This window comes from Scophthalmus maximus, chromosome 14, assembly GCF_022379125.1.
Source record: "Scophthalmus maximus strain ysfricsl-2021 chromosome 14, ASM2237912v1, whole genome shotgun sequence".
Classification (NCBI taxonomy): domain Eukaryota; kingdom Metazoa; phylum Chordata; class Actinopteri; order Pleuronectiformes; family Scophthalmidae; genus Scophthalmus; species Scophthalmus maximus.
In genome coordinates, this window is record NC_061528.1 from 16,788,785 (window position 1) to 17,025,591 (window position 236,807).

The window sequence follows — 236,807 nt, forward strand, 5'->3', positions numbered from 1 at the left end:
CAAATATTTTTTCCCCGCATGCCCCGAGGTATTCTTACAAAATACCTGTGTTTATAACTCAAACAGCTGGTACTAAATCTCCCAGCGTCAGGCTTTTTGAGTGTGTGGATTTATTCGTACTTTTAATAAGTTAGCCCAGCGCACAGTCTACGTCCTGACGCAGCGCTGGCATCGACCCTTCATACAGAATACAGTGCTTCGTCACAATAAAGCAGCTTAAGCAAACTTTTTTCCCCCCAGAATCACTGGCATGTGGTCAGCTGGAACAATGCAAACCACTTCACTTTGCATGTACAAATATACTGTTAAGCTATTTGGGGCGGTCCACGTGTATTGAGCAGAATTTGCTTTTCTAGTGTGGGGGGTGGGGGGTGGGGTGTTCGGTGCCGTTCAGTATTTAGGCCAGTGCAGGTTATGCATTTGTGGAAGTGTTACTTGGCAGATGGCATTTCCTCTGCAGCGCTGGCCCCGTATACAGACAACCTCAAACCAGGTTTGACAAACATGGGTGAGCCTGCTCTACATTAATCTGATTTTCCAAAAAAAGAAGATTAGTGCAAACCCCAGACCTACGTGAGGGCTTAAATCAACCAATGAAACAGATTTAACGTCAGAGTAACGGTGTTATTGTGCAGAGTAGAAATGTTAAGAACATGGACTGTGGACCGAGAGGCACCAAGCATAAGAAACATAGATGCATACAGATTTGGGTGTATAACATTTGTATCATTTTTATCATGTGGTAATGTTTGAGGGTAGATTAAGTTTTTTTTTAGGAGTGATTGCACCTTTAAAGACCCCCACCCGCCCCGTTTTGATGTACATAAAAATAATCTGCTATGTATACAATGTATACCCCCAAAAAAGTGAAACAAAAAAACTGTGGAAATCATCCACTCTCTCCCTCATTGAGGAATTCTGAGACTAAGAATATTCGGGATATGCAAATAACACAGGCCCCACCCACCACAGCTGCTCACTGCTAGGTTGACCGGTGGAAGAATGCGCGCAACTAGCGGCAACGTCGGCGAGATTCAGCCATAAAACTCTCACGAACTGCTAATTCTAAAGCTAACTGTCTGCTGATACCTGCCGTCCTCTCGTGGACGCGCTGCCTCTGCGTGCGCCGGAAGTTTCCGGTTTCTTTGCACACATTTGCATATTCGACAGCGATTGGTTTTCTGTATTTGTGTCGTACCAAATCTAGCCTGCCCGGGATTCGTTAGGATTTCAAACTTCAGAGAAGTGCACGGAAATCTCCAGAAGAGGAATGTGAAAACACCCCTATAGTGACAACGTTTGCTCAGATACAAGGCCCTGTAGTCAATGACAGACAGTTTAGAGGACAGAAACAGAAGAAAAACACTTTTTTGAGTGGAGGGGGACCTTAAGGATATTAGGAGATGACGATGATGATGCTTTAAGGACGTGATCAGAGCCCCACCATTATGGATTTTGGGTGGTCGATGCCAATTTTGGGCCATAAAAATATTTGTAATACAGATATCGGCAGATATACATTTTGAAAAATATTTGTCAGTACCATAGGAATCATTCTCAAAAACTTATGATACATAATTGTTGTTGAGGCTTGATATTTTTCCAATTTTAACCATAAACTTTATTATGAATAACTAATAACTAATAAAAAGTTATCTTATTAGCCCTATCTGCAAAAAGGCTCTTGACATGATTAGATGGACTCCATATGTCCAGAAGTCACAGGAACCAGTTAGGCCAGTTTATGTACTTCAATCTGGGAAGTCACTCTAAAACGCTTTGATTTTTGTCATCTTGCTCCTAATGAACAGAAACATCCAGCGTCCCGTTCGCTTCCAACCACAGCCAATTTTTTTTGCAGCAGTTCTTGTTGTTGTCGGAGTTTATCAGTGACGGGAGCGCGTGACTGTTTTGTCACATTCATGTAGCTATGGCAATTTAACAGCTCCTCTGAAAAGTCAATAAAGTGATACTGTACTGAAACACAAAAGCAGACACAGTAAGACATTTGCTACCCGAGCAAGTTCTCAACTGCTGCATCTGAAACTGGCAAGTCAAATGGCCTTAACAACGACAACCCTGAAGTGAAAAACCATAAAGTGAAATGATTGCTATTCTTCTGACCGCGGTGGCTTAGCCAGTGTTAACCAGTTGCCAGGTTGACGCTCGAGCGAGGAGGTGCTGAAATATGCAAGGGGATTAATGGCCCCGTAATTAATGTGTCTTAGATTAAGGTGTCCAAGAAATGTCCTGTATTGTCCTCGCACCGGCAGCGTCCATGCAGGCTCAGAGGCCGACGGAGACAAAAGCAGGCAGAGCGGCCGTGAGTCAGCCGGAGACGGCCCCCCCTGCCTCACGCTGGAATCAGAGAAACCACAAGAATGTAACAGCTTCTGTTATTATCCCTCCCTGCTGCTTCCCTGCCTGATAGCCTGCCCCAGAAAATCGCAGCGAGGCTGCCTATTTCTCTAACACACACACACAATCTTGTTCTCATGTTCTCTCGGTCCTCTCGTTCTCATCTCTGACACACAAACAGAGAGACTCCCGATATAAACTCTCTCTCAGACACACTCAGACACACACACACAGGACCTGACGGTGCAAAATCACATAGACTGCAATTTGTTTTTCCTACTGAGAATTGCTGCAAACCAAAGGCTGTCAGACACAGAAACATCCACACAAATACCCACAAAGACAAAAAAACACGCTGACACGGGACATACCTTGTCAGCAGGCGAGCAGCACAGCAGATCAATAGACTGAAAGGCCGATAAATTGATAGCACGAGGGAAAGGTAACATTTCAACGAGCGGACGCTGTCAAGCCCCTTTTTACATTACATGTCGCCCGTCATTTTTACGGTCCGTGGCCACAAAATCGATGCATCTTCCTCAATCATGGGGCTAGCACGAGGTGGGATTTCCTGGGCCCCCCCATTTAACACACCACAGATACGGACATGTCTCTGCTATAAACAGCGATGTAAATGTAACTTTGTGTTTTTATGGTAAGGTTGCAACACAGCCTTGTGGTAACGTTTGCTTCCAATACTCAAAACAAAGTATTAACTTATTCATTTTCATGTAAAAACTTTGTTACATTTCACATTTTCTCCGCCACATAATGAGTCATTGCTCTTGAGTCTTGGCCCGCCATTGAAGCCCCCTTTGTAGCTTTAAGAGATGAATTTCGGTCTTTTCTGTAACGTTTCACTCAAACATAAGTTGGCCACACAGTGATATAAATCAATATTGGAAAACATCCTTATTAGTACCATACCATTTTTTCGAGAGCCATTCGCGACACGGTTGTTAAATGCAACTAAAGCGTGCAAGGATGGGGCCCCGACTTATTGTGGAAAAAGTTTGCATGCGGTTCACTGTCCTCGGGCTGTGAGGCCCAGATGTCAGAAGAGCATGAGTGTTAGTGTGTGCGCGCCCGTTTGCAGCAATCTGAGCTCACGTAAGTGGACACACCCTCCTGAAAAGCATGCCCATCAGCCTGTGTAAACAGATATCACTACGCTGATATCTTTCCTCTCTTGCTCTCCTCGGCGTATCATTTCACATGTACAGTGACGACGCGTTCACACGTCTACGTGCAGCACCTGTCTGTTGACTAAAGGAGAGGGAATTATGGAGAGGTAGAATTTAGGATTCAAAAAGAAGTGAGGATAAAAATAAAGGAGAGAAAGAAGCTTGACATTGGAAAGTGAAAGCGATATGAAATAACAAAAACAGCAGCACTGATGCCGCGTGTTTTCAGACTGCTCCGTCTGTTCCTGTTTGAGTTGGATATGGAATCCTCTGCGCTTCCTCCACGGATCTCCAAGCAAAACAAGCAGCAGATAAAACTAGGTTTAACCATGTAAACTGTTGATCTCCTGGAAATAACCCGGTCAAGTGTCACACAAAAACACACTGGGCGTCTGAAAAGAGAGGGCAGGGAACCAAAGAAGTAGAAACATGGAAACAAATGCTCAAGTTTCGGTTTCATAGTCCTTTTTAATAAATGATTAGACCAAAAATGTAACTCTTACACTGCTCATTTGTATAACGGTAAATTATCTAAAACTGGTTTATAGCCTGTAATGCCACAATTTTTCAAATATGACTTTAAGCAGGTTAGAAACATATGTGAAACTTCAGTAATTGTCATGGGGCAGCAGAATAAGGAACACCATCCATTTTTGTCTCTGACCCACTGTTCTTAAGCAACTGTGACCTTTGACCTCCTGAGATATCCAAGGCTCTTTAAGCAGCTGTTTCAAAGGCAGACCTGAGGCTCTGAAGTGGACACATGCACACGCGGACACACTCACTAAGCTCAGGTTGCACAAGCAACAGATTAAAATGGGCACAAGGCACCTTTAGGAAATGCTCTGTGTGTACAGTATGTTTAAATGTGCACATGAGTGCATACGTCGTAGTGTATACACACACATTGGGTGAAAATGGGACGGGTGATAGTGAAGTGGAGGACATGCCAGAACACGCACCCCGGCATAACTCTTGAGCAAAGAGTCGGCAGCCAGCTGTACTCGCATACCTGAGGGGTGTAAAGGTGGGGGTGGGGCTGCCGAACGAAAGGAGTCCTCTTTCACGAGAAAAATGTTAAATAATATGATGACATGGAGAGGTGGTGGTGGTGGTGGTGTTGGGAACTTCATCTTGATCCCATTCTGAATCCAGCCTCAGTCTGAGGAGAGTTTGCATATGAAAGACCAAGATTGTTCCCACCACATTTGAGTGAAACTAGATTTGAATTGTGCCCAAATTCGCGCGACTTCACGCCACTGTCCTAGCTGAAATAAAGGTTCAAGGTTTATTCGACCATTGAAAACATGGAAATTACAGTCAAGAAAGTTTACGAAATTGCAAACAAACCTACAATTCAATCGAGAGCTGCATCGACTACCCAGCAGCTCATCGGCGTTCCGGTTCCGATTACTACCCAGCAATGAACTGGTTAAAACTGGTTCTTGAAGTCAGCGCTTGCGGGGCTAGAGGGGTCCGAGTGGATGAGCCGAGGAGAAAGTCGGACAGGAGGGAGTGGACGCGTTGAGGAACAGAAAGGGAATAAAGCGAATTGAGCAGCTAAATTGATCGAAGATGACACGGTGAACACATTGTGGAATGCATTCACAATACTAGAGGGGCGCTCGGAGAGGAGAGCGCATGCCTCCCCTGAGGCTGACGCCCTACAGTGCTAAAGACATGCTTACAAAAAAATTTGTATCATTAGTATTATAAGTTAAAGAGGCCAGGGCTGATACTATTGTCTTAATAAACTACTTTTATAACTAAAATGAATAAATTACTATTATAATAAGGTTAAATTAAGAAAAGTTACATCAAGGTTAAAAATACCATATTGTTATAATGAAGTTACAGTTAAATTAAATAAAGTGCTGGTACAATGGAATTAATTGAAGCGGAACCACTAGAGTCACAAGTTAGAGGATTTGGTATCAAAGTAAAAATCTAAAGCACCTATTTAGGTAAGATTTCCGATTGAACCCAATCGCCAAATAGCACAAACCTGATGAAATTAATGAAATAATGAGCATCCATCCTAAAAAAGACAATAAATTAAATCACATGTTTAATGAATAAAATATTGAGGATGGATTGAAGATATTGAAGAATGAATAATGCATAATACTTACTGAAATTCTCTTCCCATTACTCATCTTGTTCATTTGTTTTATAAGTCGAGCTACACATGTTCCTACATATGTACAGTAGCTAAATGGTGAATGCCTGTTTGTGTAAACCGGCATTTAAGACAAATAGAGCCAAATATTTAATACGGCTCCATATATTTAGTTCACTCAATGATGTCAATCAGTTACCCTCCAACCTGTATTCATCCACCTGTCCAACATTATCCAATGACCAACACTGCATCTAACCATCTCATACCTATCGAGGATTAATGATCGTTTTAATCCTACAATGCCTTTATGTTCCGCTCTCTTAATCCTACCCCTGCACGGCAAGTTAGATCCACCTCACAGCCCCTGGACCATAATCTAGCTAGCTTTATCTCCTGGCATCTCTTTGTATAATCTAGCCCTGCATATTTTTTAGAATCTAGGCTAGAATACACTAGTGGCTCATAATAGGGACGACACAGGAAGATTAATTACAACAGGATATCAACAGCCACCCCTTGTGTGTCCAAAGAAGTTGAGTGAGAGGTCAGTTTGATAAAATAGTTTGCAAATGAGGTTATAATGAAATGTTTACATTTTAATTTCCTGGTTTCTTGTCATTATTTGCCAGGGATTAAGTCAAGACAGCCCATTTGTCATTCTATAATCATAACTTGTTTTGTGTTGTATGCCACCCCCCTTTACTTCCAAATGTTATTTCCTAATTATTTCTTTCTTCATTGGATGATGCTCTGAGAGAGACCTTTGATGAGATCCGTATTCTCACTAACTCCATTTCACAGATCCCAGCCTGGTGTAGATATAGAGAGATATGTTCACCCTAACAAACATCTCCAACATCCTGTAGAATAATGAATTTGATATACTCCGTATTACAAAAGACAAAAAACAAGTCACTCAATGCACTGAAATGAAATAAACATATGCTTGTATCTATGCATGTAGTCACAATTCTCTCTGGCGTTGTGTGAATATTGCATATTTGAATGGAACTGGCGTGCGTGCGTGCGTGCGTGCGTGCCACTGTGCCTCTACATCCTCTCTGGCTGGATAACATGCTGCTACTGCTAATCAAACCCCTGTGGCTGTCCACTAACTTGGAACACCATTACCATAACATGCGGTTTCATCTGATTAGTTATGCATGATGATCCAGATATGAGAACATGCCGGACAGAAAGAAAAAGAGACAGAGACAGAAAACTGGAGAGAGAGAAAGAGAGGTGATCGTCGATGTGACAATGTTACATCTAAAACATCTTAAGATGGAACGAGTAAGAAAAATGGACTGTCCAAATTTGAATGAACATTGTTCATTCTGAAATGAAAGAGGGCTTTTTTCCCAGCCAGAAGTGAATCTACCCCCCCAATCATTTCCACCCAATTCACAAGGCCACTGTTATTTTTGTCCCAGTGTTCACAGGCAGCAAATACTAACATGCAAGTCCTCTGCACCACTTTCTGAATTATACCCGCAACTGCCGTGCTGCGAGCCTGACAGATGCATTTATATTTAATACAGCTATTCTTTGTAGCCCGTCAAAATGTGTCACTATTAATACGGCTTCAGTGTGCCTTCTATTTTGGAAGTCTAGATCTGTCAAGGCACCTCCGTCCTGGCCGTCTGTAGCTGTGGTGTCTTGTGCAGGGTAAACACAGCTGTGTTTGGGGCTTGGGAGATGATTTTTGCTGAAACGCTGCCGCGCCATATCCACCCCGGCAACACAACACCAACTCTCTGCCTTCCTGGGAGCCATCGTGCAGGATATTTATGTGAATGGATTGCTCTCTGGCTGGGACATTAAAGTACTGCCAAAAAAAGAAGGAAAAAACTGTGGCTCAGGACAACGATGGAGATCTGTAAGTGCTACTGTCTATGGGCCTGTGCCATGTTATGCAAAATCATATTGCGTCGCCGTGAGCCACATTAGGAATATATGTAAATGTATATGCCTCCCCATGGTGAAATGCCTTACTGGCAGCTGTTTACCCCTTCATGTAAATAACTGACGCAAGATGCAGAACATTCAAGAACCAAACCGGCACAGTATCACAAGCAACTTGGCACCAAACAGGTCGAGATCCAGCCACCGTAAGATGAACTGTCCAAACGCTGCCTATCAATGAACAAGCGTCCAACGCTTCCCTCCACAGGGTTAGAATAGCATGAGCTGACAGCTGGTCCTCTCGATTAAACATGAACAGCCTGTCACCAACAGTCAGCGGAGGTCACGGGGAGCCTAGTGTCACTCAATTAAAGAGGAGGATCTTAAAGGAAGATACCACTCAATTGGGGATAAAATGAACCACCCGCCGCTTGTTTGTTTCTTTGTTTTGTACTTCCGACAACGATCCCAAGCCTACTAATGTAAGATATGCAAATGCTGCCATCTTCAAATCCTGATAATGTATCTTGCCTGCAGCACCCAGCTAGCAGTCCTCTTACCAACACTTGTCAGCTCTTAACAATATCAAACTGTGTGCACCATGGTGGTTAAGTGTGCCTTTATAACGTACCAGAAATAAGGTGTCAGGCAAAGATGGAGAGCAAAGAGGTGAGAAACTGGCAAGAGAGGAAAATATGTTGAGAAAGAAAGTCAGACGGCAGCTAAATCTCAGGGTGAATGAAGACAAAACCATCCCATATATATTATTCTAATTTCCTTGTACACGCTAATTTTTCCACGCGACCAACTAAAAACAACATTTAAGTGTACAGTGTCCCGCACATTCCCAAGCATTCTGTACTCCTGGCCCATCCCACAGTGTATACACATCTCTCAACCTGTCAAACTGACGGGAACAATGGTTGACCTTTGACCGAGTCGCTCCGCGAGGCCAGTTTATGATGTTTGAGCAGATGCCAGTCAATCTTTGTGCACCATCAAACCTGCGGAGAATAGATGATAATGCAAAAGTGTCATGAGGACACATTGGTGGCGAGAGGTCTCCGGCAAGAGCTGCCTGCGTCTCCTATAGCTAATCACTTAAACAGTCAAACCTGCCCCCATCAACCAAAGCCCAGAAGAAGCGGTGCTGGCAGTAGGACAGTACCGGCATCTCATCAAGTTATGGATAAAGAAGAACTGACTGACAAAACCTTAAGTATCATTTTTGACCTTGACTCTTGCTACAGGCAATACTGCCCAACAATTGCTCATACTGCATGTATTACATGCCTGCGGGGTACGCCCCAAAACTGAGAATAATGCTCCTATTATTGTTAATAACCAACACAATACAATTCGGAGGTTGAATGGTTGAGTATAATCTAGGGAATCGGGATATATTACATTTTGCCCCCACAACCACGGATTCATTTCATTTGTATTGGGGGGATTCATTGATACTACCTGACTCCCAGCTTGCACCCATGGGACCCCCCAGCCCTCTGCTAGCAGGTTAACTTAATCCCAATTACCTCTGCTAAATCTGTGCCCCTTCTGTCTCCCCCCTCCATCCCTCCCTATCCATACCATCCTCTCACCTCTTACTATCTCTCACACACACACACACACACACACACACACACACAAACACAAACACACACACACACACACACACACACACACACACACACACACACACACACACACACACACACACACACACACACACACACACACACACACACACACACACACACACACACACACACAACACACTTCTGTTGTTGAAGCAAGGGGGTGGCTGGTTCAGGTGCGTTGCTCAAGTAAAGCGGGGGCCATTGCCACAGGCAATTTAATCTTCGCCAGCTGAGTCTGTCCACTTCTACAGGATTGGACAGCACGACAAGCAGAGAAATGTAGTTCAATCCAGTATTCTGTTGCAGCACATAATGTCTGGAAAATAAAAAATTTTGAAAAAATTGTCTGATTCATGAAAACAAACTTATTCAGTTATGTCTAGGTAAAAGCGACACAGCGCAGCTTCCGGTCTTACTGTATGTTTCAGCTAGGAGAGATGCGATTCCCTGTTCGTCATTAAGGATTCTGTGCTTCAAAGGACCTGACCCTCCTCTCTTTATTCTGGTTGAGGTGTGGTTGCACAATTAAATATAATTTGGGGGCAATTACAAAATCGTCATGCTACCAACATTCGGTAGCAAAACTGACATCGGTGACCTTTTAAAGTAACATGCAATTAACAAAACGGACAACGGTACAAACTAACCAGTCAGTGCTTTTCTAGTAGTCCAGTTTAGTCTATTGCTAAATAAATCCTTACGGCCACGGCTTTAATGTATAAGATGATGGCAATAAGGATGGTGTCCCCAAGCATAAGTAGTTCAGCTTCAGCAACCATCAGCCCCCCAGACGGGGCATCACAACTGTATTCAGGTCAAACAGAGCCACAAACATTAGCTCCAAGTCATATGTTATTGGAGGGGTTGGGGGGGGGGGGGGTGTTTCTGTAGAAAAAGCTCTTGTCAAAGGTCACTGGCTCATCTCAGACATGAAGTAATGTCAGTCAAATTACACAGGATATGCACAGTATGTCATTGGCTTGAGGGCGTGTGGGGGGGGGGGCAGCTTCTAGTGCTCCATTCACTGATCCCTGGGGATTCCCAGTGTCACACACACCTCTGAGCTGCTGATTCGACGGTGAACACGTTGGGATGAAACTGAACCGTTGCATTCACAGACCCTCCGTCCCACATAAACCGAGATCCTTCTCGAAAAGCAATTGTGGAAACAACACTGAAGTCACTCTGCGCAGTTTTGACAGCTCCAAAAAAAAAGAGCACGAGGGAGAGAGAGAGATAGAGAGAGAGATAGAGACAGAGAGAGAGAGAGAGGGGGGGGGGGGGGGGGGGGGGGGCTAGAGACACGCAGGACCGAGCAGCGGCAGCAGCCTGGCGAGCAGCAGGCAGCGGAGGAACCGACTGCGACCCAAAAGATGTGGCACGGACGGTGGAGGGATTACGTCATCGGGGGGGGACGCCTCATCGCAGCAGCGAAAGCCTCGTATCCATTACTATAAACACCACACGGCTAACAGCTGCTCATCGCGCAGATATCATCTCTGTCATTTACTTCGCAAAAAAACAAACAATAAACAGCTATTGATTGCAAATGAAATCGCCATAAAGCAACGCGTATCCATTCAGGGCCCCCGTGTAGTGTGACATCTCTGGAATGTGACACGTACCTGAACGCATCTGTAACAGCCATTAAGCAATGAATGACCCCCCCCCCCCCCCCCCCCCCCCAAATAAATAAATAAACAAACCAAACAAAACTCCACATCCTCGTTTGTGTGAACGATCCGTACCGTGTACATCTATGTACCGTCGGGGTGAGGTAATCGCATCGGCTCGGTCCGCACGAGGCGAACCTCTCGACGGCTTCACAAAATGAACCGACTGGTCCGTGCGATCGGAGCTATGTCACATTTAAAGCCACAGTCTGCCGCCGCTGGTCCCATTGAACGGCCAACTCGGGCTGTCATTCAAAGGGGCTTATTGTGCACTGTGCAATGAATGGGACTACGAACTGGCCCGTTTAACCGAATTATACGCGTCGGCCCGCGGGAAGTTGCGCCGATCCACTAAGCCCCCCGCATGCACGCCAGCCCCGCGCGCACCGGATTAGCTCTGCGGTCGCCAGCTACGCGGCGGAGATATTGAATGGGCTACACGAAGAAGAAGCGGCTAGCTAACTGGCGAGCGAGCGAGCTACACAGGCGCTGGCTGTCGGGGTCGTGGCGTCCAAATGTGTGTCGCGGCTTTGCATTTCGCCCTTCGCGAGACCGCACTCGAACGGACACGGGTGTAATTACAGCGCCGTCCCCCCGGAGTTGCGTTATGTCGACGTTATTTCGCAACATTGGCCAATTTAGCCGTGCGGGCAGCAACTTGGGGTAAAAGTGACAGCGCTAAGCTAGCTAGCTAGCTAACGTCAGTTGGCGGTGTGTGTAAAAAAAAAGAAAAGAAAAGCTGGTGGCCCGTGGATCCGCGTCTCGCTTACCGTCATAAACTGCTCCAGGGGCGTCCAGTTTTTAAGCAATAGAATGTTCGCCGCGTGAGGAAATGGGTTGTGTCGGGGCGACGTCGCCCGAACATCCAAGATCAGTTCGCCCGCTGCCGACGAGAGCCGAGCATCGTCACCGTCGCCGTCCTCATCAGCACTCGGGGTCCGGCGGTGCCTCACACACATCCACCCAGCAGAGCGGGGCCTCCTCCGGGCTCGACCATGCGACTGGCTCGGCGACGACGGATAATCCACAAGACGGGAGCCCCCGCAGTAACCATTGGCTAGACGCGGCGACCGGCAGTCATTTCAGGTCGACAGAACGTGAAATATAATCCCACGCATGCGTGACAAAAAAAAAAAACACAGCGAATGCAGTCGACCGAAAAGAAAAGGGTTACAGGTGTAGATATTTCTCTCGGACATCAAATCACCATATCGGCAAATGTTGCGTTTCTGACTTTCCCAACATGAGCCTGTCCGTTGTTATCAGCGTCCCCCTGCTCTCTCTCTCTCTCTCTCTCTCTCTCTCTCTCTCTTTCTCTATCTCTCTCTCTCTCTCTCTGCAGCTGCTTCGCCTGCCCGCCCGCCTAGCACCGCAGCAGTGAGCGCCACAGCGACGTAATGGCGCAAAAACCGAGCGCACAGGGGCGGGGCCAGGGAGCGGGAGGCGCGCTGTTTGTTTCTGAGCGCACCCAGGTAGAACAGCTGCAAAATATGTTTGGGTTTTTTTTTGGGGGGGGTTGTATTCGTGTCACTCAATCGCTGCCGTCAAAACATCTCCACCACAAAGTACATAACCTTAATATTTAATTCTGCTGCAAAACGTATTCGTGTAAACGTACTGCATTGACGCCACAGTTTACATGTGTTATGTGATATGTATTCTTCTGTGTGATTAAAATGTTTTTAAGTGCTCCATTTTTTTGTATGGGACGAAAGCATTACAAAAACTATGAATAAAGACAAGTTAAAATGAATTTGGCCAAGACAGCAGAAAAAAGAACTTTATCAACTTTTTTTGTACTGTTTGCAGGCAGGCCATTTGCAGTGGGAATGTAAGCGCGCGCACACACACACACACACACAACACAGTTTGTATTTTTAACTTAAACTTGTACGTGTCTCCATAGAAGGAATCTTTCAAAATTCTTTCACTTGCCAGTTTCGATCGAATGGATCTGCAGCACTTTCATGATCCCTAGACACTGGGAAAAGAAAGATACAGTGGCAAAGTGATGGGAGTGGTAATGCGGGCTGTACTGACATCCAGTGGCTCAAAACTGAAACAGCCCGCAGAGCGACAAACAATGGCCCATTGTACAATTATCTCTGAGGGGCAAACAATGAAGTGAGCAGATGAAGCGGAGTGGTTGAGAGCGAGACAATGAGACCAGTGTTGTTCATATGCATATCTCAAAGGCCACTTTGTAGTCAGGGAATTGATGGAGTCGACCTAAAAACTCTGTCAAAGCTTTTATCTTCTTTGTTGTCTTCTTGAAAGGGATGTTCATTTTTCCAACTTTTTTTTATTTCCAACTTCTTTTTCTTTTTTTGGAAACAATAACAATATTTGGTTTTATTTGGTTATCTACATTCCTCAGTGAAGGTGGCAGAAAGACAAAGTCTATACATTCTCTGGCATATCCATGGATCTCGAACAAATTCATCCTCAAAGGCACAACTGTAAAGAGGACACTTGTCAGAGAACACTGAGCCCAAACTGTCTTGATCACCAACAGTCCAGCTACTTTTCCAGTCCGGCCGTCTGCATTCTTTTTAAAATCAGATTTTATCAGAGCATTCACCTTCTACTTTTGATCCCATTCGCCCAATAGAGGGGAAAAAAACCACAGGATGAATTCCCCCTGTGTGGCTGTATAGAATGGTCTCCCTAAGGCCAATGATTTAAAAAGTGTCAATGCATGTCTGTCTGCAACACTATTAATTACAGGCCCTCTATATTTAGTTCAATCCACTGGGCACAAGATTAGAAATGTAATTAAAACACCACGTCTGAACCTTGTTAATATGGAGACAGACAACCTAAGGGGAACTCGGGTGCCATATGACGAGCTCTGAGTCACAATAAGCTGCGTATTAGGATTATTATCGCTTAACAAATTAGTTAGGGTCATGCAAATGATGTGTGGGTACACACAGTATTACTCTCTCTAAAGGTTATTTGAGGCCTGAGCCGAGAGCGATAACAGAACATTGTTGTTCTGTTGCAAGGAACAGATGACCAAAGGGAAAGAGGGGATGGAGCTTATATGCCAGTGCACTGGGAACAACCAGCTTCATGTTCAGTGGATTCACCACTTTGATTATGGTTTCACATTTATACCAGAACACAACTGAAGAGTGCCGGTCCATTCCATGGCAACCCAAACATGTTTTGTTTCATCATGTTTTTTTCCGGCCTTTCATTGAGTGATACTGTACACGAACATGCTTCAGATTCTATATCACCATGAACAAATGTGGGCTCATGATGTGCAATAGGAAGCCTCCTCTGTTGATCATTGTCCTGTATTGTGGTGCCTCCCTTTCTTATTTTAGAAATCAACAACTGATTATAGGAGAAGAAAAAAAGGTTTTGGGGGTATGAAAAATATTGTAGAAAGTTATTGTATACTATTTATACTGTATAGTATTTCTATTTTATCCTATTTACCTTAGATACTGCTTTCTATTCCTGTTTTATTTTCTTATTACATTTTCCTCTTGTGCTGCTGTGTCAAATTTTGAATTTCCCCAACAGGGACCGATAAAGGTAGATTTTATCTTGGGATAGTAAAACAATATATATGACTAAATTCCAATAAATGTCCTGTTTGTAATAGCTAGATGGAAAACAATAAGACACTGGATATGTACAGATCCATACAGGTAACCATGGGTCTCTGTGGGAAAATTAGTAAGATGCGGCTTTGTGTTGAGATGAGGGCCTGTTCTTGTCATCTCCAGATTGGAAAGGCATCAATTTGAAATGATCATGGCTAAGTTTAGGGGTGTAAAGTGGTGTTGCTATGTCCCAAGTGAACATTTTCATCACAGCTGGTTTGAAAGTCTCAATATTTCAGCGAGGCTTCATTAACCCATTGCTCATGGCCTTTACATTATCCAAAACTTAACCCAAGTCAAACTTTGTTCATCCCTGTAGCAGAGTTCAGAGACTTGGAGAATGTACAACAGGGAAGCAGTGAAGCTGTTTTGGAGTCTCAAGATGGAACAACACTTTACAAAGACTCTATATGTTGCTTTGAATAAAACATAATTTAAAAAAGCACGTGCTCTGAGCAGACTTCCAAATAAAGGAGTTTATTTGTAAACTGGGTCCTGAATTATTTGTGAATAAATAAGTCACCTGTCACACTGGCAACTAAATATTTGACACCCCGGGGGTTTAAAAGACATCTTACTGTACATCATGTCATCGAAGCTGCGAGCAGCATCAAAGGGCCGCACGGAACTTTGTGCACGTTTCACGATGATCAGAAAGTCCACAATTTTGAATTTTGTGAGAAATTGCTAATATAGGGTCAGCAGAGAACAGTGTGTGTGTGTGTGTGAGAGAGAGATAGAGAAAGAGAGATAAACTGACAGCAAGGAAGAAGACAAAGTATGACTGGAAATTACCAGTCAGCAGCACATGTGATTTCTGATATTGTATCTCTTACTGTCCTTTCATTTGTCACTGGAGTTAAAATGTGACACAGCATCTTGTTCTACAAAGCATAACATTTTAGAATGTAGAATTCTTGTGCATGATCTATTCACACAACGCAACAGACTGCTTCTGATCATAAGGTAGGCACAGCATCTGCACGTCCACAAAGGTGTGAGGGCCCTTTTCCCCCACCTTTGAATCGATCTGCACTTCTGAAATCATAAAATATTACAGAAAATAATTATTATTTTGGCCTGTTCATTTTCACTGCCAAAAACAGCTCGGAGACCCTCATGAGTCACTACAGTCTATTTAGAGACATTTACAATTGCACTGACTGTATGTTATTACAGTTGTTAATGATGCCATTCTGGGCCCCCGCAGGGAGCCGAGGGACACCAGTGTCAGACAGGATAGAACCCATAGTAGGCGAAGGCTGAGAAATTCTTAATACCATAATCCTTTAAAACCTACAAATGATAACAAGAAGATGGAAATATCACTGTAGATTTTAATCCTCTACTTTACTTCTGCTTCTTACTTATTGCAGCTCTGTGAAATATCAATTTATAGTTTTTTTGTCTATTAATTATGAGCCTTTGCAAGTGATTAAACTAAAACGGCTTTTATTTAAATCATTGTTCTTTCACTTGTTGTAAAACTGCTGCACATATTATGCATTAGTATAATGCCAGATGCAAAGAATAATTATTTTTCCGATATATAGTTCTTTTTAATAACTGAGCTGATGTGATTGTGAATTTCTAGATGTTACATCCTTTGGGTCTTTCATCTGCACCATCTGCAAATAATTGTGAAAATGTAATTATATTCACAAATAAATGTTTTTATATGTGACCCTGGGAATTGAGATAAAAGAGACAAGAAAACTTTATTAAAAACACCATTTAAATTCTAGCCACTTTTGTCTCCTAGGAGGTTTTCTAGGAGCAAACCTCCCTTTCCTTCCATGAGTCTTCATGGAAATTGAGGCAGGGAGAGCAGCAATTAACCCCCCCACCCCCTAAAACGGAACAGGTATAATGATGACACGTGAAATTGATAAGGTCGGATACAGCAAAAAAAAGAGATCATAAATAATAATATTAACAATAAATAAATGAAAAAGGAGGTGTTGGGGTGGAGGCGGGTCGAAAGGGAGCTAAGAGTGAAAGCAGAAAGAGTAGCAGGCTAATGCTGCTTAGATATAGCTCACAGTTATTAGCTATGTCAAATTGAATGCATGGAGGAGGATCAGCTGAGCCGTCAGCTGATGTGGGCTGGCATCGAGATCTGCTGCTGTCAGCTGATCTGCTGCGTAATGGCCTACCTTGACTTTGTGGCTATGCCGCCTGCCTGAACTAACGCTGTGCTCAATTGCAGTAAGGACCTCTTAAGTCAAATATATTTTCTTTATTTGATATTTGCGATAATTATGTTTAGCGATATGGTACTGTTCTGGGGCCTCCCTGCCTTTCCACGCGCACACTTGGAAAGCCTAAGATAGGGAAAGCACACCTCCCTATCCTTCCATGAGCCTTCATGGAAATTGAAGCAGGAAGAGCAGCAATCAACGCCCCCAAAACCACACCTGCCTTTTCACGCGCACACATGGGAAGCCTAGGATAGGGAAAGCACACCTCCCTATCCTTCCATGAGCCTTCATGGAAATTGAGGCAGTGAGGGCAGCAATTCAAAAAGAAAAAATACCATGTTAGGCAAAACTCTCTGGCTTTCCAAGAGAGTGACAAAATGACATGGAATATAGCAATTAAACGTTAAGCAATAAAACAAAATAATAATAGAGGAAGCTAGGATATTGCTGTGGAAGTTTGGATTCAAGGCTTGTAAAATATGTTATTTGAAAAACATGGCTCTAATCTGATGCACCCAAATAATGTTATCATAAATAGTCTGCATAACACTTTGGGTATTCAGAAAATTATGCAATGTGAATGACACAAGTACAGCATATAGAATTTCTATATGGGATTGTACTGCAAGATTTGCATACTATACCCACTTAATATACGGATAGGGATAGTTTTATCTACCTGGTATCACTGACAAGTTTATATTTACATGACATTCCTGTTTGGAGAGATTTAATAAGGCACTTGACATGTTTGTTTTGACAAGAATAGATAGGCATAGAAGTTTAATAAATTCTATTTATTTCTGCAGATCCCCATAAACAGTGTGACCCCCGAAACAACCACCCCGGGGGGAAAAAGCACACCTCCCCACCCTCCATGTGTTAACATGGAAAGTCTGAGGCAGAGAGAGCAGCAGCTAATGCCTCGGACACTACACGATTTGCAAAGTCATTAGATCGCTGTAGCGTTCATACCACGCGACTTGCTGTATTGTAATCGCGATGCTTTCAGTTGTTGTGCAGTTCACACTAAGTGATTTATCAGCAACGGGGGGTCACACACTACAAGATCCTTCACCAGGAGAAATCCTCAATGATGTCTCTGGTCTTCAAAGTATGTTTTGTAACGAAAGACACAGACGACAAGTCACACAGGAAATTGTTACTTTCACGTTCATTTCTGCAAAATATTGCGGAAAAGTCTTATGCTGAAAGGTCAGAAAACAGGAAGAAGTTTGAGCAGAGACTCTGTGTCTTGTGTGGATGGAGGGGAATAACAGCTCGATTGCATAAGTATAATATATATATGTGTATACCCATGAAGAGCAGCCTGGGCAAAAAGCCTTAATATGCTGCCTAATTGTCAACCACAAACAGATGCTGCAGAAATCCATCATGGATCATGGACAGGTGAGGTGGAGGCTTTGCCCCGCCCCTTTCCTTTGTTTTCCAAACATTTGAACCCTTCTATATAAACCGTCTTGTTAGTCTTCCTCATGCATTCCTCTGAAAGAAGGGGAAACGTTACGAGAACAATCCCTTATTGCTTTTGAGAGATTGAAGTCTGACTGATGTGTTTTAACACATAGACATGAGTGCTGTTTTTAACATTTTTATATACAAGAACATACTTGCTCAAAAACAACATGACCAATCTCTGGTTCTTTTTAAAGACAGAGACTCCAAATCAAAAACCAACACTCCTTAAAAGATATTTGAACCACTACTTGTTTTTATGTGTTTGACACTAACCCCTATTTGGGCTTGCATGTAACCCACATGTTTTGAAGGTTTTTTTCTTGTTGCCTTTTTTTTTCATTTTTTAAATGAGCAATTTGGTTACATTTGTAACCTCTGACCTTTGGAAAGAAAACAAGTCTGTTTTAGAGAATATATTATTAGGGGCATTTCAATGACCTCACTAAAAACACAATTTGAAACCATTTATTTTTGCTTGGAAAACTTTACTAAAAACACCATTCTAAATAGATTTTGTTTTTGTTTCTTTGGAGAATTCCATTAAGAACATTTCCAGAAATTTATTTGGGTTTTTCCTTTTCTTTTGAAAAATATGACCCAAAAAGGACAAATAGCAAGCAAAAAGGATTAACTGGATAAAATCAACACCTTGAGCAATTTGTGTTCCCCCTCAATTTTTTAACTGTAAAGTTTGTATTTCTTTTTCTTTTTTACACTTACCTTTCATAGCACTTAATTTTCTTTCCCTGTTTGGCGTGCTTCATATAGAGCCCCTCCCCTAATACTCTGGTGGGGAGAGAAAACCAGAGGTAGTGGATGACCACGTGGGTCTACATTTTTGTAGCCCTTTAATACCCTTTAAAACGTTCATAAAGAGTTCACACAGAGACCGAAGAAAGTCGATGGAGCAACTGTTGAGAATATCTTTACGTCTCCGAGGTGTGGCGTGGTACGACGTCCGCAGCAAAGGAGCGTTCCTTTTTATACGAGCAGACATAATGAATGAGTTAACAGGATCTTGATCGAGGGAGATAGACGACGGGCCACTGGCTGGGTAATAAACCCGTCCTCAGTCTATATCGTTCTGGACACTTTGGCGTCAAGTGGATTAATACCCGTGAGGGTCCCTGACGGCGTCTTCAAAACTTTCTGCGAAGGAAAAATTTGCTGCCATAATATATTTACCTTTAATCTGTCTCGAGGGTTTTTAAACCAGATCAGGTAGGTAAAAATTCTGACCACCTCAGTGTTCTGAAGCTTGAAAAAAATGAGGTCGTCCAGAATAATCAAGTGTTTCTGATCAGAGGGAAACAGGTCTTTGTCTTCAAAAGAATCAGGGAGTCCTTCCACAAATGTAATCTTTTTATTCTTTTTCTGCGGCTCAGCGTACAGAGGTTGAAACGATGTATATATCCACACAATATTTTCAGGCACTTGGAAAAAAAAACATCTTCACAATTCTCCAAAACATTTTTTCCAAAAAGTTTTTCCACATCCGCTAGGACCCACAATCTGACATGAAAAAGGCATCTTCAATCGGGGATCAAAATCAATTTCTTCAGGGGTGTGTGACATTTTATCTTTTCTTTCCTTTAGTAGCCACATGGTAAAGTTTCACCCGAGGAGAGCAAGCGTCTCTTGTCAAACACTCCGCGTATTTTCTTCTGAAAGGACAAATTTTTCAAAAAGAAAGCCCTTTTTAATCGCCTTTAATGTTGTGCTGAGGGGTTTCAAGTACAGCTTCTGTGGCGTTGTTTTGTACAAACCCCTCCACCAGCTCTTTGACGCTGTCAAAATGTACGCGTTCACTGCATTCGTGCGTCTGTGTAATGCCCTTTACACGCATGGAAACCCGGTTGTTTTTTGTTTTGTAGGCATAACTTTTAGGCCCCGCTGCCGCAAATTCAACGATACGGTCCCCTTCCAGCTCGTCGGTAAGGTCCCCCAGATAATTGCCCAGTTTGAGTTGAGACTCGCCCTCTTTACTGACGTAGATCATACTGTCTGTGTCAAAGGACAGCGCTCGCTCCTGCGGCTGCTGAAGATGTACAGAGTTAGACGTCCGTAGGCAGTGGTGAATGCTGCGATAAACAAGTTATCAGTCTTGTTTGGTGGGGAAATGCAACGACTAGCGTGACTCCACTGAATCGGTACGGAGCACTTTCGTGCAGGCGGATGCGATGGTTTACGCAGCTGAAAGGATCGACGCCTGTCTCGCCGATGTAACCCTTTCTGAAAATGCAGCAGGCTTCAAAGAGAATATCCACATCGCTTTGATGATAACGAACGGCCTCGTTTTTAAAATGAACCTTACCGTGACGCACCGTCTCGTACCATGTTTCAAATTCCCTCTTACCGTCGCCACTCATTCGCTCTAGCCCATATGTTTGAGGAGGAGGATGGGGACCCACGTAGTTTAGCGTTTTTTTCTCGGAGCTAAACCCGTGTGGGGGGGGGGGGGGGGGGGGGGGGGGAAGCCCTTGACGGCATCTTCAAACCCCAGTGCTTTTGGCATGTCAGCTAGACGCATGGTGAGGAAGCGGAGCGAATCCACATACTTGTGCTTGTGCTCATCGTCTGTGAAACAAATGACTTTACTACCTTGCATGGTGAAACCAGGAAGAATGTTTAACGTTAGCATAGCTTTGATGAGTAGGTAACTCTCGAAGCCTCTGGAGTTGTGAGCGATGAAAACAGAGTTTTTGAACAGGGGCCTCCTGAAATGCAGGATGAAGCGTACGGCACAAGCTTCCCCATAAGCGTTCCAAGTTTTACTGTCCAGCGTTTTTGTGCATATCAGAAAAGGGACGTGCACACCCTTCGCGTCTAGATACGCCTCGAAATCGTAGTAATCAATTTCTCGCTGTACTCTATTTCTGGTTTCAACGGTGGGCCTCGCTTTCAGCAGTGCAGCTGCAAATTTTACATTTAGCTTCGAACACTCGTGCGGTTTAATTGGACCAGTCAGGGGGACGTAGTAACGCAGTTGCAATTTAAACATTTTTGCAAGATTGACTGACGCGTTTCTGAACCGGGGGTCTGTCTTTTGGCTCTTTATGGTTGTTAAAACACAAAGGCGAGCGACACGTTCTAGTACAGTCAGGACGGACTAAGGCACGTGTGGGATGATCGGTGCAACTCGGGTGTAAACACACGCTACAATGACCCGGACATCTGTGCGTTGCCGGACTGTTATACCCCTCATAACAATAATTACACGTTTTTACATCCGAGAAAGGCTTTTGCGCTGATGATGCCATAATAGTGGTTTTCATGCAGAAACAGGAAATTGTCTTTACTTGGGCTGTCGGTTACAAATTTAGAAAGTGCGTTTAGCATCGGTCCTGAATAGTACAACAATTTTACAGTTGAGTTAGGCTTCAAATTTCGGTATATCCCTGTTACAGCCGTGTCATCGCTCATTCCCGCGCTGTTTTGCATGCTTTTACCAATCGTTAGCGCTTCATTATCTGTGATGTTAGGGTTGAGTAGATGAGCTAAATTCATAGCAAAACAGACTGCTCATTATCGACAACATATAGAAAAACGTCTTTTTAAAGATTTTGCTGTCTAATGTTTCTGCTAAGTCTTTAACCGGCACCATGAGGGTTTCTTATGATTTGCGCTACTACATGCAGATTACCGTTGACGGTCATGTTTGATTGCACAATGCGGTCACCCTCCTCCCCTCAAGATGACAGAGGCGTCATGATTCAGATTATCACCTCAGCTCAAATTGCACCACGTCTTGTCGACCCGCCTGTTGAAAGGCTCTTTCGGCAGCGGTCTCCAACATACCCATCACCCTAGAATATTCTGCAAAATTAAGCTTGTCTTCACGCCTAACAATGTCGAGAGGCTGAATAATTTCGACGTTGTTAAATCTCTCGCGTCTAGTTGTTGATGGTTCATGGTGAGCTCAATCAACTGGATTATGATTTGAACAGCTGGGCTGCGCTGCGGGGCTGAGGATCGGGGTTTCCTGCACCTTGTTGATTCTGTGGATTATTTAAAACGTTTAAATCTTCAAAGAAGAGGCTGTACATCGACGATGTTATTAGCATTTGTGGGTTCATTACTGGGATTTATCTGATTGCTCATGTTGATTTGCTTCGATCTGTGTACTAGTATGGTTGATGGCAAAAAAATGGGTCACGCATGTCTGGTATGTTTAGGTCCATTGTATTAGCAGATGCGGAAAAACAAATGTACACAGCATAAAAGAATAACAAAAAAAATCAAACCAGAAAAAAAGGTTACAATCACAACACTTCTTTTACAGAACCCTGTACAGCATCTACTCAAGTCTCGCACGCTGCATGAAACGCAGTAAAGAGGCGGTTACTTCATACAACCTCTGATGCTGAATCAGTGCCTCTTCGCGTCTCTGCTGATTCAGAAGTCGCACCTCTCTGCGCTAGAAGCGCATTTAGGACAGCAGTTTCCCCTCTGCTGCGAGCTTCCTTCTGCGTAAAGAGATAAAAAATTAGTTTTTTCATACCCTAGTTGTGTCCACAATTACATAATTCTGTGTAGAGTTTTTCGACCATTAATTAAAGAATAACACTTTAAACTTACTCTGATCAATTCTGCGTCGAACCCTCGGAGCTCTGAAGTCAGATGAGCCCTCGACCTCTGAATGGTGAGAAAATCCTCTACTTCTTGGCCACTTGCTGTCTCTCCAGAGACGGGTGTTGGTGATTGGGGGGGTGACAGAAGGCCTATGGCTGCCTGGTCGGTCGGTTGGGGAAACACGATAACCACTGGCACGGTGGTTTGGTCCCTCTGCTGATCCACCTCTGTAACGACAGGCCTGTCCTGCTGCTCCTGCTGCTCCTGCTGCTGCTGCTGCTGCTGCTGCTGCTGCTGCTCCTGCTGCTGCTGCTGCTGCTGGTTCAACCCGTACACCTCAGGAATCTCGTCCGGGTCGGGGGATAAAAGATTGATGTAACATACTCGGATGTAACCGAGTATGTCTGCTGCGGCTGTGCTTGTTCCAGATCTAGCTGCTGGCGGGCAAATTCATCAATTTCCCACAACTCAGACGCTGAATCTAAAAAGGAGAGACTGGTGAATGATTACGGTTAAGTCCTTGTTAAAATATATTAAATACATAGTATAACAATATACACAGTCGTTGTCTATGAGGTCAAACTCTGTACCAAAGGTAATCATGTTATGCTCTGTGGAAAAATATGTTTGTTTTCAGACCTCTGTAAACATCAAACATCCTAAAAAAATTGAATGTACTCGCAATAGGTTTCCATACCAGCATTTTCCATAGAGGGTTCTTGGTCTTTCGCTCGCTCTCTCTCTCTCTCTCTCTCTCTCTCTCTCTTCAGAAGATTTGAAAAGTGATGGAGATGACGGTTTCCAAGCTCATCCTTATATCCTCGAAAGTCTTTGGTGTGTGTCAGTCTGAGTTGACCCAGACTGTATTGATAGTTACTAATTTTTGACCATGTGCTCAAGCTATTTCCCTGACAAAATAATTAAGAATGACCACTATGACACAAATATTGCTCCGCTGGAAATCCCTTTTGTCCTGATTTACTGAAATGGCAGTCAATTAATCTCTTGAATGAAGCGTCCCATATGAGGATTTACCACAAAGATGGCCACCGTTCCAGGCTGCCCTAGCATGTCTGAGGCTAGGTGGCATGCTAACATTTAGCTCGTTAGCTAGTTCTAGAGCACGCGTGTCTGCTCACTGCTCTTTTTAACTCTTGGCACGCAATTTCCAATCATATTTTGGTTACATACCTTTTCATCTTTGGGGACAATTCAAACCAAACACCAAAGCAGCGTCGTTCCTCAAGCTACTGGTCAGAGGAAGAACAGGAAATAAGGTAGTTCACAATAAGCGCATTTCTGGACCCGACAGTGATGTCATGTGATTCTCTTGCATTAAGACAAAACTTGTAGAGTTTCAACCTGGAGATGAAATAAATAAGTCTTATTATAGTCCATACTCACAATTGTTTGTTCCTTCGTTCAGAGCCACCATGCAGGTCAATGGTTTGAGAGAGAATCAGAATTTCCTGGTTTTTATGGTGTTGGGTCAAACCAACTGGTGGGGGTTTCTTTTCAGTGGGAATGTTTACTTTGATAGTTTATTGCTTGTTAGTAAAACAAAATCTGAGATGCAATAATTGAGATGCATACCTTTCAGATGGTGATTTAGAAATGTAATGAGCTCGGGAAAGGAGTTATATGATCATTTCTATGTCCTGGTATTACCGTCACTGTTTCATCCCTCAGTAAATACTGGTATGGGCTGAAGGAGTCAAGGTGTTAATTGAACACTATACATATATATTTTAAGTAGCATTTTTTTTGCTTCACGGGGGAGAAAGGACAAAAGGTGAGGCCGTGCTTATATCATAAATTCATAGTGAGCTATTTAAAATTAAAAAACCTTAAAATATTCACCGGAGGTGGTTTGATGTCATTAATTCATAAATGAGTGAGCTATTGAGAAAGAAAACCTTGAAATATGCATATTAAAGCAAAAATGCTCACTGATAAGAAAGCTAAGGGATTTGCTGAGGCCTTTTTCACAAACTAACAGCTGTGAGAGATTTGGGAATAACGTGCTAAACTTTGTTCTCTACCACCATCACTAACGCACCAAATGAGAATATCTTTTGCTCAAACGCTGTTCATCCCTGTAGCAGAGTCCTGCGACTTGGAGAATCTACGACAGGGAAGCAATGAGGCTGATTTAGAGAATCAAGGTGAAGCAACACTTTACCAAGCCTCTTAATGTTGCTTTTAATACAAAAAGATTAAAAAAAAACACGTGCTCTGAGCAGACTTCAAAATAAAAGGAGTTTATTTGTACACTGGGTCCAGAATTCTTTGTGAATAAATAAGTCACCTGTCACACTGGGCTGAATATGTTACACCCCAGGGGTTTACAAGACATTTTACATTGTGTAATCAGAGCTGCAAGCAGCATTAAAGGGCCCCAGGCACCTTTGTGCATGTTTCAGAAACTTTATGTTTAGGAAGTCCACAATTCAACATTTTGTAAGAAAATTTCTAATATAGGGTCAGCAGAGAACAATGTGTTATCTTCCAGTTTCTGTCACCATGTGTATATGGCGCAAATTTATGTGTGACAAATTATGTCAGCACCACGTGTGATTTCTGATATTGTATCTTTGTCTCTTACTGTCCTTTCAGTTGTCACTGGAGTCAAAATGTTACATCGCATCTTGTTCTACAAAGCATTACTATTTTAGAATTCATGCGCCCCACCTACATGTGAATAATCCATTCACACAGAACAGCAATCTGCTTCTGCATGCAGAAGATCATAGGGCCGGCACCGCATCTGAACATGCACAAGGGTGCGAGGGCCCTTCTCTTGCACCTTTAATTTGAATCGATCTGAAAATATTACAGTAAAAAATAAGATTAAGAATTCTTTTGGTGAGTTTATTTCCACTGCTATGCTAATGTGTCACTACATTCAATATAGACATTTACAATTGACTGTATGTTTTTGCAGCTGTTCATATGAGGCCCAGTCCCAATGATTTTAATTCTCCAAAAAACAGCACCCCCATACACACTTTGTCTTCAAACTTTCTCCTTCTTGAGCAGAGCAAGGATCCCTTCCCTCCTTGATGTGTACGGTGTGTGTTTCAGCTGCAGGAGGTTAGCAGGGAACAAGTTCCCACTGGGAGCATACATATCCTCCCCCTTCCTGCCCATCAAAGAGCGCAGAGTCCTGTTTCTGGACAGAATCTTATCATAAAACTCGACCCCTCCTTTGGCATAATCAGGGGACACGCCGGCCGCGCGTCTGTCTGAGCTGTAGTCAATCCACTGGCTGACAGAATCCGAGGTGAGGAGGTACGACACGGCGCCGAGGCCCAGCGCCAAAACATTCACAGCACCGCGAAACAGCAAAGGCCCAGTGTGGAGCCCAAACATCTGCTTCAGCGTCACACTGTACACCCAAACCCCCCCCAGGCAGAGCGGGGCCACGGCAGCATTCAGAACAGGTCCTCCCGACTGCAAACGGGCCACCTCCCGGGCCAAGGCAAACTTCTGTGCCTCGGGGGAAAGCATCAGCGCCTCCTTTAGAGCGGAGCCGGTATCGCTGCTCCAGTCCACCGTTTTGCCGTTGATGAAAATGCTGCGGTTCGTGATACCACTCGAGTCTCCGGCCGTGCTGTTAAAGTTTGCCGGGATGCCAATTTGGGCCCCGGCAGGGAGCCAGGGAACACCAGCGCCGACAGGATGGAACCCATAGGAGGCGAATGTTGAGAAATTCTTGGTTGAGCTGATACCATAATCCTTTAACACCTAAAAATGACAACAACATGGAAATATCACTGTAGATTGTAATCCTCTACTTTACTTCTATGGCAGCTCTGTGAAATATCAATTCATAGGTTTTTTGTCAAGTAACAATGAGCCTTTTGCGTTAAAGTGATTAAACTAAAAGGGCTTTTATTTGTATTCCCCCCATATATAATTCATATATAATAACCCTCAAACAGCCCTTTGAAATTGTGAAGACCGGCCAAAATGTCTTTACAACACTGGTTTCTCTAAATTAAAGGCACGCACGCACACACACAAACACCGTACCTGCTGGAAAACCTCCTCCAGCTTTTCCGACAGTGTGACCGCCTCCCCTTTGAACCAGGCCTGATAGAGCTTGCGGTAAGATGCGTCGGGGAAAACGTGGTAGGACATGTTGGCTGCAAACACCCCGCCACAGCTCACGGCGAGCAGCGGAGTGCGGTACTTCTGGAGAAGCACCAAGTACTTGAGGAGGCGAGACGCCATGATGTCGCGTCTTTGTCCGCGATTCCGTGCAAGTCAGGCACTGCACACGTCAGCGGGAAGCGTCTGTGGAGGAGGCAGAAAGCACGTTCGTGACTTTGCCAACATTTCAGTCCCCAGTAGGAACAATGACAATCAACACAAGAGTCTCTCAAGACACTTAAGGCAGCAATTTGAACCGTGGTCGCCCTGTTGAAGAAACATTCTCTTTAATGAATTGACCTCAGTGACATCACCTTCATCAGAGACCATATTTATTTTCATATTCAGGGGTGTGCACGATGAGCAGCTCAGGTTCTAACTGGAAAAACAAAGCCTGATCCCATTACACCAGTACTGGTCTCCCTTCACTGGCTTCCTGTCAAATCCAAGCTTGATTTTTTTTTTTTTAAGCTTGTTTTTTTTAGATTTCCAAGGGGCTGGAAAGACTTTATTAAGTAATATACTCCATCCAGGGCACTGAGGTTGACCAACCTGATGCTTCAGGACGTCCTGAGGTCCAGGCCCGTAACCCTGATCTCTGGAAGAGCTGACCTGTCCCTATCAGAACCGCTCAGACCCCTAGAAATGATCACATCATTGCTAAAGACATACCTCTTCTCGCTGGCTTACAATTCGTTGAGTTGACTTTTGTGACCTTGATTTCTTCTGCTATTGTGCAATTTTTTTTTTTAACTCAATTCAACTGTGATTGTTTTGAGCGTGCTCCATAAACAAACTTTGACGTTTGACTTTGGGGTCTTTGCCCTTGGGGTTGTTGTTGCCCTTGGGTCTGCAGGGTGAACAGGAAACGGTGACACCAGACGGGAAGACAGACAACAGATCATCATCATCATGCATTATGTTACTGTGACATCCCAGTCCAGAGATGCAGCTCACGTGCAGTTTAACATTTATTTAAACGAGTTAACATGTAAGGCGATAACAGTACATGTCAGTGACCAACTCGAGTCACCGACGACACCACAACACCCGAAATATAAAGTTAGCCTCATTATTACTGCTTGTAGCTTGTAGCGCTTGTTTTTTGTTTGTTTTACGTTAGCTGACTACCGTAAAACAGAACGTCTCTCACTGACTGGATGAAACGGTAAAGGATGGAGATAAGAGGGCATCCACCCAGAAAACACGTTCCAACACTCACACGTCAGGGACATCCACACAAGGACAGCTGCCCGGCTCCGCGGTTGTTACATGACGACAGGGGACCGTGGCCGCAAAGGGGTTTAGCTGCCGTCGTGATGTTGCCGCTTCCGTTTTACGACAGTGTTGTTTTCTGTTACTTCCGCCAAAGAAGTGACGTGCGATCAGTGTACAACGCCACTGATTTTCTTTCACATCCGATGTCAACCAAGGATGTTTTTTATGACCAATACGATACCGATACTTTGTAGAAAAGCTTAATGTGTCACGCCATAATTTTCTTATTCTTTAGTCAGAAAGATCCTCAGAGGCAACAAAGACATAGGAATGAAAATGAGAAGATGGATCCCCCCATATTGCATTGAGAGAATAACGGCAAACTGTTCGGGGGGATAAAAGTCGAGAGTAATGTCTTTTTTATTTTTTTTGTTAAATTTAACAAGACGACGTATTCATCATAAATTATATGAACCACTAAACACAACGAATCTACGAAATAACATTAAAGAAAAACAATGGGGAATATAGGGAGCAGAGTACAGCTATTTACAATTGCTTACAATCCATTGCAATTTACATTTTCAACCAACAAAAGCAAACAAAACAAATCACTTCATTTTAACATTAAGCCAAGTCCAAATACTCTTTGAGCCAGTTGTCCGGACTGACACAGTTGGGCTTCCTCACTTTCCAGTGGATAAGTCCTCTTCACAGACAAAACATGCCAGTCCAGTCAGTCGCTGTAATGCTTCAGAGCCAACTCCGTCTACCGTACCGCCCAATAGGCACGCGATAAGGTGTATTGGGATATTAACACATAACACAGAATTTAAGAAATGTGGAGCTTCAACCCCAAATCTTTTCACTGCTGGGCAATGCCACAGCTGATGCATTAAAGTAACTGTTTCATGAGTCTGCTGCCATATGATGCATTTTCATAAAGTCTTAACTAAATCGGAAGAGATTTTTCAGTTCTTTATTATTTTTGTCATATGTTAATCATTGTAATACAAACATTGGGATTATTTTTCTTCCAGCCACCCCGCTTTGCATCTACACACCTCCATTGTGAGCTGAGGCAAATATTGGCCCGGCTCAGAGAAGAATGTAGATGGAAGAGGTCCAGCCAATCTGCACATGAACTCCTCGTGGATCTAAAAAACACTTTAAACACACTTGACACTCACCTGTTAAAACATCATAACCATATACAACACAGTATAACTAGCGTTATAATCGTGTGTGTGTGTGTGTGTGTGTGTGTGTGTGTGTGTGTGTGTGTGTGTGTGTGTGTGTGTGTGTGTGTGTGTGTGTGTGTGTGTGTGTGTGTGTGTGTGTGTGTGTGTGTGTGTGTGTGTGTGTGTGTGTGTGTGTGTGTGTGTGTGTGTGTGTGTGTGTGTGTGTGTGTGTGTGTGTGTGTGTGTGTGTGTGTGTGTGCACAAAGGGCCATATCCTCTTTAACTGAACATGTTCACTGAAAACCTTAGCACAACTGTAAGACATGCACCACTTTCACATTGAAAGTTTCTAATAATCAAAGTCATCAGCCAAGAACTGGTTTTAAATAGTTTTTTAAAAGTTGCAATGGGGCTTAATATTTCTATTGTTCAAAGTATTACAATATCTAGAGTTACGTACATTATAGATATGTTGCTTAACCTTAATGTAAAGGAAAAACTGCTGTTATTCCACATATAATACAAATGCGTGTGTTTTCAAAACTAATTAGATGAGGGCCAAATAAGATTTCAATGACATGAAGACCAACGAAGAGATTCTACTGATGTGCTAATGAAATGTGACATAGGAAGCTACTACTTACAATGATTTCATCTTGCTTCTTAGTTATTATTTCCCCTGCAAAATACAGTGCATGTCAGCCTACAATAAATCCATGAGGCAAATTCAGTTTGCTTGACAAGGACACACTGTATGTCTACATCACCTACAAAGCCCTTAGCTGCCTTGCCAGAACTGCAGCCATTACAAATGCCAGTTGGGAGACATCTTTTGCATGAATGCCACACATGGGTCCTCGACCGTCCTCCAATATGTGATGCGCTTATAAGTGAGCTCCTCTGGAAAACAGTGACAGAAAAAGGAAAAGGTTGGAGGAGTTACATTTTCCTTGTACCAAAGGAACATCCAATCAAAACACAGATGATCTGATTAAGTTCACATTGCTCTCCAACAATACTTCACACGTCACAATCCATTAGACAGCGAAATGCGCATTAGTGCTGTTGTCTTCAATACCCAGAAATGGAGAGGAGGAGAATACTGCCCTCTGCTGGTAGGCAGAAGTACCTCAGTTGTGGTAGAAAAATCTGTGGGGGGCCTTCGTAAAAAATCTTCCAAGGGGAAAAGGCAAAACAACCTCCATCAAATAACACATTTTAGATCAAAATGTGTGCCAAATTTGGTGAGTTTCAAAGAATGCTAGGCCCTTCAGCAACAGCTTCATGTGTCATGGTGAATAATGTTTCACCATGGTAATGGCATTTCTTTGCTCTGCTCTGGCACATCAAAAAGTGGTGGGTTGATTCATATAGCTCGTTCCCCAAAGACCCCTGCAGCTCTCGGGTTTGATGATGTAGATAAAAAGGATTTTCCCCTCACAAACTCAATAGCAGAGCTAATGAGTTTCACAGGCAGTCTCTAACCCCCAACCCTTCTCATTGTGAGTATGACGCAATGACAGATTATAAAAAGGCCACGTTCACGCACTGGTATAACCCAAATGTTTCGTCGCCATGGGGTTGAGGATGGCATGCATGTTCCGCCGCGACACGATCCTCGAGTGTGCCGTCCTAAACCCCCCTTCAAAAGTACAAAACGGCCATTGTGTCGTGTCACCATTTAGCAAACTAATGTGTTATGCCTAATGATGCATCGGCTTTGACATAAATGGTATTTTCTAGCTCATAAGTACGACATTGAGGTTGTTCATGCGCTAGTCATGGGGTCATTTTTCAGAGGGGTATGACCCTTAATACACACATTGTCTATGAATTTGAAGGGTGTTCTTTTTTCTTTTTTTTCATGGTTGTGAAAGGCGTCATAACCAGGGTCATGAGAACTCTGAGAAAAAAGGCCCAAAAGAAGGGACTATGATCTCCATGTAGTTAGTGGTCATGTGAGAATGTGACTGGGAAGGACGGAGACAAAACGAACACAGATGCGCTGCAGTTTGTGGAAAACTGCAAGGCACAGACATGTCCCAGTCCTCGGTGCCATGTTTGGTCGTGGAACAAAAGCAATAAAGCAGTAACTTAAAATAGAGGGTTGATGGGAAAAAATCTGAGATTATGATTGTACATATCTACTCCACTGTACAGTCCCCATTCCCATGTCGCCACCCCCAAGTCATAATTAAAAGGTTTCTGATTCAGTTGGGACCTAGTTTGGATTTGTCAAATGCACAGTACTACCTACAGAGACTGTAATACTGCTTTTCCACCATACAGATTTAATTGCAAACTCACATTTCCCATTTGGAGCTTCAGTCAGAAAAGTGTTTGTCATCACAGTAGCAAGGAAAGTGCTGTCCGGTGTTTGGGGGTCAAAAAGAAATGGTGGAACAGCTGATGTTAAAACATTTTACTACTTTCCTTCACACACAAAAACACTCCTGACTAATATTCATTCGTCAATCTTTATGACCGTATGAATTTGCCTCCTATCTAAATGAAGAGGTACCTCGTCAACAATCTACTTGAAGCGGTGTCAACAGCATTGACAAATGCTTGAGCCTGGATTCTATCAAAAAAAAAAATGTATATGGATGTCGCCGATCCAAAATACATCACACCCATAATCCAGGACTGAAATCTGTATAATTATTCCTTAATATCCCTTAAAGGTATATCAGCTTTCATCACAGTGACTTCCAAGCATTTAATAATATTCAAGTCTTTTTTTTATATTTACTCTCTATTTTGTGATGTGATCTTTTTCACATGACTTTTTTTATGTTTTAATTTTACTCAATCTTTGAACATCTGATTTGTCTGTCTAATTATTCTACAGAAAACTAACAGTGAGCATATTTTCAACTTCATCAATCTTTTCTCACATCATATTCTATATTCTAAACACTCGAAATTGCTCCAATTATGACTTTTCAAGGTCTGCAAAAAGTGATTTTACCAATGTCTGGGCCGACCTGCCGAAATAAATAAAAGCAGAAATGTAAACAAAAAATTAATGGAAATAAATAAACATTTCTTTCTCCAACCTATATTTATTTTTTCATTTATCTATGCATTTGATTATTTATTTCTGAGTTTAATTATTTGTTTATTCTCATATTAGTCAGATCAAGTTAAACAGTAATTGACATAATAACAGCATCAGAGCAGTCTCAACCATCTCTTTTCCGTCGGCCTTGAACCTTGACAGAATCAGTGGTGCCCGGCTGCACACGGCACACTGGTAGAGGAGGAAGTGAGAGTTGTGTCGTTGCTTCAGACACTAATGTGAAAACTATCAGTAGCCACGACGATTTTAGTGCACATGACCACTAATGAAAAAAAAAAAAGTTTCATATACAGTGTTCCTCTTGTTATATGCTTATTTTTTTTTTGATCTGCTGCAATATTATATAATATTATTTTACACTTTCCTCACATAAAACACTTAATATGCAAGGGTCTGGAGTAGAGAAACTATTGCAGAAATCATGAAATAACACGGGGGCTAGATGAAAAGAGCGACCTACATAACTTCAGCACAGTGGTGATAATAACCTTGTACGTGTAGTCCTAAGTAGGACAGTATGGCTACAACAGTCATTGTAGTGTGTGTGTGTGTGTGTGTGTGTGTGTGTGTGTGTGTGTGTGTGTGTGTGTGTGTGTGTGTGTGTGTGTGTGTGTGTGTGTGTGTGTGTGTGTGTGTGTGTGTGTGTGTGTGTGTGTGTGTGTGTGTGTGTGTGTGTGTGTGTGTGTGTGTGTGTGTGTGTGTGTGTGTGTGTGTGTGTGTGTGTGTGTGTGTGTGTGTGTGTGTGTGTGTGTGTGTGTGTGTGTGTGATCAAGGTGGAAAGAAACCGCTCACTGCCGTCTCCATGGAAACAGGCAAGAGGCAATGGAAGTGTTTGTCTGTGTTTGAAGTGAGAGACAGGAAATTCCGTATTCTATTTTATTGTCGGCTGTAAACCTCTGATCGATACGCAGCCACAGTGATACAAGGGAGAATTTTCAGTTTTCACTGTTCGTGACATTCGTGTTCCATTATCATAATCAACACCACATAGAGCTGCATCAGTCCCACGATGAACTGGGATCATTTCCTGGTTCTCCAGCACAATGCATGCAGGAGGAAACCAAATCTGTTGTGAGTTTTTAAATGTGACGGCGGAAATAATTTGGCAGGGATCAAAGTGCAAGAACTTTTAAAAATATGTTTTTTCGCGAATGCTGATAGTGATATCAGTGACCGCTCACATGCGGGCACCATTTGGTCCTTTGGCATTTTGGACCAGTCAGAAGGGAATACACTGAATTTGAGCTTTACGTAATAACCCAAAAATGTGCGGCGGAGATCCCTAGAGCTCAGGCTGTTTGCTGGACATTGATGTGCATTACATTGAGCGTGTGTGTCTTTACTCATGCATGCATGCGTGTTCATGCTTTCCATGTGTCAGTGCATAAATACTGACAAAACGCACACAGACGTCACTGGTCCCTATTGAGCCATTAAGGACCAGTGACGATGATCCATGACGCTGAATATCGATTACACGAGGTGGACATGATGAACACTGTGGGCTTTTGAGCTAAACATTAAAAATTGTACAACTTTATTCCAGCCTGGGGGGAAAAAATGAACGTATAATTGAATCTAATACAAATGTATCCGTAGCGTTTGTCCTTACTGTGACTGTAGGTGCGTGGCCTGCCATCAGAAAGGCTCACATGGCACTCTGTCTGACCCTGCCCTACGAACACCTGAAAGGATCGGAAGAAAAATGAGGAGTATTCAGGAGATCTGGAGAAATCAATTCTCAAATTAAGATCCCATCAACTTGCCGTCCAATCCAGTCGAGTGACCTCTCGGTGAATGAATAAATCAGTAACCCAGTCAATCAGTTCACCACCTCCTGATTGCTTCCTACAAGTCGTCCAAAGCCTAAATCAATAGGGGCTTACGTCAAACACGGCCTTCCAAAGCTTCTTTCTTTCTGGAAGGAATTACTGTGTGTGTGTGTGCGTGCGTGTGTGCGTGTGTGTGTGCGTGCGCAACAGAACTTCCTGGAAATATCAGACTTAGCTATCAGAGAGTGAAAAACACCTAATGCTGGGATTATTTTCCACAATAAACAGTCCTACCAGTAATCTGGAAAAGGTGTACATGTGTACTTTGTTTTTCTGGATATATATTATGGTACTAACATTTGCATGTGTGTGAACTATGCCATATCTCTTTTTAAATAATATATCAGGAGAGGCATATCTCGTGTGATACCAGCATTCCTTAGTGTTTTGAGGCTCGGTGGTTTGAATACGCTCCTCCATTGGCAAACAACATTATAAATCCCAAAGATTTTGGGAAGCGGGTCTTTAGAGAAGCTACCAGCTGTAGTGTGAGTGATATTTTAAATCAAATGATTTACCACCAATGAGGCTGCTAATACATGCAGATAAAATGCTCAGCAAAATAAATCAACTTTTAAATCAAACCTTTTTCTCTCTCCCTCTCTGTATCCTCTTGCTCTCCACACACACACAGACACACACACACACACACACACACACACACACACACACACACACACACACACACACACACACACACACACACACACACACACACACACACACACACACACACACACACACACACACACACACACACGTCTTCTATGCTCTCTATTGATCAGATCCCTATCTGTCTCTTTGACCTCCATCTACAACAAACAAAGGGACCATTTGCCATATCCTCTTTAACTGAACATGTTCACTGAAAAAGGGAATGAATAGCACAAATGTGTTGATAAATGTAGTTGTAAAAATGATCATAAAACATGTAGAATACATTTTTTTCACACGCGAACGGTCTGAAAAGCACAGGTGCCCGTGCTGTGTAATTTTTCCATGTTTTAAGCACTCTGTTGAATACAGAATGTTTGAATTCAAAGGAAAAAGGGGGTATTCTGTCAGATAATTTTTACCGCCTGATCTTGAATTACTAAAGCGTTAATTATGAGATATGTACTAAATGATTACAGTTAGACTTTTTGTGAATATTGTGCCTCTGTGAAAGTCACATATCTATGTTGCATATGTGGCTGCAAGTTATGTTCATCTGTTCTGTATGTGAATTGATAAGCCACGTGTGAATAGATGTTTCTCGTGTGACATTACATTTGGTATTTTAAAATCCAAATGTCTGACATTTCACATATGAAAATAGAATGGGCTTACATCGGGTAGATTTTGTGATGTGAAATTTTCCTTTTAAACGCATTGATATCTCACACACGACAAACATAATAAATGTGTGTAAGATGTAGGGCTGCAACTAACGATTATTTTCATAATTGATTAAACCGTCGATTACATTCTTGTTTAGTTGTTTGGTCCATAAAATGGTAAAAAATGGTAAAAAATGTCGATCTTGTTTCCCAAAACCCTCAAGATGATTTGTTTTGTCCTCAAAGATAGTTGTCACAGAGGAGCAAAGAAACCAGACAATATTCACATTGAAGAAGCTGAAATCAGAGAATTTAATAAGCTGTTTAATGATGGTTGAATTCCATTTAGCTGCCTCAGCTTCCCGGTCCTTGCAGGGGTTGTTGCTCGCAGTTACTCTGCCATGGCTTACTGAGACACTTGAGTGGAACAGGGCGGCCACTATTAGTAATAGTATTCATAATACCTGTTGTCAGGAAATGAGAATAGCTGCAATTATGTCATGGAGAGATTAACTAAAGTACCATCTGATGAATAAAAGTAACATCAATGACTTGGCGGCCTATAGATCCTAACCTGGCAACATGAATTGATCAGCTGAAACCTAATTTTTGATCCACATCTTTTACACCTGTTGCTGAGTCTCCCAAGTGCATTAAAAAAATGCATATGTAAGATTTGTGGGTCTGTGTCAAAACAGTTGCTGGAGAGAGTATTGCAAAAAGGAGGATACAAATCTGAAGAGTATGGAAAATCATATTTGGCTATTCCTGGTTTTGCTTTATTAACAATATATAGATAGATAGATTGATTGATTTGATTGACATCAATGATTCTGAAGGGTGGATGAACCGGTGGCCTATAGATCCTAGCCTGGCAACATGAATTGATCAGCTGAAACCTCATATTTTGCCCACATCTTTTACAGCCTGCACCTGTTGCTGAGTCTCCCACGTGCATTAAAAATGAATATGTAAGATTTGTGGGTCTGTGTCCAAACAGTTGGAGGAGAGGGTATTGCAAAAAGGAGGATACAAATCTGAAGAGTATGGAAAATCATATTTGGCTATTGCTGGTTTTGGTTTATTAACAATGTATAGATAGATAGATTGATTTGAGTTCATCTAACCCATAGCCTAATATAAAAAAAGATTGGACCTTAAAAAAAAAATAGCGACACGCGTTTCCTTTCCCCTCCTAATGTCTCAATTTGACTCCCGTTAAATCAGAAAGGGGCACATTTGACAGAACTATCCCTTTAGAGCGGTCCGCTACATAAGGGAACAGTCCACTTCGCGCACAAAGAGGGGGGGGGATCTTTTGATTCCGCGTGAGATGTCAGGACTTGACGACGAAATAGCCTTCTATAAGAACACGAATGTACATTCCCATTCGCTCGTGAATACAGATGCCCCAGTGGGGGACAAAGAAGCCGGATTCAATCGTTTCATGTCGCGACACGAACGACGTTCACCCCCCCCGTCCCCCCACCCCCCCCATTTTGGGGGCGTTTCTATTTATAGCATCAGCTGTTGCAATACAAAGATTAGCTGCTGGACGTATTGTTTCGCAGATGCGGCGGTGGCGGCGGAGCGCACTCCCCTCTGCTGCGGAAAGGGCGGCGGTGCCTCGACGCCGAGGAAGACGGAGATGAGGAGGGATACGTCGGCGTGAGGACGTCGCTTTTTCTTTTTTGGTGTTGTTGTTGTTGTTGTCGTCGTCGTTGTCCAGCGGCGGCGGAGCTCGTGTCGGTGAGTGCAAGCCCGTTCCTGCCCCTGAGACCGAAGTGTGGGTCGGTGGGGGCCGTGAAGGCGACACGTACGGTTTAATGTGAATGACTTAACTACTCTCTCTCTCTCTCTCTCTCTCTCTCGTACGCCGACAACTTGTGGGGGTCCAGCTAACTGTCATCACTGCTACGGCCCATGACAACGTGCGGTACGCTGTCGGTTAGCTCGTTTCTGACTGAGCACGTCGCGATGAACGACTGTGAGGCGTTTGCGGAAAAACGTTTTTTTCTGGGTTTTTTTTTTGTTGACGCAAACTTCAATGGAGGGATGAAGAAATCTGTTATTCAGGGGCGGCTACTGTCGGTTTTCCATACGGCCTCCCCTCTCTCTCTCTCTCTCTCTCACACACACACACACACACACACACACACACACACACACACACACACACACACATACACACTCTGAGAGAAAGAGAGAGACGGGCCTTGCCTCTGTGTGTCAGACATTTTCCCTTTGGGACGAGGCAAAAACCACAGTGCTTGTCCTTTATTATTATTATTTTTTTTTGTCTGTCAGAAATGAAAACAGAACCTTTCACTACATGTACATAATACACCATGTGTAATATGTTTGTTTTTTTTGTTAACCACAGTGTCTATCTATCTACAGCTGTGATGTCCAGCTGTGAAGGAGATGGTGTGCAGATTCAACAGCTGGACAGGGAGAACAGAGAGATTCTTTATATATCAAATCATAGGATGAGATCATTCAGAAGCACCAGTCGGTTGACAGAGACACACACGCGCGCACACACACACACACTCAAACACACACACAGTGTATTAGATAATTTGGCTGTCTGAGGGACAGATCTGCCTTTTATCCTTCCATCATAACTTCATGGAAATGTCAAACCCTGCTGCTGCTGCTGCTGCTGCTGCTGATGATGATGATGATGACGTTGCCTGTGAGAGTAACGGTTAGCTGACTTCTGTGTGCTGCTGATTCACAATTTCCCAATGGCTTAATTGTGAACTTTCACCGGGGGGGGGGGACATTACCGCTTTGGGTGATTAGTTGATGTTGCGTTTTCCCGCCTGGGAGATTTTTGTGTGCGTGTGATGATCTATTACATGTGTGTTGGCCTTATTAAATACCCATTCCTGTCGGCTTCAAATGGGCACTTGCATGTGTGAAGTCTCAGCGAGGAAACACTCCTGACATTTCACAGTGTGAGAAAAGGGTTGGTCTGTAGTGTGGAAAGGCAGGCTTGTGACCAGAAGTTTGCAGGTTTAGTTATGTGGCAAGAAAATTAGAAATGGTGGATGATGTTTTGCTCATTACATGAGGAGCCTTGGGGCAAAGCAAATATCCCCTGCTCAAGAGCAAAAAGGTTAAGACATTCCACCTTTCACGTGTTGATGTATGTTACTGTATGAGTGGTAATTGGGGCGTAAACATGACCGGGATAGATCATTTTAATGTGCATATTTCAAATCTAATTGGTCTCGATGTATTGAGGTGAAGAAAGACGGGGAGACTTAGAGGAGTAACTCAGAACACCTATAATGCGAAAGTTGACAAATAGAATCTAGCCACTTTATTTCATAGCAATGTTTGGTTTCTTTCTACAGTTGTTCCTGTTCTTATTGGAATTCATTTTCAGTCAATTTGTCTGAATGGATGATGTGAATATACGGTTTTGAGGCCAAGGTGAAGGGTTTCAATGAATTGAGACAGACCCAGGTATATGCATTGTAAACAGTATGTTAAACGACTGATGGTGAAGTAATATTTCCACATCTAAGTGATCTTTAGACAAATGTCATCACAGGACACGGATAGAAACCCCCAGCAACATTCAAATGCATTACAAAATATTTACCATAGTATTATTATCATTTGTCATTGTTTTTGTTATTATTATTGTTCAAATGTTATAATCTGTGTTCATGTAGTAGTAGTAATAATAATAATAATAACACTAATACATGGAAATATTTGATCAAAGTTCCCTCTTGTAACTCTTATCAATCAAAGCAAGGTGAATGATGAACAATCGCTCTTTAATATTGTTCATTTCTAGTCAAGATGTGAGTAACTTGAGCATGTTATTGTCATGTCAGTATCGATCAACATGTGGCAAGTGCAAAATAACTTAAAAAAACATAAAAGTTCAATCACTAAATTTCCTTGTTTTATCTCACCTAACCCTATTTTCAGTTTGGTCAACAGAACTGTGAAGAACAACTAAGGGAAAGGAATTGTTTTCATCATGAATCTACTGACCACTGACGATGCGTTTCAGGAGCTGTGTTTTCTGTCGGGGAGAGGAGCTACCTTTGCCACAGACGTTGTTTGTTTTTTTTAACTTTGCAGACCTTTTACATACACAAACAACCTATACTACACACTAGAGGAAAGGGAAAAAACTGAAAAAGCATAACATGTCTCCTTTAATAACAGGTTACTAAAGTTGGCTCAATTTTAACAACCTACACACAGTCTCGTGTGTTTTGGGTGTAATGCAATAAACCGATCAGACTGCCATCTTCTATTTTCCCTTTGGAAGCCAGGTGTTGTATAATGGTGGATTTGCAAGGTAATAAGAGAGAATCTCTGCAGGCGAAACAGATCTGGTTGTGTGCAAAGTTAAAGCGGGTGAGCAGACCTTCTCTGTGTGTGTGTGTGAAGCTGACAGAAGCAGAGTGTACATGCACTGTGCACCCACTTGCGTAGGACCATATTATCTTGACAGTGTGCCCTTAAAATAACACCAGTTCTGTTGGTCAAAAGTACAATCGCTTGCCTTACCACACCCCATTTTAAGACCCGACCAATGCGCACAAACGCTTTTGCTATTTATGCAGCGTGGTCTGTATTGTTCTGAAACTAGCGAAGACACTGCCGCCGATACGTCCCACTTTGTGTCGCCCTGTGTCAGGTGTTAGATAGGCTCCATCTTGCCCTTAGTACCTCCCATTTGTTATTTCTTCCAAATGCAACTGGAAATGAGTTGTTTATATAAAGAAAGCAGCTAATCGCTCATTCAGTGTCACTGCTGCCTGTCAGAGGTTCAGTCATGATGTCCTGTGGCCTGGTTGAAAGGTCAAAAGAAGTGAATGCTCAGTAAATGAAAGGAAGGGCCAGGGCATGAAATGACCCCAGTAAGTCACTGCGCATGACTGAGATGTTTGGATTGCATCTGACAATTGTGTGAAAATGGCAGCCTCATCTGCAGAGACATTTTTAAAACAATGTTGTGTTATGATAGAGACACCAATGCAGTTTATGGCCAAGCAGCTTGTCTAGCAGAGGCGTGAGACTGACGACTGCCAAGTTAGTCATTGGTGATGATGACCCACAATCATGTGATCTGCTGTAGAGCCCTTTATTTAACTATTTGGACTTTGTCCTATCAGCCAAATGTCGCACCGGGTGTAAAAGGTCTGGGTGTGAATTATGTCATCATTGGAGAAAGTAAATTGAAAAGTTCAACAAATTGACCACAAAATGACCACATAAATTAGGATATTTTCTTTTTGTGACTTCCCATTTCAGATAGTCGCACAATACATAATGAGAAAGGAGTTTCCGATTCATTAGCAGGGCCTACTGCTGCTCAAGCAGTAATGCATTTTAAAAACTAGCCTGTACAATGATCCACTGACAGATTGTGTCTTACTGCACTCTGAATTTGTAATTGTCTGAAGGAGATGTTAGAGATATTATTAATAATAACAGAAAAATGTGGATCAGATTTCTAACTACATGAAAAGATATTGTCATTATTGATGCTGATGTGAAAATGTCAAGCTCCATTTGTATTTGTCCCTGTTCACTGATGCCCTTTATTGTACAATTGCTTTTACTTCACTTGTCTCCATGACAAAAAAACAGAACCCTGCTTCTACTAATAATCGAAAACCATGTTGCTCTAAAAAGTCAGGGTTTCGACATTAAGAGAAACGCAATCTTTGGTTAAGAGGAGCATTTCTGCAAACCATATTCTACACCATACATTTCTTAAATGAGTTTCAAAAGTTTGGTTTGTCACGTGACTGCAGCTTGGCTGGTTTCATAGATGTTGAACTCGGTGAACTTGTGTCCAAATGCCTCCTTTTGAATGATCAATGAGTGTTGATATCAGAGCAGCAGTACAGTGTGTACTGTGTCCCTCCTTATTCCTGTTCTGTGAGTTGTGTTGCTGCTTTGTTCCCGTGTGAAGAGGGAAGTCCCTCTATCCTTTCCCAAGGCAGCAACTAGCCACTTCTCAATGTCCCAGGGAGCCTGTATGGCGTCACTGTGAAGACAAATGCAAGGTTCAAAGCACCCTAGCATGGCAGTCATGTGTCAGCGTGGACAGGTGCGCTGAAATATGACTGAATACATCAGTGGTTGATGCTCTTCAGTTGGGGCCGTCACAGTGGATTAGGAGAAACTTGTATTTTCTGGTTGTCCATAGCCGTAGAGATCGGCTGCTCGCGTACAGAATCGAGTGAAATGACGCACAGTTGTCTCTCGTAAGATGCACACAAACATCTTTTCGCTGTGACGGTAATTTTCTGCACTGCTGCATAATCAGAGCACTATTTTCTGTTGAGTGACATGTATAAAAATGAATACTGTAATGACAACTCTTACTAAGCTACTAACACTTACTTAATGGCAATTTCCAACTTGTACTCCCAGTTGTCAGTGGTGCCAGTCTGATGTGATTGGAAGGTCAAAACATCAGATTTATGAGCTCTCGTGTAGACACAGCCTATGTGCAGTGCACATTGCTGAAAGATTGTAGTGGCTGGCACCACTGAATTTCCGTGGTTTGTAAAGCCATATAGCCTGCCACATTGGTTAGATGACTAACTTTGGTTGGACACATAGTAAATTTCCTTTTGCAAGTTTCCACTCCCTAAGGAATCTGGTTGAAACTGGATTCTGTGGCTTATTTTAGTCTCACAGAATGAGACCGGTGGTGTTCCAGAGAACTGTGCACCCCACCAAAGAGACCCGCAGGGGGAAATGCTGACACACCCTACAAGGTCGTGACCTGACTTTGCTTCGGCGAGGCTGGTGTGAGAACCTGGTGGTTTGTTGTGTGACTCCATGGTGCCTCTCAAGCTGTTGTGTTTTCATTTTTCTGCACAGCATTGGAAATCTGACGGTTTCCTCTGAATTGGGATAGTGAATATCATGACTGTTTTGTGACTTTTCAAACAGCCTGGCTACTAACAGACTGAAGAGGCACCGGTGTTAAGGCTAACCCTTCACGTCAGAGATTTTGCTAAGAAATTCTCTGCCCAACCTGGCAGTCTCACTGTGGCAGACTGATTGATAGGCTGACTGGCTTTGGAAAGGAAGGAAACATCTTCCTTCCCTCAATTGTGCTGGGCAGGAAAGGATGGACTTCAGCCAGCTGACAGCTGTTTCCTGGTGGATGAAGGAGGAATGGTGCGTGGGTGGGTGGTGGGATTGTTATGCTAGTAGTGAGTGAAATAATGTGGGGTGTTTTTTTTTGTCTGCTATTGGCTGTTGCCACAGTTTCCTAAAATCTGTAAATGTTAAGGTTTCACAGTATGGTGGAATAGATCAATTTGATATCAGATTTGTTTAACACGGTGGAAAGTCAGACTGAAGAACTATTAGTAAATGGTAAATGGACTGCATGTATAAAGTGCTTTTCTAGTCCTGGCCATGTAAGCTGTCTCGGCCAATGTCTCAGCCATTGCAGGAATTGGGAGCATGCTAGTTGGTGAATCAGTCATAGTAACGTCTACCACCAGCTAGTAGAGCGAGGCAGGAAATAAGTTACACCTATTGCACTTCTATTTCCCAGATGCCTCAAACAGGGTCTATGGTTAACAAAAGCTCAAGACATTTTCACATTTTTATCTACAAAGTTTTAAAGCTTTTAAGTGTCTTAAAAAAAAGGTGTCTGTCCCAGTCTACCAAGGTAGTCTGGGACATTAAACATCATCTCACCAAACAAGAGAGCTGATCTTCTCACTCGTCCACCTTTACACCGTGGTCGTATTTATACGCACACTCTTCCAAACTAGTAACTTTCTTAGATGAAATGCTGTTGTAGAAGAGGCACGTGCGCCAAATCAAGATATAAGTTTGAAGCTTAGTAGTGGCGACGCTGATGTCCTGTAACAATGGTATAGTTCGTTTTTTTGGCCTAACATCAGCTTTTTACATCTGACAATTGTACTCAAGCTTGAAAATCCTAAAAAATTGTGTTCATTTGTTAGGATTGTCTCGCTGAACAAAACATCTCCTTATCTCTAGGTCTTGGAGTGAGAGGAGTAGTCGACCAGTCGAAAACGGTTGGTTAGAAGGACGAGGCTCCCGCGAAAAACTTTAGGGCAATGTCCTTGCACTGCTGCTTTTCAATGAGTCTGGGTCACAGAAGTCTTTGGCTGCACATCTTCACGTGAACATATCAAATTCGAGTAGAAAAAGGTTTCATACTCAAATAATACATTTGCAATTTCTTTAAAAAAAAAAAAATCAAAAATCAATGACGTATTGAGATATACATTTTCACAGATAAGCTCAAGATGCGTAATTTACCATAGTGAACACATTCAGTGTTTCTGTGTGTATCCTTGATTTGTTCAATGCATTTCACCAAGACTTGCTCTCTACACTTTTACATACAGTTACAAAACCCTTTCTGTAAGGCTACAGACTAACCAGGTTTTACCATCCTTCTTTATATTCCCTAAACATTGAAAAATTCAAAAATAAGATCCACTTGTTTGGGGGTATTCTATTTTGTCACAAAAGCATTTAGAAAATACGTCTTGATGACAAATAATGCTTAATTTCCTGTAGCTGTTTCATAATAAAAGCCTGCTGTGGTTTGTCGGTTGAAAGCCGGTAATATGAAACAGAAGCTGCAGGAAATGTTTGGTTTGCGTTAGCGCATACGGCTCCAATATAACTATAGGAGAGTGGATCATACGACAGTGAGGTCGCTGTCCGTTCGAAAGTCAGAACGGCAACACAGCAGTGGTAAAAGCACAGACACACTTGACTTTGATGCCACAGCAGAAACGCTTATGATCACGCCCGCTGAACACGGCTAAGGCTTGTTTTACAAGAGGCCGGTGGGAAAGGACGGCATCGGCTCCAAACGAAAAGAAGTGTCAACTCGGTCTCATGTGCCAACGTCGTAACCAGTTGAGTTACATCACCAGTTGAAGTCCTTTTTTTTTCTTTTTGTGATAAGTTACTCTGGTTATGACTTTTTGTGGATGCTGACGTCCACCACGCACATTAACATTTATATCATATCAGCAAAACAAGGCATTAAATCAGAACGTCAGGTAACCTTGAGCACTGTGGGCGAGCCTGATCTTGCCGTTTGCCTCGTCACAGCGTTGTGTGGTTTAATTTAAGAAGATGCAGCTCCAGTAATGGCTGTGAGACGTTAGCGCCAAGGTAACTGACTTATAAAAGGACAAGTAAACGCCAAACTTCTCTGCAAAACAAACATTCAAAAGTCAATAATTTACTTTCATGGAGCCTGTGGTCGTTTCTCTTAGAAAATTAAAATTTTTGCTTCTCAGCTATGATAATATGTGCTCGAGTTGGACCTGAATGGTGCTGAATTTTTTTTTTTTTTTTACCTCTTTCCCTCCTCCAAGCTGTGGTCTGTTATCACCATGGTGACCAAAAAGCAGTTTGCAACAAAGAACCTGAACACCTCTCTCTCTTGTTCTCTCCCCCCTCTCTCTTGTCTCTCCGTTGTCAATCCCTTTGTCTTTCCCTCTCTCCGTCTCGCCCGGTCCTCCATCTCAGCCAGGTGTGTCTCATCAGCCACCTAGTAGCCTTTCTTCCCACCTCTTACCACCGCTGTCGAGGTAGCCATGGCAACCAGCGCTCTGCCAAGTGACAACCTGCCAACATACAAGCTGGTGGTGGTGGGGGATGGTGGTGTCGGGAAGAGCGCCCTCACCATCCAATTCTTCCAGAAGATCTTTGTGCCAGACTACGATCCCACGATAGAGGACTCGTATCTAAAACACACGGAGATCGACGGACAGTGGGCGATACTGGATGGTGAGTGGGAAACATGAGAATGATCCCGTCTGTCCATGCTCATCTGCTTTTCTATACATTTTTCAATTTTCCTTTTGGCCTTCAATTAAACATGCCTACCGCCGACCAATGAGCGACCATACAGTGTGTGGCTGTTTCCCACACTGAGCTAGCTTTGAAATGACAACTCCTTGAAAGAAAAAGAAAAGGACTGCAATGGCTGCTGCATGTGGGAGAAATGATGTATCATTTCCTCCATAAAGTAAAGTATTCAGTTTGCTGGAAGCATAAAAAACTCTGGAAAGAATTAGGAGTTTACCACTTTAAAAAAATTATTTAAAAAATCAGTTTTACAGTGAATGTGAAAGCGTCTTTGTGTGAACTTCTGCTCTCCTTGCAGAGGCCTGAAAACCGTTTGGAGCGGACACAATAGTTACATAAGAGTCGCCAAAGCCTGAACTTGGCACTTTTCGGGGTTATGGGCTCACCACAATCTCCAAGTGTGTTTCTATTAGGATTATGAAAACCCATGGGTGGAGGTGATCACACAGTCTCAGGGGAAACAAAACAAAAACAAAACTCTTGACATTTTAAAATTTGAAATGGGTCTCGATAACAAAACTGCTCAATGGTGCCTGCAGATGGGGCCAGTTCATATTCGTTATTCAATAGATACAAGAATGCTTTATCACAGGTTTGGTAGGTCCTGGTGGGGTTGACAATTTGGATCAGGTGTAGAGGTGGTGCAGTCAGAAATAGAATAATGGAACCGTCACCTGTTTCTGCCCACTTGAGTTTTGCAGCTGTACAATGTAAAGTAATATCGATGTCCCTCCATCTGCCCAGTGCTGGACACAGCTGGTCAGGAGGAGTTCAGTGCGATGAGGGAGCAGTACATGAGGACAGGAGACGGCTTCCTCATCGTCTTCTCTGTGACGGACAAGGCCAGCTTTGAACACGTGGACCGATTCCATCAACTCATACTACGGGTCAAGGACCGGTAGGTCCACGCACAACAGTCGACTGTTCATACAAAACTCATGTTACTTAACGACAAGGTGTTTGATTTATGTTCAAGTTTACACTGTTGCGGAAATTTGCCCTGAATTGCACCACATCAACCCTGTTGAAAACAACAATTTCCCGAGTTTTCTCGGAGAGAACAGTCAAATCAAAAGCCAGAAACCAAAAGAAAAGGGGTTGTGTGTCAAACGTCACGCACCGTAAAGCCATAGCTGGTCATTTTTCACATGAGAAATGTGACCTCTACGTCCAACCTGTCAAGTTGTTGTGACGTTTTGATCTTTGAACACAGTCCTCTACAGATTTGAAATTTGCTGTGACATCTGCTTGGCTTCCCCTTTTTCTGTTTAAGGAACATGTTTTCTTCGACTTTTTTTTAAATGCATTTTTTTTAAACCTGTGTCTTATTTCTTCCCCCCTTTCTATTATACATTACACTTTTCCTCCAAGCTGATTGCTCTAAGTCTGTTTGGGCAAGTCAAATTTGAGATTGGATCGGCGCTGGATAAGCCTGAAATTTATTTCAACCAGATTATTAGGAAGTGAAAATCGGTGGCATTTTCATATCTCTCTGGATAAGGACGATGAGGGACCAGGGTCCCGTCCCTGCTCGACGCTCTTAAAGCTGCAGACCATCAGAGTGGTTGTGAGAGGAGAGAAGAGTCTGCCCTCTGACAGGGACCGACAGCAGCTGATAAAAGGGAGCTTGAGATGGAACAAAAATAGACGTTAAAACTTAACGACTTGCCGTCCGTCCATATTTGGTGGTGCTCCGCCGTGGCTCGCTTTTTCTGCAAGATTGAAGTGCAGCAGAAATCTGACACTTCACGGACAAACTGTGTAGCACACAACGCACTTTCTCTTTCCTTTTTAAACCGGTGCAAGTGGCACCTGAGGTCGCCGTGTGTCACTCCTGTGTCGTTTTCCTCTCAGGGAGGCCTTCCCCATGGTGTTGGTGGCAAACAAAGTGGACCTTGTCCACCTGAGAAAGATCACCTCTGACCAGGGCCAAGAGATGGCTGCGAAACATAATGTGAGTAGTGAACGTTCCCTGAAGCATGTTATTTATCAGCACATTGTTTTTGTAACATTGATATCTTTAACCAAGTTGTATGTGCCCGTGTCCTTCTATCTGAAGTCAGGTTGAAACTCGACTTGAAAACAACATTTAAAGTTTGATTTGTTTCCCACAAATAGACCATTTCTAATAATTTGGACTATGATGCACACAATAGCACCTAATCTGTAGATAATCTCAAGAAAACATGGATGATATAGACTGACGCATCACTGTAATCTGCAAAACATCCTTGCAGCACGCACAGATCACACTGATCTGAGAGAACTATGAACAAGGCCCTCATCAGAAAACCATACAAACTCAAAAAGAGAAGAGGAATACAGTTTTGTAGTGATCACTGCACTCGTGGCTTTGAAATGTGCCCCAAGTGAAAAGAGAACTCATGAGCCCACTATATAATCTGCTAGTATTAACCGTCTATAGTTTATACAGTTTATACTGTAGATCTAGGATGTTTTTTTTTATTGTGGAGCCATTTAATCTCAACTCTCAGGCCCAGTGAGAGGGCTCGGATTCGCCGGATTTGTTTTAGTGTCTTTGGATGCAAATTCTTTAGACTCTTAATGTCATGACGTTTTTTCTTTACTGTTTTGGATCAAAGGGCCTCTTTTTAAGTTTGCGTGCGTATTGTGTTCATATGCCGCCTGGCTTGTGACATCTGTGTCAATTTGAGACAAAAATAACAAAACATTCCACTGATGCGGTTTCGGCCTTTTTTGATTCTCTATTAGTTCCAGGTCATCAGACTGCTGTTATTTGTGACTCCTATGGTTCCTCAGCTATAAAGCATTTGGTTCTGCATGTTGAAATTCTAGTTGTGTCATGTTGGCCTATACCGTAATTGCTTTAATTCAGCCAGTACTTTTGTGAAGCTATTCAGCCAGATCGGTCATGTTTTTCATATTTCACCGACCTGTATGTAAACAGCTAATACCACTGATACTCTGTGTTCTTATTGTTCATCTTCCCGCTTGCCTTTTCAGATAACTTATATTGAGACCAGTGCTAAAGATCCTCCGATGAATGTGGACAAGGCCTTTCATGAGCTGGTCCGCGTTATAAGGTACAACTCCAGGTTTACTTCTGTCCTCTCACTAATTTCCATGACACAAAGACCTCTGGATTTTTGAATGAAAAAAACTGTAAGACAAATTCGCTTGCAATAGGGACAAGCGACAAAAGTCTCAACTCATCCATTCCCCCCTTACTTCCATTGTGTATTTCATGTATTTGGAGGTTCGAGGCACCGAGAGAGGGTCACGCTGGTGTCTGGGAGTAGTGAAACTGCTTCTCAGGAAGATTGGAGAAGGAAAAAAATCCCAGAGCTATTTCCTGTCTTGAGACACATGTAATTTCAGAAGAATTTGGTTTATGTCCTTGCTTTCTCTGTGGTCCTATCCCGTTTTAAGGCCGTGTCCTGTTGCAAGGATCAATAAGCAACAAGTAGCCTTGTTGTAGTATCAAAGAAAGAAAATGAACCACAGAGCATTGGAGAGTCCCCATTGTACAAATGCCATCTGTGTTACTGACTCATGAGGAAAGCATTCTTTTCTCTCATGACGTACCACAACTGAGGAGTGGATTGGTGAATCAACATTGCCCTCTTGTGGTCAGACTGTAGAAAGACAGTTGTACAGGGACCGGATAAAAAACACGATTGTGCTCTTCTCCCCTCACTAATGCATCTGAACTTGTCCATTGACATAGATTTGGCTCTAATGTTATCTAATATAGTTTCTGATGAAACTGCTTGTGCAGGAGACACGTAGAAATAAACAACAACTAGGGGGGGGGGAAAACATTAGTGTGTCTAACAGAAGAAACTCTAAATGGGGTAGTTCTCATGGTACATTTTGGGAAACAGGCCTGTTGTGAGAGTTGGATAAGAAAATCAGTACCACTCTCGTGTCTGTACTGTATGTATTGTGCTTAGCTTAGCACAGCCTCACAGGGACTACAAGACTTGGGCCCAACCAGTACAGAGCCCCTCGTAAAGCCACACTATGTTGTTTTAATACTGTGGTTTCTGTATGGATTCATCAAACAAGGTATAACAATAACTTATAATAACAACTAGTGAGTTGTTGTCGTGCTGCTCTGTGGATTTGAATGTTCTTTTTTTTACAGAGCCAGAGTTGTGGTCCCCATTGACATTATTCTGCTCTTATACAATAGTCTCATTATAAATTGAACATTATCAGCCAACACGATGACTATAGCTGCTTTCAGACATGCCGGACATTTGACTGAACTTCCCCAGAGGGGCCGCGTGTGAAGGCAAATGTCGGCAAACGTTGCCCCGGACATTTTCTGGAACTTGTCCTGGCAGGCCCCCTTGTAAAAATGTCAGAGTGATCCCATGTGAGAAAACAGCAGGAGAATTCAAAGCGAGTGGGCGTGTTGATGACTGAACAGAAACACTGCTTTCCACAACACAATTATCCTCATGTCCTGCCTCCCGCAGGCTCTACCCCAATTGTCCTGCTGTTGTGAACGCGTCTGACTCACAACAATCGGACAACAATCTCCCTGCTGCGTGGGTCACGTGTGAACGGCGAATTTCCGCGAGTTCATGTCTGAAAACTGCTGAAAAAGCTAGGAAATGAAACCTGAGTTAAGATTGCTGAGTAAAACCGTTTCTACCTGGTTTTCCTTTCTCCGCCCCCACAGACAGCAGGTCCCCGAGCGCAACCAGAAAAAGAAAAAGAAGATGAAGTGGAGGGCAGAACGTTCCACGGGCTCCCACAGGTTCCACTGTGCCATATTGTGACCTCCCCCGTCCTCGTTATCATTCTCAACAGAACACACCCCCACGTACCTTTTGGATGTCAGGGAATTCCCCAGCAGTGGTTAGCTACTGGAGCACAAAAGGGAGGAGGGGGGTGACGATGAACGGCTGGACGGACCCCGAGGGACAGAAGGACAAGTGAATGTCCCCTCAGCCCTTCACATTGCCTTGGAGTGAGTGCTGTGTACTCTCCCCTCAACCTACGTTCCCCTTTGAAGAGATTTTTAAAACACAGAAAAACAGGGACAATGAACTGTTTCTCTATCAAGTTAATTCACTGTCAAATGTGGCACAAAGATGACAGACTCTGAGGTAAAAGTACAGATATTAGAATCACCCCGACATTGGAACTTTTGTCTCACGGATAAAGGGAAGGAAACGGGAGGAACTGGCTCAAAGTGGCGCCCCGTGTTTAACAAACCTCCGGCCACCGACTGGTCATCGCCTCTCTGTCTTCACGCTACTGGGTGGAACACATCTTAAGGGCACAGCGGGATGAATACGCGAGCGGTGACGGTGATTTTTGTCGTGGTGATAAAAAAAAAAAATAGATGTCGTGCGGTGTTGTCAATGAGTGAACTGTGAGTCCAAGCGTGTACCCCGTGGTCATGTGACGCTCCGGCTGCGAGGCGTCGACTCAGTCGAGCGAGGGATGGCAGGACGTGTCGTAAGCAAGTGAAAGAAATGTGACGCGGCGCAGAGAAGATGTGTCATACGGATTGGACAGGTGAAAATGCTATGGCCATATCAACTTGTTTAAAATACGTGTTTAGATATTACAATTGTGAAGGAGAGTAAGATTAGTTGGCGTACGGTGTTCTACATAAAACGTAACAGGGTTTTTTTAATCAACACTGTTGTGTCAGCAGCCATGTTTACAGATATGAAGGATTATTTTTCCCATAAATACAGACAGTATATTGGAGCCGCCTTGGGTCAAGGTTGCCTCCTCGGGTCATTTTCAATGGCATGATGTGTGCGGTCTTCTTCAGTACTGTATGAACAACAGCCCAGGCAAGTAGAGTGGGGTCTGAAAGTCTGCGACCGCTTTCCCATTCAAGTGAATGGGAGAACGGGAAAGTGGTCCACACAGACACATGTATAGTATACTTTCCATTTTTTTGTATCATGATAAAAGAGAAAATTGCAATTATATTTGTCATATTAAAGAAATCTAATTATAGGTGGCAATGTCAACTAATTCAATGCTGTTTTTACAAATGATCTGTAGGAAATAGTTAACAAAGTGGGACAGGTGAGGTATAAAGAGAGCTTCGTGTTTCTGAGCTGAAACGGGCTGGAGAAGCTGATTTGCACTGGCCACTAACCAAAATAATGTGATGTCACTTTATTTCAATCTGGGGGGCTTTTCAGACAGCGCCGCCGATATCAGGACTTTGCGCTCGAACGCGCTCGGTAAAGGACGACGCTCCTTCAGATTGGGGATATATACTGTAGCCCCGGGAAATACGACCGAGTCAGGCGGCCTCGCCGAACAGGCAGACGTGATGCTCCGAGGGCTCAAAGCCATGTCAACCCAGCTACAGACTCTGTGTAGTTGTAGGAAAGAACCACACACGCGAAGCAACAAAACATTCAGTATATTCATGTTTGTAGTCGTGAGGTGGGTAGGAATGTACAATTTAATAACCTATGAAATGGCTTGTACTGTTAACGCACTAAAGTTTCGGTGGACTACTTTTTTTTTTTTGTCTGGATGAATACTGTCTCTCGAAGGAAATACATTTTTGCACTTTTAATACGATTTTCTCTAACTTTCCTATCGGCATGTTGTTTTCTGTTCCAGTCTGTAACGTGAAACGAGAGGCACGGTCAAAAAACGATTTGAATGTAAAACTCAAAGAAGAAAAAACAAGCAAATAGGCGATTCGCGTTGCAGTCCTGTGTGCCTGTGTATGCCCGTTGCCTTGGCGATCGGCTGTAATGGAGATTCAATAAGTTGGGAGTTTAATCATTGGAAAGGTACTCCGTCGTGAATTAAGAAGGTTGAGTATGAGGAGGCTTGCATATTGAATGGCGTACAACTTCACCTCAGCATGAAAGTGGAAAATCGACCTCAGCAAAAGATGGAGTACAGTATTGATCTGCACCTACTGTTAAAGGGACCTTGCAAAGAGTTTTTTTTCCAGACGAGGACTCAAAATCATGAAGTACTGAGCATATAACAATGAAACAACACACTCTGGATCGTGGTGGAGGGTGGGGGACAAAAGAAAAGAAAAGAAAAAAAGATTGTGTTTGATCAAAATGTTGCATCATGTATGTTTGATACCTTTTTGTATTATTGATATGGATTATTGATATGATTCTTGCAAAGTGTTTTTTAAACAACTGAATAATTTATTACTGTCTGTTACCTCAGTGTGTCCCAGACCTGGCCAAAAAAACTAAACTAAACTCCCTCGTATTTTTTTTCCGTAAGGATCTGTGCTTTATCAGAGCTCATGTGGACATGTGGACACGCGCATGGAGACCAAAACAAGGAAAAAGAAAAGTCACCCTACTTGTAATTCTAAATGTTTCATATTTCAACGGGAAAAACCCTTAAATAGACATTCAGATGAGTTAGATGAGAAGATTGGTTTGTGGACAGATAAGGTATACAGCAATGGTGGAAGTGCTTGAAACCCGTCTTCTCTGGCGTGACCAGCAGAGGGCGACTCCACCGGTTGCAGTGTTTGTAGGAGTCGATTAGAAAACACCGCCAACTGCTGGGAACAGGAAGTGGCACGCTTCTCATTTGATTTCTAACGTCGGTGAAACATATTCCTGAGGAGTTTAAGGTCTCCATCTGTAGTCTCGAGTCTTCTTCAATACAGCATGGTGGCCATTCGCTAAATTCAATTAGGCGATACAGCACTATATGCATTGGGGCGTGGACACCGTGTGATTGACGGCTAGTACCGTCCAATGGGTGCATGTCACAGGTGTAGGTGACACCGCGCACTCCTCCAAACGTGGTTACATCTGGTTTCACAAAACCAAGATGGCTCCGGGCAAATCTGCTAAACTCGAGGCTTCAAAACGTGAGCGGTATCAATCTTCTCATCTAACTATCAGCAAAAAAATAAAAGCATACTTCACCTTTCTTGGGATTAGTCTTCTGAGAAAAGTGAAGTAGGGTTGGTGCAAAAATAGCTGAATTGGTGCACTGGTTTGTGTTGCCACAAATTGTTGAGGTTCTGCCACTCATTTGAGTTGTGTTTACCCTGGTCAGGTTGTAAAGGGTCATGTAAACAAGAGCAACAACATTTGGAGTTTTCACACCCATTTTGTAATGTGTGTTTTTGGACAGATGTGTTGTGTCCGACTGAGGAGCTAGACGAGGCACAAACAAACTGCGGCCTTTTTAATCTAGCCTCAGGGTTCGACTATATTTCAATAAAAAAAAAAAAAAATACAACACAAGTATTGTGACTTTAACATGTTTGCTTTATTTTGGTGGGCACATGACATTAAAATGCAGAGTCGCACACGATCCCCGGATGCTGAATAGCCCGTTATCGGAGCCGTGTTCCACATCGGCCACGCATGTTCTGAGAGTCCACCTCCTTGTTCAGCAGAAAAGCTTTCCCCCATTAATCTTGCGAGCTGTCGGGCCCCATTGAGTTCGACACTGTGAGAGTGCTGAAAGCTCCATTTTGCCTCATTGATTTCAGCCCCTCGGGGGCAAAGTGAGGCAAGGCCGGCACACAGGAGAAACCCAGAACAGGTACTCTGCGGCTGATTCGTATGCATGCCCCCCCCCCCTCGAGGCGGCGAGAGCTGCAGGGTGGTGTTCGGGGTTACTGAGAAGATGGGGAAGGTTTCAAGCAGCGAATGAAGGGAGGGTGACTGACTTTAAAGTTTAGACCTTTCAAATGTGGACATGTAGGTCAACTTGAGAGATTCAGGAGTGCTTGGATGAAACCTTCACTTGATCAGGAAAGTTGACTTCCATGAATAACGTGGGGTCACGCAGCGTCACCGGCGGCAAGCAAATTTTCCCATCATGCAACGGGATGTAGACCAAAAATTGGACACATTTCGTCTTAACGCTGAAGATTCTGCGCCGTCTGTCGGTGCTTTTGGATATTCTCACCACTGGGGGTCAGCACTTTAACTGATAACTCAACCTCCCCTCTTCACTTGGCAAATCCAAATGTTTGCACGTCAGATCCAACCCAAAAGTGAGGCAACAGATATTACTTTAAAGTGTTTCAAACCTGCTTATAATAATCCAAATTCCCGAAAACCCGTTTAAAGGTTGGCAACAGTTATTTTACATTTAGAATAATAAAAAGAAAGAACTCCAACATGTTATGCTGTCCTACGACAAATGGCAAACAATCGATAAAAAAAAAGAAAAAGGACCCGTTAAGTAGTCGCAAGATGTGGAGCTGAACAAATACATTTCCATCAGACACAAGAGTTGTTGCCGAGGGAGAAAAGGGCCAACTGTGCTCAGTACGGTAGCCTGACATTTTGTCACACCATTAGAGCAGCAAGGTGTTTTCACGTTGCTGCCCGTCAGCTGTCGCTGTCCGTGTGTGAACAGCGTGCGGCCGCCACAGATCACATCACTGTGAGTGTCCGTGTGAAATCAGTGGACCTGGCTTATTGAACCGCAACCCTGGTCAGCCTTCTCATCGACCGCACTCGTTTCATATTTCACACTGTGAGAGTTCTGTCCGGATCTCCACCTAATAGAACTAATGTTGCCAAGGCAGCCGTACTACTCCAGGAGCCTGTAACTGTTTTAATCACTGATTTTCAGATGAATGAATGAATTTATTATCTGGGCCTAGACTGTGCTAAAGAATGAAATGCCCAGCGTGTGTGTACTATCCCAACCTGTGATCTATACTGTATAACTTCAACCCTTAATCACTTTTTCCAACAACAACAAAAAAAGGGGTATTCAGTATTGTCGTTGATTGATTCACGTCCAAATCTTGACATTAACACCTCATCACTTCCCGCAATATACAGTCATCATGGCCTTTGGGATGAAAGCATGCTCCCGCCACCTTCCAAAGACTAATGTCCACTGTACTGCAATGTGTATCTGCACGACCTTGTCACAATATTCCTTTCAGCTGGTCCCAGCATGATGAAATCCTGCAGACTGTTCAGTATTTAAATTCTACACTCTGTGTGGTATACATGCAATGCAGCTGCACTCTATTGATAGAAATCTGGCTATTGTAATTTCATTTTGCTATTGGCTGATATCTAGAGGACATGGAGGCAGCCTATGTCTCCCTCCCACCCCTCCTCGTATAAAAATCAACGTCTCCAAAAGTCAATATACGTCAGACTTCTGACTGTGCAGATCGTGTGGGGAAGGAACGGTACTGGAGAGTGGAATGGGGCATTGGGATTGCATGGATTGAGTGTCGTGATTGAGCGGTTACTGCAAAACGATCAATTTAATGATTACATATTGGACCGGAGGGCTGCTCGGTGGTGTGGTGGTCAGCACTGTCGCCTCACAGCAAAAAGGTTCTGGGTTCGAGTCCCGGTTCAAACCAACCAGGGCCTTTCTGTGTGGAGTTTGCATGTTCTCCCCGTGTCTGCGTGGGTTCTCTCCGGGTTCCCCGGCTTCCTCCCACAGTCCAGAGACATGCAGAATGGGGTTATGTTCATTGGAGACTCTAAATTGACCGTGAATGTGAGAGTGAATGGTTGTTTGTCTCTGTATGTGACTGGCGACCTGTTCAGGGTGAACCCCGCCTCTCGCCCAATGTAAGTTGGGATTGGCTCCAGCCCCCCCACCCCCCCTTAAGGATAAAGCGGTAGACGATGGATGTATAGATATTTGACAGATGAAATGAACAGCCTCCTCTGTGATTTAGTGTATCTAACAGCACACCTTTTTTAGAGCCGCGAAGAGACTTCTGCAAGGAAAGCCAAGTGACGAGCAGTGGACATGGACCCGCCGTCACCGTGCCAAGACTCTCGTCACGGACACCAACACTGTCACGAAGACACGCCCACTGACACGGTCGCCGTCGCAGCTTAGTGCAGTGACCACAAGAGAGGAAAAAAAATCCAAGTGGTGTTATTTTTGTGTAGATGGTTGAGAAAAGTCAGTGATTTATCATGCAGTTACACACATTCTAAAAATTTAGAATACATTTGAATTAAAGACAACGTTGGCAAGGATAGATTGATAATGAATGGAAAATAGTCACACTTAACAGCAATAGACAAGCACCATGTCCCAGATTATATAGTACAAATGTTTTTTTCTTATATTCATGTTGCATTATACTACTTCATATCACTATGATAATTTTATACTGGTATTATATTGTTGTTTTGTGGTTTCATGTCGTCAGGGTAGACATCATTTCAATATCGAAAATTTATATGAAGTGCTTTGATTGCTACTGAAAGGTGCCCGCCGGTGCGTGGCATTGTTACAAGGTGCAGCCTGATGGGGGTGACACAAACTCACAAAACCACATGCACAAGAATATAATCCCCTCATCTATGTCACTGACGATATGACAACTGTATTTCATGCAAAGGTAGTTTGCAGGACATCACTGAGCGCCTCGATTTCCCCCTGAATTAAATGTAATAAGTAACAGAGATTAAAAGTCCTCTAGTCCCATAGTTCTGTTTCAAAGGGTCCGAGTGACTGGAACTAAATGGCTTCCACAGTTGTAAAAATGACAGATAAGACATTGCAGAGAATAATAAATGCTATGTAAGGTAATTCAGATGCAATTTTCATTGTTCTATAATATTCTTTTAAATATTAAAAAAGTATATTATCACTTTGTGAGGGGTAAAAATGATATTGCACCCAAAAAAGATTGCAAATTTAATCCAGATGCATTTTTTTATTATTTATAATGATACAGTATATGAGCCGTTGGTACAACGCAAAACATTTTTCTTTCTTCCTCTCATGCATACATACATCCCTCTTTTGTGATAATCAGAACACGTTTACCTTCCTTCACCCCCCATCACGACTCGTGAACTGTTTATGTTTTTTTAAATACAAAGGGGATGATTGGCTGACAAATCTTGTCATTTAGATAAAAAAAAAAACATGCATTCAAAATGCATTGGTGTGAACAATGTTGGTGCCATCCACAGCGGCTCCCACCAGTACGGTCTGCAAATTGAAAGGTAACGGTAAGTGCCATTGTATATATTGTATTGTATAGACTGGACAACATCGGAACTGATTTCGAATATGTGCCGCACATTCTAATCTTCTCACCGGCAGTTATGAAACACCCCCCGGCGATCGTCATCATCTCCCGGGTCCCGATCAGAGTCATTACACTCGCCGTGTTCGTCTGTACAGATGATGACAGGTAGTTGAGCTTCTGCCCCTCATACTGGATACTTGTTGCTGGTGAAAGACGACCAGGAGGGCTGAACTTTAACCCCACGGGCTGACTGTTGGTGATAACCGTCCATCCAGCAGGGCTCAGTGATGAGTCGGACAGTTTTAGGACAAACTCGCAGCCCAGCAAGCTCCAAAAAAAAACCGAGTTAAATATACAGCAAGCGGGGAACAACAGCGATGTGCTAGATCGACCCTTGCTGAAGGCTGAGGCTTTTACATCTGCTCGTCTCTGTGCTGCTCTGGGACTCAATCGCTGTGGCACAATCGTCGAATGACTGTTAAACTTTGTCAAACTATATGGCTACTTATATGAACCTTAGGTCAGTTGACTATAGTCATTCATAGTTACTTTGGCACAAAATGCACCGAGTTAGCCTCGCAGATCAAAATGGTCTGCGTTCATTTGCTATTGAATTACATTACTCCCCAATGCAATCCTACACGTGTTCATCGTGTAAATCCCTACATGCTAAATAGAGCAACCAACAGTCACAATTACCCGTCGCACATATATTAGACACATGAGAGTTATGTGGTTCGTATGTTATAGTTTGGCACAACGTGAGTTTCCATCCTTCAAATACAGTGAGGGAATGGTTTGTTGCCATCCCACGTTATTCGATGGAGTTTCTCCCACAATCTCCCCATTCCTAAATCCCATTGAGGAGTGACTTTCCGCACGGAGGTGGAAGCTATATGTCCCTGCTGCAATTTTGTGCAACGGATGCTGGTTGTGAGGATTATCACAGCAGATCGTAGTAGGGGGTGCCGAAAGATTTTTTTCCCCCTTGTTGCATCGCAGGATCGAGGATATGTCGACGAAATGTTGAGGCCAGACAGAGGGGAGGGATTGGATGACCCATGAGGTTGATATATTTGCAGCATATTTTCCTTTTGTCTTGCACATATTGTACAGCAGTTCCTGATAATGTGTCACCAACACAATCGCTATGAAAGCAAGTTGGCTGCGTGATTGCGGGCAGCTCAACTAGTCGTAAGGCTCCTTTTATAGTTCGGATGTGTCATTGGGAAGACGTGGAAAAAAAAATTCTTTGAAACCTCTTTGTACTCCTTATGTGTAGCTTGTCCTTGTCTCAGTATTTCAATAAACCGGACTTACTATGCTCTGCCATCTCCAGGGTCCCAGAATAAACTCTATGGTGTTGCTGCCACTTTTCATGTCCTTGAAGCCTGGCCCCATGCCCACCTCTGTATCCGCCTTTGTTACATTAAATAGGACTGTTGAAAAAGCCAAGGTTTTTGTTTTAAAACCAACTGAAATAACATGGGAAAAAAAAATCAAAAAAAAATCATTGGGGGCTTTGCCAAAGTTACAGAGACGGCGTTTAAGACTGTGTCTTTTTCACTCTCTGACGTCTGCTGCTTGTCTTTTCTTTTTTTCCTTCTCATGAACCGCCGTCTTTTTTTGAAGGTGACACATTATGCTGTTCAATATACGGCTGTGCACAATGATTATATCCCGCGAACGACTAATTTATACTGTGTCTTTGCAAAACAAACTCCACGCTGGGAAGCGAGCTGGCCCGCTGCCTCAATCAGCTGCTCTTGTCTCATCGCAGGCTCTCGCGGAAGTCAAGCAGCAGAGAGCGGCCGCGCTTGTCTGGGCGCCTGGCGGCACTCAGTGCCAATTTTACTCCGATGCAAAACATGCTTTGTCTGTCAAAGACAATACATGATTTTTTTTCATGCAAGGGAGCTGCGAAACGTCAAAGCACTTCTAAACGTACCCTTTAGATTTGTATCTGCACTAGTTTGAACAGGGGGGCGTGAGTCATTTTTTCTCCAAACAATGTGTCCACACTATCTGTCTGTGATTACTATCACACAGACAGATAGTGTGAGGAGAGTTTTAAAAAAATGACTTGGCAAAGGGGGCGTAGTGGTCAGCACTTTCGCCTCACAGCAAGAAGGTTCTGGGTTCGAGTCCCGGTTCAAACCGACCGGGGCCTTTCTGTGTGGAGTTTGCATGTTCTCCCCGTGTGTGCGTGGGTTCTCTCCGGGGTTCTCCAGCTTCCTCCCACAGTCCACACACATGCAGAATGGGGTCAGGTTCACTGGAGACTCTGAATTGACCGTAGGTGTGAATGTGAGAGTGAATGCTTGTCCGTCTCTGCATGTGGCCCTGTGATAGGCTGGCGACCTGTCCGGGGTGTAACCCGCCTCTCGCCCGGCCAATGTTAGCTGAGACTGGCGACCCTTAAATGGATAAAGCGGTAGACGATGGATGGATACATACCTTGGCAAAGATACAGCAACAGCGCTGGGTGAACAATGGCTGCGTGCCCCTGGGCAGTGAAACCTTCAAGAGACTTGGCTGCGTAAACAAGTGCAACCATCGGTTCGTGTGGGCGCCTCACGCGCTTTTAACACACAAAATGCTCAGGAGGAACCTTTTCTCTGTTTACCACTGACTCACAGAGTCGACTGAGGCTCTGTTTTGCAAATGGAAGTCAAGCATCGGTGTTGTGTTTCTCCCATCCGCCCCCCCCCGACCCATAGTGATAAAGCGAGGGGCCAACATTGAACGATGACGGAATTGCACTCGGTCGACTCTGCGGAGGGTTGCGAAGAGAGAGCCCGCCCTCAAAAGTACAGGTGATGTCAGGGCCCACGTTTAACAACACATTCAACACACCGGCGCTGATGACAGCGCGGGAAAGGCGAGCCGTGTTTATCACAGTATAGGGGTTAGGGAAAAAATACAAAACCGGGTGAAATGAAAGGTCTTTCCTCACAGGAACACACTGCAGTTCTATGGAGAGGTAAAAATGTCAGGTTTTCCCTCTTCCCTCAGCCCTACTATTTTAGACTTTCCTCAAATGTTACATCTCTGCAAACCTTTGTGTATTCAGTGTAAGTATTGACATCTCCTGCTTTGCTTTATACGCCCTTTTTTTTCTTCACACCAAGCAGGGATCTTTGAAGATAAGCCGTAATTTCCCGGTGAAAAGAGGCGAGAAGAAAAGCAGGTCTTTCGGCGTCCGACATAAGCGACCCTTGGAGCGTTTCTGCGGGAGGTTTTTCACACGGGGGAATATCGAGACTGTCTTCTCACCGCTGAAGGTTTCGTCGGGGTGGCCGCGTCGAACCTTGCTCAGGCCATCCGACCCCAGCACCGTGGGAAGGCCCTTTGTGGGAGGCTGTGTGGGAGAACTTATGAAAACATAGGTGCATGACCTTTTTTTTCCACTAATTGAAGCTTCGCGTCAGCTCATGCAGGACACGGTAGTCATACGCCCCAGCCGTAATCGGCTGACAGCCCGCCGATTGAACAATTGCACACCAATCACAGCCATCCTCACTCAGGCCGGTTCATTTAAATACGACTCCCTCCGCACTGATCTCTGCACACCAGTGCTGTCACACACCGCTGCCGCTGGCCAAGCTCGCCTCCTCCCCCCCCGGCCTCCACCTGTCTACTTTAGCCCTAACATGTCTCAAATATTAAAGATGGCAATCGGTGTGTTGCTTGGGCCCACTCTTGTATACCCATGGGGGGGATTTCTGCATCGCGTGTCCCCTGTCTTGGCCTAGCATGCTGCTGGCTAGATACAGGGAGCATTATTGAGAATGGAGCCTTCAGCGCCAAGACTAACTGTATTTCCATTTGTTGCAATTAATGGTTAAATCTATGACGAGAGTGTTCCTGACTGAATTGAGCAGAGGAGGCAAAAAAAATATTGCCTGGGTGTAAAACCATGCATTAATCACAGCCTATTCATGCTTCTGTTTTGTGAGACAGTGCATACTCCAGGGACCTCTTCAACCAGAGTGTTGTTTTTTTGTTTTTTTAACTCTCCTCTCTACTGTCGCCGCGCTAACAGGTTGTCAAAGGGTTCATTTCACGTGTTTGTTACATGTAGGGCTGATACTGGCCCACAGACGTGCAATTTCACAGCCCCATGCCGTCGACAGTTACACAGGGTGATGTGTGCTGGCATACGCACTGGGTGCAGCAGCTCGTCAGTTAGTCACCAGGCAGCTATACGGTCCGTGTGCGCACCGGGCCAATGGCTCTCCATTTATTCGGGAATATAATTAGAGATTAAGTGCAGATATTTTGCGTAGGGGGTGAACAAAGCAGGAGAGAGTGGAGGGCAAAGACTGACAATAACGTGTGCTAATAAGCGAGGTGCTTCCCCAAATCAAGAAGCAGATTGGAGCACATTCATTATATGGGGAGGGGGGGGGGGGGGATGTCAGAGATTTCTGGATTTTATTCGTCGGGCATACATGATTTTGAAATGAAAAGAGTTTCTGGTGAATTACTATGAATTACTATGAGTGCAAATGGTGTATCTGTAGTTGGAACATGAACATCTCATCCTTCACATTCAGCTTCATAAATCATCTTTGCTGCATTGGTCGCACGCACGCACGCACGCACGCACGCACGCACGCACACACACACACACACACACACACACACACACACACACAAAACATGAAATGGAAAAAACAAAACAGGTTTGTATACAGGTCTTCAAGACTTCTACTGAGTTTGTATATGCACAGATAGTTTGATTTAAGATGCAGCATGTTGTATAGGTATGTTTTATCCTCCCATCAAATATTAGCTATCATTATAATAGAATACTATATTTATATACTTGTTATTCATTTATATAGACGGCTAATGACAGCGCATTACCAAGACAAAGTAAAACTGAAAAAAACAACAACTTGTAGTTGACAATAACAAGCCTCACATCATGTGTGAACGCACCATGCGGACATCTCTCAGTCCAATATTCCCACCAGAAACTTTATCAACTCCGTCACACTGTCTTTTGGGGTGGGGAAACTTGTGAAAAGCAATCATTTTTACTCTGATTGTCGTCTTCGGGTCTTAGACTGTAGGTGCTGGGGCGTTGTGCAGTCCGCTTTGCTGATGGAACAAAGGAACACACACACACACACACACACACACACACACTCCTAAACGCTTTGAGGGCACTTGGCTGGAGTATGGAACTGAACATGCCGCATCTGCTTAATCAGGGGATAAGAGGGAATGTCCATGATGGCGTTCAGCTTTCCTCTCATCCCCTTCTCTGCCGCTGTCTCCACACTGTGCAGCTCCATCCCCTACATCCCTCACCAGCTTGTTCCCTGTGCCACCACAGCAGAGAAGGCCACCACAGACCGGTCGAACATCCGTAGCAGCCATTAAAGGGCCTTAGCCTTTTCCTGTATCCACCTCAGTGTCGTCGGACACTGTCCAGTTCGTACTTCTCCGTCTCCGGAGGAGCTTGCTGAACCGCGAGGAGAGAACCCTAACCCTAAACCCACAACCCTGACGATGTCATCAAGGTGAGCGCGGCTTTTTGAAAGTGCACGGAAAAAAAGGGGACTGCATCGTAAACTGGAGGGATGGAGCGCGAGGGGAAGCGGTGGAGGAGAAATGATTTAGTGGCTGCAGTGGACGTCATGGAAAGAGTGGAGGAGCACGGGTGAACTCTTTTCGCAGTTGCCCCAGGAGCAAGCAGGAGACCACATCAGGATGTGTCTTGATCTGAAGAGGGCTTATATCAGAGGGAGGTGTCCGTTTCCCCACTGCGGATCGGCGGCAATCTGTACGACTGGACTGTGAGAGGGAACTCACTACATGCCAGAACCATCGCTCCGCCGCAGGGGACGGGATGGAAAAGAAGAAAAGCACCCAGACAAGGCAAGACAACGGCACAACGAGAGAGAGGGCAAGAGGCACAGGTACTGAACGGAAGAGGGGGAAATCAAAGATTCCACGTAAAGACGGGCAAGTGCGGAACCACTGTACCCGTCTCCAGGAAAACTACACATTTGTGAACCCCGCAATAGAAAAAAAGCAAAAGCAACAAACAAAAGAAGAATGAGTGGAATATAATGGGATTCAAATAAATAAAAGACCTAATGTCTATCAGAGAATGCAGTTGGAAAGTAGTGTATTTTGAACATTTCTTTTCTAATTATTTCACAGATTTTCTTTGAGATTTGTTTTGATTATGGCACTGCCATGACTCCATACATCATGCCCCAAAACGAATGTGGGGTGAGTAGTACAGGCGACCCTCCACGTCGGCGAAGCAGCGACCATTTGTCTTGAGACTCGTCCCTATAGGTTCAAAGGGGGTGTCTGTTTTCTCCCAGTGCGTGAGCGTCAAATCCAAACTCTTCCTCTCCCCTGCGCGCGGCTCACCGCAGACGGACGGAGGTCTCTCTCTCTCTCTCCGCGCGCCATCCAACCCGCTGCACGGAGCCCGCCGCAGCGCACACGCGTGCCCCGGGCGAGGAATGACCCGACGACCACGCTCCAGGTCCGGCCGGCTCCATCCTCCCCCCTCGGGTCGCTGGACGTTCTCAGCTTTTGCGCCACGACGCGCGGGGCCACTTCTCCTCGCGATGCGCCGCTCTGGCACGGTGACGCGCCGAGCGCGGAGGGCGCGTTCATCTCGAGCATGAGGCTGCGCGCGGGAACGGAGACCTGGCGCTCGCCGGTGCTGCTCCTCAACTTTTTCCTCTGCTGGGCTGCGGTGCTCGCACAGGTGAGAAGACAATTGCTATTATTATTATTGTGCACATGTATAATGGAAGCATGTAGAGATGTACAAATAAAAAGAAAAAACGAATTAGCCTGACTTAATTTGGGAAGAATCGGCAACGGAGAAAATGATGGCATATGAGTGTAACAGCTGAAAAGTACTGATGTGTCATAATGTTAGCATTCTAGTGTTATATATATATATATATATATATATATATATATATATATATCACTTTGCTTTGAAACCAGGATTAATTGAGCCTGATTCCTCAGCACCATGGACAGCGCCTTCAGCACCAAACCCACTGAAACACTGAGAAGCGTCAGAGGGCTGATTCATACACAGGCTACTGTATGCACGTAATGTTTACTAATGCTTGCCCTGGAACAGTTTCCTGGAAATATTCCTTCCATGTTGGTGGCCCATTAGAAGTATCCATTTTTCTTTTTTTTTCTTTTTTTTACCGTCCCTAGGTAGAAAGGCAAGATTCAGTAGGTCACCCGGTAGACACCACTTTCGCTGTGCTCAGGCCGTAGTCGTACAATTCTCCTGGCTCTGCTGTGGAAGACCTCACTGTGTGTGTGTGTAAGGGCGCAGCTCAACCGGAGTTGTGTTGCTGTTGCAAGTCGACCGAATGGGGAATAGCAGAATAATGAGTCATTTGGGAAAAGAAAGACGCTCTGGCCACGGAATCAGATCCAACCTCATTCAAAAAAATTTGCTGTACAGGCTTCGTACCATATTTGAGATTTTTAAGTGGTTTTCAATTGCCTCCGATGAATCTGGCTTTTAGAGAGAAATGCACTTTAGTTGCACCTCTGTTCATGTTTTGTTCTCCCAAAACCAACCCACCGGAGAAGAGTGAGGCGGTGTTCGGAGGAGTATTAGGGCCAGGTATGAGAAGAAGAAAAAAAGAAAGAGAAGAGGAAGATTCCTTTTCCATTTTGCATTTTTTCGGGAATGAATTTAAAATGTCAACAATAAACATGAACATTATGGATTAAAGACAGTCTTCTATCTTTTCAGAATATATCAAACTACTTATGTTAGCACATATGACTGCCGCCACAAAATGCCTTGTGGCGAAAGTGTACCTCGGAGTCAGCTTCAGTAACAAGGAGATCATTTATCTTTAAGCACATAAATACAGTGCGGTTATCAGGACCGTTAAGAGATCGTGCCGAAAAAAGGAGCAGGAGAAACCACGCAGGCGTTGGAAGATTGAACGGCGGTGCAGCTCGTGGAGCTGTCAGCCGCTCCTCTGATTGGATGTGTGTGGACTCGAAATGGAAAAGAAAAAAGAAAAAAAAATACGCTTCCTGCTCTAATTTAGTTTTTTCGTGCCTGGCGGAAGTATCCCACCTGCTGACATGATGAGTGTGGCAGGGGTTGCAGTAAACCATTCCCAGAATTGCAAGCAAGGCAGATACGGCCGAGACGAGGATGGAGTTAAGAGACGAGATAAGGGGAAACAGTCGTCCATTCCCGCAGAAGAGACGACTGTTTACTGGACTTAAGTCATTTTGTCACACTGATTAAAAAATTAGCCCCTTTTAAGGTTATTATCTGAATTTACGCGTTTTCCGCTGCATAAGTCACGTTCATTTTTCTCTCTGCCCTTTTGAATGGATTCAGCGCACAGCGGGTGCAACACCATATCTATTTTCAGAATGGTTGAAGGAAAGGGACGGACGTGGGTCCAGGCGAGAAGCCCGGAGTCAGACCTTTGTCGGTTATTCTCGCACCCGAGCCAGACTTTGGGCAAAATATTGCTCTGATGCAGATGTGAGAATCATCCGACAATTTCAGGCCAGAGAACGTCCAGCGTGCCGAGCGTCGAAACTTTTTGAAATGACAGATGGTGCATTTGCAGGTGACAATGGCCGGAATCTTCTTTCAACCGCTTGATGAGCAGTGTTGTGCCGCAAAAGAGAAATATAAATGTTTTCAATGGACCGGTTTTCAAGCCTGGTGCTGTAACACAGCTATTTATCCTGTGGACAGCAACCGCAAGCTGCTCTGTGCAGCTCCTGTCATTTTTATTACTATTATTATTATTATAGCATTTGCACTCATTGCAACTTTCAGCCACTTGTATACATTTTATAGTAATGTCCTACATATTTGCCTAGACTTCTGATTGTATGATATCTTTGAAATTGTAGCTTGCTTTTGCCTGCAGGACTATTTATGTTGGCCACTTTTACAGATTGTAGAATTCTCAGTGAGGGAAGAAAAAGAATGGATGTGCTTTTGAGTTTTGCAAAGTAAAATTTTCTTGTGGGGAAAAAAGTGATAGGGGCCAGTGTGTGTCATGAAAAAATATTGTTTCACCCTTAACTTACTGTCCACAAATCAGAGTTGGCCCTGCTTGTATGTGTTGGAGGTACAGGAAAACATTTTCCGGAATGTGGTGTCACATTAAATGTTGCGAATGTAGTGAACCGCTGCTGACAAAAGATGCACACACTTATTGTCTGTGACCGCGCACACACACACACACACACACCATAGATTGCAGTAAATAAAAAGCACCTCTATTTTCACCAGTCAAACGTAACTTAAAATTGACTCCCGTTTTATCATTTATCTTCCTTTCGCTGTCTCTCCTTTTCCCTTCATACAACCCAGTCTCCCAAAAATCACGTTTGTTTTTTCAGATCTCGATAAAACATGCAGGAAGCCTTGCCGCTTCTACCAATAAGCAAAGATGAGAAAATACATCAACTGGAGTTTTGGGCTGGAGTCACAATGCGGAAAACCCAAAACACAGAGAGACAGGTGACGGTTAAAGAATTTAACCAAAGGGAATAGGGAATGTGCACATTTGACTGGCTGATGATCCGATCTGAAGCAGGGAAAGAGGCAGAACTGAGAGTTTGGGTTTCTGCAGGTGTTTTGTATGCTGTTGCCATAGCCTGACCAGCCTGGTCTCTATGTTTACTGACTCAGCATTTGACATCTCTTTTTTTGACAGTTCAAGCAGGCACACAGAGTTTTTTTTGGGGGGGGGAATTGACTCGTGGCCATACCACAACTGTGTGAGCGCTTGAAGACGGTCATCCAAAGTTTCTGACATATCAGAAAGTCATCTGACCATCCGACAGCAGGTCGGGTCGGGAGCATCTGATCTCCCCTCATTACCCTCTGTACTGTACATTGCACGACAAATGATGCAAGGCAAAGATGAAATAGCGTTTAACTCTAAAATGGGAATCCGAAATTGGGTCAAAAACGGGGTCAAATTGCAGCTACTGTGTATGCTCGTCTTAATGCAAGGGATTATTAAGTCCCCTGAACCTAACACAAAAGCTATTAACAGGGAGCGAAACGTGGGAAAGAGTAAACATAAAATCCAGGTATTTACAGTTCCAACACTCCAAATAGTCTTTATTTACTTCCTTAAAAGCAAACCGAAAATTCTAAAAATCAAGTGACAGGGTATATATTCCACAGTTGAAGGGTTTAATAACAGCTTTCACCAATCAGCAAAAGCGATGTGAGTGTAAGACAGATGGGCAGAATTACATGTTACTATTGCTGGGGCTTAAAATGAAAGGTAATATGTCAAATTGTGATCGCTCTGTATTTAAAGTTTTGGCGAAGATGACTGAATTTAGAGTTGCGTTTATTATGTCTCCTTCGTGAGACAGTGGGAGCAGGGTTTCTTCGACTCGGTCGGAATGCGGTCAACAACGCAAGTGACGTCATCGTCCTAGTGGCCTCACAAACAAAATGTCATTCTAGATGGAGGTTCAGGGACAGTTATCGTTTCTGTCTAAGGAACAACGCTGACAATTCTTCTTTGAGATGTTGAAATGAACCTGTAACGCACTTTTACACCCCTTTGCAGCAGGTTCTTTAAAGCCGCTGAAGAACTGCAGTTTTTCCAACCTCATCCGTTCATGGCTTTAGTGACGTAGTTCTAGGAGCGTACCCTAAAAGGCAAACAAGGTTTTTGTGACACCCTGGGCTCGCAGTGTTTTCCCTTATCCCAGCACGGAGAGCAATGCATTTCTCATTCTATTGAGGAATGAGGTGAAAAACCGTCTGTCTCGATGTCCCTCCGTCTCTCACACCTCAGTCAAACTGTCTGCCAGACTGATGAGTTGGAGACGCAGTGGACACAGATGGTCTTCCCAGTGATCCCTTCTCGGGGACCATGGTGTCAGTGATGAGTCTCCTGCCACATCGAGTTGTGAACGGCCGAGTGAGAAAGCCTTTTTGAGGAGTGGCAAGTATGCCTCCGAGACTCAAACATCAACTTTGACTCTGTGTGTCCGCTGAAGGTACTGTGGCCCGGATGACTGACAGCCATGCAGACCAGAGTTTTCAACTTTGTAGACTTTTAGATACTTTCTGGAAAGATCTCAAACAGAGATTACAACATGTCAAAAATTTACAGTTAGTTACAGAAAAAGCCAAAAAGGGTTAGGCCTGATGGTTGCATGTGAAAATATTGTCCACACAATCAGGGTTTGGTAAATGTACTATATTTATATAGCACGTTTGTTGTCTTACTGACCACTCAAAGCACTTTACAGCACAAGTCACATTCACACATTCTTCTAGCCATTAACCACACTTTCTCTGTCACATTCATACACTGTCAGCAGAGCCGTCAGAGACCATTAAGGGTTAAGTGTCTTGCCCTAGGACGGCATCGGCATGCGGACTCGGGGAAACTGGGATCGAAATGTCGACCTTTCGGGTTAGTGGACGACCGTCTCTGCCTCTTGAGCCACAGCCGGTTTGTGTCAATAGATCAATTCTGGTGGTGGTTGGAACAAAAAAACAAAAATTCAGTGATGGCCTTTAAATGCATACTTGGCATGGGACTTTGGGACCCTATGGTTTGAATGCCACAGTATTTTTGCTGACCTCTTGCATCCTTTTACGCCAATAATTTACCATCTTCGTTTGCACCATGCCACAAAGCAAACAGGGTGAACAATGAATCCAATGAGCTTCAGATTCCTCAGTCACCAGATCTGAAAAATCACCTGTCTGTTAATGAAATAGGAAATATTTATGTTCATGTGCAATGTCATTTTGTTCCTCGGCCAACTTTTCAAATGCTGGCCTGGCCCGCAGCAGTTGGCATATGGCGAGATGTCCCAAATGTTTTTGAAAAGCCAATTACAGGTAATGGGTCAAAGAATGGATGGAATTTGTTTTTGTGTGCTCCACAGATGGGCTTTGATGATCCTCTCTCAGCACAGGAGCAAGTGTACATCCTTTATGAAATCAAACTTCAGTGCTACCAGAACCTCTCCAACATCGACCAAGGGTCCACAGGTACAGAAAAAAAAGGACAGAAAGAGTTTCATTTCTGTAAAATGCTACACAATTCAACACATTTGGGGTGTTTAGAATTGTGAAAGCAATGTATTTGGTAAGTTGTATGCAAAATCTGTCAAAAAGGAAACTTACGTTTTAGAAAACTTTAACAGGAGCAACTGTGGAGTAATATTTTATAATCTCAAATGATCAGTGATGGTTATTTGGATTTATTGTAGAAAGTATATTTTCAAAAGACACATACATACACACAGATGTGTGTGGTTGTGTGTGTGTGTGTATATATATATATATACACACACCCACACACTTAGATGTGTTGCGAAGGCTTGTCACTCTTGGTTCGCTTGTCAACCTTTTCAAGGTCGACAGTTTAGTTGAAACCTTGGCAGCTACTGCAAAATGTTTAACCATTATTGTTACCAAGATTCCTGAGATTTTTTTAGACAGATGTACACAAAAGCAGACTTTTAATTTCTAAATTTCTTTGTAGACCATCCACTTTGTCAGCTGTTGGAAGTTTGAAGATTTAATTAGCTCTAGCTAACTAGCTAGCTTATTAAGCTTACATGAAGCCATTAGCCCAGTCCAACAAAAAGCAGTGAAGGAGCTGATGTTTGACTTAACTCTGATAATATCCAGGACTGACGTAGATACACTGGGGAAACATGTGCGCTGCTTAAGCTAAAAAAAAAAAATCTTTGGGGGAATATGACAAATAAATGCAAATAAGTCACATGTCTGCGAAAATATTGCAACCCATCGCGACAGAAGCAGTCCAACTGCTGCCCCGTTCCCTTGTATGGCCTTAGGGGCCGTTAGTGCTAAAAGTGTGCTATCACACAGAAAGACAGAGATACAGTTTTAACAGCATAGCAACTGCTGCCCTAAGACAACTTTCAAAAAGAACATTGTGCATCACACCATCAATTTGTGTAACTTTCTGAAAATGACAATTTGGCACATCCACCCACTTTGCACTGTGATTTGCCAGCTGTGTGGAGGGAGGAAAGAAAGCAGGGTTTCTGATTTCTCTGTCCAGCTATTTTTCCTCTTAATTCATGCAACTATTTCTGCCACTCTGTGCACGATCAATGCATAGACAACATGAATTTGTGTGCTTTTGTTCACATATTGGAATTGAATTATGAAAATGTCGGCTTTTATTCACATATTAGAATTTGATTATGAAAATTTGTGCTTTTAGTCACTTCTCAAATATTCAATAAACATTTTATTGATAAAACTACATTTTACATTTACACTGATGTCATCCTTCAAAGAACCCACTTATCATCATTTCATTATCAGATGAACTGTTACAAAAGGTTAGGAATCACATGAAAATATAACAATAAATGTTTTTTTAAAAAGCCTACAAATTACCCTTAACCAAGTGTGTGTGTGTGTGTGTGTGTGTGTGTGTGTGTGTGTGTGTGTGTGTGTGTTTTGACCATTTCTTCTCACTGCAGGTGATGTGTGCCCGCCAGACTGGGACGGACTTATATGTTGGCCCCAAGGATCCCCTGGGCTGGTTACCAAGGTTCCCTGCCCCTCTTACATCTATGACTTCAATCACACAGGTCAACCGTTCTTTTCCTTATTTTTTCTTTTTACAGATGTACCATCACTGACACTGAGAACTCCAATACTGCAAGGAACTTTAAATGTAAAGGAAAATAAAGGCTTCAGACAATGCAACATATCTTAAAGCACACCTCAAAAAAAAAATTCTATTCAAATCGTTCTTGTTCTTGCATTTATGCATTTTAAAACATTGTATAATTGCGAAAGTACTAAAGTTGTCATCCAATGGAAATGTTTTTGAGGTGAAAAGTAACTTTTTTATGTTACTTGAGTTGTATTGTTGGTATTGAAAAAATATATACAAAGAAAAATGTTAAAACTAGGTGAACGGCACTTAAAATATTATTTGAATAATGCAATGATTATTCATTAATTAGCAAAAAACATTAGAATCTCTTTTGTTATTGTGACTTGGTAGAAAGACGTCATTTTACAAGACAAGGAGGCTAAAATCTCTAAACCTTCTTTAATGTTTTCATGAACTGGTATTATTATGACCAAATCCATTTGTATTGTCTAAAATCATGTAAAATAATTTGTGTTAACAGGACATGCCTACAGGAAGTGTGATGTCAATGGTTCCTGGGTGTTTGTGGAGCGTTGGAACAAAACATGGAGCAGCTACTCAGAGTGTCTGCGCTTCCTTCAGCCCCGAGAAGAGGAAAAGAGAGTATGTCTGGAAAATATATGGACAGCAGCAAATAATTTACATTTTTTGACCAGGTGAATCCCTTTTCCAAGGGAGAACAGGTAGTATTAAGCATTACAAGTTTCCGATGGGACAATACAACGTCAGGTACATATATAGGACAATGTGTAAAACCAAGTGTTTGATGTCTCAAATGTGATAAATACAGAGAAAGTAACAAAACCATTGTCAATATTAAGAGTGTCAAGACAGACAATGAAGACAATTAGTAAAAGAATGATTTAACACAGCCAATATTTCTCACATATAGTAAATATTGTACATCAAGTTAGAGATGACATGTATACACACAGATTTTGCAACATAGTTGTGTTTCGTCTTAGATGATACCAACCCCCTAAATATGCTATTTACTTTTTTGATAATAACCACAAAGGCCACAACTTCACTAATCATATAACAGCATCTGACAGGCATTCTTTTTCCGAGGATAAACAAACTGATAGAGTGGAAGGGCAACAAATCTTCTTTTTTCTTTTTAAACCGTCTTTTATCTTGTTTCTACTCTGCATTACTTTAACATTGCTTTTAGCAATGACAAGTGCTCTATAAATGAAATTTATTATTATTATTATTCTAACAAATGATCACAGAGAGGGCAGTGAAGCCCCGATCATGAGTCGAGACTTTCAGGAAAATAATTTTCAAGCCGAGTAATTACTATTTTGAACGCTGAAAACATTATTTTATCAAGTTGTATGCAAGAAGATATACAGAACAACACTAGTTGTGTGTTTCTGGGCAACAGCCATAATTTGAATGCAATATTCCCTCATGTTTCATCTCTGCTTTGGTCTCCACTGACTCCAGAGGCAGAGTCTTGACACACGGTGGGGTTTTTGAGCTGTCATGGTCTTTGATTGATTCTTTTCTGTGGTCCACAAAGCAGCAGGTCCTGTTTATTGAGTACCTGCGGCAAACACTGCTCATCATTCTTGTGTTGGCGCTGTCGTCATAAGAAAGCTAATCTCTCCTCAACCCAACATTCTACTGCTTTACTTACGCCTGCTGGGGATAATTGTTTAATATATTGTTTTCAGACCTGTGTCACAAAGATGAGACTAGACACTTGACTTCCTGGTAGTTCAATTTGAGTATGGAGGATTGGCTTGAGTGAAAATCTATCCTCGTTATGACTTGCAAAGTGATCATTTTGAATGACATGAATAATAGGGCACCATGAGAAACATAACAACCCTCTTACTACAGATAGCAGGGACGCTTAAGTCGAAAACTCTAACTAAATATGGACTACAAATATATATATATATATATATATATATATATATATATATATATATATATGATTGCCTTCTCACCCCCTCCCACGTGGGGTGGTGTGTCTTCCTCAAGCTTGGCTCCTCTACCAGAGGCCTGGGAGTTTGAGCGTTCTGCGCAGTATCTTAGCTGTTCCTAGGATTGCGCTCTTCTGGACAGAGACCTCAGATGTTGTACCTGGAATCTGCTGGAGTCACTCACCCAATTTGTGGGTCAGCCCCCAGTGCTCCGATCACTACTGGCAACACTGTTGCTTTTACTCCCCACATCTTTTCTAACTCTTCTTTCAGCCCTTGGTATTTTTTCCATCTTCTCGCGTTCCTTTTTCCCCATGTTGCCGTCGATCGGGATTGCCACATCTATTACCAGCGCCCTCTTCTGTTGTTTGTCGATCAACGCGATGTCTGGCTGGTAAGCCATTAGCAGATTGTCAGTCTGGATCTGGAAGTCCCACAGGATCTTAGCTCGGTCATTCTCAATCACTTTTGGAGCTGGCTTCCATTTTGACCATGGGACTTCGAGCCCATGTTCAGTGCAGATGTTCCTGTACACAATGTCTCACTATTTTGCAGTTATCAACCGTTAGATATTCAACCCATTCATCTATGCAACCATATTGCCTGGGGGACGATTTTTGTCATCTGCTCTGTGGTAATGAAACGATTCTAGAGGGAGAGAGCTATAGCCATCCTTTGTACAAGTTATCAGCGGAATCTTCTGGCTCCTTTTGGTCTCACCAGTGGTTGAAAAGACAGCGTTATCTAAGATTTCAGACAGCACAAGCTCTGGTAAAATATTTTTTCCTGTTCGGAAGCTTTTGAAAGGCCTTCATCTCTCAGAGATTAAGGCTGTAAGTCTTCCACATGCATGCTGATATTTTATCAATCCACAATCATTTTTTCTATTTACTCATCTTTAGACAAAACTCACACTGGGTAACTTATCTCGGAAAGAGTTATTGATCCACTCTCGTGTGCAGGCTACATTGCAGCATTAGCGTCTGTTTCAACTTTAACACTCAGTGCACATACTATTGTTACATACAAATATAATATAATTAGACCACTAAAAAAACATTGTTGGTGTTGGTTTTCTTAATTTCATTACAGCTTCATTCTTAACGAAGCAATTGCGAGTGATATTTTTGTAGAATTTGTGAGTCTGTTTAATCCTTCATATCTGTTCGCAGCAAGACTTCTTCGAGCGGCTGTATGTCATGTATACCATCGGCTACGCAGTGTCCTTCAGCTCCCTGCTAGTGGCCTTCTTCATCATCGGATACTTCAGGTCAGTTTTTTAATCAGAATGACCATTGTGTATGTTTTAAAACAATCAAGGCATTTATATCCTTATACACTACCATGTCATAGTGAAAATATTGCTATAGGGCTGTTAATATATATGGTATGTTTGCAAAGGAAAAGTGGTGATGAAACAGAATAAAGAGCCAGTAAGGCTTTACTGATGGTGATGTTTTTGTTTCAGGAACTATGGAATTTATTGCTTATCATGGGCAGAATGCAGATGGTCCTAAATTATTGAATTAACAGTCAATTAATTGACTGTTAATTGACCCAGAGCCTCTTTCAGTCAATGCACAGCAGGTCCCTTATTACTCAGCATAGAGTTCAATGAACAGTATGAATAATGTTTCTTCATAAATGAATAATTAATTTTAAAAATTTTGATGCCAAGAAAACCTTACCACCCACCACCAGATGCAAGTGAAACAGGAGGCCCCCTCCCTTCTTCTTTATGTAAAGATAACTTATTCAACTCCCTTTATTCTCATTATTCCACTTGCCGGGCTCTCCAGGGGCCTCATTTATAAACATTTTGTTGCTTGTGTTAACCATAACTCTTCCATAAGCACCTTTTCATTCACAAAAGATATTAACCAACTCAAAAATCTCATATCGAATTCCACTCAATATTTCATCAGCGCTCTCTCTCTCTCGCCGTGACATTCCCAGCCTCTGGCATTGCAGAGAAGAGGGGCTGGACTGTATGCCGCTGAAACATTTGGCCGCACGAGTGTTGCCAAAAATCTCTCCCACCTCCTACCTACACAACGATAATCCACCGGAGAACACGCTTTCACTGTGTTAATGAGTAGTCCTTTGATGGTACCATGTAAAAATAACATGTCTCCTGATTTGAATAGCAGCATTTTCATAACAAGTGTGGGCTGCGGGGTTTGATCAGGAGAGATGGAAGCAGAAAGTTGAGTCAGGAAAGTTTGCAAGGCAATCAGAGCTTCATTTTTAAATAGAAAAACATCACATTTTCTGGATCAGTTGTGACTTAAACCTCAAAGAGCCACTATGATGTATGTTGACAAATGCAAGTCTCAAATCTTCTGTCTGACATAAGGCAGCTTAGAAATCTTTGACTTGGCTTCCTCAACCGTTCCTCCCACACCTCTCTGCCTCAGTTACCTCTCTTTAGAGAAACAATCACTGTAAACTATGTGCACTACTCAATTTGAAGCTCAATTCATAAAGCTATAGCTCATTAACATTTTCGAACCAGAGTCCATAATGAGTCCAATACAGTCCTGAGATACGATGGGATATGCAGGATTATCCAATGCAACACAATGAGATCAGTGTAAACTTTCCCTGGTATGGACACTTAAAACTAGATTATGTCGGAAAATATCCTCAGGTCGTGGAAACAACTTAATTAATATGGTCCTGGCAAACATCAAGAGCGCTCGACGAAGACCATCTGCTAGGCAGCGCTGTCTACAGTACTTCATAAACAATCATTAATTTAGATTCAGTCAGACATGTGAATCCAACCTTTACGACTGAGGAAATTATTGAGACAAACACTTCATTTCCATCGTCTTCATCCGCACTCACTGAGCAGGAAGGTCTCTCCACGGTAATGACAAGCAGCAATTACAGCAGCAGCAGTAGCACACATACCCTGCTGAGACAAGTGCGTTACCGACGCTGCTCCGTTACACCTGTGACAGGGCGGGCTACGAAGGGCCCCGGCAACTTCTTGGACTAGTTTGGCACCTCAGTAGCTGATCATTTGCAGGACAGGCTTGTGCTGCATCGACAGTGTCTACCTCTCGACAGCAATGAGCTGGGTCACTATTCATTTCATCTGCCTGCTGTTTTGAAGCAGAGATGGACCTACAAGACGGAATGTTGTTGTCATTGTACAAAACTGGTTGGCTGAGTTTTTTTTCTGAAAGATGCCACCTATATAGAGTTCCCTTCATTAGCCTCTGGACAGCAGAGAGAGAGAACACAGGGACGAAGGTTTGGACGCGACTGCAGCCTTTAGCTGGAAATCGAACTGGAATGTTACAATCTTCATTCATCAGTGACTGTGTATAAAAATGGAATAAATGTGATTTATGCGATTTATCTCTCATATAACTATCCCATACATTTCAGTGTATTATGCTCTGATTATTAATTTGTAACAGTCACCAATAATGTTTTCTTGACAGGCGTCTCCACTGCACAAGAAACTACATCCACATGCACCTGTTTGTTTCCTTCATGTTACGGGCGGTCAGCATCTTCACCAAGGACAAAGTCGTCCATACGAGCGCCGGGTTGCAGGACTTTGACTCAGCCCTTTTGGACAATTTGAAAACAGTTCGCATGGCATCACTGGACAAGTCCCAGTATGTAAGTACCAAGACATCTTGTTTTAAAGGTGACATTATGCTCATATTCAGGTTCATACTTTTAATTTGCGTTACCACTTGAAAAGGTTATGCTCTAATGTTCAGAAAAGGCATCAGTGTCCTCATACTGCCATTTCCTGCCGCTCCTCTTTTCACCCTCTGTCAAAATGCCTGGATTTCTTTTAGCCCCTCCTCCCAATGACCCCCATGTGTGCTCTGATTGGCCAGCTGGCCCAGTCTGTTGTGATTGCTCAACTGATTTCAAAATATGAAGGAAATGCACACCGCTTCACCAGAAAAGTTGAGATTCTTACACCGGAGGGGGGGTTACCCCAACATAGTCCAACTGGGACATTAGAGTGCAATAGAAATCTGAACCAGTGGTTCAGAGGCCGGCTGGAGGGTTTAGCTCGCTCACAAAATAACCGACAAGGTGTTTTCTTTTCACAGTTTGTTGGCCGGCAGGCTCCACAGATACACACATTAATCTGCACGAAGACTGAAAAAGTGATTTTTGCATAATATGTCACCTTTAATATGTTTTGCTTTCTGCCATTGTCAACTATAATTTTGACTGTTAGGCCTGAATTATTTTGGATGGATTTTTCTTCAGCTTCTTGTTTGTTGTTTTACTTCAAGTCGTACAGTGCATTTATCAGCGATGACCACTTGAACACAAACACCCGGTAAAACCAACATGGTCAAGTGATATCTGAAGACTTTACAAGTTGAAAAGCAATAGCAAAACTTTAACACTTACTTCATTGAGGCCAGTCGCCAAGGGACTTGGACCCTGCTAATGGTAAATATGCATATATTCATTAACCCAATGATTCCCCTTGCTTGTTGATATGCCTTTTTTTAAAATGTTGCTTTATTTCATCTGAGTGAGTCCTGAATCAGAATTAGAATTGTGTTCATTGCCAAGTTACTAAGTTAATAAGCATGTATTGTAAGTACAAGTGGAGAGATAAAGATAGGGACCTAATAGTACAACAGCAATAATGGAAAAAAACTATACAATAAAATGAAATATATAAAAGTAAAAATATATGAAAGTATGTGCAATGTGGAAATATGTGCAACCTTTCACTATACCTGGCTTTAGATATACACAGCTTTTATTCGTTTATCGTGTTCCTAAAGTGGCGCACAAGTATTTCAGAAAGATATTATATTAGAATTAAATAAAATCTAATTAGAAAACTACCTCCACTGAAAATAACCTTTTTGAGTTCACTGATTACTAACAACATTCTATCCTGAGGCTCCACCCAGGGGTCTGCGCTTCAGTCTGCTGATGAGATCAGTACAAACTCTTTCTGCTGTTGGACGACACAGAACTTCTTAAAAATTGGGTTTGTCAAAATCACAGATTAATAACATTCAGTGACATCTCTGAACGCCGTCGTTGACGCATCGTTGTGTGCATATCTTAAAGAACTATTCTTGTTAAATATGTGGCCAAACGCGGATGTCCACACTTAAATTACAATAGATTTGTTGGCTCTTGTTGGGATATTCTTGGTATTCACAGTTGCACTGCAGCTTTTCTTCATCGTTGTGCAAATTTATAGAGCAAAGGATCGACAGAATGTAGTTAAATAATTTACTTGTGATGTGAGACCAGGTCGTGTGATGTGCTGTGGAAATGTTTCTAACACGGGTGAACAGCTAAGCAGTCGGAGCAAAGCAGATGTGATAACAAGTGTTGATGTTTCATCATCAGATCGGCTGCAAGGTGACAGTGCTGCTCTTCATCTATTTTCTGGCCACCAACTACTACTGGATCCTGGTTGAAGGCCTCTACCTCCACAGGCTCATCTTCATGGCCTTCCGATCAGACTCTAAATACCTCTGGGGCTTCACACTTGTCGGATGGGGTGAGCAATTAAAAATAAACATCTCCACATCATTCGTAACTCCTGTGACCAGGCGCAGCATGACTAAAACAATCCGTTGAGAACAATCCCTGATTACATGAGCAAAGGATGTAGCAGTACAGCCATAATTGTCATGCCAGTGATCAAATGCACACAGACAGAACAGTGCTTTAACATTCATTATACTGCAGAATGCATTTTTTTTTGTACTAACCTTTATATTAGGAATCACGTGTTACACGGGAGTGTCAATATATATTCACCCTGTGGTGCATAACAGAAACTGACAGTCTACAACTATTGCATTTTGTGGGAAAAAAAAAAAGAAACTGTCAGAGAATCAGAGTTTAATAACGCGAGTCTGAATGCAACAAAAGAAAAGTCCCTTGTATAATAGGGACTTGTATAATGTTTCATCTCGTCTCTGACTGCTGTACGTTGTACTATATATATCCACTACTCTTTGGATGCCACTCAAACACAAAGAAGCACCAACAATGAATGGTTGTTATGAATTTTGGACATAGACGATGCCCATTTTCCATACTTTGCACTGGATTTCCATTGGCTATCTGCTTCTGAAAATCATCTTTATTAAAATTAATACAATTGCTTCACACTGCTAGCCCGTTGCTTCTGTGTCAAGTCCACCATCATTAGTGTGTATGATGATTGGCCAAAATAAATGTGAACTTGTCTTTCCATCATTAGACAATGATATAAAAAGTCAGAGTGTGATATTCAGAATAGTGTGAAGACTTCTGCGTCGGCGGTCTAATATACTGCGTAGGGTACATATCGGGCTGATTATTTCTAGACCTGACATTTTCTTTTGCTCTTTATGCTAAAAACCAGTGGGGTTTCAATTTAACTTGAGGGGGACTGCAGGTACAGAATGGATTCAGTGATTTTGTCAGTAGGCATTTCACTATGTTAATTCACTAATATAAATCTTATGAACACAAACCCACCTCTGGCAACAGCATGCTTCTTTCTGAATTTAGACACACACACACATTAACACGTCTCCTCAATCAGAAAAATGACAACATTCATGTATACATGAGCCACTACTACACTGATGTTGGGTTTTCAGAGAGTAAAACTGGTACGGCCTGACTTTTAATGGTCTCTAACGTGTGTGGCTCTGCTGAAAGTTAGGAGAATGCTTGTATATACATTTTTCTTTTCATATTTATTGTTACTAACTAAAATGCATTATGTAAACTGTTGAGGCCTAATTCTAACCCCCTCCTCCATTCGCATACTCCCAAATTAGAGACAGTTTTTTGTTCAAATGTCTTTTCTTATCAGAATATATCCTGGAAAAAAAAAGAAAAGAAAAAAGGAGGTGACTCATCTGCAGTTTAAATTTTTCAATTGATTGTAATTAAGCTGCCATGTCTAAATTAGCTGCTCAGGGAGACGTTAGTCTGTCCTACACAATCATAACCACAATCTTATGAAATCTAAGATCCGAAATCTAAGGGGTTTGTTATTCTTGCAATGGTAGCAAAGAGAATGTGCATTGCTAATGTTACCACTGCTGATATTCAAGAAAAATGATTTCTGAAGTGCACGTAAGTATGAGTAGGACTTTTGCTGTGGAGAGATCGAGTCCAGCTCCATGCAATCTTACAGGAATTATATTTTCTGAAATGCATTTGTTCCTAGGTGGCTGTGAATGAGTGCTTACTTTTAAACCATATTCGCCGCGGTAGATATGATGCTCAAGCCCCCCCCCCCGCCGCTCTCTCGCATCTCAGCTACAAGTGCAGATCAGTTTTGCAACACGCTGACTGCAAGAAATGTTGCAAAAGTCAAGGCGCAGATTCGGCATTTGTGAAGTCGCAGTGGCAGATTCGAGAGGTTGTAATGAGTGAGTTGTGGCTGTTCAAAAAAATGAATCGGTTTATGTTAGATTACAAGTTTGCAGCTGCCATTGTATTCATGTAAATATCAACCTACACATTTGTGAATATTTTTTGTGTGACTTCAAATTCAGAACACAGGTGTGAATTTATTCTGTGAGTGACAATTTCAACATACAGATTCAAATGTTTCCTACAAGTCCTCAGATTGTATTCTACAGGTTCACAAATCCAATCTACAAGCACTTGCATTTTGCAACATATTTTCCTTCATACGTAAGGCGTGTGTTCTCATAATCTCCCTGGCTCTTACGGATACACGGTCTCCCTACTGGACCATTTGGCTCTTAGAGACTGATCTTTGTTATTGCAATTTTATCTTAAATATGCATTTTAAAGCGTATTCCTAAAATTGCCCATGGGCACCAGATGCTGTGTCTCTTTAAATTGCAAAAGTAGATTGCCGCAGGATCTGTCACAAACAAATCAAAACATATTCTAAACACATTCAAAACTTATTCTTAAGCTACTCTCTAACAAGTTCCTAAAGGGATTTATTATAACAGATCAAATCTATGCTGTTAATGTGTTAGGAAGTGTTTGTTATAAATGTACAAATCAATGTAACAGAAGTGGAGTAAGTGTGGAATCCACAACAGCTCAAAGTTACCACCGCGCAGTTGTAAATGTCTGAAGGACGTCGATTTTTTCGACTTTATAATATAAATGTTTTTGAAAGTATAGCAGCTCTTTTGTATGGAGTAAACTGAGGGTACGTGTGAATATTTAATTGCCTTCTTCCTAGCAGAAAAGGTTTGTTTGTGTGCTTGTGTCATGTGGTGTTGTAAGCTCTCTGCCGGGCGAGGAAAGGATCAAAACGCGTTAATGTGCGGTTCTGGGCACCGCTGGTATAAAATGATTAACTAACATACGTGTGTCAGTATGTGTTGGATGCTGCCTGTGATGCCCATAAGTGACCCTGCGTAAATTCTTCGAGAGGAGGAACCGCAGGTGATAAAAATACGCACAGGAAAACAATCACGTGTCTGTGACGGGTGTTGTTTTTTTCCGTTCACAATGAATAAGCTGCCAATAGGAGCAGTATGTCACCTTTGAGTAATTAGGATCTTAATCTATATTGACAGCAGAAATTGCTCTGGGTAGGCGCCTTGCATTTCATTTCCGCACATTGCCCTGGGGGAGTTAACACTCATCCAGAGTCCAGTTCTTTGAAAGACGCTGCCCACGCATATGTGCAATTGTCGTGATCTGCTTCATGTGAAATTCTCGTTTTATTTTGAAATGACTGTCCTTGAGGGTCAATTGTGATTTAACTTCCTGTCTTCTTGTGTTTTTGGTTTTTTTTGTTGTTGTACCCCTCTCCCGTTTGTCAATTACTCCTCAGTGTGTGTATTTACCTTTGTGTTTCCAACCTTTCAGTTGCAAGACCATGACGTTCTGTTCTTTTCTCAGTTTGGCCTTTTTGCCGGTTTTTCTGGACTCTGGATGTCTGCCACTCTCTCTGGTTTTCAACTATTGCCAAGCCACCATAAGCCCTGTACCTTTAGTTGTTTCCTTTCATCACTGTACTGTACATCTCTACCTCAACCACTTCTTTTTGTTTTCCTTCCCGTGTCAGAATTGCGCCAGGTTGAGTCATGCGACTTTAAATGTGAGAAACGTCGGCTCGTATCTCCACTCCTTGATTTAACGTGCGGGAGATAAAAATGTGACTGTAAAGTGTGACCTTGACCATCCACGAAGTCAACGGACGGTCCATGGCGTCAGCGTGCAGCTCAGTTGTTTGTGGTTGTGATTTCAGGTGTCCCAGCAGTTTTTGTGGCAGTGTGGGCGATTGTCAGGGTGACACTAGCCGATGCCAGGTGAGAGAGAACTATCCACACCGTATATTATTTAGTGGTGATCGTTCACATCAGGAAAGTTAAAACACCCCGTGGGTTTTATGGGAAAAGGTCAACAAGTCTAGCGGAGAGACTTGAAAATGAGCATGAGAAGACATGGGAAAGGTATAATTAGTGCTTCAATGTGCTGACATTTGAACGATCAGTGAAATCCCATTACACAGTCAATGATTTGACTCAGAATAAATGTTTTTTAAGTGGATGTTAAATACTCATGTACACTTTATAGTCAAAAATATATATGGAGCTATTTGCATTTGCCTTCTAGCCCTCATTTTTTAGGTAGTATCCAAATGAGGTGCTGCTTCTTCCCATTAGCTCTGCCCCTTCCTTGCTTTTCTTGATGTTTTCTCTGCTCTGAGATCCTGCAATCCTCTGAAAAAAACAAAAGGGTTGTCAATATTAATTATTTCTTACTTGAAAAAAGAATCTCTACAATTCAATTGTTTCCATGTCTTGCCAATGTACAGCTTCTCTGACTCTGTTTGTGTCAACCGCAGATGTTGGGAGTTAAGTGCTGGTAACATTAAGTGGATCTACCAAGTTCCCATCCTGACAGCGATTGCGGTAAGAGTGTGAAATATGCGGATCACAGTTAGATTTTTCTGTTCTGAGATATTTGCTGCTCCTGCTGATGGCAGAAATAGTAACTAATTGTTTGTGAACAACATACAATTGGCGGAGTTGTATCCAGAACTAGTAGTTTTCTGATCTTGTGTTTGGAACACACTTGGTATGAACTTCTCGTCCTCACTCAAAATCATGCATTCCAAGCAAGAGTTGAACTGTATTAAAAAAATACAATTGACCCTCGAGAATTATAATATTTCACTCGCAAGCAGTGTCGTATCACAAACCAAACAGATGACTATGAGTTCTTTGACTTAGCTCTTGTTTGCTGAAACCACAGTGAGTTCACACACACACACACACACACACACACACACACACACACACACACACACACACACACACACACACACACACACACACACACACACACACACACACACACACACACACACACACACACACACACACACACACACACACACACACACACACACACACACACACACACACACACACACGGATGTTTTTAATGACCCACCGGGGGGATTTCTCCAAGTGCTTTCAATGGTCAATATGTTTGAATGAGGGAGAGAAGCAGGGGGCCAAAGATCGTTGCACATAACTTTACAATAAAGCAATGGAGCAAAACATGAAGTCAGACTTATGTCTGTATACTATAGTAGCCTATAGTATACAACGCACGTGCACGATATCCATAACCCTCTGATGCTTTTCATTGTATGTGTAATTATTTATTATAAAAATGAAAGAAAGATGAAGACATTAACATGTACTAAAACTCCTGACACATTTACAACTGCACATGGATTTAGGTAAAATAATTAGAATCAAAAATTCACTCTGTCATACGTCTTACATACACATATAGATGAATTATTTCTGCGTACTGTTTGTCTTCCATGCTGCATATGTATTCTGCAGTTGTATTTACATTCTCATTCAGGCTCATCCAAGTGTAGGATTGAAAGGATGTAGATTCAATGGTGCAAGACTTTGGCTGCGGAAAAAACATAATAAGCCTCAATTTGCATGTTCAAAATTACAGTATTTTGCTCCGGTCTCATTAAAGTCTGAGAATGAATCCCAGGAGCTGGCAAAAGTACATATGTATTTTTTTCATGTTTTCCTCAAAGTTAATTTGCAGCCATACTTATTTTCGTTTAATTTGTCATGCGCAGACTTGAAACTGCTGCAACAAGAGTACAGAAGATGGTTCCTCAGAAAGTTTGATACACTGTTGGTTTAAACATTTATTGCAGTTTGTGCAAAGTGATGTCATTCTGTGTTACAATCTGCCTGATGGTGGAGGGTAGAACATTGTGATGAGCATTGATTACCATTACGATTTATTGGAAACAGTCCCTATTTTTCCCGTGACAAATGTTTGTCGTTTCAAAGTTTGTGTTACCCGATTGGTGACATTTTGTTCCGTGGTGTAAAAGCTCATCATTTTAAAGTTGTTTTCCTCCTGCCAGTTACAACGACAGAAGGTGAGGAATGAAGAATTCCTCTCCTTGTGTTGCAGCTCAACTTTGTCTTGTTTGTGAACATTGTGCGAGTGCTGGCCACTAAAATTCGAGAGACAAACGCAGGGAGATACGACACCAGGAAACAGTACAGGTATGTATGGAACCAACTGTGTCTACAACACCAGCTGTGTGTGTGTGTGTGTGTGTGTGTGTGTGTTTGTTTCCAAGGTTGGAGTCTATTGTAAGTCATGTGCAGTTCACTGTAAAGCCCACACACTAACTCCAACAGATCCATTAGCAGTCCAGCATGTACCCTCAACCTAACCTTAAAGGAGGCGTATGTCAACATGTCTTGCATTGCGAGGGCTTGCAATATGTGCCCACAGTGAAAATGTGTAACTAGACTTGTGTCCCCACAACAGCGCCCCCCCCACCCCATTATTTGTCCAACACTAAGCACCACTTTCAATGCAAGAAATTAAACATTGTATTACATCTAAGATGTGCAAATATATAATAATAAAAATATTAATGATGTATTAATTATGAAGAAAGGGAACGTTTGAGAACTGTTAAGAATAATTGCATCTTTTTTCGACTCATTTTGCGGCAGCAACTCAAAGGCAGACCTGGGCAGTCTTGGTTACTTGCATCACTTCATGATAGCAGACATAGTTCATCATATCTTCAACTTGTGATTGACAGTTCAGAGGCAGTTTGGCTTTTTTGTAATTAAAAGTGTTCAGGGCTGAGCTAGAATTTGGACCCAAAATGCAGACGGTCAGACTCCATTAAAGTTTTTCGAGCAATAGAGGGTGATGGTTGAGGGCGGCGACGTTGAGCAATTTAGGTAGAGAAGCAGGAGCAAGGGCAGCGTGAGTTCGGCAATGGTTTTCGTGACTGAGTTCCAGGACTCAAACCTGGCAGAAAAAGATCAGAAGGGCAAAATCAGCTTCGGGAAAATCTCCGATCAAAGATCTGAACAAAGTCAGAGGAGCAGTTTAATGTATAGGACATTTTGGCCTGTCCTCACAACATCAAGGGCCTTTTAAGCAACGGTGGTTTTGAGCCAAAATTGGTTCTCACACACACACACACACACACACACACACACACACACACACACACACACACACACACACACACACACACACACACACACACACACACACACACACACACACACACACACACACACACACACACACACACACACACACACACACACACACACACACACACACACACACACTTAAGCATTGCTTAGTAGTTTTACACCTGCAATTACCACTATTATTGTCTCCCGCTGACGCTGCCATCCGTGTGTCCTTTAGAAACATAATTGCAGTGTATTATTCAGTTCAGCGAGTGAGGTTGTTATAATTGCGTAGACGGGCAGAATGTATGACAGTGATCAGGTGCAGTAAACGGGCAATAGGCAGCATAGATGGAAGATGAGTGGAAGCCAAATACAGCACATATCATACAGAACAGAAAAAGTGAGGCCAGGCTACCAGAAAGGAACGTAAAGTAAGCAGCTAGAATAACCGTTTCAAAAATTGTATAAAAATGAATGCCAATTGTATTCCCGTGCAAAGACTGAGATTTTTAAAAGCTGATTTAAAAAAAATCAAAAAACATATTATATAAATGTAACAAGTGTTTTGCAAGTGAAGAGTAAAATTTATTAGGCTAAATAAACCGTTATAATAATCGATCATAGCTAGCAACTATAGAGTGCAAATATAGATCGACGACATGACAGCTCCCAAAGCCAAATCATCTGGATCGCCCCCTGGTGGCTGGCTGCAGTACATGAACTCTGTCTCTTCCATGTTAGCAGATCCATGGACATGGACCAAGTCAAAAGTATGACAAATACATTTTTCCCCAAAGATGGTTTCTGTCATATTTGGTAGTTCTCATCAGACTGGTGTATTTTCGTGATCCAGATCTTTGGTTTTCGGTTTGGTTTTAGTTTTTTTATGCTATAAAAACGGGGGGGAAAACGTCATGATTGGCAACTGAGATTGGCTCTCGATTTGTTGAGATCGCGTTGTCAGGTCAGCAACACTGAGCTAACTTTCAGTTTTACCTCCAGAAAGAACCCTGTATCTTCTCTCACGAAAACTCTGGCTCGTCTGATCATCTGATCACACGTTTGTTGCACAGTTTTTACACCTTGTTTTAGCAATGTTGGCACTTTGTTCTCTCAACAATTATTTAGGGGTGTGTGCAATGCTACTGAAACGGAAGAGTATATATATATATATATATATATAAGGTAATGCCCTCCATTAAATTATAACTCGACAGAGATGTTGTTGTTACCATGTCCTTACGTGAAAACTCTTTCAGCAAACAAAAGTGGGATATGAAAACACAAACCTATAGCTGCTTTCCAATCAGGAATCATCCCCTTTACCAGATGATGATTGAATGCCCCCAATCTTCTGCTGGACACAGTCCACATGTTTTTTTATGAATTGAAAGGAGGCACTTAAGCTCTATGTGTTCTCCGGAGGGTAGTCGCTGTGCTGGGTTGATGGCCATGTGAACTGAGATGTGTGCAGATGCATGTAAATCCGACAGTTGGGTACACGTTAAGTTTACCATTGTCGGTTCGAAATTGTCAGACATTGCTTGAGGGGATGAGAGCTGTGAACCTGCAATAACTGAAGATATGTATGCCATTTTCAGATGAGAAAAATACTTTTTTCTCATCTGCAATGGCTGCAAGGTATTTTACATCTGAAACCAAAAGTCAAAGGGTTGAAGACATAGAAAATGTATGTCCACTGGGTGGAGTTTGCAGGATTTATATTACAGGGGGCTGAGTGTGGCAGTCCGGTATAGCTGTGGTACACAGCCGTGGAGTTATTTCTTTTCAAAGTAAATGTTCCTCTAGGAAAAGGTTAGAATATTTTGCCGTATGTCTCCAAACCAGGAGACTCAATCTGTGGAGGAAATCTGAGCCTGGCAAAACAAAAAAAAACTTTCCCGATCTCAGTGCGTGAATAATTACAAGCCATTGACCTGGTAAACATGAACTTAAACTGTTAAAATATGTGGCTTCCATTCAGTTTGACATGGAATTGGAAATGGAAAGTGTGTACTACAGTAAATGCATAACCTTTTTAAGCGCCTCCCCTCATTTAGCATATATCTAGCAGCATAGACTGGGGCTCAAAAGTCAGACAATGAAATGGTTTGTAAAAAGTTGTTGTTCGCAGATAAAAGGTCTTTTGTAGCGTTCGTTGATGTAGAGTATCTGCCAACAATTATAATTTACAATATTGTCATTTGGTTTCTGTTTATACACCATCCTCCAGATATAGGTGCTCACAGGAGGTGGCATACTTGAAAAATACATTATCAAAGAGTTGTATCTGCCTCCAACTACACAACTTGTTCTATTTTACATACTTTTACTATTTACTGTCCAATGAGTATTGTTCTAAGATAACAATATCGATCCAAGCGACAGAAATTCAAAGCAGTTAGACTTTGTGTGTGTCTCCACAGGAAACTGGCAAAGTCCACCCTCGTCCTGGTGCTGGTGTTTGGCATCCACTACATCGTCTTTGTGGGGATGCCCAACACGTTTGATGGACCGAGCTGGGAGGTCCGCATGTACTGTGAGCTGTTCTTCAACTCCTTTCAGGTACGTGAACATGTGGTCAACTCTTTACGTAACGTCTCCAAAACATTGCAGTTGCCTTAAGACCATGTGTAAAAACCTACTGTTTGCCAATAATGGCGGCTCCCACTCCCAGAAATGATGTGAATGGGTGTCCAAAGTGTGGAGTTTGTTTTTTATAGTGCTAATGAAATGCTGCTAACACAGCAGCACAACTACGATGCATAAACACTTCAGAAGAAAAAAAAATCATGGATAAAGTCCAGAGACTATCTTATGTTTCACATTAACAGTTAACTGTAGCAGCGGACAATAGTCTACTTAGTCCCACCAACATTATTGGTAGGTTAAACTAAGAATGAATCAATAGATTTATTGGAAAAATAAATATTAGATCAATAGACTAATCGTAAAAATAATTGGTCATCGATAGAAAAAGTGTAATCTCAAGTCAAGAGAGCATCAGTGCCCATGATAACTGTTTAATCTTATTTAATCTCGTAAATGTTCAAATTAAATTAATGAAGGTACTTCAGTCATCTTTAAATGTGACTCATCGGGGGAAGCACAAAGCTCGGAGTAAAAGTGACCATAAGATCCCTCTTCTCGTCAGTGGTCTTGTGATAAAAAAATGAGGTATTATTCATAAGGGATCCATGTATGGATAAATGTGTCCTGGTCACAAAAACAAGGTAAGCACCGAGGAGTACAGAGTGATGCAATCACAGACAGGACGAATGAATCAGACTCATTTCCTTGAGTAAATGAGACGTGAAGAGCGGTTTTTGAGACTGTTTGGATGTAAGGAAACATGAACAGCCAGCTGGGAAGGCAGCAGCGTTCCAGGGGTGAAAGAACCACCCAGCTATGGCCCCGGAGGGGAGAGGGCAACATTTTCAATGAGGTGGGAGGGGCCACGCAATCATGAATCACTGTTCTGTGGCTTCAGGTTATTACAGGCCAAATTCTTTCACCACCTCGAAATACGGTCCGAGTGATTGGATCTTAAATGCACCCTCAACGCATCTTGGCAGTGTCCACACGTACTTAGGGCCGCCCTCTTGTGATTGGATCACCTGAGACCTTGAGTCCATAAAGGGCCTTAGAGACCACAGATGAAGTGCACGTGATTCCCCCTGAAATCTGACAGCAACCGAAGGATCTCAACTCTTTCATTCCTCGAGCAATGAAATCATAATTTTTTTTCCAGATAGTGTAGGCTAGGGCCAAAGAGAGAGCAGTGTGTGCACCACTGCCAACAAAATGTGAGGGAGGCATGCTGAGTGGAAAAACTGCACGTGCCACCTGACGCCCCTCAGTTATTTCACTTTACACACCTCAGCATGAGCCGTTTGTTTCACAAGTCACAGCATCACAAGAGAAGCGACGTCTATATGCAATTACGCCACACTTCACATGATCCACTGCTTTTAATGTGTCGTCATTCTCATGTAATTTTACATCTCTGAACCATATTTATCAGACCCTTGGTTGTCTGACGGCTCAAAACTATGAAGACTACACATACATGTTATGTAATAACAACGTCCATTTAATGTTGAAAATTTATAGTTTGCAAAGAACTAAAGTCAGGAAGGACTGAGGCCTCCAGGGGCCGGTTTCAGAAATCAGTCTGGACAAACTCTGAAGTTTGCTCTGCGTTAGTTCACTCTGATTAAGCATTGTCTGATGAAGGAAAAACATCCATCAGATCAGACCTCAGATACGGCAATTCACCATGGCAACAGGTAAATAACGCGCCGAGCTTATTCAAGTGTCAAACATCTCTGTGAACGGCATCTTCAACAGGCAGCTGTATGTGCAATAAGGCCTTGGCATCAAGGTATTTGTGTTTTTCATTCTTGTTGTATTTATAAGAGTCCTTGGCATTTTAGAGAAGATATCAGCCCTGCTGTTTTTTCTCTGCTGGTTAAATGCCTCCTCATTGTGAGGATGGACTTATCCAGCAGCTGCTGTTCCTTCCAGAGTACACGGTCCTATTTAGACACAGAGACTCTCTGCCTGGTCATCTCTCACCAGCAATGTTGTGCAACAAGGTACAGACTCTCCCCGATCCTGCACTTTGACAAAACCACTAAGTTTTTCTTCTGTGAGAGGAAGCAGGGACACGAGAGATGGGCGGGTCAGAACAGAAACAACCAGAGAGATGAGTTTCTGTCTTTCGCCCGTTTCACCTTTGGAAGCAAAGAGATGGCAGTTGGTGACCTGGGACTTCATCATTATGTGTATTTGCGAAAAGATCATGTTTGTACTGTTCTCAGATAGGAATTACATTAATGAAATGATTGTGATCACTGCACATTTCCCCTCACTTGACTTTTACTATGATGTAGGATCACAACTTGTAATTCAACCTCTTTTTCTATTTTATTTCAGGGTTTCTTTGTGTCCATCATCTATTGCTACTGTAATGGTGAGGTGAGTGGATCCTTTTTCTTCCTTTATTTACATCACACAGAGGAGGCTCGACCAGAGAGCACATTTCATGCCCGCAATATGAACACGTCCAGAAATTAATCATTTAAGTCAGGTCCTGGCGTTTACAGCACCAGCACCACTATAACCAGATTGGGGGCTTTTAACGATGTCCTTAACTCTACTGAAGTACGCTGGAACAGCCAGGGAACTGTCCTGAAGAGGTTTTTGTGCGAGTTAAGAGCAGAGGTGAAAGGATGAAGAATGAAAGACCTTCCATCCCCAGTGGACATAACACAGAGGCACATTATCTTAATCGGAAAATCCAGGGCCCTGGTCTGCCTTTCACAGCAGTTCATGAAAGTGTTAAAAAATGACATATTATGCTCATACTTTTAATTTGGGTCACCACTTGAAAAGGCTGACGTGCTCTAATGTTCAGAAGGGCATCAGTGTTCTCATACTGCCCATTCCTACAGCTCCTCTTTTCACCATCTGTCTAAAAACACCTGGATTTCTTTAAGCCCCGCCCTCAGAATAAACCCCAGTCTGCTCTGATTGGCCAGCTGACACCGTCTGTTGTGATTGGTCAACATATTTCAAAATGTGTAGGAAATGTCACACCGCTTCACCAGAAAAGTGGAGTTCTCAGATTGCAGACGGGGTTACCCCAAAACAGTCCAGCTGTGACATCACAGTGGGAGATAAATCTCAACGCGTTGTTCAGAGCCAGGATGTATGGTTTAGCCAGCTCACAAAACAGGGTAGTCTTTTTTTTTCTCCCACAGTTTGTGGGCCGGCAGACTCCACAAATACCCACATTTATGTGCACAGGGGTTTTTGCAAAATATGTAACCTTTAAAGCTGAGACTGCAAAAAAACCCTGCTCTACTGTCTCATACGCTTTTCTTTCACACATCTCACTTGGCTGTCATTGCCTTTTGTGATTTTCATTGTATCCTGTGGAGAATTCATCCTCCTAGACCTTTAAGAGAAACGTACTTATTCACATCGAACAACCCAAAAATTTGACGCGGTGTGTTATTTTCTATCCATTAAGTGCTCCACGAGACACTTATTACAATTATATACAATGAGCCAAATGACTCATTTATTGTAAGTGGGTCCCGGCCAAACCAAAGCATTGATGTACCGCTCTACGGCTCTGTGCAGCTTCAAGCTGCTCTCTGAAAGGAATATTGTGTAGGAGTTTGTGGCATCGACCCGTGAGGTTTCTGAAAAGCATCCAGCTGTATATCCCCTCCCCAAACACTTTCCAACCATGTGTTGGTTTCCAAACCTACAGTGGCCTTCAGGTAGCATTAACATACAAACTCTCTCCTCTCCAGAACCAGCGTTTGGTGTGCCCATTCTTGGCTCATGTGGAAACATGGTGGTGCAACATTGCAGACTCCATATAATATAATTCTACATGTATTCATGTACCTGTTCACAGTGGTCTGTTCATCTTTGGCAGTTAGCATGCATGCTGCGAGGGAGTTGTTGGTTTGACATGTCAGTTGTTTATCACCATGCAAACCATTTTCATATCATTTACCTTAAATTCTTTAAAATTATCTCATGACATCTTTAATCAACCTGCAGACGAGACAGGAGCATATTCGCAATCGCGCCGTGGTAAAGCACATAGTTGGTGGATGAGCCTTAACACAGCTGGAGGTAAACTTCTCCACAAGCCAGAAAAGAAAGGTTAAATAATTATAACATGCTGCATATTGTATGATATTGCAATGAACGAAAGGTGAACTGATCCAGCACCAGCTAAAACATGTGCAACATCGCCGGTTATGGCACATATTTTTTCATTCCTATCAGTGACGGAGACCTCAGCCTCACCTTCTGCTATAGTGCATCACTTAACTTTTGTAAAGTGAATGAACTTTTCCAAACATGGGGCAGGAAGGGAAACCTTATAAGGTATTTTAGGGGCGTGGATTATAATGGCATGCTCACTCAAATACGCACAGATGACATTTATCTTGTTTACGCACGTAATTTTTCTGAAGATAGAAGCGTTTGATGAATCCGACGTGGCCTGTTCGTAGAACTGACGGTCTGAATGGATGTAGGAGAAATTTAGGATTAGAATACAAACATGTTCTTGCATGAGGCCCATGGTATTGTAAACTGAATGGCATTGTTTCAGTCTTTCAGCCCATGCAGGTCCTTCAGGTTTCGCAAAGTGGCAGGCAAGAAACCAATAGCACGAAACAAGAAACAGTTCAGGTGCAGAAACAGTGTCTAATAAATGAGAAAAAGCATTTCAAAACGCGTGCGCGCAGCATCAGCATCAACATACTAGAGAGCTAGGTGAACACACTAGACGACCTGGCAAAGAACTGAGGGAATGGAGCGGTACATAAACTGAGGGGCTGATGGGCTGATGAGGAACATGTGAGTGTGGGGGTGTGGCGGGCCAGGTGACTGGAATCAGCAGGTAATGCAGAGCAGGAGGGGGCGGCAGAGTCTGAAATGACACAAGAGTTATTAGTGTGGCGAAAAAAAGAGGAAAGAAGACATTAAAAAATGAAAGCCTGGCTGATGTTGTGACACACACATTGTGGCTGAATCTTGTGGCCATCAGAAAACTAAACTGTAGAAGACTGTGACCAGCACACAAGCTCATGTCCGCTGTTTGTGTGGCAGAGAGGGAGAATTAAAAAACAAAAAATGTTAAAACGAAGATCTAACATCTAGACTTATCCCAGGAGTTGGGGGAGACCAAACCAGAGCTAAAAGGAGAGTAAATATGGGATTTAGATAGTTAACATGGCCGGTGACATGACTCTAGTGGGATGCTTATGTTGCTCTGTTTGATGGAATGTAAATTGTTCACACTGTGAATAAAAATGACGTGTGTATATGGCTGAATTATGACTCCAATTCTGAAATAAATAAAATGATAACGGCGAATGTTATTGATAAATGTATTCAATCTTATCATGTCCCCAGTGCAAAGTTATCAACTTCATTGAGAACAATAAAGTATTAAATGATAAAAACCTCAAAATATTCCTTAATTACTGTATTGACTAGGCCGGCTCTAATCATATATATTAATCAGATTAAACTATAGTTTTATTTTACTCTTTTCTTCATTTACTATGTCCCTGAATTCATCTTCCACCCTGTTAGTATGTACTTTCTCGCCAACCCAAAAAATACTACAATTCCATATAAACCATTTTCAGGAAGGGACATAGGCTATTTTATGGAGACTGTTTATCCGATCAAACTTTTTTTTTTTTAAAAAAGACGTGACATAATCATAGAAGTTTTGTTGATCTGTAGACGGGTAGCTAGCAATTGTTGATCACACAATCTAAGATTTGTGTATTTTGTGTTGCAAATTGTATATGTATATATATATATATATATATATATACAGTACACAGTATAGGGCCAAATCAGTTATTCTTCAGGGATATAAATATGTAGGAAGAAGAAGTGATTGTGGATCAATTCCACCGTCTTGGTGCAAAAACAAGACAACCACCAAAAAGTGGTAGCCACAGATGCTCTCTCCTTCTCCTTCCCGACCATTTCTTCTCTAGTTTTGTGTTTTGCCAGTCTCCTTGTCACTACTGGTGGTAGCATGAGGTGGTACCTGCAGCCCAATCAGGTTGTGTAGGCTGTCAGAAACAGACTCCATGAGGGAGACATGAGGGCCCCGATGTCCTCTAGTGGGACCTGTGCTCACATCCCAGCACTGTGCAGCTTGATAGGCATTCGCGAGGCAACACTGGAATTGGCAGGTCCTCCATTGGCGCCCTGTTCTCTTTGCAGCGGGTTCACACTAAGCACATGTGACAGGCGCACGGGGCGGACTGGCCATTTGTGTGATTTGGAGAATCACAGAACGGCCGGCAGTCCATGGTGGCTGACGACCGGAGCGCATTCATTTGTTCAATTTTTTCTTTTAGAACGTAAGACAGTTGCCAGGGCAACCGCGCTAATTCAAACATTTGGCGCTTACACACAAAGTAAACACCCACGAAGAAGAAGAAAGACCAGTGAACCAGAGATAATACAGTGATAAAGAGCGGCAAGCAGTGTGTGAAAAGTGTGTGACGGACAGCTTTCTTGCAAGATTAGCAAGATTAGTAAAAATGTCTCCAGCAGTGGAGAGTACATTTACATTACATTAGATTCAGTACATTCAGAGCAGCCTCTCTGCTGCCCTTATATACAGTATAAAAGGTATGTCTGAAAACTATCTTAATTTCTTTGAGGATCACAAAACATACGTATGATAGGGGTAATTAAAGGAAAATCAAAATACAGACATGATTATGGTCTTAGATATATGAGTAAAAAATCTGATACATTGTAATATCCTCAGGAAATAAACTCTTCCAGGAACTACAGCACACAATTGTTTACAAGAGCTTTAAGTTTCCTCATAGATCTAGCCTCCTTAAATGCAAACTTCACCAGATTGATGGATTTAACTAAGGAATGTACAAAATTGCACCTTCTGTTGTGGGTCAGAGTCCAGGGCTGTTTTTCAGTCCCAGTCCGCCCCTGGACAGGCCTGAAAGAGTCTGGAGACGCCGTCATGCTGGCCGTAACATCATCCAGCATGACCGGTTTGGTGCTGGGCCAGTGGTGGTCTGGGGAGGCACAGGCCAGAGTGTGTAGGCAGTTCCTGGATGACGAAGGCATTGATGCCATTGACTGGCCCTCTCGTTCCCCTGACCTGAATCCAGTTAAGCACCGATGGCGTCATGGCCCGGCTAGGACCAAGGCTTCTGTTTCTTGTGGACCTTTTCGGACTCTTGTGAACTTTGTGAACCTTTGTTTCTTCGTGCACTTTGCATTCGACTCCTGTGATCGGCCTTCCTTGTGTGTCTCGGCTTATGTAAAGATTCTTTCTTGTGATCCCTTGTCTTTTGTTCATCTTGAGCTTTGTATTTCCTGTTTTATTTTGTAATTCATTTCCTGTGCTCCTGTGACTGGTTTTCTGTTACTTCACGTTTCTTGTGATTCCCTGTGATCGTCTGCACCTGTTCCCAATGTGTCTCACAGTCACCTGTGTCTCATTGCCTGTGCCGTCTTGTGTGTATATAGTCCCTGTGCCTCACTTTGTTCTTGTTGGATCGTCTGTCTGTCTCTGCTCCGCTCTGTTTCTAGCCCCGGTGTCTGGTTTTCTCTGTGGAGCAATGCAATGCCCTGCATCACACTCGGTGCTTTTTTGCCCACGTACCTGTTCTGAAGTTCTCGATCTCCTACGTTTCAGTTTTTGATTATTTTTGACCCCCCCCCCCCCATACCTGCATTTTGGGTCAAGCCTAACCAAAACCTGCCATATGGGACGTTGTGTATCGGGCATCCGACACTGCTAAGTACCGCCAGACTCTCCAGGAGCTCACCGATGGGCGACTGTGACTCGGTGGTCCTCTAAACCATAGGTTGACGGTTTTATCCCAACTTCCCCCAGTACGCAAGCCCATGTGTCCTTGGGCAAGACACTTAACCCTGAATTGCCTCTGACGGCACTTCAGACAGGGAATGAATGTGTATGAATGTGACAGAAAAGACGAGGTAAATAGCAGCCCTGTATGAATGGGTGAATGTGACTTGTCCTGTAAAGCGCTTTGAGTGAACAATGCGACTAGAAAAGCGCTTTATAAATAAAGTCCATTACTGATGGACCCCCAGGACACCATCAGCTGACTCATCAGGAGCACCAGACCTTTGTCGGGTGGTCATAAAGGTGCAAGTTGGATCAGCTACTATTTTAAATATTTTTCTTTGATTTTCAGTGTGATTTTGAATCCAGCGCTCAATGGGTTGATGATTTGAATGCTTAATTCAAGTTGACTTAATAATAATAATAATAAATTTATTTTATATAGCGCTTTTCATGGTACTCAAAGACACTTTACAGTAAGACCAGCACATACATCACATTAAAAACAGATAAGAAATAAAACCAACACATAAAACAATCATATTAAAAGCAATTAAAAAACAATAAAACAAGTAACTATCAGGTGAGAAATGTAAGAATATTGTATGTGGAAAGCTAATCTGAAGAGGTGTGCTTTGAATGTGTCCAGGTTAGTACAGTCACAGATGTGTATGGGTTGGGTGTTCCAGAGGGAGGGGGCTGCAATGGTGAAAGTCACCCCAGGTACGGTGCTTGGTCCTGAGTGGTGGGGAGAGAGGGTTTGCATCAGAGGAGCGGAGGTTACGGGGGGGATTGTGGCGGTGGAGCAGGTCTGTGCGGTAGGAAGGAGCCTGGTTATGGAGGGCTTTGTGGCTGAGGAGGAGGACTTTAAAATGGATGCAAGTGAGAACTATGTGCAAATGTGCAAATTAAATCCAACTTGTTCATTTTGGGGGATCTCACCAGCAGGCAACCCTGAGCACTGGTGTGCTATGTGCAGCAGCACAGTCAGTTCTAAGGCAGTTGGAGCTTCTTTGAGGCCAATCATGGCAACAGGGCCCCCGGATGGAGTTGGGGGGACCCTGAAGCGGTCAAGTAACTGGCTAGTGTGTTTATTTGTCAGTGAGAACAGTGTTGAAGCAAATGTCAACCTGTAACACTGGTTTTCCACCCTGTTAAGTTACATTCCACCCTGTTACACAACTCATTTATAATAATAATTTGACTACAATGTTAAATGTGTGGGATATTTTTGTGTTATTCTGGGTGGTGAGGAGCATTTATAGTATACATATAGCTCTCTGTGATCATTTAGTAATAAAATTGGATCCATCCTTCCCCCACAGGTCCAGACAGAGATCAAGAAAACGTGGACACACTGGAAACTGGCCTTTGAGTGGGAGGGCCCGGTGGTCTGCGGCCGCTACCAATACGGCTCCGTGGTTGTCGGACTGAACAACAACAGCACCAGCAGTCAGTCCCACCTGGCGGGTGGTGCGCCCTCCACCCGCTCCACCACGCTCGTGTCGAGCCGCGTTTACCGGCGCACGGGCCCCCCTGTGGTCAGCATGCACGCCACTCTGCCGGGTTACGTGATCAGCAACTCGGACCCCTCCATACCGGAGGAACCCGAGGACAGTGGTCCAAAGCGGGTGGACGACATCTCGCTGAAGGAAAATCTGCCTGTTCTAATCACGAGCGCAACAGCCGAGGATGAGGAGGAAACGCTGTAGCAGTCATCCAATGTCAAGAGAGGCTTTAGAGACTGATGGACATTTCATTGCAGGGGGGGTCGAAGGCAAACAAAGTTTGACCGTGTACAAGAAATTGAAAAAAATGTCTTGAACCTGATGAATTTATGGAATGGACTTTAAATACTTAATCGCGAATAAGTAAGTAAGCAGCCACAGTGTCTGGATATCACCAGTGGGCGTGCTAAAATCAGAACTTCTTCTTTCAAATTCAGAGGAAAACACGCTCATGGTCATGGTGAAAAATTAAAAGTAATAAATATCGAGCGATCGTCTGGCACACGCAGTGAACCTGAGCTGCTGGTGTTGAAAGCAAAATCTTGTTCATTCTCAATGCTGGCTGTTATCGATCGCCAATAAAAATTGTTTGCGCGTGAGCATAATTTTGTTGGAGACAAGAGTGTGAGGTGCCACACAAATGCAGCTTACTCAATCAAAAAACTGTGAAAGTCTGATTTCAGCATTTTCTGCTGTTTCCTTGATTGTATTAAACAGGAGTGCGTCGCCTGACTATAACGATAAGCCGGGGAGAAGTAGGGAAAAAAGTACACAAACAGATGAAACAAAAACATAACTAGAATTACCACCTCCCGGTTGTATGCCTCCGCCAGCCAGTCAAGTTGCAGTTTACATCCATGTCTGACCAGGACCCGACTCATATATGCAGTGAAGAGATAATTTCACTTAGTAATAGGTAGTATTGTTTTTTTTTTTTATTAAGAGGTATTAATTCTCAAGTAATGGCCAGAAATTATGTTGTGAGATCACTGACCTTTGACCAACATATTCTAGCCAGGTCAGTCCAAAATGAAAGTGACTTTGGACTAATGTGAAGACATTTCCTCAAGGCATTCTTAGGGATATCAAGGTTGTGAGTTAAAAAAAAGAGGTGTTCTGAGATATCACATCAACGCAAGTGGGATAGACGACCCCAAGAAAAGCCCAATGCCCCAGCTGACGCCAGCGAAGAGGCATAAAAACAAGTGAAAAGAAAATGGCGGCAGAACCACCAACCCGGACAGCTGTAGAATAAAAGTAATCTCTTGGAGTGATTTGTTGAAACTCGTAGTGTTCACATAATTTGTCCATACAGTAGGTGAATGTACAACATTTCTTTCACCCAGTCCAAAAGAACATTTTCAGTAATTCACTGGAGTTATTTAACCGCCCTCAAGTGAGAGGACAACACATCCTGATGTGAAATCTTTTTTTTGTATGTCGGTGAACTACTGTAATGTAATGCTTGCTCGTCAGCCGTCGCCGCATTTTGTGAAGAGAACCCTGCTCCCCATGGAACTAACTTTTGCGACTTCAGACTTAGGTGAAAATGAAAATCGAAGATCACTAACTTTCCAAGAGACGCATTGATGTGCAAGTTGCGCACAGATGATTTTTTTATACTCACTATATAATGCCAGGTTTACCACTTCTTAGGAAAGCCATGGAAATTGTACAGGCAGCATTAAAATCCTGAATGCTTCTATTATTGACAATCCCGGATTGTGCTCACTGTGAAGGGCTGCACTTACTTGGTGGTAGCTGAATGGTTCGATGTCCTCGTTGTGCATGTTTTTCAGTGTTGTTCGTGTGCCTCGTGCACCAGCCGAAGCTTTAAAAACCGAATCTGAAAGGAGTCTTTGTAATCTTCTCTGTCCATGTACTAAGTGCAGCCGTTTTGTTTTTTTTCTCCCTTCTGTGATATTTGATTGTGACTCTCTCTCCTCTCTGTCCCTTCTCGCTCCACCTCTTCCTCCCAACACATTCTGCTAATAAATGTTTAATATTTTCAACCGATACCCGTTGAGCGATATTCTAGCTGGGATCGGCCTTGTTTTTACGATTACGAGGGGAAATCCACCTGTCCGCAAAGTGAAGCCAATGCGTCAGTACCGGAAGCCTGTATTCTCTGGGATCACCAGCAGAGGGCGACTCCACAGGTTGCAATAAGAAGTCCGTTTCAATAGAGGTCAATGAGAAAATGACTCTACTTCTCATTTGATTTATAACGTCAGTAAACTCATCTCCTGATGAGTTTATGGTCTCAATCTCTAGTTTCAAGTCTTCTCCAATACATTTCGTAAATGATGGTCTCATTTAGGGTAAAATCGGCGATAAGGCAGAGTATACATTGGGGCGTTGATACCGTGTGACTGCACGACGAGTGATGGAGGTTGCAAAACGTCCCGCTTACTTCTAGATTTAAAAACAAAACAAAACGGCGCTGGCCAAAATCCCCCTCGCTGGTGACGCAGTCTGGTGTTTCTTCACACTTTGTTTGAGACACAATGAACTCAATTGGATGACAGTAAAAATGATTAACACGCTCAGAGCGCTTTCATGACAAAATACAACATTCAAAAAAAAGAAAGAAATGAATACCAACAAACCCTCGTGAAGTTACAAGAATTTAACTTCTTGTCCTCACCGTATGTCTTTTATATTTGCTTTTTGAGACATTGCTTTCGTATGCATGTTTGTTCTGGAGCCCTGCAACACTCTCTGGGGTAGAAAACACAAAACACAGGAATAGGCAGGCTACATTTTGTTCACAATGCTCTCTTGTGAAACTACTCTGCCAAGGGGCTGTTAAAAGTTGCCAAATGTGCCAACACTGAGGTGGCTGAAAGTGTCGTCGGGTTGCCTTGAGACCAATTTACGTTACGTGCAGCAGAATGGAGGTCCAGGATGAAAAGGAGATCACCTGTGATTCGCAGGAAAAAAAAGCCACATGGTAATTTATATAATTCTAAGGATTTTATAACTGGGAGGGGAGATGCTGTCACTACTTAGAAGTGAGAGGCAGGTAACATTTAACATCATGGAGCAACAAGAACATCACATTTTCCTTCGTATAATGTCATCGGAAGGCCTTTCGACAAACAGCGATGAGAACCCATTTCTCTTAGAATGCAGGAGTTGGCCACAGTTGCGAGGAAGGCGTGAAATTACATTGTCATTCGGGCCCCACCACTGGAGCTAAGAGGATTTATAGAAGGTGCGTCTCGTCACCGTCCGGGGACTGAAAGACGACAACAACCAACGACTCTCCGTGACTCACCAGGAACATAATCATTCATCATTTTTCATTCCGGGCGGGGGGAGATCCAAGGCTGCACACATATTCAAGTATGGACTTGGTGCAGTCATGAGGACGGTGGGACGCACGCACACACACACACAGAGATCAGAGTGGTCCACAAACCTACACCGGTGCGTGGCTGAGGGTCCTTCCGTGTGCCACTGTCCCCTCTGACATCAGTGTTTCCCTTTGAGGCAGAAGAGATTTGAACCAGTTAGCTGTGATCACCTTTCGGAACTTACTTGGGCTTCATACATTACACCATTAAAATGTTTCCAAAGCTATATATCTAACATGCATTCCACAGATTTCGCAAGTGATTTTAAAATCTTGTCACGTGTTTATGGGTTTTTCATGGGTACTTATTGAACACCCCCCCCCCATTTTAACGGTAAAGTCATTCGATCGTCATGAAGCGTTGTATTTGTGGAATAATACAGCCAATTCATAGACGAGTACCAAAAAAAGAGTTCCAAAGAAAGTACGTCCTTTGGAATTTTGTTTCATACTCATTTGTGTCTGTGCGTTGAAAAATCCACAGCTACTGTGAGAGACTGAACGCTGTTCAGAACAAAACCATTTTACAGTATAGCCACAGCAGCAGGCGGGACATGACGATCGGATTGTCCTTTCTTTTACCGTTTCCAACCCCTCTCCCGCAAATTTGGATTTGATCGACACAAATCCTTGGGGAATCTCCCCTTGCCCCCATGGACTGAACCCTTATTGTCAGGATGTGCGCCACATGAAACAGGAGGAGACAAAGAAAGAAGGGAGTGCAAGTCATTTGTGGTCCGTGTGTGGCGAAGCCGACGTTGTCCTTGGCCTTCGGAGATGTTACATGAATACTCTTCTGCTTTATTGATTTGGCTTTCCGTTCAACCCCTTCAAAATAATATGATATTTTCGATCAAGTAAAATGACAATTCAATACTGCTGTGTATTATAAACTGTTCATCAGCTGATCTAATCCCTGTGACTTGGCACGAGGGCGTTTTGTGTGGAAAAAATGCGAGGTGCACATACTCAACGTGGTCCAAACAGAGCACAGCGTTTCCCCTTTCGTATTAATTTTACTCGAAAATACGAGGCAGAAATTTCAGGATTTGATGCCCCGGATGTTTCAAAGTCGCCAAGGATAATATAGCTGATCCATTTCTATGCACTAATGTCAGTGAATTGTGACGGTTGATGCAAGAGATGAACAGAATGCTCCCCCTGGAAGCCCTGGCAGCAGAACTGTTGCCACATGTTCTCGTCCACCTCCATCGACTGCTGTCAAATGGCAGCCGGGTGGTAATTATGACTCATTTACATAATACTGCTGCCTTTTTAAACCACAGGATGAAAGGGGTAATTGCACCCGGCAACACACTGGCCCGCCTCACTTCTGCGAGATACCCCGTACTTATCTCGGTTTCCCCAGGCACAACGCGGGGTCCATTTCAAAGTATCGTGCGGAGGAACTCGACCCGACTGCTCCGAGGCCCTGACCTCCTCCAACACCTCCAGGTTGTTCATGTACGATTAGAACTGTCTGTGCCTTACCTCACCGCAACAGTGCCCTTGTGACTGAGAGAGAGCCAATACCCTGAGATGAGAAGAGACTGTGATAGCAGCCGTTTAATACCCGTTTTGTGTCAAAGCAGTGGTCAGGTCACGATGTCACAGGGGGTACAATGCACACGCACTAGACCACACATAGGACCCATTAATATATACCCGTGAATGGCGAAACCTAATTGTAGAGGCTCAAGCAGTTCCCATTAGACGTCCTCTGCAAAAATGAAAGCGCTTGACCCGCGCTGACCCACTGGTGAGTTGCCAACCACTCACACGTTGTGGGTGTTTAATCCAACATTTGCCAACATTTGGAGAAAACTGAGCAAGGCTATTTACTCTGTTGGTCTTCTCAGTAGGAATATAAAGAATGAGGAAAAAAAAGAATGTATTTATATAGGTATGAATATAAGGTTTTATCAAAATGAACACGAAAGATGGATTGAAAAACTGTTTGATTTTAACAGGGCGTGTGTCACCATCCTGGAGGACCAGGAGCTCGTGGTGAACTGGCCGACGTCTTTAAAAGACTTTGTGTTTTCCTTGTGGACATTACTATTTAGTAATGCTTTCATTTATCAATTTTGTACCTATTGTGTTTTGTTTTATATTGAGTTTAGGTGTTTTTTCTGTTTTATTTTGACATGCACATCCTGTTCTTTGGTCTGTCATTTTACTGCTCTGGTACGGTTGAATTGTCAAATTTGCTTAGGAAGTTTCCTAAATCTTGACGTGATACAGGAGTATTTGATCGGCAGCCATGATAAGAGCTGTTCGGATTCTCTAAATGCACAGGAAAGGAGCTTCAATGCTTCCTTTCCTATCTCCTTTAGCATAAGGCACAATGGAGCTTCTTATGTGAAAGGAAAGGAGAAATAGACGCCCCACAATTCATTGTGGCTGCGATATTTAAGGTGGCGCGCCGTGCACGGACGTAAACGGTTCAATCCGAAGAGACGCACGTCATCATGGAAGTTACCGTTACGTATAATCACATGTAAACACGGTGGTAAAACACTCTCAAAAAGTGCTGGATGGAGCCGTTGCGTTTTATTTTTGGGAAATTTGTAGTTTCACCATGGCAGAAGCACCTCAATAACATCTGCCGTCGCATGATGACGTAGTGTAGGGAAAGTGGAGTAGGATTCTCTGAGCACCGCTGTCGCGTTTTCCTTTTGTAAGTCCCATGAGTCGTCCATTATACCTTTCCTTGACCTCGTGACCTTTTTCCACTGAGGTCAAGGAATTGGAGATAGGAAGGGCAATTCGACCGCGCCCCTGGTGTTTCCCGCTTCTGCGATTGTCTGCCCCGCCCCAATTGTGTTTGCTCTGGCTTTTCTTTGCAGTTTTGTTCCTGTTTTTTTCCTGAGATATTAACCTCAGTTGGATTTTACTGTAATTAAATTCACCATTACTTCTGCAGTCTGCATTTGGCTCCTACTTCGCCTATCACAATCCGGACAGTTTGGACAACATCAAACAAGCTGAAAACAGGCAAAAGTCACGTGCATCGCTATTTTTACACACTGTACTTATTTGATCCTTGAGTGAAAATGAAATAAAAAGTGTTTATGTAAAAGATTTATTTGGTACCATTAATGGTCTGTTTGTTTTTTTCTCAATAGGCATCTAAAAGTATTCAGTAATTACCTCTTCCGCCTATATTGGCGATGGCAGAGTGTGCCATCCCTGTGCTGAATACAACAAGGGATACATGATGCCTTCAAGTAATGCGGCACAATTTGACAATCTTTTCTTAATTAAGATGCTGCTCATGCAAACCCAAACAGCCCGTTGCTACTGCTTCAAATTAGTGTTTAACTGGCGGGCCGTGAAATAGCTGTTCATGTTGATAATCAAAATACGAAGACAGCATTACATTTAGGCTTTTCTTTTTTGTCAGTGGCAGTATTGAAATGTATGATTTTTTTAATCTCCAACTTTTTAGCAAGGGAACGGGTAATCAGATCATGGTTGACTAATCCATCTATGCAGCTTTATCATTTAAGGGTCACGGCTCCTATCAAACTTGCAACTGCCATGGTCACAACAGGAGTCGCCAAATGAAAAAGGACTGAAACATGGAAAGGACTGGAACCTGGAAATCTTCTAACAATTTCCATCATCACAGTTCAGACGACTAAAAGAAATGAAAATACAGCTGTTTTGCCATAGTGGTCATTAATTGACCAAACACATTACATTTTACATACATATTATAATGGAACAAAGACACGCATTAAAAAAACGAATAATAATTATATATTTTTTCATGCAGTGAAAAACAAGCCTACTAGTGAGTATATTTCCTGATGTAGATGTGGCAACGAAATAGTTAACACATCTACTTTTAAATATATTCAGAAAATTGACTCTTCTGATATATTATACAGTATAGAGTATTTTCTAGGGCTTCGTTTGTATGCTTTCAGAGCTATTTTTGAATTTGTATTTATTTGTCTTTGTTGTAAGAGAACATGAGCTGTGTGGTGTAGCATTACTATTTGCTTCCTTCGTAAGGTAAAATAATAAATGTGCATTAAAATGTTCTCCAAAGAAACATCTCATTCACAACAAAAAAACAGCAGAGCAAGTCTGTTGTGAGAGATCGTTACCTGTCGGCACACATTCACAAAGACGGCCAGCACGCCTCCGAGCAAGCAACGAACATGAACAAGTGGCTGTGTGGATATTAGTGCACTTAAAATATCCCAAAACACCCAGAGATATGTTGCATGAAAAACATCAAGGGTTCGGTGAGTTGTTAGAAGTATGAAAGATGTTTACGAGAGGAGATTTCTGCTGGTGTTGAGGGTCGGGCCACTGCTGCCAGTCGTGTCCGGCCCCCTGGGGTCTTTTTTATCGTCATATCTGATCCCAAAAAAACTGTAGATTTTCTTCAGCATCAGGTCGACGATCTCCTTCTCCTCCGAGGGCTTGGCAAAAGAGGAGAGGAAAAAAGCAGAAAGAGAATTGCCCAAAATGACATTGCAATACATTGCATGCGTATGACTATAAAAACAATGCTTAGAAAGGATTTTGGTTGAAAAAAAATCCTTGATTTCACGTTTGAGTAATGACTCCTGATAAAGTTTACCTTGTGATCGGTCTGCTCCTGCTTGAAAGCCACAAGGATGACTGAGATGAGGAGATTGAGCACCACGAATGTCATGAACACGATGCAGGAACCAATGAGCAGTCCACCAAGCAGGGGGGTGTAGTCCAAGACCTGGCAAACAGTGCATCACTCACTTTGAGCTCAAGCCGGCTGCGTAATCCCGCTTCATGCACACGATTATTGGTTCACGATTCTGCAGTCACCACCTTCTGTGTCTATTTTTTCGCAAACTATCTATCTGGTGTGTAGGAGAGGAACTCACTCACCTCACTGTAGTTAAAGATGCCTATCTGCAGGCTAATGATGGTGAGAAGAGCGTCCGCGAACGTTCTATAGGAGGATATCTTCCAGCCGTAGATCACGTTGCACTAGAAAGACACGGGTCAGGTCATACCCCTCTGTGATTCATTTCTGCCACTCAAACGGGAAGTTTCATTAAATAGATCATTTTGGAGATGATGGGCCGAGATTAGTTCATCAGTCTTCTTTCACCCCATTTCCATATTTCCATTTCAACCATAGATTACTGCAAAAGATTAGATAAGAAGATTGAATTCAAGAATATATTAAGTTCCACCTCCCGCTGGACCACCATCATCCCTATACTACAGAGCCTCCCGTCTCATGCCGTCCCGCCTGGTGCCGTCCCAGAGCTTCTACTTTTTAAAATAAAAGCTTGCGTCTGGTCCGCTATGTCTTCTTCGTACTTTGGTGTTTTTGAACTAAAAGGTAACGGCAATCATGCGAATGAATAAAATACCTAAAAATATGTATGTCTATGAGATAAATGCAGACTATAGACAAACCAAAAATCCATTATATGCCTGCAGCCCCAAAATGATGTATCTCCCAGAGATAGAACATACTGTAACAACAGTGGATACCTCGAGCGGGATTTGATACCACGTCTAAAACAATGTTTCTACCAGACTGCTGGAATACATGAAGATCACAGAATGGATTTTTAGTCTGTCTACCGTCTGTATTTATCTTATAGACGGATAACTTATCTTTTTGGTAAAATCACTAACTGTGAGGCAAGAATTGACATTCTTGGAAATGTAACAGTAGTAGGAAACGAAAAGTGATATGTTAACAGTATTAAAAAATGTCTCCCTGTCATTTAACTAGTTCTGATGATGGTGACTTATAGGGTTCTTACACACATCAAGCGTGACTCAAGAGTCTTTGCCTCCATCACACTGACACAGCTTTTCCAAATGCAGGCACTCGTGCGAAAGCAAATTTCAAATTAACTGCAGAAAAGATCCTTCCAGCCCAAGATTGAGGGGTCTGCTTGTGTTGGGAGTGGAACCGTTTCCTGCGCATATGAAAAACACCTGTTATTGAGCGGGTAAAACCCTTTTGGGCATTCTTTTTGATTAGCAAAAAAGTGGATTTGGACACACCCTAAATGAACTTGCGCCATGCGCTTTAGACCACCTACTTAGATCGGTGAAATAGTTCTTGCCCCTGTGCTGAATAAGAAATGGAAAGACAGGGATCTCCGTTAAAGCGGCAAGTCATGGACGGGATACTCACAGCAGTGGAATATGCTACCAACATGATCCCGATGACCACGAGGAAGCTGGATATGTCGCCCCACGCCCGCTGCAGTGTGGCCGTGAGCATGTTCATCTTGGGGTTGAGTCTGAGCAGGTGCCACAGTTTGACAGTGGCGAGCATGAGCACGAAGGCGATCAGGTAACTAAGCACCGAATCCGCGGCAGCCGTCTCATGAAAGCTGACAAACCTGCGCACACGGTAAAGTTTTGAGCGATCACCGGCGGCGGACGAACCACTCGGAACTTTAAGTTCTGAGTTAAAAGTTAGGATCTGGAAACTCTGTTAAAGGGGCAGTAAGCGATGAAGTTGTTGTTGCTGTGATATTACTGCTATGGCCTTGCTGCGAACCTGCGACTTCAGATATGGGAGACAGCCATAACCACTAGGCCAAAACCCACCGGCACGTCTCTTAAGGCGTCGACAAAATGCACTCGCAGTGTTGTGTGTTGCGGTCTGCACCATTTTTTTTTTTTTTTGATTTACAGAGAAAGCCCATATTTTTTTTCCGGGGCACACACAAAAGCGACGGCTAACGGACTGTGAGGAAATAGTCACAGATTTTTACGCAACGAAAAAGTGTATTGCTTTAGAAACGCGTAATGCCCCTTTACATGAATATATTTCCCCTGAATAGAAGTAAAGTTCAAGTACCTCAAATATTGACTATCCAAAAACATACAACAAAAAAATCTAACAACACTACATAATAGTCTAATGATTAACAAACTAGAAATAAGAAGAAACCAAAAGGGCCGATCTAAAAATTGTAGAAAAAACACCTGAACTTCAATATAAACAGCTTCTACATTTGTGATGGTGTTGACTTGACACTGTTTTTTTTAGCTTTAGCACAGTAAAGGATGGTCTCACTGGTCTCTGTGGTTTTGGTAGTAAGTCATATCGCGGTTTCCAATCAGGGTCCTCGTGATGAAAACAGCCACGGCACTCCAGCTCAGTATGATGATGGACAACTCCAGAAGGTTCCACTTGCTCCTGAAGTAAGCCCCGCCCTGCTGCTTCATTAATTTGCCCTTCCAGGAAAAATAAGTACACAAGTACAGTATCACAACAGGAGCCAGTTTGTGTGCCTGACCATGGTTCAGCTCCATGCATTTCATAGGAAGAAAAATACTGCGACACAAGTAAAAAAAATACATGTACTGTATATGTCATATGTCATGAATCTTATGACTTAAACAATTTTTTTATATCTGTTTGTTGACAGAAAGATCAACTGTTACATGAAAATGTGGATAAAGGTTTGACAGCTTCAACTATAAAAAGTTTTCAATTATATATTTTTTTAGATTTATAAAACATGTTCGTTTTCACAAGTTAATAATATTTGATTATGAGACTTACATTAGACTCATTGATTTATTTATTTTTTAACCTTATTGGTATTTATGTAAGACTAATATTTTTCAGGGCTGCACGGTGGTGTAGCAGCAAGAAGGTTCTGGGTTCGAATCCCGGTTCAAACCAACTCTCCGGCTTCCTCCCACAGTCCAAAGACATGCAGAATGGGGTTAGGTAAACTGGAGACTCTAAATTGACTGTAGGTGTGAATGTGAGAGTGAGTGGTTCTTCGTCTCTGTATGTGGCCCTGCGATAGGCTGGCGACCTGTCCAGGGTGAAACCCGCCTCTCGCCCAATGTCAGCTGGGATTGGTTGCAGCGCCCCCGCGACCCTCAAATGGATAAAGTGGTAGATGATGGTTGGATGGATAATATTTTTCAGGAAAATCTAAATGTGGCAAATTAAAATGCTTTTTAAAATAAATTTAAATAACAGATGAAAAAAATATTTAGGAGTCAGTTTACACTTTGTTAAATATTTGGATGTGGACACTGCATTTGTGCATTGTGGGTTGATATGTAGTAATTATGAGTGACTTAAAACATTGAAAAACAAACTCCTGTATTATATTTTGTCAAGTGCAGTAGTATTTCCGTGTGTTAATGAACACAAAAATGCACAATACCTGTTTGGATCCATGGATCCAGTCCCTGTTTCATTGTGGAATCAACCCCTTCAAGACTACAGTGGAGTTTTTGTGGTTGAAATGCCACTGCCAAAATGTGTTTGCACCTTTCTTAAAATCTATCTTTGTCTGTGTCTCGGCTTCACCTTTCATCCGTCTGCCTGCTCAGCTACTGTATTTAGCCAGTCTCCGTCTGAACTTCTCATGGAAATGACACAACGCAGAATCTGTAATCCAGCTCGGGATACAGAGCGATGCCGAGCTCGGCTCGTGTGTCCTGGTCTTCAGAGCCAAACCTCAGATCCTCCTGACAACCATCCTCAGTTCAAATATCTTTTGCAAGTTTTACAAGAAAACTCATTAAACTTTTCAAGTTCTCGTGTCTTGCATTCAGAGCCTGGCGCCTCAACATCTCTGAAATTAGGGTTATTGTTGGACGCATATGACATAAACTAAAATGACCATAAATATAGAAGGACGACAGCAAAATTGCCGTATGACTCACCGCTGTGCTAATGAAAGATATGAAAGGAAATCGTCTTGCAAATAGAGAGTGCTGTTGCATCCTCACAAGCATATTAACGCCGTCATTGACACATTGCTGTTACAGTTGTCAGACATTTTTCTTCTTATGCAATAAAACAATACAAGAGGCGTATGAGCCATAATTCACTATGGGGGAGAGATTACAGGAAACACCATGAAGAGCTGAAAAAGGTTTTGACGGCTGCGTCCAGTCAGCTGTAAGGTAAGTCTCTCTAATGATAATGATTATGATGATGTTCTGTTTGTTGTTAGCAGGATCATACAAAAACTATTGGCGGAGGGGTGAGCCATTTGGAGCGTATCCAGATAAACAGGCATATCCAGGAATCTTGATTTTTTTTTTAACTTTCTTTAACATGGCAAGATAAAAAGCCATTGGTCTCGGCGGAGGTACTGCGTGTGCTCGCCGAGCGCAATTCTCGTCCTTGTTAAATAAATTCCAGTCTCCCATCGACTATTCTGTGACAGAGGGTTCATGTGAAAAGACTAATGAGCCCTGCCTGCATGGTCTGGGCTCAGTCGGAGCTTGTGAAGCCCTCTGTGTATAAAGAAACCCACGCTCGTCTCTATTAACACAAGGATTCCCAGTTACCTGCAGGAACATGTAATAGATGATGAAAAGCACGTATGTGACCTCGGCAGCCATAACGAAGATGTGAAGACTACCAGTTGACTGGTAAAGACGGACACTCTGCAGCTCACTGTGCAACTGAAATGCCCCTACAAAACAAAGAGGAACAGTTTTGTCTGAATAGACGCTGGCTCTATGTGAAAGTGAAGAAAGAACAAAATTGAACATAGTCACACAATTGAACGATTCACAGGTTGGTCGGATGATTTGACAATTTTCAGAGGAAAAAACACTCAACCTTACCTACAGCCGTGGTCTCCAACAAGAGGGTGACAATGCCGAAGAGGTTCACATTAGCATTGTAAATGGTGAACTCCACGATGAAGGCCCTTGTGTACACATCCAGCCATTTGTTCCTGAACAGATACTCGATGGTTCTGCGAAATGAAGTGCACAGGGAGGTTTAATCCGCAATAACCCCTCATCTCTACAGCTGCCACTGTGTTCAAATTGTATATCTCATGACAGCCCTGGTCATCAGCATAACACATTTTTACATCGACATATTTACCTGCTGGCATTTTTTAAATCGGGGCCAAGCTCCGCCACAAAGCCCCCTCCCCTGTAGACCACCATTTTTCCCCACAGAGGGCGAGCTCTGAGCCGAGCCTGCGCCTGGTACGTCCAGGGGCCAGATGTGCTCATGGTGGCATTACCGCCGAGGGACTGGTTCCAGCCAGAGTCATAGGAGCCTGTGTCCTCCACCTCCCGCGAATATGGCGCGTGACAGTCCGACACGAGCTGCAGCATGGAGCCCGCGATCTGACAGGAGCTCCTCTGCACCCTCAGCTGACGGAGACGGGCGTTACCCACCAGCCTGGAGTTGCCGTCCGTGATGAATCCTGGAACACAGCATTTTAAAGTTTCTTTTGCCTAATTGACATTGGGATTAATCATTTTTAATTTTAGGTCTGTGATCTCTCTAAACCAGGGTCTGTTTGCTTTCTTGTACTACGTATTCCTCTATGTAAAGCTATTTCTCAAAGCTTATTTGTTTCACTTAATGACGTCGATGATAATGGTTATTATTATTTTGTGTTTGAATAATGTGACCCAGGAAGACAAAATATGCATCCCTTTAGAAGTGATATAACACCGGCTCAACTTTACCCATTGTACCAGTGGGTAGAACAATTTTGACCAGGTAAGTGTATTTTTTTTTACTTTTCCCATACTAAAATATGCTCAAGTTGACCTAGTGTTTGAAAAATTCACTCATTAAGCGTTTACCTAAAAAATTTTGTCCTGCAATCTGCGTCGAAACTATGCTTTCTAAGAGATTCAGCTTATCTCTGATTTCAGTAGCTTGAGAGCCTGATTGTGGATTGTTCCGGCGATTAATCAGCGATTAATGACCCAGCTCAAACTGCAGATCCCTTCTAAACAACTGATCCGGCTGAAAATTGAGCTGATTTGCATTCAAAATCGGGCAGCACTTGTCCTGCTGTGGAGTAAAAAAAATATTACAGGATACAATAATCATGGACAATCAATAACACACTGTGACATGTGATTGGACCACGTTGATTAGACAATAGAGAATTACATCACACAACAGCATGATATACAGTAAATAACACTTAATATCCAGACATTAAAATATTAACACATTTCCCTAATTGATAATTGGCCATGTTAACAATCAATAGTGAGAGATCTTGAAGAAATAATGAAACACAGCAGCCTTTTTAACCACTGACACAAAAATCTGATTAAATGATTATGTATGTAAATGAAATACAACCCTGGCCGCTATTTTCTGTATCTATCAAGGACAATCACAAGACAATCTCACACCTTATTATTATTTCTTTTTTAGAAATGAAACATGAGGTGAAGAGCCGCGCTGTGCAAGGAGGCAGAACAGTTGAGAGATGCAAGAGTTTGCAATTTATCAATGTAAACAGCACTAGGCATAATCATTTGGAACTGAAATGGAAAAACGATCAACACGTCAAATAAAGTCTTATGCAAAACAAAGACTCACAATTGAAAAGGCTGAAATTGGTTCGCATTCCTCTTGACTGATGCATAGAATAAATTGTCTTTGTGAATAGATTTCAATATGGAACAGTGTGAATAGAATTTACAAACATGCACACACACCACATTGAAGTTTCAACAGACAAAAAAAATGTCTGCAAAGTGATGACACAACACAGGGGGCTGATTCTCCACCCCTCTCCAGGAGGGACACGCGTTTTCTTTTTTACCTGGATAAGCTCCAAAGAGGTTACTGAGCAGAGATGTGTTGGCCCACGCGAACACGTCCCCGAGGCTCATGCTGCGTGAGAGGCCGCCGCCGAAGCTCTTCCTGATGTGCTGGTGCAGGAAAAACGCATTGGGATCTCTCTGGCCGTGCGCCACCAGCAGCAGCATCCACATGAAGCCCGTGTAGACTGAAACACACGACGCCGCATATTTCAGTCAAAAATAAATCTTAAAATTCGTCATGCAGAAACAGGCCTGGGTGTGATTTTGTATTGTGAGCTGTGTGTTGCTTGTTTTGTCGTTTGTGCGTTACTTTGGATTTTGATTTTTTTTTGTACTTTGCATGCATTCCTTCGGTCACCGGCCCGTGCTCCCTGTCTGTTGAGTTTAGTTTTTTTTACCTGTTTGCTTCCTGACGGGAAAAAATGGAAACCCTACCGGAAAAAAGATCTACTTGTCAGAGAAGCTTGAGCCAGTGTCTTAATAAAGAAACAAGCGGCAAGAACAGGAGGATGGTGGTGTGAGCTCTAAGCTTCCGCAGGGAAGTTCAAGTTTAAGTGTATGCATCAGTTGTGAAGTTTTTTTCCCCCCCGAGTACTGAATGTTGCCCATTAGGCCCCCAAAAATTGCAGGACACTTCTGCATCCACTCGAGTACGTGAGGGTCGAAAAAGGATCCGTGAGAGGTCGATGTCAGGCGTCAATTCCGAGTGATCTGGTTCTTGGAATACGCGAATGCCGTCTGAAATACCCCCGGGAAGATTCAAAAAAACAAAACATCAGTGTGTCTGCTTACTGAATATCTCTCTGAGGAGGGCAAAGGCTTTCTGCTCCATGATCTTGTTCCTTTTCATTCTGTCAACGTCTGCAGGAGGAGGAGGCTCGTAAAGATTCCGATCTTCTCGGACTGTCTGCTGGTCCTTGCAATCCCCTGTGGGCAAAGACGACGTTTGCTTGTTTGTTGTGAAACCAGAACAGAACGAAGCGACTGTATATCTTGTCGTCATTTTTTTTTATACCTGCGTTCGAGTCAAATGTCACGTTTTGAAAATCCTCCTCATCAACTTTCTTTATCACGAGCGCAAAGAACGCTGCGAGACACAGAACCTGTGGTAGGGGGCACGGGCGTAAGTGAATGCAGATGTTCATTCCAAAATGAGTCGAGGGAAGGAGGAGGAGGAGGGAGGGGGGGAGGCACGTTTTCTTTTTCACCTTCAGTGGCTGAATGACGAGGATGCTCTGGAAAAAGGACACAATCATGGATACCAGCCAGCTGATGGAACGCTCCTTCCCGAATTTCAAACCATAAATCATCGTGAAGTATCCCGCCACGGAACTGGTAGCGATCACAAGCAGCCAGCCGACGAAAATGAACCACCAGGGTAGCCCTCCGCGACAGCACCCACTTTTCTTCCGATCACCGCCACCACCAGTGCTGCCGGCAAGACTCGACCTGCAAGTGACAGGAGCGAGAGAAAACCCTTCACTTAAATACAGATCTCGTCTGCAGCCCAATTACTGGATTAGAGCTCCGTGAATCTTTTACTTCATGTTAAAAGGCGCATACTCCAGGATTCCACGTGTGGCTTCGTGAACCGATAATCCTGAGTGACTGATGAAGATATTAAACTCGAGGTTTGGCAAGTTTCAGCCCATCACTCGGGAAGTACAGAGCATTTCGAGGAATGGGCACAACTGCCGTCGTGTATGAGAGGGACGGGAGAAGATTATCTCTCGCGTGTGTATGAGCCAATTTGCTACAATTTGGGATATACAGGGTGCAACTTATCACGGTAACGGTAACAATTTGAGGACTGCTGTAAAAGTTATTTTAATATCAAACCTAATTGTGGACAGGGGCCATTTTGTTCATAAAGCCTTCAACAAAATGCCCCGAGGCAGCAGCGGCTACGCTCTTAACCTGAAGGTCAGCTTGAGTGTCCTTGAAATAAAAAACAAGGTGTGGTTTCTTTCCAATGAGCGACTTCAGTACTTCTTTTGGGGGAGTCCGTCTACGTTGGCGCCGCTGGGTTTGAGGAGCTGATCTTCGAGGAAACCCTTTATGCCCTGGACTTGCTGCAGCGCCTGGCTGTAGCTGTGCGCACTGGGGAAGCCGGAGGATCCCAGCAGGCTCAGCTCTTTGTCGATGTGGCACAGCTGCCTGTACAGATACTGGACTTTGTTGCTCTTCTGAACGCCCTCCACGTCTGTCGCAGGGTGAACACTAGCACTGCTCACTGCATCTGAAAATACAGTTGTTTTTAATAAACCAATCAAGCAGAGTCTCCCTCTGTACCGAAGGCAGTTCTTCAACAGTTACAGTAGGCACATGTTGCAAGTATATGACTTGTTGATTTTTGGATGGCTCCGTGGTTTCTTCTTCAGCTGTTGCGTGTTTCAGAGTTGGACAATTGCAGTAATACATTTTGGTGGAGAGGAAAACATGTTGAACAAAATGGGTGGCTGGAACCTCTCCCAGGGATCCCCAGCAGGGAATAGAGTGCTTGTTATGTGCACCAATTTATTCAAAGGATCTTCTGCATTATCCCCTGAGACCCATTACTGTATATGTGATGCTATATCTGAACTGAAAAACACTCAACATTGTACATATGTATACGTATATTAATTATAATCCACTACTTCCTGAATATTTATGGATTTTTCCTTGGAATATTACTCCAACTCCTGTGGGGGTTTTTTGTTTTTAAATTCCAGTCCTGTATGGAATACTGTTTTAGCCAATATTAAATAAATGAATAAATACATGAATAAATAAATAAATATGTCTATGAAATACATCCTGTAATAAATAAATGAGGGAATAAAAAGAAATATATTAATAAAATATAAATGGATAATAAATAAATTAGATTTATTTCAGGGTACTTTTAATTCATAAGTCCACACTGATTTATTTCAAGAGACTTCTATATCAAGTCAATATTTAATTATTTCCGGGGATTTTTATTTCCTAATACCACATTTATTTATTTCCCTCTATTTATACTGCTCTCCATATACCCTGAAGCACACTAGCCACCACTTTTAAAATCTGCCTGGACAATTGGTGAGTCTACCTCAGAATGACTGAATGAGCTGATTCACATAAAAGCAACTGGTCACATACAGTATGGGCATATAATTTGGTACTGTGATGATGTGTACTCTTTGCAAGTACATCTCCAACACTGTAAGCTGCCTACTTAAAAAAAACCCCTCCGTCTGTCTCGTCCCCGGCGGCCCCCTTAACTGTGATATGATGAGCGTAGACCACGGACTGTTGGAGCCATTGCTTAAATATGCAGCGGGTAATTAGAGATAAAGTGTAGTTAACTGAATGGAACCTCACTGGAACTTTACCAGCATGTGGTCTTTAGAGCTCCACAGACAGAGCTGCATCCAATATCCACACTAGAACCCACCTGAGGGTTGAGACTGAACACGGTCGGCGCCGTCACCGGTTTTGTAATTCCGTCTGACAAAATCGTCCACCGCAGATAGGACAGCGTTGATATCATGTTGTTGTCCCGGCCCAAACTCTGTAGACTCTGTAAATGGTATGTTGCTTTTGGCGGACAGAAAGAGCGAATGGGCAATTCTGGTAATGTCCTGTGAGCGAAAACATTCAAATGCTGAAGTGATTTCCTACATAAAGTGACAATGGACCAAATAAAAGACTGTTTTTGAGATGAATTCATTCATTCATTTCATCATTTGTGTGCTGTCCATTTAGCAGCATTCAATACTCAGTGCAATAGTTCTACACATGAATCACCTACCTTGATGATAAGGTCTAAAGTGACATTGACCTTCTTGTCGTTGGAGGCGGTCTGTGAGGACGGAGTCTGCGGACATGGTTTTTCTTGTCGGCGCTTGCAGCAGGACGTCTCCCGGGGTCGGGTGTGTCTGAAGATGCTGACGATGAGGATGTTCACTGGAAACATGACGAGTGAACTCTGAACTCCAACCATGAACTGCTGCCAGGTAAACTCGAAGTGACCTGAGACCAGAGACGGTGAGTGAGAGGGAGAGAGAGAGAGAGAGATGTGGTTGAACTGCACGTGCACACCAATTTGGCAATAATATCATGGTTAGTTTTATACAGAGCCGCAGAGCAAATAACCAGCAGCTTTACAAGATCATCAAGTGGAGTGCTGAAAAGCCTGACCCCTGTAGTGAAATTGTTCTGTACCCAGGTCCATGGTCTGCTCAGACGGATCAGTTGGGATGCCATAAAACATGATGCTGGTCAGCATTGTGCAGAGCAGCAGGGAGAAACAGCAGGACACTCTCTGCACACAAGTGAAGGTGCTACTCGGTGGCCGGCTGATCACAGAGTACCAGAGGTGTCCGTCCCTTAAATCCTTCGTTGTCTTCATGAAGAACAGATTACTGTTGAATAGGAGCAACAGAGCATTTCAACCCTACATGAACTGCCAGCCTAAAATGGATTAGCTTCCCACTTTAATCTCTTGTCAGTTCATTTACCCAGGTAATAAACCTCAGTGTAGAGAACCATAGCTTCATAAAAAAAGAAAAAGAGAGCTATAAATCCTGAGTAAATCCCAACCTCAGTGTGCAGGCTGACTCAACTGGGATTATGGAGCGACAGTTTTTGATTCCATTTCATTTTATCAACTGCAGTTGAGTTCGAATACATTGTAAATCAGTCTGAAGCTAAATATAAAACATAAACAAACACAGCACAATGCAGCACGTACGCTTTTTACCCTCATGCTACATACTGGCATATTTCAAAAAATGATCTTGTGCTTGAACTAGAACTAAACTTGCCATCATTCCAATAAAAATTTGAACCAGCTATAGCATTTCATTTGAATTTGACCTATGCGCTTACATTCTCATTCAAATTCATATCAAAAACTCCTGTTAGGGGTTTACATTCAGCCTTCAGACTCACTTTGCTGCTCATGTAACTCAAAGTACCTTTAAGCCTCACCTGAAACTCTTCAAATCCATCTCGCTTGAGACAGGAAAAACTTGATCAAGACAACAATTGCCCACGTCTATGGCCAGCCAGGAGTTGCATAGAAAATGCCACTTCTGGTTCGTCTGTACATCCTGCACCGTGACATGGCCAACATACCTGAGAAAAAGCAGTCGGTGTAAGTTATTCAACACCACGTGAGTACATAATATATATACCTACGTGCTCTAGCTCACAATAACTATATTACTTATTTAGACTACTTCACAAAATTCAATGTGAACATTTCACTGTTTGCGTACCAGGCAGGATGGCTCCCTGTGTTGTTGTGCCACAGCCTGAGGCTCTGCAGGTCTCCCAGGGAGAAGGGCGTCGTCAGCAGGAACATATCCACCGCGCCGCTCTCAAACAGACGTTTCTTTGGGTCTGCCAGGTGGTGTGGCTCACTGTTTCCATCAGCACCCAGCAGAGTTAGGGTTACCTGAAACAGTTCAGTGATCTTTACGTTGAAAAGTGCGAGACAGATATAAATGCACCTAATCCACATCCACGTACAGTATGAAAGGAATGGGAACAGTTGGTACTGACGAAAGAAAATGAGCAAGGAAGATCAAATGAGTTTATTTTGGTCAAATTTGTCCAATAAGAAGAAGAATTCCATTAAGTCAGAAAGTCCAACAGATTGTACATGATGACATATGTTTACATGAATACACATGACATTTTATCAAGCAAGTTGTCATGACTAGCGTGTCACCATCATTATAATTAGCGGCTTGTTTTTTAACCACCTTACATTATTCATTTTCCTTTTAGCTCTGTTTTGGTCTCCACCAACTCCACTGAAATAGGACAGCAATTCATAAGTAGACATCTGCTTTCTAGTGAAAGATTATGACTGATTTTTATTATCGAATAAATGTGGCATAGCATTAGTTCAATAACATAAAAGAAATTTACGCTTGGCTGAGACGGAGAAGTTGGTTAATCGACAAAAGGAACATACAACAAAGTGAAATAGCAACAGGTTAAATGGACAAAACATGTACGTGAAGCATGCAACTTAAACATCCACTGCAGCTGAAGAGATTAAAAATAGAAGCAAATTGATGTTTTTTTAAAGTGACTACAGCCTTACTCAAAAAAACACGTGAATCAGACAAAATGTTTCCTACATTGTTTTCACTGTTTTCCGTCTGACAGAAGCTTGTTAACTTACACCATCTTCCCCCCTCTACTTCTGCAACAGTTTCGTGGCACCAGCTGTTTGTCTTGACAGATCACCTTCCAATGGTCACATCATTTGCATATCTTTTGCATCATTATTCATCCTCATCGCTCATGCCAACAACGTTTGCTGCCTGCTCAACCACACAGACCTCCTTGTCATGTTCATGTCAGCAAAATCTTTTTTTAGCTATGAAATATCAAAGTGTTTCATCAGATCAACCTGTATTTGCTTTAAATGTTGAACTCAAAACATATTTACCTGAGAGGAAGTGGAAGCTCCTCTCCGATGCCCGGTGCTAACACTCAACAGGTAACGATACTCGTCAATGGGGTCGTTGTCCTCGAGCACGGTCACTCTCACCTGCCAATTGGACAACAAAGAATAATGAGTATGCCGTTAAGATACAGTAGAAGGCAAATGCCCGTAATATAACAAAGAATTTGTCAATTCCTAGACTGCTGGTTAATGTCCATTTATTTGTGAAATGTCCTCCGTTGATGGAGATACACTGCACCTTAGCGGTGTCTTTGATGTCTTTCCGTCGTGCCCACACAACCACCAAGAGGTAAGCCACAAAGAGTGCGCCCACAAAGCACACAACCACGGGATTCTCGGCAAAGGTCGCAAACAGCTCAGCGGAGCGCGACGGGTCGACAAGGTTGGGAGTGACAAAGAAGGAGCTCCCGAAGAAGGTGAGGTGGTTGCAGAGGCACTGGGTGACTGAATGTGTGGTCTGAACACCAACCTGGAAACACAGAGAGTCTTCTTACTGTCAGTAAAACTTTGGGCAACATGTTACGCATGACAGACTGTATCAATGTACTTACCCTGCATCCTCTGTTACTCCATTCCAGTAACGATTCATTCCAAAATTTACATGCAGCAGAGATGGAGGTGACTAATAAGCTGGCATTGATGGATTTAATACCCGGACCTACAATGGGTCTCACTACGAGATAGTGCACTCCAGTTTTTCCTCTGAAATTCTTGGGGTCTACAAGCCAAGTGTATCTCTGCTCTGCATCAGACAAACACAGAAGCACTCAAGTCGTGGTATTGAGAGACAAAAGACACTGTGTCTCCACCACTAAGGAAAAATATGAATTACCTTGTGTAGTTCCCTGTTGAGGCATCTCTGTCATCGCTACATGATTTGCTTCAGTGGGGTAGCTCATATAACCAAGGAACACCTTGAAGGGTAATGGATCCTTTGAAGGCGCCATCTTTAAATGTACATGTATTAAATTTGACATGGTTGCAGCAAAATTGACATGTTGTTGCAGCCACAATAAGTCAAATACAGCTATCATCAGATAAACATAGAATAACAGTCATGAATTTCAAGCGTTTGTTATCAAATGATTGTTTAATTCACCATTGTTGGTGTTGGCAAACATTGATGGTTGTGCTAAAAGTCTGACACTTACTTTTACCCACCTGTGTTACTATTGTCGCACAATGGCAAAATGAAACAATCCTTTTCTACTCAGATTGTCATGGGCACACAGCAATGTGAAATGATTTGATAAAAGACCTTTACGGGAAATGGGAAATGAAAAATGCTACGGAACCTTCAACACCAGCGTAGTGTCAGTTGAAGGAACGTCAATGACCATAGTGCTGTAGTTCCCCAGGTCCAAAACGGAGGCGTTCCCCCGCTCTCCAACAGGCCTTGGAAACAGAATCTGTCAGGCAAAATGCCACAAAACACAGCTACCGGTTAAGAATTTGCTTACAGGGGCAAAACAATCCTTAACATCAGTTATAGCTAACAAAGGGTTTGCCAATTTGCAATCTCACTAAACGTTTTAACAGGCAGATAGTGTCCTAATCAGAGTGTGCCTTCTGCCCCATGTAAAGCCTTATACAACTATATAGCCTGAAATAATTATTGGCTTGAATTACATCATCATAACTTTTTGATTTAATTACCCCTGCAATGGATGGCTGTGAATAAAGACTTTAATTAGTGTATGGTTATGGTAATTCACAGTCATGTAGTTGACGCTTAGAGCCAAAAAAATAATAAGGTCCGAACATGCAACATGTCAAGACTGAACAAACTGTCGTCTGTCTGGATTCTTTTTTTTTCTTACAGACGTTTTAAAATCTTTCAATTATTCATGGATCTGTGTGACCTGTTTCTAGTTCAGTGCATTACAGTCGGCCATCACTGTCAGATCACAATCTGCATTAATTAAGATATAGAAATTTGTATTGGCCTTTTAATGATAACCAGTTGCATGAGAATATGCTACTTAAATGTAAATGCAGCCTCTACCACATTCTAAGCCGTCTATACAATAGCGGGGTTACTTTTCATTTCACAGAGTCCTCCTTCTGGTACAAACTCCTGCAGTGCTTTGTCTTGTCTGGTCTGCGTGGAAGGAAGCTGGGAAATTTGTCCCCGCAGAGAATAAGCTCTCAACAGGAGAGCACAGTAGCCTATGGGAAAGTCCCCTTTAAGCAATTACCTCAATATCCTCACTTAGATTCTCCAAACGGATCGTGGCGCCATCTTTTGTTGTGAGGGACAGCGCAACTATTTTGCCACTGATGTTTCCTTTCTCATTCCAGGAGAACGGATTTTTGTCTACACAGAGCATCTGTGAATTCATTGACAAAGCATAATTGCATTGAAACCCCACTTGCAAGTCAGACATTGTTCAGAAACTGAGAAAATGTTGGATCAAACACATCAACACTATTAACTCACTCGTATGTCAGCTGGTTCTTCAAGGGTAAATATGTTGGAGGGTAGTTTTGGGAGAGAAAATCTTGGGCAGTTGTTGTTGGGAAACCTTATTGGGTTTAGTGTGTGCAAACTTCCCAGGTTCACTCTGTAAGATGGTGGTGACGAACTGATTAATATAGTGCTTCTTCTAGATTTAACTACAACTCAAAACACTTTATGAGCTATATTCACTCATCGACGCGCACATTCGCTTTCATCCATCGTTCACGCATCACATTCATCCTGCCCACTGACTGCACAGACATCGGAGGCAATTTGTGTTCAGTGTCTCGCCCAAATACACTGACACTAAGATGTGACCTGGACGACCCGCTCTGCATCCCAAGCCACATCTGCCAAGAAAAACTAGCCCCTTCAATTTTTAAAGGACAAATGATATACAGGCCAGAAATATTACCCTGAGTTTTTTCTTAAATTGCCAAATGTAGGCTTCGTTCATTAACAAAAAAGATATATACTTGAATCACCTCTCGGATGGATAAACAACATTTCCTTGAATATGGAGGTTGACCAATTCTACACTCTCTCCACTTCAAATGGTCCAAAATGCATCTGCCAGACTTTTTTTCTGGCACACTTGCATTTGTTACATGTAAAATACAGAATTGATTTTGTAATTCTACTCTTTATTAATGGAGCACTTAATGGTTTTGCTCTACAATATGTCACTGATCTTCAGATGCTATATTCGGCTCCCAGGTCCCCCTCACCACTCTCTCAGCTTTCTCTGTTGCTGCCCACAAGCCTTGGAATAGTCTCCCCTGCCACATTAATATCCTATCCCACAATTGATAATTTCAAATATATTTTTGATCTTGCTTTTAGTCCGTTCTGAGAAGGCCTCATTCTATATCATTCTGTCATGATGAATGTATTTTATCTATTTTCAGTCTATTGTTTGTTATGGTGATGTATTGTTTATATGTTCAGCTTGCATTCTCTTGTGTTTTGAGTTTGATTTTATCAGTTTTTTTTATCTACACTCATTAATTTGCTGTGATTGTAGACCACTTAACAACTTAAATCCTGAGGTCAAACTTACCTATTGACTAAAACGCCAATATTAGCTTGTTGGATAATAGTTGGTCCCTCATTAGCATCTTTTAATATCAAGAGTGCACTCTGTGTATTTTTCAGGACAACGAGAAGGGCATCAGAGATGTTTTTCTGCAAAAGATAAACGGCATAATGACAAAGTAGTGGTTGCTCATTTTTTTCAGTCATCAGCCAAGGTTGTTGATGATATAAAAAAACGTAATACTGTACCTGGAAAACCCAAGTGAACATTGTCACGCAAGACTCACTTTGTGTACTGAACTCAATACCAGGAAATAGTCTTAATGCCAAATAAAAACTTCTGTCTGCCTGGAAATGAACAGGTGTGCTGAAAACAGTGTTTGTCTGTTGCCGTAAGGCTACTCACATTTAAGGTATAGCCAAGGATATTGCTCACTCCTTCCACAATGTTGCTTGCTGCGCTGTACATTGCTTTCTTATTTTCTTCATTTTGGGGCACATCCATGCGGAGAAGAGATGAGCTGAGGTCCACAAATAGTAATGCAACCTTTTCCTGGAGGAGTGGGGAATCAACTCCTCTCAATCAGAGATTGAAATATACATGTTTGGACGTGTTATTCCAGTAGTAGTTTTTTTCTTTTCTTCCACCCAAATACTAACATTCCTCAAATGCACATACACATCACAAGGCCCTCCCAATTACTACACCCTGTCATAAAGCGGTTCCCCTGAGCTCTTAAAGATTTCACACAGTGCTCACTGATTTATTCCTCCCCCCTGCGGTGCTCCATTTTAATCAGTGTGGGTTAACAGTACCTGAGCAGAGGAGCTGAGTTCAGTGCCTTTCACGCTGACAGCAGTAAGACTTCTGGCGATCACCTGAACCTCTTCTGGAGTGTTGGCGGGAACCACGTCTACTGCGCGAGTCAATATGTCCAGCATCCGCTCACGGAGCTTCAACAGAAAAAAAAAGCATTCACAAAAAAATGTGTGATTTATTCCTAGTTACATTTGGCCACCTGAGTTTGGTCTTCAGAGTATGCCCTCCCCACAGGCAACACATATTACCCTGTTAAATCTTAAATGAGCCTGGAGAGATTCACTGTCCGAGGCACAAACTCTGCAATCAAATGAACTGCCTATAGGCTCCGTAACCGACAGGCCACACATCTAACGCAACTACAAATATGAAGTCAATAAGAAAAAAAGAATCTGACAAAACACATCTGACAGGGAGCATCTGCAGATAAGACTACGTTATATACTTTACAGCACCTTGGGAGAAGAGGAGCTACTTAGATCCTAAATATTTGCAATACTGCAATACAAAACACTCTATCACATGGAAAATTCGCACACTGAAAATGTTAGAACAATTAAAGTAGCAAAAGTAAAAGTAGATGACTGTTCAGCTCAGGCACGCTACTATGCCGCTAAATTGGAATCTGTAAAAGGAAAATCTGCCAGTCTGATGAATAGCAGAACAACTAAAGTTGAATCCTGACCAATCCTGCCAACGCGTTCGAAAGCAGTCACTGTTTTAAATCTCAAATCTGAAAAAGACACAGGACCGATCCCATATATCTATGTTGTTGTGGGCATCTCATCACATAAATCAGCAGTATCAATGTTTCTGCTGATCTCTGGTTCCCCGGATTACAGCATTTGAATGATATAGTTGGTCATTTTTCTCAGTCAGTCGGGAACAATAGGCGCAACAGAAGAAAACAAAAACATGCTTTCACTGTGGATTTGCCATCAGGGCTTAAATCGATTCAGCACTTTTGCATGACGATTAATAATCACAATTTCTGGGTGCTTTCTGGGTTTACCTTTTGCCTGTCAGCTTTTTGCGATGCATCCGATTGGCCATTCAGTTTGTTGGCCACAGAGCTAAAGATTTGCCCCACGGTTTCTCCTGACAGCAGGCCTTGGTCTTTCAACTGTGCCACAGCCTTCTCCACTGATGACTTTAGACCACTAACAGAAGAGCCGGAGGGTCCTGTCGAATCCATCACCTGAGGAGAAAAAAAGCCATTTTCTTACAGTTCTGGAAAGGAGCATTAGAGCATAACCCTCAGTCCTCTATCACTATCACATTTTTTTATAAACCATCATATTTTTGACAAACCTGTGTAGTTATGTTGGTGCCAACTACAAAGCTGTCATTTTTTGCCGTTGCTGTGATTATCAGGTTGTAGTTTGACTGGTTGTCTCCGAGAGGAAGGAAGACTGATGTCACTTTGTTGTTCTTGCTGCAGAGCAGATGACGACCTGCCGATTTACAAACAAGATAATGAGTTTGATTAATAGATTCCTCAGAAGGTCAAATGTGAATATCATCATGAGAGTACTTAAAACAGTAAGATGGCATACTTTAAATTGTTAGAGTAAGGTTTTCTCTTATCAAATGTATAATATAAAAATATGCAGCCAACCCTAAGTGCTTACCCTCAGACTTAAAACAATAGAGACAAGTACAACAGGGAATTTTAATCTCGCAAGTTATATTGAAAGCATCAAGGACTGTTCCATCCAATGGCGATATGCTACATAAGAGGCTTTCAACATTTGTGGTGTTTGCTGGTGAAGTTGTAGCCCTGGTGGTAGCAGTGGTAGTGGTGATTGTGCCGGGTATTGTAGCTGTACTGCCGGGTATTGTAGTTGCCGTCCCCGGTATTGTAGTTGTACTGCCAGGTATTGTAGCTGTAGTGCCGGGTATTGTAGTTGAACTGCCGGGTATTGTAGCTGCCGTGCCGGGTATTGTAGTTGCCGAGCCAGGTATTGTAGTTGTAAAGCCAGGTGTTGTAGCTGTACTGCTGGGAAATGTAGTTGCCGTGCCCGGTATTGTAGTTGTACTGCCGGATATTGTAGCTGTACTGCCGTGTATTGTAGCTGTAGTGCCGTGTATTGTAGTTGTACTGCCGGGTATTGTAGCTGTACTGACGGGTATTGTAGTTGCCGTGCCAGGTATTGTAGCTGTGCTGACGGGTATTGTAGTTGCCCTGCCGGGTATTGTAGCTGTAGTGCCGGGTATTGTAGCTGCTGTGCCGAGTATTGTAGTTGTAGAGCCGGGTATTGTAGCTGTAGTGCCGGGTATTGTAGTTGTAGATCCGGGTATTGTAGCTGTCCTGCCGGGTATTGTAGGTATCGTGGCAGGAGCAGCAGTGGGGTCTCCAGCTCTGTTCGTCGTTGCAGTGGCAGCTGGTTGTGCGGTTGTAGGACCTTGATTCCCCGTAGGTGATGTCTTTATGATGAATGTTTTGAGGAGAGGTATGCTTCCCACTTTGATGTAAAAAGAAAAGGACAGAGTGTGATTTGTATTATTTCTGGAACCTTGGCAAAAAAACTAAACAGAGATGTTTTCACACAGTTTTAGTGGCTAATGAATACGCACGTATCGCGACCACAGTGACATCCTGACCCTCAGACTTGGCCAGAGCAAGATGACTATGTTTCACGGTGTATTCGTTTCCACCATTCTGCTTCTCTATGAGTGGCCTTTTCTTTGACTTTTCATAGCAGCTCTTTGTCTCAGCCTGTTAAAACATTTACATGCAAATGCCTTAAGTCAATAACAAAATGTATTATTTAATTTTTTTACACCAGTGTCTGATCGTTACAATAGTATCTGATAGTTCAGTCCCAAACAGGTCAGAATTAATTCAGGAAACTTACTGGCCAGTGGTTGTGGTCTCTTGGGTCCTCGATGTTCCAAACGACTTGTGGACACATTATACATACCATTTTAATTTTTGCATCTGTGTTCACTTTTACTGGGTCACAGCCTTGAGTACAAGTAAAACTATGGTTCAAAAAAATTGATAAATTGGTTAATACACACAAACCTATTTATTGTGCTATGCTCTAGAACAAATAGTCTGACTGCTCAACACTTTCATTTTGGTTTTCTGCTTGACATAGTAATTTATGATAGGGTATGTTCAATGTGAGAAAAAGGAAAACCCCTTTTGGTCTAAAATGAGTGAGTTTCAGAAGGATCAAGTACCTTATCGTTAATGGTTGGTATACCCTTGGGGTGAAGGTGATACATATGGATTCCTTTTTTTTCACGTCATTATTCTTTTTCTTTATAACTTTAAAATGATACTTAAAAAATTCAAGTGGCTCCGGCAGGCAAGATGTCGTAATTGTGTGAACCAGGTTCTCGAAATTTCCTGCACACTTGCAGGGATTTTCTGTGAATTAATAAAAGCAAAGGAAAGTCATTATGTTACTGCGATTGACAGGCAGATATATAGCTCTATAGACTCATGTTCAGTTTGTTGAACATTCTGACAGTTACAAGATATCCACTCAACGCGTTGAGGACTCAAAACATCATTTCAGGAATGTTTTAGCCTGGGTGTATATGAAGACTTTTTGTGACTCAGTTTAACCATGATTCTAAACGTCTTGTTTGGCAAGGCCGCGAAGTGGAGGTGCAGGGGAGCTGCCGCACCAAGCGATCTTTGACACTTCAGCAAACATGACATATCAATGATCAATCTCGTGACTCCGCCATTCGTAGGAACTATAAGGAAAGCCAGTACGGTTTCCTTACCGTGGCCTGGTGGCATTGCCGACGTCTCTGCGAGGAAGTTCAATTCAGAATTTTGCCTTGGGATATGTATAAGTGGAACGGTAGCCAAACAGTCGCATGTTGTGCAGAGTGTAAACCTCTCTTTTTCTCGTCTTGACGGTCCGATAAAATCAACCGTGTTTAATATTATCGTTAGTATTTAGTCTTCGCTCACGCAGATAGTGACGATACTTTTTCCAAAACTTGAGGCGCTGCAGCATTTATTATACCAAGACAGACTGTAACCAGCACCGCACATTCACTAATGTGATCCTCAACATTTAGAGAGTTTGGATGATGGTGTTTTTATTGCCACCTTTCCTCAACCAACAACACAAAAACAAAAGTGTTTGGACTGAATATAACAGTTTGCAGGAGCTGAAATCTTAAAGCAATCTTTTATATTTTTTTGCAGCATCTGGTGGTGAAGTTGCAAACCGCAACCAACTGAGCATCCGACAGGGGACACTTTATGGTGGCGCACCGCTGATTCCATGTTAGGTTTCCCACAGCGCTGGAAATTCAAAGTGCATGCTCGTATTCTGGACCGTTTTCTGCAACCGTATTTAATGCTGAGTTTCATAATACCTCGAAACTCAGACCCTGGACGTCAGAGTTGTTATTATAAATATATGACCACACACAAGTATGGACAATATATTCAATTTTGGTGATTATGTTCTTCTTAATATGACACACTTTAGCTTTAAGATAACCAACCGACTATCTTCAGAAATAACAGCCATATCTAGCTTCAGCCTCGGAAAATCAGTTAAAATCCTTTTCAACCAACTCACGGAGCTAATGTTGTCTTATCATAAAATCTGCCAGCAACAGTTATTTCTCATTGTCTCAAATATTTCAAAAGGTTTTGTTTTTTTTGGGAGTTGTAAATCTCCCCTTATTATCTTGATTTATTATAAGCGTTTTGAGGATGCAAAGCTTGACAGGTGTAGCAAGAGCGGATACTGGTGATTATTACACTCCTTTGCATTTAATGCTCTGTGGTTTTCTCCAGAATACATGAGCAACAAAATATGAACGTATAATGAATTGTATAATGTTGAAACATTAAATTCATGATACCCATGAGTTTAAGAAAAATGAAGTAGATGGGTATGATTCTTACTGCATTCCCACTGGTATCTTTCATCTGGCTTATTTAGTTTCGAAGCATCAAGAACTGAGAGCTGGATGCTCTGTTTGGTAGTTACTGAATTCGAAGGCTTTGCCTGGATTTTGTCTGCAGATCTGGTAACTCTATTATGTTTTGTTCTCTGCAAAAAAAAAGACAGGAATTATTTTTTAAAGAAATATCAGGAGGCATCCCACATCACTTCCAGTACCAGAACTGATTTGTGCAAACATAAAAAAAACAACAACAACACTTTACCAGACTTGTATTTAAGCTCAGCCCATGGTTATTATGTTCATTTGGTTTAATGATGGAATCTTTGCCACAGGAATCAAACATATCCACATCCACCTCCAGAGAGGAGAAGACATTCCTTGCTCTGAGTTTCACTTGAGCAGTTCCTGTAGCAACACATTAAGTTCCATGCTTATCTATTATATTCTATTTATTGTATTTCAAATAACATTATATCACAATCGACGCCCCTCCTCTTCCCCTGGCAGTTCTCTGTGTTTTCCGTACCGTGAATTGGGTGTCCAATATGAAAAATTCCCTTCCTTGCGTTCATTTCTCTGCTCTCATAGAATGAGTCGTTGTCGCCTCCCGTCAGAGAGAAGAGGAGCAGCACAGGCGCTCCTTTCTCCAGGGAAACGCCGACAGTAATATGTGGAGAGCGTCCACACTCATCCCTCTCCATCAACACGGATGCCCAAAGTCCAACTACGTTCTCCAAAACACACACCTGCAGAGTGTGCAGAATTACAAAACAACAAGTTCCTGTTCTTTTACCACTCGTATGTGAGGTTTTTCTTTTGCTTTCTTGCAAAAATGGGTTTAAGTAATGCTGGTTTTAAAATGTTCAACATTTGCCCTTGCAAATGTTTTGCGAAGTAAATATGCATTAAACATCTCAAGAACAGGATGATCTTTTTTTTAACTGTGAAACAAGAAAATTATCAGATCCGGCACTCAGACAGACTCTTGAGTTTCTGTTTTGATTAAACTTAGATCAACGAGACATTTTCACACCATGTTCCACTGTGCAAAAACACTGATAAGAGGTGATGGCACAGGACGCAGTTCAGTGGGGTGATCCTGGTGTTCACAGACATGCTACCAACTGTCTGGTGTGATGCTGTGATGAAAGGTTAAATGTAATTTCTAATTTAGAAAGTATTTAACTCCAATCAACAATCTAATCATATGATTAAAATGTTAACTACAGACTTCCAGGATCAAAAAAGAAGAAGAAAAAAAAACAACCCACGAAGGTAAACAACAATAGTGATTGCTCAATTGATAGACAACATGGTTACCTGCTCATGGCTGATATTTACCTGCAGGTCTGTGGACACTTCAGGGATCGTGACCGGGTTGGATGCAAAAATCGTCAGCTGGTGGCAGCCAGGCCCGAGCTGCTTCACCATCTCCGCAGTCACCGTGATGTTACGGGGAATGTTTCCTCTTTCGGCGGACGAACCGGACAAGACCATTTCATCTCTCTGGGCTCTGTAGGTCACATTTGAACCTCCGGAAATGAAAGGAAAAAGAAACACACCGCCATACAGTACACGTCAAAAAAAAATGATCAGCACCACAATCTTTCAAGCATCGATTTCATATTTGGTACTTTCTTTTATCACCTTCTTGGTACCACCTACTTTACCTGCTTTTAATTCCATTTCAATATGAAATGCTCCACCGTGCAGGGCTTTGCAGTTGGTTGCATGGAAAGACTGTGCTGCAGCATAGCACCCGGTGACACTGATGTCTGTGACGGGCTCTGAAATGGTAATTATTTTCTGAACTGTGACGTGAACGTCACCGCTGGTGCATTCAACTGCCATTACAAATGTGCTCGGAGATTTATATTTGTGCACCACGCTGCTCTCCAACCTGAGGAAAGGCACAAAAATGAGAAGCATTTAGCAGTGACACAGCATGTTCTCGCTTTTTGGGAGACAAAAACTAAACAAAGCATTAATTGAGGTTATATTATGTCACACTCCAGCTGGAAATATATTCACATAAATAATCCAAACAGGTGTCTCTGGTTCAATGGCAGTATGGGTTGACCGCTTAATTAAGGATAATATGCTGCTGCAGATGCTTTCTTTCTTAATGATGAATGAATTTCATAAAAGTTTATTCCAGTTCAACAAATATTTACTGTACCTGACAGATATCTACGGATAAACACTCCACGCTCATTGTTTTAAATTATAATACAATCCTCGGTTATTTCTTATTCTTTCTGTAGCACCATTTTGACCAAGTTAATGTGCATTCAAAATAACAAGCCAAAACTTGAAATGTAAATAGTTTTTAGTCATTCCTCAGATTTGTTGTCTTGTATGGCAGATTTGCATGAAAAAAAGAAAGCAGAATGTGGTCTTGATGATCTTTCAATGTCATCAGTCCTGCATTTTGCTTAGTGACTGAAAACACATTTATGTAAGTTATGATTGTTGTTACTTCATATCATCATCGTCTGTAACTGCCATAAAAGACGTGACCCTTCTTTTTTGTCTTTACATCTGGATCACGAACAATGCATTCAACACGTGAATGCCTTGTTAGCTCGCCGTTCGTAAGACCCGTGGACAGGACCGTACATATCATGGAAGGGGAGGATCAGTGACTATCAGTTGAACCAAGGAGTATTTGATAGCCATATGTACACTAACGGTACAAATACGTCCGACACATTGAAAAAAAAGAAAATCAAAATCGAAGCAGCAGAGGTACAGATATCCTGAAATCCATCCATCAGTCCATTTTTGGATGGATGGATTTTTCACCAAACTCTCTGATAATGTTACTTGAGAGTATCTCCAGATACTCCACTTTTGGAGCTGATTGGTTGTGGGTGGGACGCGGGATCCGTTACTCCCTTGCAGAGCGGGGGCGGTTTTTCACCGGTTTGCTGACAACTGTATGCCAGTTCTTTTTGGTTTTTAAACCCACAGAGTTGGTCTGTTGAAGCGAGTACTCACCCCTCTGGACTGTCCAAATAAATAACATGGCCATCTCCTGTGCTCAGCCTGCAGACAGGTTTTCCCGATGTCAAATGTAAGAGCCACTTAATGTCGATGGTGATGTCAGTAAGAACAGCAGCCACAGTGCTCGCTGATAGCGTGAGCCCTGCGGGTAGACAATGACCAGAAACACAGCAAAGTGCCTGCTATCAACTGGACATAGCAACAACAAAAACAACAACAACAACAACAACAACAACAACAAGAGAGGCACAGATAGAGGGATTCATAATCCAGCAGTGATTTCTCAACTGTCTCAATATTTTGTACTTTATTTGCTCTCTGCGAGTGTCTGCTTTTCTGCTTTTCAGGGGGAAAGATGAAATAAACAAATTGAAAAATAATAGATTTTAGCCACCACCGTTGTCAGATCTGAATTGGTCTTGCACATGTTTTGTTTTACTTTTTCAATCAAAAAAGTCACGACCCTGTCTCCTAGAAAGGATAAACAACTAAAATGCGACACTAAATATGTTTTGAAGGAAACATTATCGCTGGCTGGATCATGGTTCACAGGCAACACGTTGGCTCCTCTAATGCCCTTTGAAAAAAGGGGATAGGTGGGATGGAAAAACAATCAGACTTGCTTGTGACAGACCATCTTTGCATTGATAATCCACAGACAGGTAGCTCCCCAGCTGAGGACAGGGTTCACCAGCGGAGGTCACGAGTTCAGCAATCTGGCAAAACTGACGGCCATGGCAGAGGGCTGGAAAACAATGTGTGAACCAACATTATTACAAATAACACGACTCATAAAGCCCTGTCCCGCTTTTTCATTTTCGAGATGCACGCAGAGACGTATTCTATTTGCCATGTGTTACCCGGGCTTGTTAATGGCAACAAGAAGACACAGAATTCATCTTCTTTTTCTTTTGAGAGTTGAAAGCATTTGCAACGTGACACCTTTTCCACTGAGACCCTGACCAGGATGAGCAAGTTATGATAATCAATTGATGGGACGGTCTGCTTCAGCCATAAGTTTAATGCCTGGGTGCGTATTCACTCAAAAATCGACGTGAGGATATTTGAGGATATTGATGTTTTTTCCCCATTCCAAAGTCAACAGCCTGCGTCTCTCTGTCGGCTGTCCCAGATTCTCCACCTGCATCTCTTAAAGCGTGTCAGAAACAGAACCTTAGCAATATTCTTAAGACAGCCAGGTGGGATGTACCGGTAAACTGTTCATAATAAGTCTGGGCGCAGCTCAGGAAGATGAAGGTCAGGTGAATGTAAAATGATAGGTTGTGCTTGTCCACTGTATGTGTGTGTGTGCGTGTGCTCTGTAGACCTGTGCAGGTTCCACCATCCCTCTTACCCAGTGCATGCTGGGAGAGGTTGCAGTGCCCTGACAGCCAGAGCAGGATTAGCAAGTTTTGGAGAATTAATGGATGGACAGTCTGCTTGTGCCATCAGTTAAATGCACGAGTTGATATTTACTTAAAACAAACAGATGGATATCCTTTATGTATCCTTAAAGCCATTAAGCTTTTAAGCTCTTATTGTGTTACTCGTTTTCCATAAATGTACTGACGGGCAATTATTCTTTTCAAATGCTGGTCAGCGGGGAGATGATATGTGCTTTGTGACATTTTGCAATCACTTCCCTCTGAAATGGATTGAATTTCATCACTGTTTTCATCCACGCAGAAACCTTTTGTGTGGCACGAGTGTTTGTTGCCCTGTTACGTTCAGCTGATCAAATGAGAGGAGCAATTATGGGCTTTTGGGCAGTTACAATGCAGCTCGGATCAATTAACTTCTCTGGATTATGTCATCGGCCGTTTCATCTAACATCATAACAAATCAAATGGCCGTGAGTGACTTTACCTCTAAGTGACTCCTCCACATCCACCCAGCCACAGTGACGCTGTGCGGATGTTGTCGGCGAGGAGGTCGTGGGTCGACAGTAGTGAGCGTTCTTACGACCGTAGAAGCCCCCGTCTATCATCAACACTTGGCCAGAACCACACCGCAGAGTGTTGTCACGACCCGCACACACGACTTTCCTCCTGGACTCTGGCAAAAAAACACAAAACACAATGGTAATTTGCCAGTAAATCGGTATGACGCCGTTTTTGCTGTTTTATTTGGAATTTGCGTCAGAGTACACGTACCAAACTGGCAGATGAAGCAGAGCTTTTTGTCGCAGTCTCTTGTGGCTTCCCACTGGAAGCCCGAGTCCTTTAAGATGTGTCCACAAGCCGCTCCCGGCTCTGGGCTGCTCGCCCAGTTTGAATAAGTCACGTTTGAGCCGTCCAGCCAAAAGAGAGCACCTGAGGACGGATCACACCACTGCTCAGCACATTGACAGTTTGACCTCAAGAGCCTGTTAGTACTTTGTGGTAAGACAGATTTCACAGTTTTTTCTAACATTGCATTTATCTGTTTATAAAAATGTTTTTCAACAATGACACTATGCACTATGTAATGGCACTCACTGTCCAATAAGGCTTGCTATATCATATTAACATATAATTCTTCCCATTAACGACCACATGCAATTATGTGTTCCTTCACAACGATGACCATGGGAACTGCATTTTGATAATGCACCAACTGTTGATCCGTGATCTGTAACAGTAGCTACTGGAAGTAGCAAAAGGCAATAAACTACAGTATAACCTCGCTTCTGCTGCACGGTGGTGTAGTGGTTAGCACTTTCGCCTCACAGCAAGAAGGTTCCCGGTTCAAACCGACCAGGGCCTTTTCTGTGTGGAGTTTGCATGTTCTCCCCGTGTATGCGTGGGTTCTCTCCAGGTTCTCCGGCTTCCTCCCACAGTCCAAAGACATGCAGAATGGGGTCAGGTTCATTGGAGACTCTAAATTGACCGTAGGTGTGAATGTGAGAGTGAATGGTTGTTTGTCTCTGTATGTGGCCCTGTGATAGGCTGGCGACCTGTCCAGGGTGAACCCCGCCTCTCGCCCAATGTCAGCTGGGATTGGCTCCAGCGCCCCCCGCGACCCTTAAATGGATAAAGTGGTAGACGGGTGGATGGATAACCTCGCTTTTCGGATGAGTGGGTGAGTCTGTCTCTGGTAAATATGCCACTGGATGCCATGCATACCAATAGTAGATTGAGAAAGAGAGAAAAACCTGGCAGGTTATAGCAGCGATCTTTTAAAATCTGGGATTGTCGATTTTGCAGAAATATCGTAGAGTGTGTGAACTAATTTCTCACACCCTATGAGGGAAAAGGGAAAAAAAAGGCTTCTCACCAACTGAAAGGCTATTGAACAGAGGAAAGTGAGGATGATCTCAGCGGGAACTGATTCTTCAAGACGTGTTCCGGCCTAGCTGTTCGAGTAAATTGGACACAACTGTGGCAATTTTCCCAAAGTAAACTATAATTCTTAACCAATATTCTTCACAGTCATGTTGCAAGTCAGATTAAATGTGGAAAGCAGATAAAAGTAGCATCAGTGCAACGTCGCATTCAGTACTAATAGTCCCTTTGATTTTTTTTTAGGGGTATCTTACTAAAGTGCTCCATTTTATCTGTGGCACATTCAGAAGCAACCTTTCTGCTTATTAGTGAGCATGTAATAGTAGTTACTAATAGTAGTAATAGGGTAGTTCACATTTCTCCCCTCTTACCTCCCACTGTGGCTGAATACTGCAGGTTTGGAGAGGCAGAAAGCGCCACACCGAGCCACACGTCCTTCTCAGGATCCAGGTGCCTCTGAAGGAAATGCTGAGTGTCTTTATTCGGGACAAAAGCGAGGTGTCCCCCGCGCTCCTCGCAACAAGCTTGAGCACCGGAAAAAGAGCGCTCCTGAGCCACAAATTCGTAGCAGGAACCCTCGGAGGCCCTCTGATGTCCCGGGCAGGAAACAGAGAGCTCCGCCTCGTCTCCTCCACACGAGAGCCGGCCGAGTGTCACCAGAATCAGCAGCTGCTGAACGCTCCAGCACATCTTGCCTGTTTTCACCAAATGCCCTGCGCTCGCTTCAGCTGGTCGACGCTTTCATTGCGTTGGGCTTTAACGTAATGCTGTGTCACCTCCTCCTCCAATGTTTCCGTACACAAACCCGTCCCGCTTTTAAATGGGTTTTGACGTGAGCTTTACAATGGAACGTTGTTTACTTGGCAGACAGGCTTTTTTTTTTTTCAAAAACCAATGAACGCATTGCAATCGAACAAAGACGGAGCGGCAACAAAGGGGAAGGAGTTTCAACCAGATTGCAGTGAGCTCGAGGTTGAATTTCACCAGTCATTTACGTCGCGCTCGGAGTGACAGGCTCAACTTCTCTTTGCCGTGAAAAGCGGAAAATTTACTCACAACAATGATGTTTTGTCGGAGATGGCAAATAAAGAAAAAAAGGGATCCCAACTCATAAAAAGGTCACGAAACAATGACATAAAACGCTTAGTTACTTACATTACGTTCTACTTTTGTAGTACTTGTCTACTTGTCTGGATTGATGAGATTGATGCAAACAAATAATTGTCATCAAACTGCGGAGCTCTCTTCAACTCTATGTGGTATCGTATGCATCTCTCAGCGCCTTTTTTTTTCCCACCTGTTACTTGACTGTTCAGGTGCAGCTCATTTTCAGTCAAACAAAGCTCTAAAAACACACGGTATGCCTGCTGAGTGCCAAAGACCCCGACCATATATCATATTTATCAGTTAAAGGGAAAAGTGTTGGTAGAGACCAACTCTACTGAAGATGACTCGCGTCTCGCCCACGCTACAGCACTCAATATCAAATTGCACCGTCAATACCGGGTGCACAGTACTTCAGCTAAATAAACAAGAGCCTTTGCTCTCTGTGAGGGGTTTTTCCCTGTCATGCTTCGAAAGACAAGGAGAATTGAAATATGTCCTCAGTGTCATTTCCTGTGATTGCTTGGATCAATCGGTGGCCTGGTTTGATTTTTCCATTGTTTGCACAGTGTGTCTGCATTCAACAAATTGCCCAATAATCCAGTGCTCCTGTCAACCATTTACAATGCTGTTATTGCTCATCCATTCCAGGAAGCACAATAATTAAAAGAAAAGTGGAAACAAGAATGAAGTCCAGCTTGTTTTGGAAAAGAGTTACAAGTGCTTGACATCCACAAAATCTACATAGTACGAACATAACTTCAACTGAGCATTTCCTTAACTCATAAGCCTAAAATGTGACACACCAGCAGTCAGTGTTGGATCCTGAGTCTCACCATAGACTACTCCACCAGGAAATCCTGCTCCCAATCAAAATTCAAGGACCATTCTAGCCTCCCCATCTGGACCAGGTCACAATCTGTGCTCAACTACAAAAAGAGAGGAAGATGGAGGGTACCAATCACTTCATCACTGTCCGCATACCCCTCTCATCAGTTACACAGTTAGACAAACACTTTGCTTTATTAAAGGCTTTTCTTTACCTGGATGGAAACAGGGTATTTTGTACGTGTGTGCGTGTGTATGTGTGTGTGTGTGTGTACCAAATGACTCAACAACACTTGGACGGATTTCCACTATACTTGGTTGGAATATGAATTGGAAGGGTATCTCCACATGTGTTGTTTGTCCTTTTGTGGTCTGTGTGGTGTACGGCGGAATGAAGCAGAACCCATATGCAAATTGCTGGGAAAAACCAAGTGAATATATAATTAAAGGAGAAAAACTCAGGTAATCCATTGGTTAAACACGCAGAGCGAAAGGGACCCACGGGGAGCAACACAGAGCAGAATGGACACAGGAGACATGAAAATCAAACTGAAAAGAACGATCTGACAAGGACAAACGGGAATCACAGAGACTGTAAGGTGGGCAGAGCAAATTGAAGTGAAACACATGAGGAACATGTGCAGACACACAAGAAAATGTAGAGTAACAGAAAAGACCGGAGAACAGGAAATGACATTTCAAAATAAAACAGGAAACACAAACTGTGATTAAAACACCAGGGGGATAACAAGTAACTTAACACCAGGATTCAAAATAAAATTAAAAAACCATACAGAATACAACCCAAACAAAGTCACAAAAGAGTCCACCAGAACCAGAAGATTTCAGCGGGGGCAGAATCATGACAGTCTGCCTGTTGCCTTCATCTGCCTCTGCCTCAAGTCGACCGATTGGCTGCCAACAATAGCCAGTCTGTCTACTTGGCTGAACTGGAACCTCCAGCCCTCCTTTTTTCATCAAGTTCTCATAGGTGTCTTAAAATGCCCTCTGTCTCCGTCCCCGTTATCACACTTGCAGAAATTCCTGGTGGTACCTTTTCTTATCAGAAAATGGAAACCGGCTGCTGTGATTGGCTCTACAGAGAGAATAACCTAGTCTCGCATGTTTCTCTTCTTCTTTTTAATGGTTTTCGCAAAGCTCTTTTCCCTCCATAAAGGGCCTTTATCTGCAAAGCCTTTTAAGAAAGCAACAGGTCTTTACATTAACTTTACCTTAAATGCTTGTGCTGTTAACTGTTGCATTTCGTGTTGCAAATAGAGTGCTGCTGTGATGCAAGACACATTTCAGACCTATCAATCAATCAATCGATTAACCCCTGACACGTGAGGCTTTTGTTCTTTTCTTTCCACTGGTTTTCTTTTTCATCTAAGGGTTAGAAGATGCAGTTAATGAATTCAGCTGTGATGTCTACAGGCTGAGTAAAAACGATTTGACAGTTGATCATAGTAACTATCCATTCCGTGGAATGCAGTGGGGATGGATGTAGAAAAAATAATGTAACCATTTTTCCCATGTCATGGACTTTGTTAATGTGAACTTTTCAGATAATCACAAACTAAATGTCAGCCAGGGGGATAATACTACACCTGTTCCTGCTGTCGCTCAGTAACTGGTCTCTATGCATCAATATATATATATATATATATATATATATGTGGAAATACGAATGTGAATACTGTTGTATCTGGGATTGTCCAGTAAGATAGGGACACCAAACATGTTGGTATAAATTCACATATAAGGTGTTCTATGTGATTACTTTGTCAAAAAAAAAAAAAAAAGGATTACTGGTCTAAATCCCACGTGACATTATAGTGACATGGTTATTGCCATGACAATTACAAAGGGAGTTTTCAAGAGTTTTCATGTTTACATGATTTTTTTTTACTGCTGATAATAATTTAATAATATTTTTATATGTTATTCGTAATTTTGAAGTTGTCCTGGATAAGTGGGGGCCTTTGGAGCTGTAGCCCCAACACATGGTGTTCATAGGGTACATTTTCTTTATATATATATATATATATATACATAGTTCCATTAGATTAAATTTGTACATTTACAATCGTAGTGAGATACCTCTCCGTAAGCATTTGTGAGGTCACCCTCCACAAGACACTAAACAGCGTTTTGCATTTTGGTCTCACCAGAGTGTGTGAGCGTGGAATCTAGTTTTGAGGAATTAGAAGCTGCTACGTCAGCCAGACTGACATGTGGCTGTTAAACACGATGAGAAGGCAGACCTCTGCTGCAACTCGGTAACATGGCCATCTCCAGACGTTCTGGGGACGACTCCTCCATTGGCGGCTGCGTCTGCAGGACGACAAAGACGTGGTTTTGTAGGATGGTGCGACAGAAACCACCTGCAGCTCAACGTCGGGTAAAACCTGAAGCTGAAGCTGGTCATGGACTTTCGACACAGAAGGAGACCCACGCCCATGTTGTCATTAATGGGGAAGGGGTGGAGATGGTGAATAGCTACGAAAAACTGGTCTGGTCGGACAAAACACCGAGGCCCTCTACAGGAAGGGGCGGGGCAGGTTTGTTTTTTTCTGTGGCGGGGATGCAACTGGACAGTGTGGAGGCAGTGACAGGGAAGAGGATGCGAGGAGAGCCGAGAGCGATCACGGACCGTCATCCCTCTCGTCCCCTCTGTGCTGGACTGAGGCAGCTCGGGAGCTCGTTCAGCCACAGACTCATTCAGCCACTCACTCAGACTCAATCCACACCAAATCCCAACTGCACAACCATCCAACTTTTTATTTTTATTCAAATCTTAGTTGATTTTGCACAGCTACATTGCACAGTATTGTATATACTTTTGTCATTGCAAACCCGTGTTTGTTATTGTTATATTATTCTGGCACAGTATTTCTATTTTATGTGATTTACCTCCGATCTGTCACTATTTTACTTTATTTTAATATCACACTTTCCCGTATGCTGCTATACTTTGTGCTGTGTCGATCCGGAATTTCCCCCAACAGGGGATCAGTTAAGGTTCATCATATCTTATCTTAATGGCAGTTAAAGAGAGTGGACGGCCTCTCGGGATCTCGATTAGTGGACCTCGAGTGCAGGAAGACCTTACACACACAGAAACTCCAGCATTCAAGAGGAACTGAGGAGCTGCTTGCCGTGAGGTGCAATTTTTAATTCACCATACACTTTTTTCTTTCTATTTCTTTTTTTTTTTTTACAACACAACAAATATACGACAAGCACGAGTGAAGTCATGCAAAACTGGTCGGTCTGCTTTGATTGCTGTGAAAACACGTCATGGAGCCATGTGGACGAACCGGTTGTATGAGCTGGAGTTGTTCTCCTTCACTAGTTGTCCTGGAGACGTTCCTGCCAGAGCACAGTCCACGGGCAGGTTTGTTTTTTTATTTCCAATTTTTTTTAAGTTGGAGATCATGTTCATTCAGTCGCATCGGAAGGATTGACCAATACTCAAAGGGTACGTTTCTTTTTTTTTTTTTTTTACTAATTTGTTGTGAGTGTGGACATAAATAAAAGAGCAAACTCATTTGTTGCAGTTGAATTCAGCATGTCTGCATTGTGTCATGTCTGCCAGCGTTGTGCTCTCCATCATCATCACGCTATTTTAATGTTCCTTCCATCTCTATGTCATGAGCTGATATGTCATTTCAAATATTTAAAGAAGCAGCATCAACTACATCAATCGACAGTAGCCGACTGCTGAGCGCGCGACACTGTTCGCTGTTTGAAGAGACACTGCGTTTGCACTTCATGGGAATTGAAATCCCCCTCTTGTTGTTTAAAATCAGACACCCCCTGTCGAAACAACACCCGGCGGCCGGACCTGAATCATGAAATTGCCGAGGCACACCCTGGGCAGGACCATCTGTGCGCTGCTGGCGATCGGTTTCGTCTGGTGTCTGAGTTTGCCATATTTGATCCCGGTGTGTAGTCTTCATTCACCCTTTTAACTCGAGTGCTTTTCAATACCAACGTGCAGTCTAGTGTCACAAAGCATGACCTTACATCACATTCATTTAGAAGACGCTTTTGTCCAAAGCGACTCACAATGAGGTCAGACATTCCTTCTGACCCCCATTGTGAGCACTTGTGTGATCCTGTGCTGCTCATGAGCAGTGCACAGATGAATCATTTAACACTTTGCATTGCACAGCCACTGAAACGTACTCAGATTAGGGGCATGTATATGTACTGTAAAAGTGTATTTACATTGAGAGTGTTAAAAAGAACCCAGCTGGTTTAATTCAAGCCATTGTTCCTGTTTGGATTATAAACACATCCTGTTATATTCAGTATGGACTAAAAGTGTCGCCAGCTTTTGGTTTGTACAATGCATGAGTCATTTATCTTTCCTGGAATGGTTTCAGAGCAAAGATGACCAGGACAACATGGGTGTGTTCGGGCACAACAGACTGAGGCAGCGGGACAAGGCGCGGATAGAAAAAAGCAGCGCTGACGGTGAGAAGAAACGAAAAAAAAAGATGAAAAAGGAATTGGTCAATATTGTGAAGCAGAAGGATTTTAGTATGAATCATACTAGACCGTTAAAATGTGCTCTTCACCCTGGTTTTCCATTTCTCAGATAGCTTAGAGCAATTCACCAGCGATGCTCAAATGAGTAGAGGACTATTAAGGTCTCTCCTTTTAAAGTGCATATCGTTGAAATGCGCACAGTAGAAACAATTAACGTCATCTGATTCTGTCACAGTAAGGCCACAAAAAAGACTTGTCCAATTGAGAGCCCAAGTGATAACAGATGTACAACGGGGATTAATCATGCTGTGGTAACATCATTCGTTTTTTTGTGTAAGAAAAAAAAAAATCTTTCACCCATGTCAGAAAAGACTTTTGTTTTATAAGGGGACATCTTGATAAGACTGATTGAATATAACCAGCTTCTTTTCCCTGAATTCTCTTTGACTTTCCGGCTCCCTTCCACTTCTCCGCTCCTCTCTCAGACATAATGAAGATCATTGCCACGTTTGTGGACGACCTCTTCGACATCTTGGAACCCTCGAATGATTGTGAGCAGACTCGAGCAAACCTTCAGAACTACTGTGTCTTGCAGAAGCACACTAAACTGTGTCTAATCAAAATCCCCCCCAGCCTCACAGAACAGCCACATGAAGTTCACATGTGAAAATTGGAGGAACGATACAAATGACCTCGTGACACCTATGGAATTACACGTGGACATTGATCAAATGTCCACGTGTCCTATTTCATATAGGATTATGAAATAGTATATTCCACATGTGAATTCCATGTAGTTTTTCTGTAAGGGACTGAAAATTCTATGAATAACAATTGAATAAAATGGCCGCCTGCTATTCCTCGGTTCAAAGCCGAGGAATACATTTACAAAATCACGCACCACCCTCTCTGCCTCAGCCTCTCGCCCGCCCCCTTTGAAGGACTACAAAGGAGAACTGCAGGTTGCCCAGGCGGAAATGGAGGCAGAGAAAGAAATGGGGCAAGTGAAGGATGGCGTGATCGAGGAGCTGCGTTCCGATAAGCAGCATCTGCAGCAACAAGTGGCTCGCCTGGAGGACCTCCTGAAGCTGCAGGTGGAGAAGGGGAAGAAGCAAGGCGACCAAGACAACTCGGGTAACAACGCCATCGGACATCAAAGAGTGTAGATGGAACAAGATGGAGGGGAAATAAATTACATTCTTATCTAATCAGCCTGTAAGTGAGCCATTTAACGTCGTAGAAATCTTGGCCAAAAAGACTGTTGACCTAAAATGAACAGCATTTGATGTCTTTTTCAGTCCTTTTTTAATATTCATATTGTCTCATTATAATCTGTCAAAAGGATGAAGCTACTTTTATCTGCTGCATCAACCAATATAATGACAAGTGTAACACAACACCTCTAAATAGTTCCCTCTTCTCACTGCAGCACACCAATCCAATGTAAATACATAAAAAAAAAAAGAAAAAAAGTCAAAGATTGTGTTATTATATTTTTAAAAAAACGACTTAATACTATCTCAAAACAGCTGGGGCCTTAGCTTTTTAGTAAATGTTACCTTAAAAGCATTTGTTGGGGACTGTTTTCAGCTATAGGTTTTTAAAGAAAAAAAGGTTTTGACATTCCTATAGCTGGTTTAACAAACACTGATGTCACCGACCGTAATGCCACTGTTTACTATAGCATCTGTGGAATCTGCAGCACGAAGCATCTTGTGGTGCCATCTATTAAAACAGAATACATAATTAAATGCCCTGCCACAATTACAGATGCTTTCATAACTAAGACAATGCGGTAAACACTCTGTATTTGTTCTGCGGTAGAGAGTAAGAATCGATTGTTCAAAGGGTCAAAGACAAGAAGAGAAACGGGCAGAGATGCAACTTTTTTACTTACAAAGGCATTATTTTGATTTTGAAGGAACAGGCTTTAGCAGACAACTTACAGTAGCAACTGACTTACTTGGAGGAAATTGTTCATTATTTAACCGCTGTGCCTTCAGGGGATTTTAAATAATTCTTAAGGGCATAATCTTTCACCAAAAGTTGGCTGATTATTCAATGAGAGCTAGATTTTTTAAAAATGACTCCCCTAAGCATGTGGTGAAAACACAAAGGTTTCTCCCTCAACTTGCCTTGAATGTTAATGAAGACTAATGAACTAAATCTGTTTCGCAAATCATACACAAGGGGCATTACTTAACACTTACTCATACTTTATGCAGAAGGAAATATTAAAACAATCTCCTCCAGCATTGTTTCTAATGATTACCAATGAAAGGCGGCATGAAATGACTGACGGATCAAAATGCTTCAGGTTTCAATACTGCAGGGAAATTAACTTCTTCACCTTATTGTGAATACACTCTCATTCATAGAGCAAATCAAAACCAGTAAAAATTCTATTTGTTTTGTGTTTTGCTTACATGATCAAATGAAAGAGGATGAAAAGTGCCCACTGCCGCCCATGGATGGACACCCAGACTGTGAGGGCAAACTGAAAGTAAGACCTTTCTTCACCAATGTAATGTCAGCCTACTGTATGGAAATCAGTCAGGAAAAAACATTATCAAATAGTGATAATATTCAAACATATTGTTTGAATACTTTGAAACAAAGTAGACTTTCTCAACATATTTTCAATGTAATATATAAGTGAGGCACAGCAACAGTCTGAGAGCTTCTACTGTAGATCACCAGGGCTTTATGTACAGTAACGCTCTTCTTGCCCTCCAATAGCTTGATTTGTTTGGACCTCTTGACCTGGTACTGTTTTTGTTTTGGTCATGAAGTTGTTTTTGTGGTTTGCCGTTGTCCCAGTGGATGAAGGAGATGTGGAAGACGGATCCCTGTTATCGCAGTCACGGGGTGAATGGGTCACTGTGCTCCATCCTCGTCTACCTCAGCGAGGTACTCGGCCGATTTGAAACTCTCATGTCACCTGCTCAGTAATGCGTCCCTGGTGTTCTTGTTTTGGTGTAACTGCCCTCGCTTCCTCTCTGTGCGCTGTTAAGATAGAGTCCTGGTGCCCTGTGCTTCCAGGTCGACCGATCCGCACAGCTAAAGCAGAAGGCTCAGGGGTAAAGGTAAAGGCTATGTTATCTATGTGTAGATGTGGTGTGGTGCTTCATTGTGACGTGAGCTCATGTTCTACATTAGTTGCCCAAATTAATATTACAGATTCAAGTAGTGTTCATGGCCTTCAATGGAAAAAAGAACTGATTTTATTTAGCAAATTTTTCGTTTTTAACACTGAACTCCAGTCAGGCTGCTAAGTAGTGCGTGGATCGAATTTACACATATATGTGGCATTTTTCAGTTCATTTTGAAACCACAAATAATGTATGTATTACTGTCAAAACGCGAAGTTCCTGCATTGTTGAAAAGTCCAAAAAAAATCCGTTAACTGAATAAGCCTTGTATTAAATCCCTCTTTTTAGGTGGGGTCTGACCAAGCAGTGGTACGGAAAAGTCTGGAAGATCTGTATCCGTTTCTCGAAAACAGACTCGAGTTCCGTTGGATTCACCAAAGAATTCAAAGTATGGGGAAGATCTGGGTCGAGGCCGGACGCTCTCTCTCCGCCAAATACAACCTCACCGAGCGAAAAGCCCAACACGTAATGTATTCCTCCCACTCTCCCACCTGATTGCCAAGCCTTGCCCCACTTTAGTCAGTGTTGCTACACCCGTCAAATTTTACATCCTCACGCTACGGAGATGCCTTTAACCATTAATAGTTGAGGATTTCCCACTTGAGATGCATGGTCACTTTTCAAAAAGAGGGTCTTTTTCGCAGAAGCAAACAAAAGCTTCGCTCAAAATGTGTCTGACACACAACTAATCGGTAGGAATTACATACAGGTCGCTGATGACACTGAACAGCTGAGGCGAATGAATGGATGGAGAATCTTTAAAAAATGAAAATGTATTGGCGGAATTCTGATAAACAAGGCGGTGGGAGAGGCAGGGCAATTGTATTTGTAGGCTATAGCACATTTGAACGACAAGGCAATTCAAAGTGCTTCACGCAAAATATAAAGGGATTCATTTCGAGTTGTTAAAGCAACACAAGACACTGCCGAAACATTCAAAGACTTCTCCCCCTCCCTAGATCCTGGTGCATCCCGGTGTGGTGACGAATGAATCAGGTCTCAAAATTGCAGAGACTGCCTTCAGCGGCGGCCCCCTTGGGGAACTCGTGCAGTGGAGTGACCTCATCGCTACACTTCACGTCCTCGGTCACCATCTTCACTTGTCTGCCTCCTTACCTGACCTCAAGAAGTGAGTGCTTCTTGCACACGGGTAGAGCCGCTTGTTGCAGACTGCTGTATATCAGGTGTCATTGTAAAAGTAAATCAATGGGGGTAGACAAGTTTGATGCTTTAAAGCAGTGATTGTGGCTGAAGAATATCATCATATAGTAACTTGTGAAAGTGTATTTTAAAAGGTTGTTATCATTCAAATGAATGTGTACATCCACCGTTGCTATTAATTTCCTCTTGGTTGTTTGTGGTACTGTGTATTTATTCCAGTGTTTATTTCTCTGTCCCTCTAGTTTTCTAGGGTTCCAGACGAATGGTTGCCCCCTTCGCCATTCAAAAGTGGAAGCAAACCTGATCTATACAGACATTATTGGCCTCAAACAGTTTCAGCATGCATTTCCCGCAACCTGGATGAAATACAAGTGAGTATCAGGATCTTGCTCCGGTCCCATTTGTTTTAATGTGTGAGTGGATAATGTAAGGATGCAGTCAAATTGTCGTTCTGATCTGCGATTCCTTGACCTCAGTGGAAAACGTCATTGGGTCAAGGAAAGGTGTAAAGGAGGACTGATAGGACAGCGCTGCTCAGAGAATCCGACTCCACTTACACTATACTACGTCATCATGCGACGACGGATGTTCATGACGTGCGTCTGCCGTGGTGGAACTACAAATGATATAAAATATCGCTGCCGCAATAAATTGTGGGGCTTCTGTATCTCCTTTCCTTTCACATAGGAAGCTCCAGTGGACCCTATGCTAAGGGAGATAGGAAAGGAAGCATTGACGCTCCTTTCCTATGCATTTAGAGAATCCGAAAAAGAAAAAAACCGACACAAAGTGTCTTAAGCTGCATTCAGACATGCACTGAAGTCCGGACGTGGCCCCTGAACTTGTATATGAGAACGCAAATATCTGCAGATTTTGCTCAGCACAGTCACTCAAGAGCTTTTCCTGCCAGCCCCGTAGTCAGTGTCTGAGTGAGCCCGTGCGAGAATACAGGCCGGAGAACCTCCGGAGGGCTCGCAGAGGGCGAGTGGGCGTGTTGATGACTGTCAACAAAAACACTGTTTTCCCGGGGCAGAGTTGTCGCCATGTCCCGCCTCCTGCATGCTTCACCCAGTCCCCACAGAATGCTCCGCAGGTCACCCTGCTGTGGGGAAACGCAGCTGAGTCAGCTCTCCTGCTGCGTTCGTCATGTGTGAACGGCAAACTCTGCGGAATACTGATTCCGGCATATTGATGCCAATGTTGACCTGAATTTGCTTATCGGCTCCGCCCATGTGGATTTTAACTGAAGCATTCAAGATCACACCACACCATGGCCAAAGACGTGGTTGTATACCTTTATGTCGTACACAGGACTAGTTCCAATCAAGGTAATGGGATAGATAAAAGTTAGATCCATTTCTAGGTTTAGTTTGGAACAATCTGACTGTAATCCTATTCAACACTTTTGGGGTAAATTGGAACCTTGACTATCAGTCAGAACATTATGAACCAACTTTAATACCAAAACCCCCTGATGCTCTTGCGGCTGAGTGGGAAAAATTCCCAGCAGCCAGTTTGTGAAATACTGCAGGAAGCCAGTTATGGCAGCGGAGTGATGCCCATGGATTTGGAACGATATGTTCAACAATGTAATGTTCAGGTGTCCACATGCTGTGTTTGGGTATCCAGTGTGCAGACGCCTCTGGCCATCGAGTATATCAGGGGTTTTATTCTATTTCTTTTTACAGCCTTGTAGTGCATTTGTTTTGATAACGGAGTTGGTGGAAGGCTGTATGTTGGGAAATTGTAGTTTGTAATTGGAGTGTTTTTTTCTTTCTCATTTCAGATGTGTGATTCGAGTGTTGGACTCTTTCGGCACTGAGCCAGACTTCAATCACGCAGTTTGGGCCCGAGAGAACAACCTTATGAGTCCGTTTGGTCGCCTCAACCTCATCCCAGCGCAGTTCTACACCATGTTCCGTATGTGTACCTCTCACAACAGCTTGTGGTTTATAAATGTTGCTTCGTCTGAAATTGTATTATTATTTTTATAATTATTATCTCACGTCAATGTGTATTTCCGTGTTGTGAGCAGCTCATACACCAGACAACACCTTCCTGGGCTTTGTGGTGCAGCACCAGCTGAGCTCTGAATTATCTGAGCAGCTCAACTCTACCAAGAGACGAAACCAGGCTCTCGTGTACGGAAAGAGCTCCAAGTTCTGGGAGGTAACAACAGGCAGGACAATGTTTAGTCGCCCCGAAAAGCCAGTCTGCCTAATTCTTAGTATACAGTGAAATATTCATTTCTCTTGCACCAATTTTCGTTCAAGAAAATACAGAGGAAGTAAGTAGTTATTGGCAATTTGATACCTTGTAATTACTTTTGTCATCCAAGTCTACCTTTTGCACGTTTATTGCAATCTGAATACTGAGTATTGATGTTTATATTATTATGTGTTCATTCAGACATCCACATAAAATACACAATTGCCACGGGGGAAGTGTTATTTGTGTCGTGTCCACTGATTTTCCAAGTGATTCACTTTGTGCCTCCCCTGCTGTTACTCCGCAGGGAAAGGAAGCCTATCTGGACGTTATCCACAAGTACTTGGAAATCCACGGGACGGCTGACAACAGTACACTGATTCCCAGCTATGTGAAAAACCACGGCATTATCAAGGGGACTGAGGTGCAGACCCTGCTGAGACAGAGCAAGGTAATGATTGGGTCAATCAATTGATGACAGTCAATTCCCAGATACCCTCAGGTTCCACATATCATTCTTGAATGTATGCTTGTTAAGCCATTGGAATTTATTTTTACATGTTTCAATTGTAGTATGTCTTTCACTTTGTCCTAACCAAAATCCACAATGCAGAAACATTTATTTCCTCAGGGATATAAAGTGGGTTGTATATTAATAAATGTTTTGACACATCTGGACTTTTTTTCCTGATAAAGGATCCGCTGAAGACTCAGACAGATAAGACTTTAGCGGCATGACCAGTCCTGAACTTTTCATTCAGACAGGGAGAGTGTGCTGCTCTGTTCTGACGGTGGAGGAGAGGCTGCCGTGCAGTCTTTAATACTTCTGAACCCACATAATCTCGCCTCAAAAAAGAACCTTTGGATGGGCACTATGACAAAACTAGACGAGAAGTGACAGTTGACAAGGTGGCTCTCCCCTACTATACCAAAGACTTTAAAATAAAACTGTTTTGTACAAGAAATTCACTCATTTAACTACAAGTCTTAGACGTTATGAGACTAGAGACCATGAGGAGTGAACATCCATTGTGCACGTTATGTTTGTAGTCAGTGGGCATATGATTGCAGTGTGTACAACGCAGTCCTGCTTTTAATATTACAAACATGCCTTATATATACTTTTCATTTCACTTCTCGTTTTATGCATATACTGAACTGTGCAAAAAAGGACTGCAAGGATGCTTGCATCTACTGCTACTTTCAAAAACAATCCAATGATTTGTTTTTATTCATTTATTAACTACAAAGTGCAGTTAACAGATAAAGTTAGACTGTAACAACCCTTTGTCCTCAAAACAGCTCCTATTCTCCTGAGGAAACTTGCACACAGGTTTTTTAAGATACTCGACAGGTAGTTTGTTGCAGGTGTCTTGGGGAACGTGCGTCAGTCCCTTCTGTGGATTCAGATTGTAATCCCTGGTTCCATTACGGTGAGATGGCTCGGTGGGAGCCAGAGCAATTTGCTGCAGGAGTCCGTGTTCATTTTGTCATCGATTGAAAGTTCTTTAACACTCTGGCTGTATGTTAGGGGTTGGGGACCGGTCAGAAGCCTCCGTGATAGTACTGCATGAAGGTTTAGAGTGCTAGCATTAAAAGTGCCTTAAACTTTTGCACAATACTTGATGTTATTAACGTGTGTTTACTTGTGTTTATTATTACTTCAACTTTTACCTGAACGCATTTTAAGTTACTATAGCTGTATTATCACTGAAGACCACAGGAAGAGTAGATTAATATACATACTAGGAAGAAGTCCTGCTGCTTAAAACCTTCCGTCAACACCAATCACAAATATTGATTATTTGAAAATCCATTGTGTAATTCTTGTTACGTTAGAAAACCAGTTTATAGTACATTTGCTTAAAATTAGGAGATAATATAAGGTATTAAGTTGATAAAACAAAAAATATTTTGTATTTTAAGTTAAATAGTCGGTGCGGTTTCCAGCTACCCAAACAGGATGAAACTGTTTTTTGCTCAAACCCACTAAATAATTTTCACGGGTAAGTTTGAAAACCCTGGCGACCCTGTGTGTGCTCTTAAAGTAGGGGCTTCAGGAGAAGAGCTCAGTGTAGGATTCACTATTTCTTGTGTTTGTCTTGGCTGGCACCATGTGGTGGCAAAAGACTAGTGCATGAGGTTATCATATACTGTATATGCTATATGTATTATATATATGTGTGGGGGTTTTTCAGATTTAATTCTGAACCGTTTCTTCTTTTGTGGTCTGTAGGTTTTCGTGGGAATGTCATTCCCATATGAAGGCCCCGCCCCTCTTGAGGCCTTGGCCAATGGCTGTGCTTTCCTGAACCCCAGGTTACGCCCTCCGCAGAGCCGCTTGAACTCAGAGTTCTTCAAAGGAAAGCCCAACATCAGAGAGGTCAGGGGTCATGCCCAAAACCGAAATATATCATTTTAAGATATTAATGAGTCTTAACATATTGTACAGAAATCTTCTTTTTAACCTCAATCAAATTAACAACAAATCAAATGACAAGCAAGTAGTACAAACAGAAAACATGTAACAGTGTGTATGTATTTTTGGAAGATATTAACTAACGTGTTATTACTATTGATCTGTTTGTGTTGTAGGTGACATCGCAGCATCCTTATGTCGAGGCCATAGGAGAGCCCTACGTATGGATGGTAGACATGTTCAACGAAACAGAAGTGGAGAGAGCTCTCACTTCTATACTCAACCAAAGTGTCAGTATCGTCTTGATATGGTGTCAGATCTATTCCCCAAGTTGCAGAGTGAAATTAGACTCAGTTTGATGAACCTCATAGTATTACACATCATCACTGCAATTTCCAGTTGCCTCTTCTATTCCATTTGTGTTTCAAAAATGTGTACTTTTTCCTTATACATTTCAGATTGAGCCCTACCTTCCCTATGAGTTCACCTGTGAAGGAATGCTCCAGAGGGTCAACGTCCTCATTGAAAAACAGGTTGGAGGAGTGTGTGTTGGGGTTGGTGGCTGGGAAAAACCGATGAGGGGAAATAGATTATTTTCTTACTTTTCGCCCCTAATATTGGTCACGTGCTTTAGGACTTCTGCTCCAGCGGCGGGAGGTGGCCTCCACTGAGCGCGCTCCAGGTTGTGAAGGCAGAGGCAGGCACCTCGTGCAAACAGGCGTGCCAGACGACGGGGCTGATCTGTGAACCTGCATTCTTTCCGCATCTGAACAGCAACAAGGGTCTTGCTAAGTAAGCGCACACGTTGTGCATACACGCATTAATCCGACCACTATTGTCAAAATTTGATTCATTCCAATAATTGCAATTAGTTATATTGGCGCTCTGTTCTGGGACCTCCCTGTCCTTCAACAAGCCTACTTGGAAAGCCTGAGGTAGAGGGAGAGCTCATCTCCCTACCATTCCATGAGCCTGCATGGAATGGTAGAGAGAGCAGCAGCTTTTTAAGGTCTTTTGAGCAAAAATTCCCCACATATTTAAACACCTTATTGTGTATCCAGTGATTAAGAGTCATGCCCTCAATGCCACAGTGAAGTTCTGGTTGGTCCAGTCCAAATTATTCACTTCTTCTGTGTTCATGTTGAAAGTTACAGTGAAACAAACTCTTATAGTCTTCCTCTTACATAGGACGTATTTTCAACCTGCGAAATTGACTTTTTCACCACTTAAAGAATAAAATAATAACCTTCGAGTTCACAAATCATGTAGTTTGTCCTAATGAGCTTTGTTCGGGTCTCCGTTTCTAGAGCTGACAGACAGAACCCCAGCACAGGGCCCAGTCCGGACCCCCCTAGCATACGCATAATCATTTGAATGTGGGAGCTCACTGCGGATGGTGCACAACCCTTTAGTATGAGGGAGATCCATGTCCTCCATCACTGATTGAATTACTTGTTCTCTTTTTTTACTTGACTTGATTTCATACACCGCTGACAATGATTTCTCCTTTTTTGTTCTTCCAGCCACGGTGTCGATTGTCAAACATCAGAAGTTACCAACAGTCACATGGTGCTCCCGGCCTACAACAGTACGAAACACTGTCTGTTCCAGTCGGATCCCCTGCTCTTCAGTTGTGTGAGATCGAACCAGTCCCTGATTCGCATCTGTCCCTGTAGAGACTACATCAAGGACCAGATAGCCTTATGCAAGGCATGTATCTAACTGATGCAGAAGACCAAAAAAAAAAAACTGTACATACCACTCTGCACGTTAAGGTAAATTCTGAAATCCAAGTACAACAGTACCTCATGTCATTATGACCATTTCCGGCTGACTCAGCTGCTCAGAACAGGAAGTCCTTACCCTGACTATGGCACACGAAAGTCAAGTTGCCTAAAAAAGGTCTGTTTCGTATTAAAAGGCCAGTTGGACGAAAAGCAGTTTCACACCGTGTTCAGAAGTATTTTGACTCAACATGTACAGAGACTTCATAAAGAAATGGATCAGATGTCACCTGCCATGACTGGTGCAGCACAGTGTTATTCGAGCGTTGCCTTCAGGCTGAGTTGGTATTTGCAGCCACGCACTTTCAAATTCAGGGTGCTCCTCCAGGGTCCTCCAATGGAGAGTGATGCTAGAGGGATGACACTCATACTGCACATGCCCAGTCTGACCCTCACAGTATTTTTTTCCTGATCCACGCCAAAACTTGTGTGTTTTGCTTTCTTGGCCCACGTCCCACCCTTCCACCAAGTGTTGTGGAAATCCGTTTTGGTGCACATTTGCTGGAGTGTGAAATCAGTGTTTAAAAACTTTTGAGCTTGTTTAATAAAAGTTGGTTGAATTGCAAATTGGTGTCTGTCTCACAGTGAAATGGAAAGATTGAATATGAACATTGAATCAAGATAGGCATATGTTCGACGCGTAATCTAACGAAACTCGCTCGCTGCTATTGGATAAATCTGAATAAAAAAAGGATACAGAGTACACAGTAAGTCAACAGTATTATTGTAAAACAATGCATATTGAGACAAAAAAGCAAAAAGTTAATCCGTGAACTGTGATGTACTTTTAGCATGTTGCAACCATCCCTGATGTGTGTTGCAACATTTACAGTAAATGGTGTGGGTACAAGCAGACAAGTTTTATTATCTACATGTTTTCTTTTTGATCTGGTCCTTGGTCTAAATGAGTGAAACAGAGTAACTCAGGGGAAATGCAAAGAGTGTTGCAACTGTCCCCAGCCCCCCGCTCCGACCAGTTTGTCATTCATGTTACATTTAATTTTAGTTGTATGTTATGTTGTTTACTCATGGTACAGATGAGGATTTTGCTTTTTCGGCCTTCCCTAATAAGAGATGGCTTTCTGACTGGGCTGAGAAGCTGGGAAACTTTAAATGACCACTGAGTGCCACCTTCTGATGTACTTGCTATAAGCATAGCCTTTAGACACGCATTCCTTCCTCCTGGTGCAGTACATGTGAGTTTGTGAAGCCCCGATTCAGCCTACAAATTCAGCCACTGCCTGTCTGATATTGATGTGAGCTGTCCAGAGTGCTTCACGGTCTCGTGTGAGCCATAGAAGTTCGTTGAGGGGATTGGATTCTCATTTTCCGATCATCTCCTTGAGGTAGAGTTAATGAAAAGTCTTGCCAGAGCGGCATGAGTGCAGGCCTGAGGTATGATGAGAGAACATCTTGGAGTAGATGAATGCTTTTTTTTTTTGTATGATTATTATAATTATCAGGCTCTACAAATATGTGACAGAGGAGAAAAAATAGTATTCTTTATGTGTGCATTGTCTGCTTCGCCCAACATGAACATGTTGTTTACCAGTGAAACATCTACACTGGAGCTGACTATTGTCTATTGCTGCTGCTGGTTACAAGGGTATGAAGAGGAATTTACATCACTGCAATACTATAGCAGTTAAAGGAATAGCTCATTTACTTTCTGAGAGTGAGACTGGAGGATCGATGCCAGTCTGATGTCAGTATGCTAAATAGCAAACCACCCCCCACAGCTGTTTACCATAGCTGAGCAAAAAGGCTGGAACCAGGGCCACGATTGGGCTGGCTGAGTGTAAATCTGCAAAAAATATCCAAGTTGGTCCCGTCCACAACCGCAGGAACAACTCTGGAACATTCAGGCGATTGGTGGAACCATTAATCTTCCGGAATCTCCTCACATGGGCTCACGTTGGTATTTTCTGAAAACTTTCCAAGAAGCTGGCAGGAAAAAAAAAGTTCTGGCAAATGTCCGGAGCAACATTTGCGGACATTTTGCTTTCTCACATACAGGGAAGTGGATTTCAGGGTTGTTGAACTAGGAGAGCACAACTATTGAGCACTTTTATCTAGTCAGCAAAAAAGAAAATCTCTATACAATGGCATAAAGATACTTGAAACAGGATCACTTTTCAAAATTCACTCAAACACTTCAGCACTCAAGGGATGGGATGATGCCGAAATGTATTTGGTGCTTGTGCTCATTGTCAATTGCTACATGCCACCCAGTTGTATAATACATGTCACCATTTCCTGAGAACTTCCATGCCGAAACAAACAGACCATTTCGCAACCGCGTTGATGAATAAGCAGGATAAAACTTTATTAATCGATAAAAGTTTGCTCTATGACAAAGAGATATCATGGTTCTTTTACATAAATAAATGGTGTTTTTACATCATCTGTAATACCACTGATATCGTTACTGTACAAACAGACAAATAATACACAGAGTTATTGTCATTTCAGATACGCATCTCTAACTGTGTGTGCGCATGTGTGCGGCTGCAATGCAACCACTGTAGCTGTCAGGGATTTTTACAAGCCCATGCAAAGCCTATAGTAACAGAGAAGTGGTTTAGTATTGCTATCACAATCGATTTATTGAATCTAGTATATTGAATGCTTTTTCTGGAGCAGTTCATTCGTCATCTAAGTAAAAATTTAAACAAATGTCAAAAGAGTGGACTTGTGTTCTCAGTGATTTGGCACAATTCATCAAGCAGCAGAATTTGAATTATTTCTGAGCCACTCCAACAAAACGACGAAATTTTGTACCAGGTGTCGAATAATGATTTGAGGTGGGAAGTTTGTGCAAACGACAAATAAATGAACGTGGGTATTTTTTCTTCCCGCAAATCTCGAACAGTCTCATTGTGATGGAGAGATGTTTGACACATTTCATGAAGCAGGGGGGCGGATGCAGTTTGCATGTAAGACAAATGCAACTGTGGTGATTTATATGATTACAATTATCCTACTCTCCTTGTTTTTTCATTTAATAGCTGCCGCACTTGATTTACTTGATCGCGTGATTTACATTGAGTGCAACAGCATCACAGGTCACCCGTCACTACGGAGTGAGCAAGATTAGTGGCACCAAAAAACAAAAACAAAGTGCAGAGAAGAGAGGTAGAAAGGATTTTGTCACCAAGACAGATCGAAATCGTCTCCAGTTTATCCAAACACAACAGTTTAACATATGGGCAGTGGAGCTTGTGAAGCATACCTTTACAGTTTGCTCTGTGCCTGTGCTTTGCTTGTAAAAAGGTGTCGTAATGATTGTCGCCCATGCATCAGAGAGAGGGGGGAAAACGTTGCCAATCAGTGTGCTGTTGGTGAGTTGAAGTGGCGTGAGCTCCACACATTCAGTTTCTGGCTAATCCTGACAATATGAGACAATACATATCATGTTGCACCTTGTCCAGCGTGTCAGCTCAGAAATGGTAGCTACAGTGTATAATGGATGCAGACCCGTTCAGAGTCGCTGTCCATGACCTTGTAACTGTCTTCAGCCTGGGGTACATTTAAACTTGCTCCCCAGCACCCGGTGCACTGAATACTAATTGCCTCTCTTGTCGTGTGGCTTCCAAACCATTAGGGGGCGGACAAGCACTATGTTTCCACATTCACAAGAAGAAACAAGTCCTCCAACGGTTTACCTGAATCATTCCCTTCACTGAGGGAAATGAAAGTGAGAGCTCATCCAATATCCGTCAGTGCATAAGAAGTTAATTATATCAGTTTATATATATATATATATTTTAAATTTGCCATTTTTCCTTTTTTTTTAAATGAGTCAATGAATTGTATTCAAATTTATGAATCTATTTAGTCATTCGTGGGGCTTCTGTTAGAAAAAATATCCTCCAATAGGACAACGATGCACACAATCTATTTAAATATTTACTGTTCCTCTAAAAATATTCTAGCTGATCACATGTCTAGACTTGGGACACCAGGGTCTCAAGTTTAGTCGAATGATATTGATTTCTTTGGCTTTGGACAGTTTCACACGCTCTTGGTAATAAACTCTTCTTTTTTTCTTGACGGCTTCTGATAAGTGATATGAGGGAAAATTTGAAAACACAGCTGAGCCTTGGACAGGACTGACAGATCACGACTACATCCAGTCTGAGATTTCCAATTACAGTGCAAAAGACTTACAGTTAGACTTGTCGATTCATTTCACTGGTAATATACAGTTATATGTAAATCAACATTTACAGTATATGCACACAAGAGTAAACATATGCAACACCAATCATCTTGTACTTGTACTATGAGCCGTGTACGCCAAAAAGCCTGTTTATGTCAGCCTTATATCACTATGACTATTTGTGACTTTTGTTACTGATGCACCCAAACAGTATAATAAACATATTTACAGATGGTGGGATTTCTATATTTACATTCTGTTCATTTCACATTATAAAGAATGATAACAATGGGAACATGCAGAACAAAGAGGACACAGGAGAAAACAAGATCTCCGCAAATGATATGCAGTCTAAATGATATTCCCACAGGCTGCTTCATCTTTGTCATTGTGCTTGGATTCGTCTTAGGTTTCATCTTTCCTTCATGAAAGTCGCAGTCGAAACAGGGAAAAGCAAAGAATGATATATTGCTAAATAGAATTAACAAAATCATCTGATCTTATATCCATAAGCCTGAAAGGTTTATACAGAAAAAACACAATATTTGACAATTGCTTTTTCTATCCCTCCGTTTAAAACAAAAAACATATATAATATTCCTAAATCGTTTGCTATTAACTGGTAAAACATTTTGTCAATGTAAGTTTCAAGAAAAAAAAAAATCTAACCAGGTTATGTGTGTGTATGTAAACAATTTTTTGTGGATACTGTGCTCAACCGTCAGCAACAACTGGTGAAGAGTCTGCTAATTTGTGCTTGGACACATCACACTCTGTACAGTGCAGTAGGAGGTAACACCAACAGGTCAAATAAGGTCAGCTTCGAGCACTCCAGTTTCCTCCTATAGTCTGGCAAATATTTGTCCTGAGCGACTCCTGTCGCCTTCACGTCTGCTGGATTTTAGTTGTGAGGGTTTGAGATCAGCGTTGGCCTCTTATCAGAGAGAGTGGTGTTTCTCTCAGGAACAAATTAGGCTGTACACTGCACTGAAGGGAGAAGGCAGGTGAGGTGCTGAGCGGTTCTCCTCTGCGTTCCAGCAATCAAGCACTCATACTTAATGATGATTACAAAAATGAGGAAATAAATAAATAAATAAATAAAATTAGCGGGCTCGACGTGGAGTGGAGGTTTTTCCACAGCATCTTAGCACCGCATGCTGTGTGTACAAGCTGAGCAAATTGAGAACTCTGGTTGGTTCTGGAGTCCTTTCCATATTCTAGCTGTAATTTTTGGCTCGTGGTTTCATGGATAAAAAGTGAAGGCGAGTGGAAAAGAAGAATTGAACTGAAGCTCTTTTACAGGTCTTACCACCCGGAAAAGGTCTTTAATTGTGACCTCTTACCTTCCCTTGAAGTCTCTCAGACATCTGTGTGTGTGTGTGTGTGTGTGTGTGTGTGTGTGTGTGTGTGTGTGTGTGTGTGTGTGTGTGTGCGTGTGTTATGACTGCATGTATGAATGTACTATGAATACAGAGTATACAGATTGTATGTGTTTGTAACGTCCGTCTGTATGCGTAGGTGAAGTTCACATGTAAGTAACTATGAAAGACAGGGAAGAGGATTGGAAGCAGTGTGTGTCTATGTGTGTGTGTGTGTGACCTCTTCTTGTGGACACGTCTCTCACTCAAAGCGTTCATAGTTCCGCGTCTGCCTCACACGGGGCACCATGTCCACCAGGAGTCTGTGGTGGGTAAAGGAAAAAAAAGAACTCAAGTGACAAAGCAGAAATTACATTTTCCACAAACCAGTGTCTTATTCTATTTTGGCAATCATCACCTCAGCTAGTACAAAGCTGTCAAATTGACATGTGAATCTGGCTTAAAGGAGCAGTAAGGGATTCTGAAGCAACACAAGTTTTGTAAATATTTCCTCACGGTCCGCTCGCGGAAAAAAATCTGGGTTTTCGGCTCAGTCCTGGCTTTTTAAATCTGAAAAAAAAGGAAAAGGTGCAGACCACACCTCACAACACTGCGAGTGCAGTTGGTAAACATCACTTCCTGACACTTTAAGTGACGTGCTAGCGGGTGGCACTGCAACTCCGTGGTTTGGCTTTGTGGTTCGCATGTTGGGTTCTCTGCCCGGCCAGAGCAGTTTAATCGTTTACTGCCCCTTTAAGTAGAATTAATAATAATATTTCCAATCATTAAGTCAGACAAATTTCAACAGAGGACTGCTGCCGGTTTAGCTCTTACTTGACACCATATGCACAAATGATAAGGCTAATGAGAATCCCAATGGAGCCATCCAGGAACCAGACATCAGGATGGTGCTTGTAGACTTCGGCACTGACCAGTATGGAGAATCCCATGACAGCTCCAACCAGAGAGTTAAACCCTGCCACACAGAAAATGTGGAAGAGATTAAGCTATCTCCGCTTTTTCACGAGTGGCACGCCCAAAATGCACATATCCAGTAATCCTTTCACTTGAGCATTTTTAGAAATATACTTCTTTGTTTTCTTGCTGAGAGTTAGATGGTGTGATTGACTCCATGTTCCATTCTGTTTTGTAACCCAGGGCGATTGAATTTGTAGACCTGACTCTCTCCTTTATGCTAAGCTAAGCTAACAGGCTACCGCACATACATGAGAGGGGTATTGATACTCTAATTTTTTGGTATTTTTCTATAATCTTCAAAATATAAATGGCCATAGACCACATAAATTTGACTGTACTTGAGTTACCCTGTAGGTTCTCTTATAATCACATTTCTCCTTGTGTGAAAGCTTGCACAGTGGGTAATTGTCTCGTCTGCAGTAAGTGTAGAGTCTTGTGGGAAATAAATCTCGGCTCTGAGAACAGCAACCTTAGGTTTACTGGATTGATGTCTTCTGAGACCTGGGCATTGCAGTGCGTGTTTGAGAATGTGAACTTATGACTTTGTGTGTATGTGTGTGTGTGTGTGTGTGTGTGTGTGTGTGTGTGTGTTTGTGTGTGTGCATGTGCGTGCACGTTCTGCTTTTGTTTTCTTGTGCATGGGTCTATGAGCAGCTAGTGATAGCCAATTACTGCTTTCATTTCTGTTGTGTAAGCATCTCACACACAGGAACACACAGAGACATACACTGTTTTGTGGTTTTGGTTTTAATTCTTGCGATACTGTTTCTTTTCGGTTGTCACACTTCGTTTTATTTGTAAGGTTAATGTGCCCGGACCCCACTGTAAATCTGGCCATTTGATTTAAGATTTTCATAATTCCCTATACTTTTACGCCACAACAAGTCAGAGGGACATTTTGTACTTTCCATTTTGCAACATTTATTAGACAGTTATACTGTAGCATCCTGGTAATTTGAACATGTATAATGAGCATATAAAATGTGCTGTATAGTTGAATGGTAAATTAAATAAATAAAAAAATCCTGTCTCTATGCAGTATCCTCTAAACTGCTCTGAAACTTTTCTTCAGTGAAAATGAAAAGAAGTCTTCAGGCAACATATTTCTCCCTCAAAACTAATACAGCACAAGTGATTAAGTCGATAAAAAATTGAGCCCATGAGGGATTGTTAAAAGATCGTTAAAAGAAGAGAACATTCAAAGAAATGACTATTTTCCACATAAATGGTGATGTGCAACGAATTACTGATTATTGTGTTATTCGTGTGTGTGTGTGTGTGTGTGTGTGTGTGTGTGTGTGTGTGTGCATCCTACCATCAGTGATAAGTGCCCGACTGGTCAGCACTCTTCCCAACATGAACTTGACCACAGCCAGCAAAGTGCATGTGAACCCGCTCACAATGGACACACTGAAGAGGAAGTCATCCTGAAGGAAGACAAGATGAGAGAAGATTTTTTTTGTTTTACGTGTCGAACGAAGTAAGTTGCAGACGACAAAACAACAAGAAGCAAGGCAAAACAAAGCACAACGGACAAATGGAAAGAAAGCTACAGCATGGCTGCGAGGGCAGCAGCAACATTACCAGCAAGACACAATGACCCACAGAGCTTTTGCCAGCTTCACCATTAATAAAATATACAGGCTTGACTTGGTGTGTCAGCCCAAGGACATACAAGTGATGCCTCAAAGTGCGGCAAAGGGTCTGTTGTTGTCCGCTTTAAGTCGCAAACAGACTCAGCAAAAACCAACGCGTGACCCAGGAGTACCTCCCTTAAAGATTTAATTGGCAAAACAGGGGGAGGGCGACAGAGACAGGGAGGAGAGAGGAAGAAGAGAGAAACTAGTAAATATTGGCTGTAACATATGGATATGAAATTCAACCTCCAACCCACCAACCAATGTATTAAACAGTGGCAGGTGGGGGCCTCTGCTTACACAAATACATGTCATGTTGGTGTCAAAGTGCTCACATTTGGCAATCGGTAATCCTCCATTGTGCTGCTAATGTGTAAGAGTAGGCCTGTTTGACATGTCATTTTTTTAACTTCTCCAATATTCTCCAAGGAAAAGGAGCATACAAAGGTGCTGATTTCAGCCTAACTGTCCTCCCTCCTTTTGACCTCTACTATAAGTCACATTAATGTTACCTGATTAATGTTTATTAATGTTGCCATAAAAACGAAAGGTGCAGTATGCCTACGGCAGGTATACTCGTATGGCTTATAGGGTGGGGACAAGCGACTTTTTATTTTAGGCTGGAGGACTAATTGGACTGTGTGGGTGGAGGAAAAGTAGGTCTGCAGCTAAAACAAGTTATCATGGTGAATTTATTGATTGTTTAGTCAATTTAATGTCAGAAAAATGGTGAAAAATCCCAAAACTCGGTTAATGTGGAACCAGTGAATGTTTTTGCCTTAAAAATGACTCAAATATGAATTGATTGACAAGATAGATGCCAATGAATTATCGGTCAATCAACTAATCCATTAATTGACATTACATCATGAGATTGTTACACAAAAAGCGGTGAGCAAGAAAAGGCGCTTTTTCATTACACTGAAGGAATTTCTTTCTTTCTTTCAGTATTGGGACACTTAAATAAAAAGGTGGGATGTAAACACATATATTGCACTATTCTTCTCCACCAGGATCAGCCTGTGGTTACCTGGTCAGGTTCCCTTTTTCACTCCCTGAATTACAAACACTGATAAACCCCAATCCAAGTGCGATATAACATGTTATTGTTAAGTCCACACAAATGTTCTGAACTGTCAAAATTACGTTTATGTTCACTTGACACAAAGACTGCCTTCCTTGTTAGCTTGACATAATCTTTATTTAATTTTACTTAAATATATAAGGTCAACATGGCCCAATTAATTCAAGGTTATTTGATGACACATACATTGTGCACTTTGCAGATATATTTTAATAGGTGAATTAATAAAAAAAAAGTACACACTCAGTGGTTTTCTGTCCATATGACCAGCACTCACTTTCTTGTTTAGCTAAATAAAAAATGTGTGTTTCTGAACATATCAAATCCTTTTATGTCCGATGTACACATAACTTTAATGTTACTGTACTGTGCTGAACTACAAGTTTTGTGTGCAAGCTGTTTCCAATAAACCCTTAAGTCGAGTGTGCATGTTGGGATTCAGAAGCTTGTGTTGTGCTGTCTGCATTTTAATGCTGGCACACACAGGAAAACTGATATGACTTTTTTTTTGCCTTTAAATTACATGCGACATCTCCCTCTACTCTCATGTGTTCAATGTGCAAGCGTGCGCTGTATGTTCCCACCAGGGCTGAGATGGGACATTTCATTGAGGTCAAGATGTTGAGTTCCATCTGTGTGTCACAGCATGCGAGTATCTGTTTGTGTCCCCGGTATGTGTCGCCCTCTCTCTCTCTGCTCTCCAGCAGGCGAGGAGAGCCAATCTGAGTTCTCTGTCTTTAATCAGGCATCAGACATATAGACGGCTTGCCATGAGAGCAGCAACACGGGACGGCACGGGACGTGACGCGAATCGGGATTCCTGATTTGCTGCACTGCTCTGTCCGCTCAATGAGATTTTTCAGCCCGAGTCTTCTGTGTATACGCACAACTTTACAGGATTCATATTGTATCGCCATTTCTATTTTGGGGTCTTGAATTTACTCGAGAGCAGAGAACCGAATTCAGTCAATGACTGCAGATTCCTCTGCCCCTCTTAAATGTTCCATTGTATGACACAAACTGAGCATGTGCATAGATCTCTATGCTGGCGTGATAAATCCCCTCTGCCTGCATGCTGTGTGATGAAGACCTCTGTGAACAAGTCTGTTTTGTGAGAAAATGAATGAATTTAGTCAGAAATGCCCTTAAAAAGGCCTAAAATGAATGTCTGAAATTGACGAAAGCAGATAAAAGATGGACAAGTTCATGGAGGGAGACAGACTAGGTGAGCTTGTAGAGAGAGGTTTGGGAATGAGCATGGGTGAGATAACATATGGAGGGAGGGGGCTAGGAGAGCGAGAGGACGAAAGATAACGGATGAGGTTCTAAGGGAAGAAAGTAGAGAGAGACTGGACAAATGAGACAGGGAAAAGGATGAACCTATCCTTCAAACCGCTGCGTCTACAGATACGGCCAAGCCAAGCTGCCAGCGACGGTGTTTTGCATGAAAAGACGGCGCCAGGTGGCCGGGATCTCTCTTCAACAAGCCGACACATCAATTAGATCCACATGGTTACACGCTGAGAATGATCCATCATGGGATTGTACAGGATGTGTTGTCCTCTCTTACCGTAGGAAATGTTTTAAAGGTTTGCATTATGTCACTGAACAGAAAAGTCGTATTTATGTTATTCCAAGAAGAAGGTGAAGAACAGGCAGAAGACGAAGAATGTGGAAGAAGGGCGCGGGCGGCTGGAGGAAAGACGGAGGACGTCGGCGAGACAGACCGGTGGTAATAGGCTCTTGCTGGTGTCGGGAAGCCCCTCCGAGACCCAACACCCACAGTTTCTATTAACATAATGTAACTGGAGCATCAGACACAGTCGGAGGATTATAGCCGCTGCCCTCGGCTTGCTTCTTCAACTTGCCTCTTCGGCTCGGCGTTTTCTCTTTTGATATGTGGTCAGAGGGGTCTTTCAATGACAATGAAAACATGCACTTAAAGAAACGAAGAAGGAACACAGAAAACTCTGTTTGTCCAGTAAATATAATGACACAATCTCACGTTGAGCTTCTGCATATCTGTCCTCCCCTTGAATCTGAAATCACTCACTTTAACTACCTCTACTTATGATCTGTTTGTGCGTGCGTCTGTGAATATGGTAACCGAATGGTGTGTTGCCATACTTTGATAATAATCTGCAGTCAATTTCCCGTAGTGGTGATTTTCCATTTGCTTTGGTTGACACCAGTCAGGGTGACTAATTTTAGATGGGGGCTCAGGTGTGAACTGTCGAGGGGGTGCGGTGTAATTGTTCCAGCTCGAGGGGGGAAAACTCCTGCTCCTCGGGCTTTACGAATCTGCTTCATACAGGAACAGGGAGACAGACTGTGTTTACACGGCAGGCTGCAAAAAAAAACAGTCCAAAAGTAGAATTTCCACAGAAAAATGCGAGGTAAGAAAAATGTGTCTCCCTAAAATAACTATTTCTACTAGGGCTGTCAATTAATAATTAACGATAATACACTTCAGGGAAAAACCTGATATTTTGAAGACTGGGAGCGGTGCTGGCTCTATGACAAAATCAAGAAGTACATCTTAAAGCTTTAGAGCTCTACGATTGGATACTTAAAGGTTCAGTGTGTCGGATTTGGTGGCATGCAGTGGTGAGGCTGCAGATTGCAGACCTCTGATAACCCCTCCCCTCACCCTTCCCCTTGCAAAAGAATCTACATTGGCTAGATTAAAATGCAAAAGGCCCCTTTAACGAAAAATGTTTGGTTTGTCCATTCTGGGCTTCTGTAGAAAAACTGATAAAGTCATTCTGAGCTAATGACAACACAACAATTCTCAATTGCAGGTGATCATACACTAATTAGAGCACATTTATGGATATTATATTGCATTTCTGCTGATTGATCCCCCTTATTTCCTACACACTGGACCTTTGAGGGAACTATTTGTTTGTGCAGTGTTAAAAATCTGCTTTTCCTCTGTGCCTTGGCTTCACTTCTGGTAAGTGAAATGCACAGATTGTGAGGGTTAAATAATTTACAAGCCAAATATCAGGGTTCAAAGTAGAGGGCTGGAAAGGCTGCGATGGGCGCTGCCCAAACAGTGTGACGATGGAAGAGCTGGGCTGTGCCCCAGCAACAGAAGGATGAGACTATTTTAGGCCCCTTATTCATAGTCTTAACACCTCCAGAGAGGTCTGTGCATGTTTGTGCGTGTACGTGTGTGTGTGTGTGTGTGTGCGTATGTCTGTGTTTGTCAAAAAAAAAAAGAATAAAAGTCAGGTGGAGGGAGACAAAAACTCTGACGTCTAAAGAACAACAGCAGAGCGCTAAAAAAAGATACTGAGCTCACAGAATAAATTATGAGTGTGTGTGTGTGTGCGTCTATATGTGTGTTCCTCTGTGTGCACATGCACTGTATGTGTTTGCCCTTATTCATACCAGGCATAAATTGAACTCCAGGCTATAGAGGTTTTTAGTTTTTTCTCGACGGCTTTATGTGTGTTTGGGGTGTGCAGCATATTGTTGGCAAATAAAGTAAATGATAAGTTGCCTAATGACGTCATCAATGAAGCATTAGCATATTCACGATCACGGGGCAGCGATGGTTGACCTAGCGCGACAAAGTCTCTCTCTGACTCTCAGGGAGACAACAGTCCTCCCGCAACAATGCCAGGAATCGCCTGTTACAACATGCTCACTAAACAATGGCTCTATATTTATACAGTTCTTAAAAGAAACTGTGCTATTTCCCTGAACTGTATGTAAAAATGAACGTCGACAACGGGTCTGCAAAGCCAATGCAGAAGTGCCTAAAACCTGTATTATCTCAAATGACCACCAGAGGGCGACTCCACTGAATGCAAAAATAATTCAATTTTCCACAGTCTTTCTAATTCCATGGGAAAATGACTCTACTTATCACTTAATTTATAAAGTCAGTAAACATTTTCCTGAAGAGTGTATGGTCTCAATCTCTAGTGGTTAGATGTTCATTTAGTAAACGATGGTCCCATGTAGAGCAAAATTTAACATAAAGCACGATATGCATTGGATGTGGATGCAGCATGATTGAAAGCTTGTGCCATCCAATGGGTGCAGGTCACAGGCGCAGGCGGACGTGCAGTGGACGGGCTCTCAGTCAGGCAACACCCCCGCTCCTCCAGATATGGTGGATACAAAAATCCAAGACGGTGCCAGCCAAAATGCTAAACGGCTTCCAAACGGCAGTTCACAAACGTCATGGTGGGTTACCACTTGGCTATTTCTGAAATCAATTGACTAAATTGTGTGCATGTGTGTGTGTGTGTGTGTGTGTGTGTGTGTGTGTGTGTGTGTGTGCGTGCGTGTGTGTGTGTGTGTGGCCTTACCACTTCTGGTGGCATCCTGGTGGCCACATTATGGATGGCCTTTCCAAGGATGCAGAAGGACGAGAGGATGAACACAATCCCGAGGACAACACATGCTCTGCAACAGAGAGACAGGAAGAGAGCAGACATAATGATTGACATGCAAAGTTGAGCCAAAGCAACCACCAAAAAAGTTGCCACAGGAGCAGTCACACTTCCTCCCAGTTCTTGTGTATCTGTCTTGGATTTGAATCAGGATCATTCACCTGCTGCAGGCCCAAGTCAATGCTCATAGAGACCTGACATAAGCAGAACTAGAAACGAGACAGTGGCAGTCATCTATCTCACCACAGGACAGAGGCGTAGACATTTTTTCCCTTTCCCGAGTAATAAAACTGGTATAATTCACTGAGAAAAAGATAACTTTTGAAATGAGAATGGCTTCTCTCCATGGCACAGTTGAGAAATCACTTTAATTCATGAAGACGAATGGAAATGTTAGGCGCTAAAGCACGCATTTAACAAAGTAACTGGGACAACAAGATGACCTCTGCAGACCACATTAAAAACATGATGTGAAAGAGACAAATCACACTTTACTCTCCACCAAACATGATCATATCTCTTCATCTATTTTCCTCAAACTTGCAAAAATGGGTATTAATATCATGCTGACTCGTTTGCATGTGCAATTTTTTCATCCCAGTTATTTGTCTTCCTTCCTGCAGTAACAACCTCAGGTTCAGATGGATTTGCATTGTATGTGTATGCACAGTGTGTGCACAGATACAGAACAGGTTTGGATGCTTGTGTGCGTGTGTGTGTGTGTGTGTGTCTGTGTGTGTTTGTGTGTGTGTGTGTGTGTGCGTGCGTGTGTGTGTGTGTGTGTGTGTGTGTGTGTGTGTGTTTGTGTGTGTGTGTGTCTGTGTGTGTCTGTGTGTGGTTATGGATGGCGGAGTGGCAGCTTGATCTTTAATCATTGGAGACATGAACAGAGGTGCTGTAGCAAGACTAACGAGGCTCTGTGCAACCTGACAGCCACTTGATGAACTGGAAACTGATGGATTAATGCATGTGTTTGGCAGTGACGTACACTGACATGCAGTGAGTGGCTTATTTCAATAAGCAATGAACAAACAGTCTTTCTAAAAACTTTCCGTTTGTCTGAGCTCCGGCTCAATATATGCCTCAAACATCTGAAAAACCTGGACTCCTCAGGGTAAATAATGGGAAGAATCATGAAATATGAGAACATTTCCCACTTTGTGTTTCCTAAATCCATCACACACTTGATATGAAGTGAAATAATCAAGTTTGTCTTCTCTGACATTTCTACGTCTATTCATATTCGGCACCTGCAGTGGATGCTGCATTTACATCATGCATACTGTACATAGCAGTGAATCAACTTTTATTTACGTCATGGTCTTTGCCAGTGAAATCAATCATGAGGAGTAAAGAAAATGTTACCGTCTGTGATGTAAACAAACTGCAGAAAGCAGAGCAAAACTAGATTTTGGTTGTGGAATTTGCATCTAGAATCAATTTAGGCAAAAAGGGCAGAGAAAAAGAAATGTCACTGATAGACGGGATGAGAATACACACGGTGGAAAGTTGCTACCCAGTGTTTCCTTATGCTTCCCGCCCTCTTTCCCCCTCCCTCTTGTGTGTTGTTTGTCCACATTTGGTCCGGGTCTTGGTTTTATGCATGTGCCCGGGTGGGCGTGGCTTCCTGGATTCTTTTTTACCCTCCAACTGCCCCAATCAAACTCTACAACCTGATGTAGTTTGTAACAACGGATTCATCCCTCAAGACGCCACCAGATTGTCAGACACCCTCAGGTGCTGGTACAATCTGCTGTCTCTTCACTGTAAAGTCTCTTTCTCTGCCCCTACCTGCCCCAGTTTGCTGATACCAGGGCGGCTGTGGATCAGAGTAGAGAGGTCATCCACAAACCGGAAGGTCGGTGGTTGACCGACCTCCCCCCAGTCAGCATCCCTGAGTGTCCTTGGTGAATGAGTGTGTGAATGGGTGAATGTGACTTGTACTGTAAAAGTGCTTTAGGTAGGTCAACAAGACTAGAACAGTGCTATATAATTACCAGCGTAGATCTGGAGCCTGTCTGCTCTGCTTTGCAACAACTTTTATACGATATACATCATCCTGTCTTCCTGCCTGGTTTGCCGTTGAACCGTGTACAGATTTATCATGAACCAAACATTCATTAAACTCAACACTGTACTCACATGTACTCCCTATGCGCAGAGTGCACTGCCGCGGCATTGCTGTAGCGCCAGAGGACGATGATTGATGACAAGACGTCCAGCGAGGCCTCAAACTACAGCGGGAACAAAAACCAAGTAATCAGGGAGAGAGGAGCTGCAGCGTTGGAATTTCTTAAGACCAAACGGAAAGAGTGTGTTTCAATTAGAGGCAAAGTTAGTGAACATCTCTGGGTTTGCATCGGAGGACCACATTTTTTGTACATGTTGAAAAGAGGTCAATAGCAGAAAGATGCTCGCACAACACCTACAATTGTAAAATAAATTGTGGTATGAGCAGAGCAATATTTCCTCTGTGGAGTTGGATATAAAATATCAATATTTTCAAAAGTGCATTTAACAATATCTTTGCTCAAAGAGAACAGAACAAAGTAGACTATTTTCTAGTTAGGATTACCACGGGAAAATCAAGGCCATAAACATAATTAATAACATAATGCATGACTTTGTTCTTCATTTTTTAATAAGCCTATCAAACGGAGGACTAAAGAAAGTCTCATCCCCCGAAGCGGTATCATAAAATACGGCAAGATCATTAATTGTTGTTCGAGTCACATAATGTACCTGTAAAAGCTAAAAGAAAAAAGAGAAGACAATTTTAACATTATAGCAGCTGAAGATACAAGAGTTGCTGTTATCTAAAACCCCTCTGCAGTGTCCTCTTGCTACTTTATTAAAACTGTAATAGACAGCCAAGCACTTGCTAATTAAAATATGATATTTAATAAAGAGATAGCTGGCTCTGCAGATAAGGGTTTATAATATTTCAATCACTTTATGCTAATCACACTTTCCCCTCACTGGTGTAGGGTGTGGATGGTTTCATTTTCACTTTACACTGATTAAGGCTTTTTTTTTTTAAACTAATCACACTCTTTAAATCACTTCCCTTAAAATAAGCAAGAAGAGTAAGAAGCAGGGAGAGGCTTTGTTTTGGTTGGAGCTAGCGGATCCCTTTAGCAAGCACAGACAACAGTTTGACATGAAAACCGTGAGCAACACACCCAGTCCATCTCATCTGCCCTGTTACCTTGGAGACAAAGGGGACCAATAACACTTTGATACCGGGATTCATCAATAAACCAACCCGACCCAGGTTATGAGTAATTGATCAATGGGAAAGGAGGGAAGGAGGAAGGAGGAACTCACGGCAAATCCAAAGGCTGACGCGCTGTGTCTCATGAATGATACAGCTGTGGAGAAACAGAGAGAGAGCGAGAGATCACATTGAAGTCTGTCCACGTATACAGCGTTAGCTCAGACAGGCCACGTTATTCACATCAGCTGACAGCATGGCTCTCTACGCCGGCGCACATCAGCTGACTGCTCAGCTCATCATCTTCTATGCAATAAATTGTCAAAGCTCATATTGTGCGCTCTATTTAAGCTGCTTCAACCTGCTCACACGCTACTCAGCAAGCCGCCTCCACCCCAGCACCTCCTTACTGTATCTGACTTAATTAATGTTGTCTGTTGTCATTGACACTGCTTATAAAAAAAAGAGAGACTTCTGTGTGCGTGTGAAATATACCAATGGTCAGAAATCCCCCCCAAAATATTTATAAACCAGACGAGACCGTGTTTTTGTGTGACATGAACATTTGATCAAATGATCATTTCAATTTGATGTTTGTGGGCAATAGGGGGCAGCAAAACATCCCCTAAACACACCATTGCCTTGCTCTAATAAGGCTAAAAAGTTATCATATAATTGCCTATTTACACATCCAGCACACAGGATGCCACATAAGCATTCATTTGAAGTTGTTTGTCTGACCTCCTGATGAGTCCAAGTCCAATATTCACTGGCTGTTATGCTCCAATTGGGTCTCCACCAACTAAAGAGGAGAATATCAACCTGTGCAGCTGCTAAATGCTCAACTAGGTTCACATCCTGTCTGCTGTTGAACGCTTTTTAAAATCTTTTGTTGAAAACAGCTGCTGATGGCCGATGACATTGGTGAACTAACGCATGGTGTAAAAGCTGCCACGAGCCGAGTCTTCTGATCCACTGTTCAGATGTAAAATATGAATCGTAGAGGATTTAAATCATGCAAATGCTTGTGTTTATCATTTGCAGTAAGCTTTTAGATGCTGTTATTTCAATTAGCCAGAGGAGCACCAGGTCAGACAGGCGAAATAATAAAAAAAAACAACAACAAAACGTGTGTGCATCTGGGTGATATTACCGTCAGAATTATTGCATCAATTCTAACTTGATCGTGGCATTTTCTACAGGTTCGGGTTCGTATTACAATAAATACCTTTAACAGCAACCATCTGAGGGCTCCACTGACCCTGACTGAATGCATGACAGTCTCATGAATGGGGTAAAGGGTACTGTACTATACTTGTGTTGCAGAGCAGTCCGAGTCTATTCCACCTTGGCTATTTCGCCCTTCTGATTGTCCTTGTGTTTCTCTCTCTCTCTTTCTTCATCTCTCTCTCTCGCCCTTTCTCTGTCTCTTTCTATCCCCTCTGTGTTTTCAGGACAGAGTCTCGGGGGACGCCGTATCGGCAGTTAAATCACCATGGTAACAGGCGAATTGAGGGCAAGCTGGGACTTGGGAGACCGTTTGAAGTAAACAGAGCTTTCATCATCCTGCTCATTCTTTGTCTCTGTCACCTTTCTAATCTTTTTCTCCTGGTGTCCCTTTTCTCTGCCACTGTCAGATTCAAAGTTCCTTTGACACATATCCCTTTCTTTCTCTCTCTCCCTCTCTTGTTGTCTCACTGTCTCTTGCCACATCATTAATGGGTGGCCTTTTTCACTGCTTCATCTTTTACTTATTCAGGCTACACGTGACAGCGCCAGACGCGGTGTGACGCGGCATTTTGCCAGGCACTGATGAATACTTAAATATTGATGTTTCATTTCTTTTAAAGGGGCAGTAAGGGATTTTGGAGAAAGCTTGTCTCTCTCCCTTTGTTGTTGTCGATGATGCTCTGGCCGGGCCGCGAACCTGCAGCCCCAGGTATGGGCAACCGACGCGCTAAACCACTAGGCCAAAACGTCATAGCGAAGTCGTAGCGTCATTCAGTAGCACGTCTCTCAAGGTGTCGGGGAGTGATGTTTACAAACTGCGCACGCAGTATTGTTGTGGTGCGGTCTGCGCCATTTTTGGGGGGGTTTCAATTTCCAGAGCCTGGACTGAGCCGAAAAAAAACAGATGTTATTTTTCCAGCCCACACAGAGCCGAAAGCTAGCGGAGAGGTGAGGACAAATTCCCCAATTTCATGAAACGCGTATTGGTGTAAAAATTGCTTACTGCCCCTTTAATACTTACCGAATCACTAATGTGGAAAAAGAGCAGCCTTACATATCCATCAAAACCAAAGCGCAGCGAGGAGTAGATAGGAAAAACTGAACGGAACAGTATAAAAATTCAATGAAAATGGAGAGAAGCTGAAGAGGAGCTATTAAAAGGAGTGGAGAGGAGAGGGCAGTCCCAGACAGACCAGACAGCTCCACGTCGGGCCGGCCGTGTAGCACATGACTGCCCGTGTGCACTCGCTCACGCACGTATGCGGTCTCTGTGTCTCACCCCGACACCGTCACCCTGAGTCTCACTTCACACGTCCTCTCTCTCGATTGTCTTCCCTCTCACGTACGAACTCTCCCTCTCTGTCTCCAACACACGGAATCTCTGGAGGCCGCTCAGTCTGACCCATCTGGACAGTCCGGAGGCCGAGCCAAAATCAGAGTGAGCCTGCTCCCGCATGGATTCAAGAAACCAAATACAGGGGGCTGACTTCTCGCTCCTCCTTTTTCACTTTTAAGCTCACAAGCTTAATTTGACATAAACATATGATTGCAAAGCATTGCAGTGCAATATTGTTCTGGAATTCAGTCTGAAATCATGTGCACTTGTGCATAATCTGGCCACACATCTTCATAACAAACCCCAACAGACATGCTTTATGCACACAGAGATATATTTTCACCAAAGCTTCTCACAAAGACAAGCACAATGAGGAATCTTTACAGTTTCACTTGAGCCTACTGTGTCGGTCAGGATGTCTTTCCGGTGAGATGTGATGTGAAATACATCACATGACGCCATGACGAACACAACCATAATGCCTAGGTTTCAACGCTTAACGCTTTGGGGCAACCTCGTCCAGGACTTCCCAGTAGTGACAGGAGTTAATCCTGTACTGTAAAAAATAAAAAAAATAAATGAAGGAATAACTTATGAGGAAAGTTAACTTGAACCTTACACTCTTTTCTTTCTCCCTTCAAATACTGTGTTATTTTCAGGATTTTCACGCAAATCGGCTGACCATCCAGTGACGTGGTGGGTCGGGCACTCTGATTATTGGCTCGTGGACGTAAAAGCCTCTGTGTGTGACCGTCTACATTCCAAGAGGGGGCTCTGACACATGAGTGCAGAGCCGAAAGGCTGAAGCGCTGACCCATGAACATTGCATGGGTTTAGCCTAGTTTTGCCGCTTTCAGCACTTTTTAGCACTTTCACTGGGGAAGCAGTTTGTGCCCAAACACACACACACTGTCTATTTCTTCTGCTATGTTTGAAATGTATTCAGCTTCCCAAAGAACAGATGTCCTCCCTCTCTGTCTGTGTCATTTAGAAACTAATTTGGGAAGCATGTTGGACGCATCAGCTCCATCAGCAGCTTGGGCTTATTTTGTACTTACAATTACCTCATGTATGGTCCAAATGAAGTAGGAATTAATAGGAAAAAAAAACATTTAACATTTATTATATAGACCATCATCACGCCTAAAAAACAACTCCTTCTCTCGATGCCATATACGACACTAGGTTATGGGCAGTTAGCTCTCTGCAAAATCGAGGTCTCTCGCAAGGAGAGCAGACATTATTGTCTGTGCAACATCCTTTGGGTTGTTAGTTTATCAGGGAGGCAAGCGTGCATGACCAGTGCTAACAAGGAGCCGGGAGAACGAACAGCAGTAGCGGTCAGGGGAAGCAGGGCAAGCAGAAGATGACTAAGGTGTAAAAAGATGAGAAGCAGCACAAAGAAGCAAAAGCACAAGAAAAAGGGGAAACACTCAAACGAAGTGTGTGCCACGCTGTGCTGTCTCTAAAATAACAGGGATGTGTGCAAAAACCAGTACTGTATATAGTAGTGTTTTCAGTTGTGCTGTCCCTTGTTTGTCTGTTTCTATTCTATTCTGTCCTTTCCTTCTTCAAGTTCCCCAGAGACCAGTCAGATGTCCTGCCAACACCGACAGCGCCCACTATTTAGCCGTAGCGATGGCAGCAGTTAAACCCTAATTAGCAGCGAGTTATGCAAGAAACTGGGGCCACAGCCCAGACTTCACATCCATACTCTCACTCACTCCTTCTCTCTCTCTCTGTCTCTCTCTCTCTCTCTCCACCAATGTTCTGACTATAACCATGGAGATTGATCGGATTGAGCTGCGTTAAAAACTCAATGTAAGAATGAAAGGAACGCGTGGAATGCATGACTACATATGCTTGAGATTACAGCTTCAAGCGTGAATAAACCCCACACACCTGACGCACGGAACATGCCCAATGTGGTCCAAACTTATTACAACTACTTACTAAAGGAATCTGTACGTACATGTAAAGGGAAAGTAATCCAAAACATTGTACATTCATAAAGCGAGTCAAGTATACGTACAAGGTTTGTCAAATTCCCCGCATTGTCATGCTGCCACAGTTTAATCCACTGACGCCCTGGAAGGGCTTTAGTCATTTTGTCATCTAAGAGGCAATTTGGCTAGAACATAAAACACAAGAAAGAAATGCAGTACCATGAACAAAAAAACTATCAATAAACGTAATGCCTTTATCATATGAATACAGTTGAAGGAAGTGTGACAGAGGGACGATGTACTGTAGCATTGCTTGTTTTTTGTTTTGCTTTGGTTGTTTTGACCACTCGAGGCATAACTCAAGAAGAGGAATAGCACACATTATGGCTGTGTGAATCTGTTATGGCTATCGTGCTAGGAAAACACAGCAGACACGTTAGCATTCGACTGAGTCTCTTGTGTTGGTCATTACCAAGTCCTGAGAAATATATAGCCCTAATAAATACAGCACTTTATTCATTCATTCATTCATTCATTCATTCATTCATTCATTCAAAGCTGGATCTGAAGGCCATTTGACCATCTCCACAAGCACTTTTTTCCGCCAGCCTCTCTGCATAGAATTTGTAGAGCCCCCGGTCTAATGGTCCAAGGTTCTCTGGGGTCTTACTCAACTATCAAGTATAGTTTTTAAAATAACAAGGCAATTGGGATATTCCATTTTGAGGTGCCCGCCAGACACAGGAGGTCATTAAAGCCCCAATGCATATGTAGTCACGACAAGGTGAGACCTTTTCACAAAACCTTTAACCAAGTTTTGAATTGTACTGTATGTATGTAATGCTGTTTGTTGATACCTGTGTTTCAATCAGTGTCCTGTGTTAATAAAAAATACATTTCATATAGCACTTTTCAGGCTTAGCACAAAGTGCTTCCCAAGTGAAAAGGAGAGTAAAAAAAACACCTAACAAACAACAAACCGAAGAAAAACCCTTTCATAGGAGATGCAAATTTGGGGACATGACAGCATATCCATCCACAGCAGTGGATGGATATGCTGTCATGTCCATTGAAAATGGATGTGCAAGTATAATATCGCTACAAATAAATCAAATAAAATTCAACAAAATGTAGTTAAAGCTACGTGCTGAGGCCTAACTACACAAAAAGTAAACTTACTTTCTAACTTACAACTTACGTACAAACTTACACTATGGGGAAAAGGGAAACTTTGCATCTTTGCATTAAAACTACAGTTTTCATTGACTCTATATGTCATTATTATTAGTAACTTTACAGCTGGCGCAAAAATTATACTGGTTGTTCAAAAGATATGAATGTGTTTAAATGACTCACTAAAGATAGCCCACAGAATTCAAACTGGACCCTTGAGTCTTTGTCCAGCCGTGTGCAGACAGGTATAGTGGTCCAGACGGAGACTTTTCTTCACTGCTTTTCTGTCCCATCATCTGTCAAACCGCCTCTGCCCGCTGACTGTATGAAAACAGCCCATATGTATAATTAGCAGAATCATTTGCAGCCTCACGGAAATGTAATTACATCCTCCACTCTGTTCCTCAAGGGCAAGAGCTCAACTCTAGGGGGGTTTTGAAACTCAATTACATCACAAGGAGCAGAGTAATCACCACGGGAGGGAAAGGGCACGACGAGGTGGGAGATGAAGGGAGAGGGCCGCCGATGGACACACAGACAGAGACCAAATAGAGCCAGGCAGAAGGCCGCGTGGGTGAGAGAGCAGCAGAAAGCAGAGAGAGAGAGAGAGAGAGAAGAGCCGGGCCACTCTCACGCTGCCAATCAGAGATTCTCCGAGCTCTCGGCCTGATCGAGGTCTCATCTGTGTTAGTGCTCTGAAAATAGAAAGAAAAGAAAATCTCCCAATAGACACATTTATTGAAGCTGATGAAAACCACTTAACGGTCCCGAGATGAGGAGAGGGATTCAAAGTGGTTGAACTGCAGCCGCGTGGTTCACGGGCAGCTCATTTCATTTTTTGCACAATGCGGTGACGGCCGATCCGTCCGTCATGCATGATGAGAAGGGAAGAGACAAAGGCAACGTGAGCGGAGGGAGATGAGAGGGAGACGCTCGACGGAGAGATGAGAGGAAGGGGAAGGTGTTCGGGGAGGGTCGGAGGGAGGACAGACGACGAGGAGGAATGAATGCGTCGTTAAAACTGGACCGGCAAGTAAACTGGGGTTTGTATGCAAATGCACCCGTCTGGCCTGATATTGAAATTGTGCAGCGGGGTTGCGGATTGAAACAACGCAAAAGAACGGCCCCGTCCCAATTATCCGAGGGACAGAGGATTTCATGGGTGGAGGAAGAATCTCAGTTCCGACCAAACATCCGTTTTTTGCTCACGTCCACTTTTGTCCGGACATGTGCAATGTGACCGAGTGAAACTTTGAAAGGTTTTGACAGTCGAATTCAAATGACTCATCAAATACTCATAATGTGTAAAATCCATGCAGGCATTCAAGACGGACGTCAGGGTGTGGTCTTAGCCGCGGCCGTTCACAAAGTGAAAGTGCATCAACGTCCCCATGGTGCTCTGTGGAGACAGCCACTCATGTGTTCTGTCCGCTCTCACCACAATTAATCGGAATTCTGAAATCAGTCGAGATTCCATGTATGACTGAGGCGACAGGAGAAAGAGAATCCGATGGTTTCGACCTCAGAAGCTTTTTTTGGTCGCGTTTATCTGATCTGTGATCAGTCCATGTGTTTGTGAAAAATACATTTTTGGCAGAGCTTCAGAATCATTAGACCCCCCCCCTGAGGTGAAGTCCAAATTTCATGCAGCTCGGGAAAGCAAAGACGAATGCAATCAAATTCATGACCTGGTCGGCATAGACACATGAACTGCATGCGGCCATAGTGTCAACGACAGAGCCTCAACATCTTTTATTTTTCACTTTAATGTCAGTCACCTGTTACCTGCCTGTTATCTTTACATTAAATGATTTTGAAACATGAAATTCAATTTCTGAAGCCAATGTAATCTTTATGAATATGTCCTGTGAACTTAATTATTATTAATTCCTCAAAACACACACACACACACACACACGCACACACACACACCCTTTGCCTCCTCAGCAGACCCATCCAACATGGTCGCAGTCAGCTGCAAAATATTGTGTTCAATAATTCAGGACCCACTGCTCGGCGCAGCTCTGCACCCCGCCTCGCACTCCAGCTGAGTTCACCCTGCGGAAAAAACCCCAGCTGGGAGCCTTCCCCATGCTTCCTTTCCTCTCCCGCCTCCTTCCTTTTAACACCCCTTCCTCGTGCCGTCCTCCTTTCTCTGCCGGCCCCCCTGCCTGGGTGGCCCTCTCGGCCCCCCTCTGGCCCTGCCTGTTCTCTGAAAGAGAAATCATTGCACCTTTTTTCTCCCCCTTGCCCTCCGTGCTCGGTCTCTCTGTCGTCCTCTTTGGTGCAGTCGTCGGTTCCATCCTCCCATTCATCTCCCTCCTTCATGCCACTTTAGTTTCACTGTTAATCATCCATCCACACTCCCTCCCTTCCTCTCTCTACTCGCCCTATCTATTTCCATCCCTTTCATTTTGCTCCCTGATTTGTCTCCCCTGCCCCCTACCCAGCCACTGCCCCTCCCTCGCTTATCTTTACATTTCTTCTTTCCTACATTAAAATCCCCTCATTCCCGACCCTCTTTGCTTTTGGTACCTCCCTCCCGGCCTCCGTCACCACCTCGCTCCGTCAGCCCTCTCCCCTCATGGCGGCCCGGCAGGGAGTATTGATTTGTATTCGGGCAGAATTGCAGGAGATGGATGGACACAGTGTGGGAGGTTCCATCTGTGAGCAGCTTGGCACTGGGGACTCACCGGGGGTCTGCGTGAGGAGATTAATCTGGGACAAGCACGCGGCCGATCGGACTCATGCTTCCTACGCGCCTGCGGATTTGGGTTAGGGAGCTTCATTGTGGAAACGTTTAACGGTTTAGGGAACTTAAAGAGTTCAAGGATTTCCCTGCAACATTCTCATCTATATCAAGAGAAGAAGAGTCAATGCTTGACTGAGACACTAATGCGTTTGGCGAAAGCCATAAGACACTCACGCATACACAGGGTTCATTATTAATCACAGCTCGGAACATAATGCTCAACAATTAAGCAGGAATTACAGCTCAGCGGACGCCAGCAGAGTCATAAATGCTTTATGTCGGTATCAACGCCATTTCTACAGGCCATTCATTTTTCTCTTAATGTCTTCACAGCTGGGGGAATTACTGCGATGCCGTGAGCTAAAGGAACATCTTGTGGCAACCAGCGTGCCAGTGTTATGAGGAAATTCATTAAAGGCGAAAATAAAACCCTCTCAAGGTCTCCACCTGTGTTATTGTGTTCGGCTGCGACGCGGCGACAGTCAGTTCTGTGGTTTGACTGCAGTTTAACCGGTTTTGATGGATGGATTTTGTGACAGAGGGATTTGTCTTAAAGGTGCAATATGTACATTTCCTTTACGTCAAACCTTCTTTTGTTTTTGCCGGGAGCTGGTGGTGGCAATCGTTGCGTTTACCATAGACTGTATAAAAAGATGGACGACATGACAGCTCCCTAAAAGTGAGGCCAAATCATCTCGATCGCCCCCTGCTGGCTGGATACAGTAAAGGTCATAAACTCAAACTCGGTTTATGTCCTTTTAGGTAGTTCTTATCACCCAGATGTATGTTCAAGTGTTCATCTTTCTGATAAGTTTGGTTTTAGTTAGTTATTTGATGCTATACAAATGGGGTGAAACTTTAAGATTGACAGCTGACATTGACTCGTGATCGGCTGAGCGGATGTAATTGGCCGGACCTCAGCACCATGCCTCCATTCCCCAATCACTACTGCACAAAATCCAAATGACGTCGCCAGTGCCAGCGATATTTTGGCGTCAATTTCTCTTCTGTACAGTGCGAGGACACGGAGACGCATCATCCATCTTCATTCACAGTCTATCGCCCTGTGCAAGACTGGAGGTTACAGTATTCTCCGGCGCAGACCGACACAACAGTTTCTCCCTCTCGAGAGTTAAGAGTTAACATTGCCGTTGCTTTCCACCTCTGGGGACCACTCCTGGCACGAGGAATGAGGTTTGTTAGCTTTTGTAAGTATAGAGCCGGTGATGCTAAAGATGGCGAAGTAGCAATAGCAAAAGATCCTTTCAGGATGAATCATAGACTGATCTGACATTTCACAAAGACATCTTCAACCCTCAAACATTTACAGCAAAGGCGCCCATTACAAACCGGTTGGAGTGAAATGGTTCCGTTCAAAAACCACAGTAACAGCTCATGTTGAAGTCATAATGCCATCCACTGAATGGGCAGAGTTACACATCAACTAATGAATGCACAATCACATTCAAATGACGAATTGTTTTCTCTATCCGTATCTGCGTTATTGTCCTGGTTCGGAATCCTGACAGACACAATTCTCACACTGAAATGCACCTTGTTAGAGCCCCAAAACATTGCCAAACACTGAGCAAGTTGCCAAATGGCAAAACTGTTTTTTTTTTCCTCCCCCTATTGTTTTTATGTGCCTTCATTGCCGACTCTGACACCCTCTGCCAATGCCAGACCACTGGAGAACAGAAAAACAGCATAGAACGGTGCAAAATATGAGTCCACCTCGGCCACGTCTTTTACAGTATGTTTGTTAGAAGCACTAGGTCGTGCTGGATACAGCATGCAGGTTTGTGGTGCCTTGCAAAAACACAAACGCTGACCTTGTTATAGTGATATACTGTGGTGGCAGATTGAAAATAAATGTGTTAGCGGGTCCTTGAGTGAAATGAACTGTCAGAGTTCGAAACTTCAAATGACGGTGAAGGAGGAGCCCTTAGAGACGCTCAGAGTCACCGAAAGCTCAAACGTCTACAGTTCCACGGCAACTGAGCGCAAACTCTGCCGATGTGATGATGAGGACTGGCGATACTGCCCAAACCCCTCGGAACAAGTTGTTTGTTTTTATCTCACGAGCCTACGGGACGTTCTTAATGTGTCACTGCCTTCGCCCGTCGAGGAGGGGACTCGGATACAGTCAACAAGACAGAGGACCTCTGCTGCAGCTCCGGTACGGGGAGGATTATCCCAGCAGGCCGAGTTATCCGAATCAGACTCTCTCTCAAGCACCTCGTCCACACTGGATGCTAAGGTATAGAAGCACTTCGGCAGCAGTAGCCCTAAAGAGTTTGATGTGGAAAGTAAGGAAATATAGACACAGTTAGGAGAACATTGTACAACTGAAGTGCAGCGCAGTAACATAGCTGGCTTAGGCACCCTGAAGTTCATCTGTTCTGTTGCTGTTAGTTGCATCACTTCACAAAAATCATAGAGACATGGAAACCAGATACTTATCACTGTTGTTTGTGTTCATGTGAATACCTATACTCATCGGCCCTTATACTTCCCCAAGGTCTGGTGCTGCGAGTACTTCCTCCGCGTCCGCCGGCGCTGCCGCTGGAAGGAGCATGAATAATCTCTGTTTACTGTTTACCCAACTAATCCACTTGCTTTGATATGTTTCGAGACTGCGGGGCCCCTGGCAGGAATACGCTGGGGGACAATTAGCGGAAAAAAATCACACCACTTCCCAAACGAGACACCTACTGCAGCTAAGTTTTGACCATGTGGCAGCCGGTTTCGCACTGTGGTGAGGATGGTAACCAACGACTGAGGCAGATGCACAAGCCCACACAGGCATGAGGAACACACACACACACACACACACACACACACACACACACACACACACAGTCACACCTGAGTCTTTTCACCAACACCTGAACCACCGCTCTACCTCAGTTTTTCTCTCTTTCGCTCTCTCTAAATAAACTATACAGTGTGTAATATTTTGTAATTAAAAGAATGTATTCACAGAAAATGAATATATTGTCCATAACTATGTGTTCATATATGTATAATCACCTGCAACAAAGAACTAATGTTTTTCCTTCAACTTTGAATGATTTAAATATAGTAACAATATAACAGGGGACCCGACCTCCGTGTAAGTCTCCATGTTTGCGACGTACCGGTTCCACTGCGACTCAGGAGGTCGGAAAAAAGAAAACGGTCCAGAATACGTCGCATTCACGTTGAATTTCCAGCGCTGCGGGAAACCGGAAATGGAATCAGCTTGGCGCCACCATAAAGTGTCCCCTGTCAGGTGCTCAGTTGGTTGCAGTTTGCAACTTTACCAACAGATGCCCCCATCTCATATAATCATTGTCATACATATTCTGATGACGTGTATATTTAGATGTCATTCATATTTTAGTGCTGCAATTCTTATTTCTTTTAAATTATATTCATAATTTTCTTGATTGTCATGTCATATTTTGTTCTATTGCGTCGTCTATACGCAAGGACGTACCCACACTTGAACACACCCCGTCTGACTGAGTTGAATCGGTGGAATGAGCGGGTCAATTTAATTAATTCGCAAATTATGTAAACGAATACTGCACGAACCACACTCTGACACAGTTACACAAGTTTTGGCATTTCATCTCCAGCACTGTGGCTCATTGTTGGCGTATTCAGTCTCTGTCTCTCTGACCTTGAGGAGGTGCTCATTCAGACATAACTCAGCTGAGGATTCAGAAGTGGATTTCAGCACACAGACAGAAATGAGAAAGAGTGCGACTGACAACACAACGACTTGTGCGGACGTCTTTTTTTCACGTGTGTGGTTTCTTCTTCACCTGCACATCCCTGTATGCATAAATGTGACCCTGCCCCACATGTTTGTTGAATATAAGCAAACAGGAAAGTGTGGCAGACGATGTTTTGTTTGTGTTCATGAAGGCGTCGATTTTAACCAAATTCACGGTGCAGCTCTCCTGCGCAGCTCTGACCACAAAATGTTTCCCCCACAGGTTAATGAGCCCTGTGGAGGCTGTTCTGCATAATCAAATTGACACACACACACACACACACACACATGCAGAGACGCCCGACACACTGACACTAGTGGGCAGACGGCAATACACACTTGCACAAAAAAAGCACATGATGTAATTGTCCATCCCAGCTGTCAACCAGCGATTACTGCACGGCTGTTTGAATGTCCTGTGTTTGTCCTCATGAGCTTCAAAACCACAAGAGTTGAAATAAATGTATGGATTTGAGCCTTTTTCCATTTACAGCTCTCATCCACTGCGCATGGGACCGAAAAGCCGAGGGAAAAAAACACCAGTCGGTCCATCTTCGTCACAAAGGCTGCCATTAAAAGCAAAACCCTTTCTCAATTCACACTCGCTTGAATCTGTGAGACATTGCACAGATCCAATGGGAGAATTAGGTTAAACCTGAGACTCCGGCAATTAGCTGATGACTCACTTTTACAAAACACTACAAGACACGCCAGCGAGGAAGGATGATCGGACCGACCTACAGGGCACATGGCCCGGTGGACCAGAGGGCTCATTGGCAAAGGACACAGACAAATAACAAACGCAAAAAGACAACCGTCGGACACATGAGAACTAAAACTAAAATAAAAACTACAACAAAACAACCACAGAGAGACAGAGAACCCAGAGAGTTCCAGTGCCCCAGGCCCATCGTCTAATAATCCGCCTGTGGATGCCGCTCTGATAAATATTCATTCACCCCTGTGACTTTTGTTCGCAGAGGAGAATTTAATAGTCGTGCTTGTTTTTCCTCCGTCTCCGCGTCCCCGCCCGCTCCCTCGTCAACGATGCCGCGCAACATGAACAAACCTGAACACCGAGCGAGCCATCTGCTAATTGGTGACATCACAGTCACAGCGGCTCATGAAAACCGCAGCATCTACCGTTTCGGCGGCAGCCTAGTTAGATCCTCCAGGACCCAGAGGGACAACAGCAGTGGAAGTGTGCCACCAAGACTGTTCTGCTCTCGGCGGGAGAACTTGACTCTTACCCAAGCATTACATTTAATCAAAATGTTAACCATCCGTGGGACTTCATGAATCAAAGAGATTCGTCTGGCTCTGGTGCATAACAGTGAATCATGACATCAAGTTTGACAGTGTCTAAACATGTAATCTACAGTTGTAGGTCACGTGTCTTTTTCCAAATCAGTTTTTCATCTTGTGCCTTGTGTGTATTCACTGTGCCTATGTTTCATCCCTGGTCCTACACACTGCGAAGAGAAGGAGGTTAGCAGTGTCCCGGCCTCTCGTTTCATCCTCATCATTCACCATGGCAACAGCGCAGAAGGAGCTGATAGGCTTACTCGGTTGAAAAAAACAAACAAAAAAAAAAGAAACTGTGATGTATTGGACCTATCGGTGTTCGGAACTGTGTTTAACAACCATAAGATGAACCGAATTCCACGTCACACTATGTAAGACGACTATGCCTGCATGATTTTCTGATTTCTGAGTGACGTTCCCTGCGAGCCAACCCACACTCCTGCCGAACAGCTGCAGGCCGTTTTCACTCGCTCCAACATCTCCGCACCCCATGCACAATTTCATCTCGCTTAAAAAATGAATGAGGTTTGGGTCGTGAGCGGCCTTCACTTCCCTCTATTTAGATTCTGTTTCCGTCACTTTCTTTCTGAGCTAACAAGCAACCGCCGGGCAGCGGATGAGAGCGGTCCGTTTGGCCTTTTTGTTTTTTGTCTAATTGTCATCATTAATACGGGCACTAATTCAAGCGGCTTTAAATAGAAGATAGTGACACCAGCATTGGATGAGATGCGACGAATCCGGACCATCTGCGAAGAACAAATTAAGTGAGAAACGTATGACATCTATAGCAAAAAGTCACGTGCCTGAAAAGTCATCGTGCCATGCTCTCCTACAAGAGCCAGGTGATGTCTCACATTGATGGTGTTTCATGAAGCGACATTAATTGGATCTTCTATGTAGTCCCTTTGAAAAGTCAAATAATCTCCCCTCCTGCTGTGTCTGGTGTGTTGCCGTCAGCTGAGCTCTCATAAGGACTTTTTTTTAAAGCTGTCATTCTTCCGACTCATTCATATTCCCATTTTGGCAAACAGGGGCCTATACTGTAACTCACATTCCTACATAGATATGCCACATGCTTTGAATTGATTATATTTGTATTCCTCTACTTCTTTTGTGACACTCGCCACGCCGGTTTGAGACAAAACAGTATAAGGTACAATATGATATAATTATGGTTTATTATATGTATAAATAATTGAGTATAAAAGCCAACACCTTTTGGGGCACTTACAATTAGACATTTTTTAGAACACAGGCTTTAACAACCATATGTTTGTAATTATTAGCACTTTTAAAGGAAGGCAAAACAGTGAAGGGGGACATAAGTGGTACACAAGCAGTAGCAAGGGAATTAGCATTCTTTGAAAAAAAAAAAAGTATATAAAGTATAATATTTATAATACATTTATGTTTCAGTTTCACAGCAGTGAGGTAGATCTCTTCATCTCTGCTACTAGAAACACAAGTTAAAAAAGAAATATGGGAACGCTGTCCAGTTCCTATAGCTATCAGCCATTTACACTTCATTCACCAGGCTGGTTATGGGCAGTAGCCATTTCTGCCCGACTAACTGCAGCCATTTCCCATCTGTACAACCATGACCGGTGACTTGAACTGCTGCCACTTCATTGTGTATCAGTGGCCACCGCACAAGAAGGACAATTAAGAATAGCACGATTAAAATGGATCGTCACAAGACGAGGGGCACACACACACACACACACACACACACACACACACACACACACACGTATGAACAGGCTGGGAATAACACTTCCAGTGACGCCGTGCAAGTTTGCCTGTCCTGAGCGAGAGGATGCTGCTGCATATACAGCAGGTGCTCTCAGGGATACAGTTGCGCAGGCAGTGTAGCTGGGCAACAGACGGAGCCGAGAGACAGCTTGAATTCATCTGAGATCATTTCCTCTGTTCCGGTTAGGTGAGCTGACAGCGTGCGACTCGGGACATTCTGTATCCGTCAGTTCACAACCATGGCTTATCGCTAGGGAAAATGTGACATGTACCACATGCGACGCTTTCTACGCTGTCAACACGTGAGAAACATGCACGGCTAGACTAGGCCACTTATAAAGCAGTGGTGTTGTTTCTTAATCGCTGCAAGGCGGTGAGAAGATGGGCCAGGGGGTTCAAAATGTTTCTGTCAACCCATTCATACAGATCTACAGACTACACACAGTACACCTACAGTACTGGAGCCCGCTCAGGGTCTTTTTTATCTTTTACTTTCATCCAGAATCTATTTCTTACTCATCAGCTAAGATTATGCTTTTTGACACACAGACACACACACACACACACACACACACACACACAGAGGCAGTGACAGGCATAATCTAAGTAGCTTTGGCTGTTTCCTAGAAATGTGACTGAAAATTGAGTGCAAATTAGTCTTCTGTCTCAAGTGTGTGTGTGTGTGTGTGTATGTGTGTGTGTGTGTGTGTGTGTGTGTGTGTGTGCGTGTGTGTGTGTGTGTTTGTGTGTTCCATGGTGTCATGGTCCTGAGAGTGGCCTACGTGCTTGGCAGGATTCAGACAGAATAATACAAAACACTTGTAACCTCTCAGGTCCAAATGGCAACGGTCACTCGTGTCCCACATTTGATTTTGCTACTAAAATCTGGGTTTTGCCGCTGACTCTGTCTGACTATCTGACTGGGTTGAGCGCAAAGGGGGATATTGTTTGTTTGTTTGTTTGTTTGCTTGTTTGTTTGTTTGTTTGTTGAGTGGGTGCTGGCTGGCTGTATGTCTGCTCACTGCTCACAAGGGGATACTGTGATTCAGGCCTTCATCACAGAGAACACGGCGGAGAAGAGAAACGATCCTGTGGATGACCAGACCGGAGCAGGCGGCGCTCACCCGTCTGCTTTTCCTCCGGCCCTGCGGGAACTGCATCACGTACCTCCACAATGAACGAGAATAGCTGAAGCGAAGCGATGTCGGGACAGCATTGCCGACTGTGCTGTCTTGAATGTGTTTTTTATCGTTAAAGAATGAATACCGATGCCTGCGGGCTACAGGCGAGGGTCAACCCGAAGGTCAGCCTGAACCGGTTGAAGGTCAGGCTGCAGCTGGCTTTTTTTTTCTTCTTCTACTGGACGACCAGTTGTAACCAGAACGTGGTTATCACATGAATACTGTGGAAATCCCAAGTTAAATCTGAGCCTTATCGAACATTTAATGAACATTTATGAACTGTTGACCCATTGAACCATTGTCCAATGGAATATTTGCACAGATGGATGGATTAATCCAACAGAAAGTAACAAAAGTGCCAAACTCATATCCCTATATGTGTAAGTATATAGAAACACAGCTGATCACCTGCTCTGGTTCACCTATGGAGCGTTTTCTCAGTCCCCCTCCCACTGCCTGCTGCCACTCGTGTCCTTCTTCTCATTCTCCACTTGACTCCGTCACCTGGCCTTTCTCCTCTCCACCAGCTCAACAGGCTCTCCATAATCCACGGAGAGCCTGCTGAGCTGGTGGAGGAGTACAAGGACCTGGGTACCATCTTTGACAGTTCGCTGAAATTCTCCCCCAACACCGAGGAGATTCTCCGGAAATGTCACCTGAGGCAGTACCTCCTGAGGAAGCTCAACTCCTTTGGAGTAAGCAAGATCAAATCCTCCGGACCATTTTACTACTCCTTCGTTGAGAGCATCATCACCTTCTCCATGACCTGCTGGTTCCACTCAACCAGCCTCCAGAAGCGAGACCGCCTGCAGAGGACTGCCACTGTATGTTCCAAAATCATTGGCTCACCCCTCAGGACTCTGTCTGCTGGGTATGAACATCTAACATGCAGGTTAGCGAACCGGATCATGCAGGACCCTTCACACGCCCTCGTCTCATCGTTTGAGTGGCTCCCATCGGGTCGCCGGCTTCGCTGCCCTGCCTGCAGCACACAGAGGAGAAGGGCTACCTTTGTGCCCAGGGCTGTCCAGCTCCTCAACTCATAGACCCCCCCCCAACACACACACACACACACACACACACACACTTACATTCCACACACACTCGTACTGCCGCCCATGCCCACACAACTTACATTTGCACATACCACTCCATATAAACGTGGACTTTGCTGTGAACTTGCCAACAATATTTGGTCACATTTGCACTCCAGATGTATATATGTATCTATCTACCTCATTGCCCATTTGTACTTTGTTTAACTTGTACATTCTTGGCACATATTTGTTGTTTTTTTATTTTTATTTGAGTTTTTTGTTTTTTATCCTGTTCATACAAATGTATCTATTCATTCTTAGTCATTTTAGTTTTTTTGTTTTTGTCATTGTTTGTCTGCTCTACGTGCCTTACCTTAATTACCCCCTGGGGATAAATAAAGTTTTCTAGAATCTTGAATCTTGAATCTCCCCCATCCCTCGGCTTTCCCCTCCGTCTCGGTCTGTTTCCCAAAGCCTTGACGGGTGCAACCCCGTTTGAACGCGCACAGAGATGCGCCGAGATGCTGACGTCGGTGTCTTCAGTTATACCTTCTTGCGCTCCAAAGCAAAAAAAAAAGATTAAGGAGGAGATGGAAAGCACCCGGTGGAATGGAGATAAATGACGTACCCCCCCGATTCTTGTTTGCACTCAGTCGCTCACCCCCCTGCGGCCTTCTCCAACCCTCTTTACGTGTTCCATCAGCTCAACGGTATGAGGTTCAATAAATCATTCACACATTGAGGGGGGGGGGGAAATTAGGCTCTCTCAGTCTCTCTTCCCCGAGGCCACCCTGGCCAGAATACAATCTGTGCTGAAGTAACACACTGCAGAACGAGGAAGCCCAGGCCTCCTCTGCTCCTAAGTGAGTATTTTTGGGTCTTTGTGTCTGATGATGAAACTCATGAACAGACGCCTAAATAAAGTCAGACACTTTCTGCTGCCAGAGCAGAGAGGGGAGGAGAGCAGTAGCCTGAGGAGGCCAGTGGGACTGAATTGTTCATTTGTGGGATATATTTAATAATGTGTTGGTACTTTTTTCGAATTAAGTTCGCCCCGATTGGCTTAAAAGGCTCCACTGACACGCATTACATGTAGGCCTGTCACGATAACTACGCTATGGACTTATCGTACCATGAATGACTATGAACTCAATAGTTTGTATTGACATCAATAACAGTCATCGTGTCTACATGCACGTTTGTTGACGTCAGAATGAATCACAAACAACAGCCCATCTGTTCTCATCTGGTTTGGTTGATAAAATGTCAGAAAATAGGTATTTCTTCGTATTTATTTCTAAAGGCACAAGCCATGTATCCACATTACTTGTTTTGTCTGAGGCCTAAACTACAAGTGTAAACTCTGGATAGCATTTCTTTCCACCGCAACACAAACCGTGCAGGACTCGCGTGCACAGCGAGCAAGCTCACGTGATGAATTGTTCATCGCGATGATTTCCGGGACAATATATCGTGCAACAAAAAGTAGTTCTAGTGACAGGCCTGATCACAATGTTTGTTTGTTTTTCTGGGAGTAATTTCTCTCCAAAGAGGTCGTAATGTATTTGATCTCCTTCTGGCATTTATTGATTCATTCATTTACACATGACCACTATACGTTTTCGACCAGAAAGCTGTCAAATACTAGTTCCGGTGTTGTAGGTTGTATTTTTTAGACTTACAGACTTTTAGACTGATTTTCACCCTACAGTCTGTATTGCACGTGGGACCTTCCCTCTATACATGAACCCCTCACCCTGTACGTTTCCATAAGGGTACTCTGATTCAATTGAGGTGCCAAAAAGACTTGAGATCGGCCATTGTTGTCGGCTCACTGACACACTACAGGAAGTGGAGGGTAGCCGACTTGATGACTGTCGTTTTACACTTCACCCCTGCAGCCACCAGTTTGTCACGTTGACCTATCACGTCAACCGCAGTCTATCCCAACTACCCTTTACGTCCGGGTCGACTGTAGCTCTGCTTGCCTGTGTGCGAAAGTGACTAAACCTCACTGCTCAGGGGTGAAAACTCAGGAGAACTCTGGCCCCGCTGCTTCAATGTCGCCCAGTCTCCTTTGTCACAATTTGTCACGAGGACCTCGACGCCGGATTGGGTAAAAACATGACAACCAAACTGCGACCGACTGACGACAGATAACTCTTAACACACATCCCCCGCACACTCACGGGCAGACGCAGACATTCGCCTCTGACATTCACTTCTGATCACGCCGCAAACACCTCACTTCCCTGGCTCCTCTGCGAGGAGTAAAAATAGTCAAGTGGCGCCGACTGATAAAAAAAGAAGATGCTGCGAGGCTGCCTGGAGAGGTCGTCCTGTAATCATGCTGCTGATGGAGAGTTTTCTGACAGCCAAGCAAAAACACACGTGAAACTTCTAATAAGAAACGCCTGAGATGAGTTCCCGGCACATTAGCAGCGCGATGAAGGGTGCGGTGTGTGAACGAAGTACTTCGAAACGGTGCACAGACCCGTACCTGCAATGAAAGCTACGAGGTCAGCAGGGGTTTGGGGAGTTTCCAGCGCTGTCGTGTTTTAATACCTTCCATCCGACGGTGTTTCTTTTTTTTTTTAATACCATTTGTCTTTGTTCTTTTTATGGTATTTATTTCAGTGTGAAAAGCCCAGAGAGACAATGGAAAACAACCGGGTCTAGAAGTGGAGTCACTCACATTTCAAGTCTTCAGTATGTGCAGTGAGTGCCTCGTGCGTCGTTAGGGGAAAATGAATCATCTCTCACCCTGCATCTGACCTGCATCTGCCCCGCAGGCTTTCCAAAACAGTTCTCCTTGAGAAAGGGATCAATAAGTGTAGCATCACTGCAGCGGGGTCGGGTGTCCTTCACCGCTGCAGCAAGGCAACTGTGCATGCTGGCAGTACCCAACGGTATAAAAGTTACCCATAATCCCACAAAAACTACAATATTCCCTTCACAAACACATGCCAATCCGAATGTCCCATGAGGGCAACACATCGGGATGAGGTAAACAAATATTTTTTGCAACAGCTTTGACCTTTATTGTGTTCATTTTACTCTGCTTGGAGAGGTTGTTTTTTTGCTTATGAATATTGCTTTTTATATTTGTCTGTGCAGAAAATATTTTAAATATTTTATTTATACAAGAAATGAAAACGCACAGGCTAAATCTGTATTGTCAAAAAAGGAAAAATTGATGCGCTTGTCTGTGTCAGCTTTTTCAGCACAGATTTTTCTAACAGTCAACCTGTTCTGTTTGCATTCATATTAGGTACACAAATAAAATCGGGGTCGGTTCTTGGCGTGGGAGACTTGAACGATTGTAATAGCTACTGCAGATTCACTTTGGCACATTGTGTCCGTCCAACTGTCCCAGACTTGGAAATTCAACACGAGGCGCGACCAGCCATGCTGAGATGGAGAGAATTCCCATGACAACACTGGCAAAGCCTGAATCCGAGAGTAGACAAAAGAAAAGGACACATTACAAAATGTGCAAGAACGTTTTCCAGTTTATTTTTCCATCAGTCTCCCCGGGGTAAGTTTGACACAAAAACACAAAAAGCTCAAAGAAATGCTCAGATAACTTTATCCACTTGCACAGAGGACAAACACTCGCAATTCACGCAGTCGGCTGCATCAGCTACGACTTTGCTGCACAAGCTGCATGTGTTCTTATGCGTGTCGATCTCAGCATTCATCATTTATTCAGTTTCATCGCAGGATCCCGTTGACGATTGAAGCTGTGTAACAAACCATGCACGGCCACATGGTTACCACGAAGCATCAAGGGTTTTTTTAGTCCATAAACGCACACACACCCAACCACACACACACACACACTTGTTCAAGGGCTTTCTACTTTAACAGATGCAACCCAACATCATTCTTATACCATTAACAGAAATATGCACAGAATGATCATTCGTACAAACTGAGTAATTTCTGCTTTGACAAAGAGAAGATCACATTTTACATTGCGTACAATATCCATCCTGGAACTGCTCATCCTTACCTCCGTGACTTAGGGGTTCATTTTTTTGACCAATCCTCGTTGTTGACGCCGACCACATCCCGTCATTTCCACTCACGTAACGTGGGTAAACGGAGATCTGTAACTTCAGCCACTGAACTCGACGCCAACACATGCTTTCATCTCACCTCGCCCCGCCTCGCATCGATTGCTGTTGTAATGCACCGTTGTCCCTGCCCGGTACGCCGGCTCCGACACCAGGTCGTCCAGAACGCCGCCGCGCGTTTACTCACTATCAACCCCTGAGCTCGCATCTCCAGTTACAAATTCTCACTCCCACTTACCCGGCCTCGCACGGCCCGGGCCCCTTCACATAGAGACCTGGATTACTCCACCCCTACGCTCCAGCTCGCTCTCTTATTAGATCAAACTCTCTGAACCTGCTTTTTGTGCCACGCACTCGCCCTTGACACTCGTGGTTGACCGAGCGTTTGAGACAAGCAGCACCCAAACTACGGAGCGCTTTGCCAGCCCCCATTACGTCATTATGTCTGTGAAAAGCACAACACAAATGAACTTCTTCTTAGAATAATGATAACAACAATAATATCAATATGTTTTGTCTTTCTTACAGAAGTCTATACCAAAATACATTTAATTTCCCACCACCAAACCACCTCAAACACAACTATCCTTGAAGAAAATGTACGTCTTCATATATATAGTGTGCGTGCTCATTAGTCAACTCTTTGTGTCTACATTTAAAGCTAATCAAAGATCCCATTCATTCAAATGCTGATCCACTCTTGGATGTGGAGGAATGACCAAGCACCTAATGGGGGAAGAAGAAAAATGCATGCTCTAGTTAAAGGGGAAACTTGACGACTGTGATTTATAACTCTGACATTATCCTCTGCCTTATAAAGATTTCATAACGAAATCCAAAGGACGAGGGCCCGAGTACGATTACACACGCACACACGCACGCGCGCACACACACACACACACACACACACACACACACACACACACACACACACAAACAAACAGTCAGTCAATCAGTCACTGATGATTAAAATTTGACTGTGGCTCATATCTTGAATCAATAAATCAACAGGGAGTCGGTAGCATGAGGAGTAAATATAAAAGATTTCACTTTTATTTGTCGGTAAATCAGCAAACTACCAACACTTTATCCAAATGTTTGCGCTATTTCTGACTCTCCATGCTTCACAGTCGTGTCTTCGACCCGTGTCATGCGCTGACGATTGGAGCTGGCACCATATGAGCCCCCGTCATGTGTCTGCGTGCGGGGAGGGGCACGTGTGACTGAAGCATCTGCTGTGAGAAACCGGGGACGCTGAGCTCAGGAGTGCGCATGTAGCGGGGGTGTTATTGTGACAGTGTGGTACTCCCACAGAAAACCATGCAGAATCTATCATCATCATGATGATAATTGGGATAGCAGGGATGCACTGCAATATACAAATTTAGCTGTCTCTAATTTCTTAATATATTGCTGTCAAATCTGAGGTGTATAAGTTTTTTGTTGTTCTTGTTGTTTTTTCCACAAAAAGCTTCACAACAAAGAAGAATTAAAATGAATATATCATCTCTCTCTAACCAGGCTTTGTCATTCTTGAACAGTAGCAACTGGTTACGGAGACAACGTAGGTGATACCGAAAACGAAACAATGATTCCCCACTCGGAGTTCGATTCAGTTGGTCTTTTAAGGAGAAAAGGTCCAACTTTTCTTTTCTGGCCCATGTTGGATTTCACGTGATGTATCACATATGAACCAAGAGCAGCAAACAAACAACTCATACGGGTCTATCCTCATGCGTCTTCAGTGTGACATGTTAATCAATCCCGTAGCCTGATAAGTTAGTCATGTACGACTTTGCTGCTCCTTATGTCCTTTTTTTTAAAATTCCGATTTCACAAATTGCGCAAAAATAAATAACTGACTATGGGCATATTTAGTCAAGACTGCAACTGAACCTCGCATGTCAGAAATAGAGTTGGGGAGACAGAATCAGCTTGGGGAAAGAAAAATAGATGTATAACATCCCAAAGTTTCCATGATGAAAACAGGTGATGAATTTAATAGCTGCTATGACGAAATACTGACAACCCGTCATCTTCCATTAGAGTTTGCCTGAGCCTGATTAAACTGTTCATGTGTGTGTGAAAGCACCCGTGGGACCTTTTTTCTTCATCTGGAGGTTTTCGCAGTTTTTACATTTTGTTCATATGGAATCTCCACCAGCCACCTTGCTCTCAGGTCATGGGAGCATGGGGAGGGATGCGTCGCAGAGAGCGGTCGCCATACGCACGGCAGCCAACGACCTCATTAACCCAGAGAAGTCAAAGTGCCCTTGTCCCCATTGTGCCAACGGTAAGATACTACACACCGCGATGCTTCATACTGCTGCAGCCAGCGAAATCCCACACAAAGCAGTGGCCATTCGCGATGTAATTGCAAGTAAATGGCGAACACGGCCTCAGCGCATGCCATCAAAACACGGGCTGTAATAGCCAGCGATGTCCGCTTCACTACACAATACCTACAGAAACAGCGAAGAATGAGATGGTTAATCGGCGGTGCGTGACCCAGTTCTGCCTCACTGCTCTACATTGTCTTCTGTCGTTTAAGCGTAGACCCCGGTAAAAATCCAAGCTATCCGAGGAATGAGAGGGGTGGACCCGAAACTGTCTGTGACAGTAGAGTATCTGTGATTGGGTTCGCAGCGTTCATAATGTGTGTGTGTGTGTGTGTGTGTGTGTGTGTGTGTGTGTGTCTTTAATTCGTATCCAGAATGTCGTGATTCTGGGCAAATTGCCAGTGCAAAATGCCTCGGTCATCTGATGATAGCAATCCAGTGTGAACACACATGTTAAGCATAATACTGGGCTGCTGTGCTCGCAGCTGTCGGATAAGTGGAGGGGAAGAGGGGGACATTTACACTTCTGGGATAAAAAGCAGTAATCGAGGGGAAAAAACCCAACGGTCAAAAGACAAACCACCCAAGCACTTGAATGGAAGATTGATCACAGATATATATATATATATATATATATATATATATATATATATATATGCCGTCTAATAAGATAGAATAAGATACCCCCACAAGTACTACCATCAACTTCCACGTGTATACGTCTCCATGGATAGTCATGCTACTTACTGCAAGAAGTTCAGATGCTGCTATCTGTTCAGAACTGCATTAGCTGCTCATATTCTAACCACGTAGGCCACGGTTTAACATCCCTAACATCAGCAGACATGAGCAAAGGCAAACGCACCAGTGTTGCACGCGTCGACATTTGGGCAGTAATGGACATGGACAAATACTCTCGGACATCTCTCTCTCTCTCTCTCTATCTCTCTCTCTCACACACACACATGCCCCCCCCCCCCCCACACACACACACACACACCAACACTTGCATGCCCACATTTCTTAACACTCAGTCTGGTGAATATGTGCATTAAGTATTACTGTATCAATACTGATGATCAGTGACAAAAGCTGGATGGTAACTTCATACTCTGGTGTGGCTCTCCTGTGTGTTACTCTGTGTACATTTGCGTTGCTACAGTAGATATTGTTGATATGTGTTGTGTTGACATTGAAAAGCTTGGACCACGAAACAAGGCAAACTATAATGTTTCAGCAACCAAGCTGACCTCCAACTGCAGTTTTGGCTCACTTTGGCCGGATCCCATAGGCTCGTCAGACACACGCTTTGTCATATTTCTGACAAGTCATCAATAATACGCAGGCTGCTGACTGCGGCCAAAGATCCCAATGCCACGTACGATCACATGAAATATAGAAACTGTGCAAAACACATGAACGAAGCTATACTGCATGACAATGGCAACGCATGCGTGGAAAACGACCAAAAAAAAAAAAAAAAAAGACGAAGGCTCGGTGAAAAATGATTGAAGAGACACAACAGGATGTAAATGATTCTGATTTCTAAATATAACACCGTACAGCCTTGGCGATTCTTCCCTGCTGGCAGCTTGGTATTTTAACCAGTAAAATTAGACTGCCCAATGGAGGGGGGGGGGGGGGGGGGGGGGGGGGACAAATGAATGAATGATTGTGTTTTCTACCCCGACACAGACGGTATAGTGGCCGGCGAGGGTTGGGTGTGCGAGTTAAGTGGAGAGAGGGATTGGGGAGGAGTGAGGTAGAAGTGAAGCGAGGAGGAGGAGGAGGGCTGACAGATATCGGTACCGCCCCGATATGACGAATGGCCCGCAGATCCCGCTTTGCAGCGGAACATAAAACATCTCCTTTGTGTACACGCCGCCTTCTAATGGTTCGTCATTTGTTTCGCTATTGTATTTTTTCCGGCGGAGGGAGTCAGCAAATGCGTCCCTAACAAGCATGGATGCTGATGACACTACAGCACCTGTCAGCAGTCTTGAACGGCGTGGACTGGAATGCTGGAATATCTTCCGGGATCCTGAACGACTAAACAATCCGCAACGAATCACTCTTGTGCCGTAGCTGTGATTATTAGAAGATAAGCATATTGACGTAGATTTCTATCTCCACTATGAACATCCCAGTGCGCTTTTTTTAATGAGGTTTTTGTTTGAGTAAAAATACTTCACAGAGCTACTTTTTATACACTCTCTGGCTCAGCTCCTCCAATCAACGGCTGCAACGTTGCAGCTCGCACAGATATCCATAAACGTATGTTTTATTTATAACCATGTTGGGCTTTTGCTGTATGTATCTAGGTTAAATCAGAGTCATTACAGCTCCACTGCAGAGACAGATGAGAGGGCAAACTGCTTTCATCCTACTGTGTCTTTCGCCTCATCTTCTCACTGGTGTAATTTCCATCTCTCCGTCTCCCACTGTCTCGTACCTATAACTTTCTCCGTCTTCTCCTCAGAACTTTCTTCCTCCTTCGGGCTCCCCTAGTTCCTGTCCGTGTCCCCGTTGCACATCTCCTTCCAAATGTTCGACTTTCCCTCCCATTTTTTTTTTCCTGCCACTTTCTGGAACCCTTTCCTGCAGACGGGCTGTAGGCCAGTATCATCTTGACCAACACCGCACCGCTGACTCCACGCCGTGTTTGTGTTTGTCAAAAATGCAATGGATTTCCCGCGGGATATCACAGTTGTGTTTGTCTGACAAACTAGCGAAGAGCGTTGAGTTGTGCCACATTCGCTGCTGCTTTGCCGCACGTGTGCGCCAGGACGCTCAATGATAGTTGGTGGTGCCGCTGATTGATCGTGTGGCAGACGAATACTTTCTCCGGTCAGCATCCATGGCCTGCTAGTAGAGGGCTGAAAAAAATTGCCCATTCTGAATAAGGAGCAGCTTTCCTGTGGATGCCTCGCAAGCACAACAACAAATGCATTACCTAAAACTTGGAATCTATTCACCCGGGCCGAGATTTCTCATGGGAAACATTAAAAGGCTGAAAAAATATATGTTTATGAACAATACATAACATATATGTCAACCCAGCCCAGAGTGCAAGTAATCCAGTGCAACTAGACAGTTTAAATAGAAGGAAAAACCAATAAATTTGATATTTTGTTTGTTTGTGTCAGTTGCATTTTAATCCCTGCACACAAAAAAACTCCTCGTGTCGAATCGGTTGGAACGCATCTGCGGAAATCATACATCACAGCAGGTGACAGTGGCATTTCAAATCAATGCGTAATGGGGTTGCGAGTGTGGCAACAGCAGCGGTGCTTCGTGCTGCGTCAACACACAGCTCACGTTGTCACCGCGGTTAAACCAAACACAAGGTGGCGCACGCTCCTGCCAAAGGTTTCTCCAATGTTCTGCACTGATAAGATAGACTTATATTTTATATTTCACTGGGATTTTTGAACAAAGGCCGTGAGAACAAAACTGAATGAGATATTTCCTTAAACACTGCAGGTGACATTGAATCCCCGAGGAAAAAAGAATGGGGGAAAAAAAAACACAATATCTCCGAGGCACTCACAGCAGTGTATTTGAAAAAAATTATAATAATCTCAACCAGCTGTAAAAAGTATCGTCTTGAGACCTTCATTTCTCACCCCGGACCCTCATTTACATAAAACAACAGAAATAAACGTGTCTGTTAAAGAATCGGGCCGTTGTTGTTTCCTAAATGTTCACGTATGCCGCGAATCAAAGGAAAGGGTTGATTTTTTAAAAATGTTTCTACAATTTTTCTCCTTCAACCAATACCATGACGATCCCGCGTGTGTGTGCTCCCTCGACTCACTCACCCCTCCAGCCAAATGTTATGTCACCGTGTGGTTTCCTGTTTGTCCATCACATCCGTCAAGGCTTGTCTGATTATCCCTTCACACAGCGCTGACACAAATCTGCTCCCGCCTCTCTCGAAGCGCGGCGTGTCTGATAGCGCCTCGCAAGAGCGAGCCGAGAGCGCACGAGGGCCCAGCTACTCCAGAAGGGTTGTGGGCCGAACACAGAGCAGCCATTCATGGCCGAGACATTCACAAGTCAATTCAATTGAAAACAGGGCATTGGAGGAATCGAAGGCCTTGAAGGTTCATCCCGTCTAAATGTTAAGAAATACTGCTCGAGGCCTCAGAGGGGGTAGGACCTTTTCATCTCTTTCCCCTTGGAGGGAGAAAAGGGAGACAGCAGAAGAAAGGGGAGAAAGGAGAAAGAGCCAAGGCTACAAAAGGAACAGAACATAATATATATGACTTTTTACCTTTTACTCCGCTTCATTAAAACATGCATAAAAGCTACGTTCAAGACAGTGGACAGCTTGATAGAATCCAGTTATTATTTTGGCTTTGCCAACATAGCATATATACAGTATATCAGAGCAGAGGAGAAGAAGATCAATGGGCTGAGGCAGGAGGAACATGGTGCGAAAGCACATGGAGAAAGTAGAGGGTGTACGGAAACAAGCCGACCGGGACGCAAAAAGGATGAAGGATGGAGGAGAGAGAGGGGAAACTGGGGCAGAGGCAGGAGGAAACGGCGCGCCGGTGCTCTCAAGAGTTGAGCCATCACGTCCGCTGAATCCCAGACGCCGCCTGCCAGGGCTCATCCTGCCTCGCGCCCCCGGTGCCGCTCCACGACCTCCACGCCTCCACGCCTCCACGCCCAGCTGTCCCTCACTCCCTCCGGTCCCTCTGCGCTCTCTCACTTAAGGTGTCCCCTCTTCTTTTTTCTTCCATCCTTTCCCCGCTCGTTCCATCCAGTCGTTCGTTTCCCTCGCCCCGCGCCCCTCACCCCGTCCTCGTGAGGCTGCACTCACGTCTGCCTGTCTGGCGTCAATTTCCCATATAATCATGTATTAACAATGTACTCTGATTGAATTGTGTTTCTGGTATCTGCACCAATCCCTCCGTCCCCTTCTTCTTCCCTTTTTGTCTCCCAGCAGTAGCTTTTGTGGGTCATCGTGTTCCTCTGTCTGAGTGTCTCTGTTCTCTGTCGAACAATATTTACACTCCTGCAACCTGGAGTATGTACTAATCTGATGCAATCTTTTAATAATGCATTCTTCAGGATGCACTTTTATTAACCTAGTCATCCAAAACCTCATACTCAACTGTAAAACAAATAATCAACTCCCGTAAAGGAAGTCACACATAGCCAGCAACATGACTGAGTTATGGAATACTGCTGTTTTATTTCTCATAGAACTTTTGGCAGAATTGTTTATGGTCGGCAAGTAAAAAACTAATTGAACTGTAAACTGTTAATTAAATGATAATAAATTAACATAAAAAGATGATGCCGGAATGTCGTTCAAGGCTTAGTAGATATGTAAATAGGCATTTATTTGGTATGTTTACTGTAATGTATCGGATCTGATTTATTACGATATCCGACCCAGTCATTTTGGCCAATATTGCCCCTATACCGATATGGGATATCGGATGGTGACATCCCTAATGGTTTGACTTTAAAAATTTAAAATATGAATACCTATATCATTTACCTAATATGGAGAACTTATCCATTCTGCATCACGGCCACAGCTATTTCCCATCTTTGTTGAGGTTGTTGAGAAACAGCTGATCATTTACACATCAGCAGACATGGAGTGACTTCATTGTTCAAAATAAGATTAGTTTAATAGTAGTTTTTTTAAATTTAATTTTAAGATTTTTGATGTCTACATGAAGAGCACTTCAAACAAACTCCTATTGTGTCCAGAAAGCACCAAAGCCAACAAAACTAGAAAACTACACATTCCACACACAGGCATGCGGCCCAATTAAAATTAAAATCATAAAAAATGGAGCAGCTGAAACTAAAAGCAAAGATTCCATTTTTAAAAACTGTATGCTGTATGGCGGATGGAAATACTTACCGAATGCGACACAGTTGGACCTTTCTGGCTAATTAAAAATCAGTTGGCTTCATGTCTTCTTGTGGCTCATCACTTTTCTCATGATTATTGGCCGACTCTATGACATCTATTCAAATTGCCCTGGTTTTCCTTTTGGATTAGAAAACGGGTGAATTTGGACCAAATGTTATGTTAGAGTGGAACGGCCTTGTCTTTGGTCTTTACAAGACAAGTTTATACTTCATCGTCCCGTCAAACGTCAGAGTCGACACTTGAGACTGATGCTTAGTCGGGCATGACGAGACCACATCCACTTTTGCAATCCACGCAGTGCTGGGCATGACGGACCTCCAGATTATCATAAGACGACAACACGTGTGTTGAACAGTTTTGGGGAAAAAACAACAGCAGCGACAACAACAGCAACCAAAAAATTTATGGCGGACATCAATTTGAATTATGGAAAAACGTTCAGCGGAGACACTGGTTCATTGATAAAAGCTCTGAATCTAAATAAAGAAAATATTCACAAATCTATTTCATACTGAAGACTACAATGTGTCCTTGTGTCCGTCTAACAGACATTTGCTAATTGACAGTGGCGCGCGCAGTGTGTGGAAACATGTTAGATGTTGTTGTTTTTTGGACGGGGAATCTTTTGAATAACAGGGAGAAGCGAATAAGCCACAGCCACATGAATGTGACTACAAGAACGGGTCTCTGCTGTGAGGCTGTGCGGCTTCGCAAATCACAAAAATAATTCTCATTTGCTTCGACAAACACGGCTGTTTCACTGTGTCACGATATGTAAGATCACAAACCGAAGTGGATTCGATGCAGCCTCGGAAAACAACAGTGCCGTTGATTTCCCCCTCCCGACACTTTCATCATGTCAAAGGCACATGCTCTCTTGTCGTCAAACTGCTCAGCAAACGGTAATTATTTTGTTATATGGCGGTTTGCAAATTAGTGCCCCATTACGCGTGAAAGACTTATATTCAGTTTTCCTGAATTTCATAACTGAATAGCCACTTTTGAATTAATCCATGTTTTTCCATGCGCCTTTTTGTTAGTTGCATACACATTTGTTGTTCACCCCTTGCCATGTCTCTGCTCTTCAAATTACCTTTCGCTAAATTCAACAAAAATGTAATATTTTTAAAAAATCAAATCTTGAGGCAAATCCTTCAGGCTAAGAGTTTTATCTGAATGCGTGAGGTAGTCAGGCTTTGTTTTGTCTTTGACATTTGCATTTAACCTATGAATATGTAAATAATATAAATACAAACGATAGCAACTGTTTTTTTCCCCCCCCCTGTATATAACAGTGTAACGCAGACCTCCTGCGCGCTTTGTGTTTGCACCAAAGCTGACGACATCCCCTATAGTCAACAGGGAAGTGAGACACAAACTGACACTCAAGTTGATCAACTCGCAACTGAAACAGCGCAATATTCCAACAATGTTACTATTTTTGCCATGTCGTACACGTCGCGTGACTGTGAAGAAGTGTCGAAACGCTTACTGAATGCTGCCACAGCCAGTATGAGTGTGACCACGATGGAGATCCCGGACACCCACAGCGCCTTCTTCCTGTAGCTCTGGGCCTCGTGGGGCTTCAGGCGCATGCTGCTCTCGAGGAGACCTGCAAGTAACCACACGTACACTCGGTCACAAACGCACTTCCCTTCGCTGCGTTTTGGAGCACTCATTTTTATCGCACGCTTGCTTGGGGTCGGCACATTTCAGCCAGTACTCGGTTCATGTGACGAGGGGGAGGAAGGCGTGTAGCCTATGCGCCCTTTTTTGACTGGGACGGCATTCCCGGCACAGGTTCTGCCGTGGAGAGGGTTTTTTCACGCTAGCTGGCATGAATCCTGTCCGAGAAGGACAGTAGACTCCAGTGAGTGATTATTACTGTTTCTCTAACTTTAATTTAACTGTTTTTCCATGCCCTCCATGCATCATCTCCTTGAAGGTGTGGCCCATCACCTTCAAGGAGAGCACATGGGCCACAGTGGGTCAACGCTGAGGGGCACGAAAACACTTATGCAATCCCCGGGGTCCCTTGTTTTACTGCAGATTACAGTTAATGGGTGAAGCATTGTAAGGGGGTGGGGGGGGGCTTTCAAGTGTTACTTTCTTTACTGACTTTGACAGACTCATAGGCTATACACCTGTATCCATGCAGAACAGTCAAAACAACACATTACATGAAAAAAATGACGAAGCAGTCCCTCAGATTAACACAAAATAGGAAGAAAAAGAAAAGTAAATCAAGTACATGCAAAGAAAAAATACAGCTAGTGAGGACCTTTAAAGTCTGCCTTTGTCAAACAGCATAAAAAAAAAAAGTTCAGGCACAATCCATTTGAAACAGTCCAAACAAAGACAGTCATACATTTCCTAGTGACTCCGAACAAATTGAGAATGATTTGCCTGAAGTGACACACAAAGCAGACACGATTCTGATTTGCCTGAAGCTCTTCCATTTTAATGAAATCTGACTCTGCAGATTCATGTAATTTTTTTAGGCCTCGACTTTCACATCCAAAAGAGCTTTCAATGTGATCGTTTTCCATTTTTATCTCCGGACATCTGTGTCGGGGACTTTCGGAGTCGACCGTGTCTCCTTATGGCTAGAAAAACTATTTTTCCAGATCCAATTCAAACATATACATGAAGAAAAACTATTAAACTAAACACGTTTGGGGTATAAACACTTTCCTACGTCGGGGAAATTCTCTCTCACTGTATGCGTCATGGAGAGGGAACCGTTCCAGAAACAACTGCTGATTAAGAGCTGATAAAGTCACATGGTTGCCCTCGATACTGCTTCTCACAGGACTCAAATCATGACGTCAGTTTTCAAAAGTGGCAAAAATGAACCGTTTCTGAGTGTTCGAGATAAAACTACAAGAAAAACAAGAAAACTACAGTGTTTTGGTACTGCACTCCTCTTAAATGTGACGGAACCACAAAAGACTCAAGCAATATTTGGAAAGAATAGTACAAATCAGTGCACTTCTGAGCCCCGTGTCAGGATCAATTGCTCTTCTTGATTTGCCCATATTACAACCCGTGGCCTTTCTTTCTTTTCTTTTTGATGTGCAACTAGAGTAGCCCAGATTATTAGGGCATGGACTGAGACCTGGCATAGTTTAATACTGTAGCTTGTTAGTAATAAGTAATAAGATAATAGTAATGCTGTTAGCATCAAATTGCCTTCTACTGTTTGTTTTGCAACTTAAAAAAAGTATCACAGTCATACCCCTCTACATTTGTTGTGTTATGCACATCATTTAGATAATCTATGATTTAGGCTGTGGGTGTCTTGTTTTCTTCTCCAATGATTTAAAAAAAAAAGGATTTGTAGATTTTTGGGAAATCAGTTTATCTCAGATGGCATATCAATGCATTGCCTCTGCCTGGGGGGTTTTGCGTGCCCCCGGGACCCACTTAGGGTTCGGGCTAATCCAACATCTGGCTCTGCTCCTGGTTGCTGATGTGGTTAACTCCTTTCTGACGTGGGTGCCGACAGAAGGAGAGAGTCCGACTGGGGCATCCACGGAGAGAGGTGATGCTGCTCCTAGAATCCAATCCCTCACCAGTTCCCCACCCACCGGCTTTTTGGGTTATGTTTAAGACCATTGCACTCTCAGCCACTTCATCTGTCTTTACTTTAGTTCTGATAATTACCAAAAGGTAAAAAAAAAAGAAAAAAGTTAATTCCTGGGACCCCGTATGAGCCTGTTATGAGTCATCTACAAAAAAGATATACTTTTTGATACAAAAATGTACAGCTCCTGTACGTCTGTGTGCAACAATTGAAGACAAGCAAACCCAGTTTGTATTCAAGAAGTTAAGATAGTGGCTTTCACTTCAAGCCGACGTCTTCACGATCGTGTATATTTAGTGGTTTTACTTTTTTCTTCTTCAGTATCATTCTCATATTGGTTTGATCAAAACATGTAAAAAAAAAACGACGATAAAACATCAGAAAAAGACCTTCTGTCACCGTGACACGTTTTTAAACACAAACCCGTTAATCTCTTGAATGTCACAATCTACGCGGTGTGAAATGAGTTATGGCTATAATTGATTTCTCTGAAGAGAGTAAGTTGAAGGAGATAAGTACATCCCATTGTACAAATCGTATGTGCTGTGTACAATACAGGGAGGAATTCATGTGGTCCCACATCCGGAGATGCAATGATACGCTTCCCCTTCTTTTTTGATTGGTCATTCAACAGTTATATCAGTTTTTTTGGGGGGGGGGGGGTTTACAACTGAAATCATGCAATTTAATAGATTATGTCGGTGGTTTGTTGTATAAAGAACAATAAAGAAAATGCTATTAATCATATATGTGACACTTTTCTCACACAGGTCTTGGTTACGGTTACACTCTGATAATACTGAACCCTGGGAGATTTTTCTGTGGATATTAGCACAGATGCCATCCTGCAATCCATCGTTTTTGTTCTGTTTTTCCAAGCTTTGAAATAATACAAGCGTAACGCGTGACAAATGCAGGATCACCAGCGAGTGAGGCTTGACGAAAGAGAAGGAGGAAGAAAAAAACACTCATCCCCTGTTAACAACCAAATTACAGTAATGCACTTTACAGGTGGCCACGGTTGACGTGCTGCAAATATCCACAATGGCACATGAGTTGCCTGATGGTGGCTTCTCAAAAACCTTTTCAAGTAAAACCACGTTAGATAAACTAGCTAAGCGGCTTGTGTGCGTGCGTGCGTGCGTGGGAGGAAGTGAGACAGCATGGCCAAATCACTTTGCTCACATGACCCTTTGCTGGTGCACCAGACAGAAGGCATTTTGCTCACCGGCCCCTCACTCAGCTCACTGTGACACAGGCACAGGTTTGTGTGGGTGGGTGGGCGCGCATGCGAGTGTGTGTGTCTCTCCTGACACTCTCCTGACACATAGTTCAACGTCAGGGCATCTTGCAAAAAAAATTGACACGAAACACATGACCGAATATGATTGTCGACGCCAGGAGTGGGACCTGAGGGGGCCAAATATTGACTTTGAGTTTATTCTAGTGCAGCCCGATCAGACATCACATCCCCACACCGTGTAATGTCGCATTGTCTTTAGCAGGATAGGGGAAAACTCACTGGCATGGATAACCCTCATCAGAGGACTGCAGGAGGGCTTCTAACAGCGTCGGCAGGGGCAATAGTGTTCAGCAAATAAGAGACGGACGGGTGACAGGGAAGGGTGTGAATGTGTCAATTGCATTATTATTGTGCGGAAATGAGTGTGCGTGACATGCAAAGTTTAAACCTTCCTTCTGCTTCTGCGTTACTTGCTAACTAAATCTATTTTCGGATCGCTTGACTTTTGAGGGTAAAGATTGCCTGCCCCTCATTCTAAGATGTGGCAAGAAAGGTTACAAGGTGACATTTGCCACAGCCGCTGACACCACGAGCAAAGTAACACCACCGCTCGCACACATTTAAAGGGATAGAACACCAACTTTGAGGGCATAAAAACCCATCACTTGGCAATCTCGGTTAACACCACGACAAAAACGATGTCGTCTATGGTCCCGGGGGGGGGTTCTGTCATATCTGAGCTCTGCTGGTGTTATAGTGACATCGGGCTCTATTTCAACGATCAAATCGCACAATCTAAAAGTAACTAAGGGAACTAGGTTTTTGCCTGTTAAATTGGGCCTGTTTGTACGTTTTAATGGCTAACGGGTTGCATATGTAAGAACTCACAAGATGGTCGTAATGGCACGCCATTATCAATTAAGGGGGGACATTTAGACTGCGAGAAATCAAAAGGGGGAGTTTGGGTTAGGGTTGGGGCTTTGGAAAAAGGCTCATCTAGTAGAACACTTCCCAGTCCACCTCGCACTTCCCGGGGGTTCTCAGAAGCACATGTGCTTCAGCAAATCTAAACTTGAACCCAAGGTTTTGTGAGGCATACATGTGATCAGTATAAGAATTTAGCTTTAGAGACGACTGGGGGGCGCAATATTGTCCCCTCAGGTAACGCGATGACTAACACTGAAAGGACATAATGATCTAATGGATGGATGGATGGATGGATGAGGCGATGCCCTTGTGAAGCCAAAACAGTTTGACAATGTTCTGAGCTTTTGCTTCACTCTGATCTGTATCCTGCTGATGTAGGACTATCATCAATTATTCAGGTGAGAGACTGGCCTAAAAATATCTCACAGGGGTAAAAGAAAGAAGAAGAAAAAAACCACCCCCTCCCTCACACATTCACATCCATAAGTTGTTGGGGGGGTTTTTTTGTGGGGGGGGGGGGGGGTTTAAAGCCACATCCAAGCATCACACGTGTGGATGAAGTTACCTTCTCCCTCCGCGCTGTCTGTGATTTTCATCTCCTGGCCCGTGGGGAACGACTCATGCTGGCTGGGGCTCTTGGCTCGCTGGTGGTTGGTGAAGCCGTCCGGGGCGCACCGGCCGTTCCGCACCGCGCCATCCACTATGGTCGGCTCCGGGACGGGGTAGGAGACCTGGGTCGCCGGGTCTGTCATTGTCGCTGCAGTTGCTGTCGTTGTGTTCCGCTTTTGTTTTGTTCTCAACAAGCAGGCGGAGACAGGGGAAAAGAAAGAAAAGAAAAAAAAAGAAGACGAAGAAGAAGAAATTCACGCCGGTTCGAGGAGCTCAGCTGGCATCCAGCGCGTCCGATAACACCGCCGGTGTCGGTTGCGCAGGACTGGAGGATAAGAGACGGCGATAAGGCAGGATCGAGGGGAGGGGAGGGGGGGGTGGGCGGCAGAGGGGTTGTCTCGCCGGCAAAAATGCAAACGAAACAAGTGCCTGTGCGTGGAGTCAACACTGCGAGGATCAGATCTGCAAGCCTGCACGTTGACACCGTGCGCGCCCCTGAGCCAAGCGGAGATGAGATGCGGCGACGAGATGAACTGCTGCTGTGAGTTCGGCAGGCGGTGCCCGCAAGTTGTTTCCTTCTCCCCTCCTCCCTTCTCTCCTCCTCCCTCGCTCTCTCCTCCCTTAGCAATGTACATGAAAACTTTTTTTTAAGAATTAGTTCTAATACAGGCCTGTGTGAGAATGCCAAGCCCTATATAGGCCGAAGTCCAACAAACAATCGGAGTGTTGTTGTTTCCAAGTGATGAATCTGGAGGAAAAAAAAAAAGTTTTTCCAATTGCTGGCCACGCCCACATGTCTTCAATCTGCCTTGATTGCGTGAATTGGCCAACTCGAGTCCCGGAAATCTCCTCATTGATACTCGGGTCATCCAGCTGTTTTGGCATCTGCCTGCCTGCCGCCTTCACTCTCACTCGGGTCATCACATGCAGACTGCACCATCGGCCAGCAGGGGGCGCCAGGGCGCGGAGTTGTGAGCAGGTGAGAGGAGACTCATGAATGAATCCAGTGACGTATCAGGCAGGCAGCCAGTCAGTCAGTAGTGTGTGTGTGTGTGTGTGTGTGTGTGTGTGGATGTTATGAGGCAATATCACTTCATGGTTCCTAATATTGGTTACACAACACCCCAGTCAGACTGGTGATAATTCCTGCTCTCTGCCTGTTGGGTAATAACTGACGGAGAGTGTCCCAGCAGGCATTCACCTGCGGGTCACTGGTTACAGGCTCTGAGGGTCCGTGGGAGTGGCTCTTGCTGTTTGCTTTACTTGTACGCACATTTATTACAAGGTTTCTCCTGCAGAAGACCTCTCAAACTTTCCTCCCTCGCGGCGGGCCATCACAAGGATGAAGGTTGATATTCATAATCACATTTTACCAAAGGAGTGGCCCGACTTGAAGCAGGTAGGCAGTAGGTTGTTGTTGTTGTTGGGGTTTTTTAGACCTTGAGCCTTGACAGCACACACAGTTTATGGGCCTGATCTGATTCTAATTCTGTGTGGCTCTGTGGGTTTAGAAAAACTCACCACTGTATCACCCCTGTGTCAGGCGGAGCAAGTATTCGAATTCAGTGTAGGCCACTATTAAACACCAGTAAAATAGACATTTCCCGCTGGAGCGTCAGCGGAGAGTTTAACAGCCCACATAAGTCAGTGTTCTCTATGGATGGTTAAACTTTAATCAATAGGTGGCACTGGCCTTGCTCTATCTGATCCTGCTCTCATGCCTTTGTCACTAGCTTTAGCTAATGATTTCCTGCATTTACTGTTGCAGGAGACATGCATCTTTCTTTTCTTTCTTTCTCTCTTTTCTGTCTTTCTTTCTTCCTTTCAGTAATGGCGCGTATTCTACATGTCTGTCCTATTACTGTGTCTTTATTTGTGTGTGTGTGTGTGTGTGTGTGTGTGTGTGTGTGTGTGTGTGTGTGTGTGTGTGGGCGTGTGTGTGGGCGTGTGTGTGAGTGGGCCCGTTTTAATGTTGTTTTCAGTTTCCATTTGTCAATGACCATGAAAAGGCCCTTCAAATGATAATTTCTTTATTTCATTTTGGAGGCTTTGATGTTTGTTGCCGTGCTGTTGAATTGCATTATTGTTTTACCTTTTCTGTTTACCTTTTTTTTTGAATATGTTGTATGGGCTATTCATGAAGAAATCTATATTCAGTTTGTTTGCCAAGATCTCTTTTACAGACAAAACATGTCTAGTGTGTTAGCCTACAGACATTACTTATGTGCGACATTACTTGTATTAATCACAACATTAATAACAGACAAAAAGGAATAACATAAAATCCATATTTTACAGCTGGGGTCTCTGGAAGCCCAAACAGAGATAATGCATCTTTCTCTGTAGCAGACATCTGAAAAAAATGTCATCAGGTCAAAGTCAGGTTCATATGAAGATCTCATAAAATTGTGGTGATATTTAATAATAATTGTGAAGGCAATAACACAATGTGAAGTATATTTTGAGCAATGGGAAAGGTTTGGGTTCTCAGGATCTGGAACAGAATATTAAGGTCTAACTTCTTACAAACTTTACCGTTGAACTGGAATACATTTACTTCATTGAAAGCGGGTTGTCATTGAAGTATCTACTGCAAGACAGAGACGTCACTCTTTAAAAAAGTTAAAGGGTATAAGACACGGCTTTGCATTTTGAAAAGCTTCTCTATCTCCATCTATCTCTTTAAGTGCTCAGCATTTCCGAACTGCGGGGATACGAAATGGGGGCTCTGTTGCTCACATAGATCATTTGTGGCTGCATCTGTATGCAAAAGAGGCTTCAGCTTCCGATGGGAGTTATCCGGGCCGTTGGTGTGGATAGTCCTCTAGGACAGAAAATTAAACCCTCGCAGATGGAATAACACAATCAGGAGAGACTTCTTTAGCGCATGGGGGACACCAAACCATGCAGATGCTACAAATCAACCAGATATGCATTCTGGATCCATTATTTAAAACTGCACAATCATCAATCAAGCGTTGTATGTGTTTCAGAGGTATGGATACGATGGGTTTGTCCAGCTCCACCACCACTGCAAGGTGAGTAAGTATGCATATACATTTTTTTTTTTTTACACATTTACAGAAAGGGCACAGGTACAACAGCAGCTACGCAACTGCACTGCGCACAATTCTGGGCACACGGCAGTTTCTTCTTCGCCCGAACGCGCCCCCACCCTGTGGGCCTGTCAGGCTGGTCAGCTGCAATGTGAGCAGCTGCAGAACGCAGCACGGTGCCACTGCATCGGCGGAGCGATTCACTTCAAACGCGGCGGCGGCGGCACAAGAGAACACAGAGCAGTCTGGCAACTGTGAGGCCGGTGTAACCTCTCCGCGGTCGTCAGGCGAATCAGCCGTCTGCTGCCATCGTGTGGTTGACTTCTGGCACGTTAGAACACCCAAACAGGTCACACACAATCTTCATGAGCTGTAAACTCAATGAGTGAAATGACTGGGGAGACCGGGAACAATAAATCTGCCACATCAGAGGGACAGTGAGCATGATGATTGCAGTCAAGTGAATTTTGAGATGTAACTGGTGTTCACGCTGCGCTCCAGGGCGAAGCGCAGATGATGAAGGACGGGAAGCTGTTCCGAGTGATTGAGGAAAATTGCTGGGACGCGAACGCACGCATACGAGACATGGATCAACACGGTACATACAGCACCGACATGAAAGACGCAAGCACGTTGTCTGACAGATGACCTAAAACGATGTTTCTCTCTGTCTGATATTCAGGCGTGACAGTTCAAGTCCTTTCTACTGTTCCTGTGATGTTCAGCTACTGGGTGAGTGAGGTCATGTCGGATCAAAAACAATGCAGGCGCAGAATTGTGTTGTGTTGCCGTGTGCTGAAACTGTATGGAGTGTTGTCTACTGGGCCCAGACATACTGTGAGCTGCATTTTTCCATTTCTGCGAAGAAATAATAAAAAAATTATACTTTGGATGTTTGTTTTTTTGCAGTACCACTGTGGCTTATCAACTTCAAAGTTGCGCAACTGCCTTTATTCTTCTTCAATCACATAAGCAGCAACACTAAGAGGAAGCGTGTATGAATGATTGAAAAGCATTTCAGCTTTCACCGATATGTTTACCCGTTTTTCATGTTATTCTCGGGGGTTACAGGCCAAACCCCATGACGCGCTGGACCTCTGCGTCATTTTGAACGACAATTTGGCCGAGACGGTGCGAAGCAACCCAAAGCGGTTCGTGGGCCTGGGAACGCTGCCCATGCAAGCTCCCGACTTGGCCGTGCTGGAGATGAGGCGCTGCGTGAGGGAGCTGGGCTTCCCTGGGGTGCAGATTGGCTCACATATCAACAACTGGGACCTCAACGCCTCTGAACTCTATCCCTTCTACGCTGTGAGAAACCTGCATACAATAGTATATGCTTTTGCTGTGACATAATGGTTCCGGTGATACAAGCCGCAAATGTAGCCCATGTTTACAATTTACCGGTAAGGCCAATGACCAACGTGGCGTTCCTTTGTATGAATTGCTCGAGTTCTCGTCCGTGTCCTCCCCACAGGAAGCCGAGGAGCTGGGCTGCTCCATATTCGTTCACCCGTGGGACATGCAGACAGATGGGAGGATGGCTAAGTATTGGCTGCCCTGGCTGGTGGGTGAGGGAAATGGAGTAGGAACAGAGGTGGCCAATAAAATCACCTTTCTTGCAATCTGTTAGTGTGAAATGACTGAAATGGATCCATGTTTGATTTCAGCATTCAGCGACAGTAAGACGTCGGTGCAAATTTTCTTTGGATAGCTTTGATGCACTGTGATTATAGACAATGACCGTGACCAATGATGTTCCATTTTTTTTGCCACTAACCCCAAGACTTTAAATCAAGATGTGAAATGAGAGATTATATTTTGTCATCTCTTCCGCTACGAAGGCATGCCCTCCGAGACAACCATGGCTATTTGCTCCATGATATTTGGAGGTGTCTTCGAGAGGTTTCCTAAACTGAAAGTCTGCTTTGCTCACGGAGGTACAGTACGGATCAGATGTTGCCTATATGCGTATTAAATGTAGTGCATTAAAGCCACAACGAAATAATAAAAGCGTTAAGGTTTTAACTCCAAATCACATCTGTGTGTTGTTATCATTAAAGAAAAAAGTATTTTGCTCATTCCCGTTACAGGTGGCACTTTCCCGTTCACCATTGGCAGAATTGAACACGGCCACGCAGTCCGCCCAGACCTGTGTGCTATCGACAACAGCATCAGTCCACGAAAATACCTCGGCTCTTTCTACACCGACTCCCTAGTTCACGATCCGACCTCCCTGAAGCTGCTTGTCGATGTTATTGGAAAAGTGAGCTTCATTCATTAAAACCACGCCCTACAGACACTGAACAGCCATGGAGGCAGAGTACTGAGCATGTACAGTTATTGGGTAGTTGGAACACATCAGCATTTTTTTTCTTTCGGTAACACCATTGAACCACACAAAAACAGCAATAGTTTTCTAATTCCACATGCAGCCTGTATGTATTCCTCTTTCAGGATAAAGTGATGCTGGGCACAGATTATCCATTTCCCCTGGGAGAGCTACAGCCTGGATCACTGATTGAGTCAATGGATGAGTTTGATGATACACTAAAGGTAACAACATTCCCATCTTCTTCATTCAGGAAGTGACCATGCAAAGATTTCAACTTAGAGAAATGCCTTTGCTTAAGTTAATGCACGGGAGTGAGATTTAATACCACAAAGTATTGTATGCAGTATTAAATGTAACGTACGGTCATTTGTATTGCAGGATAAAATGCTTGCTGGAAATGCACTGGAATTTTTGGGACTGAAACGAGAGCAATTTGAGTAACTGAGTGGAATACAACTGCTGTAACCAGTTATTCATGGCAAACCCTTTATTCTAACATGCCTCTTCCAAAGATTCAAAACATTGTGACGCTTGTTTGGTAGATGTAACCAATCTCATTTTATCACATAATAAAGTATTATATAATAATACTATACTATATATTCAATATAATAAAGTATTTTATTGTCAGCGTTTCGTAATTTGCCTTATTTGTCTGTACTCAATGTGAACTAATGCACTAATGTGAAATCATGAGATGTGATGACACACTGTAATGGTAGGTAATGTGCAAAATCAGCTGTCTAGAGACCGTCACAATCACATATTATGGAAAAACTGGATTACTATCAATAGTTCATTTGTTGTTTCAAACCTGATGAGATTAATCCCAACAGTTCTCCCCCTTATAATGTGATCCCTTGCTTCTCACTGATTGTGCTCGAATTGTATAGGAATAAATAAATACATAGGCCTACATGAATGAATCCAAGGTGCAGTAATAAGTGCCATACTTCAAAGGAGTTATATGATGATTCCTCTGAATGCTCTTTTCTAACATTAACCCTTTAACCGAAAAAGCAATGGGATTTTTTTTTTATTGGGGCAATAATAACCAAAACATTTTTTTGACGGACCCGTTTTTTAATTATAGGCCTCTTCCAAATGGTAGAGATGTCACGTCATGGTAAAGGTACCGAAATGCATACATATACTACATATACCAAAAATAGTGGAGAAAAAATAAAATAAAATTCAAACTTTTTGAAGAAATAAACAGCAAAAAATGTTATTGTGCATGATTTAGATCCACTTTGTTTCTGGTGGTATTCTAAAGTATTCCTGGTTTGCTTTTAAACAGGAAAATATTGGATTTCTGGTTTGATCAACAAATGATAATGTATGCTACATTATAAAACATTGCAGGTTCACATGAAAAAAGGAGAATATAATGCATACACAGGAAAACATTTAATTTTTAAGTTTTTTTTAATCTCAACACACCTCATCTTTGGTGGTGCAACCTTCCAAATACTTTATGGTTATCAGATTAACTTCTGAATGTATGCTTGTTCGGCAGGATTCTTGTCCTAGACCTCGGCCATGTCCTCGCCGTGTGTTCGTTTATTCAGAGGGAGAAAACTGTCGTGAGTTCAATGCATTCAATCAAACCATGTTTATTTGCTCCAAGCACTAACAATACTTCCAGAATTTCTGGGTTTCTGTCTCACAGGTCACCAACCACGGCTGGATCGCGCAGAAAACAGGAACCAGGTAATATTGTTCATTTGCTATTTATCCCGCATGGTGGGTGCAGTCTGTACGTGGGTGACATGACTATGTGTCTGGACTGATCGCAGCCATTATTGTGTAATAATTTTGCTGTCCTAGGCTAAATCTGTTCTGAGCGGCACATCTTGTGACATCTGCTGTCTGTATGTTAATTAGTCTTTTGCATGCAGTGCAGGCTCTGCAAACTTTATTATAAAAGCTTATGTATAACGTATGTCAAGCTATATAGGTGTCAGTATTTATTTAGCTATAAGTTATTTCAGTATTTAGCTATGTGTTAGTTCAGTGCAAAGTGTTATTTCAGTACATGCTGCAATACAAAACATTGCTGGTTTGCATTCAAAAACTGGAAAATATAGTCCTGTGGCAAGTGGGAACAGTGAAGGACGTCATCCCTGCAGCAGATGGCCGAGTGAGGACTACAGTCCTCAAAGTGAAGGACCGTACCTACACTCGCCCTGTTGTGCAGCTCATCAGACTGCACGCTCTACCTCGGGATTCTTCTTAGACATAGTGGATGCCTCATTGATTGAAATTTGCATACATTTTTTTGGAGGGGCTGTACAAAGGCCACGAGGCCATGCCTCTATGCACACTCTGTTAGTGTTTCTGCTCTGTTTTTCAAGGTTAACTGCTAGCCTGTAATAGTTTTTCTGAGTTATGATAGTGTTATGCTAACTACAGTTGTGTGCATTATACTTGTTAACAATATATGTTATTTATGCCCTTCTTATATACTAAGTACTTCTTGATTAGTGAGTGATTGTCATATGTTGCACAGCTTGAATGTTCATTTCTATTCTTGATAATCAGTAATTAAAATCCTATTACACAATCTCTGTCGATGCAAAGATCATAGGCACACATTCTCCTGTGATCTAGTACATACACTCATGTGATCTGGTACATACACCGAAGATCAAAGTGATCTGCTGACATTATTTACACATATTTGATGAGGTAGAAAATGTCAAATGTATCATATTTACTACAATTACCGACCAGCAGTTTTTAATTTCATAGCAAATAGTAAATTTTGATCACATTAGTTTTATTTTGCTAGCTTTACAATAAAGTGTCAAATCAATTTGGCAGAGCACTTTTTTTTTTAATTCAACGTCATTAGACTTCTTTTGTTGTATCAAGACACATAATTCTGTTCTTGAAGGCCTCTGACAGTATCACATGTTGAAAAAATTATGTTGACCACTCAGAATTTCACCAAACAGAGTCCAGAGTGTCTGGGGTGACTTTCCTGTCTCTGATTTCCTGGTTGGAGAGGAATGAATGAACAGGCATGCCATTTAAAGACAAAGTGACATCTGGTGGATCTTTTCAGCATTACATACCTCGGCCGAATGGTGGAAATGGCTCAATCAGGTTGAGTTAATTAAATTCAACACTGCTCTCAATAAGATATAGTGGCTTGAAACATGCTCTACCAAACGGTTAAATAATTAGACAAAAAAATAATAAATACAAAAAATCCGGACATAACGGGAGTCGAGTAGTTCCGGTTTAAAGAAATGGGAGGTCACGTGTTTCCGGGATTCCTATAGAACCGAACGGCGCCGCCATCTTTGATTCGGCATCCAGCTGATACATCCATGTGCCCGATGCCCGAGTGAACGTCGGAGAGCAATGGCGGCATGCAGGGGATCCTCGTCGAAGTGGTTTTTCACCCGGGAGCAGCTCGAGAACACGCCGTCCCGCCAATGTGGAGTTGAGCCAGATCGGGAGCTCTCCTACCGACAGCAAGCGGCGAACCTGGTCCAAGACATGGGCCAGAGACTCAACGTGTATCCTTTGTAAACAAACTTATCCCTCGGCCAGACCGGAGGTGGACACGGCGCTAAACGCCGGAGCGGGCCCGCTGCCGTTAGCCCACTTTTAAATGGAGCTTCAGGGGGGAAATGTCAAGAGTTTTCGATTTGTATTGTGGTCCTCGCCTTTGGTTACAATATTATTATACTATAGTTTAATAGGGGGAAATCCATGTGTCTCCGTGAGACGTTTAGCTCTGCGCTAACGCGGCACGTTAGCTAGCTAGCTGACGCTTGAAAGGCCGTTAGCCTGCTGCAGCTGGCGCTAACCACCTACACGCTACTATAAAACAGTCGATGGCTGCTCGGGTTGATAAATATCCACGCGGTCCGTTAAACATCGTCAGTTAACAATTGACACGGGATGAGACGAACCTCCGATTGACCCAATGCACGACCGACACAGCGGCACAACGTGTAGCAATCACAGGGGGGGAACTAGCGCAATGCTAAGTCACCTGCTGTACCGCGTCTTCGGCGCGGCTGCGAACTTTTCTTAACTCCGACCGTCTCAGCCCTGAAACGGTTAAAAGAAAACCAAGCTGAAGTAGTTACAATTGCGCTAAATGACCCAGTGGTGTTTGTATTGGCTCAGAATTCCCCTTAACCCGCCCTCCAGCTCTCAACTGACAATAAACACTGCCATCGTTTACATGCATAGATTTTATATGCACCACTCTTTCACCAAATTCCATAGAAATGTAAGTATTCTTTTAACAGAACCAGTATCACATGTTTTTGGCAGACAGAATTGTCACCCATTTTCAGTAGCTTGGCTCTGGGTTTGAATATCCGCATGCTTTTGTACAGATAACATCTCCGACCACCTTGTTCTTGGCCGCAAAAGTGGAAGAGCAGCCCCGGAAACTTGAACATGTGATCAAAGTTGCACATGCTTGCCTAAACCCCCAAGAATCACCTCTAGACACAAAAAGTAACGTAAGTTTTCGGGGAGCTCTGCCTATTGTACGGTTGAATGTTGTTGTCCCCCCTCCTCCCCTTTCCACATCTGACTGTCCAGTTCCCATAGTGGTCATGGTTTCGCTATGAACAGTATAACTGGCTGTGTTCAATCCCCTCGCCCAGTACAAAGGGCCTTATTTTTAACCATCGGGCCTGATGTTGGGTGTGAAACAAACACCCACGCCTGTCAAGACTCGAGAGTAACAGTAAAACAAGCCTCTCTGTTTGGAGCTGTGGCCATTTGGAATTAGATGTTAGAGGGTTAGATTAATAGACTCATTACAATTGTGTTGTAATGGCTGTCTATCAAACTTCAGGCATACCTCCAGCAAGCTCAAGAGCTGGTGATACTTGAATCCATAGTGCTGCAGACCCTGGGTAAGTAGTGGTGACTGGAGTGGATGGCTTGAGCGAGCACTTTTTGTTCATCATAGTCATTATCTTACTATTACCAGTAAGGGAGTAGTGCTACTGATCACTGTTGATTTTTTTTGTATTCGTCACAGCCTGTTAAGGAGAAATGTTTTATCAGCTACTGTATGGGTATCATGTCAAATATGTGTTTTCAATATATCATGCAAAGGTGACATGTCATTTCTTTGCTGACATAAAGTCACGAGCTGTGGTGTGGATTTAAATTGAGTTCATTTAATTTTTCAGCGACAAAAAATGTTTGCTCACTTATTGATAACATTTGATTCAGAGAGATGAAATCCAGAGTGAAAGTGGTCACGGCTGAGTTGACTGCACTAAATTCAACCATCATGTTCCACTATTGACATTTAACATGAATACCCACTAGAACATCAATTGATGGTTAAAAAAAAATGGCTACTAAATCTTAAAATGACATGTCACCTCCCAATTGTGTTTGTGTTGAACTCACCTGTCATGTATTTTGTTCCAGGATTTGAAATTACTATTGATCACCCACACACTGATGTGGTGAAATGTTCCCAGCTAGTGCGAGGTAGAGGCTTCCTTCTTTGCTCTTTGTGCCCTCTGGTCTTGTTTGTCCCACCTCAGATATGGGTGGGGAGGGGGGTGAAAACCTTGTCGACTTAATGACTACATGACCCAGACGCGTCTTTCTTTTGACAACCTTTTGAGTTCATTGTATGACATAGCACATAAACGGCAACATTTACTGACACTTACTGAGCCAAGTCAAAGACTGAATGTTAAGTTAAGGTTTTTTTCTTCCCCCGGTGAGGTTAGCAGAAATTTGAGGAAGGTGTTCATTCTTAACGTGAGGCTGAGCATACTAAATAACATGTATACTGATTAAATTAGTGCCTTGAATCTTTTTTTCCCTCTGCTTAACAAAGCCTTCAATTACTTGAAACTTGTATTTGCTTGGAGTGACAACTTGTCAAATTCAATATTTGTAATTCAGTGCTATTCAATTGTAATATTGAATTATCTCCCAGGCTTTCTTTGGGGACTTAATTAAGGAACACCAGCAAGCTTGCTGAAAGTTTTCAAAATTTAGCAACAGTGTGTGCCAGGTGTTGTTTCAGTCTTGGTCTTGGCTAAATCAGTGCAATCAAAAATAACTAAACTAAAAAAGGGAGGCATTCAGTTCCTGACTTATTAATAATAAAATGCTTTGCCTTGAAGAAATGCTGATCTGTTGACCCGTGCCTCTCTTTCTTTTCTCTCTCTTTGTCTCTTACAGCAAGCAAGGATCTGGCACAGACTTCCTATTTCATGGCTACCAACAGGTTGTTATCCTGCCCCTCCTTTGTTGCACTTTGACTGCACACCATAGCTTCCTGTAATGCAGGTTACCCTTTCAGTGTCCAACGGGCCCTACTTGCGCTGGTGGTTGTTGGGACGCTGGCCTCTGCCCCTGAGCTCCCCTCCTTCGCTGGAAGGAAGCGGGACGGGATGGCTTGTAGCGTTACCAGCCCCAGTCGCGGTGCGGTGTATTGTACAAGGGACCATATGTTGGCACAGATGGGTTGAATGCAAGATGTGAAGTGTAGTGGTGCGCTTGAAACCCACTTGTTTGTTCGGTTGCGAAAAAGTGCATAATTCTAAAAGAGAAAGACACTTTGGTAGCCTGAATAGCAGCTAAAGATTTCACGATGTAAACATTACTCGTAGAGGTCCTTCCGGTAAGTACCGCAATTTCATTTTTAATTTTTTTCTTTTTCATATTATATGATTATTCATATTGAAAATATACATTTGAAATGCATACATATATTTATTTGAAAATGTATTATTTCTACACGTTTTCAACATTTGCAGTATGTGCTGATCTTGCTGTACAACAATTTTTCCTACATTTAGAATATGCAAAAGACGTGACAAGAAAAACCTAAACGTGACTCATTAAGAACCTGTAAATATCTGATGCTTGTAACAAAGCCATTGATGGTCTCTTTTGTACTGATAAAAATTAATAGAGCCTGACCGTTATGGATTTTTCGGGGCATGCGGATATCGTTATTTGGGAGTACAAGATTCCAGATACCGATACATTGGCCGATATATATATTTTTAAATCGGTCAATCATTCCTAAGATGTGGTTATCAAACCTTTATGACAAAGACATGTTATTGAGGCTTGATATTTTAGTTTAACAATAAACTATCATAAATAACTATACATTGATAATACAAATACAACCAAATACATATAAGGCTCAAATCAGTTGGCCGATAATATTGGATGGGCTCTTAAATTATTGGCCGATACTGATATGTCTGTGAAATGCTAATATCGACCATTGTTTTCGACCAACTGATGTATCGGTCAGGCACTAAGATGAATTTGGTAATTCTGAATTATTCCATAGTGTGGACAGAACGTTTTTCTTGCCATGTCTTTTAGTAGAAAACCTGGGTTCTTTTTTTAAGGGGTTTGTTCAAAACAGGTAGTTGTGCAAAGGACTTGGCATTAATGTAATCAACTTGTCTTCAGCCACTTCAAACCAGTTGACAATGTCTGGACGCTGACTGTGAATGGCATTGGACGTTTTGGCACTTATTAAGAGGGAAATCAGTAACCTACTAACTGTAACCTCACTGACAAATTGATACATTTACATTTTGGATTTATAGATTAATACCATAGTTTTGTTCAAGGCCACCATAGTCTGGCAGCCCAGACTCCAGACATTGTACTTGTTACGTTGCACAAGGTTACCATCCAGCTTTTACCAAATCATTTTGAATGCAGCAACATTGAGTTGTTGCTGCTCTTTATGTTGAAATCCATGAAATGGGCAAAGTTTTACTTGAGAATCTTTCATGCAAGACTGCAAAGTCATGTTCACGGCTTAAGTGTCTGAAATGATTGTGGAGAACCAACCCTTCACCTGAGAAAACAACCATGGTGCTATTCACTATTGATAAACCGTTCACCTTAATGGCAAAGAACCAAAAGAAATGAAATGTGTAGCAGCAGATTGTGTCTATAATTCAGCTTTCAAAAACTCGGATGGTAGCCACTTGTCTATTTATCTGTTACTTTGGATGTGACATGAATATGTTGTACTGTCTAATCATCATCTATACTTGCATTACTATTCAGTCTTGCAAATTCCACTGGTTTAGGAAGGTGCTAAACTCATTAAATGTGTTTTTACCCATAAGTTATAGGTCCGTTAGCTATGATATTTAAAATCGAAAGGCTCTCGTCAATGAGAACTTTAACTGCAGAGCAACCCTAAAACAAGCAGCACTGCTGTTAGATTGTAGTTACTGATTTGAAGGACAGACTAGATTTATCTCTTAACAGTCCAAAAAATGGAGAACCATACTGTACATAAATACCACACAATGGTCCGGCTACACTTAGCTACTACACGTGGCCCTCCCCTTACTTTTGTTTCAATGTCCCAGCATTTAAACCACCTCGACACAGTTCCGCTCTGCCCTGTTAGTTATTAGACATCATGTGTTGTTACCGGAGTTTGACGCGAAAAGCTGTCAAAATATCGGACAATGTATAATGTATCAATACAATCAAATTATGGCCTTTTGCAACCAGTGCCACCATGAAATTAAAGCGGTCCGCTCCCTCTTGTGTTTTTTTCTCTTTTCTCCACATGTGGGACCAACCTTGACCATGCCTTGCCTCACTCCCCCTACCTACATCCTCACATATGCCGCACGCACGCACACGCACACACACAATATGCAGTCTCCACCTCACTACCTTCTGCCTCCAGTACAAGCCCACAGTGATCTCCTGTGTGTGCATCCACCTGGCGTGCAAGTGGTCCAACTGGGAGATCCCAGTTTCCACTGACGGGAAACACTGGTGGGAGTACGTGGACAACTCTGTCACTCTCGAGCTGCTTGATGGTGAGATGAAATACATGTTTTATGCTTTTTCCACAATGTATTCCAGTTAATGAAGTCAACTTGCAGAATATAATTTTGTGTGATTGAGAGAAGAGGCTTTTGTATTTTGCAAGATGAGCAGCTGAATTTCAATGTGTTTGATGACAACAATCCACGTCTTAATACCTGCAGAGTTGACCCACGAGTTTCTGCAGATTCTGGAGAAGACACCCAGTCGGCTAAAGAGGATACGCAACTGGAGGGTAGGACACATTTTTTGTACCTGACGCAGTCTTTTGAACCTGCCAAATTAAAACGTGCCCAAATACTCTCCTGTAAACACACTGTATGAAAGATAAAGTTAGACCTCAGTTTGGCAAAGAACTGTTGGTAGCAGGTACACATTTTTAACTCGGTAAGAGAAATCCCACTACATTGATTATTATGTCACTGCCCCTGTTGAAGCCCCTTCAGAGTTACTGATAACTAAAAACAAACCCTGAAATCTCTCTCTGCCCTTCAGGCAACACAAGCTGCCAAAAAGCCCAAGAGTGAAAGCAACCAGTTGATGGACTCGTTCGCTGGGCCTTCCATGCTCCTTGACCAAGGTGATGCCACACTTCCTGGAGTACCATCTTCCAACCCAACTTTCTCAAGAGCGGCCGCTGCCTTCACCATGTCCATGCCTGGCCAGTCTGGAGGTGCAGCCCTGTCTCTGGACACCATGGCTAGCATATATAATCCTGCTAGCCACAGTGAGTGGCCCCAGGGCAAACAGAGCCAAGCAGGGTTCCTTGCTACCTGTATAAAACCGGAGCCCCTCAGCAGCCCCCTCCACGAGCAGACACTGTCCCTGCAGACCTCCACTTCCTTGTTGCTTCAGCATCCACCCATATACAAGACTGAGAAAACGGAAGACTTTAGCCCTGTCAAACATGAACAAAAAGGAGCTGGTTTGAGTGGAGTGGGCAAGCATCAGCCACCACCTCAGTCTGCATACCCCCCACCAGTTCAGCCTCAGCCACCGCAACCTTCTCCAGCTCCGAAGCTGTCTCTGGACAAATACAGAGAGAAACTCGCTGCAGAGTTTGCTGTCTCGGGGCAGAAACGGCGGCAGGAGCAGCATGGTGGGGCAGTGGATTGTGAAGTTAGGGGAGAAATGTCTGCTTCATCCTTATCTACCTATGCACAGTCATCTATGAGCCATGACCATAGAAAACATTCACAGCCCCACCAAACATCCCATGGTGGGGCTGGCAGTACTACTGCCTCCCCGATGAAAATGAAAGTCCCTTCCTCAACTTCTGGGCAAGACAGACGACACCACAGGGACAAAGGCTTGCTTAAACTGCGCCTGGCTTTGCCTGGGTCTGGCAGCAGCTCCCAGCAGGTTAAAAGTGGACAACCCGGCAAAGATGAACTTAAGATGAAGATAAAAGTTTCATCATCAGAGTACCACAGCTCATCAGACGAAGGCATGGCAGCCAACAACAAGGGTAAACATTCCAGCCCGCTGGTGAGTAAGGAGAAGCATCGCGGAGCTGAGCACAACCTCCATCGCCATCACAAGCACAGCCACCCTCACTCGCACAGCGGTAACGGGCGAGGAGGCCCAGAGGGCCACTGTGGTAGCGGAGACCTATGGGGGACCCCAGGACTGGTCGGCATGGAAGGTATGACGCTTGCTCCTCCCGGATCCGCCCCTTTGTCTTCATCCACGTCGCGCAAGAGGGTGTACCCAGAAGTTGGCCACAACCACCACCCTCCCTCCTCATCCTCCACTTCCTGCTCCAAAGTGAGCAAAATCTCCAAGGGTGGTACTGGTGCTGCAGGTACTTCATCTTTTTCTTCCCCCTTTTTTCCCCCTTGCGCCTCTCCTGTACTGCAGTGTGTCTCATCTGGCTTGCAGCTCTTTGGCTAACAACCCCCCCCCCTTTTCCTCTTCCTTATTCTTGTTTCTGCTCCTCCCCTCCTGTCACACCCAGGTGGGCTGCGGACCTCTCAGCAGTACCCTCCTCCTAGCGAATCGCCACACCAAGTGGGAGAGCAGAGACACTGAGTCCACCACTCTGCAGCCATGGCCACCTCTTGGAAATGGCACCAAACTTCCCACAGTCGAGACTTTGAAGACTATGTTCACCTCCTTGTCAAGTGCCCTAGAAAAATAACTATCTGATAATGAACCCTTTACTGAAAGTCAGAAAAACGTATCTCCATGAAAAGTATAATGTTCCACCTCTCGATTCCCAAGAGACGATAAAGAAAAGAAATATGCTACCTGACTGTCGCGTCTCTGGGCTGCGATGCTCAGTCCTGTTTTTCTGTTAGTGTGTTGAATTGCTGCTTGGTTCTCTTTCCTCCTCAGATGGGTTTAGGAATGTGCAATGTGTGAGTGGTGGGGAGAGGCTGAGTGTGCGTTTCCATCAGGAGGGAAGTCGCCCCCCTTAATTTTAAATCTCCATGTATGTTGAAACAAAATGTATTGCAAGGACTATACGTAATGAAAACTGAATCACATGTCTGCAGTTGTATGGGGGGCAGTGGCCAACTGGAGATGAGTTCTAGTTATGTTTGCTGGCATTCCATAGTAGTGTTAATGGTTGCATTTTTTTTTTTAGATGTAAAGTTCATCTCCAATTACTTGTCTTGATTTCCTTTTATACTTAAGGACTGTGCGTATGATTTGCATGTTTCAATCATCAAAGGGATTTAAAAGGTAGAGCACTTCCACAGGAAGTGAAGATAAATGTACATACGTTTTTGTATGTTTAATGAAAGAAAAGAAACTATACCGTGACTACTCAGGTTTGCAGCTGCTTGTAAGTATAACAAGATAACTATAATGCATATAAAATAATTATTTTGTCGATCAACCCTCTGGGCATCACCGGATGGATGGTTCCAGTGGTGTACTTCTTACAGCCTTCCTACAGAGGGTGCTGTACTGTGCTTCTCCATCACAGGAAATATCAGTTGCCCTCTGAAACACAGGCACATTCAACACTGACTAATCACATCAGAGTGATGCTATTTGTACCAAAACATTTTTTTTTTGACCTCACAGTAAACCTTCAGCTAGATGCCAAAGGTTTTGTCTCAAAAAAAACTGACAAGGACAGTAGTTGCTTGCTATTAAAGTTTACATAACGCTTTATTTAGAAGTGCATCCGACAGGATTTCATGTCATGAAGCTTGTAGCCCTTGAGATGTCAGCCCATAAAAGGGATACATGTATGATTACATTCGCCATTAACGGAGAACTATTCAGGAGGAAAGAGACACCCCCCCCCCCCCCCCCCAAATATTCCAGCAACAGTTGTCAGAACAGTGACCGGCCAAGAAAGATTAAATCCAAGTATCTGCATTGTGGACGTGCTGTTGCAGTTGGTTAAATATACGTACCTCTGTGGACGCGTCTTTACATCCGTTTTATACATTGAGCTCTATATTGTTCTACAATCTTGGCATGACCCAGTCCCCCCTGTTTTTGACTGGGTTTACTTGTTTATTTATAGAGTGCACAAAATACCCAATAACCTGAGGCTGGATTGTTTGAACCCTCATTAGGGGTGTTACAGTTGGGCACACAGAACAACAACAGTTGTGGACAAATGAGCATGAGTCACTCTTTACATCCTTTCTTATTTTCCTTTCAGTATTACAAATAAACTTAAAAGTTGCTGTTATCCTGACAGTATAAAATCTGGTTGTTGCTGTCATTTTATTACACATGATGTATCCATGTTTCTAGACTGTAAAGAAACTATCCAATTTGTGAATATGACGAGACGTATTGCACATTAATACCCAAATAATGCTGCAGAGGGAAGCTAACAGGAAGTGGAAGTAAACAACACTGAAAAATGAAGGTTATGGAAATTGATTAATGTAACAAATGCTAGACGTTATGAGAACATAATATGCCAAACAGACTTAAATGTATAAATGTAAAATTAGTATATTTACAGGATTTGCAAATTCATAAGAATGTAACTAAAGTGTGCAATCTTATTATTTTCCATTCATAAATTATATTAATGTACTAAGTGAAATGTAAGAAGTGCTTCTTGTGTAGTCTCACATAAAAGAATGTAAGAATGTAAAAGACTACATTTTTTACACCGTTGATCAACTTGATATTGTTGTGTCTGGGACACTTAGCCAGTTCCAATGCTCCCAAAGACTGACACCACTGCTGCATCAGTGGGGATAGGTGTCAGGCTCATAAAGAGCCCAAAAGAATACTTAAGTGTATGATTCATCAATCTAAAGTACACAAATAAATGTCCCCCTGAACTCTTAAATTTTAGAGTAACTCCTTGTTAACCACACCGTCCCTGTGGGTGACCACAGCAGTTCTTTTTCTGTGTTTCCCAAGAGTTCACTCCAGTCTCCTTTTTGGGGATAAATGGATGCTTCAGGAGCTTGTCTGCAGATGGCCGTAGTCTCTGGTCACTGGAGTTGAGAGAAAACAATGCTAATTAGGGAACATGTTCCCAAATATGTCTATGAATAGAAAGCTATGCACTGAAATTCTTATTAAACTCACTCAGTTTCACACTGTTAATCAATTTTTCCCAAAAATAGTATTGAAGGGTAAGTGATCTTATAAAAGGAAATTCCCGCACATTCAACAAGAGAAGACATGTATTCACCTTGTCAAGCAGGTGTTCACAAAAGCCTTGGCATTATCTGAGAACCCATCTGGTAGGGAGGGCATCAACCCCCTTTCAGCTCCAATGTAGAACAATGCAGCCATCTTGTCCATGTGTGCCAGTGGTGGTTTCCCTGTGGCCATCTCAAACACTGTGCAACCTACACTCCATATATCTGACTTCCTGCCATACCCTGTGTCATTTATAACCTAAGAGGTGGACGAGATAACAACGGTCAGAATTGTTTAAAACCATCATTTTAAATTCAGTGAACCACTGAAACAAGATGAAGTTGAGCAATTGAATATGTGTCATCGTCGGAGACGAGAAGATCGACCTAAAGAGGCCCTTATCTACCTCTGGGGCCATCCAGTAAGGTGTGCCGTGGACAGACTTGAGCAGGTCCCCACTGTTACTTGCAGTGTGGTTCGGGCAGCTGAGACGTCGTGCACACCCAAAGTCTATGAGCTTGATGACGCCGGTGGGCATCAGCATGACATTATTTCCCTTCAAGTCACGATGAATCACCCTGTTCAGGTGAAGGAAGGCAACCCCTTCCAGGATCTGATGGGTGTACAGAGCCAGGACTCGCTCTGGCAGAGGACCAAACCTGAGGGCAGTAAAGGGGACAATATGTATTGAAGGCATTAGTGAAGACAATTTATTGCAAGGTCCTGCTTTGATGTTTTGACATGAATAAATCATTCCTAAAGCCTAGTGTTTTGACAGATCCTGGGTCAATTATACTGATTCAACCTAACCTGTGAAGGACGCTTGCGATGGATCCCCCTGGGATGTACTCCATGAAGATGGAAACCACATGCTGATAAAGAGAGGTCCCGAGGAAGCCCACAATGTTGATGTGTCTAAGGGCTTTAATCAGATCCACCTCCCCCTGCAGACGGCTGTACTCCCTCTTTGCAGCTTCAGGGTCCGAGGTGTCCAGACTGACCTGCTTCACTGCTATCAGCTGACCCTGGCTGGTCAGGCCACAGTACACCTGGTAAGAAGGCAACGGTATTAGCCAGAGTACCTTCACCGTCTGGGTCTGCTGTTAAGGATGGTATGGGTATTTGTGTATCATTTGTCCACAGTGCAGAACTGGACACCCTTTCACTTGACTAGGGAGGTGAGTCTTAATTTCAAGAAAGCTTCAGAAAGTGCCGTCAAAAGACCTACAAGGCCCTTACATTGCATTAGTTGGTGATAAAAGGACACAGTACCCTGAGGTTTTTCTCCTCTTAGCCATACAAGTTATCATCTTAACCGTTTCACTCTAAATTAGCACACTTACTGTTCCATAAGCTCCCCGGCCGAGCATTTCACCCCTTGTCCATGAGATGGTGTCGTCTGCAGCCGCCCCATAACCAGGCAGAGCTGCACTGTCTCGTGAAATAACCTGCAATGCAGGAAGGTTAGCAAAGTCATTTAGCAAATTTACAGTGTGAGTCTGCCGGATGAACACCATGATCAACCAAAACTTTGGAGGAATTTGCAGTGCATTTGTACAGAAAACTGTGGGTGTTCGGGGCTTTAGTAAAATTTTGAAAGGGGACTATATGATTGGTATGATTGGCATGGTGAGCTAGGCTGAAAGGCATGTGTCACTTTGTAAAAAAGTGAGCCCCTACTGTCCTCTGCATGGGTCCCATAGGGTTCATAGAAAAGCTCAGATTTATCAGTATGTTCAACATAGGCAGGGCAATTTACTAACCAGTCACTTTTCATCTTAACATCCTCCCCAATAATTTTTGTTACAGTCCCTAAATATGTGGGTGGAATTATGAAGTAACATGGATGAGTAGGGATTCAAAGTGTCTTCATGTGAGGAGTTCCAAATAAATCTTAACGATGCCAATTTCATACCCTTTCATTCATTCTTTCTATTTGTAAAAAAAACCTGTTCTGTTTCTTTCAACAATAACGATAAAACAAAATGTTTACCTTAGGAAACACATTTCTTCCTGTTACAAGATCTCCTCCGATGGACTCTGTATTGCTTGATTCCAGGTTTTCTGGACACGGGCCTATGGAGACATCCCTCTCGTCCAGTGAGATAAGCTCCTCAGCCAGACATTGCAGCAGGTCATCTGTAAGCGGGCCATCCCCCACTTCGTCCAGAAACTTCTGGTAAACTGGGGACGTAAGGGTTTGGCTGCAGCTGCTGCTAGAAGATGTCCATGTGTAGCTCCTCGGCTGCTTGGAGCTTTGAGGTAACAAAGGCTCAGGAACTGGTTGGCTGTAGTTTGCTGTTGATGAAGTGCCAATCGCTTCTTGCAGAACCATGGGCATTTGACTGTCTTTAGCATGAGATGAAGTTGTTGGCATATTCAGTGTTTTGCAATCGGATCTTAGCGTTTCAGACTCATATCTTGAGAGAGCCTCCTCTATGATGGATAGCATATGATCTACAGCCTTTTCCTGAGCACTAGTATGACAAATCTCACCATGCTTAGAAAGAACTAGCTCAGTGTCTTGTCCAGGCATATTGTCTTTCCTTGAAACAGATGCGAGGTGAGGTTTCGCTCTGGAGGATGCAAGTCTTGCTTTGCTTTTAGTTGAAATCACCATACTCTGCCCTGGGCTTCTCCTCAACTTACACTGAGGTTGTTTCAAGGGTCTGTGTTTGATTTTATTGGACTGTTGCACCTTCCTTGACGGCGCAGACTGCACTTGTCTGCCCTTTGTTTTTTCACAGGAGCTGGAAACCCTAAGGTTATCGTAGATTGGGCCAGCAAACATCTCATAGATGACCGGCCCTCCGTCCCTGCTCTGTATCTGCTGAAACATGTCTCTGTAGGTGATGAAGTCCACAGCAGATTTAGACCTTGGTGCCCCTGTTACACTGAGTCTCTTCAACTGCCGGGCGCTCTTCAGCTCCCTCGCTGGTGGTTGAGCTCTGCTGTTGTTCGACTTATCCAGATTTGCTCTTTTGCTCTGTGGCTGATCGATAACCTTTTTTCGTGGCCAGGGGGTGTCAGTGCTACGATGAGCACTCTTTACGGAGTTTAGCTTTGATTTTACTTTGCCTGTGGTCTCACCACTAATAATTAGCTCTGGGCTTTTCCTGGTTTTATCCTTGACTTGTGTGGAAACTGAAGAGCACTTTAGATTGCTTTTGGATATGTTCCGACTTCGGCCTTTCTGTGCTCGAAGGCTGAAGGTCTGGTTACTTTGATTACTTGCTCTTAGTTCACAGTTCATGGTTGTTGTCTCCTTGTTCTGGACAGGTTTGAAGGCTTTCAACATCTTCTTATCTATCTTGGAATCCACATTTATCGGTGGAGGGTTTACACCTGCAGTAACGATTGGTATTTTCCCCACAGCAGTGCTGACATTTGACTCTGCATGCTCAGCACTACACAGGAATAGGGTAACTGCCTGGGTTTCGTCATCACAGGAATCCTTCGTTGTCACTTCTGTCGGTTGTGCATGCTGGAGTTCATTTCCATAATTCCATCCAGAGTATGGAACTGCATCACCGTGGTCATCATTCACATTACATATAATTTCGCGAGTAATGTCACTCTCGAGATCTGTGGTGTATCCCGCATGGTTCTTCTCCTTAGACTTTGATGTGATAGGCATTTCATTGTTCACAGTGTCTTTAATGAGGTTAGATTTAGTAAAGGAATGCATGTTAACAGGTTCTTTTGTGTAATTCATATTGGTGACTTTGCCTTCACAGTGAGTGTCCATAGCTCTTTCAGTCCTGAGACGATTGATAGGGTCTCCATCCAGGTTATGTGCCGATCTGTGGATTGGTGGAGTCTGACTGATCCTTGACTGAACTTTAAAATGCAGCCTTGTCTCCTCAACCAAATCGGCGCTAGTGGAGCTCGCATCATTCGAATGCTGCAACAGCGTGTCTTCATCAAACTTCAGATTGCTGTCCTCTGAAGAGCTTTCCCGTGTATCCCCCTCGTCATCCTCCAGATCAATTGAACTCTGGCTGCTGCTGGACCTGCTCTCCTCACTGCCGCCCTTGGTAGAAGTCAGAGGGGCAGTGCGTGGGCTGCCCCGGGACAGCCTCTCTCTCCTCACCCAGGCCCTGGAGCAAAGGGGGCTCCGGCTGATGGGCTTCAGGGGAACACGATGCTTTAGTACTGGCAGAGCTGCACTGTCTCTGGGTTTGCTGTTCAGTGGTGCCAACAGCTTAGGCGTTCGAGGATTCGGAGCCGACAAGGCACCCTGTTAGACCCGCAGAGAATGAGGACAGTGCAATGTATTGGAAATTACCGACAAGATATACAAATTATTGTATTGTAAATATGTCAAAACAAGTTGCTGAAGCTAATCTGTTTTTTCTTTTTTTGTTTAACTCACCTTTTGTTCATGAACACTATCTTGTGAACCCAATCCTGCAAATGGGAAGATTTATTAAATCTAAGATTAATTAACAAACACACAAGTATCATCAGCAAATTGTAATACTTTGGCTTGTCTGATTTTAAATACATCATTTCACCACTCAGTTTTCATACAAACGTAATTTAATTTGCAAATAACATGGAACACTGTCCCTTTGACTATTTATAACATACACAATGGAAGTAAAACCTAATTCGTCCTCGCATACTGCTTTGTAATTCTTAAAAAACAAAACAATCTTTGATATTATGGTTATCATATTCGGGGGGTTTCACTCTTGAGCTGTATACTTACGGCTCTGGATGTGTGCCCTGGCCTGCATCATGGTGTTGGAACATAGTAGTGGTTCCATGAGGCTGGGGGCCGACTGGCTGAGCTGGCTGGGCTCAGCCACAGACAGCAGACTGAGGGAGGATCGGGAAGCAGCAACCACAATTCTGGTCCTCTGCCTGCGAGGGGAAGTATCAGAAATGATTGTGTGTGCATGTCACAGATGTATTGTGTTTTCTGAATACGGAGAAGTGAAATATAGAAGGACATTAAACGGAATTCAATCATCAATCAATGAATAATGAGTCCAGCTATACGGCATGTACCTGAGTTTAGGGGGTACGGGGACGCAGAGAGTCCTGGTACTCATCATGCCACCGGAGGGGGCAGGATCCACATGGCCCCAGCGTCTGCCGTTGTTGAGGAGGCCCGGCAGAGACAAACCTCCTCTGCTGAGGAGAAGAGAGGAAAACACAGAGGGGCTATGTGGTTACTCTTGTCATAGAGATACAAATGGTTTGGGGTTTTATTTTGGGGGGGGGGGGGTCAACTGAGAAATTATTATTTACAATATTATTTAAGAAAATTACAAATTTGTTTCCTTGTGCTGAAGTGAACATAATAAAAAACAAAAACTCATCAAACTCTCATCTCACTGCATTTCTGGAGGTTGTCGCTATGAAATTAGAGACCCGCTCAGCGACCTTTATTCTTCTTGGAGAGCTCGGACCTGTTTCGGCGGCGAGAGGCTCCTCATAACAGACAATGGACTGATTCACCAAAGCCCCCCCCCCCCATCCCTCCTCCCCGTGTCTCTAACCTGTTTGGCTAGAACAGGTTGTCCTCTGGACACAGTGACAGGTGCCTGCGTACAGGTCTGTGGGTGTAACCGGAGAGGACACTGTCCCGCTGTTGCTGCATAAGTTGGAGGCAGTTGTTGACTATAGCTTGGGGGTGTGTGTACTGTGTGTACAAAAGACTGGGAGGCTGTGTGATTGTGTGTGTGTGTGTACGCACATAAGATGTTTGTGGGTGTGTTTGTGGTAATGTATGAACAGATGTTGATGTGTTGACACGTGTCAGCACTGTTGATCCTATCAGCTCAGTACCATCAGCTTGTAAATTACTGTTTCTTCACGGCTTATATGCATTCAAAAAGAGTGAATTTGTGTGTGTGTGTGTGTGTGTGTGTGTGAATGTGTGTGTGTGTGGTGTGAAAGAGAAAGAAAGAGATCGTCAGATTTCATCCAGCCCACCTGCTTCCCCTGCCTGCGTCCTGGTGGGCTTGCCTGATGTCTCTCAGTGTTTCCATGGCGTTGTGGAAACAGAGGGGGACCCCCTTATCTGCTCCGGACAAACACACAGACCCGCACAGACCCGTTACCCCCACCGATCCCGGGACCATTGTATCTCGGCGTTAACAGTTTACGTACTCATTTGAAACTCGGCTTACGTTACGTACACCGTATATATATATATGTATATATATATATATGTATATATATATATATATATATACCATATATAACCCTCTGCAGGATCATACTGTAAATGCTGTAGAACAATTTTTACTCGTAGGTTTTTCAATTTCACCAGCAGCTGCTCACATTACTGTTAACTGTACAAAAATACACTGTTCATATGAACCAAATTCATGCTGATCATTGTGAAAACAACAGCGTTACCTCTTTCCAAGCGGCCTGGTCCCCTCTGCTCCCATTTTGAGTTCCACGTTCAGATAGTTCCTCTGTCTGTTTGATTCTCCCCTCTGATCACACCTTTATTTCGGGTGTCTATCCCTCCTTCTTTGAGTGGACGATTTACCCTCCCTGTGTCTCAGACATGCTGTCGTGGCTGAGGTGAAAGCCGGGCAAGCTCAGCTGAGGGGTCGTATTGTGCGTGAGACCCCTCCCATCCTGTCACGCCTCCCTCGCTGCCCTCCCTTCCAGAAGGTGATTTGATCTGACGGCCTTTTTTGCAATAACGCTGACCATTTGGCCCAGATTTGTTTAAAGCAGTGGTATCTATCTCAGATGCCCGTTTCACCTTGTTGTGTTTTTTTTTTTTTGAATTTCCCTCATCCAAAAAAGCCCCCCAAAAACCTCAAAGAAAAAAATTTCGTAGATATATTTTACACATTTGTTTACTGAAACCACTACCAGGGGGTCAAGGGAGTCACTTCTTACCTTGGCTGAGATCTTTGTGGTGGTCAGACAGAGGAGGGCGCCCTGCAGACTCCCGCACTTCCTGGCAAGAACAAAAGGGGGCAATTTGTTCATTATATGCGTCCCAGCCTGAAGACACTAAAGCTGGTAGAAGTGCTGCAGTAGACTCCGTGCCTGCCAGAATTTCTTTCTGAAGTGGAGAAACAAAAAGTGAACAAAAACATTGTTGGACATTACCGAGTTGAAAAATGAATAATGCCCCTCATTTAATCTGGCACTGGATTGGACTTTTTTCCAAGAGCTGCAGAGCAAAGAGATAGTAAACAACCAAAAACCACAAAGGCATGTACATCCCCGTTTCATTTATTCCAAGTCAGTTCTTCGCAGTTTCACCGCTGCTCATGGATACATACAGATGAGTGTGTCATTGGGCCTCTGAGATACAGAAGCTTTTCCCCGGTAACCACCTGCTCCTCCCTTGCCGCTGACCAGCTGCCCTGCTTGTTTCCTCCAGCTATCAGAACACACTCAGTGCGCAGGCATGGCGGCTAGGCGTCGGCTACACGGACCACCCCTCCTCCTCCGCACACACACACACACACCCACGCACGCATGCGCACACACACACACACACAATCTTATCTTAACAGCCAATTACTACTTCCACATATTTGTCTTTGGGGTGACCACTCGCCGCCAGTCCAACTGTGTGTTTGTTGTGAACTGTGGCCCCTCGAGAGCCCTCGGTCACACTGTGCACTCAAACACTCGACACACACCAGGTCCTGTCACATTCTGTGGAGGAATGTGACAGGACGAGTCAGCGGCACCAAGATACAAAATACACACTATCACACTTGTTTCCATCGATATAGGCGAATTATGAGGGTTTTGTTGCCGCCCGGTTTTCCTGTGACTGCAGAGTGTAAAATCAGTTACTGACTACAAACAACCTCGACAACAAGGATGACAAGAGCCTTGGTATCTTGGCAGAGAAGTGGCATACTTCAGGATTTGCTTACCCCCGTGTGGCTGTGTAATAGTTGTTGATGGGCGTGCGTCTGCGTAAGGGAGCCTGCTGTCGACTGATGAGGATGGAGGTAGTCAATGTCCAACTCTATGTCAGAATCTTCAGAGTCTGAGTCCAAATCCTGCCAGGAGTATTCGTCAGGGGCCGGGGGTGACACGGGGCCGGCGTCTGAATAGGAACAGAGATGATAATAAACATATTAAAGAAAATCTGGTTTTCTACTGACCGAACTGTTTCTCCCTCTTGAGACAGTCACGCACATAGCAGAAAAAAACTCTAAATCCAAGTCTGCGGCCACACCCCTGCACCCCTGAACTTTGTCCTGTTTACACAAGACGGGGGATTAGAGTCTGCAAAAATCTGAAAACAACTTATTTTGCATGTTTACGTTTTTTTTTTCCATCTCTATTTATCCATCCTCTGTGTGTCACCTTGTTTCCGTACTCATGAAGGCTCTTAGCAGCAGGATCGCACACAAACACGCACACACACGCACACACATGCACACACACACACACACACACACACACACACACACACACGAGCCTTCCTTACATTCTCCCCACACAAACGAAGGCCTTGAGTGTGACTGCAGAGGTCTTACTCTGAAAAACAGGATTGTGAATGAACGGGTTGTGCGTGTGTGTGTGTGTGTGTGTGTGTGTGTGTGTGTGTGTGCGATGTATTTAGAGGTGTGAACCAATGCGCATACACATGCTCACTTTGCTTTAAACACGCAGTTCAATAAGTCACTGATCGATGAATCAGTAATCAAAGGGAGGCCAATCACATGACCAAGTGAGGAGGTGTGGGCACTCATTGGACATCACCTCCATTTGTTAATCTTAAATAATGAACAGATGATAATCACTACTGGAACAACCTCATTAATCAAGGTTGCATATGGCTAGCTAATTTTCAATCTGCTATTAGTACGTAGTATTGTATTGCATTCCATGTTTTATGTTTCCAGGTTATGAGTTGTTTGTGATCGGGTATGGGAGAATAAGGTGCATTGCTGTAGGTTCCTTTTCACCCCTTTCATTCTACAAAAACATTTGTTAACTGTATAATTCAAATCAGATTATAATTAGTCAACATGAGAATGTACAACTAGTGGTATAATCCCTACTTCCCCAAAGCCGGTCACGTGCACTGTTGGAATTTGGGTCAGGATTTTCCCACATCTTTATAGCTATATCGATAGATTTATGATTATTATTTTTTCACTACTTGCTACAATGGTGCGGCAGAGAGATCTATTTTGAGCCCTCATTGGAGGTTGTGTTTTTTTGGCGCCGCTTCAGTCGCCACAGTCAGTCTCCTGAGAAAAAACATATCTGTGGCTCAGCAGGTAGAGCAGGTCATTCAGTATTTGGAACCAAGGTCAGTGGTTTTGATGCCCCGGCTCCCTCCAGTCCGTGTCACCTTAAACTGCCCCCGATGATGTCCCATCAGTGTGTTTGTGTGTGTGTGTGTGTGTGTGTGTGTGTTATGGTAAAGTGCTATGTATAGGACCTGCACTGTATGGGTGGGAAAGAGTGGGCGAATGTGACTCGTGTAGCGGAAAAGTGCATTGAGTGCTTGTTAAGACTACGGAAGTGCTGTATAAATGCAGTCCATTTACCATTGAAATGCTCCACCGTGCTGTCTGCCTCTGGTGTGCGGTGGCGTTTCCACCGAAAACACCGGAACGACAGTATTTGTCGAGACTTGTTGGACCAAAACAACAAAGCTCCGGGCCTCAACCCCCTCAATGCTTTGCGGGAACTGAAGATGTCGGGTGATAACTCTCTCACGCCTTACACATTGTCCACAGCAGCCCACTGATACATACTGTTTGAGTGTGACTGAGGTGTGTGCGCGTGTGTGTGTGTGCGCATGTGTACCCGTGTGACTCGGGGCCTCAGCCATCATATGAACGAGCTCGTCCTTCAGGGGGCTGTTGATGCTCGCAGCGTAGTGGAGGGCAGAGCAGCCGCTGTGGTCTCGTATCTGCAGATGGCTGGACAAGAAGGCCAAAGACGGATGAGCTGGTTGCCAGGATGAGCACTTCTGGCACGTACGTAAAACTGTGTTGCCTTTGCATGAATTATATATAGAAATATAGAACATATCCAATTCCTTTTAGAAAGGAAAAAGGATAGACTGTAGGCAACAGAAGCATCTAGAGAAAAGATGCTTGTGTGTGTATGTTTGTCTCTACGTATGCTACATGTCAGTGCACGCATGAACGTGTTTTTTCTTACGCCGAGAGTCCCAGCAGCGTCTTGACCACCTCCACGGTCCTGTGATCCCACGACAACGGCGCCACGGCGCTCTGGAGCAGGTCGACGTCCCGGACAGCGAGCATCAGCGCTGCCGCGCTGCCGCCGTTGGGAACGTTCACGTCCAAACCGTCTGCCTGAGCCTTGAGACGTGCAGACGAGCGCAAACACACGCGCATGAATAATGCATGGCACACACAAAGTAATGACATCACAAACAGGGCGAACGTGGGACACATTTAGAATTTACTTCTAAAACATTTTCTGCACACAATTTTAGCAGCTTGGGTTTTTTAGTTGCATATTTTTCAAAGACAGAATTGCTCTGGGACTGGAAGTAGAAATAATTTCATCGGACAAAAACCCAGTTCAGTTGTGCAACTCAGTCTGTAAGAAAATTGTGTGACTATGAATAAAATTTTCATTTTTTCCATAATTGACATACAACCAGCTGAAATTTCACTCATTATATATATTTTTGAATATTTATAACTTTAAAAAATATAAAATAGTGTACTACTGAAAATAGTCCAAGTTTCAGTTTGTAGAGGATAAACATTGTGAGTTAATATAAAGAAAGAAAGAAAGAAATCATTTGTGAATCACTCGTACAGGGGGAAAAAACACATTCATACCATAGTTTTGCTGGTATAGGCAGGCGATCCATCCATACATGTAATGACTGAGCTATGCTACATAAATCTAATATGAACACACATTACTCATACAACACAAACAGAATTCCCAGTTGAGTTTCTCTAACAGGAAGTCTTTGTTGTTGCCCTTTGTTTGCTCAACTGGGATACCCCCCCGAATGTGGCACAATAATTGCGCCGCACCGCGCCACCTTTCTCCGACAGCATCACGCGGGGAATCAGTAAATGAGGCGAAAGGGAAAACCACAAGACGGAGTCATGCGAAAGATTCTGCAGATGAAAATGGCTGCTCGGTGTTCATATTCTGTATTAGTGTACTCCGCCGCTCGGCGCTGAAATAGGTTTCTTCTGCGGTTGAGTGACTACATGCCCTGCTTCTCAGGGGATCACTGGCGTCTCCCCCTGTGTGACCAGCCGAACACGGCTCCCCAGGAGAACGCAGTTACCGCCACTCCAGCCGCGCAAGCCGGAGAGTTTTCGGGGTCACGTGGACGCGCAAACAGGCCTCGCTGTTACTGGAAGGAGAAACACAACGCGTCACGTGGCCGCGACCGCCCCCCCCCCCCCCCCCCAAAAAAAAACCCGCTCACCTGTGGGAATTTTGCAGCGAACAATGAGGAGTGATCGAACGGCTCGGTTACAGGGGCTTAAACCATGATTACACATCAAAATGCATCCTCATGTCTCTCCCTCACACACACACACACACACACACACACACACACACACACACATGCTGTCCTACTTGGCATCCACTCCAAGACAACCGGAGTCTCACGCTCTCGCGTACACAAATCACAAACTGGCCTCAGTCAGGCCTTCGCGACAGGCCGTGATGAGCGGAGCACATCCTTCCTCCTCCTCCTCGTCATCCGCAGTGCCCGAGACCCCCAGCTCCTCCCGGCCGTCCGCCTCTCGGCCGGGGCTCGCCACTGAAGCCTCTCCGTTCAACTCCTGCTGCTCTCCGTTCAGCATCTCTTCATCGGCGCCCCGCCACCTCTCCTCTGTCTCCTCACTCCTCTCCATCGTCGTCTAGGCAGATCTGGACGAAGGCAAAGAAGAAGCAGGAGGTCTTTTTGTTGTTGTTGTTGTCGTTGGTGCTGCTGCTTTGGGAAACATACGCCGCACTGATATGCCTTCCCGCCGTGTGTCTGCAGTCGTCTGTATGTCTGTGTGGTCATCGCTGTGATCTTCCGGCAGTGATGGAAGTCTCTGATGATCCAATGGTCCCCGCGGAGACGACACACAGGGTGTGACAGGAATCCCTGTCTCACATTGTCGCACAATCATTAGGTACTAAATGTTTGCGGAGGCACATGTGCTGTGTGTGTGTTCGTGTGTGTGTGCGTGTCCAGGCAATGGAACCCCCCCCCCCCCTTGGTTTAATGTTTGACAACACCAACAGAGCAACGGGTGAAGTTGGCTGAAGTATCTGATATGTGAACACAATAAAGACAATATCATCTGTAAATAGAGTAGAAAAAGTGCATTGTGGATGACGTTTAACTGAACTTTCTGCACATTGTTGTTGATTTGACTCCTCACAGTTTTGAAATGAGACCAACAACCGCTGATCACAATGAAATGGTCAACTGGGACTGATCCGTACTCACCGTGGACACTTCATTTCTCTTCCCCCGTCTTGGCGTTCCTCGATCACCAGCTAGTCCGTCCGTGTGCAAACCTTTCGATCAGAATCCAGCACACTGTCCACCCTGAGTGTTTCCTCCCCTCTCTTTGTCTTCTTCTCTCGCTGCACACCTCCTGCTGTACGTTTATACTTGGTTGCCATGGGGATGACCAGACGGACAGACCGGCTGTTTTTCCGAAAGGCCAGCTCCTCCGTTGCCCGACGCACAAAGGCAAGGTTGAATATGAATGTTTCCCCCCCCCCACAACATCAGACGTGGGGTGAACGCGACTTGCACATGTAGACATGATCAAACTTGTAGTTATCTCATGCTTCTTCCTTCCGCACGGAGGGAGGTGGGCCTATTCACTGCAAAATCTTTAGGGGGGGGGGGGGGGGGGGGGGGGGGGGTTACTCTTGTTTTTATCGATTCTCCTCTGCAATCTCTTCTCATTCGTCCTCCAACACCTTTTGGTCTGAGAGTTTCGATACTGTTGTGGTCTGACTTTCATACTGTGGAACACTTTTCCCTTTCATCAGTGCCTTTTATATTTGTTACATTTAGTCTGCACTCTATGTCCTTTAAATTGCACATTTTCAATGTTAATCAGTTTCCTGTATATTTCACATATTGTACAGTATGTCCTTCATATTGCACAATTTCAATTTCTGTAGTTTTTCTACACCTTTTGGTTTTGCCTTTCTTTTACATTTGCACTGTTTAGAATGTATTGTTTTGTATATATTACTCATTTTATCATTTCCACTTATTGCAACGTGGGTCGGAGAGAAACGGATTTTCGATTCCTCCGTATGTCTGGAACATATTGCAGGAATTGACAATAAAGTTGACTTGACTTGACTCGACTGACCCTAACATTTTTCTATTTTGTCTTGAGTGACCGATAAATAAGAACATTGTGCTTGGTCTTCTAGAAGCCACTCAGTGTCACATCACATGGAAACATTCTTGAGGACAAATGTTTGTATTGTTCTCATTGTTGTTTTTTTATATATAATACTTTTTTTGCACAGACATCGGATTACATGCATGTGCTAGCAATACATAGATCTTAGATTCATCTAGATCTTGGAGTCAACAAGATACATCTGAAATAACAGCCAATGG

The 236,807-nt window shown here is 43.2% G+C and overlaps 10 protein-coding genes and 1 long non-coding RNA gene across 25 annotated transcripts in view; 5 read left to right on the forward strand and 6 right to left on the reverse strand.

Moving 5' to 3' along the window:
• Positions 1 to 12,253, reverse strand: part of ptpn4a (protein tyrosine phosphatase non-receptor type 4a) — a 69,610-nt gene extending 57,357 nt beyond the window's left edge. For 3 of the 4 annotated variants that reach the window (XM_035651631.2, XM_035651632.2, XM_035651630.2), the window contains exon 1: positions 11,653 to 12,253. The gene's annotated coding sequence lies outside the window, so the exon portion shown is untranslated. The remainder of the gene's footprint in view (positions 1 to 11,652) is intronic. The other variant, XM_035651633.2, reaches the window with a different exon arrangement.
• Positions 12,254 to 20,651: 8,398 nt separating this feature from the next.
• On the reverse strand, positions 20,652 to 24,243 carry LOC118283126. Of its 2 annotated transcripts, none has more exons than XR_004784433.2 (3): positions 24,159 to 24,243; positions 22,761 to 24,001; positions 20,652 to 22,648 (listed from the first exon to the last, which is right to left on the reverse strand). It is a non-coding gene; the product is annotated as an uncharacterized LOC118283126 (long non-coding RNA). The 2 variants fall into 2 exon arrangements; XR_004784434.2 differs by having other exon boundaries at positions 22,761 to 24,004; positions 24,159 to 24,241.
• A 756-nt stretch (positions 24,244 to 24,999) lies between these two features.
• Positions 25,000 to 28,249, reverse strand: tmem177 (transmembrane protein 177). The gene is made up of 3 exons (XM_035604574.2): positions 28,132 to 28,249; positions 26,790 to 27,053; positions 25,000 to 26,501 (listed from the first exon to the last, which is right to left on the reverse strand). Exons 2-3 carry the CDS (start codon positions 26,988 to 26,990, stop codon positions 25,770 to 25,772), a joined length of 933 nt encoding a protein of 310 aa, XP_035460467.1. The 5' UTR covers positions 26,991 to 27,053; positions 28,132 to 28,249; the 3' UTR covers positions 25,000 to 25,769.
• An 8,831-nt stretch (positions 28,250 to 37,080) lies between these two features.
• Positions 37,081 to 52,626, forward strand: mrasa (muscle RAS oncogene homolog a). Its single transcript, XM_035603962.2, has 6 exons — positions 37,081 to 37,290; positions 45,082 to 45,342; positions 46,168 to 46,321; positions 47,278 to 47,377; positions 48,409 to 48,488; positions 50,096 to 52,626. The coding sequence occupies exons 2-6, from the start codon at positions 45,150 to 45,152 to the stop codon at positions 50,193 to 50,195; spliced, it is 627 nt and encodes a 208-aa protein (XP_035459855.1). The 5' UTR covers positions 37,081 to 37,290; positions 45,082 to 45,149; the 3' UTR covers positions 50,196 to 52,626.
• A 16,699-nt stretch (positions 52,627 to 69,325) lies between these two features.
• On the forward strand, positions 69,326 to 99,379 carry pth2ra (parathyroid hormone 2 receptor a). The gene is made up of 12 exons (XM_035604803.2): positions 69,326 to 69,431; positions 70,907 to 71,017; positions 71,570 to 71,691; positions 74,198 to 74,295; positions 76,481 to 76,664; positions 78,393 to 78,546; positions 82,240 to 82,300; positions 82,840 to 82,906; positions 84,459 to 84,553; positions 87,928 to 88,066; positions 90,440 to 90,481; positions 97,238 to 99,379. Exons 1-12 carry the CDS (start codon positions 69,326 to 69,328, stop codon positions 97,622 to 97,624), a joined length of 1,566 nt encoding a protein of 521 aa, XP_035460696.2. The 3' UTR covers positions 97,625 to 99,379.
• A 3,823-nt stretch (positions 99,380 to 103,202) lies between these two features.
• Positions 103,203 to 135,123, reverse strand: LOC118283108 (polycystic kidney disease protein 1-like 2). The gene is made up of 39 exons (XM_047337134.1): positions 134,644 to 135,123; positions 133,163 to 133,321; positions 132,876 to 133,064; positions 131,644 to 131,754; positions 131,004 to 131,151; positions 129,638 to 129,903; positions 129,345 to 129,535; positions 125,684 to 125,829; positions 124,860 to 125,575; positions 124,422 to 124,564; positions 124,123 to 124,308; positions 123,107 to 123,244; positions 122,697 to 122,843; positions 122,316 to 122,440; positions 121,235 to 121,358; positions 120,993 to 121,124; positions 120,090 to 120,203; positions 119,627 to 119,741; positions 119,346 to 119,536; positions 119,033 to 119,263; positions 118,777 to 118,878; positions 117,590 to 117,768; positions 117,300 to 117,446; positions 116,532 to 116,731; positions 116,119 to 116,339; positions 115,762 to 115,948; positions 114,330 to 114,579; positions 113,549 to 113,789; positions 113,356 to 113,443; positions 113,133 to 113,267; positions 112,340 to 112,525; positions 110,638 to 110,968; positions 110,370 to 110,503; positions 110,088 to 110,215; positions 107,836 to 107,996; positions 106,942 to 107,152; positions 105,666 to 105,767; positions 105,379 to 105,510; positions 103,203 to 105,217 (listed from the first exon to the last, which is right to left on the reverse strand). Exons 1-39 carry the CDS (start codon positions 134,960 to 134,962, stop codon positions 105,065 to 105,067), a joined length of 7,179 nt encoding a protein of 2,392 aa, XP_047193090.1. The 5' UTR covers positions 134,963 to 135,123; the 3' UTR covers positions 103,203 to 105,064.
• Positions 135,124 to 139,445: 4,322 nt separating this feature from the next.
• On the forward strand, positions 139,446 to 151,980 carry LOC118283105 (alpha-1,6-mannosylglycoprotein 6-beta-N-acetylglucosaminyltransferase A). Of its 4 annotated transcripts, none has more exons than XM_047337469.1 (19): positions 139,451 to 139,685; positions 140,017 to 140,151; positions 140,596 to 140,686; positions 141,187 to 141,252; positions 141,620 to 141,835; positions 143,143 to 143,204; positions 143,522 to 143,611; positions 143,716 to 143,787; positions 144,142 to 144,318; positions 144,813 to 144,982; positions 145,257 to 145,385; positions 146,801 to 146,934; positions 147,050 to 147,183; positions 147,530 to 147,673; positions 149,459 to 149,605; positions 149,818 to 149,931; positions 150,100 to 150,174; positions 150,276 to 150,433; positions 151,165 to 151,979. In XM_047337469.1, the coding sequence occupies exons 2-19, from the start codon at positions 140,059 to 140,061 to the stop codon at positions 151,361 to 151,363; spliced, it is 2,271 nt and encodes a 756-aa protein (XP_047193425.1). In that variant the 5' UTR covers positions 139,451 to 139,685; positions 140,017 to 140,058; the 3' UTR covers positions 151,364 to 151,979. The 4 variants fall into 4 exon arrangements, with proteins under 4 accessions (XP_047193426.1, XP_047193425.1, XP_047193427.1 ...); XM_047337471.1 differs by lacking the exon at positions 139,451 to 139,685 and adding an exon at positions 140,937 to 141,034 and having other exon boundaries at positions 140,123 to 140,151; positions 151,165 to 151,980; XM_047337470.1 differs by lacking the exon at positions 140,017 to 140,151 and having other exon boundaries at positions 139,446 to 139,685; positions 151,165 to 151,980.
• A 1,746-nt stretch (positions 151,981 to 153,726) lies between these two features.
• tmem163a (transmembrane protein 163a) lies at positions 153,727 to 205,003 on the reverse strand. Its single transcript, XM_035604400.2, has 8 exons — positions 204,387 to 205,003; positions 199,558 to 199,677; positions 168,381 to 168,424; positions 167,196 to 167,287; positions 164,970 to 165,066; positions 159,239 to 159,350; positions 157,780 to 157,921; positions 153,727 to 157,268 (listed from the first exon to the last, which is right to left on the reverse strand). The coding sequence occupies exons 1-8, from the start codon at positions 204,571 to 204,573 to the stop codon at positions 157,208 to 157,210; spliced, it is 855 nt and encodes a 284-aa protein (XP_035460293.1). The 5' UTR covers positions 204,574 to 205,003; the 3' UTR covers positions 153,727 to 157,207.
• A 602-nt stretch (positions 205,004 to 205,605) lies between these two features.
• acmsd (aminocarboxymuconate semialdehyde decarboxylase) lies at positions 205,606 to 210,454 on the forward strand. Of its 3 annotated transcripts, XM_035651212.2 has the most exons (10): positions 205,606 to 205,829; positions 207,424 to 207,468; positions 207,988 to 208,084; positions 208,169 to 208,218; positions 208,558 to 208,794; positions 208,961 to 209,054; positions 209,328 to 209,423; positions 209,577 to 209,749; positions 209,941 to 210,039; positions 210,197 to 210,454. In XM_035651212.2, exons 1-10 carry the CDS (start codon positions 205,773 to 205,775, stop codon positions 210,257 to 210,259), a joined length of 1,011 nt encoding a protein of 336 aa, XP_035507105.1. In that variant the 5' UTR covers positions 205,606 to 205,772; the 3' UTR covers positions 210,260 to 210,454. The 3 variants fall into 3 exon arrangements, with proteins under 3 accessions (XP_035507105.1, XP_035507104.2, XP_035507106.1); XM_035651211.2 differs by lacking the exons at positions 205,606 to 205,829; positions 207,424 to 207,468 and adding an exon at positions 207,475 to 207,835; XM_035651213.1 differs by lacking the exons at positions 205,606 to 205,829; positions 207,424 to 207,468; positions 207,988 to 208,084; positions 208,169 to 208,218 and adding an exon at positions 208,230 to 208,323.
• A 2,657-nt stretch (positions 210,455 to 213,111) lies between these two features.
• On the forward strand, positions 213,112 to 222,336 carry ccnt2a (cyclin T2a). Of its 3 annotated transcripts, XM_035651210.2 has the most exons (10): positions 213,115 to 213,348; positions 213,992 to 214,073; positions 214,183 to 214,311; positions 214,653 to 214,713; positions 215,243 to 215,305; positions 216,014 to 216,059; positions 218,492 to 218,655; positions 218,827 to 218,897; positions 219,158 to 220,466; positions 220,620 to 222,336. In XM_035651210.2, the coding sequence occupies exons 1-10, from the start codon at positions 213,191 to 213,193 to the stop codon at positions 220,691 to 220,693; spliced, it is 2,157 nt and encodes a 718-aa protein (XP_035507103.1). In that variant the 5' UTR covers positions 213,115 to 213,190; the 3' UTR covers positions 220,694 to 222,336. The 3 variants fall into 3 exon arrangements, 2 of the variants coding, with proteins under 2 accessions (XP_035507102.1, XP_035507103.1); XM_035651209.2 differs by having other exon boundaries at positions 213,114 to 213,348; positions 219,158 to 222,336; XR_004796313.2 differs by lacking the exons at positions 218,827 to 218,897; positions 219,158 to 220,466; positions 220,620 to 222,336 and having other exon boundaries at positions 213,112 to 213,348; positions 216,014 to 216,455; positions 218,492 to 218,630.
• On the reverse strand, positions 221,757 to 236,034 carry map3k19 (mitogen-activated protein kinase kinase kinase 19). Of its 4 annotated transcripts, none has more exons than XM_035651202.2 (16): positions 235,662 to 236,034; positions 234,856 to 235,090; positions 233,375 to 233,535; positions 233,015 to 233,130; positions 231,118 to 231,293; positions 230,117 to 230,177; positions 229,187 to 229,274; positions 228,257 to 228,379; positions 227,955 to 228,109; positions 227,616 to 227,650; positions 225,234 to 227,480; positions 224,584 to 224,688; positions 224,051 to 224,289; positions 223,647 to 223,899; positions 223,290 to 223,498; positions 221,757 to 223,089 (listed from the first exon to the last, which is right to left on the reverse strand). In XM_035651202.2, exons 2-16 carry the CDS (start codon positions 235,072 to 235,074, stop codon positions 222,957 to 222,959), a joined length of 4,320 nt encoding a protein of 1,439 aa, XP_035507095.2. In that variant the 5' UTR covers positions 235,075 to 235,090; positions 235,662 to 236,034; the 3' UTR covers positions 221,757 to 222,956. The 4 variants fall into 4 exon arrangements, with proteins under 4 accessions (XP_035507095.2, XP_035507094.2, XP_035507100.2 ...); XM_035651201.2 differs by having other exon boundaries at positions 228,257 to 228,382; XM_035651207.2 differs by lacking the exons at positions 230,117 to 230,177; positions 231,118 to 231,293; positions 233,015 to 233,130; ... (1 more) ...; positions 234,856 to 235,090; positions 235,662 to 236,034 and adding an exon at positions 229,616 to 230,088.
• Positions 236,035 to 236,807: the final 773 nt, after the last annotated feature.

Bases quoted from the DNA above. Each gene is read 5' to 3' on its own strand.
- tmem177 (XM_035604574.2), bottom strand. From the start codon at position 26,990: ATGGCGTCTCGCCTCCTCAAGTACTTGGTGCTTCTCCAGAAGTACCGC. The intron at 26,502-26,789 runs GTACGGTGTTTG...TGTCATTTTTAG, and splicing joins TGGAGGAGGTTTTCCAGCAG to GTGTTAAAGGATTATGGTAT.
- tmem163a (XM_035604400.2), bottom strand. From the start codon at position 204,573: ATGACAGACCCGGCGACCCAGGTCTCCTACCCCGTCCCGGAGCCGACC. The intron at 167,288-168,380 runs GTGAGTTCCTCC...TTCCCGCTGTAG, and splicing joins CGTCAGCCTTTGGATTTGCC to TTTGAGGCCTCGCTGGACGT. The intron at 165,067-167,195 runs GTGAGTACAGTG...TCTCTGTTGCAG, and splicing joins TCTGCGCATAGGGAGTACAT to AGCATGTGTTGTCCTCGGGA.
- LOC118283108 (XM_047337134.1), bottom strand. From the start codon at position 134,962: ATGTGCTGGAGCGTTCAGCAGCTGCTGATTCTGGTGACACTCGGCCGG. The intron at 123,245-124,122 runs GTAAACCCAGAA...TTTCTGTTGAAG, and splicing joins AAAAAGCTGACAGGCAAAAG to CTCCGTGAGCGGATGCTGGA. The intron at 119,264-119,345 runs GTAAGTACATTG...CTGTGTTTCCAG, and splicing joins GGAGTAACAGAGGATGCAGG to GTTGGTGTTCAGACCACACA.
- ccnt2a (XM_035651209.2), top strand. From the start codon at position 213,191: ATGGCGGCATGCAGGGGATCCTCGTCGAAGTGGTTTTTCACCCGGGAG. The intron at 218,656-218,826 runs GTGAGATGAAAT...TAATACCTGCAG, and splicing joins CACTCTCGAGCTGCTTGATG to AGTTGACCCACGAGTTTCTG. The intron at 218,898-219,157 runs GTAGGACACATT...TCTGCCCTTCAG, and splicing joins AGAGGATACGCAACTGGAGG to GCAACACAAGCTGCCAAAAA.
- mrasa (XM_035603962.2), top strand. From the start codon at position 45,150: ATGGCAACCAGCGCTCTGCCAAGTGACAACCTGCCAACATACAAGCTG. The intron at 45,343-46,167 runs GTGAGTGGGAAA...CCATCTGCCCAG, and splicing joins ACAGTGGGCGATACTGGATG to TGCTGGACACAGCTGGTCAG. The intron at 48,489-50,095 runs GTACAACTCCAG...CCGCCCCCACAG, and splicing joins GAGCTGGTCCGCGTTATAAG to ACAGCAGGTCCCCGAGCGCA.
- LOC118283105 (XM_047337469.1), top strand. From the start codon at position 140,059: ATGAAATTGCCGAGGCACACCCTGGGCAGGACCATCTGTGCGCTGCTG. The intron at 144,319-144,812 runs GTAATGTATTCC...CCCCCTCCCTAG, and splicing joins CCGAGCGAAAAGCCCAACAC to ATCCTGGTGCATCCCGGTGT. The intron at 149,932-150,099 runs GTCAGTATCGTC...TATACATTTCAG, and splicing joins CTTCTATACTCAACCAAAGT to ATTGAGCCCTACCTTCCCTA.
- map3k19 (XM_035651201.2), bottom strand. From the start codon at position 235,074: ATGGAGAGGAGTGAGGAGACAGAGGAGAGGTGGCGGGGCGCCGATGAA. The intron at 228,110-228,256 runs GTACATGCCGTA...TTCCCCTCGCAG, and splicing joins CCCGTACCCCCTAAACTCAG to GCAGAGGACCAGAATTGTGG. The intron at 223,090-223,289 runs GTGAATACATGT...TCTCAACTCCAG, and splicing joins GTGAACACCTGCTTGACAAG to TGACCAGAGACTACGGCCAT.
- acmsd (XM_035651211.2), top strand. From the start codon at position 207,479: ATGCATATACATTTTTTTTTTTTTACACATTTACAGAAAGGGCACAGG. The intron at 208,085-208,168 runs GTACATACAGCA...TCTGATATTCAG, and splicing joins ACGAGACATGGATCAACACG to GCGTGACAGTTCAAGTCCTT. The intron at 208,795-208,960 runs GTGAGAAACCTG...TCCTCCCCACAG, and splicing joins AACTCTATCCCTTCTACGCT to GAAGCCGAGGAGCTGGGCTG.
- pth2ra (XM_035604803.2), top strand. From the start codon at position 69,326: ATGGGCTTTGATGATCCTCTCTCAGCACAGGAGCAAGTGTACATCCTT. The intron at 71,018-71,569 runs GTCAACCGTTCT...TTGTGTTAACAG, and splicing joins CTATGACTTCAATCACACAG to GACATGCCTACAGGAAGTGT. The intron at 78,547-82,239 runs GTGAGCAATTAA...TTGTGATTTCAG, and splicing joins CTTCACACTTGTCGGATGGG to GTGTCCCAGCAGTTTTTGTG.